This window comes from Dendrobates tinctorius, unplaced genomic scaffold (genome assembly GCF_039654945.1).
Source record: "Dendrobates tinctorius isolate UK_male_01 unplaced genomic scaffold, ASM3965494v1 ptg000025l, whole genome shotgun sequence".
Taxonomy (NCBI): Eukaryota; Metazoa; Chordata; class Amphibia; order Anura; family Dendrobatidae; genus Dendrobates; species Dendrobates tinctorius.
The window spans coordinates 12,008,907-12,297,264 of record NW_027361693.1 but is presented as its reverse complement, the minus strand read 5'-3'; positions in this window follow the sequence as shown (position 1 = coordinate 12,297,264).

The window sequence follows — 288,358 nt, the reverse complement described above, 5'->3', positions numbered from 1 at the left end:
TGGGTGTTGATGAGGACAGGGCTGGAGATCAATCTGTCATGATTAAGTAAGAATGACACCACTGGACACTTTAAAAGGAGGCTGGTGCTTGGCATCATTGTTTCTCTTCTGTTAACCATGGTTATCTCTAAAGAAACACATGCAGTCATCATTGCACTGCACAAAAATGGCCTAACAGGGAAGAGTATCGCAGCTAGAAAGATTGTACCTCAGTCAACAATCTATCGCATCATCAAGAACTTCAAGGAGAGAGGTTCCCTTGTTGCCAAAAAGGCTCCAGGGCGCCCAAGAAAGACCAGCAAGCGCCAGGACCGTCTCTTAAAAGTGTTTCAGCTGCGGGATCGGGCTACCAGCAGTGCAGAGCTTGCTCAGGAATGGCAGCAGGCAGGTGTGAGTGCATCTGCACGCACTGTGAGGCGGAGACTCTTGGAGCAAGGCCTGGTCTCAAGGAGGGCAGCAAAGAAGCCACTTCTCTCCAGAAAAAACATCATGGACAGACTGATATTCTGCAAGAGGTACAGGGAGTGGACTGCTGAGGACTGGGGTAAAGTCATTTTCTCTGATGAATCCCCTTTTCGATTGTTTGGGACATATGGAAAACGGCTTACTCGGAGCAGACCAGGTGAGCGCTACCACCAGTCTTGTCTCATGCCAACTGTCAAGCATCCTGAAACCATTCATGTGTGGGGTTGCTTCTCAGCCAAGGGAATGGGCTCTCTCTCAGTCTAGCCTAAAAACACAGCCATGAATAAAGAATGGTACCAGAATGTCCTCCGAGAGCAACTTCTCCCAACCGTCCAAGAGCAGTTTGGCGATCAACAATGCCTTTTTCAACATGATTGAGCACCTTGCCATAAAGCAAAGGTGATAACTAAATGGCTCAGGGAACAAAACATAGAGATTTTGGGACCATGGCCTGGAAACTCCCCAGATCTTAATCCCATTGAGAACTTGTGGTCAATCATCAAGAGACGGGTGGACAAACAAAAACCTTCAAATTCAGACAAAATAAAAGCATTGATTTTGCAAGAATGGACTGCTATCAGTCAGGATTTGATCCAGAAGTTGATTGAGAGCATGCCAGGGAGAATTGCAGAGGTCCTGAAGAAGAAGGGTCAACACTGCAAATATTGACTTGCTGCATTAACTCATTCTAACTGTCAATATAACCTTTTGTTACTCATAATATGATTGCAATTATATTTCTGTATGTGATAAAAACATCTGACAAGCACACATAAAAACCAGAGGGCAGCAGATCATGTGAAAATATAATATTTGTGTCATTCTCAAAACTTTTGGCCATGACTGTAGAATCGTCCAGACCAGAGGGAACAGGAAATCCCACCATAGTATCTTTTACGGCTTCTGACAAACCCTTCCGAAAGAGAGCTGCCAAGGCATTATCATTCCAGGCAGTAAGGACCGCCCACTTTCGGAATTTTTGACAGTACAATTCTGCAGAATCTCGACCCTGGCTCAATGCCAACAGAGTCTTTTCAGCCTGATCAATAGCATTAGGCTCGTCATACAACAACCCCAAGGCTTGAAAAAATGCGTTCACATTAGTCAGACTAGGATCATCAGGTTTCAAAGAAAACGCCCAATCCTGGGGATCGCCACGCAGCAAAGAGATGACAATTTTAACCTGCTGCGTGGAGCTCCCTTACGAGTTAGGCTTCAAGGCAAAAAATAATTTACAATTATTTTTGAAATTCAAAAATTTAGACCGATCCCCAAAAAACACATCAGGAGTAGGGATCTTTGGTTCAGCAGCATGTGAATGAGCAAGGTAGGCAGAAATTCCCCGCACTTCCGCAGCGAGCTGCTCCACACGATCAGACAATTGCTTTATCTCCATTGAGAGAGAAAAAAAATTCCCCCTACGACCTCAGAGATATAGAGGAAAAAATATACACACTTTTTTTTTTTTTTGTTCTTTCCTGCTATTGAGTGCCCTAGGATCTGCGGAATGGCTGGTGATTCTGTTATGAATGAGTCACCGTAGGAGGCAAAAACAGAAATGCTAGCTAAGTCCAGAAAACCAGAGAAGTTGGCAGCTATCGGATTGCAGACCCCTGAACCTATCAACAACAACTAGCAGTAGCTGTGGGGGGTTCCTACGATGCCCTAGACCCCTCGATCACAGCTGGAGAACTGCCTAGCCTAAAGACAGAAAGGGAAATCTAAACTGCCCCAGAGCAGACCCCAAAGCAATAGGCAGCCCCCAACATATGACAGTGAAGCAAGAAGAAAAAACACTAGCACAGATAGAATGATAGACTAAGCAAATGATGGGGCCCAAGCTAACTAGATAGGACAGGATAGGAAAGCTGCTGTCTGCAATCCGCGAAAAACCCTATCAAAATAAGAGCCAACAGACTGACAGGGAAAAAGGCCCTGAAGACGCTAGGCTTCAAAAAGACTATGTCAGTACTCAGGTATTTTCTGAAGACAGAACAAACTGACAAAAAAGGAATTCAGCTCACCCAGAAGGGAATGGCAGAATCCAGAAAAGCAAGGCAAACTAAAGCCAAAACACAAATGCAAAAAGGCAAAGCAGAAAACTTAGCTTTTGAGGAGCAGAAATCAGACTGGTCTCCTAGAATTCCACAGAGAAATCACCAGCGAGGCAGAAGGGCGTCGGCTGCCTCATATCCAGTCAGAGATCCCCGTCGCCCAGTCATCCTCTCCCAGCTCAGGTGCTTGGTAATGAGCCTCACTACCTTCCTTCACCAGAAGAGGGAGTTCATCAGACCTCAATGGTGAAGGGGAAAATGAACTCATAACAGACCAGTATTACCAACAGGAAGCAGCAGCAGCTGACGACTTTTTATAGGAAGGAGGGGGGAGGTCACCACCTGCTGACTAATTAAGCATGTAGTAACACCAGCGGCCACCAGGGGCAAAAACCCAGCTGCCGACCAACCACAGTTGTATTAACACCAGCGGCCACTGGGGCAAAACTCCATATTAAATCCTGAGGCCAGAAAGGAAAAAGGTTCATATAAGAGAGTCCAGACTCTGCCACAGACCCGAAAATGCATCAGGACTAGTATTGAGCATTCCGATACCAATATTCACGGTATCGGAATTCCAATACCGAGTACCGATATTTTTACAATATCGAATATCAGAATTGGAAGTTCCCATAATGCTATCCGCCAGTTGTGTTAGCCATGTTAACTAATGGCATGGCTGTGATTGGCTGCTGAAATGATGTCATCATGATGCGTTGTCTGTGCGAGCCTGCCGGGGTCTGTACGGGCCTGCCGGGGCCTGTACGGGCCTGCCAGGGGTCTGTACGGGCTGCCGGGGGTCTGTGCAGGCCTGCCGGGGGTCTGTGCGGGCTGCCGGGGGTCTGTATGGGCCTGCCGGGGGTCTGTGCGGGCCTGCCGGGGGTCTGTGCGGGCTGCCGGGGGTCTGTGCGGGCCTGCCGAGGCCTGTACGGGCCTGCCAGGGGTCTGTGCGGGCTGCCGGGGGTCTGTGCGGGCCTTCCGGGGGTCTGTGCGGGCTGCCAGGGGTCTGTATGGGCCTGCCGGGGGTCTGTGCGGGCCTGCCGGGGGTCTGTGCGGGCTGCCGGGGGTCTGTGCGGGCCTGACGGGGGTCTGTGCGGGCTGCTGGGGGTCTGTACGGGCCTGCCGGGGGTCTGTGCGGGCCTGCCGGGGGTCTGTGCGGGCTCCCGGGGGCCTGTGCGGGCTTGCCGGGGTGTGCAGGCATCGTCCGATGGGACTACAAGTCCCATCGGTCTATACCTGCTACAATTACAGTGATTGACCCATTAGCCAATGATGGGACAGTAGTAGTCCCATCATCCAGCTAATGTGTTGAATGTAAAAATAAACATACATACTAAATACATACTACATATATACCACATTCATACAACATACATACATACTACATATATACTTCATATATACTACATTCATACAACATACATACATACTACATACATACTACATATATACTACATTCATACAGCATACATACTACATAATCCATACATACTACATATATACTGCATTCATACAACATACATACATACTACATACTGCATACATACTACATATACTACATTCATACTACATACATACATACTACATACATACTATATATATACTATATTCATACTACATACATACATACTACATACACACTTCATATATACTACATTCATACAACATACATACATACTACATACATACATACTACATACATACTACATATATACTACTGTACATTCATACAACATACATACATACTACATACATACTTCATATATACTACATTCATACAGCATACATACTACATAATCCATACATACTACATATATACTACATTCATACAACACACATACATACTTCATACTGCATACATACTACATATATACTACATTCATACAACATACATACATACTACATACTGCATACATACTACATATATACTACATTCATACAACATACATACATACTACATACATACTACATATATACTATATTCATACAACATACATACATACTACATACACACTTCATATATACTACATACATACAACATACATACATACTACATACATACATACTACATACATACTACATATATACTACTGTACATTCATACAACATACATACATACTACATACATACTTCATATATACTACATTCATAAAACATACATACATACTATATATATACTACATTCATACAATATACATACATACTACATACACGCTACATATATACTACATTCATATAACACACATACATACTACATACATACTACATATATACTACATTCATACAACATACATACATACTACATACTACATATATACAACATTCATACAGCATACATACTACATTCTACACACATACTACATATATACTACATTCATACAACATACATACTACATACTACATATATTACATTCATACAACATACATACTACATACTACATATATACTACAGTCATACAACATACATATATACATACTTCATACTTACTACATACATACAACATGCTACATACATACAACATACATACTCCATACAATACATTCATACATTCATACAATACATACATATAGACATACAGTACATATAACATAGATTACATACTCACCATCACTTGTCACTTTGATCCCCGAAGCCAGTGTCATCTCACTGTAAAAATATTAAAATAACAAACAAGCAATATACTCCCTGATCCGCAGAAATCCACGAGTGTCCCACGACGATCTCCTGCAGTGCATCACTGAGAGGTTACTATAGTTCACTGGTCTCACTTTATGGCAAAAGCTGGGTGGGAACTTTTTCACACAGCCATGCCAAAAGTGAGTCTAGGGACTATTTTTTTACAGTGGCGGAAGAATACAGTGCGGAAGGATACCTACCTCCCATCATTGTATTCCTGGGGCCCCTAGAGAGCGGTCACATCAGCTGATGTTGCTGTTCTCCATGGGAGATCGTCGTGGGACACTCGTGGATTTCTGCGGATCAGGGAGTATATTGCTTGTTTGTTATTTTAATATTTTTACATATGACACTGGCTTCGGGGATCAAAGTGACAAGTGATGGTGAGAATGTACTCTATGTTTTATGTACTGTATGTCTATATGTATGTATTGTATGAATGAATGAATGTATTTTATGTAGTATGTAGAGTATGTAGTATGTGTGTTGTATGTCTGTAGCATGTTTTATGTATGTTGTATGTCTGTAGTATGTATGTAATATGTACTATGTATGTATGTATGTTGTATGAATGTAGTATATATGTAGCATGTATGTTGTATGTATGTATGTATGTATGTTGTATGAATATAGTATATATGTAGTATGTATGTAGTATGTATGTTGTATATATGTAGTATGTATGTGGAATGAATGTAGTATACATGTAGTATGTATGTATTATGTAGTATGTATGTATCTTGCATATATGTAGTATGTATGTATGTTGTATGTTGTATGAATGTAGTATGTATGTAGTATGTATGTATGTTGTATGAATGTAGTATATATGTAGTATGTATGTAGTATGTATGTATGTTGTATGAATATAGTATATATGTAGTATGTATGTAGTATGTATGTATGTTGTATGAATGTAGTATATATGTAGTATGTATGTAGTATGTATGTTGTATATATGTAGTATGTATGTGGAATGAATGTAGTATATATGTAGTATGTATGTATTATGTAGTATGTATGTATCTTGCATACTGTATATGTAGTATGTATGTAGTATGTATGTTGTATGAATGTAGTATGTATGTATGTTGTATGAATGTAGTATATATGTAGTATGTATGTAGTATGTATGTATGTTGTATGAATATAGTATATATGTAGTATGTATGTAGTATGTATGTATGTATGTTGTATGAATGTAGTATATATGTAGTATGTATGTAGTATGTATGTTGTATATATGTAGTATGTATGTGGAATGAATGTAGTATATATGTAGTATGTATGTATTATGTAGTATGTATGTATCTTGCATATATGTAGTATGTATGTTGTATGAATGTAGTATATATGTAGTATGTATGTAGTATGTATGTATGTTGTATGAATGTAGTATATATGTAGTATGTATGTAGTATGTAGTATGTATGTATGTTGTATGAATGTAGTATATATGTAGTATGTATGTAGTATGTAGTATGTATGTATGTTGTATGAATGTAGTATATATGTAGTATGTATGTAGTATGTATGTTGTATGAATGTAGTATATGTGTAGTATGTATGTATGTTGTATGAATGTAGTATATATGTAGCATGTACGTAGTATGTATGTATATAGTATGTAGTATGTATGTATGTTGTATGAATGTAGTATATATGTAGTATGTATGTAGTATGTATGTTTTTTTTTTTACATTCAACACATTAGCCGGATGATTGGCTAATGTGTCAATCACTGTCATTGTAGCAGGCATAGCCAGATGGGACTTGTAGTCCCATCAGACGATGCCTGCACACCCCGGCAGGCCCGCACACACCCCCGGCAGGCCCGCACAGAGCCCCGGCAGCCCGCACAGACCCTCGGCAGGCCCACACAGACCCTCGGCAGGCCCGCACAGACCCCCGGCAGCCCACACAGACCCCCGTCAGGCCCGTACAGACCCCCGGCAGGCCAGCACAGACCCCCTGGCAGGCCAGCACAGACCCCCCGGCAGGCCAGCACAGACCCCCCGGCAGGCCAGCACAGACCCCCGGCAGGCCGGCACAGACCCCCGGCAGGCCCACACAGACCCCCGAGAGGACCGTACAGACCCCGCCCGCACACACAGACACACACAGTGTCTGCCCAGGCACCGCCCACACTCTTCCCCCCTCCCGAACTGGATATGCAAGTAAAGAAAGGGTTTTGTTTTCATTCCCATATTTGTGCCCCATTGACTTGCATGGGTTTCCGGTATCGGAATCGGCGATACCCAATACTTTTTGGGTATCGGTCCGATCCAATTCGATCCGATACTTCACGATATCGGATGGTATCGCTCAAAACTAATCATGACAACAGGAAAATCCACTTCTCATTATTCATTTTGTACTCCAATACTCTTTTCTTATGCATTGACAGGAAGGCCTGCCCTGCTGCCAAGGCATCTGCACCCCAATATGCCTTTGAACCCAGGAAAATCCACTTCACATAATTCATTTTGAACTCCCATTCTGTTTTCTTATGCATTGTCTGCAAGGCCTGCCCTGCTACTATGTCATATGCACCCCAATAAGCCTTTGAACCCACATAGTGGATGGGCCCATGAAAATTCACTTCATATTATTCATTTTGTACTCCCATACTCTTTTCTTATTCATTGACAACAAGGCCTGCCATGCTGCCCATTCAGCTGCACCCCAATATGCCTTTGAACCAAGGTACTGGATGGGCACAGTAAAATCCACTTCATATTATTCATATGGTACTCCCATTCTGTCTTCTTATGCATTGACTGTAAGGCCTGCCCTGCTACCAAGTCATTTCTCCCCAATAACCCCATTCCCCTTGGAAGAAACATGCAGGAGAGCCTCTTAACCAAAAATGTCCCATTAAAAAGGAGCGAATCTCCTAGACATGTAATGCCCAATCACAAAGTGTATGGGCTGGCAAACCTTACTCCTGTGGGGTACACCTCAACCTTTTCAGAACAAGTATATTACGCCAAGCATAACCACCCACCCTTGTTTGGAATTTGACACTGGCTGTAGCAGCATGGAACACATTAACCCTGTTGATCTAGTGGCGTTGGATGATGAGACATGGAGGAAGGCCTGATTAAAAAATAGGCCCAATTTCTAGGAGCGGGTCTCCTAGACTTGAAATGCCTTGGGGGTGCACATATTTTTTGTATTTTGGTGATGGGCATCATAACACCCTTGCCAAAAAATAGAGTGGCTGCAGCATGATGGAATACATTCACCCTGGTGTTCGAGTGGTGGTGGACAGTGAGGATCAGGAGAAGGAGGAGGACACCAAATAGCCAAAGTCAGGAAGCGTATACCCACGTTTGGTTGTGAAGAGGTGCATGGGAATACACCTCCCAAAAAGACACTACACTGGAGTGTATGTTTCACTGTCATCATTTGGTGGTGTCGAGAAGTCAGGCCCAATCCACCCCTTGGTCATTTTTATAAGAGTCAGCCTGTCTGCATGTTCCATTGAAAGGCGAATGCGCTTATCTGTGATAAATCCACCAGAGGCACTAAAAACCAGCTCTAACAAAATGCTAGCGGCAGGGCAGGCCAGGACCTCCAAGGTGTAGAAAGTCAGTTCATGAGATGTGTCCAGCTTGGATACCCAATAATTAAAAGGCACAGAGTCATCATGGTACGGTACGGTCAGCAAGGTACTCCCTCAGCATCTTAGAAAACATTGCATTCCTTGTGAGATTACCCCGCTACCCCAGTGCCAGGGCAATGGGAGAGTCTTAGAAAACTGACCCAGAATTTTGCTAGTGGATTGGAGTTGTGTCTCTCTCGCCTGTCCTCCTTGGTTGGCCTATGAACTGTTATCTCTGCCACCAGCGTTTTGAGATGGGAATTTTTTTTTAATAATTCTGCAATAATAGCCCTCTGGTACTGCACTATTTTGGTACACCTGTCTGCCTCTGGAACAAGAGTTCTCCTTGTAGCGTGGGTCTAAAAGTGTCACTAGCCAGTAATGACTGTTGCCCAATATTTTGACAATATGAGGGTCAGAGGAAAGGCAGCACAAGATAAAGTCAGCCATGCATGCCAGACGGGTAACAGGCAAGCCTGCCATGTCCTCACTAAGAGGATGTCTGACCAAGATGTTGTCCTCCTCCTCCTCTTCCTCTTCTTCCCTGTCCCCAGGCCATCCACGCTGAACAGACGGTATGACAGTTGTGGTTGTAGTCCCGTCTGTAGCGCATGAAAGTGGCTCCTGTTCTTCCTCCTCCTCTTCCTCATTGTCAACCAATCGACATTGGGATGACATAAGGCTGGGCTGCGTAATCACCCTCTATGGTTCCTTGATCTATGTCCTCGTGCTCTGCCTGCAATGCACCTTCTTTCATTGTGAGCAGAGAGCTTTTCAGACTGCAGATGAGAGGGATGGTGACACTAATTATACTGTCATCGACGCTCAGCATCTTGGTTGACTCCTCAAAGTTTTGGAGATGTTATATATGTCTGACATAAATGTCCTCCCCTGAGGTCTTATGTGTGTAGTCAAACCTCAAAAACGACAACCTTGTTGATACTGGTATTCAACAACTGCCTGCTTCTGCTCACAAATACTTTACAACATATGCAGTGCAGAGTTCCAACGCATGGGGACATCACACACCAGTCGGTGAGCTGGAATCTATAATCACTGCTGAAGCACGGCATGTGTGGCTGAAGCTGTAGCTGACCTTCTAAAATGGGCACACAGGCAGCGTACTTTCACCAGCAGATCCGGCAGCTCCGGGTAGCTTTTTAGAAAACGTTGAACAACGAGGTTAAGCACATAGGCCAGACATGGTACAAGTGACCCTTCGCCTCAATTCAGAGCTGCCATCAGGTTCCTGTCATTGTCACTAACAACCATGCCTGGCTGGAGATTCAGGAAGGTCAGTCACACTTCTGCCTGCTCTTTCAGAGCTGTCAACCACTCTTCAGCATTGTGCGGTTTGTCACCTAAGCAAATTAGCTTCAGCACAGCCTGTTGCCACTTGTCTTTGGCAGTGCTGCAATGCTTCCAGCTTGTGACTGATGTGCTCATTTCAAGATGGAGGATGAAGAGGAGGAGGAGGTGCAGGAGCTGTACACAGTGGGGGCAATCATGAATGATGCAGGGCCTGCAATCCTAGGCGTTGAGAGGACGTGTTCCATCCCAAGGTCTGACTGGGTCCCGGCTTCCACTATGTTAACCCCGTGTGCAGTCAGTGAGATGTACCGCCCCTGGCCACAAGCACTTGTCCACGTGTCCGTGGTTAGGTGTAATTTCCCAGTAACTGCATTGTTGAGGGCACAGGTAATGTTGTGGAACACATGCTTGTGTAATGCTGGGACGGCACAGCGGGAGAAATAGTAGCAGCTGGGGACCGAATACCTTGGGATGGCCGCCGCCATCAGGTTGAGGAAAGCTTCCATCTCCATGAACCTAAAAGGCAACATATCAAGCGCAAGCAGACAAGAAATGTTTGAATTTAGTACTGTGGCTTGTGGGTTGTTGGCTGCATATTTCTGCTTACGCTCCAATAACTGAGGTATGGACAACTGAAGGCTGCGCTGGGACAAGGACGTGCTTGATGATGGTGCTATTTGACTGTGGGCAATGGCAGGTGCAGGGCAGGAGGCATCTTCGCATGCACTGTGGACAGGGGATTGGTTTGCAAGCACAACAGTGGAAGAAGCAATGGTGTCACCCACAGACACTGTTCCTGGAGCCTTGGGTTTGGCCCACAAAGTCGGGTGCTTTGCTGCCATGTGCCTGATGATGCTGCTGGTGGTAAGGATGGTAGTTTTGATACCCTTGCTGATGCTGGCATGACAGGTGTTGCAAATGATGACCTGTTTGGGGTTATCGGCAGTGTCTTTAAAAAAATAACCAGATTCGGGAAGACCTAACAGTTGGACTGGCAACTTCCATTATGTAGGTGTTACGGGGATTGGTTGCCTGCCTTCTGTTTGCAGCCACCATACTGCTTCTTCCTGCCTGAAGGGGTGCTATGCCTCCCTCCACCTGTTTGCTGCTGTCCTTGCTCTGCATGTTCTCCTGCCAGGTTGGGTCAGTTGCTATATCATCCATCACCTCATCATCCACTTCCGCACCCTGGTCCTCCTCCTGACTTTCTGGCAATTGTGTCTCATAATTGTCCACCTCTTGTGACTGCTCAAATATTTGTGCATTGGTACATGGAAGCTCATCTTGCCCCGCTTCAAGTGGACCAGGCGAGAGGCACGAATCTACAAATGGAAAACATATCAGCTCTTCTGAGTGTCCGAGTGTGGGATCAGTTGTCTCAGCATGGTGGGAGGAAGGAGTATCAGGGTGAGGAATATGCGGTCCAGATTAACAGCTACTCTGACTTGACTGTGTGGAAGACTGGGTGCTGATGATGGTGGATAAGTAACTGGAAGTATTTTCTGCTATCCAACCAACAACCTTTTCATACTGCTCGGGCTTCAATATTGCTGTCTTGCTGCGGTCCCCCAGGACTTCAGACACTAAGGTCCAGCACAAAGATGTGGGTGTTTTTGGTGGCCCATTTTCAACTTGTCCACGGCCTCTGCATGCACCATCACCATCACGTCAACTTCCCCATCCCTTGCCACGCGCATTGCCCATTCTAAATGGGCTAGAATATTATACACGTTCACTACAAATTGCTGAATTAGGAGCGAACTTGTATGTGATACGTGTGTGGGAAAACCACACCTAACCTATCTGGACTGTAGTTAAAAATGTTTTTTTGCTTATCAAATTTGTGTCAATAAGTACGTTAACAGACTACGAAAACACTATAATATGTAGGCCTAAAATGGCTAAATATTTTGCACAGATAAATGAGGCCTGTTATGGAAATACCACACTGCCAAATATGTGGCCTGTATTTTTTTCTTCTTGATGCTAAATAGTGCTGTATATAACGAGAGTGACAGACAGGAAAACACTGGAATACCGACCTAAAATGGCTAAACTTGGACAGTGCAGATATATGTGGCCTGGCACAGAGATATCACACTGCTAAATATGAGGCCTATTTTTAAAAAAAAAAAAATGCAAAATGGTGCTGTATATAACTAGATTGACAGACAGCAAAAAAAATTGAATACCTGCCTAAAATGCCCTATCTTAGAGCACGGAGATATTTGTGGCCTGTATTTTTTTCTTTTTTTATGCTAAAAAGTGCTGTATGCAACTAGAGTGACACACAGGAAAACACTGGAATACCGGCCTAAAATCGCCAAACTTGGAGCATGCAGATACTTGAAAAATGGCAAAATTGGACAACACAGATATATGAGGCCTAGCACGCTGTGCTAGGAAAAGGATCTGGCTGTATTGTGCACTGTCAAAAATCAAATGGAGAAAAAAAAGGCCTCTGGATTGCTTTGCATTAAAATAAGCTCTATTAACCTGGCAAACATTTTTTTTACTAGCCAATTAGACCTGGGGCTAGGTATATATGGTCAATATATCCTATAGGTATCAGCAGCAGCAGCCAGTAAGGGAATGGACCCTCTTGATGTATGCAATGATATCTACATACACAAATACAGTGCCTGCATGCCTTGTACTGATATGTATAGAGCGATGTATAATCCCCTGCCTACCTAACACTGCAACCTATATACTCTGGAATTAGTCCTTAGAGGGACAGTTGGTTTAGCTGGATTTGAGTACTTTAGATGGTAGACCCCACACTGACTAATCCCCAAATCTGACCCTATCTCGGCAGCAGCTCTCCCTACACTATCTCAATCTGGAGCTGAATGCGCCAAGCAGGGCGGTGTCCAATCTCTTATACCCCTGATGATGTTGTGCGGCCAGCCAATCACTGCAACACCATAACAAAGATGGCTGCAGCGTTACAGTGCCTGGCAGACAATCTCTGCATGGTGATTGGGTCTCTGAAGACCGCCAAAAAAGCTGGGTTGAGACCCAAGTTCCCGTGATACTCAGGCGAGTAAAGAGTAGTGGCGAGCACATTTACTCATCACTAGTAGCAAGTCATTTTGATGTTGCAAAGTTTTAGCATCTTCTTGGCATTTCACTGGGGTTTCAAAGCAGACCCTCCTCAAAAAGATATCATGTGCACACACCCTGAGAGCTCTTTCACAAGTGTAAATTTTTCACATACTAGAAAAGTGGTCTCTTGATCAGATTTTGATCAGAGTTTGATTAAAATTTCAGTGTTGTCCAAGTGACCTCAGGTTTTCTTGTACCTGAAGAAAAAAAAATGTTTCTCCACTTTCTCCTTTCTGACAGCACATGAAAATTGGACCACACTCGGATGTCATCTAAGTGCATGCTCAATTTTTCACGAACCCATAGACTTACATTGCCTATTTTGATTCACTCTTCGGAACAATATTGAACATGTTTCTGTGATTTTCCATGGAACGCTCAGACCACATAAAATCACAGACATGTGAATGGACCAAAAGAATATCACAGTTAGTACTTTTATATGAAAAATGGACATCTGAATGAGATGTCAGGCTGTGTGCCCTTGATGAATGCTGGTGTGCTTTTGACGCTGCATATTTTTGCTGCATCAAAGATGCATGGTCTTACAAATCCAGCAAAATGGATAAGATTTATAGAAATGACCTGCCCACTGTGCTTGTTTTCTACTTAGTGTAAAGTGATCTGCATGTGTGTTTTAAGTCCACAACATGTCAATTTCTCAATTTCTCTTGTCAGTATGCTGAGTCATTTTTCCATACAATTGAATTAGATTCAGAAATTCCATTGGTATGAAATGCACATATGGAAATGCATAAAAAACATATAATCCACTCATGACTATATCAATAAAGTTTTGTCTAATGCCAGGAAGTATGAAAAATGAAACAGCTTTGTTTAAAACATGATATATCAAAAAGAGACAAATAATGCTGCATAAAAAGGTGATAAAAATGCATGTCAAAATGTAAGTGAACCAATTAAGGCTAGTTTCACATTTGCGCATGGAGGAGCTGCGCAGGGCTGCAGACTTCCTCCGTGAAGCTCGGCCCATGGCCGCACCTCCTCTGGTCAGCTCCGCCTCCATCGGCATACTTCTGCATGCGGCCTGCGTACCCTATCTTTAACATTAGGTACGCAGGTCTTGCGGATGTATGCGGGTGCCTCTGCATGCGTCGTTTTGATGATGCAGTGACCGCATCAAATTCCAACATGTTGTGTTCGACGCGGGTCGCCGCATCGTCAAAAAGATGCATGCGGAGGTATCTGCATACATCCGCACAACCTGCATACCCAATGTTAACTATAAGGTGCACAGGCCGCATGCAGAAGTATGCGGACTTAGGTGTGGCTGACCGGAGGAGGTGCGGCGATGGGTGGAGCTTCAAGGAGGAAGTAAGCAGGCCTCCGCAGCACCTCCATCTGCAAATGTGAAACTAGCCTTACTTAATTGGTGCAGAAACAGTGCAGAAAATCTGTAGCATCAAAAACTCAACAAAAGTTAATAATGGGAACTAATTCACATGTACTGTATGTGTTGTGTCTGTTTTGTCAAGGATACAACATGTATCTACTATAGTCTACACTGATGTTGCCAGTACTATTTTTCACATACATGTTTAAACACAGTGAATGAGGCTTAAGTGTGTTTTACTGCATGATTTTCACACAAATTTAAAAATTGAAATGCTCTTCAATATTCACATCCACAACAGCATCAAGTACTCTTTCATTACTCTTTGATGTAGATAATGAAGTGGGTCTGCTTTAAAACTATGTGAAAAATTCAATGAATTAGATTCTGGAAGGGGCCACCCATAAACCCGAAACAGATATTCAAGAGTCACATATGACTTCTGTATTTTTTATTGATAGATCATGTACCATTGCAGGTTATGGAGGCACTTACATGTCCGTTTTTTTTGCTGACCAAGTGGACTGCAAAAATTCATGGTAATATTTCCGTAGGCGTGTGTTAACTATATTTCATCCACTATTGTCGTAAGTAGATACACTGTGTATGTGAGTCAATTTGCTGCCATCAATCATAATATTTGCAGTATTTGTCTGCACAAAAGATGTATTGAAACAACAGAATACTCAGTGTTTACATGAGATATTAATTAAGAATAAAAGTTTGAACAGTCATTCAACCAATCACCTTCCCATTTTTTCAGTAGTAATCTGCAAAAATTTATATGTAGTTTTGGTTTAAAAAATAAAAATGTAAAATGAATATAAAATGATTTAATTAACAAAATTATACTGGAAAGTTTAAAAAGTTATACCATTTAAAAAAAATATTTTTAACCCTTCAGGTGATACACAGCAATTAATGCAAAATGGAAGGAAAAAAATACTGTATAACTTATCTATAAAATGATGATTTAGCCCCATTTTTTCTATTTCACCAGGGATAGCACAAGAAAATGGACTGCACAATTTGTTACCCAGTTTCACCTGAGAGCGGTGATACCCTACATGTATTTAGAAGCCTCTGTTTAGATATACAGCAGGGCAGGGCTGCCACTAGGAATTTTGGGGCCCTGTACTGGCAACATTTTTGGGGCCCCCTTGTGACTCCGCCCAGGCTCCACCCCAGCCCTGCCTCCACCCCTCGACCTGTCCACAGTCCCACCACTCTCTCTTGGAAAAACTCCACTTCTCACCAATCACACATTAACAGTTCCCATCACCAGATCACACATATAGCCAGCAGCTCTTGTTTTGGCCAAAAGATTTTTTTAAGCTATAAAAAAATTTATGTAGCAATAAACGGCAAGTGTTAGTAAAAAGATGATAACAAAACAAGGTATTTAGTTGATACGTTTTTTGCAAAAAATATATATAAGCCACTCTTCCAAACGTCAAGGTATACCCATCAGAGCAGTCCCTAACCGATGTATTTTAAACCTGACCATGTGAATAGTACCAGGGCCCCAAGGTAGCAAAACAGCAAAAACAAGCCATAAGTGACCCATTTTGGAAACTACGCCCCACAAAAATTTTATCCAGGGGTATAGCAAGCATTTTGAACCAACAAGTAGCACACAGAATTTTATAACATTAAGTCATATTATTGAAAATGCTCATTTTTTTTCACAAAAATTTTACTTTGGCTGCAAATGTTTGCAGGAAGAAACATGAAAAAGTGATACCCCATTTGTAGTCAAAAAATTCTCTTTTGGAGACACTGCAGGGCTTAGAAATGAAGAAGTGACATTTGATATTTGAAATGTAAATTTGTCTGGAATAGATTACAGACACCATGTCTCATATGATGAGCCCTTGAGGTACCAGAAAAGAAGAAACCTACACAAGTGACCCTATTTTGGAAATTAGACCCATCAAGGAATTCATCTAACGCTGTCTTGCACTTGTTGAACCAATTAGATGCTGCACAGAACTTTTTAAAATGTGGATGTGAAAACAAAAAATATGTTTTTCCCGCTAAGATAATGATTTAGCCCCAAATTTGTAATTTCCACAATAGATAGTAGGAGACCCCATAATTTGTCACACAATTTCGAACACAACGATAACCAGTAAGTAGTTCAAAACTGTTGTTTGGATACATGGCAGGGTTCGGAAAGGCAAGAGTGCCTTTTGATTTCTGGGGCGTAAATTTGTCTGGAATAAATTGTGAGTGACATGTTGCATTTGCAGAGTCCCTGACATGCCAAAATAATATAAATGACCAAGAAGTGATCACATATTGGAAACTATACCCTCAAGGAAAGAATGTAGTGGTGTACTGAATGTTTTTATGCTACATAAGATTCACAAAACTTTATTACATTTAGATGTGAAAACAAACAATTAAATATTTTCCACTAATATACTGTTTTAGCACCAAATTTATAATTTACACAAGAGGTAATAGATCAAAATGGACCCCATAATTTGATATTTAATTTTTACCTAATGTGGCAGTACTCCATATGTGGTTGTACACTACTGTTTGAGCACATGGCAGGGATCGGATGGGAAGGAGTGCTTCACTTTAAGAACGCAGATGTCACAAATCATTATGTAATTTGTGTCAGCTCTGGGTTTGTTGAAATGTAAATGTTTTCATTTTGGTCCAGCAAGAGTTAATATCAGTCTCTTGCTGGCAGTTCTTTTAGGTTGGTCAGCTAAAGTTGGTACTCCTCCCTTTAAATTGTCACATGACCAATTGGCTGATCGTCAGTTATAGATTTCCTCTAAGCAGACAAGCTGTGGGTGTGGACGGTGATAATGTTGCTGGTTGAGTTTTGATTCCTGGTATACTGCTATCTGGTGCTGTGGAGCTCAGCACCAGAGCCTGAGTTTAATATTTTTCTTTAACCTCTCTAATACCTCTCAATGCCTCTGTCAATAGTGACAGCGACATAGAGGAGATCACACAGGGAGTGGGCTCCCTGTGTGCTTCCATCAGCAGAGCGTGAGCTTAATTGCCTCCTTCCCTGCCTGTCAGATGCTGATCTGATCTAGTTTTTGTAAAAAAAAGTCTCTTTTAGTGTGTAAGAGCAGCCAAACATAAAAACCCAATATAAATTTTGTATCAATGTAATGGCACCAACCCGAAGAATAAAGTAGCCATATGACTTATACCACATGAGAAACAGTGTAAAAAATAATTAAAACCAAGTCTTAACCTGCTGTTGATTTTTTCTTTCTGCCTCCCAAAGATGGCAATTAAGCACACATTTCTCCTGAGCCCTAAGCTGAACTCTTACACTGCGGTTTCCATATAAATCTCTGAAATATGTGATTCAGACAGAACTCCAATGCAAGATTCCCTATAGTGAGGCAGATGGAGGCACTGTGGATGCCATCTGACCTGTGATCCAGCAGTTTCAGTTTTTCAAGGCATGCATAAAATTGTGGTCCACCTCAGTTTTGTGTACTTCTGAAAAGAAGGATAGCACTGAACAGAGGCCAGATGGAATCCAGAGTAACTCTGCTGTGTATGGATCCCCAAAAGCAAAACACAAAACAAATATCCTGGAATAAAAAAGTAAAAAAATATATTGCAAAAATTGCATGAAGGTAGTAATAATAGTAATAATAAGGGTATTTAGTTAACATAATTTTGATCAAAATAATGTAGAAGCCATCCCGCCACGTCACGGCAACCCTTGTGGGACAGTCCTAACTCTTGTATTTAAAACCTTTCCACTTGTCAAGTGACGTAAATGTGAACAAGGACAGAGGGACTGAACCACCAGTAATAGTATAGGCCAGACAGGATGGATTTTCCAACTCAGAAACAGGGCGGTCACACCCTTATATGCACAGAATGCACAATGAAACAAATGAGAAACTGGGTCTGAGCAGAAAAAGTAAATTAATGTGCATGCAAAATGTAATTGCATATGAACACATGACCTTTACACAGAGAAAACCAAAAGCAAAACACAAAACAAATATCCTGGAATAAAAAAGTAAAAAAATATATTGCAAAAATTGCATGAAGGTAGTAATAATAGTAATAATAAGGGTATTTAGTTAACATAATTTTGATCAAAATAATGTAGAAGCCATCCCACCACGTCACGGCAACCCTTGTGGGACAGTCCTAACTCTTGTATTTAAAACCTAATTCAAAATTATGTTAACTAAATACCCTTATTATTACTATTATTACTACCTTCATGCAATTTTTGCAATATATTTTTTTACTTTTTTATTCCAGGATATTTGTTTTGTGTTTTGCTTTTGGTTTTCTCTGTGTAAAGGTCATGTGTTCATATGCAATTACATTTTGCATGCACATTAATTTACTTTTTCTGCTCAGACCCAGTTTCTCATTTGTTTCATTGTGCATTCTGTGCATATAAGGGTGTGACCGCCCTGTTTCTGAGTTGGAAAATCCATCCTGTCTGGCCTATACTATTACTGGTGGTTCAGTCCCTCTGTCCTTGTTCACATTTACGTCACTTGACAAGTGGAAAGGTTTTAAATACAAGAGTTAGGACTGTCCCACAAGGGTTGCCGTGACGTGGCGGGATGGCTTCTACATTATTTTGATCAAAATTATGTTAACTAAATACCCTTATTATTACTATTATTACTACCTTCATGCAATTTTTGCAATATATTTTTTTACTTTTTTATTCCAGGATATTTGTTTTGTGTTTTGCTTTTGGTTTTCTCTGTGTAAAGGTCATGTGTTCATATGCAATTACATTTTGCATGCACATTAATTTACTTTTTCTGCTCAGACCCAGTTTCTCATTTGTTTCATTGTGCATTCTGTGCATATAAGGGTGTGACCGCCCTGTTTCTGAGTTGGAAAATCCATCCTGTCTGGCCTATACTATTACTGGTGGTTCAGTCCCTCTGTCCTTGTTCACATTTACGTCACTTGACAAGTGGAAAGGTTTTAAATACAAGAGTTAGGACTGTCCCACAAGGGTTGCCGTGACGTGGCGGGATGGCTTCTACATTATTTTGATCAAAATTATGTTAACTAAATACCCTTATTATTACTATTATTACTACCTTCATGCAATTTTTGCAATATATTTTTTTACTTTTTTATTCCAGGATATTTGTTTTGTGTTTTGCTTTTGGTTTTCTCTGTGTAAAGGTCATGTGTTCATATGCAATTACATTTTGCATGCACATTAATTTACTTTTTCTGCTCAGACCCAGTTTCTCATTTGTTTCATTGTGCATTCTGTGCATATAAGGGTGTGACCGCCCTGTTTCTGAGTTGGAAAATCCATCCTGTCTGGCCTATACTATTACTGGTGGTTCAGTCCCTCTGTCCTTGTTCACATTTACGTCACTTGACAAGTGGAAAGGTTTTAAATACAAGAGTTAGGACTGTCCCACAAGGGTTGCCGTGACGTGGCGGGATGGCTTCTACATTATTTTGATCAAAATTATGTTAACTAAATACCCTTATTATTACTATTATTACTACCTTCATGCAATTTTTGCAATATATTTTTTTACTTTTTTATTCCAGGATATTTGTTTTGTGTTTTGCTTTTGGTTTTCTCTGTGTTAAGGTCATGTGTTCATATGCAATTACATTTTGCATGCACATTAATTTACTTTTTCTGCTCAGACCCAGTTTCTCATTTGTTTCATTGTGCATTCTGTGCATATAAGGGTGTGACCGCCCTGTTTCTGAGTTGGAAAATCCATCCTGTCTGGCCTATACTATTACTGGTGGTTCAGTCCCTCTGTCCTTGTTCACATTTACGTCACTTGACAAGTGGAAAGGTTTTAAATACAAGAGTTAGGACTGTCCCACAAGGGTTGCCGTGACGTGGCGGGATGGCTTCTACATTATTTTGATCAAAATTATGTTAACTAAATACCCTTATTATTACTATTATTACTACCTTCATGCAATTTTTGCAATATATTTTTTTACTTTTTTATTCCAGGATATTTGTTTTGTGTTTTGCTTTTGGTTTTCTCTGTGTAAAGGTCATGTGTTCATATGCAATTACATTTTGCATGCACATTAATTTACTTTTTCTGCTCAGACCCAGTTTCTCATTTGTTTCATTGTGCATTCTGTGCATATAAGGGTGTGACCGCCCTGTTTCTGAGTTGGAAAATCCATCCTGTCTGGCCTATACTATTACTGGTGGTTCAGTCCCTCTGTCCTTGTTCACATTTACGTCACTTGACAAGTGGAAAGGTTTTAAATACAAGAGTTAGGACTGTCCCACAAGGGTTGCCGTGACGTGGCGGGATGGCTTCTACATTATTTTGATCAAAATTATGTTAACTAAATACCCTTATTATTACTACCTTCATGCAATTTTTGCAATATATTTTTTTACTTTTTTATTCCAGGATATTTGTTTTGTGTTTTGCTTTTGGTTTTCTCTGTGTAAAGGTCATGTGTTCATATGCAATTACATTTTGCATGCACATTAATTTACTTTTTCTGCTCAGACCCAGTTTCTCATGTGTATGGATCCCTCAGGGGTTTCATCTGAATCACATCACTTGGAGATTTAGATGGGAACCACAAGGTACTTGCTCAGCATAGAGTGCCAGATAAATGTGATCCTAAATGTTATGTAAAATGTTCCCAATAAAAGCTTCAAATCAATCCACAAAAAGCAGGTCCCTCTAAGGTCAGTCATGTGTAGGGCAGCACGGTGGCTCAGTGGTTAGCGCTGCAGCCTTGCAGCGCTGGGGTCCTGGGTTCGAATCCCACCAAGGACAACATCTGCAAGGAGTTTGTATGTTCTCTCCTCCCACACTCCAAAGACATACTGATAGGGAATTTAGATTGTGAGCCCCATTAGGGACAGTGAAAATGTGTGAAAAATGTAAAGCGCTGCGGAATATGTTAGCGCTATATAAAAATAAAGATTATTATTATTATTATGTGTAAATGAAAATATAGTGGCTTCCATGGTGCAAAGGCTCTGGAAAAGCAAAATGGCTCGTTGCCCCCCCCAAATCCAAATGTGCCCCTCCCTTCTGAGTTCCAGTCTGTCTAAACTACATATAATGCCCACATGTTTGATGTTTCTGTAGTGATGAGAGCCCACCTAATTTACATGTGAGTGTCTCCAGAAGCATAAGCTGGGCATGATGTAATGGTCACTACCATGTACTCCTCACTACAGCCTACTGGTCTCTACAGCTTACATATAGTACATGAGCCTCTCTTGAACTGACCAGGTGGCTTCGACATCACTATACAGTCAGCTATCATTCCCTTTGCATTCTGCTGCACCCTCAGATTATACACCACAGGATGTATACATCATTTAGTTTTGGGATTTTTTTACCATCTACATCTGTGTTGCAATTTTGGGTTCAATATTATTGGGAGCATGATGTTTCAGTCTATTCATTATACTTGTCATTATACTTGTTGTTTACATGTTCTCTAATCTTCATTATGTCCCATTTGTGAATGTGTAGGTCTCGTTTTGCATGTTATATTGTGGATATTTTGCGGCTTATTTATAGCATATGTGCTTCTTATTGCTTGATCCATCTGCTTCATTGTTTATTATGTCCCTCATTATTCCATCTTCAGGGGTGTGTTTTATTTGCCATGTTCTTATACGTTTTTTAAGTGGTTTTAATGTTTGCTATGTCTCAGGTGTGTAAATAAAGATTTCTATTTTTAGTCATTATGTGGATGTGCACACCATTTTTTGGTTGGTCTTTCTCCTCTCTGGTTCATGGTTATTATCCATATTAGGTGTTGCACACCATTATTACATTTGCATATTTTTCTACTGCATATGGTAGTGCGCCATAACCCCTACTTTGTTTACAGTAAAGAAATGTTACCACTATCATGAAGTACAATATGTAAAAAAAACTGTCTCCGAATCAGTGGGATCCATTGAAACATTCCAGAGTTATGACCTCAAAGTGACAGTGGTCAGAATTGAAAACATTGGCCTCGTCAGGAAGGTGAACACAGACTTCAGGGTGAAGGGGTTAAAAAGTCAATATTTATCAACTAGCATTTTGCTTTTATTATCCTACTAGATGGAGGCCTGATGCTATCGCATCGGGAGGGAGGTAATGTCTCGATGGGGCAGGCTTTGCAGCATTGAGAATCTACCCCCGCCATGTGCTCACCCACCTATCCACTCTCTCTTTCCCCATGTGCTTACTTCTCCTGTCTGTGCTCTCTTCTTTGACCTGTCTACCCCATGTGCTATCCCCCTTGTCTGCTGTATTCTCTCCTTCCTGTGCTGTGTTCTTTCCTCATGTGCTGTCCTGTTTGAGCTGTCTCCCCCCTGTGCTATGTCTGTCTCACCCCTGTGTGCTTTCTCTCTCCCCCATCTGCTGTCTTCTCCTCTCATGTCATCTCTTGTTTGACTTGTGTACCCCATCACTAAACAGTCAGTGCACAGCATGTCAGGAGGAATTTCTATTTAAAGGGGTTTTCCCATGAACAAAAGTTCATTTCAAAAATTGTCTGTCTGACCGTGTACAGAACATACCACAGCTCCTGGGCAGGGGAGGAAGCAAAAGACAATACTGACATTACAGCAGGAGATCGCAGAGATTACATTTTGTAAGGTAAAATATTGTTTAAAAACAGTCAGTGAAATATTTTTCCCCACACAATGAATCATCTGTGATCCCCTGCTGTAATGTCAGTCTTGTCTTTTGCTTTCTCCCCTGCCCAGGAGATGTGGTATGCTCCGTTCACAGTCAGACAGAGACAATTTTTAAAATGAACTTTCGTTTGTGGGAAAACCCCTTTAATGTGATCGGCTTCCTCTGCCTGTAGACATGTCATGCATCTGCTGCCAGGATTACCGAATGATTCATTGCGTTTGTGCGGTCTCGCACAGGAGCAGTGCGACAGTGTTCCACTGGTGGTACCGCGCAAGAGGCTGAGTGTGTGAGTGTGTGAGTTGCATATGGTGTATAGAGTGTGTGTGTGGTGCGACGGTGTTCCGCTGGTGGTACCACACAATAGGTTGGTACCAACAGCAGTTTCAATATTGAGAAACCCATCACTTGAGTGTCCCAATATGGTGGTCAGTGAACTTCCTCCACTTGGAGTTCTAGGATACGGTGACATCTGGACAGAGCAGGAAATTAAAACATTACAAGGCAATTATATAAATAGATTTGTATTACTACAGAATAATAGATCTGGTTATTTAGGTTTTACGGCAGATTTTAAAACATTTTATCAGAATGAGTCAGTTGTTTCAAATCTTACATGTTACAATGAACTTGACTTCTGTTGCTGTTTAAGACTGATTTATTTTCTGTAACTGCATTTGTTGCGAATGAATGTGACTTTGTTTGTGTTCACAAATGAATACTCTAAAGGCTGTGTTTATTTGCTTTATTTCTTTCTCCTTACACACTGGCTATCGTCCTCCTCTAAATCCCCTTTCATAAATATTGGCAGACCTTCAGGGCTTAAATACGACAGCCAGGTGTAAAATTACTGTTCTGCATCAGAAATAAAACATAGAAGGTCTTTTCCTCTGTACTTGTTCTGTGAACTCATGCAGCACAGCTTACTATGTGTTTCATTTGCAAATTTAGTGTCAAGCATGTTTTTCTTAGACTTATCTGAGGTTAGAAAGTGTTATGTTCTAGGAAAAGCATATTATTTTAAGACTTTTTTTTACTATATATATATATATATATATATCCATGGGATATAAAATCTGCTTAGACACAAATAATCTGAAGAAGTAAAATACCAACAGCAAATTTGCTAAGTATTCTAAAGTTCTGTATGTAATATTAAATGATACTGTAAAACATGCAAAATAAATATATACAACAATGCCCAACGTGTGTTTAATTGATTGATATTAAACCCTTCCTCACTAACTTTTTTTGTACTCTGCACAAGTAATTGATGCTTTGTCTTCTGTCAACTTCAGACATTTATATAGATGACTAGAAAATGTAGGTCAAACAATATGTTCCTATATTTTAGTCCAGCTAAGATGTAACAACATTATGGAGGGCATTAAGTGGCAAATATGCTTATATAAACATAATACACAAAATGTTTTTATGTTTAGGCAGCTAACTATTTTTTTTCCATCAAAGACATAAGATCTGCTACATGATTACACAAAAACAAGCAAACAGATATAATATATGTGCATGTATGTATACACACGTGGTAAAAATTGTTGGTGTCCCTCGTTTAATGACAGAAAACCCCAAAATGGTGACAGAAATAACTTTAATCTGACATAAGTAATAATAAATAAAAAATCTATGAAAATGAACAAATGAAAGTCAGACATTGCTTTCCAACCATGCTTCCACAAAATAAAAAAAAAAAAAAACTCATGAAATAGGCCTGGACAAAAATGATGGTGACCTTAACTTAATATTAGGTTACACAACCTGTTGAGGCAATCACTGCAATCGAATGATTCCTGTAACTGTCAATGAGACTTCTGCACCGCTCACCAGGTATTTTGGCCCACTCCTCAAGAGCAAATTGCTCCAGTTGTCTCGTGTTTGAAGGTTGCCTTTTCCAGACGGCATGTTTCAGCTCTTTCCAAAGATGCTCAATAGGATTTAGGTCAGGGCTCATAGAAGGCCACTTCAGAATAGTCGAATGTTTTTCTCTTAGCCATTCTTGGGTGTTTTTAGCTGTGCATATTGGGTCATTATCCTGTTGCAAGACCCATGACCTGCGACTGAGACTAAGCTTTCTTACACACTGGGCAGCACATTTCTCTCTAGAATCCCTTGATAGTGTTGAGATTTCATTGTACCCTGCACAGATTCTAGACTGAGAAAGATAAATTTCAGCTCACCTTTTGTAAGTTCATAAGAACTGATTAAGAACTCCGAGCACGGACACGTCTCTGCCAAGACGTATATTGAAATCCAAGAAAGAAAGGGAAGGTCCAGGTTCAAGAGATAAAATCCAGAATTTTTATTGAATCACATTTAAAAATAAATTCATGGCTGCTTGTGATCAGATATCGGCAAACAAATGAAGTTACCGCATGGGGATATTCCCAAAGTCTCTGAACGCGTTTCGAGCGCAAGTGCTCTTAGACTCAGAGTAGCTGTGGAATATCAGCTGGGCATCATATAAAATTCAATCACAGGTGATAAAAATCATCTAATCAAGAGTGCACAGTTTATAAAAATGACTATTCCTATGTTTATAGATTATATTAATTTGAATCAATTTAATTTAAATTTTACTTATTTTTCTTACTCACATAGTATATATTTTTTGGACCTCTGTTTAACGGGAAAACCACATCAATGTATCTCTACTGCCACCTATAGAAAGAAAATTGCAGGTAATACCATTCTTCATGCTCATAGGTACCATCCTGCCCATATCATCAAGGCTATCCCTGTAGGAGAACTCAGACGTGCTAAAAGAAATTGTAGCACTGAGGACAACTATAAAAAATATTTTTTTCTATTAAAAATCGTTTAAATAAAAGGGGTTATCCCAATTGGACTATTGAGAGAGCTGTAAATATTGTGAATAAAAAATCAAGGGGCACACTTATTAAGTCCAATTCCCCTATTCTTAAAAATAGTGACTGTTCGACTTTAATACTCACACGTAGTCCTTATTTTAATCAAATTCGTAGGATCATCAATAACAATTTACATATTTTACTTAAAGATGATACCATGAATGAATTATTGAAAGATGGTATTAAAATAGTTTCCAGAAAGGCAGTAACGTTAGGCAATAGTTTGTCACCTAGTTTATATCGTTCAGAAGAATCTTACAATGGTGATAAAGGTAACTGGTTATCCACATTTGGATACCACAAGTGTGGTCAATTACCATGTAAAACTTGTCGTTTTTCATCTAAAACTCTATCTTTTTCTAATTCTGCTAATAATAAAGTATATAAAATTAAAGAGTTTTTAAATTGCAACTCAAATTATGTTATCTACAGTGGGGAAAAAAAGTATTTAGTCAGTCAGCAATAGTGCAAGTTCCACCACTTAAAAAGATGAGAGGCGTCTGTAATTTACATCATAGGTAGACCTCAACTATGGGAGACAAATTGAGAAAAAAAAATCCAGAAAATCACATTGTCTGTTTTGTTTTCATTTTATTTGCATATTATGGTGGAAAATAAGTATTTGGTCAGAAACAAGCAATCAAGATTTCTGGCTCTCACAGACCTGTAACTTCTTCTTTAAGAGTCTCCTCTTTCCTCCACTCATTACCTGTAGTAGTGGCACCTGTTTAAACTTGTTATCAGTATAAAAAGACACCTGTGCACACCCTCAAACAGTCTGACTCCAAACTCCATTATGGTGAAGACCAAAGAGCTGTCAAAGGACACCAGAAACAAAATTGTAGCCCTGCACCAGGCTGGGAAGACTGAATCTGCAATAGCCAACCAGCTTGGAGTGAAGAAATCAACTGTGGGAGCAATAATTAGAAAATGGAAGACATACAAGACCACTGATAATCTCCCTCGATCTGGTGCTCCACGCAAAATCCCACCCCGTGGGGTCAGAATGATCACAAGAACGGTGAGCAAAAATCCCAGAACCATGCGGGGGGACCTAGTGAATGAACTGCAGAGAGCTGGGACCAATGTAACAAGGCCTACCATAAGTAACACACTACGCCACCATGGACTCAGATCCTGCAGTGCCAGACGTGTCCCACTGCTTAAGCCTGTACATGTCCGGGCCCGTCTGAAGTTTGCTAGAGAGCATTTGGATGATCCAGAGGAGTTTTGGGAGAATGTCCTATGGTCTGATGAAACCAAACTGGAACTGTTTGGTAGAAACACAACTTGTCGTGTTTGGAGGAAAAAGAATACTGAGTTGCATCCATCAAACACCATACCTACTGTAAAGCATGGTGGTGGAAACATCATGCTTTGGGGCTGTTTCTCTGCAAAGGGGCCAGGACGACTGATCCGGGTACATGAAAGAATGAATGGGGCCATGTATCGTGAGATTTTGAGTGCAAACCTCCTTCCATCAGCAAGGGCATTGAAGATGAAACGTGGCTGGGTCTTTCAACATGACAATGATCCAAAGCACACCACCAGGGCAACGAAGGAGTGGCTTCGTAAGAAGCATTTCAAGGTCCTGGAGTGGCCTAGCCAGTCTCCAGATCTCAACCCTATAGAAAACCTTTGGAGGGAGTTGAAAGTCCGTGTTGCCAAGCGAAAAGCCAAAAACATCACTGCTCTAGAGGAGATCTGCATGGAGGAATGGGCCAACATACCAACAACAGTGTGTGGCAACCTTGTGAAGACTTACAGAAAACGTTTGACCTCTGTCATTGCCAACAAAGGATATATCACAAAGTATTGAGATGAAATTTTGTTTCTGACCAAATACTTATTTTCCACCATAATATGCAAATAAAATGAAAACAAAACAGACAATGTGATTTTCTGGATTTTTTTTTCTCAGTTTGTCTCCCATAGTTGAGGTCTACCTATGATGTAAATTACAGACGCCTCTCATCTTTTTAAGTGGTGGAACTTGCACTATTGCTGACTGACTAAATATTTTTTTTCCCCACTGTATATTGCTGAGTGTACTGAATGCGATTTAAAATATGTAGGATCAACTATCCGCAAACTAAAGGAGAGAATATGTGAACATCTATATGATATTGGGCAAAATATCACCAGAAATGTTTCTAATTGATCAAAGCATTTTATTTCTGTCCATAATAGGGATTTATCTGGCATGAAGATTTATGCAGTGGAAAGGATTAGAAGGAAGTTACGAGGCGGCGATAGAGAAAAATTCTTAAGAAACCGGGAGGCATATTGGATTTATATGCTTGACACACGTGTTCCCTTGGGATTAAACCTGAGAAAGGAATTTATGTTGCACTATTAAGTATATATTTTTTATGTGTTATGGTATATGTTTGGTTTTTCCTTTTTTCTTTTTTCTTTTTTTCTTTTCTTTCCTTTTTTTTCTTTTCTCTTACTTTCACATTATATAATTTTTATAAACTGCACTCTTGATTAGATGATTTTTATCACCTGTGATTGAATTTTATATGTTGCCCAGCTGATATTCCACAGCTACTCTGAGTCTAAGAGCACTTGCGCTCGAAATGCGTTCAGAGACTTTGGGAATATCCCCATGCAGTAACTTCATTTGTTTGCCGATATCTGATCACAAGCAGCCATGAATTTATTTTTAAATGTGATTCAATAAAAATACTGGATTTTATCTCTTGGAGCTGGACCTTCCCTTTCTTTCACAGATTCTAGACACCCAGTGCCAGATGCAGCAAAGCAGCCTGAGAACATAACAGAGCCTCCTCCATGTTTCACTGTAGGGACAGTGTTCTTTTCTTGATATACTTCATTTCTCCGTCTGTGAATATAGAGCTGATGTGCCTTGCCAAAAAGTTCCAGTTTTGTCTCATCTGTCCATAGGACATTCTATCAGAAGCTTTGTGGCTTGTCAGCACGTAGTTTGGCAAATTCCAGTCTGGCTTTTTTAAGATTTTTTTCCAACAATGGTGTCTTCCTTAGTCGTCTCCCATGAAGTCCACTTTGGCTCATACAACGACGGATGGTGCAATCTGACACTGATGTCCCTTGAGCTTGAAAATCACCTTTAATCTGTTTAGAAGTTTTTGAAGGCTCTTTTGTTACCATTCGTATTATCTGTCTCTTTGATTTGTCATCAATTTTCCTCCAGCGGCCACATCCAGTGAGGTTGGCTACAGTCATATGGAGCTTAAATTTCAGAATAATATGTGCAACTCTAGTCACAGGAATATCAAGCTGCTTGGAGACGGTCTTATAACTTTTACCTTTAACATGTTTGTCCATAATTTTCTTTCTAATCTCCTGGGACAACTCTTTCCTTCACTTCCTCTGGTCCATGTTGAGTGTGATACACACCATGTCACCAAACAGCACAGTGAGTATATGTAGCCCTCTATAGAGGCCCACTCACTGATTCCATGATTGTAGACACCTGTGATGCTAATTAGTGGACACACCATGATTTAACATGTCACTTTTGTCACATTATATTCAAGGGTACCATCATTTCTGTCCAGGCCTATTTCATGAGTTTTAATTTTTTTTAAATTCTGTGGAAGCATGGTTGAAAATCAATGTCTGACTTTCATTTGTTCATTTTCATAGATTTTTTTTATTTTTTATTACTTTTGTCAGATTAAAGCTATTTCTGTGACCATTGTGGATTTTTCTGTCATTAAACGAGGGGTACCAGAAATTTTGACCACGTGTGTGAGTGTATATATATATATATATATATATATATATATACAGTCTCTCCTGAAAGTGATAGCACCCTTAAAATAACATGTTAACATGCTTTGTTATGCACGTTTATTTTCTTTCTGTACATTGGAACAACACAAAACAGCTGTGAAAAAAGGCAAATTGGACATAATTTTACACAAAACCCCCAAAATGGGCCTGACAAAATTGTTGGCAGCCTCAATTTTATAACTGGTTGCACATCCTTTGGATTAAATAACTGCAATAAATCACGTTCTATAACTATCAACAAGCTTCTTAAATCTGTCAACTGGAATTTTGGACCACTCTTGTTTTGCAAACTGCACCAGGTCTCTCGTAATTGAAGGGTGCCATCTCCAAACAACAATTTTAATATCTCTCCATAGGCATTAAATATCTTTTATATCCAGACTCATTGCTGGTTATTTCAAAACTGTTCAGTGCTTTATTTTCATCCATTTCTGGGTTCTTCTTGTTTGGGATCATTGTCCTCCTGGAAGACCCATGACCGATGAGGCAAACCCAGTTTTCTGACACTGGGCATTTCATTGCGACCCAAAATTCTTTATTAATCTTCAGATTTCTTGATGTCAAGTAAAGGTACCCAGTTCCAGAGGCACAAATACAACCAAAAAACATTCACTATATTTGACTGCAGGTAGGTAATGTGTTATTTTCTTTGGAAGCCTCATTCTGTTTTGCTGAACAGTTATTATTATTATTATTATTTATTGTTATAGCGCCATTTATTCCATGGCGCTTTACATGTAAGGAGGGGTATACATAAAAACAAGTACAATAATCTTAAACAATACAAGTCATAACTGGTACAGGAGGAGAGAGGACCCTGCCCGCGAGGGCTCACAATCTTCAAGGGATGGGTGATAATACAGTAGGCGAGGGTAGAGCTGGTCGTGCAGCGGTTTGGTCGATCGGTGGTTACTGCAGGTTATAGGCTTGTCGGAAGAGGTGGGTCTTCAGGCTCTTTTTGAAGGTTTCGATGGTAGGTGAGAGTCTGATATGTTGTGGTAGAGAGTTCCAGAGTAGGGGTGATGCGCGAGAGAAATCTTGTATGCGATTGTGGGAAGAGGAGATAAGAGGGGAGTAAAGAAGGAGATCTTGTGAGGATCGGAGGTTGCGTGCAGGAAAGTACCGGGAGACGAGGTCACAGATGTATGGAGGAGACAGGTTGTGGATTGCTTTGTATGTCATGGTTAGGGTTTTGTAATGGAGTCTCTGGGCAATTGGGAGCCAGTGAAGGGATTGACAGAGGGGAGAAGCTGGGGAATAGCGGGGGGACAGGTGGATTAGTCGGGCAGCAGAGTTTAGAATAGATTGGAGGGGTGCGAGAGTGTTTGAGGGGAGGCCACAGAGCATGAGGTTGCAGTAGTCAAGGCGAGAGATGATGAGGGCATGGACTAGGGTTTTTGCAGATTCTTGGGTGAGGAATGAACGGATGCGTGAAATATTTTTGAGTTGAAGTCGGCAGGAAGTGGAAAGGGTTTGGATATGTGGTTTGAAGGAGAGTTCAGCGTCAAGGATTACTCCGAGGCAGCGAGCTTGTGGGACTGGGGAGAGTGGGCAGTCATTTACTGTAATTGATAGGTTCGTAGGGGGGGTCACGTGAGATGGGGGAAAGATGATGAATTCTGTTTTGTCCATGTTGAGTTTCAGATATCTAGTGGAGAAGAAGGATGAAATAGTGGACAGACATTGAGGGATTCTGGTTAGTAGGGAGGTGATATCTGGTCCAGAGATGTAGATCTGTGTGTCATCAGCATAAAGATGATACTGAAAGCCATGAGATTCTATGAGCTGTCCCAGGCCAAAGGTGTAAATAGAGAACAGCAGGGGCCCAAGGACTGAACCTTGTGGGACTCCGACAGATAGGGGGCGAGGTGAGGAGGTGGTGTGTGAGTGGGAGACGCTGAATGTCCGGTCTGTTAGGTATGATGAGATCCAGGAGAGGGCCAAGTCTGTGATGCCGAGGGATGAGAGGGTCTGTAATAATAGGGAATGGTCCACTGTGTCAAAGGCAGCCGACAGGTCCAGGAGGAGGAGGACAGAGTAGTGTCGCTTGCTCTTGGCAGTTAAGAGGTCATTGGTGACCTTAGTAAGGGCAGTTTCAGTGGAGTGGTGTGACCGGAAGCCAGATTGTAAGCGGTCAAAGAGGGAGCAAGAAGAGAGATGGGAGGACAGTTCAAGGTAGACGTGTTGTTCCAGTAGCTTGGAGGCGTATGGGAGAAGTGATATAGGGCGATAGCTAGATACAGAGGATGGGTCAAGAGAGGGCTTTTTGAGGATAGGTGTGATGGAGGCATGTTTAAAGCTTGAGGGGAAAACACCAGTTGTTAGTGACAGGTTGAAGAGATGGGTTAGGGTTGGGATGAAGACTGTGGTGAGGTTTGGGATGAAGTGGGATGGGATCGGGTCGAGTGCACAGGTGGTGAGATGTGATCTTGAGAGTAGAGTGGAGAGTCGATCTTCTGTAATGGTGGAGAAGTTGGTTTTGAAGGTGGAGGGCTGGGAAGTCGGGAGGAAGGGCTCTGGGGGTTGTTGACCAAAACTGTCCCTGATGTTATCAATTTTCTAGTTAAATGATGCTCTTTACCAGACAGCTCCATCTTGGTCTCATCTGTCCACAATGTGCTTTCCTAGAAATATTTTGTCTTACTCACATACATTTTGCAAATTGCAGTCTATTTTTTGCATGTCTCTCTGTCAGTAATAGGGTCCTCCTGGGTCTCCTGCCATATTGTCTCGCTTCATTCAAATGTCGACAGATAGTTCTCACAGACACTCATGCACCCAGGACAGTTTGAGCTTCTTTAGCACTTGAATGTGGCTGAATATCCACCATCTGGACTATCCTGCACTACAAGTTTTCATCAATTTATCTCTGCTGTCCGTGTACAAGGAGTTTAGCTGCAGTGCCATGGTTTGTAAATGGTGTGCACCATTGACAAATGAATATCAGGATCTCTGAAGAAGAATTTGTAACCTTGAGATTGTTGATATTGTTCAACTTTTTTTGTTGTCAAGTCATCTAACAGTTCTCTTCTCTTTCTATTCTGCATGCTTAGTGTGGCATACACAATCTGGTTTCAGGTGTGATTTTCACATTGCTCACACCAGTTACCACAGATGAGTTTGAATGATCATCACGTGCTTGAAGCAAAGCTGTTCACTCACAATTTTGGAAAGGTGCCAACAATTTTGTCTAGTCCATAATTAGGGTTTTGCATTTTATGTGAAATTATGTCCAATTTGCCTTTTTTCTCAGATATTTTTGAATTGCTAAAATACGTACAAAGGAAATAAACATATGTACATGTGTGGCACCATTGAAATATAATGCAAGTGCTTTTCACAAAATTAGAATATCATCAAAAAGTTAATTTATTTCAGTTCTACAATACAAAAAGTGATACTCATAAATTTTAAAGTCATTACTAACAGAGTGATCTATTTCAAGTATTTATTTCTGTTAATGTTGATGATTATGTCATAACCACTTCCTGACCTTTGACGCCACGTAGGTGTCATGAAAGTGTGCCAATACAACCTATGATGCCTATGTGGTATCATAAATTGATCGCGTTCCTGTGAGTTGGGTGACCGGGGTCACTGAAAGGTCACCTGACCCACAGGTACAGGACCCTTTGTACTTCACACCTGGGGGGTGGCTTAGCCCCCCATGGCTATGATCGCTTTCATTGGCTGTTAAAAGTGAAACAGCCAATTAAGAGTGATTGTAATATTTCACCAATGAAATTTGGTGAAATATTACAATCCAGCCATGGCTGATGCTGCAATATCATCGGCCATGGCTGGAGACCTCGATCTCAACCCCCATGACTGATGGGGCGATCGGCCCTTTCCACTGACTGATGGTGGCGATCTGCCGCCACCATCAGCTTCTGCTCCCCTCCCCCTTCCCACTGCTCACCCTGCCTTCCAATCACCCCTCCTCCAGGTACCTCCTGAGTCCCAGTGTCTCTCTCAATGTCCCTGCCTCCTCCTCTATGGGCGCCGCCATCTTCCAAAATGGCGGGTGTATATGCAGTGCGCCTGCCAAATCTGCCCCTGGCAGATTCATTCATTCATTACAGGTACATTTTGATCACTGTGATAAACTATCACAGTGTTAAAAATAAAAAAAGTAAATAACCCCCCCATTTATCACCCTCATAGGTAGGGAGAAATAATAAAATAAAGAAAATATATTTATTTTTATTTTCCTATTAGGGTTAGTGTTAGAATTAGGGTTAGGGGTAGGGTTTGAAATTAGGGTTAGGGTTGGAATTAGGGCTAGGGTAAGAATTAGGGTTAGGGTTGGAATTAGGGTTAGGGTTGGAATTAGGGTTGGGGTTAGAATTAGGGATAGGGTTGTAATTATGGTTAGGGTTGGAATTAGGGTTAAGATTAGGGCTAGGGGTGTGTTGGGGATGGTGTTGGTATTAGGGTTAGGCTTGTGGTTACGATTAGGGATGGGCTTAGGGTTAGGGATGTGTTGGGGATAGGGTTGTGGTTAGGGTTGTGATTAGGGTTAGGGGTGTGTTGGGGCTTGGGTTGTGGTTAGTGTTAGGGTTAGGGGTGTGTTGGGGTTGGGGTTGGGATTAGGGATAGGCTTTTGGTTAGGGTTAGGGTTGGGATTAGGGTTAGGGTTGTGTTGGGGTTAAGGTTGTGGTTAGGGTTAGGGGTGTGTTGGGGGTTAGGGTTGGAGCTAGAATTGAGGGGTTTCCACTGTTTAGGCACATCAGGGGGTCACCAAATGCTACATGGCACCACTGTTGATTCCAGCCAATTTTGAGTTAAAAAAGTCACAGTGCTCTCTCCCTTCTGAGCCTCGCCGTGTGCCCAAACAGTGGTTTACCCCCACATATGGAGTATCAGTGTACTCAGGAAAAATTTCACAACAACTTTGGGGGTCCGATTTCTCCTGTTACCCTTGGAAAAATAAAAAAATCCAGGCTTAAAAAAATCATTTTTTGTGAAAAAAAATGATTTTTTTATTTTCACGACTCTGTGTTATAAACTTCTGTGAAGCACTTGGGAGTTCAGACTGCTCACCACACATCTAGATAAGTTCCTTGGGGGGTCTAGTTTCCAAATGGGGTCACTTTGGGGGGGTTTCTACTGTTTAGGCACATCAGAGGCTCTGCAAACGTAACATAATGCCGCAGACCATTCCATCAAGTCAGCATTTCAAAACGTCACTACTTCCCTTCTGAGCCCTGATGTGTGCCCGAACAGTGGTTTCCCACAAATATGGTGTACAAGCGTACGCAGGACAAACTGTACAAAAACTTTTGGGGTCCAATTTCTCCTGTTACCCTTGTGAAAATAAAAAATTGCGGGCTAAAAAATTTTTTTGAGTAAAAAGAAATATTTTTAGTTTCACGGCTCTGCATTATAAACTTCTGTGAAGCACTTATGGGTTCAGAGTGATCACCACACATATAGATAAGTTCCTTGGGGGGCTAGTTTCCAAAATGGGGTCACTTGTGGGGGACCTCCAATGTTTAGGCACACAGGGGCTCTACATACACGACATGGTGTCCGCTAACGATTTGAGCTAATTTTCCATTCAAAAAGTCAAATGGCGCTCATTCCCTTCAGAGCCCTGCCGTGCGCCCAAACAGTGGTTTATGACTACATATGAGGCATTTGTGTACTCAGGAGAAATTGCCCAACAAATTTTAGGATCCATTTTATCCTGTTACCCATGTGAAAATGAAAAAATTGAGGCTAAAAGAAAATTGTGAAAAAAGTACTTTTTCACTTTTACGGATCAATTTGTGATGCACCTGGGGGTTCAAAGTGCTCACTATACATCTAGATAAGTTTGTTAGGGGTTTAGTTTCCAAAATGGGGTCAGTTGTGGGGGCGCTCCAAAGTTTAGGCACACAGGGGCTCTCCATATGTGACATGGTGTCCGCTAGCGATTGGAGCTAATTTTCCAGTCAAAAAGTCAAATGACGCTTCTTCCCTTCCGAGTCCTGCCGTGCACCCAAACAGTGGTTCCCCCCACATATGGGGTTTCAGCGTATTCAGGACAAATTGGACAACAACTTTTGGTGTCCATTTTCTCCTTTTACCCTTGGGAAAATAAAAAAAATTGTTGCTAAAAGATCATTTTTGTGACTAAAAAGTTAAATGTTCATTTTTAACTTCCATGTTACTTCTGCCGCTGTGAAACACATGAAGGGTTAATAAACTTCTTGAATATGGTTTTGATCAGCTTGAAGGGTGCAGTTTTCAGAATGGTGTCACTTTTGGGTATTTTCAGCCATATAGACTTCTCAAACTGACTTCAAATGTGAGGTGGTCCCTAAAATAAATGGTTTTGCAAATGTAAAAATGAGAAATTGCAGGGCAACTTTTAACCCTTATAACTTCCCAACAAAAAAATGTGTTTCCAAAATTGTGCTGATGTAAAGTAGACATATGGAAAATGTTATTTATTAACTATTTTGTGCCACAGAACTCTGGTTTAACAGAATAAAAATTCAAAATTTGAAAATTGCAAAATTTTCTAAATTTTCACCAAATTGCCGATATTTTCACAAATAAACACAAAAAATATTTACCTAAATTTACCACTAACACGAAGCCCAAAATGTCACAAAAACAGTTTTTGAATCACTAGGATCCGTTGAAGCATTCCTGAGTTATTAGCTAATAAAGGAATACTGGTCAGAATTGCAAAAAAATGGCAAGGTCATAAAGGTCAAAATAGGCTGGGTCATGAAGGGGTTAAAGTCAATGAAAACCCAAAAGTCATTAACTCAGTAAATTAGAATAATTGACAAAAACATCTGCAAAGGCTTTATAAGAATTTAAAAAGGCCCCTTAGTCTGTTTCAGTAGGCTTCACAATCATGGAGAAGACTACTGACTTGACAGATGTCCAGAAGGCAGTCATTGACACACTCCACAAGGAGGATAAGCCACAAAAGGTCAGTGCTAAAAAAAACTGGCTGTTCACAGAGTGCTGTATCCAAGCATAATAATGGAGAGTTGAGTTCAAGGGTAAAAGTGTGGTAGAAAAAGGTGCACGGGCAACTGGGATAACTGCAGCCTTGAAAGCATTGTTAACCCCTTAGTGACGGAGCCAATTTTTTTTAAATCTAACCAGTATCACTTTATCTGGTAATAACGCTGGAATGCCTAAACAAATCTCATTGATTTTGAGATTATTTTTTCGTGACACATTGCACTTTATGATAATGGTAAATTTAGGCTAAGTTTTGTGTTTATTTATAAAAAATATCAGAAATTTGAGAAAAATGTTAAAAAATTAGCAATTTTTAAACTTTGAATGATTATTCCTTTAATACACATAGTCATACCACAGCAAAACATTAATACATAACATTTCCCTCATGTCTGCTTTACATCAGCACCATTTGTAAAGTGTTATTTTATTTTGTTAGCCTTTTAGGAGGTTTAAAAATGTAGCAGGGATTTTTCCTTTTTTCAAGGAAATTTACAAAATTTATTTTTTGGAGGGACTTATCCAGGTTTGAAGTGACTTTGAGGATCATATATATTGGAAAACCCCAAAAGTGATACCATTTTAAAAACAGCACCCCCTGACAAATTGAAAATTGCAGTCAGGTAGTTTATTATCCCTTCAAGTGATTTTCAGGAATTAATGCAATGTGGCATGACAGAAATGAAAATGTGTATTTTTACCACCTAAATGCCGCTAACTTCTAAATAGGTTACAACAGCCGTCAGACTCTAAGGCCACTATTTGGTCCTGAATTGCCATGGCAAACATCAGGACCACACAATCATGATCTCAGGGTGCCGATGGGGATAAAGAGGAAGCCCCCACACTTTGTTAACCATTTATATCTAGTCACTATTGACAGCAGCATCTAAGGGGTTAAACAGATTTGGACGGTGCAAACAATGATCGTGGCCGATGCAGCAAGTTGTCATCTATAGTGTACAGCCGACAGCTGCTGGATTTTCACCTGTATGAGGATGCTATTTTCTTATATCTCAGGTCAGTTAAAAGACTTATTGGCGGTCATTAAGGGGTTAAGAAAAGACCATACAAAAATTTGGGGGAGATTCACAAGGAGTGAACTGCTACTGGAGTCATTGCTTCAAGAGCCACCACACAGAGACATATCCAGGACATGGGCTACAAGCGTCGCATTCCTTGTGTCAAGCCATTCATGACCAATAGAAAACGGCAAAAGCATCTTACCTGGGCCAAGGAGAAAAGAACTGGACTGTTGCTCAGTAGTCCAAGGTGTTGTTTTCAGATGAAAGTAAAATTTGCATTTGATTCAGAAATCAAGGTCCCAGAGTCTAGAGGAAGAGTGGAGAGTCACACAATCCAAGCTGCTTGAGGTCTATTGTGAAGTTTCCACAATCAGTGTTGGTTTGGGGAGCCATGTCATCTGCTGGTGTAGGTCCACTGTGCTTATCAAGACCAAAGTCAGCACAACCGTCTACCAGGAAATTTTAGAGCACTTCATGCTTCCCTCTGCTGACAAGCTTTTTGCAGATGTAAATTTCATTCTCCAGCAGGACTTGGCACCTGTCCACACTGCCAAAAGTACCAATTCATGTTTAACCCCTTAAGGACCAAGCCATTTTGTAGGTTAATGACCAGGCCTTAATTTTGAAATCAGACCACTTTATGTGCTTATAACCCTGGAACGCTTCAATGGATCCCGCTGTTTATGAGACTGTTTTTTCATGACATATTGTACTTCATGTTAGTGGTAAAATTTATTTGATGTGACTTGCGTTTAGTTATGAAAAAAACAGAAATATGGTGAAAATGTTTAAAATTTTGCAATTTTCAAACTTTTAATTTTTATGCTCTTAAATCAGAGAGATATGTCACAAAAAAATAGTTAATAAATAAAATTTCCCTCATGTCTACTTTACATCAGCACAATTTTGGAACCAAAATTTTTTTTCAGGAAGTTATAAGGGTTAAAAGTTGACCAGCGATTTCTCATTTTTCCAACAAAATTTACAAAACCATTTTTTTAGGGGTCACCTCATATTGATGTGAGTTTGGTGTGGTCAATATAACAGAAAATACCCAAAAGTGACACCATTCTAAAAACTGCACCCCTCAAGGTGTTCAAAATCACATTCAAGTAGTTTATTAACCCTTTACTTCAAAAGAATTGAAGCAATGTGGAAGGAATAAATGAACATTTAACTTTTTTTCCCAAAATTTTTTTTTGGACACATTTTTTTTTATTTTGTCAAGGGTATCAGGAGAAAATAAACCACAATATTCGTTGTGCAATTTCTGCTGAGTACACCGATACCCCATGTGTGGATTAAGACCAATCTTTAAGTGTACGGCAGTGCTCAGAAGGGAAGGAGCATAATTTGAGGTTTTGAATGTTAAATTGGCTGGAATTGAGAGCAGACACCATGTTGCGTTTGGAGACCCACTGATGTACCTAAACAGTGGAAACCCCCCATAAGTGTCCCCATTTTGGAAACTAGACCCCCCAAGGAACTTATCTAAATGTGTGGTGAGCACTTTGAACTCCCAAGGCCTTCGCAGTAGGTTATAACGTATAGCCATAAAATTAAAATATGTTTTTTCCACAAAAATGATCATTTCATCCCCAATTTTTATTTTCCCAAGGGTAACAGGACCACAAAAGTTATTGTGCAATGTATCCTGAGTACGCTGATACCCCATATGTGTGGGGTAAACCACTGTGTGGGTGCATGGCAAAGCTCGGAAGGGAAGGAGCGCTGTTTGACCCTTTTTTCCTGGAATTGAGATAGGATGTGATGTGATGTGCTTAAACAGTGGAAACCCCCACAAGTAACACCATTTTGGAAACTAGACCCCCAAATGAGCTTATCTAGATGTGAGGTGAGCACTTTGAACCCCCAAGTGCTTCACAGGAGTTTATAACGTAGAGCCATGAAAATAAAAAAAATCATAGTTTTTCTACAAAAATGATTTTTTGCCCCCAAATTTTTATTTTCACAAGGGTAACAGGAGAAATAGGACCCCAAAATTTGTTGGGCAATTTATCCTGAGTACGCGGATACCCCATATGTGGGGTGGAACCACTGTTTGGGCTCATGGCAGAGCTCAGAAAGGAAGGAGCGCCGTTTTGGAATGCAGACTTTGATGGAATGGTCTGCGGGTGTCATGTTGCATTTACAGAGCCCCTGATGTGCCTAAACAATAGAAATCCCCCACAAGTGACCCCATTTTGGAAACTCCACCACCCAAGGAGCTTATCTAGATGTGTGGTGAGCACTTTGAACCCCCAAGTGCTTCACAGAAGTTTATAACATAGAGCCATGAATATAAAAAAATCACATTTTTTCCACAAAGATGATCTTTTTGCCCCCAAATTTTTAGTTTTACAAGGGTAACAGGAGAAACTAGACCACCAAAGTTGTTGCACAATTTGTCCTGAGTGTGCTGATACCCCATATTTGGGGGGTAACCCACTTTGATTGCCTTACTGCAGATCTTTGGGAGGCAGAATGAACAAATCCAAGAATTGGTTTTATTTTTTGCGACGTTCCTCTTTCGGTATTTTTGATTAGGTGACTTTATTCCTCAGGTCGGTGCAATTACATCGATACCTGATTTATACCTTTTTTCATGTTTAGCTTCTGTCACACACTAAAAGTCGCTTTTTCTTGGAAGAATTTTTTGTAAGAAATTTTTGCATCGCCGTATTTTGAGAGATATGATTTTTCTATATTTCGGCAGAGTCATGTGTGGGCGTGTTTTTTGCACCCGATCGCGCTGTGTTTGGTCAGTCAGATTGACTGACCAATCACAGCGCTCTGGGTGAAGGGACCGACTGCAAGGGAAGAGTCCTGAGGAGATCATTTGCATATTCTCAGTGCCTTCTAGGACAAGTGAAGAGTCTCCGCGAGCTCAACGATCACTGGATTTTGGCCGTTGCAGCTGAAAAGAGGAAATCAGTAGACTAGGGGAAGAGTCCTGAGGAGATCATTTGCATATTCCCAGTGCCTTCTGGGATAAGTGAAGAGTCTCCGCGAGCTCAATAATCACTGGATTTTGGCTGTTGCAGCTGAATAGAGGAAATCGGTAAACCAGGGGAAGAGTCCTGAGGAGATCATTTGCATATTCCCAGTGCCTTCTGGGATAAGTGAAGAGTCTCCATGAGCTCAACCATCACTGGATTTTGGCCATTGCAGCTGAAAAGAGGAAATCGGTAAACCGCGCACAAATTTTGGCTCATTTTTCATTGTTTTGAAATCTCAATATGGAAGAGGCCAGGAGCCATTTGGTGAGCTGCATTTCTTGCTACATGTTCACAGACTTTCCAGTGTAAAAGCCAAACTTCACATGCCACAAATGCAAGCTTGTGTCCCTGTTGGAGGAAAAGTTGCAAAATCTCGAAGAGAGGTTAGCTACATTGAAGATCATTAAGGAAGGTGAAGAGTTCTTAGACAGAGCAAAATTATCTCTTCATGTTATAGAAAGAGAAGTAATTCGAAGTAATTTGAAGTGCACCTGAAGAAACAGAGGAATGGAAGCATGTGACCCAGAAAGCAGGAGGATTGGGAAGCAGTCAGCACCCATACTGCTCAGGAACCAGTACCAGGCTTTTACGCAGGAGAACGATAAATAAATACATCAGGATAAGACTTTGCCCACAAACAGCAACCTTGTACGCCTTCAGAATCCTCCTGGATGGAGAAAGAAAAATGTTGTGAAGAAGAAATGGAGAGTGGTGGTCATGGGGGAATCCCTGTTGAGAGGAACAGAGGGCGCTATCTGCAGACCAGATATAACTTCAAGAGAAATGTGCTGTCTTCCAGTTGCAAAAATTAAAGATGTGTCTGACAGGATATCAGGACTCTTCAGACCTACAGATGACTACCCATTCCTGCTAATACATGTGGGGACAAATAGCAAAGCAAGAAGCAACCTGGAAACCATCTGCAGTGACTTTGAAAACTTCGGCAAGAAAGTGAAAGAACTGGGAGCGCAGGTGGTCTTCTCTTCCATCCTCCCAGTTGATGGCCATGGAACAAGGAGGTGGAATAAGATTCTGCAGGTGAACAACTGGCTACGTCGATGGTGCCATCAGCAAGGATTTGGATTTCTGGATCACGGAGTGAATTACCTATACGTTGGACTACTTGCTAGAGATGGGGTGGACCTTGCGAAGACTGGAAAACATGTATTTGGAAGTCACCTTGCTACACTCATCAGGAGAGCTTTAAACTAGAACAATGTGGGAAGGGAAACAAAAGGCCAGAAAAGCCATACACCTGACAAATGTTATTGAGAACTCTGCTATTAGAAATGGGAGGAAAGAACAAAGACAGAAAAATCTAAATAATAAAAATATTGGAGAAAGAGAAACCAATCACAAACTAAAATGTGAAATTCCTAAAAAACAGGCAATCCCCACATGTATTCAGGCTGTCAAGTAGCCGCAAATCATGCAGCTGCAGAAACAGAAATTAAATCTCCGAGCACTTCCAAATACTCGGAGATCACCCGAGCATGCTTGGGAAAACCTGAGCAACGTGCATACTCGCTCATCACTAGTCAAAACTCCTTCATGTTGATGAAGTGAAGATGCTGTTAGATGATGATGATGATGATGCATACCCCATGGTGAATGAGGATTTAGGATAAGAAAGTGAGACTGATTCTCAAGGTGAGGTGGAAGAATGTGAAACTGATTCTTAAACGGAGCAAGGTGGTGAGAGGGATGAGGATGAAGACGCTATAGCCACATATTATATGGGAAGAGATAAAAAAACAAATGGAGCAATATGCCACCCATGCAAACTAAACATAGAGGACCTCAAAACATTCTCACTCACCTTGCTGCAGTTAAAGGAACAGCAAGGAATGCTAAAACTGCAGCTGAATGCTAGAATAGATAATTCACAGATGACATTCTGGACTCTATCGTCCCATACACAAACCAATATATAGACATTTTAAAGGAAAAGTTCATCTGCAACAGAATCATCAACCCACAGATGAAATAGAACTGAAGGCTTTTTTTGGATTGTTATACCTTGCAGGCACTTATAGGGCAATTTGCCAAAGTTTGAAGGAACTTTGGGGTATATATGATGATGGAATAGGAAACTGTGGCCTTGTTATGTGTTTAAAAAGATTCAAGGTTCAAATTTGTTGCCTTCGGTTTGACGACAGAACTAATCAAACTCAACATAAAACATATGACCTGCTTGTTCCGATTTGCGATTTATTCCAAAAATTTGTTGAAAACTGTAAGAACAGCTATTGCTCTGGGTTATAATGTTACTATTGATGAAATGCTCCCTGGTTTTCATGGTTGATGTGCATTTCTTCAATACATTCCATCAAAGCTTAGCAAACACCGAATTAAAATGTATACCCTTGTGTGAGGTACTCCTGGGGTGGACCCGCTAGACCGTGGCAACGAACCTCCCGGGGGCAAGCTGACCAGGTGAACCACCCCCTATACAGGGAGTGTTTGGGGCAAGCCCGCGGGTAACTATTACCACGGCAGCTGGTACCCAGGGGATGTAAAGACAGGTAGACCCGACTTGGAGACACAGGACTGGCGGGCACGGTTTGGAGACACAGGACAGACGGGCACGGCTTGGAGACACAGGACAGGCGGGAACAGCTCGGAGACACAGGACAGACGGGCACGGCTTGGAGACACAGGACAGGCGGGAACAGCAGGCACGAACAGAAGGACACTGGTGCAGGAACAGAACTGGACGGGACACGACCACGGACCTCCCGAGCCTAGGAGAGAGGACAATGAAAAAGACAGAAGAGCTACGGGCGAACAGGACGCAGGGGCGTACATAGAGAGCGGGCCAGAATCACTAACAAAGCGCAGTGATAATCAGGCACCGCCAGCAGGAAGAGGCAGCCTGATATAGGGGAAGTAGAAGGGCCTTCCGGGTCGTGACCTCTAGTGCAGGAGAGGAGGGTGCGCGTCCTCAGGAGGAGGAGGAGGCGCGCGTGTGCCCGGGCATAGTGTGTGCGCGCGCCCGCCGAGGAGGAGGGGTGGGAGCGCGCACCCGGCGCGGTCCAGAAGACCGGACGGACGCGATTGCCGGATGGAGGAGAGGAGCCGGGAGGGACCGCGGAGAAGCCCGCGGCAGCCGGCGCCGCGGCGAGGAGGCCACCGGCGAGCGGGTAAGCTGCAGTCGGGAGGAGGCGATGGAAGGAGTGCGCGGCAGCCGCCGCGTGACACCTTGTTGATCCCAGGAAAACTTATACATGCCACCTTGAAATTTGTGCATGAAAACAGCCAGAAGGTCCGGTCCATATCAGCAACAAACCCAGTCATGTTGTGAAAAGAATGTCTGAACCCTTATTTGGGTCTGCTTGCTATATAACAGCTGACAATTGGTTTTCAAATTGGATCTGATTGATTATCTGAAAATGCAGAATCTTTCATATGTAGGTACTGTAAGAAAAACTGAAAAAGAATTGCCGCCACAGTCTGTAAATGTGAAAGGGAGAAAACAGTACAGCAGTATGTTTGCATTCAATAAAGGAAAAGTTTAAATAACGGAGATGCACCACCTGCATCATGGAAAGCGGACGCAGAAGGCTTTCTAATTATGAATGTCACAAATGTCATAATGAAATCTGCCTGACACATGCAAAAATGTATTGCAATTCTTACTCTTTGTTCTGCAAATGTGTTTTTTCTGGTAAACCTTTAATATCTAATTCAAAATGAATATATGTCTAATACCATTTTAGGTACCTTTACTCCCAAGGGTGGTTTGCACGTTCATGACCGGGCCAATTTTTACAATTCTGACCACTGTCCCTTTATGAGGTAATAACTCTGAAACGCTTCCATGGATCCTGGTGATTCTGAACCTGTTTTCTCGTGACATATTGTACTTCATGTTAGTGGTAAAATTTCATTCAAATAACTTGCGTTTATTTGTGAAAAAAACGGAAATTTGGCAAAAATTTCGCAATTTTCCAACTTTGAATTTTTATGCCCTTAAATCACAGAGATATTGCACACAAAAAACTTAATAAGTAACATTTCCCACATGTTTACATTACATCAGAACAATTTTGGAACCATCATTTTTTTTTGTTAGGAAGTTATAAGGGTTAAAATTTGACCAGCGATTTCTCATTTTTGCAACACCATTTTATTTTTACGGACAAACATCACATTTGAAGTCACTTTGAGGGGTCTATATGATAGAAAATCCCCAAAAGTGACACCATTCTAAAAACTGCACCCCTCAAGGTCCTCAAAACCACATTCAAGAAGTTTATTAAACCTTCAGGTGCTTCACAGGAATTTTTTGAATGTTTAAAAAAAAAATGAACATTTAACTTGTTTTCACAAAAAAATTACTTCAGGTCCAATTTTTTTTATTTTACCAAGGGTAAAAGGAGAAATTAGACTGCAAAAGTTATTGTGCAATTTGTCCTGAGTACGCTGATACCTGATATGTTGGGGGAACCACTGTTTCGGTGCATGGCAGAGCTCAGAAGGGAAGGAGCGCCGATTGACTTTTTCAATGCAAAATTGGCTGGAATTCAGATCGGACGCCATGTCACGTTTGGAGAGCCCCTGATGTACCTAAACAGTGGAAACCCCCCACAAGTGACCCCATTTTGGAAACTAAACCCCCCAAGGAACGTATCTAGATATGTGGTGAGAACTTTGAACCCACAAGGGCTTCACAGAAGTTTATAACGTACAGCCGTACAATTAAGAAATCATATTTTTTCCACAAAAATGATCTTTTCACCCCCAATTTTTATTTTCCAAAGGGTAACAGGAACGTAAAAGTTATGGTGAAATTTGTCCTGAGTAGAGTTGAGCGAAACAGGTTGGTCAGATTCAAAAATCGCTGACTTTCGCCAAAGTCGGGTTTTGCGAATCGAAACCCGACCCCAGTATGAGGCCGGCCATGAGGTCGCCGATCAGCGCGCCAAAGTTGCGTTTTACATGATGCTTTCAGCGCCTTTTCTCACCCAATGATGGAGGACATGCGCAGCGGTCAGCACCATCTTAGAGAAGGACATTGAAGTGATTGCCTGGCTTTGTGTGGCGTCATAGTGAGTATAAAAGGCTGTGAACGCCGACCGCCATCTTACTTCTGCCGATCTTACAATAGGGAGAGGTGCTGCTGCTGATTCTGATCAGGGAGAGCGTTAGGCAGTGAAGATGAAAAAAACTGCTTCTGCTGATAGCGCATTTCACTGTACTGTTAGTGTGCAGTGAAAGAGGAGGATTAGGATTTTTTTTGTCTGCAGCAGCGCTGGTGGTGATTAGGCTGCCTTTCAAGGCTACCTGCTAGCTGCATTGCTGTGTGCACACTGCTATTCGAACTGCTTTTTTCAAAGCACTCCAAATTTTATTAATTTGTCCTGGTGAGTTACTGAGCATTCATTTTTTCACACACCATCTAGCGGTGTACGCTCCTCACACACTACCGTGTACCGGCTGGTATTATGGACAAATAGAAGCTATCTGGGTGTGTCTCTGGAAGAAAAAGCCGAGAAGTTTGTCTGTTTTTCCAGACCTACATCTTAGAGTTGTGTCCATTTTTCAAACAGTTTCGTATATCTGCTGTTTGATTACAGTCAAAACTAGACAGAGACAGTGTGTGTCAGTCCGTATACAAATACACGGAGCTTTACAATTTTCCATACAGACACCGTCTAGCGGTGTACGCTCCTCGCACACTACTGTGTACCGGCTGGTATCACAGACAAATAAAAGCTATCTGGGTGTGACTCTGGAAGAAAAAGCCAAGGAGTTTGTCCATTTTTCCAGACCTACACATTAGAGTTGTGTCCGTTTTTCAAACAGTTTCGTATATCTGCTGTTTGATTATGGTCAAAACTAGACAGATACAGCGTGTGTCAGTCCGTATACAAATACACGGAGCTTGACAATTTTCCATACACGCACTGTACAGCGGTGTACGCTCCTCACACACTACCGTGTACCGCCTTCTAGCACAGACAAATAGAAGCTACCTGTGTGTGACTCTGGAAAAAAAACAAGTTTTTCCGCTTTTCCAGACCTACACCTTAGAGTCGGGTCTGTTTTTCAAACAGCTTCGTATATCTGCTGTTTGATGACGGTAAAAACTAGACAGAGACAGTCCGTATACAAATACATGGTGTTAGGCGTCGGATTTCCGGCGCTGCACAGCGGGAATCACGAGCCTTGCTTCCGACGATCTCCCATTCCTTCCCAGCCGCAAAGGAGCTTGCTCAGCAAACTCGTCGGTCCCGGCGCTCTGTCCAGACCAGCTCCGTGGGTTTGCTTGCTGCTGCCACCCCTGTTTCAGCTTTGGCAATGCATGCTGCTCAGCAGCAAGATCCTCCAGGGACTAAGTCCTCATGTCGGGCCACTGAGCATGCCTGTGGAGGGATCTCCCATTGGAGATCAAAGGTCATGTGCTCAGGTCCTGCTCGTGTTCGGATTGGCCCATCCGAGAAGCAAGGAGGATCACGGACGCCTGCGGCTATAAAAGGTTCGCATGGCCGCTCGGCCATGCGCTAAGATAGACTCAAATAGTTTGGTGTGTATGATGATGGATGCATGTATCTGGTGTCTGACTCATTATGAAACCCCTACCCTTTGATACGTCTGTTGTTAGGGTTTAGAGACTGAGTCAGCGCCTGCTAGTGGCTAGCCTGTAGGCCACAGTGCATACCGGCCGTCTGCACACTTGCACACGCCATTTATTTGATCCCTGTTGGTATCGCAGTCGTGGTGCCGGGCGCTAGCGGTCTAGAGGGACTTCAGTCCTGCTGTCTAAGGGCTGAGTTCTGTGACGTTACGCTAGCGCTTACTCTGCCGAGCTCTGTGAGCGAAAACAGGCTACGGCATTTATTATTTGCGGTAGTGCGGCTCTAAGTCATAAGAGGTCGCCTCGGTACACCTTGGGTGAGGTTAACCCCGTGTGTGCCGTTATTACACCGCCATATCGCGTCCGCCATTACCGAGCAGCAGTTAACACCTCTGCACGGTGGACCTCGGGCTGCGAACGCACCTAAACACCATCTTATTATTTGGTGTGTTCCGCCAGCCCTTAACATTATCTTAGCGCCAGGGTCTGGCCGATAATGGCAGATGAACAACGACTGCATAGGTACATCCAGCAGCTGGAGGGTAGGTTGGCAATGCTAGAGCGTTCCACCTCAGCTGCGGATGTTACCTCGGTCGCCGTTCAGGCAGCTACAGAGGCTGTCGCTCGTGTCTCCACGGCCAGTCCTGCCCCGACCTTGTCCCGCCTCCCGCTGCCCGAGAAGTTCTCAGGGGATAGTGCTTCGTGTAGGGGTTTCGTGAGTCAGTGCTCCATTCACCTAGAGCTGCTGGTTACACGATTTCCCTCTGAGCGGGCCAAGGTGGGATTTATCATCTCCCTCCTGTCGGGCAGGGCCTTGGAATGGGCCACTCCACTGTGGGAGCGTGGGGATCCCCTGGTACAGAGTGCCACCCACTTCTTGGTCGCTCTGAAACAGGTGTTCCTGGGACCTCAGGTCACACATGATACGGCACTCCAGTTGCTGGCGCTAGCCCAGGGTTCGTCTTTGGTCAGCCAGTATGCCATCCTCTTCAGAACTCTGGTCTCTGAGCTGGAGTGGCCAGATAAGGTGCTCATACCCATATTCTGGAGAGGCCTGGCCGATCATGTCAAGGACGCCCTGGCCACCAGGGAGGTGCCCACCACCCTAGAGGAGCTCATTACAGTCTCCACCCGGATTGACGTTCGCTTCACTGAGCGAGGGTTGGAGCGCTCCAGGTCCCGCCAACGCTATAAGTTGGCTCCAAATTTTGCCAGACCGCTGGAACCCCTCGGCCCACTGCCTGAGCCTCTAGAGGCCATGGAGGTGTCCCGCACAGGGTCCAGGGCCCGGTCCGTGCGGGTACCCCCAGTCTGCTTCCGTTGTCGGCAGACTGGGCACCACGCTAACCAGTGCCCACAGCGGCCGGGAAATGCCCCCGTCTAGTGGTTATCGGAGGGGGCCTACTAGACACAGCTAATTTCTCCTCCAAGCTCCTGTTTAAAGGGGTGTTAGAGTTTGAGTCTTCCACTCTGATGGTGGAGGTTTGCGTGGACTCTGGGGCGGAGGGCAACTTTATGTCATCTGCCTTCGCTCAACAACACGCAGTCCCTCTGGTCTTGCTACCTCAGCCAGTCACCATTAGGGTGGTGAATGGGGCGACACTCCCGTCCCTAATCACCCACCAAACGGCTCCACTGAGACTCTCACTGTCTCCGTCTCATCAGGAGATGCTGTCTCTCCTTGTGATGCCAGAAGGTATCGACCAGGTCCTCCTAGGGGTTCCCTGGTTACGGGCCCACTCTCCCCACATAGACTGGTCCTCGGGGAAAATCCTCGCTTGGAGTAAGTCCTGCGAGGGTAGGTGTCTGAGGGACTGCATTCAGGTCGCTACTTCTGAGGTTCCTGCAGATCTGTCCTCGCTTCCCAAGCCATATCGGCAGTATGCAGACGTTTTCTCCAAGAAGGCGGCGGAGACCCTTCCGCCGCACCGCCCTTACGACTGTCCTATTGACCTCTTGCCCGGCGCCGAGCCTCCCCGGGGTCAAGTATACCCCTATCTCTCCCAGAGACAGAGGCCATGTCACAGTATATCAGGGAGAATCTGGCAAGGGGATTCATTAGGAAGTCGGTGTCCCCGGCGGGAGCGGGATTCTTCTTTGTCCAAAAGAAGAATGGGGAATTACGTCCGTGCATCGATTACAGGGGACTTAACGCCATAACCGTTAAGAACAAGTATGCTCTGCCCCTGATATCAGAACTATTTGATAGGCTACGGGGAGCGAGAGTGTTTACTAAGCTTGATCTGCGGGGAGCCTATAACCTGATTCGCATCCGTGATGGGGACGAATGGAAGACGGCATTTAACACCAGAGATGGGCACTATGAATATCTGGTGATGCCCTTCGGGCTATGTAACGCCCCAGCCATCTTCCAAGATTTTGTGAACGATATCTTCCGGGATATGCTTGCCACCTCGGTAGTAGTCTATCTGGATGATATTCTTATTTTTTCTCCAGATATTGACTCCCACCGGAGAGATGTTCGCAAAGTTTTCGATCTCCTGCAGGCCAACTCCCTCTATGCCAAATTGGAGAAATGTGTGTTTGAGCAGGAGTCCTTGCCTTTCCTGGGTTACATCATCTCAGCCCAAGGTTTGGCCATGGATCCTGCCAAGCTACAGGCGGTGATGGATTGGCAGGAACCCCATTCTCTCAAAGCGGTGCAGCGCTTTATGGGGTTCATAAATTACTATCGCCAATTCATTCCCCATTTCTCAACTTTGGTTGCAACCGTGGTAGCCCTCACCAAGAAGGGTGCGAACCCCAAACTGTGGTCGGAGACTGTCTCCAAGGCTTTCGCCTCCATTAAGTCCCATTTTGCTAGCGCTCCCATTCTACATCGCCCTGATGTAGATAAGCCATTCATTCTAGAAGTGGATGCCTCCTCCGTCGGTGCTGGGGTGGTCTTTTTCCAGAAGGACTCGCAAGGTCGGAAGCACCCATGCTTCTTCTTCTCCAAGACCTTCACACCGGCGGAGAGGAATTATTCCATCGGGGACAGGGAGTTGCTAGCAATGAAGCTGGCCTTCTCAGAATGGAGACATCTCCTGGAGGGGGCTCACCATCCTTTCCAGGTGTTCACCGATCACAAAAATTTGGTCTATTTGCAGACGGCTCAGCGGCTGAATTCTCGTCAGGCCAGATGGTCCTTGTTCTTCTCCCGGTTCCATTTCACCCTACATTTTCTCTCCGGGGAGAAGAACGTCCGAGGCGATGCTCTTTCTCGCTCTGTGGTGTCATCAGAGGAGGAGGAGGAGCCTCGACTGATAGTCCCATTGGAGAGCCTGAGTACCGTGGCCCCGGTTGCTCTTGAGTCTGTACCTCCGGGCAAGACTTTTGTCGCTGTCCATCTGCGACCGGAGGTCCTCTCGTGGGCTCATTCATCCAGAGTGGGAGGTCATTTCGGGATCAAACGGACCACTGAACTACTGGCGAGGACGTACTGGTGGCCGCATATGGCCCGTGACGTCAAGGACTATATTCAGGCGTGCGTCTCTTGCGCCCAGAATCGACCCTCTCGGCAGCGGCCCGCTGGGTTACTCTATCCTCTGCCGGTTGCGGACAGGCCCTGGGAGATGGTTGGTATGGACTTTGTGGTGGGTCTTCCCAAGACCAGTGGCTGCACCGTCATCTGGGTGATCACCGATCATTTCTCCTAGATGGTGCACCTAGTACCACTCTCTCGGTTACCGTCGGCACGAGGCCTAGCGGCATTGTTCATTAAACATGTTTTCCGCCTACACGGCATGCCGGATAAGATTGTCAGCGACCGGGGTCCCCAGTTTGCTTCTCAGTTCTGGAGAGAGCTCCGTTCACTGCTCAGCATTGAGCTAAATCTCTCTTCGGCCTATCATCCCGAGACGAATGGGTTGGTGGAGAGAGCCAACCAGACCCTGGTGACATATCTGCGACATTTTGTCTCGGCTAGGCAGGATGATTGGGCATCCTTACTGCCGTGGGCGGAGTTCGCCTTGAACAATGCGGTAGCCGATTCCACCGGTCAGACCCCATTTCTCTTAAATTAGGGTCAGCATCCACGCGTCCCCGTGCCCATGCCCGTGTCATCCACCGACTCCAGGGTGGCAGACTGGGCGGTGGAAGCACGTGACATTTGGGACCGCACGCAGGATGCTATCCGGGCCTCCAAGGAGAGAATGAGGTCCTCCGCTGATACCCGCCGGCGCCCTGCTCTGACCTTTGCCCCTGGCGACTTAGTGTGGCTCTCTGCCCGTAACATCAGGCTGCGGGTGGAATCCGCTAAGTTCGCACCACGCTACATCGGTCCTTTCAAGGTCCTCGAGCAGATTAATCCTGTGGTCTACCGTCTAGCCCTTCCACCACACTTGGCTACTCGGACACGTTTCATGTGTCTCTCCTCAAGCCAGTTCACATGTCCCGGTTTTCTGAGCCAGCTGCCAGAACATCAGATCTGTCGTCTGACGAGTTTGAGGTCAATGCCATCGTGGGATGCAAGGTGATGCGGGGCAAAAAGTTTTACTTGGTGGATTGGAAGGGTCATGGTCCAGAGGCCCGGACCTGGGAGCCGGTGGAGAATATCCACGCTCCTCTTCTCATTGCAGAGTTTGAGTGGAGCGAGGCTCAGAGAGGAGGGGGCCCTAGGAAGGGGGGTAATGTTAGGCGTCGGATTTCCAGCGCTGCATAGCGGGATTCCCGAGCCTTGCCTCCGACGGTCTCCCATTCCTTCCCAGCCGCAGAGGAGCTTGCTCAGCAAACTCGTCGGTCCCGGCGCTCTGTCCAGCCCAGCTCCGTGGGTTTGCTTGCTGCTGCCACCCCTGGTTCAGCTTTGGCAATGCATGCTGCTCAGCAGCAAGATCCTCCAGGGACTAAGTCCTCATGTCGGGCCACTGAACATGCCTGTGGAGTGATCTCCCATTGGAGATCAAAGGTCATGTGCTCAGGTCCTGCTCGTGTTCGGATTGGCCCATCCGAGAAGCAAGGAGGATCACGGACGCCTGCGGCTATAAAAGGTTCGCATGGCCGCTCGGCCATGCGCTAAGATAGACTCAAATAGTTTGGTGTGTATGATGATGGATGCATGTATCTGGTGTCTGATTCATTATGAAACCCCTACCCTTTGATACGTCTGTTGTTAGGGTTTAGAGACATAGTCAGCGCCTGCTAGTGGCTAGCCTGTAGGCCACAGTGCATACCGGCCATCTGCACACTTGCACATGCCATTTATTTGATCCCTGTTGGTATCGCAGTCGTGGTGCCGGGCGCTAGCTGTCTAGAGGGACTTCAGTCCTGCTGTCTAAGGGCTGAGTTCTGTGACGTTACGCAGGCGCTTACTCTGCCGAGCTCTGTGAGCGAAAACAGGCTACGGCATCTATTATTTGCGGTAGTGCGGCTCTAAGTCATAAGAGTTCGCCTCGGTACACCTTTGGTGAGGTTAACCCCGTGTGTGCCATTATTACACCGCCATATCGCGTCCGCCATTACCGAGCAGCAGTTAACACCTCTGCACGGTGGACCTCGGGCTGCGAACGCACCTAAACACCATCTTATTATTTGGTGTGTTCCGCCAGCCCTTAACACATGGAACTTGACACTTTTCCTTACACACATCGTATAGAGCTGTCCGATTCTCCAACAGTATTGTATATTTGCCGTTCGCATTACAGTCACTTTTATACCTAGTCAGCGTGTGTGTGTGACACTCCTTAAATACATATACGGAGATTGTTAGCTGCACAAAAATCGTATACAGCTGTACACTTCTGATACAGTTCCGTATATCTGCTTGTTGGATTACGGTCCAATACATACTGTGAGAGTGTCTGTGACTAACATAATATTTACGTTGAATTAGTTTGTTTAATACACCTTACACAGCTGGACGTTCCTCATACAGTACAATCTCTCTGCTGGTATTTTTGGTACATTTTCCCAAACATGAGGAAGTATGGTGGAAAAGGCGGACGTGGGCAGGGGGCACAGCTGGTACTGATGGTGGTGGTGCATCGGCTGGTTCTGGCAAAAGCACAATAGCAGCTAAGACAGGAGGTGTTGAGCCTGCGTCATCCTCTGGCCCAAGGATTTCTTGGAGTAGGAAAACCGCTTTTAAAGCAGGAGCATCAGGAACAGGTTTTGGCGTACATTGCCGAAACAGCCACCAGCTCTATTGCCTCCTCTTCTGAACGGTCGAAACCTGCAAGCACGGAGTCTTCAGTGCAGGGTTCTGGTCATAAAAAAACCCTTTCCTTGTGTCCTTCTCCCCCACCAAAAGTTAAGGATGCGGCAGCCCACACTTCAGATTACTCTATGGAGCTCTTTTCACATACCATGCCTGGGTTATTCGTTCAAATCCTGAATTCCCCAGTCCAAGATGAATCTGACATGGAGTGCACTGATGCACAGCCACTGCTAGATGATTCTGCTGGTACATTCACCCAGAGCAATACATTGACCTCGCAGTCTACTGAGCCAGAATCTGACCCTGATGAAACTCAGGTGCCCCTTCCTGCATACTATACCACCTTACACGGTGACACAGAGGAAGGTAAAGAGGAAGGTGTAGATGCCTTTGAAGAGGAGGTGATGGATGACTCAGTTCTTGACCCGGATTGGCATCCATTGGGGGAGGAGGGTGGCGCTGGCAAGAGTTCAGATAAGAAGGATCCGCAGCAGCGGTTATCTAACAGGACCGTAGCTGTCCTAAAACGTGGAACAAAAATTAAAAGAGTTGCAGGACAGCTTGACCAGACAGTCAACTTAGCACAGCGTGCATGGCCAGAAAATGTTTACCATAGTAGGAAGAGTGCAGTGTGGCACTTCTTTGTCCTACTGATGAGGCAAAGGTTACCGATAAGAAGTGTGGAAGGACCTTTAGCCGAGGTAAACAACACAGAAATTTGAATACCAGTTGCATGCTTAGACATTTAATCAACATGCACTTGCAAGCGTGGACAGACTACAAAACCTCAGGTAGCACATGTGCACCTGCTCCGACTGAAGTAGCTAACAACGCTCCATCGCTACCCCCACTGTAAGACCACCGCCACCATTAAGCACACCACCAGCACTAAATGTGGAGGTGTCATCACAAGGCCAAAGCACTCAGGGAATCTCAATGGTTTTGCAACACAACACTGAATCTAGGCCATCACCACCAATACTATCACCAACCCCCTCTCACTCCATCCGGTCCACCACTACTTCCCCCATATGTAGCTCTCCAGTCCAGCTCACCCTACCAGACACTCTGAGTAGGACAAGAAAGTACTCATCCTCTCATCCGCGTACACTGTATTTGAACGCCTACATTGCCAAACTAATCTTATTACAGATGATGCCCTTTGGTTGAAAGCGAAGCTTTCCGCAACCTCATGGCTTACACTGTCCCACGCTATGACCTACCCAATCGGCACTTCTTTTCTCGAAAAGCCATCCCTGCCCTCAACCGGCATGTGAAAGACCGCATTGTCCATGCACTAAAACAGTCAGTGAGTGGAAAGGTGCACCTCACAATGGATGCATGGAGCAGTAGGCATGGTCAGGGCCATTACGTGTCCATCACTGCGCACTGGGATAATGTGGTGGATGCAGGCTCCACTGGGGACAGCGGCGGTGGAACGGTGCTGCCTAGCCCACGGTATATGACACAGTTGGCTGTAGGCTTTCGCTCCTCCTCCTCCTCGTCTATCAGCGAAAGCTCGTCCACAGAGCGCAGTCGCACGAGCACTACATCCGCAGCTGGCAGTGTTGCACACGAGGTGTCCCACTATCAAACAGCTAGTGGTAAGCGTCAGCAGGCTGTGTTAAAGATGATGTCTTTGGGCGACAAAAGACACACCGCGGAGGTACTGACCGACTACTTGCAGCGACAAACAGAGTCATGGCTGGGTAGTCTACATGTTGAGGAAGGCAAGGTAGTCAGTGATAACGACCGTATTTTTGTGGCAGCCATAGCCCGTGCAAAACTCACACACATACCTTGCCTGGCTCACACTTTGAACCTGGTGGTGCAGTGCTTCCTTAATAATTATCCGGAGTTAACATTCCTGCACCATAAGGTGCGAAAACTGTGCTCGCATATCCGTCGCTCGGCTGTACACTCAAGTCGTATGCAGAAGCTGTAGCGATTGCTCCACCTCCCCAAGCACCGCCTAATCATTTACGTTGCAACAAGGTGGAACTCCACCCTGCACATGGTTGAGAGGCTGTGTGAACAGAGGCAGGCTGTAATGCATTTGTGGGAGGATACTCGGGCAGGCAGTTTGAGGGAAGACATGGAATTGTCAGGTGTGCAGTGGTCAAAGCTGAAAGACCTCTGTAAAGTCCTTCAATGTTTTGTGGAATGCAAACTGCTGGTAAGTGCAGACAACGCCATCATAACCATAAGCATCCCACTTATGCGTCTGCTCATGCAAAGTTTGATGCACATTAAGGATCAGGTGTCTGCAGCGGAGGAGGAGGGAAGCCTTGATGACAGTCAGCCATTGTCTGGTCAGGGAACTGTCCTGGACGAGGTGGAGGAAGAAGAGGAAGAGGAGGAGGATGAGGGGGATGATTATTTTGGGCAGGAGGATGTTTCTCAGGGGGCAACAGAAAATGTTGGCGCTCCAAGGTCAGGGACAGTGTTTTGCGTGACTGTAGGGATGTGGATTTGCCAGAAACTGCTCCTCCACCCACCACGGGCAGTGCATCATTGACACCTGGAACATTGGCCCACATGTGCGATTATCCCTTGCGGATCCAAAAAAGGGACCCGCGCATTGCCAAAATGATGAGGGATGACGACTACTGGCTGGCCAGCATCCTCGATCAACGCTACAAAGGCAAATTACACAACATCATGCCACAGGAGAACCTAGAGATAATATTGGCAAGCAAACAAGCAACTCTGGTAAACCCTTTGCTGGAGGCTTTTCCAGCACACAGCAGCGGTGCTGGTTCTCCCACGAGCCGTAGTGGGCACAATGGAAGATGTGTTTGTGGTGCACACAGCAGAAGTGTCGTTGGAGAAAGGGGTTTAATGACCATTTTGTGGAATGATTTCTCAAGAAGCGCTCACACGACTGCTAATACTGCATTGATTAAAAGTGATAGGAGGCAGCAGTTGTAAACTATGGTTACAAACTACTTCTCGTCCCATATCGATGTTCTCCCTCACAGGTCATTCCCCTTTGACTATTGGGCCTCTAAACTGGACACCTGACCTGAATTGGCACAGTGTGCCTTACAGGAGCTCGCTTGCCCTGCTGCTAGTGTGTTATCGGAAAGAGTCTTCAGTGCTGCTGGATCAATCCTGACAGAAAAAAGGACCCGTCTGATGACCCAAAATGATGATGATCTAAGCTTCATTAAAATGAACCATGCATGGGTTTCAAAGGATTTTGTCCCACCTTCCCCTGATGACACATATGTTACCAGAAAAGTGCTTCAGTTTTTTCTTCCTCTTTTTCGGACTTGCCCAATTACGCCCTTTGCAGCAGCTGAATGTCCAGCCAACACATCTACATATGCCAATTTTTAAACCTCCCTAACTGGGCTGCCCACCCCTCCCTCAACGGGTGGGGTCAAGACCTGGCGCACCCAGGCAAGTGCCGTTGCTCTGAACAGGTGGATGGGCCCTCTGATGCCCGACAGCAATGGCACAGGGCCCCTCATAGTACAATACTGTGTCTCAGATGGTGGGAGGGCCCACTCGCCATCAGACACACCAGCGTACTATGAGCGGCCCTGTGCCAGTACCGTCGACCACGATTGTGCCCCCCTGCTTGGTCATGGCCACAGCACTTGCAAGTTGCAATACTTACCTCTCCCTGCTCCACCGCTGTGTAGTCTGGGCAGTTAAATCCTTCACAGGGACGGCCATTAGAATTTTGGTGTATTGATCAATGATGGTTAAGATGTAGCTATGGCCTGTCCTGCTGGCCTCTACCATCAGATGATCAATGGCTACCATTTGAAATGGACGTCAACTTACAAGCGGATGCAGTGGTGGTTTATGATCACCTTTCACAGTTGTGATAGTCACAGACGTGTGACATTCCTGCCACTATTTTTCAATGTCTCCTCTCATGCCAATCCAATAGAATCGCCTACGGCCTGTGGCTTCTGTCTTTTGCACTCCAAAATGACCAGACACATCATGATAGGCAGTGAGGACCATGTCTACATCTCTCCCAATTTGATGGAGATGAGTAACAGTGATGTGATTCACGCTACTGCGATAAAGCAATCCTTTCTTCACAAAGAAACTTTTTCGCTTTCTCCACAGACACAGTAATTGAGGGTCTGCATCGCCTCTGTAACATCTACCGGGAGGTTTTCCCGCGATGAGTAATTCCAAAATTTCTGCTAACACTCGACTTTGCGTCTATACTTGTATCCATGTAGTTTCCAGTAGCGTAGATTCTTGACTGGCTTACTGAGATTGAAATATATGAAGATTTAAAAGTTACCCAACACTGTATACTAGTGTACTCTATGAATACCTTTCCCTTTTTTCTACTTTTTTAATTCTGGTGTAATACATAGTGAGCCTGTGAGTGTCTGTGTCTGACTCCGGAAGTATAGATGGAAATTTAACCCTAGACTGGATACACCTGGTATGTGCTGATACAGTACCTTGTTTCAAAAATTTGTATTAAGGTATCATCTGTAGGATAACCAACTGTGGGGGGGACCCTCTTCTTGCTGCAGACAAACACGAGACTGAGACAGAGTTTGCATTGAACAGGTCCGTTTTTAGTGCCCATCCTTCTGTCGACAACAGCAATTTGCCACAAATGTTTCACATTTCTCTGTACACAGGCCCCGGTACTTTCACTTCCTTTGTAACTATAATCGTGGCGTCCTCTGTGGCTCTTCCACTGTGGCTGACCTAGGCCCAACCACCACAGTGCTGCACCAGTCTGAGCACACCGTCCGTATGATAGCCCCAGGCCATCTTCGTCTGCAGCTACCGTCCTCTGGGCCAACCCCCCGTGACCGCCTCAACTGTCAGTCCTCTCTGGAGCCTTTCCACTGTCTCTATTTCCTCAGCAGAACTTCCTCTTTACTGTGCTCCCTTCACTGACTGACTCTTCCAGAACCTTCCCTCAGCCTTTTAGACTTCCAGTTCTGGTAACTCCGCCCACCATCACTTAACAGTTCCTCTGACCAATGGCAGTTATTCAGTCCCACTCCTACACTCTCCACTGCCCTCCAATGGGCAAGCTAAAACACTGCACCCTTTCTCTTTATCTTAGCGGTTTCACACCTACACTGCGCTACACCTCTGCTTCTCACTACAGGCTGGTTTGCCTGTCAGTCTACATTCCCTACATCATCCATTACGGTCAAATCCATACTGTGTAAGTATCTGAGAGTGACTACGGGACTATTTATAAGGAGATTTCAATTGTACCCTAAAAAACATATACTTGCTATCTTGTTATCCAGGACCTTTTTTACATTTTTTATTATGGTCAAAACCAAACTGAGAGAGCGTCTGAGGGTGACTACGGAAATATTTACCGATATTTTCAATTTGGCCAACACTGTATACAGCAGAACTCTTCTGATACATTAACCTTTTTAGCTATTTAGATTCTGGTGTAATCCATAATGAGCCTGTAAACGTCTGTCTGTTACTCCGGCAATATATTTGGAACTTTAAGATTACCCCAACACTGTGTACAGCTGTATGCTTGTATTACATAGCACATTTACAGCTTTTCATATTCTTGTGTAATCCATACTGGGCCTGAGAGCGTTTGTGTCTGCCTCCTGAAATGTATGCGGAGAATCAGAATGTTTACAATATGCTATATATACCTTGTATCTGGTGATTCTGTACCCTTTTTCAACTTGTTATTTTATTGGGTAATCCATACTGAGCCTGTGAGCGTCTGTGTATGCCTCATGAAATATATATGGAGATTTACTGTTATCCATATATCCATAGACTGTATAGAGCTGTATGCTTCTGATACAGTACCATATATCTGCTGGTATTTTGGGTCCATTTTCCAAAACATGAGGAAGTATGGTGGAAGAGGATGCGGATGTGGGCGTGGAGGGCCACCAGGTACTGATGGTGGTGGTGGTACATCTGCTGGTAGTGCCAAAAACACAATAGCAGCTAAGGCAGGAGGTGTTGAGCCAGCATCATGGTGTAGCTCTGGAAGGCCTGTAAGGATCCCTTTTCTGGGAGTAGGTAGACTGCTTTTAAAGCTGGAGTATCAGGAACTGTTTGTGGCTTACATTGCTGAAAAAACCTCCAGCTCTATTGCCTCCTCTTCTGAAGTTGTAAAAAATGCAAGCACTGAGTCATAACTGCAGGCTTCTGGTCAGGAGCAACCCCTTTCCTTGTGTCCTTCACCCACACCAAAAGTGAAGGATGTGGAAGCACACACCTCAAATTTCTCCATGGAGCTCTTTTCACATACCATGCCTGGATTAATTAAAAATAGGGCCCATCATGTACTGGAGCAATGTAAATGGGGCAGATCAGACACTGGAGCAGCATCTAAGGGGCCCATTATACACTGGAGCATTACAAATGGGGCCCATTATATATGGAGCATTATGTGGAGCTCATCAGATACTGTATGGAACATTATATATGACTAATTATTTGGTATGGAGAAATATATGGGGCTAATTATTCTGTATGGCGCACAATGTGGTGGCCATAACACTGTATGCAGTAATATACTGTCCTGTTTTTGAGCTATTGTACAATTTAAAATAGATCAGTCATGTCATGTAAGCAGTGAAGTATGTGTCATTGTACTATACCTATATTTCTGTGGTGTATCGGAGCATCATGAGTTGTGATATGTGTTAAAGGGGTGCACTGACACTCTTTGGCCGAGGACACATGAAAACCTGGAGCCAGCCCAACCCCCCCACAACTTTAGCCAAATAACCCCCAGAGCAGACCCCAAAGGAATAGACAGCCCCCACACATGTATTGATGGTGAAATAAGATGAAAACACAAACACAGGTAGGAAAATAGGCTGAGCAAACGATGGGGCCCAAACTAAATAGAAAGGAATGGAAAGGACAGACACTATCTGCAACCTGCAAAAAACCCTACAAAAATAATGTCCAACACTTCTGATAGCAAAAATAACCCTGAAGTCACTAAACTTCTCCCACTATATCAGCACTCTGAAATATTCTGAGACAGAGCAAAAAGAGGACAAAAAGCAAATTGGCAAATACAGATAACTAAGAGTGGAAATTCAGCACAGCCCCCAGCCGGGGCTGGCTGACCACGCAAAAAACTGAATAGACCAACAAAATCAAGTGTGAACAATAGCAGAAAAACTTAGCTGTAGGTGACTGGAACAGACCTGAAAACTAAGAGCTGACAACCCAGAAGGAATCACCAGCAACTGAATAGGGCGTCGGTTGTCTTAAATCCAATCTGAGACTCCTGAGATCCAATCGTCATCCTCATTCTCAGGTGGCAGATCTCCACCGATCAAATCAGCCTCACTACCTCCCATCACTACCAGAGGGAGTCTGGAAGGAGAACTCTCAACTGGTGAACCAGAGAATGAACTCACAACAGGACACCATGTTGCGTTTGGAAAGCCCCTGACGTACCAAAACAGTGGAAACCCCTCACAAATTACACCATTTTGGAAACTAGACCCCCCCAAGGGAACTTATCTAGATGTGTGGTGAGAACTTTGAACCCCCAAGGGCTTCACAGAAGTTTATAACGTACAGCCGTACAATTAAAAAATCACATTTTTTCCACAAAAATGATCTTTTCACCCTCAATTTTTATTTTTCCAAGGGTAATAGGACCCCAAAAGTTATTGAGCAATTTGTCCTGAGTACGTTGATACCCCATATGTGAGGGTAAACCACTATTTGGGCGCATGGCAGAGCTCGGAAGGGAAGCAGCGCCATTTGACTTTTTTGGCTGGAATTGGGATTGGATGCCATGCTGCGTTTGGATAGCCCCTGATGTGCCTAAACATTGGAAACCCCCCACAAATGATACTATTTTGGAAAATAGACCCCCTAAGGAACTTATCTAGATGTGTGGTGTGCATTTTTAACCCCCCAGTGCTTTAGAGAAGCTTATAATGCCCGGGCGTGAAAATAAAAAAATCATATTTTTTCCACAAACATGATCTTTTAGTCCCCAGTTTTTTTATTTTCCCAAGGGTAACAGGAGAAATTGGACCCCAAGCCTTGTTGTCTAATTTGTCCTGAGTACCATGATACCCAATATGTGGGAGAAAACTACTGTATGGGCACACGTCAGGGCTTGGAAGGGAAGTAGTGATGTTTTGGAATGCAGACTTTGATGGAATGGTCTGCTTGTGTCTAGTGTTGAGCATTCCGATACCGCAAGTATCGGGTATCGGCCGATACTTGCTGTATCGGAATTCCGATACCGACTTCCGATATTTTTTCAATATCGGAATTCGGCATCGGAATCGAAAGTTCAGTTGATTGACGGCCTGACGTCATCATGATGCGCGGTGTGTGCGCATCATGATGCGCCGTCATTTCGGGCCTTCCGGGGGTCTCTGCCGGCCTGCCGGGGGGCTGTGCCGGCCTGCCGGGGGGCTGTGTGGACTGCCCGGGGTCTGTACCGGCCTGCCGGGGGGCTGTGCCGGCCTGCCGGTGGTCTGTGCACCCTGTGGGGGTCTGTACCGGCCTGCCGGGGGGCTGTGCCGGCCTGCCGGGGGGCTGTGCTGATGTCCGGGGGTCTGTGCAAGCATCGTCCGATGGGACTACAAGTCCCATCGGGCGATGCCTGCTACCATGACAGTGATTGACACATTAGCCAATGATGGGACAGTAGTAGTCCCATCATCCGGCTAATGTGTTAAATGTTAAAAAAAAAAAAAAAAAAAAAATACTACATGCATGCTACATACATGCTACATGCATGCTACATACATACTACATATATACTACATACATACTACATACATGCTACATACATGCATACTACATGCATGCTACATGCATGCTACATACATACTACATATATACTACATACATACTACATACATACTACATACATACTACATGCATGCTACATACATACTACATGCATGCTACATACATACTACATACATACTACATACATACATACTACATACATACTACATACATACTACATGCATGCTACATACATACTACATGCATGCTACATGCATGCTACATGCATGCTACATACATGCTACATACATACTGCATACTACATACATACTACATGCATGCTACATACATACTACATGCATGCTACATGCATGCTACATGCATGCTACATGCTACATACATACCACATATATACTACATACATACAATACATTCATACAATACATACATAGACATACAGTACATATAACATAGAGTAACATACTTACCAATACTTGTCACATTGTTCCCCGAAGCCATTGTCTTTTCCGGGATAAATATTAACATAACAAACCACAAAAATACTCACCCACGATCCGAAGCAGTCCACGAGTGTGTCCCACGACGATCTTGGGTAGAGAACTGCAGCATCAGATGATGCTGCCGTTCTCTACGGGCTGCAGGAATCCAATGACGGAAGGTAGGTATCCTTCCGCACTGTATTCCTCCGCCACTTAAAAAAAAAAAGTCCCTAGTCTCACTTTATGCCATTGCTGTGTGGGAATTTCCCACACAGCAATGGCATAAAGTGAGACTAGGGACTTTTTTTTTTTAAGTGGCGGAGGAATACAGTGCGGAAGGATACCTACCTTCCGTCATTGGATTCCTGCAGCCCGTAGAGAACGGCAGCATCATCTGATGCTGCAGTTCTCTACCCAAGATCGTCGTGGGACACACTCGTGGACTGCTTCGGATCGTGGGTGAGTATTTTTGTGGTTTGTTATGTTAATATTTATCCCGGAAAAGACAATGGCTTCGGGGAACAATGTGACAAGTATTGGTAAGTATGTTACTCTATGTTATATGTACTGTATGTCTATGTATGTATTGTATGAATGTATTGTATGTATGTAGTATATATGTGGTATGTATGTAGCATGTAGTATGTATGTAGCATGCATGTAGTATGTATGTAGCATGCATGTAGTATATATGTAGTATGTATGTAGCATGTAGTATGTAGCATGCATGTAGTATATATGTAGTATGTATGTAGCATGTAGTATGTATGTAGCATGCATGTAGTATATATGTAGTATGCATGTAGCATGTAGTATGTATGTAGCATGCATGTAGTATGTATGTAGCATGCATGTAGTATATATGTGGTATGTATGTAGCATGCATGTAGCATGCAGTATGTATGTAGCATGCATGTAGTATATATGTAGTATGTATGTAGCATGTAGTATGTAGCATGCATGTAGTATATATGTAGTATGTAGCATGTAGTATGTATGTAGCATGCATGTAGTATATATGTAGTATGTATGTAGCATGTAGTATGTATGTAGTATGTATGTAGTATATATGTAGTATGTATGTAGCATGTAGTATGTATGTAGCATGCATGTAGTATGTATGTAGCATGCATGTAGTATATATGTGGTATGTATGTAGCATGCATGTAGCATGTAGTATGTATGTAGCATGCATGTAGTATATATGTAGTATGTATGTAGCATGTAGTATGTAGCATGCATGTAGTATATATGTAGTATGTAGCATGTAGTATGTATGTAGCATGCATGTAGTATATATGTGTTATGTATGTAGCATGTAGCATGCATGTAGCATGCATGTAGTATATATGTGTTATGTATGTAGCATGTAGCATGCATGTAGCATGCATGTAGTATGTATGTAGTATATATGTGGTATGTATGTAGCATGCAGTATGTATGTAGCATGCATGTAGTATATATGTAGTATGTATGTTGCATGTAGTATTTATGTAGTATGAATGTAGCATGTATGTAGTATGTAGTATGAATGTAGCATGTATGTAGTATGCATGTTGTATGTATGTAGCATGTAATTTTTTTTTTTTTTTTTACATTTAACACATTAGCCGGATGATGGGACTACTACTGTCCCATCATTGGCTAATGTGTCAATCACTGTCATGGTAGCAGGCATCGCCCGATGGGACTTGTAGTCCCATCGGACGATGCCTGCACAGACCCCCGGAGCCTGCACAGCCCCCCGGCAGGCCGGCACAGCCCCCCGGCAGGCCGGCACAGCCCCCCGGCAGGCCGGCACAGCCCCCCGGAGCCTGCACAGACCACCGGCAGGCCGGCACAGACCACCGGAGCCTGCACAGACCCCCTGGCAGGCCGGCACAGCCCCCCGAAAGGCCCGTACAGACCCCAGAGAGGCTGTACAAGGGCAGGAAAGGGTTTTTCTTATTCCGATACCGGAAGTCCCATAGACTTGAATGGGACTTCCGGTATCGGAATCGGCGATACCGATACTTTTTTTAAAGATCGGCCGATACCATCCGATACGATACTTTGAAGTATCGGACGGTATCGCTCAACTCTACTTGTGTCATGTTGCCTTTGGAGAGCTCCAGCTGTACCTAAACAGTGGAAACCCCCACAAGTGACCCGATTTTGGAAACTAGACCCTCCCACAGAACTTATCTAGATGTGTGGTGAGCACTTTGAACTCCCAGTGCTTCACAGAAGTTTATAACGCCCGGGCGTGAAAATAAAAAAATCATATTTTTTCCACAAACATGATCTTTTAGTCCCCAATTTTTTTATTTTCTCAAGGGTAACAGGAGAAATTGGACCCCAACAGTTGTTGTCCAATTTGTCCTGAGTACGCTGATACCCATATGTGGGAGAAAACTACTGTATGGGCACACGTCGGGGCTCGAAAGGGAAGTAGTGATGTTTTGGAATGCAGACATTGATGGAATGGTTTGCGGGTGTCATGTCGTGTTTGGAGAGCCTCTGATGTGCCTAAACTGTTGAAACTCCCCACAAGTGACCCCATTTTGGAAACTAGACCCTCCCGCGGAACTTATCTAGATGTGTGGTGAGCACTTTGAACCCCCAAGTGCTTCACAGAAGTTTATAACGTCCGGGCGTGAAAATAAAAAAATCATATTTTTTTCCACAAAAATGATATTTTTGCCCCCATTTTTTATTTTCCTAAGGGTAACAGGAGAAATTGGACCCCAAAAGTTGTTTTGCAATTTGTCCTGAGTAGGCTGATACCCCATATGTGGGGTAAACCACCGTTTGGGCGCATGGCAGAGCTTGGAAGGGAAGGAGCACCATTTGACTTTTTCAACGCAGAATTGGCTGGAATTGAGATCAGACGCCATGTTGCGTTTCATAGAATCATAGAGTCGTAGAGTTGGAAAGGACCTCCTGGGCCACCTGGTCCAACCCCCTGCTCAAAGCAGGATTCGCTAAATCATCCCAGTCAGATGTCTGTCCAGCCTCTGTTGGAAGACTTCCATTGAAGGAGAATTCACCACTTCTCGTGGCAGCTTGTTCCACTCATTGATCACTCTAACTGTCAAAAAGTTTTTTCTAATATCTAATCTGTGTCTCCTCCCATTCAGTTTCATCCCATTGCTTCTAGTCTTTCCTTGTGCAAATGAGAATAAAGATGATCCTTCTACAATGTGACAGCCATTGAGATATTTGTAGACAGCAATTAAGTCTCCTCTCAATCTTCTGTTTTGCAAACTAAACAATCCCAAATCCTGCAACCTTTCCTCATAAGACAGGGTTTGCAAACCAGTCACCATTCTGGTTGCTCTTTTCTGAACTTGCTCCAGTTTGTTGATGTCTTTTTTTAAAATGTGGTGCCCAAAACTGGACACAATATTCCAGATGAGGTCTGACCAAAGAGGAGTAGAGGGAAATAATGACTTCACGTGATCTAGACTGTATGCTTCTGTTAATACATCCTAGAATTGCATTTGCCTTTCTTGCTGCTGCATCACACTGTTGACTCATATTCAGTCTGTGATCTATTAGTATACCCAAGTCTTTTTCACATGTGCTGTTGCTTAGGCCTATTCCTCCCATTCTGTATATGCTTTTTTCATTTTTATTGCCCAGATGTAGTACTTTGCGTTTTTCCCCTGTTAAAAACTATTCTGTTAGTTGCTGCTCACTTCTCCAGTTTATTTATATCTTTTTGAATCCTCTCTCTCTCTTCTCTAGTATTAGCTATCCCTCCTAGCTTTGTGTCATCAGAAAATTTAATCAATTTACCCTCAATTCCTTCATCTAAATCGTTGATAAAGATGTTGAACAATACAGGGCCCAGGACAGAGCCCTGTGGTACCCCACTTGAGACATTCTTCCAACTGGATGTGCAGCCATTTATGACCACTCTTTGGGTCCGATCACTAAGCCAGTTATGAATCCACCTAACAGTTGCCTTTTCCATTCCATACTTAGTCATTTTTTCAATAAGGATTGTATGAGATACTTTGTCAAATGCTTTGCTGAAGTCAAGATATACTATATCTACAGCATTTCCTTGATTCACCCAATCAGTGATTCCGTCATAGAAGGAAATTAAGTTAGTCTGACATGACTTATTAGTTACAAACCCATGCTGACTCTGTTTAATCACTTCATTCTTATCCAGGTACTGACATACATGTTGTTTAATAATTTGTTCAAAGATCTTTCCTGGTATAGAAGTCAGACTCACTGGCCTATAGTTGCCTGGGTCCACCTCCTTCCCCTTTTTAAAGATAGGAACAACATTTGCTCTTCTCCAGTCTTCTGGGACTTCTCCTGTTCTCCAAGAATTGTCAAAGATTATGTAGAGGGGTTCAAAAAGTTCTTCTGCTATCTCTTTCAGTACTCTGGGGTGTAATTCATCTGGACCTGGAGACTTGAATTCATTTAGGTTAGCTAAGTGTTTCCTCACTATCTTTCTGTTTATAGATTATCTTTCTGTTTATAGATATCCTGGATTCTTCTATTCCCTTAATAGGACAGTGAAGAACAGTTGATGTTACATTTCCTTTCTGAGAGAAAACAGATGCAAAATAGGAATTTAAAAGTTCAGCCTTCTCAACATCCTGTCTTACCATTTCATCATTTTCATCCTGTAAAAATCCTATAGCATCTTTGACTTTTCGTTTACTTTTGACATATCCCCAAAATCCTTTATTATTGCTTTTGACATCTCTTGCAAGCCTCAATTCATTGCTCAATTCATTGTCAGCTTTAGATAATCTGATGTGTGCCCTGCAGGTTCTGCAGACAGCATTATATTCTTCTTTAGATATGCCTCCCTCTTTCCATTTTATAAACATTTTTTTCTTCCTTTTTAGCATGTGCTTAAGTTCTGTGTTCATCCATCCTGGCTTCCTTAAATGCTTCCTATTCTTCCCTCTTTTCGGAATTGTTAACAATTGTGCTTTGAGAATTTCATTTTTCAAGATTTCCCATCCTTCCTGGACATTTTTGTCTTTAAGGATATCCAGCCATTGGATCCCTCCAATTCTCTTTCTGAATCCCTTAAAATCTGCCTTTCTGAAATCTAACTTGACGTCTGAGTCTTCACAGGTCTTCCTCCTCTAGTTATCCAAAATTCTAAAATAGCATGGTCGCTACCTCCTAGGGTCCCAGCCACTTTTACCTCCTCAACCATTTCCTGCATTTGGAGAGCACCTGATGTGACCAAACAGTGGAAACCCCCCAATTCTAACTCCAACCCTAACCCCAATACACCTCTAACCCTAATCTCAGCCCTAAACCTAGCCCTAGCCCTAACCCTAGCCCTAACCCTAACCCTAACGGGAAAATGGAAATAAATACTTTTTTTAAATGTAATTATTTTTCCCTAAGTAAGGGAGTGATAAAGGGGGGTTTGGTTTATAGCGGGTTTTTATGTTTGGCAGCTGTCATACGCTAAGACACTTTTTATTGTAAAAATAGTTTATGCATCACCACATTTTGAGAGCTATAATTTTTCCATATTTTGACCCACAGAGTCATGTGAGGTTTTTTTTTGTGGGATGAGTTGAGGTTTTTATTGGTACCATTTTCGGGCATGTCACATATTTTGATCGCTTTTTATTCCGATTTTTGGGACGCAGAATCAAGAAAAACCAGCATTTCAAGAATTTGTTTTGGGGGGTGCGTTTACACAGTTCCATGTGCGGTAAAATTGTTAAGACAGTTATATTCTTCGGGTCAGTATGGTTACAGCGGTCCCTCATTTATGTATTTTTTATGTTTTGGCGCTTTTATGCAATGAAAACAATTTTATATAAAAAATAATTATTTTTGCATCTCTTTATTCTGCGAGCTATAGCTTTTTTATTTTTTCGCTGATGATGATGTGTGGCAGCTCGTTTTTGTGGGATAAGATGACGTTTTCAGCGGTACCATGGTTATTTATATCCGTCTTTTTGATCGCGCGTTATTGCACTTTTTGTTCGGCGGTATGATAATAAATCATTATTTTTTGCTTCGTTTTTTATTTTTATTTTTTAAAGGGTTCGCTAAAGGGGTTAACAAGTGGGACAGTTTTATAGGGCGGTCCGTTACGGGTGCGGCGATACCAAATATGTGTACTTTTATTGTTTGTTTTTTTTTATTTCCAAAAAATGAATTTATTAGGGAATTTTTTTAAAATTTATTTAGCGATTTTTTATGAATTATTTTTACATTTTTTTTACTTTATTGCAAAGTCCAAGGGGGGACATCACTGTCATGTGACAGATCACTGATCTGTCACATCACAGATCGCTGTGACAGATCAGCGATCTGTCACAGGCACTGCAGCAGACTTCCTCATGTCTGCGCTCAGCAGGCATGAGGAAGCCGGCTTCCTGCAGGCCCCTGAAGGTCACCGGTGCCATATTTGATCTGGGGACCTACAGGGAAGGAGGCCCCCGCAGCAGCACTGCACATCGCGCTGCTGCGGGGGCTCAGGGAAGCATGGAGGGAGCCCCCTCCCTGCCGATGCTTCCTTTAACCCCCGGTACACCGCAATCATGTTTGATCGCGGTGCGCCAGGGGTTAACGTGTCGGAGGCAGTCCGTGACCACCCCTGACACATGGTGCCAGGTGTCAGCTGTGATAATCAGCTCACACCTGGCCGCGATCAGCTGCGCTCCTCCCGTGAGCACAGCTGATCGCTCTAGACGTACTATTCCGTCCTTGGGACTTAGGTCCCAGGTCACATGGACAGAATAGTACATCTAATGTAGGAAAGGGGTTAAAATTAAGCTTTTCCCCTATCTTTACTTTTAGTAATAGTTATACGTTGAAAACTGGGGGCTTTTTGGCGGGAGTTGTGAAATGTGTGTACTTTTAGAGTTATTACTTTTATGGTAAGTAATTGGGTGTTTTGCACCTGATTATGTGTACTCTCTTTTTTCACATATCTCTGAAATGTCACTGATCACTTTTAGAGCGCTGAAATTGAGAAAAGTAGATACGGAAGGCATCTTCCTAGCCTGCACCTGACAAGCACATTAAACCTATGTCACGCTCGCCCCTTGGCTGAATGGCGTGAGCCGGGGGGTTGTGGCCCCACTGTGCAACAAATCAGACTACCCTGGAAGGGGCGTGAGTATGACAGCTACCTCGGTCTTTGCTGGAGCCTCTGATGTTGAGGTCAGGCTTGTGCGGCAGATAGCTGTCGGGTGCCACTCCAGGGTGGTGTCTTGCTGTGGCTGCTGATCCCACTCGGGGACAAGTCTCTTGGACAAAAGCTACAGACAAGCAGGCAGGTAGGCACGACAGGCACGGCTGAGACACAGGGCAAGCGGGCACAGCTTGGAGACACTGGGCAAGCGGCATGGCTTGGAGACACTGGGCAATCGGGTGCGGCTTGGAGACACTGGGCAAGCGGGCACGGCTTGGAGACACTGGGCAGGCAGGGGTGGTGTATGAAGGAACAGGTAGGGACCTGTTCACACAGCAGGAACGGGTACTGATACATGCAGGAAGGAGTGGAGCATGAAGGAACAGGTTTGGACCTGTTCACACAGGAGGTGCAGGTATGGATACAGGCAGGAAGGAGTGGAATATGAAGGAACATGTTTGGACCTGTTCACACAGGAGGTGCAGGTATGGATACAGGCAGGAAGGAGTGGAATAGGCGGAGCCACAGGAGTGCAGAGTAAGCTGAACCACTAGGTCTGCGGAGAGAAGCTGCAGCAACAGGTTCTGCAGCAGCAGAGCAAAGCTGAACCACAAGGTCAGTGGAGAGAAGCTGCAGCAAGATGTTCTGCAGCAGCAGGAGAGGAGCAGGCAGAGCTGCATGGGTGCAGCGGCACAGACAGAGCTGCAAGGGTGCAGAGGCTCAGACAGGGAGGACACAAGGAAAGACACAGCAGGGAAGGAAGCCAACGACAAGGAGGCAGGGGTAGGACAGAGTTCAGACAAGGTACAGGGACAAAGACTCAATGACACCCAGCTTTGCACATAGACTTGCCTCTGCACCTAGCATTCACATGGTATGTCCATCCACCCAGCTCTCCTGCTCTCCTGCTGTCTGTCTATGAAGGACACACAGTGCGTCACCCAGCTTTGCACATAGACTTGCCTCTGCACCTAGCATTCACATGGTATGTCCATCCACCCAGCTCTCCTGCTCTCCTGCTGTCTGTCTATGAAGGACACACAGTGCGTCACCCAGCTTTGCACATAGACTTGCCTCTGCACCTAGCATTCACATGGTATGTCCATCCACCCAGCTCTCCTGCTCTCCTGCTGTCTGTCTATGAAGGACACACAGTGCGTCACCCAGCTTTGCACATAGACTTGCCTCTGCACCTAGCATTCACATGGTATGTCCATCCACCCAGCTCTCCTGCTCTCCTGCTGTCTGTCTATGAAGGACACACAGTGCGTCACCCAGCTTTGCACATAGACTTGCCTCTGCACCTAGCATTCACATGGTATGTCCATCCACCCAGCTCTCCTGCTCTCCTGCTGTCTGTCTATGAAGGACACACAGTGCGTCACCCAGCTTTGCACATAGACTTGCCTCTGCACCTAGCATTCACATGGTATGTCCATCCACCCAGCTCTCCTGCTCTCCTGCTGTCTGTCTATGAAGGACACACAGTGCGTCACCCAGCTTTGCACATAGACTTGCCTCTGCACCTAGCATTCACACGGTATGTCCATCCACCCAGCTCTCCTGCTCTCCTGCTGTCTGTCTATGAAGGACACACAGTGCGTCACCCAGCTTTGCACATAGACTTGCCTCTGCACCTAGCATTCACATGGTATGCCTTTCAGCTAACCCCAGCTTACCCCAGTGTTATTTATGACCTTGTTTACTCTGGCTTGATCATATACATCTGGTCCACTCTTAATTGTCTGGCCAAGATGAGCAGAGACCACTCCTCTCTGCTTCACACCTGACTGCACTTAGTTGTACATATATTGCAGAGTACAAGTCTGCATAGACTTCAGTCTGCATTGTGATTGCTAGAAGTGTGTGCTAGAAGTGTGAAGATTAATTTAAGAATTAAAACCAGAATTGAACCAGAAGGGAACTGAAGGTAACTGGACACAGTCACTGTAAACAATGTTTCTGTTTGTTTTCACTTTCACCCCAATAATCCTTCACTTTCTGCTAATTCCCCTAATCCCTACTCCTAGTAAGGAACTGTTCATCTCTTCTTCAATCCTCCCTATCCACCTCACCTCCGCATCAAAACTGTTCCTTAACATACAATCCTCTGTCTCCAAACACAGACAGCCCCCTCATGCCCTCTCCTGCTCCCACCTGGTAACACTTTCTCTGCTCCTTCTCACTGCTGGTGATATCTCTCCAAATCCTGGTCCTCCTCACCACATTCCCACAGTCATTTCTACCTCCCATCCACGCTCTATCACAACCTTCCGTAACCTCTCCAACCTTATACCCATTCACCCAGCCCCCGCTTCCCCAGTCCCACTAACAGGAGCTCTGTGGAACGCTCGCTCTGTCTGCAACAAGCTTTCCTACATCCATGATCTTTTTGTCACTACCAAACTCGCCTTCCTCGCCATCACCGAAACCTGGCTCACCCCTTCTGACACAGCCTCTCCTGCTGCACTTTCGTATAGCGGCTTCCACCTTTCTCACACCCCCCGCCCCAGCAGCAAACATGGTGGAGGAGTTGGTTTTCTCCTGTCAGATACCTGCTCCTTCACCCCAATCCCACTGCCACCCTCTGTTACCCTCCCTTCCTTTGAGGTGCACTCTGTGCGCATCTACTCCCCCTCCAACCTCCAACTGGCTGTCATCTACCGCCCCCCAGGGCCAGCCACCACCTTCTTTGACCACTTCACCACCTGGTTACTTCATTTCCTTTCCGCGGACATCCCTACTATCATCATGGGCGACTTCAACATCCCCATTGACACTTCCCTCTCAGCTGCCACTAAACTTCTATCTCTCACTTCCTCCTTCGGCCTCACTCAATGGTCTTCTACAGCCACCCACAAAGATGGCCACACACTGGACCTCATCTTCACCCGCCTCTGCTCCCTATCTAACCTCTCTAACTCACCTCTTCCTCTCTCTGACCACAACCTGCTCACATTCTCTTCCCTCTTCACTCCATGTCTACAATCCCCACCCCACAAACTTTCACACCCTCGCAGGAATCTTAAACACCTTGACCTACACTCATTCTCCGAATCCCTCCTCCCTCTTACAGATATAAGTTCCTTACACAATGCGGATGACGCTGCCGCTCTATATAACACCACCATAGCTGTAGCTTTGGAATCCGCTGCCCCACTTACACATACCAAAACTCGCAAAATCAACAGACAGCCCTGGCACACCAGCCTGACCAAAGAGCTGAGGCGAGCTTCCAGGGCTGCTGAGCGCAGATGGAAAAGATCCCACTCCAACGAGCATTTCATCGCATTCAAACAGTCCCTCACTACTTTCAAGACCACACTCGCCACAGCTAAACAAACCTACTTCTCATCTCTCATATCCTCCCTGTCTCACAACCCTAAACAGTTATTCAACACCTTCAATTCTCTCCTCCGCCCCCCAGCACCTCCTCCCTCCCCACTCATCTCAGCTGAAGACTTTGCCTCATTTTTCAAGCAGAAAATTGATAACATCAGGGACAGTTTTGGTCAACAACCCCCAGAGCCCTTCCTCCCGACTTCCCAGCCCTCCACCTTCAAAACCAACTTCTCCACCATTACAGAAGATCGACTCTCCACTCTACTCTCAAGATCACATCTCACCACCTGTGCACTCGACCCGATCCCATCCCACTTCATCCCAAACCTCACCACAGTCTTCATCCCAACCCTAACCCATCTCTTCAACCTATCACTAACAACTGGTGTTTTCCCCTCAAGCTTTAAAAATGCCTCCATCACACCTATCCTCAAAAAGCCCTCTCTTGACCCATCCTCTGTATCTAGCTATCGCCCTATATCACTTCTCCCATACGCCTCCAAGCTACTGGAACAACACGTCTACCTTGAACTGTCCTCCCATCTCTCTTCTTGCTCCCTCTTCGACCGCTTACAATCTGGCTTCCGGTCACACCACTCCACTGAAACTGCCCTTACTAAGGTCACCAATGACCTCTTAACTGCCAAGAGCAAGCGACACTACTCTGTCCTCCTCCTCCTGGACCTGTCGGCTGCCTTTGACACAGTGGACCATTCCCTATTATTACAGACCCTCTCATCCCTCGGCATCACAGACTTGGCCCTCTCCTGGATCTCATCATACCTAACAGACCGGACATTCAGCGTCTCCCACTCACACACCACCTCCTCACCTCGCCCCCTATCTGTCGGAGTCCCACAAGGTTCAGTCCTAGGGCCCCTGCTGTTCTCTATTTACACCTTTGGCCTGGGACAGCTCATAGAATCTCATGGCTTTCAGTATCATCTTTATGCTGATGACACACAGATCTACATCTCTGGACCAGATATCACCTCCCTACTAACCAGAATCCCTCAATGTCTGTCCACTATTTCATCCTTCTTCTCCACTAGATATCTGAAACTCAACATGGACAAAACAGAATTCATCATCTTTCCCCCATCTCACGTGACCCCCCCTACGAACCTATCAATTACAGTAAATGACTGCCCACTCTCCCCAGTCCCACATGCTCGCTGCCTCGGAGTAATCCTTGATGCTGATCTCTCCTTCAAACCACATATCCAAACCCTTTCCACTTCCTGCCGACTTCAACTCAAAAATATTTCACGCATCCGTTCATTCCTTACCCAAGAATCTGCAAAAACCCTAGTCCATGCCCTCATCATCTCTCGCCTTGACTACTGCAACCTCATGCTCTGCGGCCTCCCCTCAAACACTCTCGCACCCCTCCAATCTATTCTAAACTCTGCTGCCCGACTAATCCACCTGTCCCCCCGCTATTCCCCAGCTTCTCCCCTCTGTCAATCCCTTCACTGGCTCCCAATTGCCCAGAGACTCCATTACAAAACCCTAACCATGACATACAAAGCCATCCACAACTTGTCTCCTCCATACATCTGTGACCTCGTCTCCCGGTACTTTCCTGCACGCAACCTCCGATCCTCACAAGATCTCCTTCTCTACTCCCCTTTTATCTCCTCTTCCCACAATCGCATACAAGATTTCTCTCGCGCATCACCCCTACTCTGGAACTCTCTACCACAACATATCAGACTCTCACCTACCATCGAAACCTTCAAAAAGAGCCTGAAGACCCACCTCTTCCGACAAGCCTATAACCTGCAGTAACCACCGATCGACCAAACCGCTGCATGACCAGCTCTACCCCCGCCTACTGTATTATCACCCATCCCTTGAAGATTGTGAGCCCTCGCGGGCAGGGTCCTCTCTCCTCCTGTACCAGTTATGACTTGTACTGTTTAAGATTATTGTACTTGTTTTTATGTATACCCCCCTCACATGTAAAGCGCCATGGAATAAATGGCGCTATAACAATAAATAATAATAATAATAATAATAATGACCAGGATATTCTGCCTCATGGAAAGTGGAAGGACAAGTAAACACAAAGCTAGGACCAAGACACAGAGACCAGGATATGCAGCCTCCTGGAGGGCAGACAAAGAACACAAAGCAAGGCTAAGAGTATTCCTACAGAGAAGGAGATACACAGAACAGGGCCTGGCTTCTTCAGCAGCAAGATACTAGCTGAGTATAGACATTGCACAGGCCATGTTCAGTGGGTGTGGCGGATCTAAATAGTTGAGGGCTCTAAGTAATTGGTCAGGGACAGACTGAACAGGTGCACCCTGACTGCATAAGAACCAGAGAGTTCTGGCGCTGCCCCCAATACACACATAGGCAGGAAGCATACAGGAGAGCAGAGACACAGAGCACAGAGCATAGGACTGGCAGCAAACAGAATTCACAGCATGACCCGGAGCAGTGAGTAATTTGGTGTGCGGGGGAAGGGAGGCCATGCAGTGATGCCAGCAGGGTTGTTACAACCTGAACTCATTAGTGAAGAAATTGTTCTTAACGGAGGTTTAACTTGTGAAACTGCAGGTTCCTTGCACTGTGCATGATGCCTAAGGAATTACAATGGTGAGCTACATTTCTTTAGTTTATTTTAAATGTCGCAATGAACTAGTTTAATCTCTCCCTATAGTCCTAGGTTAAATCTTCAAATTACATTTTGTGCAATGTGGCATTCAGGCTTTGATTTATACTACTAATGGTTTTAGTAGTATAAATCAAGTGACAGTTTCCCTTTTATTATATTAATTATATTTGTTTTATTTATTTTACTGTTATATAGCATCATTAATCTTATCAGTGCTTTACATACATCATCATAATCATCACTGTCCCCATTGGGAATCACAATCTAAATTCCCTACCAGTATGTCTTTGGAGTCTTTGAGCTATGTACTGAAATGTTGCAGTATATAGTGTAATTAGTCAAATGATTTCAGGTTCAAGTCAACAAGGAAACTACAAAAATTAAAGCAAATTTAAATAATATACAATTAAATCCTCACTTTTTCCAAGCTCAAGAAGCAAGAAAAAATAGTAAAAACAATTTATTGTCATGTTCCTAGAAGCTTGGTCAATAAAATTACAACATTATTTAAATTATGTCTTAAAAAGCAAAAGGATAAAACATAACAAAACAGCAGAATGAAAGTTTTTTTGGTCACTGCATTTCCCCCAATAAAAAGCAATCAAAATGTTGTTTATACTGCAAAATGTTTTCACTAAAAATGTCAGTCTAGTGCAGCCCTCATACAGTTCAATCAGTGGAAAAATAAAAAGTTATGAGTCTCAGAAAATTGCAACACAAACCAATTTGTAATTTTTACAAAAGTGTGAATTTTATTAACCACTAAAAAAGTAAACGTTATGTGTTCGGTAATCATTTTTCCAGGTCATTTTTACTGCACATTCATCGTCGTAATAACAAAACCAAAGGAAAAACTATTTCAAAATTATGTTTAGTCTCACCATTTTATCCTATTTGTATTTGTTTGCCTTTTTTCAGTAAATTTTGTGATAAAGTAAATGGTGTAATTCAAAAAATACAACTCATATAACAGAAAAGAAATAACGATGTTATGACTTGGAATAGGGGAGAAAAAAAACAACATGCAAAACGGACAAATTCACCTGTCATGAAGGGGTTATTAATATCTGTCCTATCACAAGCATTCAAAGAACTATCTAATCGTATGTTTCATTGTATGTCTGCAAAAAATGATCCAACAGAGATGGATTCTTTATCATTATAATGCTTTGCTTATATAGCGCCATCATATTCTGCATTGTTTTACAGAAATACCGTAATCATTGCTGGCCCCACCTCATCACTTATTCTTTTTTCATTCATTATTTTAACAGTCATTTCATCTTCTTTCTTTTACTTATTTCCTTTTTTCCAAGTTTTTATTTTTTTCTTTTCTCATCCTTTTACATGATAGGCCTCCGTCCATTGTGCCTTGTGGGATTCACTCATGCCTACCTTTTTTGATTTTTTTGTAATATCATGCCCTTTTGGCTATTTCTAATATTATGCAGACTTGTGCTATTCCCTTTTTAGCTTATTGGTAGCTACTTCAGTTTTGAACATGCACTATGGCCGTTACCATCCACTATGGAAGGCACAAAATTCTTTTGCGCAAGCACATTTTCATCAATTATTCCAGTATGCAACACTTGCTGCTCTGAACTTCCACGTGGTGACACGCACAATGCCCACTTCCTGTTCTCGTGGAAAGCATAGGACTCTCTTGCACACGCGCGCTAACGCTGATTTACCCATCATGATGCATAGCGGATGCTGCTCACAAGTGTTGGTGATCAATGAGGTATTATTAATAAGTGCACTTACTGTATGAGTATGACTGGCTTTGCAATGACTTCCCCTGGTGAAGCTATACATCATAGCAACACACATTGGGTTTGGCAGGGATACAAGGTTCTGTATCTGGCATTGTATGTATGTTATATATGCAGGTCTTTGTCTGCATTATGCCTATATAACATTATATGCAGGCCTCTCATCCAATTTAGTTCTATGACATTCCATTATAATGTTAATATCTGAATCTGTGTATATAATATATATATATATATATATATATATATACACAGTATATATATATATATATATATATATATATATATATATATATATATATATATATATATATATATATAAATACTGCATATATATATATATATATATATAGTGACATGGTCACTGGCGCTGTGTGTGAGGGGAGGTACAGTATATATAAAAAAATTGCTTTCTTCCATGATCTTAAACCCATAAGTTTCTCTCCAGCATGCTTTGTGCTGAAGGGGTTAAACCAGTCATTAGAAGGGTCTCTGTTTTTGGTGACTCGGTGAGAGATGGTTGGGATGCCTACTCACCATATCTCCACCTCAAAGGTGTGGTTGGCAGAGTTAAATGCCCATTGACTGTATTTTTTTTCTGTGTTGTATGTTTGGAGTAAGGAAGTCTCTTGATCCAAGCTCTGGTGGGAGTTTAAATGTGTTGTTTCCCAGAGGGCTGGAGCCATACTGGGAAGGACTTTTTGTATGGACTTTTTATTTTAATTTGTGCCAGAAAGGCTGTTTCATGTTATTACTTAGCTTTGTGGTTTATGAAGCAATAAACCACCCAAACACTTTAATAATAAGTGTTCCTGTGTCTACCTCAGGGAGCAGCTGAGTGAGCCTACCTACGATAAGTTGCGTTTTGCATTCAGGAGCACGAGTAGCAGCTGTGGACAAACCGCATGTCCTGGATAAAGGTGGCCACAAGCCAGGAGACAAAGTCAGGCAGTATGGAGGACCTGATTAAGCATCTGGTGAGCACACAGTAGCAGCAACAGCTGGCACATGAGGAGACCCAGCAGATGCAACAGCAGCATCAGCATCATCAGCAGTTAAAGCAAAAGTAACAATGCCAACAGGACCAGTTCGGACAACAGCAGTAGCAGATTGAGTTGATTGTCAAGGTGGTTCATTGGTCCATTCCACAAGTCCAGGTGACGACACATACATTTGGATGGTGGTATGATGAGCAATGCAAAAAATGACTTTGGGTGATGATGAAGAGTCATTTTTGACTGTGTTCTGGTGGGTTGCAGAGCGGAAAAATTTGCCCCCAGAGCAGTGGTCGGAGGTGCTGGCCCTACTATCTGGCTGATGAACCCCAGAAAGTTTATTACGACTTGGCTTTGCAAGATGCCGTAAAACATGCCAAGTTAAAAACAGAGATATTGGCGTGATCAGGGGTCACCGTATCTTTCAGAGCCCAAACGGTTCATCACTGGGTGTATGATGGTAGAAACCTGTCTGCTCTCAGATGTTTGACTTATTGCATTTGGTTCACAAATGGTTGCACCCAAAGTCCTCTAATGCAGGCCAGATGGTTGAGCGGGTGGTCATGGACTGATTTATTCACTCCCTCCCTAGGCTGGGGCAGACCTGGGATACCCAGGGAGACCAGCGGAATGCAGATGACCTGGTGGGCCTCTTAGAATGTTACCAGGTGGTCAACAGGTCCATAAGGAAGCCAGGGGTGGTGCATCTCCAAAATGAGGTACCCAGCAGTAGCCCAAGTCCCAAAAGATGGGTAGTCAAGCCACCAGTGGGGGGAGTTTGAAATCCCAAAAAATCATTGAGGGGTTGCCAAAGACTGTTGTTAAAGACATGGTCTGCTGGAGATGCCTTTGTCCTCGACAGGTAGCCTCCCATTGTCCTATATCCTCCGAACTGATGTACTGCAATCTAGGGAGGCACTATTCGTACTATACCTATCCCACCTGCAGTGTTGACTATCAGCCTAGTGAGAGGCCACAAGTATGTTCCATGACCATAAATGGGGTGCTGGTGTCAGGACTTTTGGACTCAGGGAGTTTGGTGACCCTGATAAGGGCCAAACTCCCTCACCAGTTGATCCCAGGAAAACAAGTGGGCATCTGCTGTCTCCATGGGGACACCAAGGACAGCCCATAGCCAGTGTCAATAAAAATGAGCCAGGGTACTGAGTCCCATGAGGTCTGAGTTATTTAATACCTACTACCTCCCTTGATAGTCGGGCGGGACTTCAGCCTGTTTTGGGACTTGTGGGTAAAGGTGGAGATGCTAAGTGACTCAAACAGGAGCTAGCTCAACCCAGAAGAATTCCCATCCCAATCAGAGGTGGATGAGTTCCCATTGTGTGTCCTGGCTAGTGATGAGGATGAGAAGGTGGCAAGTGAGGTCGAGTTTCCTGAACTGAGGGTTTCTGAGGAAAATTTTGGGACTGCTCAAATTAGGGATCTTACCCTTAAAGGGGCATTTGAAAATGTGTCTGTGATAGATGGGGCTGCTCAAGATCTGGGGCTGACACCAGGTTCCCACACTTTGCAGCAGTCAGTGATGAGTTACTGTATTGGTAACCACATTGAGGGGAGGTGAGAAAGTGGAGCAGCTGTTGGTTACAGGACCCTAACGGCAGAGCATTTTTAACATGGCCCATTCACATGTTTTGGGAGGGACATCTGAGGGTAGAGAAAACGCAGGAAAGAATAATGCAAATGTTCTATTGGCCGGGATGTTACCAGGAGATCCATCACCACCTCCTCAGGCAAGGAATTCCAGATTCTCACTGCCCTAACAGTAAAGAATCCTCTTTTATATTGGTGGAAAAACATTCTCTCCTCCAGATGCAGAGAATGCCCCCTTGTGACCGTCACATTCCTTGGTATAAACAGATACTCAGAGAGATATTTGCAGTGTCCCCTTATATACTTATACATGGTTATTAGATTGCCCCTCAGTCATCTTTTTCCTAGACTAAATAATCCTAATTTTGCTAATCTCTTTGGGTATTGTAGTTTCCCCATCTCCTTTATTAATTTTGTTGCCCTCCTTTGTATTTGCTCTAGTTCCATTACATATATCCTTCCTAAGCACAGGTGCCCAAAACTGTACACAGTACTCCATGTGCGGTCTAACCAGGGATTTGAACAGAGGCAGTATAATACTCTCATCATGTGTATCCCGAACTCTTAATGCACCCCATGATCCTGTTTGCCTTGGCAGCCGCTGCCTGGCATTGGCTGCTCCAGGTAAGTTTATCATTAACTAGAATCCCCAAGTCCTTCTCCTTGTCAGATTTACCCAGTGGTTTCCTGTTCAGTGTTTAATGATGATATTGATTCCTTCTTCCCATGTGTATAACCTTACATTTACCATTGATAAACTGAATCTGCTACTTTTCGGCCCAAGTTTCCAACTTATCCAGAACCATCTGTAGCAGAATACTATCTACTCTTGTATTGTCTGCTTTACATAATTTTGTTTCATCTGCAAATATTGATATTTTACTGTGTAAACCTTCTACCAGATCATTAACAAATATGTTGAAGAGAATAGGTCCCAACACCGACCTCTGCGGTACCCCACTGGTCACAGCGACCAAGTTCGAGAATATACCATTTATAACCACCCTCTACTTTCTATCAGTAAGCCAGCTACTTACTCATTTACATACATTTTCCTCCAGACACAGCATTCTCATTTTGTGTACCAACCTCTTGTGTGGCACGGTATCAAATGCTTTGGTAAAACACAAGTGGTCAAAATTGTTCGCACCCCTCATTTAATGTCAGAAAAATCTACAGGCCTATTTCAAGAGTTTTTTGGGGGGGAAATTCTGTGGAAGCATGGTTGGAAAGCAATGTCTCACTTTCATTTGTTCATTTTCAAAGATTTTTGATTTATTATTATTTTTGTCAGATCCATGTTACTTCTGTCACCATTGTGTTTTTTTCTGTCATTAAACGAGGGGTACAAACAAATTTGACCACGTGTGTATAGTCCCGTTACCTGTAATAGAGGTTCCATTTGAGAGAATTGCCATGGACCCAGTAGGTCCTCTAGTTAAATCTGTGCAAGGGCATCAATACATCCTAGTAGTCATGGACTATGCGACACAGTACCCTGAAGCAGTACCACTAAGAAACTGTTTGGCTAAGAGTATCACCCGGTAACTTGTCTATATTTTTACTAGGACAGGTCTGCCAAAGAAGATTTTGACAGACCATGGACTCTCTTCATGAGCATGGTGATGAGAGAGTTGCGTAAGGTCCTTCAGATTGCCCAGCTGCAAACCTCAGTCTAACATCTGCAGACAGATGGACTAGTGAAGCGCTTCAATAAGACCTTAAAACCATGCTCAAAAAGGTCATTGAGGATGGTTGAGACTGGGATTTTCTGCTCCCTTTTCTGCTCTTCTCCTTCAGAGAAGTTCTTCAAGCCTCCACTGGCTTCTTGCCATTCAAGCTCCTGTATGGTTGACATCTGTGAGTATTTCTTAGCATCACCAAGGAAACCCAGGAAGCCGAGTTCACGCTACACCAGAGTATCGTAGAGCATGTTGCCCAGTTTCAGGAAAGGATGATGAAAGTAATGCCTATCATAAAGGCGCATGTTCTCCAGGCACAGGAGGCACAGGCAAGGGTGTATAACCATTCACCGAATTTGAGGCAGTTCCAGTCTGGGGACTACACGCTAGTGCTTATCACCACAGTAGAGAGAAAGTTTGAAGCCAAGTGGCAAGGAACATATGAGGTAAATTATAAGGAACACCAGCCAGGTCAAAGGAATCTGCACCAAATATATCATGTGAACTTGCTCAAGCCATGGCAAGATCGGGAATCACTGGAAACCCCTTGCCAGGGAGCCAGTCCAAAAGCCACATTGGAATTCTAATGCTGGTCCATAGGCAACAGTGTCGGGAGCTGTTGCAGCGGAACCAAGACATGTTCTTGGAGTTGTCAAGGCATACACATGTGGTGGAGCATGACATTTTGAAAGAGCCACATGTAATGGTGAACCTCAAGCCCTGTAGAATTCCCAAAACATGTCAGGAGGTAATATCAAATGAGATGAAGAGAATATTAGACTTTTGGTTGATGGAGAATTCGAAAAGTGGATGGTCGAGTCTCATTGTCCCGTGTTAAAGCCTGACGGTGAGTGGCAGCTTTGTAATGACTAGTGCAGGCTGAATGAGATCTACAGTAGTGATGCGTATCCAATGCCCCACTTGGATGAACTCATTGAGAGACTTGGAACCACGAGGTACACTACAACCCTTGAACTGTTAAAGGGCTACTGACAGATTCCCATATCCCAGAGAGCCCATGAGAAAATGGCCTTCTTGATGCCTGATAATTGTCTCCAATACACCAAAATGCCCTTTGGACTGCAGGGGGTCCCAGAAACCTTCCAGAGGGCTATGGATCGGATCTTAGCTCCTCATAACAAGTATGCCATGGCCTTCCTAAATTACATTTTGGTCTTCTCTTCAGTGCTGACTGGGGCAGTCATCTACCAAAGGTATAGGCGATCCTGCATGCGATGAGAAATGCGGGGTTCATAGTAAACCCAAAAAAATGCGCCATCGGGAAGGAAGAGGCCCAGTACCTAGGCTATGTCATCAGGAGGGGCGAAATCATGCCACAAATAAACAAGATTGAGGAGATTCAGAAGTGGCCACAACCACTTTCCAACATGCAAGGGAGGGCATTTTGGAATTATTGGATATTATCGTCTGCTAATCCCAACTTTGGCCATGATTGCAGCACCTTTGGCGGATCTCAAGGCATCAAATTGATAATGATTAAATCGACTGCTGATATTGAAATGGATTTCCAGGAGCTGAAAAAGGCTCTGTGCACACATCCAGTTCTTTTCACTCCATACTTCAGCAAAGAATTTGAAGTCCGGACAGACGCATCAGAAGTCTGCTTGGGAGCTGTGCTGTCTCAAGAAATAAATTTGGAAGAGCATCCGATCCTGTGTCTGAGCCAGAAGCTCTCTTCATGTGAGACAAAGCAGTGCTAAACCATAAAATGGGCTGTAGATACACTGAAATATTACCTGCTAGGCTGCAGGTTTAAGTTAGAGTCATACCCAGTTAGGCTGTAAATTTAAGTAAGTGTCATACCATGCCCCTCTGAGATGGTTGAGGGACAAGAAGGCTAAGAATGCCAGGGTGACTAAGTGGTTCTTAGGCCTCCAAGATTTCAGTTTTCACATAGAATATAGACCCGGAAAGTTACGGTAACACGGATGCTCTCCCCCAAGTTCCCTGTTTTGTGTTTGAAGGTGTCAAAACTCTTGGCTTTGGGCAGAGGGGTGGATATGTGACAGGGTCACTGGAGCTGTGTGTGAGGGGAGATATTTATCACAAACAATTCTTTCTCCCATGATCTGAAACCCATAAGTTTCTCTCTAGCCTTCTAGGTGCTGAAGGGTTAAACAAGTCATTATAAGGGTCTGGGTTTTTGGTGCGTAGGTGAGAGAAGGGTGGGATGACTGCTCACCATATCTCCATCTCAAGGGTGTAGTTGGCAGATTTAAATGTCGGGCAACTGTGTTTTTTTTCTCTATTGTATGTTTGGAGTAAGGACATCTCAAGCTATGGTGGGAGTTGAAGAGTGTTGTATCCTAGAGGGCTGGAGTCATACTGGGAAGGACTGTATGGACATTTACTTTTATTTGTGCCAGAAAGGCTGTTTTTCTGTTTTTACTTTGCTTTGTCGTTTATAAAGCAATAATCTACCCAGAGACTTTAATACCAAGTGTTCCTGTGTCTACCTCAGGGAGCAGCTGAGTGAGCCGACCTGCCACAATATATACAGTATATAGCATCAGTATGGGGGTAGATATCATGCCAATCTATTACAAATTCATTTATATTATAAAGTGTGAACATATAACATTTATATTTTTTGTAATAAAATAGAAATATAAACTGAACTCACTGCAAGAGAAGAGTAGAAAGACCCCCAGCTGAGTGGTGTCCACCCGGCTGAGAATTTCAGCTTTGACCTTCATCAGTGGGGGGGCGTCATCAGTTTAAAAATTGGCAAAGGTGTCACACTGTGTCTTCGGTTAGCAAGGGGGCTCTGGAACCCCAAGTATCCCTATCTCAGGGGTACTCTTGAACGTAGAGAGGTCCTAGTCTCTTAATGTCCTAAGCTGTTCCCGCCCTCTCTGTCAGGAGACCTGGGACACATATGATAGTGTATAAACGAGTAAGACAAACAAGGATAATCAGAAGCAAATTACATACAAAAACAATCACCAAGGGTAGAGATAAATAATGGGAAGGATAGGAATGTACAAACCAAATGGGAATAGAATAATGGAAAAAGCATACATCCCAAAACAGCATAGAACAATCTCATACAAAAACAACGAACTTCAGCACACCAACTCCAGCAAGCCAGGAAGTAAACTTTCACAGGTGGAGATGAGAAGGTCTGGTTAGGTTTTATCGAAAAAATGAGCAGGTAAGGAGCAGCTGTGAGATGGAGCTGCATGTCTCTTACTGCACACAAAGAGTCTTTAATCTCTTCAGCACCAAAGGAAAGAAAGTCCATTTAATATGAGCAACAAAACACACAGGCTAAATGGAATGTTAGAATCTGTTCTGTTTGTGAATATCCACCATTTTCTTGTAGTGTTCTGGCTGCTGGTCTTTTTCATCTGGTGCTGGGTTTGTCTTGAGTCAGGTGATAGTATTACCCTTATTAACCTGCACCTGTCTCCCATTCCTTCCTTCCCATTCCTGGACAACAGTGTTAATCAGCTTGAGTTCTGGCTTGGAGCTTTGCTTTGCCTTCTGTGTGTTTGATTAGTGCAGTGCTGGGATCTAAGATTCTGCTAGTCTTAGTTTCTCTTTTTAGTTTTCAGTTTGATTCTGCAGCCTTCTCTTTGTTTTCTTCAAGGAGTTGACCCGTTTTTGTACCCAGTCATTAGATCTTTCAGGGACCCCCTTCCCCCTATCTATAGGTCTTTGCTTGAGATTAACCTAGGATCGTTGGTGGGTTTATTTACAGGAATGGGTCACCCACTCCATCGTAGGGTATCAGCCTAGTCGTAGTGCAGGGTCCGTTTTCCCCCTTCTACCCTATTCCTCTGCTGCAGAATCGTAACAGTTTGTCCAGCCCGAGAAAGTATACAAAAAAAAAACTCTCCAGGATTTCAGCAAAATGAACAGCGTTCAGGATCTCGCTCAACGACTGCAACGGTTAACGGAAGTTTCCAGCTTACAACAGCACGTGAGTAATTGCCCAGGAGTCCGCCCTGAAGAACCTAAGATGGGTTTGCCTGAATGTTTTTATGGTAAACAACAGGAATTTTTTTCGTTTAAAAATGCATGTTTACTTTATTTTCGGCTTAGACCCAGGTCTTCAGGGATTGAATTACAGCGTGTGGGGATTATTATGTCCTTATTGCAAGGAGAGCCAAGTTTGGGCATTTTCATTGCAGCCAGATTACCCTTGTTTGGTGTCAGTAGAAACGTTTTTTTCTGCTATGGGGTAAATATATGACGATCTGGATCGGGTCGCTACAGCCGAGGCTAAGCTTAGACGGCTGAAACAGGGTTCTGGTGACGATGAGGGATATTGTACCCAGTTAAGACAATGGTCTGCAGAAGTCAGCTGGAATGATCCAGCACTCAAAAGTCAGTTTTTAGCAGGTCTGTATTACAGGGTTAAAGACTTACTCATTGCATACCCTGCACCTGCTACACTTGAGGCTGCCGTGCAGTTAGCCATCAGAATGAGGAGAAGGCTACAATTCTGCTGGGTCCTGTCTCTCAAGAGACCCCCGTGGACTATGGGGAACTTGGGGCAATGTCCTCTCGTTCCCAGGAAAGGGAGATAAGGTTCTCTGAGGGGCTATGCCTTTATTGTGTTAAGACTGGACATTTTATCAAGACATGTGAAGGTCGCATAAAACAGGAAAAGAAAAAAAAAGGGGTCAGAGTAACGCTCTACAGGAGTTTCTTTTTCCGGGAGTTCTATCTGTCATGGTCATACTATGGACTTTCAAGTGATGGTGGACTGTGGGTCTGCACTGAATTTGATCAATCAACAATTTCTAGGCAAGTATAAGATTGAGTCTGTACCTTTATCATCCCCTTTTCCTGTAGTGGCGATTGATAACACTCCGCTAGAGCATGGGTGCATTTCTCAAAAGGTCACCGGGTTTCCACTCACTGTGAATATGGAGCACCAGTAATCTTTAGAGTTGTTTGTACTTGATAAATTGCCTTTTCCAGTCATCCTGGGGTTACCCTGGTTAAAAATGCACAACTGGACTGGTTGTCTAATACTATAAGATCCTTGGGTCAGCGATGTTATGGGAAATGTTGTGATGTACACATCGCTGCTGTGGTGAAAAATGAGCTACCTGAAGCCATTCAGGAGTTCTGGAAAGTATTTTCTGAAGTTGAGTCACAAGCTCTACCACCGCATAGAGATTACGATTGCACTACTGAGTTCGTCCCAGGTGCTACTCTCCCTAAGATTCGTCTATTTAATCTGACGATTCCCGAGAGGGAGGCCTTAAAGGAATACCTGCAGATTAGTCTTGCTGCAGGTCATATAAGACCCTCTAAGTTACCTGTGGCTGTGGGATTCTTTTTGTCAAAAAGAAAGATGGGGGTCTTAGGCCGTGTCTGGATTTCAGGGAGATTAATAAGATCACTGTGCGCAATCCTTACCCCTTGCCACTAATTCTGGATTTGTTTAACTAATTAGTTGGAGCCAAGTGGTTCTCTAAGATTGATCTCCATAGGGCAAATAATTTGCTGCGGATTAAAGAAGGCGATGAATGGAAGGCAGCCTTTAATACCCCAGAAGGTAATATTGAGTGTCTAGTAATGCCTTTCGGCCTTACAAATGCTCTGACATTCTCAAAATTTCATCAACGACATTCTGAGGCCATTGATCGGTAGGAGTGTTATCGTTTATTTGGATGATATTTTGATCTACTTGCTCGATCTGGAGTCGCATTGGCAGAGAGTCTGCGAGGTTGTGCAGATTCTGAGAGAAAACACACTCTGCTAAACTAGAGAAATGAGAGTTTGCGGTACAGAAAATTTGCTTTTTGGGGTACATTGTTTCCAGTGATGGGTTTTGAGATGGACCCGGTGAAGGTTCAGGTGGTATTGGAGTGGCCTAGACCTGAATGCTTGAAGTTAATTCAGAGATTCTTGGGGTTTGCTAATTATTACAGAAAATTCATAAATAATTTTTTCTGTTATCGCCAAACCCCTTACTGATCTAACTAATAAGGGTGCCCATACTATCCAATGGTCCACTGAGGCTGTTAAGGCCTTTGAGCATCTCAAGGAGAAGTTTAGCTCTGCTCCTGTTTTGATCTAGGCAGATGAGACTAAGCCCTTTCTTGTAGAGGTGGATGCCTCATCAGTAGGAGTGGGGGCTGTTCTGTCACGGGAGGGAGATGATGGTGTACATCCCTGAAATTTCTTTTCTAAGAAATTTTCGGAGGCGGAGCTCAACTACGATGTTGGGAACCGAGAATTGCTGGCTATTAAGCTTGCGTTTGAGCATTGGCAGAATTTTTTTGAGGGCGCTAGACATCCTATACAAGTCTTTATTGATCATAAAAATCTGATCTATCTGGATGCTGCTAAACGTTTGATTGCTCATCAAGCTAGGTGAGCATTGTTTTTTGGCCGGTTCCATTTCTCTGTGGCATATATCCCTGGGATAAAGAATGTTAAAGCTGATGCTTTGTTTCGAAGTTTCTCCCCAACAGTTAATACTGAAAAGGAGGAATCTATTCTGCAGAAAGGGGTGGTGGTGGCAGCTTTAGGTTCTGAGTTGGAAAATAGCATTCTTAAAGCCCAGGATGTGGCACCAACTAACACTCCGTATGGGAAATTATTTGTGCCTAAAGCCCTGAGGAGAGCTTTGTTTACGGAATGTCATGAGTCTTGTTTGGCAGGTCATCCAGGGATTGTCGAGACTAGAAAGTCAATTGGTCGGAGTTTCTGGTGGCCGGGGTAGCTAAGAGAAATCGTCAAGTGGGTGCGTCAGTGTACCGTGGGCGCTAGGTCTAAGGTTTCTCATGCTCCAGCGGCAGGGTTGCTGTGCCCATTAGAGGTTCCTAGCTCCCCATGGATGCATCTAGCAGTGGATTTTATCACCGACCTGCCGGTCTCTGAGGGTTTTTCTGTCATTTGTGTTGTGGTGGACCAGTTTAGTAAGATGTGTCATCTGGTCCCATTCAATAAATTACCCTGCGCTAAGACACTTGCCAGGGCATTTGTGAAAGAGATTGTCAGACTCCATGGTGTCCCCATGGACATTGTCTGAGATAGGGGACCACAGTTTGTGGCTTGATTTTGGCATGCCTTTTGTGACAGACATAAGGTTCATTTGTTGTTTACGTCGGGTTCTCATCTGGAGTCCAATGGACAGACCGAGAGGAAGAACCAGGATGCTGAGCAGTTTTTGAGATGTTTTGTAGCAGACAATCAGGAGATGTGGTTGGAATATCTACCATTAGCTGAGTTTGCTCTCAATAATCATATGTCTTCTTTGGCTGGGTGTTCTGCTTTTTTTGTTGTACTGGGAAGCATCCATTTTTCTAGGATTGGGGCAGTGGTGCCTGAGGAGGAGAGTTAATCTGGAGATTTGAAAAGAGTTTGGACCAGTGTGCGCCATTACCTGAATCAGGCTAATAGGAGGTCTAAGAAATATTTTGACAAGAGAAGAAGGGAGGTGAGGTTTGTTGTTGGGGACATGGTTTGGTTGTCCTCTAGGAATCTGCATTTAAAGATCCCTTCTAAAAAATTGGGGCCTAAGTTTGTAGGAACCTTCAAAGTGTTTCAGATTGTCGGCAGCGGTCAGATTGGACAATCCTTTGTCCTGAAAAATTAATTCAGTTTTTCATGTATCTTTGCTGAAGAAAGTTGACATGCCAGATAAGGTGGCTATGTGAGTTTGAGATTTCGCACATTCTTGATTCCAAGTGGCACAGAGGAGGCTTACAATATCTCATGTCTTGGAAGGGTTTCATTCCCAAGGACAATTCCTGGGTGAAGGCTGTGGATATCTCAGCCTCAAGATTAAGGCCTTTCACAGGAGATTTCCAAATAAGGCTCAGCCTAGAGGATCCGGGGGATCCCCGTTAAAGGGGAGGTACTGTTAGAATCTGTTCTGTTTGTGACTATTCGCCATTTTCTTTTAGTGTTCTGGCTGCTGGTCTTTTTCCTCTGGTACTGGGTTTGTCTTCGGTCAGGTGATTGTATCACCCCTATTAACCTGCACCTGTCTCCCATTCCTTGCTGGACAACAGTGTTAATCAGCTTGATTTCTAGCTTGGAGTTTTGCTTTGCCTCCTGTGTGTTTAATTAATGCAGAGCTGGGATCTCTGGTTTTGCTAGTCTTAGTTTCTGTTTTCAATTTGTTTCTGCAGCCTTCTCTTTGTTTTCTTCTAGGAGGTGACCCGTTTTTGTAACCAGTAGTGTTAAGCATTCCGATACTGCAAATATCGGGTATCGGCCGATATTCGTGGTATCGGAGTTCCGATACTGAGTTATGATATTTTTACAATATCGAATACCGGAATCGGAAGTTTCCATAATGCAATGAGCCAGTTGAGGATCCTAAGAAGTGTGGGCACATCCTGTTAGGCATGCTGAAATGATGTCATCATGATGCGTTATAATGGAGTGTGGGTGGTGTGTGGGCGGAGACTGTGCGTGAACGTGGGGGGTCTGTGCGGGCCTGCCAGGGGTCTGTGCAGGCTGCTAGGGTCTGTGTGGGCCTGCGGGGGTCTCTGCAGGCCTGCCGGGGGACTGTGTGTGCTGCTGGGGGTCTGTGCGGGCCTGCCGGGGGTCTGTGTGGGCTGCCGGGGGTCTGTCGGGGGTTGTGTGTGTGTGCAGGCATCGTCCGATGGAACTACAAGTCCCATCGGGCTGTACCTGCTCCAATGACAGTGATTGACACATTAGCCAATGATGGGACAGTAGTAGTCCCATCATCTGGCTAATGTGTTGAATGTAAAAAAAAACCACAAACATACATACAACATACATACTACATACATACTACATACAATACATTCATACAATACATACATATAGACATACAGTACATATAACATAGAGTACATACTCACCATCACTTGTCACTTTGATCCCCGAAGCCAGTATCATCTGTAAAAATATTAAACTAACAAACATCCAATATACTCCCTGATCTGCAGAAATCCACGAGTGTCCCACGACGATCTCCCCTATAGAACAGTGACATCTATAGGACCTTCAGTGACACACTGACAGGAGACAACAATGGCTCATGCAGTGCATCACTGAGAGGTTACTATAGTTCACTGGTCTCACTTTATGGCAAAAGCTGAGTGGGAACTTTCTCACACAGCAATGCCAAAAGCGAGACTAGGGACTATATTTTTTACCGTGGTGGAGAAATACAGTGCGAAAGGATACCTTCCTCCTGTCATTGCATTACAGGAGCCCCTAGAGAGCGGTCGCATCAGCTGATGCTGCTGTTCTCCATGGGAGATCGTCGTGGGACACTCGTGGATTTCAGCAGATCAGGGAGCATATTGGTTGTTTGTTAGTTTAATATTTTTTACAGATGACTCTGGCTTCGGGGATCAAAGTGACAAGTGATGGTGAGTATGTACTCTATGTTATATGTACTGTTGTCTATATGTATGTATTGTATGAATGTATTGTATGTAGTATGTATGTAGTATGTATGTATGTAGCATGTATGTATGCAGTATGTATGTATGCAGTATATATGTAGTATGCATGTAGTTTGTTGTATGTAGTATGTATGTAGTATGTATGTATGTAGTATGCATGTTTGTGTTTTTCTTTACATTAAACACATTAGCCGGATGATGGGACCTCTACTGTCCCATCATTGGCTAATGTGTCAATCACTGTCATTGCAGCAGGCATAGCCCGATGGGACTTGTAGTCCCATCGGAAGATGCCTGCACACAGACACAAAGACCCCCGAGAGACCCACACAGACCCCCGGCAGGCCCGCACAGACCCCCGGCAGCCTGCACAGACCCCCGGCAGGCCCGCACAGACCCACAGCAGCCCACACAGGCCCCCGGCAGGCCCACACAGATCCCCGGCAGGCCCACACAGACCCCCGGCAGGCCCGCACAGACCCCCGGCTGCCCGCACAGACCCCCGACAGGCCCGCACAGACCCCGCCCGCACACACAGACACGCACAGTCTCCATCCATGCACCGCCCACACTCTTCCCCCCTCCCAAACTGGATGTGCAAGGAAAGAAAGGGTTTATTTCCATTCCGATATTTGTGTCCCATTGACTTACATTGGTTTCCGGTATCGGAATCGGCAATACCGGATATTTTTGGGGTATCGGTCCGATCCAATCCGATATTTCCTGATATCGGAAGGTATCGCTCAACACTAGTAACCAGTCCTTAGATCTTTCAGGGACCCCCTATCTATAGGTCTTCGCTTGAGATCAACCTAGGATCGTTGGTGGGTCTATTCGCAGGAACGGGTCGCCCACTCCATCGTAGGGTATCAGCCTAGTCGTAGTGCAGGGTCAATTTTCCCCCTTCTACCCTATTCCTGTGCAGCAGAATTGTAACATGGAAGACGTGTGATGTTTGGCGATCATTTTTCAAACAAATTTGCTCATCACTACTTATAATATTGAACTATGAAAATAAAAAAAATCACAATTTCCCCACAAAAATGTAAAGAAGGAATGACGTTTTGGAAAGAAGACTTTGATGGAATGATCTGCCAGTGCCATGTCTCATTTTGAGAGCCCCTGATGTGTCTAAACAGTGGAAAATCCCCACAAATGACATCATTGTGGAAGCTAGACCCCTCAAGAAATGTATCTAGATGTGTGGTGAGTACCCCTAGCTGCTTCACAGAAGTTTATAATATAGAGCAGTGAAAATAAAAAAAAATTTTCCCACAAAAATTAAGTTATTTTAGCTAGAATTTTTTTTATTTCCACAAAGATATCAGGAGAAAATGGATGCCAAAATTTGTTGTGCAATTTCTCCTGAGTACATTAATACCCCATATGTGGTCAAACACTACTTTTGAAGCACAATGCAAAGCTCAGAAGGGAAGTAGTAGTGCCATATTGAAGTTCAAATTTTTCTGGACTGATTTGAGAATGCCATGTCACATTGGCAGAGACCCTGAGGTCCAATAAAAGCAGAACCCCTCATAAAACACTCTATTTTACAAACTTCACATTTCAATGAAGTTATCTAGGGGTGCAGTGATCATATTGATACCACAGGTGGATCACAGAATTTTATACTAATGGGCAATAAAGAAAAAATTATTTATATTTTTACCACCATTTTGTTTTAGCTCCAGATTTTACATTTTCACATGAGAAAATGTGAAAAATGGCACCAAAGTTTGTCCCATAATTTCTGCTGAATGTGAAAATACATCACATGTGGCTGTACACTACTGCTTAGCCATACAGCTAGACTCAGGAGGGATAGAGCGCTATTGGTAAGTAGGGCTCAGTTCCTCCCGAGTCTCGCCGTATGGTTAAAAAATACTGTTACACAGGAGGCATCCTGGAGTGCTGAATTTTCTATAATAGTTTGTGGACTCCATATACAAAGTCCTTAAGGGCTAGAAGAGCAGAATGCCCCCTCAAGCAACCCCATTTTGGAAATCATACCCCTTTGGGAATTTTTCTACAGATGTTGTGACAATTTTGATTCAATGGGTGTTTTCCAGAAACAAGCAGCAGTCGATGTTGCTGAGTGAAAATTGCAAACTGCTGTTGTGACTAGTATGTTATGCCCATCTCATGAACCTGTGATAATGTGGATTAGGCTCACTGGGTCTCAGAAGGGAGGGGGCAATTGGATTTGGGGGCACATATTTGTGCAGCGAGGGCCAATTAGTATTTCTAGAACCTTTGCGCTACCAGTAACATGGAAACCCTATATATTTCTATTAACACATGACTGACCTGAGTGGAGACTTGCTTTTTTTGTGGATTGAGATGAAGCTTTTATTGGGAACATTTTGCATAACAATTTGGATCACATTTATCTGGCGCTCTATGCTGAGCACTTATATTGAGGCTTCCCTTTAAATCTTCTAATTCAGATGAAACCCCTGAGGGAGGCACTCACTATAGGGAGGCATCAGAGTTATTCTGGACTATGTCTGGCCTCTTTTCAGTGGTCCTTTTGTTCAGAGGTGCAGAAAATTGTGGCCGACACCACCGGATTTCAGGTCAGACAGCATCCTCCTTGCCTCCATTTGTCTCATTAAAGGGAATCTTCCTCCATAAATTCCATTTGAATCCTGTATTTTAGAGATTTACACAGAAACTCTCGTCTAAGCGCTCAGAGATGCCAGATTTATATCGGGTTTTTATGTTTGACTACTCTCACACGCTAAAAGACACTTATTTTGTTTTCAAAAACTAGTTTTTGCATCACAATATTTTGAGTTTTCCCTATTTCTGCTGACAAAGTCATGTGAGGGCTTGTTTTTGTGGGAAAAGTTTTTATTGGTACCATATTCGGGCTCATGACATTTTTTAATAGTTGCTGTTCCGATTTTTGGGAGGCAGAATAAACAGAAACCAACAAAGCAGGAATAGTTTTTTGAGCTTTTTTTTAATGCCATTCTAAGGCAGCTTAATTCTTGAGGTCACTACAATTACAGCATCACGCCATTTATATCTTTTTTAGGTTTTGGCACTTTTACATAGCAAAAACTATTTTATAGAAAAAAAATTATTTTAGCATCGGTTTATTCTGAGAGATGTAACATTTTTATCTTTCAGCTGATGGAGCTCTATGGCAGCTTAATTTTTTCCGTACAAGAGGACAATTTCATGAATACCATTTTTATTTATAATTCTCTTTTTGATCGTGCTTTATTCAACTTTTTGTTTGGAATTATGATGATAAAGTATCATTTTTTGCTGCATTCACTAAAGGGAAAAAATAGTGTCGTTCTGAATACATCAATACAAAATATACATTTTATTTTTTTTCATAATACTTATTTATGGGTATAGTATATTTTTTATTTGTTTTTATTATTTTGTGTTTTTTCACAAAAATATTTCTACAACTTTTTTCCATTTTATTTGCTTTTTTACTTAGTCCCACTATGAGACTATCACTTTATGTAGCATGATCAAAATTATAAGGTATAGAAATGCAGCAGCATTGCTATACCTTGTAACTAGAGTTGAGCGAAACAGGTCGGTCAGATTCAAAAGTCGCCGACTTTAGCCAAAGTCGGGTTTCATGAAACAAAACTCGACCACAGTATGAAGTTGGCCTTGCGGTCGGCGACCCAAGCATCAAAGTCAGGTTTCTCCGAATGCTTTCACGTGACTTTTTTCAGCCAATGAGAGAAGCGGAGAGGAGCGTAGCGGGAGCATAGCTGGAGTGGGAGAGGGAGAAAGAGAGGGAGAGAGGGAGAGAAGAGAGATTTTGCCGCCTCTGGGTTTAAAATTCATGCCAGGTGTGTTTACAGTCCTCCACTCACTGCCGACTTTTTTCCCCATTGACTTGCATTGGGTTTCGTGTTTCACAACTTTCCCGACTTTTCCCTATAGTCGGCCGAATTCATTGTACTCGACTTTTGAGAAAGTCGGGTTTCATGAAACCCAACTCAAACCTAAAAAAAGCAAAGTCGCTCATCTCTACTTGTAACCTGTCAGTACCCCAAACACAAGTTTAGTTAGATCATGCACTGGGCATGATCGAACTAACCACTCCTGACACTGAGAACCGGGCGTCAGCTGTGAGAAATGGCTGACACCCGAAGGCGATTGCCAGCTCACAGCCCAATGTGCATGGACCATTGTCATGAGATACATCTACTGCATGGGTCGGGACATCCTTTCCGATCATGATGTACAGTACATGTACTGCAATTGTCGGAAATAGGTTAAGGGAGAGGTTGAGGATGCAGGTGGAGGCCCTGGAGGAGGTGGAAGAGGCAGAATCATTGGAGGAGGTGTTAGATACAGAAGTCTGTCATGCAAGCCTTGGGATTCCAAGACTTGTGGAGCAGCTCCTTGCCCGCTTACCCCCACAGCCACCACAGTCACCCAGTGACCAGTCAGTGAGATGTAATGCCCCTGGCCATGTTTGCTTGTCCAGGTGTCAGTGGTGAAATGCACACTGTTAAGACATAGATTTTTTCAAGGAAAGGGAGATGTTGTATGCGACCTGCTGGAGTAGTGCAGGCACAGCTTTCTAAGAGAAGTAATGGCGACTGGACAACTGGTACTGCGCCGGCCACCAATTTTCAGAAACCGTCTGCATGCAACAGCTGGAAAAGAAGTATTTCCATGCCCAACTGATAGGACATGTTGGAGTTCAAGCTCTTAGCTTTCACATGTGTGGAAATAATCATTCTTTTATGTGACCACAATTGCGCGACCGAGATCTGGCTGCTGTGCTGAGAGAGAGTGGAGTAGGGTGAACACAACAAACTCCTGGACAGTGAGTGAGGTGCAGGTTGCGATATTATGGTGAATTGAGCAAGATGTGGTGTGCTCGGTGAAACAAAATCAGCAGGCATCTCTATTTCCATAACAGCTGACAGAATCTCACTTTCCCTGACTTAATGAGGTAAGCAAGTGAAGTTTCTGCAGCCCTGTGTGAGAACACTTGCCACAGTAAAGGAGAAGGAAGAAGCAGCAGGTTCATTTGATGGGATGGCCCACTAGTCCCCATTTTATCAAAGTGAAATTACCAGACTAACTTATGTTGATCACGCATGGGCTGGTTCATGCACGCAGTAGTCAAATTATTGCAATTTTTTTCCTCTACTGAGTTGTTTTTTTGCAAAGATTGCAAACAATGTGGGTTGAGTCATCCTTTGCGATCTCAATAAAGGCCCAGGCTAGGAAACTCTTGCCGGCTTCTGCGAACTGCAGACCCACAACCACTGCTGGTCAAATCCAGAGTTGTGGCTGAGGATGCAGTGCTGATTGAGGTTGTATCACTTCGTGCCTGTGCAGTAAGCCCTCCTCTGCTGAGCTACTCAGCTGCGTGCCTCTGGATTTATACTGAGTTCTACAACTACATTGTTAGCCTCTCTGTTCCCCCACTTCTTTCCCTGAGATTCAACCTCCTGCCCTGACAGCACAGTACACTCTGTGTGCGCTTCGGGTATCTGAGTCTCATCAGGATCACCTCCATCTTTGGGGGTTAATGTCTGGTGATGAGGGTCTGGATTCTGCTGGGACCCTATTTCATCTGGTCCTGGATCTAGCTGAAAAAAATTTGGGCCATCAGTGTAGTGAGGATTTTACTGTGTATGATGTTTAGGTGGAAGAAAGGGAAGAGAGGCCACTTGATGAAGCGCTTGCCATCCACTGGAGCACATGCTAATTTTGGACATCATTTACTAGGCACACTGCTGCAAACAAATGGAGTCATGTAGCCCATCTAGTAACAGATGTTGACAGTTGTCTTTGGATAGGATGAGATGGTGTTTGTTCAATAGAGCTTTTAGTACCATTACCACCTAACCCACGTACATCTTGAAGCCTTTTCCCCCTTTCACCACTACCTCACTTTTTCCCACTCATGTAAGATGTTCCCTTCCCCTCTTTTAGCCAGCTGTTTCACAACCCTAGGCCCAAACCTGTCGGTCACCTGTCACTAAATTAACAATCAGTATTTATTTGATGAGAAAGTTTGTACCACACTTTTAGCAGAAAGGATTTAGATTATTACAAGTGGCCTTGTGCTTGGCCCACCCTATTAGCACAATTAACTTAGATTCTGAAATGTGGTCTGGTGTCTGGACAACACGATAAGCAGAAAGGATTTAAATTCAGAAATGTGTCCTGATATCTGGATCACACTATTACCAGAAAGTATTTAGATTCAGAAATATGGCCTGGTGTATGGACCATATTTAGTAGAAAGGATTTAAATTTTGAAATGTGGACTCCTGGCTGCACCACACCATTAGCACAAACAAATTACATTCAGAAATGTGGACTCTCCTGGCTGCTCCACACTATTACCACACAAGATTTTAATTCTGAAATGTGGACTCCTGCCTGCACCACAGTATTGTAGTATAGAAGACTGGGCACACTCTAATATATACAGTGAAAAAGTTTTAATGTGCAGTACATACAGTAGTTACAAACGTTTCGGTCTGTCAAGACCTTCATCAGTGTACTACAAAATGAAAATACAATAATAGTGAGAACAAAACAAAACAAAAACGAAAGTATTTACAAGTAAGTAAATAAATGGATATGCATATAAGCAAGGGTCATATTGACAATGAGGAGGACCCAGTGGACTAATCCACCAAACATTGTCAAATGTCAGATAGTTAAATACAGAAGAAGGTATACCCCCTGGTGCAGTATAAGAGAAATATATATATAAGAGAAATATAAAAAGAACACCGAGATAGAGCTGGAGACCTACCTAAGGAATATAGTGCTGGGATGCATGATAAACACATACTCAATGGTGGTTAGCTGTAGGGAGAGAGTGAACTAGATCTATGACAACCGGAAAATAACAGCAGATAATGTGGAAAGGGTACTTATAAGGAAAATAATACCTACCAATATAGCAGGTATGGTGATGGCATGGCACGCCGTTTTCCCCGAATGGAGGATCTATGGGGAATTGCGTACACTGAACACCATGCTAAATGTAATAAAGGACATGCTACACGCGATAAAAGAGAAGTTGAGTGAAATATATGGAGCTTACCAAAAATAGTGTGGGACCGTGTGTCTGCTAGTTGATGAGGTACTGAGCCTGGATAAAATGCTCCTAAAAATAGCGATGGCGTGTGTGAGAGCTAGAGCTGGGGGCCGGGCAGCGAGAAAGCCGGAAGTGACGTTTACGTGTCACAGACAGGAAGTTCCTGTCCCATGCGTTCCACAGACCAGAAGTGAGAGATCTAGCGGTGAGAAATCCAAGGGTAAAAGCTTGTATGTCACAAGACGACGGTGCAGTGAATTACGACAGAGAAGACGGATGGCAGTAAAACTGTCAGAGACAGAGCCGTATCAAAAGGGCTCCCGAGTTCACAGCAATAATTCAATAAAGATGGCTCTGCAAAATAGAGATAATGCGTTAGTGTCATGATATGGGGAATGGATGATGCAAACACATGAGAATTGGATATTACAGAATATGAGTAAATAAAGCATATTGCGATAGATATAAATATACAGTACAGACCAAAAGTCTGGACAAACCTCATTCAAAGAGTTTTCTTTATTTTCATGACTACGAAAATTGTAGATTCACTCTGAAGGCATCAAAACTATGATTTAACACATGTGGAATTATATAATTAACAACTGAACAACTGAACAATATGTCTTATATGTCTTATATTCTAGGTTCTTCAAAGTAGCCATGCCACCTTTTGCTTTGATTACTGCTTTGCACACTCTTGGCATTCTCTTGATGAGCTTCAAGAGTTAGTCACCAGAAATGGTCTTCCAACAGTCTTGAAGGAGTTCCCAGAGATGCTTTGTACTTGTTGGCACTTTTGCCTTCACTCTGCGGTCCAGCTCACCCCAAACCATCTCGATTGGATTCAGGTCTGGTGCCTGTGGAGGCCAGGTCATCTGGCGTAGCACCCCATCACTCTCCTTCTTGGTCAGATAGCCCTTACACAGCCTGGAGGAGTGTTTGGGGTCATTGTCCTGTTGAAAAATAAATGATGGACCAACTAAGCGCAAACCGGATGAAATTGCATGCCGCTGCAAGATGCTGTGGTAGCCATGCTGGTTCAGTATTCCTTCAATTTTGAATAAATCCCCAACAGTGTCACCAGCAAAGCACCCCCACACCATCACACCTCCTCCTCCATGCTTCACGGTGGGAACCAGGCATGTAGAGTCCATCCGTTCACCTTTTCTGCTTTGCACAAAGACACGGTGGTTAGAACCAAAGATCTCAAATTTGGACTCATCAGACCAAAGCACAGATTTCCACTGGTCTATTGTCCATTCCTTGTGTTCTTTAGCCCAAACAAGTCTCTTCTGCTTGTTGCCTGTCCTTAGCAGTGGTTTCCTAGCAGCTATTTTACCATGAAGGCCTGCTGCACAAAGTCTCCTCTTAACAATTGTTGTAGAGTTGTGTCTGCTACTAGAACTCTGTGTGGCATTGACCTGGCCTCTAATCTGAGCTGCTGTTAACCTGAGATTTCTGAGGCTGGTGACTCGGATGAACTTATCCTCCACAGCAGAGGTGCCTCTTGGTCTTCCTTTCCTGGGGCGGTCCTCATGTGAGCCAGTTTCTTTGTAGTGCTTGATGGTTTTTGCCACGGCACTTCAGGATACCGTCAAAGTTTTCCCAATTTTTCGCACTGACTGACCTTCATTTCTTAAAGTAATGATGGCCACTCGTATGTGTTCAATTACTTGAAACCTGAGTTGGGACACATTGTGTCCCGCTGAAATGAAGTGTTGTGGGATAGGCAGTAGAAGGTTCCTGCATCTGATGGTTGATTTTTGCTTTGAGATCCTGTCTTTTATCTGCTGGGTGGTCTTACCTACGTATGCAAGGCTGCAAGGGTATTTAATGAGATATATCACGAATGAGGTTTCCCAGGTGAAGTAACCATTAATAGCGTATTTTTTCCCCATGTGTGGACGGTGAATGGAATCCCCTTTGAGCACATTGCTGCACTGATTGCAGTTCAGGAAGGGGTATGTACCATATTTAGGTCTACTGAGGAAGTGTTGTGGAATGGGGACCCGGAATGAGCCTATATCTTCTTTTATGAGAGTCTCTGTGCTCTTTCGAAGCAGGGTAGAACAGGGTTGTTGAAAGAATCTACATTAGGATGAGCCATTTGTAAAATGTGCCAGTGCTTGTGGATAGTCTTATGGAAGATATAGGCAGATGGGTGGTAATGATGGACAAATGGGATCCGATTAGAGGCATTGTTGTCGTGATTCCTGTGGGAGGGGATGGATGTATGCAAGACTTGGGGGGATAGCCCCTTGTGAGGAATTTGGATTTCATTTCCCCAATTCTTTGTTGTAAAAGGGGGGTTTGAAACTATTCTGTTGACTCTCTGGAATTGAGACTTGGGTATTGAGCTTTTCATTCTAGTTGGGTGGAAACTGTCATAATGTAAAAGGCTGTTGCGGTCCGTGGGTTTGGAAAAGAGGTCAGTAGAGAGGTTACCCCGGTCATCTTTTAACATTATATTGTCTAGGAAGCTGATTTGATGGCCGTCATGAGTCATGGTGAAGTCTAAACCTGGCCATGACAATTTAAGTACAGTAAAGAATTGTTCTACGGAAATGATGTCCCCTTGCCAAATGCAAAATATATTGTCTATATACCTCTTCCACACCAAATAATGGGTGCGGAAGAGGTCATTGATGTAAATGACAAAGTCCTCGTAGTAGGCCATGTACGCATTAGCTTAAGGGGGTGCTACGTTCGAGCCCATAGCTGTGCCCCTTGTCTGGAGATAAAATATATCTCCAAACAGGAAGAAGATATTGTTGACGACTATGGAAAGTAATTCACAACAATGGTCAATTTGGTCGGGATCCATGGTGAACATTAAAAGAAGGCGACGTGTTGACTGTATGCCTTGATCATGAGGGATGGACGTATACAAATCTTTGACATCAAAAGACATCAATAAGGTATTTTGGGGTATGGGACTGATCTGTTTAATAATAGAAAGAAAAACTTCTGTGTCCAGGATGAATGATGTAGTTTCCTTTACTAATGGTGATAAAATTTTCTCCAAATAGATTGAAATAAGAGAAAGAATGGAGTTTGTGGAAGCCACAATTGGTCTACCTGGTGGGTTCTGTAGATTGTTATGTATTTTAGGGAGTATGTAAAACACCGGAATGATGCGGTGTTGTTTGGAAAGAAATTCACAGGTTTTGTTATCAAGTACACCTTTTGTGACATATTTGTCCAGGGTATCATGAATCAAGATCAGAATACGGTGGGTGGGATTGTTTGGTAATTGCGTATAGGTGGTTGTGTTGTTCAGTTGGCAAATAGCCTCTTGTATGTACTGGGATTTGTCCATTATGACGATGGCACCCCCCTTGTCTACTGGCTTGATTATGAGATCTTTGTTGTCTTGTAGGGATTTTAAAGCTTGTCGGACAAGTGCAGAAAGGTTAGTTGGAAAGTGCAAAATGCTTCTGTCCGTGTCATGTCTCAGTTTCTGGAAAGAGGCATTCACAAAATGTATGAAAGTATCCAAGGTATGTGAGCCCATAGGAGGTCTATACGTGGATTTGTTGCGTAAACCAAGACTGGCGGCAGTAAGAAGTTTAGACTGGGTGTCATGAGTAGAATTAATGGGGTAGGTGCTGTTAGCATCAGTATTGGAAAAGTGTAATTTAAGGTGTAAAAGTCAATAGAATCTTTGGAGATCCATATCTAACTGGAAGGTGTTATATTTATAGCTAGAGCAAAAAGATAGACCTTTCTGTAGAACCTGATGTTCGGCTATCCCTAGGGACCTGGAAGAGATGTTGACAACCTTTTAGGGCTGGCGGAACGCACCAAATTATAAAATAATAGTAGGTGCGCTCACAGCCCGGGGTCCACCGTGCAGAGGTGGTACACTGCTGCTAAGTAATGGCGGAAGAATAGAGTGGCATAAAAACAGTCACACGTTGGTTACGTCACTCAATGTGAACAGGTGCGAACTCTGTTAATGCACAGAGTCGCACCACCGCTGAACGTAAATGCCGGAGCCTGTTTAGCTCACAGAGCCCTTCCAAAAGAGTGCACAGTGTACGGCCACAGAACTCTACCCCAAGGACACGGGGTTAGAGTCCCTCTAGGCCCACTGAGCACACGGCGTCGCTGCCTATAGCGGCTATAGATGCTGGCTATGAAGTGGAGCACGTGCACTGAGGCGTGCCGAGTCCCTGGTGAGGACTGATGCCTGACTCAACCTCTGTCCTACCTACACCTAAGCCTGGGCGCTAGCAGGCTAGGCTGCACAACACATGAGTACCAAGGGTAGGGGTTTCTTAATGAGTCATTCACCAGAGACATTCATACGTGCATACATCACTCACTCCACATAGTCTGTAAATACAGTCTATCCTAGAGCACGGACGAGTGGCCATGCGAACCTTTTATAGCCGCGAGCGTCCGGGACCTTCCTGGCTTCTCGGATGGGCCATTCTGAACACGAGCAGGACCTGAGCATGTGACCTTCGATCTCCAATGGGAGATCACTCTACGGGCATGCTCAGTGGCGCCTGACATGGGGACTTAATCCCTGGAGAATCTCACTGCTGAGCAGCATGTATTGCCATAGATGTGCCAGAGGTGGCAGCAGCAAGCAAACCCACGGAGCTGGTCTGGGCAGTGCCTGGACCTACAAGTTTGCTGAGCAACCTCCTCTGTGGCTGGAGAGGAATGGGAGACCGCTGGAAGTAAGGCTCGAGATTCTCACTGCGCAGCGACAGAAATTCGATGCCTAACATTACCCCCCCTCTCTGAGCCTCACTCCGCTCAAATTCCGCAATGAGAAGAGGAGCGTGGATGTTCTCCACCGGGTCCGAGACTCTGGACCATGACCCTTCCAATCCACCAAGTAAAACTTTTTGCCCCACATTATCTTGCATCCCAAGATGGCATTGACCTCAAACTCGTCTGACGACAGGTCTGATGTCCCGGCAAATGGCTCAGAAAACCGGGACATGTGCACCGACTTAAGGAGAGACACATGAAATGTGTCCGAGATAGCCAAGTGTGGTGGAAGAGCCAGGCGTTAGACCACATGGTTGATCTGCTTGAGGACCTTGAATGGGCCAATGTAGCGCGGTGCAAACTTAGCAGATTCCACCCGCAGCCTGATGTTTCGAGCGGAGAGCCACACTAAGTCGCCAGGAGCGAAGGTCAGAACCGAGTGCCGGCGAGTGTCAGCGGAGGACCTCATTCTCTCCTTGGAGGCCCAGATAGCATCCTGCATGCGATCCCAAATGTCACGTGCCTCCACCGCCCAGTCTGCCACCCTAGAGTCAGTGGACGACACGGGCATAGGCACTGGGACGCGCGGATGCTGGCCGTAATTTAAGAGGAATGGGATCTGACCGGTGGAGTCGGCCACAGCATTGTTCAAGGCAAACTCCGTCCACGGCAGCAAGGGTGCCCAATCATTCTGCCTTGCCGAGACAAAATGTCGCAGATATGACACCAGGGTCTGGTTGGCTCTCTCAACCAACCCGTTCGTCTCAGGATGATAGGCCGAGGAGAGATTTAGCTCTATGCTGAGCAGAGAACAGAGCTCTCTCCAGAACCGAGACGCAAACTGAGGACCCTGGTCACTGACAATCTTATCCGGCATGCCGTGCAGGCAGAAAACATGTTTAATAAACAACGCTGCCAGGACCCGTGCCGAAGGTAGCCGAGAGAGTGGTACCAGATGCACCATCTTGGAGAAATGATCAGTGACCACCCAAATGACGGTGCTGCCACTGGACTTGGGCAGACCCACCACAAAGTCCATACCAACCATCTCCCAGGGCCTGTCAGCAACTGGCAGAGGGTAGAGTAACCCAGCGGGCTGCAGCCGAGAGGGACGATTCTGGGCGCAAGAGACGCACGTTCGTATATAGTCCCTGACGTCACGGGCCATATGCGGCCACCAGTACGTCCTCACCAGAAGCTCAGAGGTCCGTTTGGTCCCAAAATGTCCACCCAGCCTGGACAAATGAGCCCAAGAGAGGACCTCCGGTCGCAGATGGGCAGGGACAAAAGTCTTGCCCGGAGGTACTGACTCGAGGGCGACCGGAGCCACGGTCCTCAGGCTCTCAGACGGGACTATCAGCCAAGGCTCCTCCTCTGATGACACCACGGTGCTGGAGAGAGTATCGGCCCAGACGTTCTCCCCGGAGAGAAAATGCAGGGTGAAGTGGAAACGGGAGAAGAACAAGGACCATCTGGCCTGGCGAGAATTCAGCCGCTGGGCTGTTTGTAAATAGACCAAATTCTTGTGGTCGGTGAACACCTGGAAAGGGTGGTGAGCCCCCTCCAGGTGGTGTCTCCACTCTGAAAAGGCCAACTTCATTGCTAGCAACTCCCGGTCCCCGATGGAATAATTCCACTCCGCCAGTGTGAAGGTCTTGGAGAAGAAGAAGCATGGGTGCTTCCGACCTTGCAAGTCCTTCTGAAACAGGACCTCTCCAGCACCGAAGGAAGAGGCATCCACCTCCAGAATGAAGGGTTTATCCACATCGGGGTGATGTAGAATGGGATCGCTAGCGAAATGGGATTTAATAGAGGAGAAGGCCTTGGAGACCTGACCACAACTTGGGGTTTGCACCCTTCTTGGTGAGGGCTACCAAGGGCGCTACCAAAGTTGAGAAGTGGGGAATGAATTGGCGATAGTAATTTATGAACCCCATAAAGCGCTGCATCGCTTTGAGAAAATGGGGTTCCTGCCAATCCATCACCGCCTGTAGCTTGGCAGGATCCATGGCCAAACCCTGGGCTGAGATGATACAGCCCAGGGAAGGCAAGGACTCCTGCTCAAACACACACTTCTCCAACCTGGCATAGAGGGAGTTTGCCCGCAGGAGGTAGAAAACTTTGCAAACATCTCTCCGGTGGGAGTCAATATCTGGAGAGTAGATGAGACTATTATCCAGATAGACTACTACCGAGGTGGTAAGCATATCCCAGAAGATATCGTTCACAAAGTCTTGGAAGACGGCTGGGGCATTACAGAGCCCGAAGGGCATCACCAGATATTCATAGTGCCCGTCTCTGGTGTTAAATGTTCTTCCATTCGTCCCCATCACGGGTGCGAATCAGGTTGTAAGCCCCCCGCAGATCAAGTTTGGTAAACACTCTCGCTCCCTGTTGCCGATCAAACAGCTCCGATATCAGGGGTAGAGGATACTTATTCTTAACGGTGATGGCGTTAAGACCCCTGTAATCGATGCAAGGACGTAGTTTCCCACTCTTCTTCTGGACGAAGAAGAATCCCACCCCCGCTGGTGACACTGACTTCCTAATGAATCCTCTTGCCATATTCTCCCTGATGTATTGAGACATGGCCTCTGTCTCCGGGAGAGATAGGGGATAGACTCGACCCCGAGGAGGCTCAGCACCAGGCAAGAGGTCAATAGGACAGTCATAGGGGCGATGCGGTGGAAGTGTCTCCGCCGCCTTTTTGGAGAACACGTCCGCATACTGTCGATAGTATTTTGGAAGCGAGGAAAGATCTGCGGGGACCTCGGTGGAGGCAACCTGGATGCATTCCCTCAGACATCTACCCTCATATGACTTACTCCAACCAAGAATTCTCCCCGAGGACCACTCTATATGGGGAGAGTGATACCGCAACCTGGGGACCCCTAGAAGGACCTGGTCGATACCCTTGGGCATGACGAGGAGGGATATCGTCTCCTGATAAGATGGAGACACCGAAAGTAACAGTAGAGCGGTTTGGTGGGTAATCTGTGAGGGCAGAGTCGCGCCATTCACTACTCTGATGGTGACTAGACATCATAACCAGGGGTATAGCATGCCATTGAGCGAAGGCAGATGACATAAATTTGCCCTCCGCTCTGGAATCCACGCAAACCTCCACTGCCAGAGTGGAAGAACCAAATCCAAGTGTTCCCTTAAAGGACAACTTGGAGGAAAACACAGCTGATTCTAGTGAGCCGCCTCCTACGGCCACTAGGGGCGAGCGTCTTCACAGCCGCTGTGGGCACTGGTTGACAAAGTGACCGGACTGCTGGCAACCATGAGAGATCACAGGGGCTCGAGTGGGCCGGGGCCTGGATCCCTCGTGGGAAACCCTCTGATGCTCGGACGCCCGATCAGGAGATTCCAGAGGTTTAGCAAAACTGGGTGCCAACCTAAACCTCTGCCTACACTGGGTCCGCTCCAACCTTCGCTCGGCAAAGCGAAGGTCTATATGAGTGGAGACGGTGATAAGCTCCTCCAGTGTAGCAGGAATCTTCCTGGTGGCCAGAGCGTCCTTCACATGGCCAGCCAAAGCTCTCCAGAATGCCTTATCTGGCCACTCTAACTCCGAGGCCAGCGTCCGGAACTGGATGGCAAAGTGGCTGACCATGGACGAACCCTGTGACAATGCCAGTAGCCGGAGCGCGGTGTCATGGGTGACTCGCGGTCCCTGGAAGACATGCTTCAGAGTGTCCAGGAACTGAGAGGCACTCTGCACCACATGATCACCACGCTCCCACAGCGGTGTGGCCCACTCCAAAGCCCTGCCCGATAAGAGGGAAATAATAAATCCCACTTTGGCCCGCTCAGAGGGGAATCGTGCTGCCAGCAGCTCCAGCTGTATCAAGCACTGGCTCACGAAACCCCTACAAGAGGCACTATCACCCGAGAACTTCTCAGGCAGTGGAAGGTGGGACAAAGTCAGGGCAGGGATGGCAGTGGTCACACGGGAGACAGCCTCTGTGGCTGCCTGGACAGCGATCACAGTATCATCTGCAGCTGAGGCTGGACGCTCGAGAGCCACCAACCTGCCCTGCAGCTGCCGGATGTACTGCAGCAGTCGCTGTTCGTCCACCATTACTAGCCAGACCCTGGCGCTAGAATAATTTTAGGGCTGGCAGAATGCACCAAATTATAAAATAATAGTAAGTGCGCTCGGAGCCTGGGGTCCACCGTGCAGAGGTGGTACACTGCTGCTAAGTAATGGCAGAAGAATAGAGCGGCGTAAAAACAGTCACACATGGGTTACATCACCCAATGTGAACAGGTGCGAACTCTGTTAATGCACAGAGTCGCACCACCGCTGAACTTAAATGCCGGAGCCTGTTTAGCTCACAGAGCCCATCCAAAAGAGCGCACAGTGTACGGCCACAGAACTCTACCCCAAGGACATGGGGTTAGAGTCCCTTTTGGCCCACTAAGCGCGCGGTGTCGCTGCCTCGAGCGCTGCTATAGACGCTGGCTATGAAGTGGAGCACTGCACTGAGGTGTGCCGAGTCCCTGGTGAGGACTGATGCCTGACTCAACCTCTGTCCTACCTACACCTAAGCCTGGGAGCTAGCAGGCTAGGCTGCACAACACATGCATACCAAGGGTAGGGGTTTCTTAATGAGTCATTCACCAGAGACATTCATACGTGCATACATCACTCACTCCACATAGTCTGTAAATACAGTCTATCCTAGCGCATGGCCGAGCGGCCATGCGAACCTTTTATAGCCGCGAGCATCCAGGACCTTCCCGGCTTCTCGGATGGGCCAATCCGAACATGAGCAGGACCTGAACACGTGACCTTCGATCTCCAATGGGAGATCACTCCACGGGCATGCTCAGTGGCCTGACATGGGGACTTAGTCCCTGGAGAATCTCACTGCTGAGCAGCATGTATTGCCATAGATGTGCCAGAGGTGGCAGCAGCAAGCAAACCCACGGAGCTGGACTGGGCAGAGCGCCTGTACCGACAAGTTTGCTAAGTAACCTCCACTGCTGCTGGAGAGGAATGGGAGACCGCTGGAAGTAAGGCTTGGGATTCTCACTGTGCAGGGACAGAAATCCAACGCCTAACACAACCAAGGAATTTGTACCTATGATGGTGTCACACGCATGGAGTCTGGATTTCTGTGGGCGTCGGATTCCCCGACAGGACCTCTTCTTCTTTGGGGTCTCCATTGACGGCCTAAAAAATGAGCCGAGTTGGTGTTTCTTTCTGGCTTCTCCTGATGCGACCAAGATGTAGAGAGGTCAGTGGAGGATCGATAGCCTTGTCTCAAGAGACTATTTAGATGCTGACTTGTCTCGACATCTGTATACTCTGTCCAATTCATAATCCTTTAAGTCCCTTTGAAATTTCACCCTCTTCCTGAGTTCGATATCTCGGCGATGATAGCTTCAATTTTGGATTTTAGAGAGCTGAAGTCCTCAGTTTAGCTGGTAGCGGTCATTTGGCTCTCGAGGTTCTAGATTCGTTTATGGCAGGATGAGAAGGGTGGGACGAAGTGGTACCCATAAGCCCCAAGGAATTCTTTGTGCTTTCAAATACTCAGTTAGAGTAGCACCATGTACTGTAGCTCAAGATTAGTACAGTAGCGGAGTTCACGTTCTAAGTCCCTACCCCGGGTTTCACTGGGGACGATTTTCAAAATGTCGCTAGGGACTTTAGCGAGGGCAATAATGAAAGATGTCTCCTCTGGGTTGTAAGAGAAAGAAAATGAGGACATGACCCTTAGGGGGCGTACTGGGCATAAGGGTTTATCAATGCAGATGAAAAACTGCTAGCACAGCCAGTGGTGGAGGTGCCTCCAGTAGGTTCCGAAACCGCGAAATGTAGTATAGAAGATCGGGCACACTCTATTATATGCAGTGAAAAAGTTTAAATGTGCAGTACATACAGTAGTCACAAACATTTTGGTCTGTCAAGACCTTCATCAGTGTACTTGTATTGTAACGGATTCAACTGGATTGTAATGAATAAGAAAATGCTCACACAACAATTGAATTGACTTAAATTGATTTACTTAATAAATGATAAGATTAAATAATAAACAATATAAACAATAAATACATATGCAGGATGCTTGGCATTTGCCACAGAACACCAGGATTGGCAAATTTGCCACTGGCACCCTGTGCTCTTCACAGATGAAAGCAGGTTCACACTGAGCACATGTGACAGACGTGACAGTCTGGAGACGCCGTGGAGAGCAATCTGCAGCCTGCAACATGCTTCAGCATGACCGGTTTGGCATTGGGTCAGTAATGGGGTGGGGTGGCATTTCTTTGGAAGGCCGCACAGTGTTGGGCTGTGATCACAACCCCCATTTGTGGACATCGGGCACTCAGACCATCCTCATGGAGACACATGCACATTTGTGGCCTGCTGGAGGTCATTTTGCAGAGCTCTGGCAGTGCTCCTCCTGTTCCTCCTTGCACAAAGGCTGAGGTAGCGGTCCTGCTGCTGACTTGTTACCTTCCTACTGCCCCGCCACGTCTCCTGGTGCACTGGCCTGTCTCCTGGTAGCGCCTCCAGCCTCTGGACACTACACTGACAGACACAGCAAACCTTCTTGCCACAGCTCGCATTGATGTGCCATCCTGGATGAGCTGCACTACCTGAGCCGCTTTGTGGGTTGTAGAGTGCGTCTCATGCTACCACGAGTATGAAAGCACAACCAACATTCAAAAATGACCAAAACATCAGCCAGAAAGCACTGGTACTTAGATGTGGTCTGTGGTCCCAACCTGCAGAACCACTTCTTTATTAAGGGTGTCTTGATAATTGCCAATAATTTCCATCTGTTGTCTATTCCATTTGCACAACAGCATGTGAAATTGATTGTCAATCAGTGCTGCTTCCTAAGTGGACAGTTTGATTTCACACAAGTTTGATTTACGTGGAGTTATATTTGGTTGTTTGTTTCCTTTATTTCTTTGAGCAGTGTAATAAATAAATAAATAAATAAATATATATGTACTGTAAATATATATATATATATATATATATAAAATATATATAAAGCTCAATGTGGGTGTGTATGTACATTATGTGTGTGTGTGTGTGTGTGTGTGTGTATCCGGGATTGGCATCTTCACTGTCGCAGCTACAGCCACAAAATTTGGCACAGTCACACGTCTGGACCCCAAGAGTGTCCTAAGCTATGTTGTGAGGCGAAATTTTAACTCCGCGCGTTCCAATTCACCAAATAATGTTGCCTCTATCTACATAATGGGGAAAGAGTGTGTGTGTATCAAGCCCCGCCCCTCATTATGATGTCATAATGGTTGCCATGGCGACGCTGATGTCATCATAGGTTGCAAGCTCCGCCACTCATTATGATGTCATAATGGTTGACTATGGGATGGAGGATGTGTGATGGGTATATGGGTACTGGACTATGGGATGGAGGATATGTATGACGGGTATATGGGCACGGGACTATGGGATGGCGGATATGTATGATGGGTATATGGGCACGGGACTATGGGATGGAGGATGTGTGATGGGTATATGGGCACTCTACTATGGGATGGAGGATGTGTGATGGGTATATGGGCACTCTACAATGGGATGAAGGATATGTATGATGGGTATATGGACACTCGACTGTTATGCAGTCCTGTAGCCGGGGTTAGGGCCCTAACAGTCCAGTGTCTGTATGATCTCCATCAGTAAATCCAAGGTGGTAAACACAAAAACCTAAATAGAAAACCTTTTATTAAAAAAAAAGTTGAGGATGAATATATATGATAAATAGCCAGACAGAAGAAAATAGAAACAGCAAATAGGTGTGTATAGACAATCATACATAATAATAATGATCTTTACATAGCGCTGACATTCCGCAGCACATTACAGTTTTCACACATTATCATCACTGTCCCCAATGGGGCTCACAATCTAAATTCCCTATCAGTATGTCTTTGGAATGTGGGAGGAAACCAGAGTACCGAGAGGAAACCCACGCAAACATGGGGAGAACATATAAACTCCTTGCAGATATTGTCCTTGGTGGGATTTGAACCCAGAACTCCAGCGCTGCAAGGCTAACCACTGAGCCACTGTGCTGCCCCTGAACATATACTCAGCCTAGACAATAAGACCCCCAAAGGAGGAGAAGGGAAAAAGAAAGGAACAGATGAGTCAGGGGGTGCGCTTTCTTCTTTAGATTGGGAATATTTTACCTCCCCTTCTTTCTTCTAATTCCCTCTTTCTTTCTTTCCATTTCCCTCTTTGGAGTCTTGTCCAGACAAGAGTATTTCTTTTAGGGTTACCTGGATACATTCAGGGAGCTATATCCATATGCCTGGCCTCTATGCACACCTGCTTGCTGTTTCTATTATTTAGTTAGCTCTTTGCCATATATATCAGGGCTGTGCAAGTAGCAGCACACAGACAGGGACAGACAGAGACCAGGCATGAGAGCTAATGCATGGGGCCATTATACAACATGGGAACTAATGCAGGGGCCATTATACAATTTGTGAGCTAATGCAAGGGCAATTATACAACAAGGGAGCTAATGCAGGGGCCATTGTACAATGTGGTAGCTAATGCGGGGCCATTATACAATGTGGGAGCTAATGCGGGGTCATTATACTGTACAACATTGAAGCTAATGCGGTGGCCATTATATATTGTGGGAGATAATGCAAGGGCCGTTATAGTTTAAAGGCTACTGTTAGGCCATCATACAGTGAAGGCGCTTATATATAGTGTGGGATCTACTGTGGTGGCCTATGTACAGTGTGGGAGACTGTGAGGGCCTGTAAAGAGTTTGGGGCTACTGTGAGGGCACATAGGAGACATTTTACTATGTAAGGGCAAAGTGGTGGCATTACTATGTGAAGCAGTAATAGGATTCCTGCTTTTGCACCACACAGCAGGTGCAGTAATAGGGGCACATATGGCAGCAGCGGCTCAGTATTGGGATGACAGTAGGATGAGTAGTTTATGCAGGTTGTGCATAGATGGAGATGGTGCTAGAAATGTGAGAAGACAGATGTGTCTTTGCTGTAATCTCTGCAGACGAGTCCTGGCTAGAGAAATTGTCACTTCGGTCTGGGCCAGATGGAAAAGATGGGACAAAGTGAAAAATTCCAGCAGAAAGAACAGCAGCTGAAAGTCAAAATTTATAACTGTGCTGTAATTACTTGAATGTTCTGTAGGACTGGTATCTACCACTATATGGTTACAATATGGCGGTAATATTAGTGTTGTTCTTTGTCGAGATGTTTTTCTAGTTACAGCAGGATCATCTGCTGAGGTTCTCCTATACCCACGATTAGACTGCGCCACTGTAGTTGTAGTCAGGGGGTAGGGGCTCACTCAGATGTTTTGCCGATCCCCTGAGCTGAACCCCTAGCTATGCCTCTGCTCACACTACACTACATGCATTGGCGTAACTACAAAGTTATGGGCCACGGTGCAAACTTTCAAATGGGGCCCTCCCCATGCTAAAATACATGCACATCTCCGCTCCGTACACCTCGTAAACGTGCGGCTCCGCTCCGTGCACCTCAAGCATGCTCTGTACACCTTGTACACACACGGCTCCACACACCTTGAACACGCTCTGCTCTGTACACCTCATACACTTGCAGTTCCACTCCGTACACACACGGCTCCTCTCTGTCCACCTCATACACATGCAGCTCGGCTCCGTACACTTCGTACACACGGTTCCACTCTGTACACTTCGTACACACTCGGCTCCGCTCCATACACTTCGTACACATGCGGCTTCTCTCCGTACACCTCATACACACGTGGCTCCACTCCTTTCACCTTGTACATGCTCCGATCCGTACACACAAGGCTCCTCTCCGTCCACCTCATACACATGCGCCTCCGCTCTGTACACTTCATACAAACGGCTCCGCTCCGTACACCTCATACACACGCGGCTCCGCTCTGTATACCCCGTACACACACGGTTCCATGTCATACATGCTCCGCTCTGTACACACATGGCTCCTCTCCGTCCACCTCATACACATGTGGCTCCGCTCCGTACACTTCGTACACACACGCCTCCGCTCCGTACACTTCGTACACACGCGGCTCCGCTCCATACACTTCGTATGCACGTGGCTTCTCTTCGTACACCTCGTACACGTGCGGCTCCGCTCCGTTCACCTCGTACATGCTCCGCTCCATACACACACGGCTCCTCTCTGTCCACCTCATACACATTCGGCTCCTCTCCGTACACTTCATACACACGGCTCCGTACACCTCGTACACATGCGACTCCACTCTGTACACCTCGTACACACATGGTTCCGCTCCGTACACCTCGTACACAAACAGCTCTGCTACATCCACCCTGTAGACCCCTCCTGATCACACACATAAACATTACGTCATCCAGACCAATAACAACCAGCAAAGCAGAGTCCTGCAGACACCGAAGCCCCTGATCATGTGACCCCTGACTCCTCCCCTCCTGTGACCTCATCACAGGTCCTGTGCCCACATTTGAGAAAACAGCCTAGCGACGGGCTGCTGTCAGTGCAGTGGGTCACTGTGGGAGGGCGAGGATGGGGTGCATGGGGGGCGTGGCGGCTCAGTGCAGTGCGGGACACAGGGAGGGTCAAAAATGAGACTGTCCCATGAGAATCGGGATGATTGGGAGATATGCCTGCCGGGCTGCTGACTCCCCCCGGGCCCGGTCGCAGTGGCGACTCCTGCGACCGTGGTAGTTACGCCCCTGACTACATGCACTTACACACACAATTATTGAAGAAAAAAGATAGAGGTAATGCTTCTTTAATACACTTTTGACTATTGTCCAAATTAATATTTGAATGGTGTAATAACGTTTTTTCTAGATACTGAGTCTGACTGTCTTATGCAAACTTTTCATGGATTAATCACGCACCACTAAACAATACATTAGATGTAAAAAAAAGCCGCTAATATTCAGTATCTCTCAACAATGCAATGCTGAGCATTGAAAACACACACAATGAAAGGAAGATGTTATGAAGTAATTTATTATTCAGTCTGTGCACTGTTGCCAATCACTTCAGCAATCTCATCTCTTTGATGTAGTGTTCAGTTCGCCCTTACACTTTACATGTAGATGTTTCTGATGTCATAAGAAAGAGCAATATGACATGTGTTGTGTTAAGGAAGCATGCATAATTTCTCTAATTAGGTCTGAGCTGTCTTCAGGACATACAGTAGTATGCTGGTATGCAAATTCTAGGCAAGCGTCTGTGAGCTGAAAATGTTTGTACTGCCAAATCATGCATAAGTGGCAATCTTGAAAATGTGAGCAGCTTTAACACACATTTCCTTTGCAGTCTCATAATGTATTGAGTAGGCAATTTCACTTACATTAAATAGGTAACCCTGGTATGAAGAGCACAAATAGAATAGCTGCCGGACAGTATAAATTTATTGTCTATTGAAATATGCCAATTGCTTTTTCGTTAGAGTAACCGCAGCACTCTGAGAACGAACTTGCTGAATTGATTAGCATTGTTTAAAAAATACATACATTTTAGTGCATTGTAAAAAATTAAGCTGAGATAACAATTAAGCCATTAATATATTTTATAGTTTCGTATAAAAATAATAAGATTTGAGAGTCCTCAGTGGTTGATACCTTTGAATGGCTAACTGAAAAGATAGTAATAAATTCCAAGCTTTCGAGATTACTCAGATATAAAATAACAGAAAATATGTAGAGTCACATATTTATGCAGCAGGACAAAGGAATTATGCACTATGTGTGAACACGGTCCAATCTTTCTAATTATTATGTGAGGTATTTGAATGGAGTCGTACCTCTTTTAAATAATGTATTCTTTAGGTTCTGTAATCTTTATTGAGCTTACTTTTCACAGTAAATTGCACAGTTCGGATAAGGTCCTGTGATAAGGTTTTGGTGACTTCTTGATGCTGTGTATTTTTGCTGCTCAATAAATGACATGTCTTACAGCTCCAGAAAAGTGGATGTGATTTATAGAAATCTCATGCATAATGTGCTTTTTTATGCTGCAAAAATTGGCATGCTTTGCATTTTTTATATTCACAACTTGTCAATTTCTCTTGCAAGAACACAGAGGTTTACATGCAGATTTTCCTCATAAGGTTATGTTCCCACATTGAGTGTTCGTTGAGTTTTCTAAGGCTAGTTTCACACTTGCTTTTTTTTGCAGTGCGTTTTTCCCGCAAAAAAACGCATTGAAAAAATGCATACAAACGCATACAGATGCTGCGTTTTTTTCAAGCATTTTTATGAGCATGCATGAAAAAAACGCAGCGTTTTTATGCGTTTGTATGCGTTTTTAGTGCGTTTTTACCGCATTTGCGTTTTTTTCCAACATTAGGTGGCCCCTCACACTAACCCAAACCATGACTTTACTAACCCTAACCCTAACCCTAACCCTGACCCTAACCCTAACCCTTAACCATAACCCTAACCCTAACCCTGACCCTAACCCTAACCCTGACCCTAACCCTAACCCTAACCCTGACCCTAACCCTAACCCTAACCCTTAACCAAACCATACCCTGATCCTAACCCTAACCCTAACCCTGACCCTAACCCTAACCCTAACCCTAACCCTGACCCTAACCCTGACCCTAACCCTAACCCTAACCCTGACCCTAACCCTGACTCTAACCCTAACCCTAACCCTGACCCTAACCCTAACCCTGACCCTAACCCTAACCCTAACCCTGACCCTAACCCTAACCCTAACCCTTAACCAAACCATACCCTGATCCTAACCCTAACCCTAACCCTAACCCTGACCCTGACCCTAACCCTAACCCTTAACCAAACCATACCCTGATCCTAACCCTAACCCTAACCCTAACCCTAACCCTGACCCTAACCCTAACCCTTAACCAAACCATACCCTGATCCTAACCCTAACCCTGACCCTGACCCTAACCCTAACCCTAACCCTAACCCCCCTTAACTAACCCTAACTCTAACCCAAACCCCTAAATTCCATTGTCTAAACTAATGGTAAAAAAAAACGCATGTGCAAAAAAACGCATACATAAGCATGCCAATGCGCACATATGCTCACCATAGACTTATAATGGGTGTCTTGCTGTAAAAAAACGCATTGCGCGCGCATGCGTTTTTTTGAGGCAAGTCGGACGCCCAAAAAATGCAACAGGTTGCATTTTGTGCACCCGAGCGCATACCGCAAAAAAACGCATGCGCTGAAAAACGTGTACAAACGCATGTGTATGCGCACATAAGCGCATCCCATGCAAAGTATAGGGAAAAAAAAGGCATGCGCTATTTAGCGCTAAAATACCGCGAAAAAAAACGCAAGTGTGAAACCAGCCTAAGCTGTGTATATTTGAAAAAAGCAAGTAACCTTTGTTACTTAATGGGTGCAGAAATGTATAAAATCTGCAGCATCAAAAATTCATGAAAAGCGCATTGTGGGAATGTAGCTTAAAGCAAACCTGTCAGCGAGTTGTATACTACAGGAATTGTCAGGTTGGCAGTGCTAAAACCAATTAAAATGATACCTGGGGTGAGAAATTCATCTTGTGGTTCTTGTGTAATTAGTGTTAGAAATTTTCAGTTATTGATATGCCCATGCTCTGGGGAAGGACTGTAGGCAAAGTCTTCTCTTCCTGCTCTAAGCCAGAGAAACAAAGGAAAGACCTGACCACAGGCCCGCCCCAAAGCACAAACAGTCTGTCTCTATGATGAGGAACATGTTTGTGCTTTGGGTCAGCCTGTGGGCAGGTCTTTCTTTGGTTTTTATGTTCTCCAAACATAGCCAAACACCATTCAATTCAATGGGAGACAAAACTAAACGCATAGTTAGCACCTTCAGGGGTGCCAAAAATCCGGTAAAAAAGCTACAAATTGTGGCAGATATCAGGAAAAATTGCATTAATTGACCCAGAGTACAAGTAGTATAATTGCGTAGCATGGATGAATGACACATCCAAGGAGGTCTACACAGTGTGCCATTAGTACTTTCAGTCTCTGTTTCTTAACTGCTTGCCTCTATTCTTCTCTGTTTGTAGCTGATCACATATAGTTATCTAGACATTCAAGAATTTTTATGTTAATTTGGTTGGAGGCAGCACAGAATAACAATGCAGGCTGCCTGTGGACCACAGGTTGTGTACTAGTGCTCTAGAAGTAGAGGATGCCCCCTTGTCACCATTGCAGATTTTAGTTGTAAAAATATAATTAGCAAGATCTTTGTATGGTCCTTTCATATATTTATGCATTGTAATAAGATTGCTCATAAGCCTTCACTTTTCTAAAATGATTTAATCGAAGTTTGATAACAGTTTATGGTATTGTTGTTCACCAATTCACTTAAAAACCTTTGTCACGCTTCTCTTTACCCACTCTAGTTAAGCCGTCTTTCTTATACACTGGATCCCAAAAATGTACACAGTATTCTAACTGTTTTTGCACTAGTGAGTTGCCTCTTTTAATGAATCTCCACCATATCTTGGAACACCACTTTATCCTGGTGAAGAGCCAAGAAGGGTGGGCAACAGGAAAGAGTAGCCAACTCTGAGACGCATCTAATGGAGGTGATAGCCACAAGAAATGCCACCTTCCTTGACAGAATGGACAGGGAGACCTCTCTGAGAGGTTCAAAGGGAGAACCCCTCATGACCTCCAGAACAAGATTGAGGTTCCAGGGGTCCACGGGATTCTGGTACGGGGGAGCCACATGCACCACTCCTTGAAGCAAAGTTTTGACTTGAGACCAGGAGGCTAAGGGCTTCTGAAAGAGGATGGAGAGGGCTGATACCTGACCCTTTAGAGAACTATGGGCAAGGCCAGCACAAGTTCCGCTTGGAGAAAAGCAAAAATCATCAGCGGAATGTCATTGGACTCACACTAGTGGAAATAGGCTTTCCAGGTCCGATAATAGACCCTGGAGGATGACGACTTCCTAGCCTGGATCATGGTGCATAACATCCGGTTGGAGAAACTGGACGCTTTCAGAACCACGGTTTCAACAGCCACCTCATCAAATTGAGCGACTAAGAACTCTGGTGGCAGATCAGTCTTTGTGACAGAAGATCTGGCTTGTCTGGGAGCCTCCAAGGGGTGTCCACCAGAAGATTGACGATCTTTGTGAACCAAGACCTTCTGGGCCAATCTGGTGCGATCAGAATGACTGGCACCCCCTCCGCTTTGATCTTTTTCAACAGCCTGGGAAGAAGGGGAAGTGGAGGAAACAGGTAGGGAAATGCAAATTGCGACCAGGGAATGGCCAGAGCATCGGCGCCCACAGCGAGAAGGTCACTGGACCTGGAGATGAACCTTAGAAACTTCCTGTTCAGCTGGGATGCCATGAGGCCCATATCCAGAGTTCCCCATCGAAGGAAAATCTGATGGAAGACCTCCTGATGCAGGGACCACTCTCCTTCCATGAGACCCGCACGGCTGAGAAAATCGGCAATTCACTTGTCCACTCTGGGAATATGCACTGCGGATATTGCCGGAATCATCGTCTCTGCCCAGAGGAGGATCCTGGATTCCTCTGCCATCGCCAGGGGACTCCGGGTCCCTCCCTGGTGACTGACGTATGCCACTGCTGTGGCATTGTCTGTCTGAAATCTGACTGGCAGACCCTTGAGAAGTCTTTCCCAGTGACAGAGGGACAGAAGGATGGCCCTTATCTCGAGGATGTTGATTGGTAGAGGGGATTCCTGCTCCTACCAATGCACCTGAACATCAGATGGCGAAAAACCGCCTCCCACCCAAAAAGGCTGGTGTCAATCATCACCACCTGCCAATGGACGGGAAGGAAGGACCGGCCATGGAGAATGAGAGGGGATGACAGCCACCAGTCGAGAGACCGCTTGATTTGGGTAGAGAGACGAAGCAGATAATCCAGTGACAGGACAGACCTGTCCCACTGCAAAAGGATGGCCTGCTGAAGTGGTCTTGAATTAAATTGTGCAAAGTGGATTGCTTCCAAGGCTGCCACAATTGTGCCCAGGACCTTCATTGCTGAACAGAAGGAAGGAAGCTGAAGGCCTTGCAGAGAGCGAACTCTTTGCTGGAGGATTGCTCTCTTCTCTTCAGGAAGAAAAACCCTCCCCTGTCGGGTGTCGAACAGCATGCCAAGGAAGACAAGGCGCTGAGTCGGAACAAGTCAGGACTTTTTCCTGTTGACTAGCCACCCGAACCGGGCTAGGGAGTCGAGGACGATGGACAGGCTTTCCTGGGCCTGAGAGAGAGGCGGAGCCTTGATGAGGATTTTGTCGAGGTACGGGATAAGCACTAGGCCCCTGACCCTCAAAATGGCCATCATTGCCGCCATGATCTTTGTGAAAACCCTGGGAGCGGTCGCGAGACCAAACAGCAGGGCGACAAACTGGAAATGGTTCTGCTGCACCTCAAAATGCAGGAACCTCTGATGAGCTGGAAAAATCAGAACGTGGAGGTAGGCATTTTGGATGTCTATGGAGCACAAGAATTCCTGCACCTCCATGGAAGCAATTACTGAGCGGAGGGACTCCATCCTGAAATGGCGTAGGCGGATTTTCCTGTTCAGTAATTTCAGATCCAGAATGGGCCGAACCACACCGCCCTTCTTTGGCACTACAAACAGGTTTAAATAAAAACCTGTGAAGAGGTCTTGTTCTGGGACGGGGACGATAAATCCCGAACTGAGAAGGGAGGCAATGGAAGCAAAGAAACCCGGAACCAGAGCAGGATCTTTTGGAGGATAGGATTTAAAGAATCAGTCTCGGGGACAGAAAGTGAACTCTATTTTGTATCCTGAGGATACTATCTCCCTGACTCATGCGTCATCCACTGAGGCGAGCCAAACATCCCTGAAAAATAGGAGATGACCGCCTAGCCTGGGAGATGCGCTGGGATCTGGACATGAGTCATGCCAGGTCCAGGCCTGGTGGACCTACCATGGGAGTTTTGAGGACACCATGTAGGAGTGGGCTTGAAGGAAGCCTTTTTTCTGACCTGGTGGGTTTGCGGTCTGTGCTGGCCGGAAGACTCCTCCGTCGCCGTGAAGCGACAAAAGGACCGAAAGGGGCGGAATTGCCGCTTCTGGGAAGGCCGGCGAGTTCTGGACTGGAGAAGAAGAGAATTCCTGCCTCCTGTGGCTTCCTTAATAATCTGGTCCAACATGGGGCCAAAAAGGTGATCCCCCTTGAAGGGAAGGCTGGTGAGTGACTTTTTTGACGATAGGTCTGCCTGGCATGCTTTGAGCCAAATGTTCCTCCGGATGGCCACCATATTGCTGGATGCCTGAGTGGCACAGGATGCTGCATCCAGTGAGGCAGATACCAAATATTTACACTTAAAATGGGTACAGTGGCGCTTCAGTGCATAAGAGTTTCAGCAGCAAAAATGACATTTGTCACCCCAAATGTCAAAATAGTAAATCAAATAGAACACAAAGCAGAGTGTGCTTAAAACACTTATACTTATAATTGGATAATAACACACATGAATGCACAATAGTTAGCAAGATAATAAAAGTTTCATTAAAAACTGCCAAATAGTCCCATAGGAGTCCAGGTATAAAACAGTTATGTTTAGTCCCAAACCGGAGGATAAATTCAAGAAACGTTAGTCATATATGCTGGTTTAGAAACAATGCATCTGCACAGTAGACTTCAAGTAGTCATACCAAAGGTTTTTTATCATAGAAATGTACCTTTATTGGTGGTGCAGAGAGAGTCCTCCTTAGGATGTAAGGTTTATTCGCTGTATAGGTACATCCTGTTGTCAAGTACCTGATACAAGCGCTGTCATGGCCGGTGACAACCGCTTGTCAGAAATCCTCCAGGTAATTTCAGCCTTGGTGAATCAACCATGCTCTCTGCATTTGTGTGCCTCTCCAGCTGTTTAGGACTCACATGACGTCAGATGACATGTGACACCACCGGCTTCATTAGATACTGGTTGCAGCAAGGACCAAGAAACCTTCCAATGCGTTACAGAGACTGTCTCCTTCCTCAGGGATCCATGAAGCTGGCGGTGTATCAGGTACTTGACAACACACTCTACCTATACAGCGACGACTTAACCTTACATCCTAAGGAGGACTCTCTCTGCACCACCAATAAAAGTACATTTCTATGATAAAAAACCTTTGGCATGACTACTTGAAGTCTACTTTATTGTGCAGATTGTATCTAAACCAGCAAATATGACTAACAATTCTTGGATTTATCCTCTGGTTTGGGACTAAACATAAGTGCTTTATACCTGGACTCCTATGGGACTATTTGGCAGTTTTTAATGAAACTTTTATTCTCTTGCTAACTATGGTGCATCCATGTGTGTTATTACCCCATTTTATGTATAAGTGTTTTAAGCGCATACTGCTTTGTGTTCTATTTGAGATACCAAATATTTCCCTGCATGGGAAATCTGGTCTGCAAGATTGACTAGCTCCCTCAAAGAAGATCCCACAATGGTTCCCTTACGAAGATGTTTGGCCCATCTGGCTATAGCCTTTGAGACCCAGGTAGAGGCAAAGGCCGGGCATAACGCCAAAGCAGCTGCTTCAAAGCCTAACTTTGCCAGCTATTCTATAATCCTATCATTGGAGTCTTTGAGGGATGCTGCATTGGAAGCATGCTGGTTGACAGTCTGGAAACTGGCAGGTCCATAGTCGGGGGAGATGTCCAGTTAGCGCTGAGCTCAGGAAAGAAGGGATATAGGATGCCAAGGCGCTTCCCTCTTTGAAAGCGTCTGGTAGGGTTCTCCCATTCCTCTTTAGTACCTCCATAAACTCACTGTGTGGGGAAAAGAACTTGGAAGGTGGTTTTTACCGTCTAAACTAAATCCCCTCTTCTGCAAGTTCCGTAAAGGTATCCTTTGATGCCTAAGGTCTGGTTGACCGCGACAATCAGGCTCTGGAAAAAATCTCTCATGTTAGAGGCCTGTTCTTAATGTAAGTCCAAATCATCCTCTGAAGGTGCGTCCGGAGACACCTCGCCTGACTTTGGAGAGGAGGATCTGGAAGAGGGATCTTGCCGTGAAAGACTGGATAGTGAGATGGAGCGGGAAGAGGACCCCGAATGGTACTCCTGTCTTGGTCTTTTGCGGCCTGTGTTGAAAGGGCCAGGCACAGAATCCTGTGACCCACTGGTGACTGCGGGAGCCAGAAGGAGCAATTTGTCAAGCATGGACACCAGAGTCTGCGTCACCCTGGTGATGTCCGCCACAGACTGTGACAAAGAGGAAGCCCACCCTGAGATAGGGGTCTCAGACTCACTTTGGGTAGAGAGGCACTCCTGGGCAGTGGGCAGTGAGATTGCTGCAGTTCTGACAGATGGGAGAAGACTGACCTGAGGGGAGTTTGGTTTTGCACGAAGAACACGAGAAGTGTCTGACTAGAGTAGAGGAGCAAGAGGAAGCAGAGGGATGAGCAGGCTCTCCATTGTGCTTAGGCATGATGAGCAGACCCACTAACTAATGCCAGAAAGGTTAGGGGACAGAAAGATGCAGAGGAGTGTGTCAGAGTGTCAGGGACATACTGCAATGCCCACACTTAGACAGGAAGAGGGGACGGAGCCAAGCACTGGCGCTTGCTTCCTGCAGAGAGATGAAGCTGAGGGGAGGCGGAGCTAAGGGCATGCAGGAAGGAGCTTACTAGGAGAGGGGCTGAAGAAAAGCCCATCCGAAGAGAAGGAAGCTGTAGCTAGGCCCGAGTGAAGCCGGGACCTAGATTTCAGCTGATGACCGCTGGAGCATGGGGGAGCGGCGTGGGAGCTCTAAAAAGCCGCAAAGGTTTGCCTGCCGTGGCCTCCCTATCAGCATTAAAATAAAGGATATAAGTTTTTTTTTCTCCTTACACTTCTTCTTTGATCTTCTTTCTTTGACTCCTTCACTGGCATATGAGAGGAGAGAGAGAGAAAAAAGTACCAAGCCATCCAGGAAAGATCGGGCATCCAATAATCCTGTTGTGGGACGTCCACGTCTCCTCAAACTGACAGGCTCTGGTGGGCAAGTGGGTGGCAGGCGGAGGCAGGCCAGATGACTGAATCACCTAAACACGCTTATTTGTTAGGGGCTGGGGTCCTGCCGAGTAGACGTATGAGGATATGGGATGGCAGTACACGCCATACTCATAGTCTCTGCGTGGGAGTACAGTAGTGACTACTCGCACTGTATCCCTCTGGAAAACCTGAAAAGAAACAGCGCACATTAGGTAGATAAAGGGTCTCAAGAAAGACCCGTGTCCACCTCCTACTGACACTAAGCTAAAACTGATTAACCCCTTTCTGACATCATCTGGGCCCCTATGCCCATGGACGGGATAGTACGCCTAGCGTGATCAGTGGCGCCCACGTGGTGAGCGCCGCTGATCGCGGCCGGGTGTCAGCTGATTATCACAGCTGTCACCCGGCACTGTGTCAGGGGCGGTCATGGACCACCCCCAACACATTAACCCGTTGCACACCACAATCAAACACGATCGCGGTGTACCGGGGGTTAAAGGGAAGAAACGGCAGGGAGGGGGCTCCCCCATGCTTCCCTGAGCCCCCTACAGCAGCGCAATGTGCACCGCTGCTGTAGGGGGCTCTTTCCCTGCCGGTCCCCGGATCTAAGATGGCGACGGGGACCTTCGGGGGCCTGCAGGGAGCTGGCTTCCTCAGTGCCTGCAAAGCGCAGGCAAGGAGGAAACCTGCACACTGCCTGTGACAGATTGCTGATCTGTCACAGTGATCTGTGATGTGACAGATCAGCGATCTGTCGCAGGACAGTGATGTCCCCCTGGGACAACCTAATAAAGTTAAAAAAAGTGTAAAAATAATTTTTAAAAAAATCGTTAAATAAATAAATAAAAAAAATTCGCTAATAAATTCATTTTTTGGAAATAAAAAAAAAACAATAAAAGTACACATATTTGGTATCACTGCGTCCGTTACGACCTGCCTTATAAAACTGTCCCATTAGTTAACCCCTTTAGAGAACTCCTTAAAAAATTAAAAACGAAGCAAAAAATAATGATTTATTATCATACTGCTGAACAAAAAATGCAATAACGCGCGATCAAAAAGATGCATATAAATATCCATGGTACCGCTGAAAACGTCATCTTGTCCCGCAAAAAACGAGCTGCCACAAAGCATCATCAGAGAAAAATTTAAAAAGATATAGCTCGCAGAGCAAAGCGATGCAAAAATAATTATTTTTTATATAAAATTGCTTTTACTGCATAAAAGCGCAAAAACATAAAAAAAATGACATGAATGAGGTATCGCTGTAACCGTACTGACCCGAAGAATAAAAGCGCTTTATCAATTTTACCGCATGCGGAACGGTTTAAACGCACCCCCCAAAAGAAATTCATGAAACGCTGGTTTTTGTTCATTCTGCGTCCCAAATCGGAATAAAAAGCGATCAAAAAATGTCACGTGCCCGAACATGATACCAAAAAAACGTCAACTCGTCCCACAAAATATAAGACCTCACATGACTCAGTGGGTCAAAATACAGAAAAATTATAGCTCTCAATATGTGGTGATGCAAAAACTACTTTTACAATAAAAAGTGTCTTTTAGCGTGTGACAGTTGCCAAAAATAAAAACCGCCATAAATGGTAAATCAAACCCCCAGTTATCATCCCCTTAGTTAGGGAAAAATAAAATTATAAAAATGTATTTATTTCCATTTTCCCATTAGGGTTAGGGCTAGGGCTAGGGTTAGGGCTGAGATTAGGGTTAGGGGTGTGTGGGGTTAGGGTTGAAGTTAGAATTGGGGGGTTTCCACTGTTTGGGCACATCAGGTGCTCTCCAAATGCAACATGGCATCTGATCTCAATTCCACCCAATTCTACATTAAAAAAGTCAAATGGTGCTCCTTCCCTTCCAAGCTCTGCCATGCACCCAAACAGTGTTTTACCCCCACATATGGGGTATCAGCCTACTCAGGACAAATTGTAAAACAACTTTTGGGGTCCTATTTCTACTGTTGCCCTTAGAAAAATAAAAAATTTGGTGGCAAAAATATCATTTTTGTGGAAAAAAAAATAAGATTTTTTTATTTTCACGCCAGGCATTATAAACTTCTGTGAAGCCCTTGGGGGTTCAAAGTGCTCACCACACATCTAGATAAGTTCCTTAGGGGGTCTAGTTTTCCAAGCTGGTGTCATTTGTGGGGGTTTACACTGTTTAGGTACATCAGGGGCTCTCCAAAGGCAACTTGACACCCGCAGAGCATTCCATCAAAGTCTGCATTCCAAAATGTCACTACTTCCCTTCCGAGCCCCGACGTTTGCCCATACAGTAGTTTTCTCCCACATATGGGGTATCATTGTACTCAGAACAAATTGGACAATAAATTTTGGGGTCCATTTTCTCCTGGTACCCTTGGGAAAATATAAAAAATGAAGACTAAATGATCATGTTTGTGGAAAAAATACGATTTTTTTATTTTCACGCCTGGGTGTTATAAACTTCTGTGAAGCACTGGGGAAAGTGCTCACCAAACATCTAGATAAGTTCCTTGGGGGGTCTAGTTTCCAAAATGGTGTCATTTGTGGGGGGTTTCCACTGTTTTGGTACATCAGGGGCTTTCCAAACGCGACATGGTGTCCGATCTCAATTCCAGCCAAAAACGTCAAATGGTGCTGCTTCCCTTCCGAGCTCTGCCATGCACCCCAATAGTCATTTACACCCACATATGGGGTATCAGCATACTCAGGACAAATTGCACAATAACTTTTAGGGTCCTGTTACCCTTGGGAAAATAAAAATTGGGGGTGAAAAGATCATTTTTGTGGAAAAAATATGATTTTTTAATTGTACCACTGTACGTTATAAATTTCTGTGAAGCCCTTGTGGGATCAAAGTTCTCATCGCATATCTAGATAAGTTCCTTGGGGGGTCTAGTTTCCAAAATGGGGTCACTTGTGGGGGGTTTCCACTGTTTAGGTACATCAGGGGCTCTCCAAACATGACATGGCATCCAATCAGAATTCCAGCCAATTTTGCATTGAAAAAGTCAAACGTCGCTCCTTCCCTTCTGAGCTCTGCCATGCGCCGAAACAGTGGTTCCCCCCACATATCAGGTATCAGCGTACTCAGGACAAATTGCACAATAACATTTCCAGTCCAATTTCTCCTTTTACCCTTGGTAAAATAAAAAAAATTGAACCTGAAATATTTTTTTGCGAAAAAAAAAGTTAAATGTTCATTTTTTTTTAAATATTCAAAAAATTCCTGTGAAGCACCTGAAGGGTTAATAAGCTTCTTGAATGTGGTTTTGAGCACCTTGAGGGGTGCAGTTTTTACAATGGTGTCACTTTTGGGTATTTTCTATCATATAGACCCCTCAAAGTGGCTTCAAATGTGATGTGGTCCGTAAAAATAAAATGGTGTTGTAAAAATGAGAAATCGCCGGTCAACTTTTAACCCTTATAACTTCCTAACAAAAAAAAATTTTGGTTCCCAAATTGTGCTGATGTAAAGTAAACATGTGGGAAATGTTAAGTTTTTTGTGTGCCGAATCTCTGTGATTTAAGGGCAGAAAATTTCAAATTTGGAAAATTTCAAAATTTTCACCAAATTTCCATTTTTTTCACAAATAAACGCAAGTTATATGAATGAAATTTTACCACTAACATGAAGTAAAATATGTCACGAGAAAACTGTGTCAGAATTACTGGGATCCATGGAAGCGTTTCAGAGTTATTACCTCATAAATGGACAGTGGTGAGAATTGTAAAAATTGGCCCGGTCATGAAGGTGCAAACCACCCTTGAGGGTAAAGGGGTTAACTTAGTGCCAGTCGGTGGGGTGTATACTGCAGAGGAGGAGCTAACTTTTTTATGTGCATAGTGTCAGCCTCTTAGTGGCAGCAGCATACACCCTATGGCTCCTGTGTCCCCCAATGAAGCGACAGAGAAATGAAAGTTTTTAATAGCATGGACACTTTGTGAGATAGATATTTAATTTTAAATTTCTTGATTTCGGTGATCTGTAATTTATATGAAACATATATTAAAGTGCCATCTTCGTAGCAATTGCAGGCTGTGAAGAGTTTAAAAAATACTGTTATTAAAGAATTTCACTGATCAATAATTCTGTCACACAACTTTGACAATACAGCAACTCCTCATTTCCTGTATTCGTTTTCACTCCCATTTTCAATGTTCTTAAATATTAAGAAGCACAACACAATCCTATTTTAATTTTTTTGTCTTTATGTGGAATGATCTGTGCGTTCGGACCTCCTGTCCCTACACTGAGAATAGAAGAGCAAAGAAATTTAACATATAGATCTGACAAAGAATGTGGTGAGTAAATATGTAGATAAATAATTACACACCAAGTGATGCACAGGACTGTAATGGTAAAAAATGGTGTGAGGGATTGGCTCTGAGGTAAACGCTGGTTCACACATGGGACTTAGCTTGCTGTTTCAAAATAAAACAGGCGGTTTATTAAAAGTTCATAAACCGTCAGGGTATATGCAGCGTCCAACCCGCAGCAGCCAGATGTTACAGCATAGTGGATGGGATTTCAAGAAATCCAATTTCATGAAATCCCATGCCCAATATGCATCGACAGATGCCTGCGGCTCACTTGCGGAGATGGACATGTGGCGTATCTTTCCATAAATTTCATTACAGCACCCGCTAGGGCTGGGGACTACTTGGTACTGGGCAGGTCAGTTCTTAAAGGGGATGTCATGGCAGCGGTGACCCAGTCCATTGCCCTGGGCGTGCAATGAAAATAAAGATGATTTTGGGGAATAAAGATGGGGAATAACTCATGACGCCACCTGTGGTTTTCGGCAATGAAGAGACCACTGGGGCTGTTGGTAATGCAGCAGAGTTGTTACAGCTCTCCACAGCATAGCTATGCCCCAGGGCAGTTATAGGTGTAAAAGATAATGATGGTGGTTGTGGTGCAAGGTAGGTGATGCAGTAAATAAATCCGAAGACACAGCAGAGTGCAGTTTCCACACCTTTACTCACAGTTCTCCAGTTACATTCCCCACCCGAGGTGCTGTGTCCTCCAGGTTGGTGGTCCAGACAGCTCTCAAGTAATTTGGGGTACACCGTGTCAGAACCCCCTTCAAGTGTTTCTTCCCTGGCCATCTCACTGCTCTGGCTCCCTCTTCTCCTGCCCTGCGCCTTCATACACAGTGTCCTGAGCCAGCAGCCTCAGATCCTGTCAGGCTACGTACTCTAGGTCCCCTTGATCCTATATGGCTGCCTTTTCAGCGATTGTGTGTGGATGTGGCTGTAGCACATGCAGATGCTGCAGCCTCCGGTTAACTAGCTGAGTCCTCAGTTTCTCCACTAGTCAGAGGCTGGTCCCCTATTGTGACCTGGTCCCTCAACCAAACTATAGTCGGCACATACCTTCAGGGTTACAAAAATAAAACAGCCTCATCCAGGTAAACAAAAGGTTTAACAGAGCAAAATGGAAAATAAGAAGTCCATATACAATGTGGGCTCAGCTGTTTAACCCCTTTATGACATCCGCAGTGCTAGTAAAGCGGAGGTCGCTTCCCTCCCTTTGATGTGGATTACAATGCTGAGTCCACATCTTTCCTGTGACATGTCAACTGTTTTGAAAAGCTGTCATGTACCCAGAATAACTGCAGGTGGAATCACGATCCACCCATGGCTATTAACTAGTTAAAAGCCGCTGTCAAACTCTGACAGCAGCATTTAATGGATGCTTCTGGCCAGAAATCCTGCCACCGGTGACCCCGTCACGTGATCGCGGGTCATCGGTGAGTTGGCATGATAACCAGAGGTGTCCTGGAGACCTCTATGGTTGTCAATGTCAGATTCCTATGAGCGCTACCCAGTGGTCGGCGCTCATAATAAGTCAGCAATTCTGCTACATACCAGTGATCTGATCATCACCTGTGTGTAGCAGAACTAATCGGATTATGGCAGTTTCAAGTCTCCCATGGAGATTATTGAAGCATGCCAAAAGTAAAAAAAAGTTTTAAAAAATATTTAAAAAAATACTAAAAATATAAAAGTTTAAATCACCCCCCTTTCACCCCATTCAAAATAAAACAATAAAAAAACAAACATACACATATTTGGTATCACTGCATTCAGAATTGCCCGATCTATCAATATAAAAAGGATTAAACAGTTTGCTAAACAGAGTAGTGAGAAAAATAGTCAAAACGACAGAATTACGTTTTTTTGGTCGCCGCGACATTGCCTTAAAATGCAATAACAGACGAGCAAAAGATTGTATATGCACCAAAATGGTATCAATTAAAATGCCAGCTCAGTTCGCAAAAAATAACCCCTCACATAAACCGAGATCATGAAAAATAGAGACGCTATGGGTCTCTGAAAATGGTACCTTTTTTTTTAACAAACTTTGGATTTTTTTCACCTCTTAAATAAAAAAGAACCTAGACATGTTTGGTGTCTATGAACTCATAATGTCCTGGAGAATCATAATGGCAGGTCACTTTTAGCATCTGGTGAACATGGTAAAAAAAATCCCAAAAACCGTTGTGTAATTGAAGTTTTTTTTGCAATTACACCACACTTGAAATTTTTATCCCATTTTTGAGTACATGATATTGGTAAACCAATGGTGTCATTCAAAAGTACAACTTGTCCCAAAAAAACAAGCCCTTAAATGGCCATATTGACAGAAAAAGAATGCCGGAATGCCGGGATTCCGCCAGCCTTAGCTGGGGTCACCAGGAGGTCAGATCCATTACAGATCTCCTCCTGGCAGACACCAGCGCTGGTGAGAATACATCCTTATTTGCAATTTTCAAATAAACTTTGAAAATTATTTTTTTTTGAGTTATTCCCTGTTATTTGCACACGGGCCTAAAAGGCCCCAGGTATGTGAAAGTGTAGATTTTTATGGTCATGCGTTCTAGGGTTAAAACAACTCTCAGCACTAAGTGTGCTGGACCCTGCTTTTCTGAGTCCGCATCACATTTTAAGTCACCTTGAGGGTAAATATGGCAAAAAAAACCTCCATTCTAAAATTTGCACCTTTCTAAAAATTGCAACATATTCAAGAAGTTTATTAACCCTTCAGATGCTTCACAGGATTTTTTGGAATGTCACAAAAAATTTACTTTAGAGCCATTTTTTTATTTTGACAAAGGTAAAAGGAAAAAATGGACCCCAAAATTTGCTGTGCAATTTCTCCTGAGCATGCCGATACTTCATATGAGGAAGAAAACCATTGTTTGGGCGCACGTCAGAGCTCAGAAGGGAAGGAGCATCATTTGACTATTAGAATGTAAAATTTCCTGGAATCATTAGCAGACGTCATGTCCCATTTGGAAAGCTCTTGATGTGCCTAAACAATGGAAACCCCCCCACAAGTGACTATTTTGGAAACTAGATTCCCCACAGAATATATTTAAATGTGTGGTAAGCACCTTGAACCCCCAGGTGCCTCATAGAAGTTTAGAACATTGAACCGTGAAAAGAAAAAAATTAAGATTTTGTCCACAAAAAATGTTAATTTGACCCAAAATTTAGCATTTTCTAAAGGGTAACAAGAGAAATTGCACCATTCAATACGTTGTGCAATTTCACCTGAGTACGTTGATACCCCATATGTGGGGGAATACTACTTCAAAGCACAGTGCAAAGCTCAGAAGGGGAGAGGCACCATATTGGAGTTCAGATTTTGCTGGAATTGTTTTAGGGTGCCATGTCATATTGGCAGAGCACCAGAAGTGCCAGAAAAGCAGAATCTCTCTATTTGTGAGACAAATAAGGCAAGGAAGGAGACACATGGGCTTCAGAATGGAGTACATATGGGAGCAGGATATGGGATATTATTACTGTAGGGGCTAATTAAGGGATATTTTTACTACTGTGATGTATTTTATTTTTGAGGATACTGTTTTCAGTGTGAGGAAGGAGAGGTCCTGTTGCTCTGCAAGGTGATACTGTCACTTTTTTTCTTCATCTGGCATAGTGTAGAAGCTGGAGAAAAATTGAGGAATGTGCTCTAGATAACTGTCTTAATTTCTGCAGAGATGAGTTCTGGCTGGAAGAAGTGATGGCAGTCTGTGCTGGATGAAGAAGAAAAACGAAGATGAAGGACTTCAACCAGAGATGTCACTGGTGAGTCAGCATGTTACCTGTACACTGACACTATGCACTGTATATTATGCACAGAGCTACTATGTATAATGTCATTGGTGTTCCCTGTATTACCTGTACACTGACAATATACTGTACACTGTATAATATATACAGATCTCCTGTGTATAATTTCACCGGTGATCACTGTATTATCTGTACACTGACACTATATACAGAGCTCCTGTGCATAATGTCTGTTTTGAACTTTGCATTACCTGTACAATGACACTATATATGGAGCTCCTGTGCAAAATGTCACTGATGACCCCTGTATTACCTGTACACACACTGACAATATCAACTTTGTACTATTGTAAAGCTCCTGTGTATAATGCCACCTATGGTAATATTAGTATTGTGATTTTTTTTATCCATTATTCATATTTTAGTATTCTGTCACTATGTGGTAGTAATATGTGGCGGTATTTGTCCCGTCTATGTGTTATTATTCATTCACTATGTGGTGGCATGTGGTCTGGTGTGTCAGTATCTTTTTCTCATATGTGGTGGTAATATATGGACTGGTCATGGTGTGGCAATATTTGTTCCTTGTATGTGGTATTATTCAGTCACTATGTGGTAGTAATATGTAGTCTGGTCATGGTGTGAAGGTATTTGAACCTTAAATATGGCATTATTGTTCAATTTAAAAAATGTATGTGACACATTCCATTATAGAAACACAAATAAGAATTTACCTTAAAAGAGTACAGGTGTCATAACGCAGCTGTCGGGTGACCCGGCACCAGGGGCTCCTACCCTGTCCCTGACATTAGTGGCCGTCTTAGTCCACTCTATTCCCTGGGATACTTCTGAAGGTTAAGATGCCTCCACCCTTGCCTTATCTCCTGAATCAGCCCTCCGTCTATTCTCTTCCCCCACCCAGGGAAGAGGGGAGCTGTTGTGCACTGCAGTATGCAGTACACCAACCCGACGAACAAGGCAACACGAACAACTGGAACTGAAAATACCATGCATACAAATATTTGCTCACATATAACAGAGGAATGCACGGAGGAGTGGAGGATGGGGAAAAAACAAAGTAAGAGGAGGGAAGGGAATTTTCACACTTACAAACCCATGCAACAGTCACAGATAACTCCTCCAAACTCCTTCTCATATAACCTAACCACCAAAACACCGCTCCTTCAAGCTATTTAAACACAAAAATTAGAACAAAAATGGGTGCAATGCCACAGAAGTAAGCAGCCTTATGGCCTCCAACAATACTATCAAGAATAGCGGGTAGACTCCAATACATAAATGCATACATCGAGAAAAAGGAGTACAGAAGACCTGTTTAAAATTTACAAAAGTTTATTAGTAAATTCTATCTCAACATCATATTTAAATACTAAAAAGGTTTATATGAACAATAGATTTCAAAAGTGAAAGAAACGAACAGTACAAGGTCTTAGGCAAACACAACTCATAAATGAATCAGGGAATTAACCCCCAATGTGCACCAATATATAACAATATAGAATGTATTATGGTAGCCCCCCTACAATGTGGCCACAGAATAAAGCACTTCAATGTAAGTAAATAGTTTCAAATTAAAACTGCCATTCTTGCTGTGATTATATTTGGGACACCATAAAAAATGGAAATCAATTTATACAAAAACATAGTGCCATCAAGACGGAGTCTTACCTATGTAGTCCGAATGGTGCACATTGGGGGTTAATTCCCTTTTCCGTATATGAGTTGTGTTTGCCTCAGACCTTGTACTGTTCATGTCTTTCACTTTTTGAAATCTATTGTCCAAACAAACTTTTTAAAAAATTTTAAACGGGTCTTTTGTACTTTCTCTCGATGTATGCTCCTCCAGGCCATGCAGCATAAGCTAGCTCTGACAATGTGTCTCAATTAGGACCCAGATTATAAAAGGGCTTAGTACTGGATAACCGAGCTCAGCTGAGAGCTCAGACTTCCAGAGCTCCGAACATAGCAGATTAACCTCTGTTCTGCCAAAATAAATTAACACCATTTAACAAGAAGGTGAAGTGCTTCTTTTCAGTGCAGGAGTATGAGCAATCAGATGCTGCAGTTTTCTTGCTCCTCTCTGTTACAGTAATCCCGTGACAACAGGATATTTTAACAAATGTTCAATAGGTTAGAGTAGAGTAAGGCTTTGCCAAAAAAGTCTGTGTTGTCATGGTGGTGGCTTAAAAAATCTTTTGGCCAAATCAAAATCTGATAGCTACAGTGGGGCAAAAAAGTATTTAGTCAGTCAGCAATAGTGCAAGTTCCACCACTTAAAAAGATGAGAGGCGTCTGTAATTTACATCATAGGTAGACCTCAACTATGGGAGACAAACTGAGAAAAAAAAATCCAGAAAATCACATTGTCTTTTTTTTTTTCATTTTATTTGCATATTATGGTGGAAAATAAGTATTTGGTCAGAAACAAAATTTCATCTCAATACTTTGTGATATATCCTTTGTTGGCATTGACAGAGGTCAAACGTTTTCTGTAAGTCTTCACAAGGTTGCCACACACTGTTGTTGGTATGTTGGCCCATTCCTCCATGCAGATCTCCTCTAGAGCAGTGATGTTTTTGGCTTTTCGCTTGGCAACACGGACTTTCAACTCCCTCCAAAGGTTTTCTATAGGGTTGAGATCTGGAGACTGGCTAGGCCACTCCAGGACCTTGAAATGCTTCTTACGAAGCCACTCCTTCGTTGCCCTGGCGGTGTGCTTTGGATCATTGTCATGTTGAAAGACCCAGCCACGTTTCATCATCAATGCCCTTGCTGATGGAAGGAAGTTTGCACTCAAAATCTCACGATACATGGCCCCATTCATTCTTTCATGTGCCCGGATCAGTCGTCCTAGCCCCTTTGCAGAGAAACAGCCCCAAAGCATGATGTTTCCACCACCATGCTTTACAGTAGGTATGGTGTTTGATGGATGCAACTCAGTATTCTTTTTCCTCCAAACACGACAAGTTGTGTTTCTACCAAACAGTTCCAGTTTGGTTTCATCAGACCATAGGACATTCTCCCAAAACTCCTCTGGATCATCCAAATGCTCTCTAGCAAACTTCAGATGGGCCCGGACATGTACAGGCTTAAGCAGTGGGACACGTCTGGCACTGCAGGATCTGAGTCCATGGTGGCGTAGTGTGTTACTTATGGTAGGCCTTGTTACATTGGTCCCAGCTCTCTGCAGTTCATTCACTAGGTCCCCCCGCGTGGTTCTGGAATTTTTGCTCACCGTTCTTGTGATCATTCTGACCCCACGGGGTGGGATTTTGCGTGGAGCACCAGATCGAGGGAGATTATCAGTGGTCTTGTATGTCTTCCATTTTCTAATTATTGCTCCCACAGTTGATTTCTTCACTTCAAGCTGGTTGGCTATTGCAGATTCAGTCTTCCCAGCCTGGTGCAGGGCTACAATTTTGTTTCTGGTGTCCTTTGACAGCTCTTTGGTCTTCACCATAGTGGAGTTTGGAGTCAGACTGTTTGAGGGTGTGCACAGGTGTCTTTTTATACTGATAACAAGTTTAAACAGGTGCCATTACTACAGGTAATGAGTGGAGGAAAGAGGAGACTCTTAAAGAAGAAGTTACAGGTCTGTGAGAGCCAGAAAGCTTGATTGCTTGTTTCTGACCAAATACTTATTTTCCACCATAATATGCAAATAAAATGAAAAAAAAACAGACAATGTGATTTTCTGGATTTTTTTTTCTCAGTTTGTCTCCCATAGTTGAGGTCTACCTATGATGTAAATTACAGACGCCTCTCATCTTTTTAAGTGGTGGAACTTGCACTATTGCTGACTGACTAAATACTTTTTTGCCCCACTGTATGTATGCGATATGGTGTTAAAAGGGAACTGTTGATGTGTTTGGTAAGCACTGGGTGCAAAAGTGGGTGGTGGAACTGTGGAAGGTTCAAGGATTGGAGGCAGAGCTGGGATGGGGCCTATGTGAAGTTTCTAGGGGGCCCAAAAATGTTAAGGCCCTGAAATTACTGTGGCACCCCTGGTGGAAAGCACAAAAGCTCAAATGGAGATGGAATATTTGTTAGACTTGCAGGTCAAATCTTCTACTCTTAAGTGCTTGAACAAGTGAGGTGTAACAACTTTTTCTCCATGCAGTTGAGCAAAAAGGACGCAAGATAAAGTAAAGGAAAACATTACAAAGGGTCATAGTGAGGATGAATCTATCGTGCTGTCTGGGGTGAGGTAAAAATCGCCCAAGAGAAAGAAATCTCCTCTCCTCACAGATGATACCTTTTTAATCAGCTTATTGAGAAACTTATGTTGGCCTCGATTGGATGCGCACAAATTGACTAGTGTGCAGACCTGATTGTTCAATTTGCAAACTAATGTGTGGAACCTACCCTCCTCGTCACCGTGTTCCTCTAAGGCCTCAAAGGGGATAGATCCACTAATCAGCGTTATAACCCCTGCTTTCTTGCTAGAATTGCAAGACTCATAAATATGAGGATACTTGCTGTGTTGAAAGTATGGGTGGTTATCCCTAAGGAACTTCGACTCTTGAACACATGCAATGTCAACCCGTGCATTTATCAACTCTCTCCAAAAAGTGTGTCTTTTCTTAGGGCTGTTTAAGCCTCTGACATTGTAAGATAAAAATGTAAAACTCATATCTGAGGAACAACAGGAACGGACCACTGATATGAGGAGGGAGTTGGTAAGTGATTTAGGTTGGAAGCTAACAAAGCAACTAGATCAATTAATGAAAATGAATAACTATCAAATGTTCTTTCAACTTTTGCTTTAAACTAGATATAGCGGAACAAGTTAAACTGTGAAACTGGTCAAGTAGGTCAAAGCAAAGAAACTACCTCTATAATATCGGGGGTAAGTCCGTGAACTGGAATAGGAGGGTAAACCTCCGTTACAAGAGACTACAGGCCTGAGTACCTGTGGAAGAAAAGATTAATAAGCAGGCAGGCTATGCATAATTAAATCAGTTATTATGCCTGGGATGACTGCTGCTAATTGAATCCAAGAAATCGGCTCCTTCCTCTGGAGTGAAGATGGGGGTCATTCTCCCTCTATAGTTTACCAGCAGTTTGATGGGAAAACCCCATTCATAGGGTATGTCCTTGTCCCGAAGGGCTGCAGTTATATCCAGACCCATTACTGATAATCTAAACACTTGGCTTGATAAAAATGAGCTGTTCGATACAGATGCCTAAATTCTTCTTCAGTAGAATTTTCACATTTCTCCGATACCCACCAATCCGCGTCACAAATCGACCTCATCGTTTCTGATGTTTTTTCTCTTACCAGATTTGAAGATGTCTCTATTTGCCACAGAATATTGTCCGACCATGCACCGGTTATTGGTAAAATTTTTCTAGGTCCTCCGCTAAGAAATGCCAAACTTTGGAGATGTAATGCCAACATTGTCAACAACCCCATTCATAAAGTTACCTTACAAAATGCTATCAACAACTCTTTTAATGAGAACAAGCCAGAAGACACCAGTCCGTTAATAAATTTGTGCGGCCTCAAGGCGGTGGTAAGGTGTTTTCTAATAGAGATTTCCTCTAAGAACAAAAAGGAAAATAACCTAAAAATTTCCAATATCCAAAAATCATTCGGAAAATAGAGAACCTTATAATTGGTTTGCCCTCGCCATGACCACAACATCAATCGGACCTATCAGAACTCAGAATTGACCTTAGGAATCTAATTCAGGCCCCCTATGAAGCCGCATGAGATGATCCAAATTCAATTACTATACCTCTCTAAACAAGCCCACAAAATACATGGCCAACAAAATTAAAAATAGTAGAATTCAAAGTAAAATAAACAGAATCAAATCTCTTGTAGGAAACTCCAAAATTTCTCATCCTCAAGAGATTTCAAATGAATTCCAAAAATTTTATACCAATCTCTACAACATAAATACCAACCCCACATCTTCGCCTCAGAATACAGTAGAAATTGCCAATTACTTCTCATTTATTAACCTCCCCCTTCTTTCTGAAAATGACCTCTCGTTCCTATCCACCCCAATAGACAAATCAGAAATTTAGGAAGCCATCAACAAGCTCGACCTCCACAAATCTCCAGGCCCCGATGGGTTCACCAATACGTATTATAAAACTTTCAACACTATCCTTTCACCCCACCTTACCTTGGCTTTTAACCAAGCTTCCAATACAGGTCAATTTCCCTCTGAGATGTTGGAAGCTTCCATCTCAGTTCTACCTAAAAACAAAGGAGATCCAGAGGCTATCGAGAATTTTAGACCCATATCCCTCCTTAACACTGATGTTAAATTATATTCTAAAATTCTAGTGAACAGACTTAGCTCCATTCTCCCTAGGCTTATTCACAATGATCAGATGGGCTTTATGAAAGGAAGACAACCAGCGGATGCCACAAGGAGACTCATAAACTCCATAAAATGGGCTAATGCTCCCAAACATCCCATGACTCTAATATCGCTCGACGCAGAAAAAACGTTCGATAGATTAAGCTGGCCCTTCCTTTGAGAAACCCTAACTAAATTTGGATTCAATGATTCACTAGTAACCTCCATAATATCTCTTTACTCATCTCCCAAAGCCAGAGTAGTTTGTAATAACCATATATCTGACGTATTCCTCATAAAAAACGGCACTAGGCAAGGTTGCCCCCTTTCTCCTCTCCTTCTCAATCTTGCCATGGAGCCCCTTGCAGAATGAATTAGAAACCATCCTTCTATCAAAGGTATAGACACGCAAAACTGCCGATATAAAATTAGTCTCTATGCTGACAACTTATTCCTTACTCTTACGGACCCCTGCATCTCCATCCTTAAAACTATCCTTGAAATTGACCAATTCTCGGCCATATCTAACTTTAAAATTAACCACCAAAAATCATATATTCTCCTGATTAACGTTAATGAAGAATCAGTCTCTTATATCAAAACAGTTACTTCTCTTAATTGGACCAATAAAACTCTTCCCTACCTAGGTATACTCATCTCCAATAACCTCACACAGATGGTCAAATCTAATCTTAATAAAATGACTGAAATCATTAATAAAGATAATGTCACCTATAAAACCAAACACTTAACTCGGTGGGGGAAGGTCTTGACAATGAAAATGTTCACTATACCTAAACTTCTTCACATACTTAGATGTCTTCCTCTCCCAATATTCTCTATTCACCTTACCAACACGCAATCACAGATAAATTCCTTTATATGGGGCCATAAGCCAAGAATTGCAACAAGAATGTTATATAAAAAGAAAATACACGGAGGCATTTGAATACCAAATACCACAGCTCACTATAACACGCTTTTAATCAAACAGAGTGCTCACTGGCTAAACGATTCTCACAGCCCAGCCTGGCTTGATTTGGAAACTACTCTGAATAACAATGTACAGCCCAAAGCCATACTTATCAAAGCCATTACCAATAACCTCCCCAACATGAATGCTCACCCAATCTTCCAGGCCATTGCTACTGCCTGGAATAAGTTCTCAAAAACAAGACTAAAAATTCAGCAAATTAAAATCCAAAAAAAACTCCCCCTTACCTTCATAGCAAATCTCATTAACCGTACCTTGTCTCCTATCTGGGCAGATTCCAATATTTTCAAACTAAGAGACATCTTCCCCGAAAACAAATTTTTGAGTTTTCTTTTTCTCAAGAGAAAATATAATATTTCCTCATCCTCTTTCCTAGAGTACCAAATGCTTAAAGACACCATACAATCCTTTTTGGACCTAAAATTCAACTTCTCTGAAGCATCTGTAAAGTTATTGAACAATCATGAACATCAGATCTTTTGGAGCCACAGCTTCATATATGATAATTTTAATAGCGACACATTATTACTTAAAAATCCCTCAATGTTGAGTTGAGAGAAGGATCTCAACTCTTCATTCTCTGCTGAAAGTTGAGAGGACGCTGTATCTTCAGTTTACCAGTCTGTAAAGTCCATCCCACTACAGGAGACCCACTATAAAACTATCTCCAAATGGTACTACACTCCCAACAGATTGGCTCACATAGGTTCCTCAAACTCCCCACTTTGCTGGAGAGGATGCGGCGAAAAAGGGGACATTCTGCATGTCTTTTGGGGATGCCCAATGACAAAATTGTTATGGTCTCAAATCTCTTCATCTATAATCAATAAAATAATTGGAAAACCTCTTAACCTCACACCTTGCATGGCCCTGCTTTCATTAAATTTGGACAAAATAGATCATTCTCTGAGACCTATTTTCAATCATATATGTCTCGTCACAAAGAACACCATAGCATATCACTGGAAATCCAATTTTTTTGCCTAGTTCTAATGACATAATTAAACTGATCAATCAACATAGATCACATGAGCTACAATTCGCTCTTCACAGCGATCACTTCAACAAATTCTTCAGGAAATGGTCTGAATGGGACCACGTTTTTCCTCCCCCGTTAGTATGAGTTTGGTAGGATTTTTGTTTAACAAAGTGACCCCTCAGTTTGATTTGTGATATACTGTTTTTTCTATGATATACATTACTCCTATTGCTATGACTGCAATAGATGAACCTTACACTTTAGTTTGTGCTTGCACTTGATTTCAACATAGTACGACCGTATGATCATACGCTTGTTGCGTCAATTTATGCCGCGATGCGACTCGATGTTATTGTCTGGTTTTGTTTTGACTAATGTTTTGTATTTCTTTCAAATTTGCTTTCCCTTCCCCACTAAAATTGTTTTGAAAAAGAATAAAACTTTGGAAAACAAAGGGTCATAACATTTGCAAAGACAGGTGATTGAATTGAAAACAATGTGTAGCTATTGTACATTTAAAGACTTTTGCCCAATATTTGGTTTAAGAAGTCAAAATGTGCAAGGCTATCATGGTAAAGGAACACTCTATGTCACTTATGACATATCACGTATTGTCAAATAGTGGTAGTATTATTACATAATACTTAATTTGACTCTTAATGACATTGAATCTTTAAAATGTTCATAACATCAGCCATAGTGTGAAGTTAGAGTTTGCTAAAATTTCCTAGGCTTTTTTAGGGTTCTGTGTGCTGAAATAGTTTGGAGAATTATTTACATGTTCCTATATACATGTTCCACTCTGCTGTTTTTATTTAGGAAATAACATCATAATTTTGGCCAATTACTTTACAGCAGACAAAATGAGTTATCAGGAGAAGTTCTACATCAGAATGAGAAAAAAAAGAGGATCTGAAAAAAATCCAACCAGAGAAGACTTCAAACATGAGTTACTGTACTCTACTGAATTGTATTCATCTTTAATATATACAGCTCTGGCAAAAATTAAGAGACCACTGCACAGTTTTATAAAAATCATGTTCTCTACATGTCTGACAATCATTCCAGTGTCAGTTGAATCCCAACCAGAGGACACCTCATTCTACTTAATGTGCTTCTAATTAAGTGATCACCTGAAACAAATCTTATTTAATGAAGGAAAGTACAAAAAACCCTGCTGTGGTATTCACAATCCTATTGTAATAGGACAAGCTGAATGGCAAAACAAGTGCTAGTAATATCCCAAAAGTAATAGGAATGAAAAAAATAACTTTTAACCACGCCAAAGGAGTTGAAAAGAAAAGTCTTGAGTGAGGAAAAGAAGGGCTCAATTCTGGCTTTACTAGCTTACTATACAATGAGCATCATGTTGCCTCCATCCTTAAAATTTCTAAGACGGCAGTCCATTACAACAAGATCAAGCGGCAGACATTCGGGACAACAAAGCTACAACCGGCAGAGGGCGAAAATGACTCTCCACTGACCAGGATGACCGTCATCTTTTTCGAATGTCACTCAGCAACCTCAGGATGACATCAAGTGACCTACAAAAGGAATGGCATGAGGCAGCTGGTGTGAAGTGCACGGCAAGAACAGTTCATAACAGGCTCCTAGAGGCAGGGCTCAAGTCATTAAAGCTAGAAAAAAGCCTTTTATCAATGAGAAGCAAAGGAGAGCCAGGCCAAAGTTTTTCAAAGACCATGAGGATTGGAGCATAAAGGACTGGAGTAAAATAATATTCTCTGATGAGTCTAATTTTCAGCTTTGCCCAACACCTGGTTGTCTAATGGTTAGACAGAGACCTGGGGAGGCGTACAAGCCACAGTGTTTTGAACCCACTGTGAAATTTAATGGAGGATCAGTGATGATCTGGGGATGCTTCAGCAAGGCTAAAAATAAGGCAGGTTAACATTTGCAAAGGACGTATGAATCAAGCCGCATACAAGGTTATCCTGCAAAAACTGTTGTTTCCTTCTGCTCAGGTAATGTTCCCCAACTCTGAGGACTGTTTTTCCCAGCAGGACAATGCACTATGCCACACAGCTAGGTCAATCAATGTGTGAATGAAAGCCCACCACGTCAAATCCTTGTCATTTCCAGCCCAATCTCCAGACATGAGCCCCATTGAAAACCTCTGGAATGTAATTAAGAGGAAGATTGATAGTCACAAGCCATTAAACAAAGAATAACTGCTTACATTTTTGTACTAGGAATGGCATAAGGTCACCCAAAAGCAGTGTGAAAGACTGGTGGAAAGCATGCCAAGACGCATAAAAACTGTGATTAAAAATCATGGTTATTCCACAAAATATTGATTTCAGAACTCTTCCCAAGTTAAAACATTAGAGCAATTTACATTTTACTCAAAAATATACCTATAAAGAGAAAAATTAGACAAGCTGAAAATTTTGCAATGGTCTCTTAATTTTTGCCAGAGCTGTGGAAAGCATTTGTGTAGAACTGGTACCTACCACTACAGCATATGTTCAGAGTTTGGTGGAATCACGCAGACCCTTATGGCATGTTCTTCATCTGCAGCTTTCTCCACCATTGATGCTAGCACATTCTATTTTATTGTGAATTGTGTTTATAAGTAACATTGATTTCTCTATAGAGCTTGACTTCCCTTTTACAGTCATCGATGTTCACAAAATGTGCATTTTTTTTGTGTTTGTTCAGTTTTTCTAATTTCTGTTAGCAAAAATGAAATAAAACACAATTTATGATCTGTGTACTCAGAATACTTTACTTGAATGAAAAAAAAAACTTGAATAGAAAAATCATGATGGAAAAATGGTTGTCACTATTTCACCAGCTTCAAAAATGCTCACAGCCTGTTGGGTTTATTTTCTGAAACTAAAATATTGCTTTCATAAAATACTATGCGGCATATCATTGTGCAGAGGAAAGAAAGGAAAAAGCAAGAAAGGTCATAAGGCGTAGCTATAGTACAAAATGATAAGGTACTAAATATACCAATGCCCATTCTATAAGGAACATTACACTCGAAATCTCCTGGGAAATTTTCTAAAGAACAGAAGGGCACAAAGGAATACAAACACAAGACAGTTCTGTTTTATTTTATATGTTCATATTCTGCTTCTATCATATCAAATATGATCCTAAATCGTTTCAATAAAAACAACTAATAAAGTATACAGTACATTAATGTTTTCTATCTTTTCTAATAGAAAATAGTTGCACGTGTGTTGTAACTAATTATGTATCATTAGAATTTATTCAAACATAAATAGCAAAACTTCAATCATTGGGAAAACATTAGGCGAGCATAAGTTTTTTCTTTTCATGCTAGGAGTTGGGGGAGGGGATAAAGTTTGATGTCACTTTATTCTTCATATAGGGACATTTGAGGGCCATCATACTGTCGACCATTATGCTGAATTTAGCGGGCTGTGAGGGTCATCATAATAAATTTAGGGAATGAATTATTCATCAAAGTGAATTTAGTAAGTTATGCAGGTCATACTGAATTTAGGAGCTGAAGAGTTCATACCGAATGTAGGAAAAGAGGGATACTGGAGCAGAAGAACGGAAACAAAACATTAGGTTCTCTGTTATACTGTATAAGGCTACTTTCAGACTTGCGTTACCAGGCGCAGCGCTCGGCCGCCACTAAGCTCCACCCCCGGCTACGCCTCCTCCAGTCAGCTCCTCCTATGCACCTTGTTGCATTTTTGTGCACTTGGCTCAGCGCAAAAAGGGCGCATGCGCCGGCAAAAACATACCAGTGCACGACCAGCGTACCCAATGCTAAAATATAGGGTATGCTGATGGCATGCAGTGTCATGCGACCATAGGAGGAGCTGACCAGAGGGGTCGCGGTCAGGGGCAGAGCTTAGCGGCGGCCGAGGGCTGCACCTGGTAACGCAGGTCTGAAAGTAGCCTAAAGGACTGATATTAAAGTATAAACGCTGCTTGATAGAACATTCATATGTGTGGTGACATTACTGATGAACGGTGCCGTAAGTGATGTCACAGGGATTCATCAGCTATGAAATCCAGTGACCCATCTCACAAGAGCTCAGTGTTACACAGCATGATTAAACACCTTTCTCAGTGTGAGCCAACTAGCACGGAGAGCAGTCGCATCACTGATGTGACTGCTATCCAAATCATCCAGATCTTCGTAGGTCAGACATGGATAATCTTTATTTTTTATTTTTATATCACATAAAGGACTTCCAATGTCTTTATTTCAAATAAAGTACTTTATTCTTGCTGTGTTTTTTTCCAGTCTAACTATGAGGTTAGTATTGGGGCGACTTACAGATGCCTCTTGATTAATGACACCTGGGCTTGATGTCAGTGACCATAAATATTAACCCCACAAATATTGCCCCACTTGCCACCACCACAGGCCAAGTTGGAAAAGCCGAGCAAAGCAGCAGAATTGCCTCATCTAAAAGATGTGCTTTTACTGGGGTGGCTGCGGGCTGCTATTTTTAGGCAGGGGGCCAATATCCATGGCCCCTTACCAGTATGAGAATATCAGCCCCCAGCTGCCTGCTTTAGCTTAGCTGGTTGTCAAAAATGGTCATGACATTTTTTTAAATTATGTAAAAATTTTAAAAAAACAGCATGGAACACCTTTATTCTTGATAACCAGCCATGTTAAAGCTGACTGCTGAAGAATGGAGCCCGCAGTTTTATGTTTTGTCTGCGCTGATTATCAAAGTTAGAAGAGGCCCCATGGGATTTTTTCTAAAATTAATTTATTTATATCACATTCGCCAGCTGATGAATATTCCTATCAGTGGCGCTTTCTCTATGTTATCAGCGACAGCAGACGTATGCCGATGAGAGTAGAACTTTCTCATTAGGCGACGACTGTGACCGATGGTAACATTTTTTACTGCTTGTCACAGGTGTTGGCTCACACGCTGTCATCTATATGACAGTGTGAGTACCACAGCGCACTGACAGAGTGGGAACCACAGCAATCTGACCGGCGGTAACAATCTTATCACTGATCAGAGCCCATGTTTGCCACACTGTCAAGCAGATGACAATGAATGTCTGGGTTCCTCATTCATCTGCATGGGGTTCAAGTTTGGGTGCCATCCACAGATTTGCCCATCACTACTCATAAAATATACAGTATAAACAGCTGATAGCAGGAATTACATTTTGGTAAGATATCTTTTGTAGTATACAGAGGTACAATCTTAATGGCTATAAGTGACAGCAAATAAATTGAGGTACATTTTACAGTGAAGAAGCAAACTTGAATGGGGGCTTATACGCTATCTTTCTTTGTGAAGGTTGGATGTTTTGAAGTGTATTTCTGCGGCACCTCACATGTGTTCCTATTTCCAATTCATAAGATTTTAAGGTTGAGGTGGGTCACTATGACTCATTATGAGAAACATGTCCCAGCCTAAGCAATATAATTTTCATTCAAGCACCCATCATAGGAGTGGAGGGTGCAAAAGAGCAAGAAGATGTGGCCAGTCCACTAGTAATGCAGCTTAGAGAAGAAGATTCCCTGCATTGAATTTGCAGTCTAATGAGAAAGGTGTGCATCCAAAGGAAGTGCAGCACAGACAAAAACCCTTCTTACCAGAAATGGAAACTGAATAACAGCAAGAGTGGCAGAAGACTGAGAAAATTGCATAACTGAAGGTAATCATCAGAGCAGAGAAATGATGGCTCCTGGAAAGGCAGAGCTGAAGGCAGTCATAAGAGAAGAGAAAAGATGACCTCTGGAAAAGCTAAGTGGTAGTGCAAAAATAAGGCAAAATGAAGATTGCCATAATTGAGCTGTACACACATAAAGAGAGTTGTTATTGAAGAGAGAAGTGAGCATGCTACTTCAGCAAATAACTGTTTTTATGGTGGACGAAAGTATCGAATTCCCTATGAAAGTAACAGCCATGATGGAGCATGTGGAAAATAATTGGCCTCTCTAGGTCCATCACCTGAAGAGACCAAAGAAGACCATGAAAGTCTTCAGCCTAGTGAGGAGATTATGACACAGCCATGCCAGAGAAGGTGCCATGTTAAATTTCCAGAAACCAGTATAAAGGCTCATTCACACATCAGTATTTGGTCAGTATTTTGCATCAGTATTTGTATGCCAAAGCCAGGAATGGAACTTACCGAGAAAAAAATATAATTGAAAGACTGACTCCTGTTCCTTATTTTGGAGACATTCCAGGTTTTGGCATACAAATACTGATGAAATACTGATCAAAAATACTGATGTGTGAAAGAGGCCTAAGAAAGTGTGCGAGCGATGACACTGAATTTAACATGCCTGCTCTCTATTAACACCTGAGACTTTGTAACACTGATAAGTCACATGAAACCTGAGAAGGAAAATGGCTAATTTGGCACAATTTGTCCATTTTCATCTATGAGTGTACTCATTTTTGTTGTCAGAGGTTTAGACATTAAAGGGGTTGTCCAGTCCAAAACAATAAGACTGCAGTCGCTCTGTGTGATTGCAGAGTTATGAATCCCACCAGCTCAAGAACTGTGCCCTGCAGGGATTTGCCTGTTTCTGACTCAGAGTCGGCAGGTATGTATGCGTCTAGTGGGTGTGGCTTCACTCGATACACTTTTATGGAGTGAGGCCATGCCCTGTTTAGAGACGTGGCCGTGTACTGGGTGCAGCCAACTATAGGGATCTATAACTCATACATAACTTCTGATTCCAGGTCAGAAACTGGCAAATTCCCACACGCATAGTAACTGCAGGCTTATTGGTTTAGAATAGACAACCCTTTTAATGGCTATGGGCTGAGTTATTTTAGAGGGCACACTAAATTTACACTGTTATACAAGATGTACAGTGACTACTTTAGATTGATTATATCAATGTGTCATATCTTCAGTTTTGTCACAAGAAAAGATACAATAAAATATTTACACAAATGTAAAAATATGCGGGATGTACTCACTTTTGTGATATACTGTACATAATAAATGCTTGTAAAAACGTACAGAATAATTTACCCCTTTCCCACCTGAGATGTATCCATATGTCCCTGTGATCTGAGCCTTATTGACCTGAGACATATGGCTACATCCCAGCAATTTTGCACGCATACAGGCTGTGCGCACACAATCGCCAATGGGTGTCAACTGATTCTGACAGCTGACACACCCGGAACTCAGTGGCAAGAGTGGTCCTGCATAGCTCCTGGCACTTTAACCTAAATGCTGCGATTGCACTCAATTGCAGAATTTCAGGAGCAGGCAGAGGAAAGACCCTTGAATCAAAGAGCCCGCGACATCATCGTGGGGTCCCAATAATTGCCTTGATGACCCAATGTTGTCATGATGACATCCAGGTCACCAGAGCTAGCAATATTGCTAAATCATGCTCAGAGCATGATCAGCAATTTTGACTGTTAGTGCAGTGCAGATATTTGCATAGCATAGGGTTGCTCCTGTATCCCAATGATATTTAATCTATCAGCCTGCAAAAAAATATAAGTTCCACAGTCAGAAAAGGTAAAAAAGATAAAGAAATAAAAAAAATTGTAAAAATGTAAAAATGTAAAAAAATAAAAAATAATAAAAATTGAAATATATTGTACCCATAACTAAATATTTTATGAAAAAAAACAAAAGCATACATATTTGGTATCGCCGTGTCTGTTTAATGAACACCATAAGAAAAATAAATACAAAACAAGGCAAAAAAAACTGCATTATCATCATATCACCAAACAAAAAGTGGAATAGTGGAACTGCTAAAAATTTCATCTTGTCCCACAAAAAACAATGTCTCAGAATGTCTTAATGTCTCAGAATGAAATGATGTAAAAATATTTTTTTCTATAAAATAGTTTTTATTGTGTAAAAGTGTCAAAAGTCAAAACATAAAAATAGATATAACTGTGGTAGTGCTGTAATAGTACTGACCCGAAGAATAAAACTACCTCATCAATTTTACCACACGCGGAACGACATAACCCCCAATTTCCTGAATTGCTGATGTTTGTTAATTCTGTCTCCCGAAAATCAGAATAGAAAGCAATTAAAAAGTGTCATGTGTCTGAAAATGGTACCAATAAAAATGTTGGCTCGATCCACAAAATACAAATCCTCACATACTGTAACTGTGGACCAAAATATGGAAAAATTATAGCGCTCAAAATATGATGATTTTTTTAGTGAGTGACACTAAAGCTTTTTTTAGTGTCTGACAGCAGCCAAATAAAAAAACTATATAAATTTGGTATCGCTGTAGTCGCCCCAACCTGAAGAATAAAATCGCCTAATCACTTATACCCCATGAGAAACAGCGTAAAAATAAAAAAAACAATTATTTACCTGCTGTTTTGCTTATTATGCCTCCCAAAGATTGCAGTAATGCTCGGCGCACATGTACACTGCAATCTGTAACGAGCGCTTACAGTGGAGTTTCCATGTAAATCTCTGAAATATGTGATTCAGACAGAACCCTGTTGAAAGATTACGTTTATTGGACGCCTTCAGACCTGTGATCCGATAGTGTCCGTCTTTTTAGGATTGCATAAAAGTGACATTGGCCACAGTTTTGTGCACTTCTAAAAAGAAGGACACCACTGAACAGAGGCCAGATGGAGTCCAGAGTAAATCCATTGGATGATGATTGTGAATGGATCCCTATAGGGTTTCATCTGAATCATGTCACTCAGAGATTTAGATGGAAACCACAATGTAAGTGCTCAGTAGGGATGAGCGAGTACTGAAGTATTCAGACTCACTATACTCGCACCGAGTGTACCATAATACTCGGGTATTTGGTACGACTAGCGAGTCCAATGATAGTCAATAGAAAATGCGAGTAATTGTCTGCTGGACCCTACAAAGCAGTCTGGAGGCTGATGAAAAGGCTAAAAAATGTGTAAATGTTAAAAAATGTATGCTGTAAACAAATGTATATAACATGGGGGCACGTGGTCAGGAGTTTTACACCACTGCTTCACTAGTATGTACAAACACTATTTGAAGTCCTGTGGTCTTTTGCCGGAAAGCGGGACTTGTACGCCACTTACATCAGAAGTGCCGTAAGAGCGAGTGATGATGGAAGCGATCTTCTGACAGCTAAGTGTGTAAGTGGTGTAAGGAGAGCGATCTGCCCTAGGGGCTGTGTGATGGTTAACGCAGGAAGAAGCCACCCATTAACATCATCACAAGGGATTCACAATAATAAAGCTTGGACTACTGTTCTTGTTGTTCTACTGCCACTGCCCAATGTGTAGGCATAGACATAGTGTCTTCAAACAATAGCCCTAGGGGCTGTATCATGGTTGATGAAGAAAGCAAGGCAGGTCTGAAGGGCCAAACAATTATGATGAAGCTAGCACTACTAGCACAGTAGTTGCAGTGCCCAATGTCAAAGCATAGCCATAGTGTCTCCAAAAATTAGCCCAACGGGCTGTATCATAGTTGATGAAGGAAGCAAGGCAGGTCTGAAGGGCCAAACAATTATGATGAAGCTATGACTACTAGCATGGTAGTTGCAGTGCCCAGTGTCCAGGCATAGCCATAGTGTCTCCAAAAATTAGCCCATTCTCTGTAGTCAACCGTGTGCGTGTATCTGTGATTATTGCCCCAACGGCACTGAAAACACGCTCTGACATCACACTAGCAGCAGGGCAGGCCAGCACCTCCAAGGCATATAAGGAGAAGTCTGGCCAACTATGCAGCTTGGATACCCAGTAATTCAATGGAACTGAAGCATCAGGAAGGACGTAGGTATGGTCACTTAGATAGTCGTTGACCATTTTGTTCAACTTCTCCCTCCTTGACATTGTTACTGTGTTCCGCTAGTCCTTGGTGATGAGCTGGTTTATTGAAGATGGCCCAGTTTGTGGACATTTTTCCAACACCTCTTTTGGACCTGCTTGGCGCGTCTCTCCCCATTAAAGCATTCTGATGCATAGAGCTGGTGCCTCGGCTAGCAGTGGTGTCTGAGGGTGCTGTTGCCATCAAATGATCGACAACGGCTTTCTTGAAGGATTCCATTGTGAAACCCCTTGGTGACTGCAACAGTAGCGAAGGAAATTTGCCCTTGTACCGTGGGTCTAGAAAGGTGGACAACCAGTATAGGTTGCTATTGAAAATGTTTATGCTACGGTCTTGGCACAGACAGTCAGATTTGAAGTGTGCCATGTGTGCCAAGATGCAAAGAGGCAAATCTTCTGTGACCCCAGAAGGAGGAACAATACCCATCCTCTACTCACACTGACTCTCCTCCTCTACCTCCTCCTCTCCAGCCCACCCATGCTGGACAGACATGAAGCTGGGGTTTGGATTCTCCTCTATAGCATGATATAGCATTTCAGTACCACTGAAAAAGAAGTCCTCTCCCTCCTCATTTTCATCATCATCTTCATCCCCCAATCTTATGTGATGATATTGGCTGGGCTGGGTAGGATCACCCATTGTGAAATCTTGCTCCATACACAGCTGCTGGGCATGCATAGATTCCATTTTTTGATTCTGCAGCGATTTTTTCAGCAGACATAGCATAGGGATGAAACCTACAAAAATAAAGGAGCATAATACCCTCAATAATGATACAAATGAAGATATAAAATGTGTATATCTTATTGCACAATCAATGACATACATAAAAAACAAAACACAAAAAACATAAAAAATTAATCAAAGTAGTACCAAAAAGTGGAGTATAGGTGAGGATACAAAAAAATCTGGACTAGATCACACTGCACAAAAATTGCAAGCATCAAACCCTAAGCAGTCCACAACAATGTATGCATAATAAATTTTCTAAAGTGGATCACACCGGCACATAAACACCAAGGTCAAACATCAGTGTGAATGCCAAGCGTCGGTGAGATACCACAATGGATAAGTAAGTAATCCTTTAAAAAAGTTGTTAATGCCACAGGCAAAAATTACCATATAATCAGTAGGGCCATTGAAAAGGATAGCAAGTAGACATTATAGGGAAAGAAAAGAAAAAAGCCGCTATTCCCTTACTAAAGTGTGGGACATAGTGCAGGCAGAATACATAGTATATAAAGGTGCTTACCCAAGTGGGTGAATGTGCACGGTGATCAGCCAGGACCGTGCCCCAATGCACGTTTCGCTCACTGGGCTTCCTCGGGGGGCGATAGGGAAGTCATATTGTGTACCTATTTATATCCTAAATTCCAGGTGTACAGGATTAGTGCACCGCGGTCCAGCAGCGCATATGCGGTGAAGCTCTGCCCACTACTGCGTCACTTCCGGCTCTCTGATGATGATGCTCTCCAAGGGAAAATCCCTCTGACATCAGTGGAACGCAGCACCACCATAAGGAGGCCCTCAGCGACGCAGGCAGAACAGGAATGCCTCCACATGCGCACATCGCAGGGGACATATTAAGTAAGGGCAAGAAACTATGCAATCACGCGTGCCCATAGTTTCTTGCCCTTACTTAATATGTCCCCCGCGATGTGCGCATGTGGAGGATTAGTGCACCGCGGTCCAGCGGCGCATGTGCGGCAAAGCTCCGCCCACTACTGCGTCACTTCCGGCCCTCCGATGACGATGCGCTCCAAGGGAAAATCCCTCTGACATCAGTGGAATGCAGCGCCACTATAAGGAGGCCCTCAGCGACGCAGGCAGAACGGGAACGCCTCCACATGCTCACATCGCGGGGGACATATTAAGTAAGGGCAAGAAGCTATGGGCACGCGTGATTGCATAAAGATAGATCAAGAAAGAGTGGCCCATAATAGAATAAAAGCTTAGAATAAATAAGCAGCTAAATTGGATAAAGAGATAGAGCAACATGATGTATATGCTAATGAGAGGATAAACAGTGATACATACACATTATGCATGAATATCAAATATGAAAATTATTTTTGTCTTTCTTTTTAAGACATTTATCCATAAAATATATATATATATAAAGATCACAATATATATACATATATAGATAAACATGTATATGTAATACGCCTATGGCTAAATACATTGACTAATCAATATTCAATAATGTATAAGCACACAGATGGAATTAATGTAATCCAGCCTATGCATAACATCAAAACATTAGATGCATTAACTCCATAGACATGATGGTCAGTCGTGAATCGAAGCCTGATTCTTGAACCATTCCAACTTGATAGATAGCCCAAAGAAGAGATCAATCAATTTCTTGCCCAGAGGTACCCAGAAATCCAGGACTTAAGCAGATATACATATACTACATTGATGAGTCATTACTATGGTAATAAAAAGTGAAAAAAGACAATTAAAATCAAAGTACACAAAGAAAAAGAACAATAAAATCCAGAGAAAACAGAAAGATGAAAAAATCCAAAAAAGTAAAGCAAAAAACAGTGGGGAGGTAAGCAACCTTATAAAAATTGGACAAATTAAAGTTTTTCATTAAGACCACCAGGGGATAGTGTACCGAAAGTGACAATCCACCGGCATTCAACCTGGGCCAATATGCGTTTTAACTTACGTCCCCTAATACCACACTGAACGCGGTCAATACCAATGAATTTCAACTCAGCAGGGTTACAATTATAGGTGCAGTCGAAAATGTCGGGGAATCGTCTTCAAAGTGGCCACATCGTCAGCCTCCCTGGCGGACTTGAATCTCGAATGTGCTCCCTAACACAAACACGGAATTCCCGTGATGTTAGGCCTACATAACTCAGGCCACATGTGCACGTTGCCAAATAGACCACATAGCATGTGCTACAGGAGATGTAACAGGTGATCCGGTAGTTCCCACTAGTGGAGGTTGAGGTTTAAAATATAGTAGCCCGTGAAATGTTTCTGCAAGCCAGACATTACCCACACGGAAAACAGCCCCATCTCTGCAAACCAGCACCAAAAACATCAGGAGGGCTGGCTACATAGTGACTTCTCACCAGTAGGTCGCGTAAGTTTCTACTGCGCCTAGCCATCAGTAAAGGATGTTCAGGTAATATATTTTTTAGAGTCGGTTCAGATCTCAAAATTGACCAGTGTTTTCTCCCTAACCTGGCACATTGCTGACCACTGGTGATTATAAGTTGATATGAATCTAATCGGTGGATCCAAAGATGTGCGACTTTGCCTGTTGCTAAGCAATTGGTTACGTGGTGTACCCCTGGGTTGGAGATAACCCCGTTTGACACATCTCCTCCTGTAGCCCCAATCACGGAACCTCTGGGATAGGTCAAGAGTCTGGTCCTCAAAAACACCATCAGATGAACAGATCCTTTTTATACGAAGGAATTGACCTGTTGGAATGGCTTGAATAGTAGAGGGCGTATGCGCAAATGTCACATGTAAGAGTGCGTTTACCGATGTCTCCTTGCGGAAGATATCGGTGGAGAGAGTGCCATCCTCCTGCACTATGATTTTAATATCCAAGAAGTCAATATTCGTTTTAGAACATTTATATGTCAATTTGATATTTCAGTCAATTTCGTTCAACATACTGAAAAAGTCACAAAGACCAGGCTCGGGATCCTGCCAAATCAAAAGGACATTGTCGATGTACCTATACCAGCAGAGCGCGTGGGAGGAGGCGCCCGCCCTGCCCCCAAACAAATCCCTCTCCCACATGCTGAGAAAGAGATTTGCGTACGACGGGGCGCATGCCGCCCCATCGCAGTGCCTCTACACTGTAAATAAAACCAATCTTTAAACGTAAAATAGTTATGGGTTGATACAAACTCCAGAAGCTCCATGATCAGGGCCCGCATAGGGAGGTCCAAGTCACCCATCTCTAGGAAAAAATGTACAGCCACCAAGCCATCCAAATGGTTGATGCTGGTGTACAGAGACTCGACGTCAGCCGTAACAAGGTACATGTCCGGCTCCAGAACCAAACCCTCAATCTTCCTCAGGACGTCTGTAGTGTCCCTGACATAAGAGGGCAGGGTTTCAACCACGGGGTGCAGGTAATATTCAATAAATTTAAACACTGGGTCGTATCTTATCTTATCTTATCTTAAATTTAAACACTGGGTCGTATAGCCCTCCTATGCCAGAGACAATAGGACGCCCTGGGGGCTCCACCAGATCCTTAGGGATCTTGGGGAGTAAATAAAAAGTGGGAGCCACCGGATCAGCAGTCACGAGGCCATCAAATTCCTTTTTTGGTATAATCCCATTCCTAAAGGCCTGTTCCAAAATTGTAAAGAGTGAATTCGAGATGGACTTCAGAGGATTTTGAGGAGGGAAGGTATAGGCTTCCCGATCTCTCAGCTGTCTGAGAGCCTCCTTTTCATACTTTACTGTCGGCCAGATAACCACATTCCCCCCTTATCTGCTGGTTTAATTACTATGTCACGCAAGGACTTCAACTTCAACAGTGCCTGGCGTTGTGTACGTGTCAAGCTATCACCTCTTCTCTGACTAGAAATCAGTTTAAAGTCATCCAGGACCAATTGATTAAATAACTCAATCTGCGGACACAGTGAAAAGGGGGGGAATGTGGTAGATCTAGAGTAGACAGAAGCAGGAAAGTTACCTGAGGATGAAGGGGAGCCCTCCCTCTCAAGTTCCTCCAGAATGCCCAATGCTTCACGTTCCTCCACCGAATGAAAAATAGAATCCCCTGTTGATTTGGTGTGTAATTTACAAAGAACAATTTTTCTTAGAAAGAGCTGCAGATCCTTCATAGCTGAGAAAAAGTGGGCACAAAAGAAAGACCTAAGCTAAGGACTTCCCGTTGCGCTTGCGTAAGAACATGACTCGAAAGGTTAATTGCCTCTAAATTATTACTTTTTGTTTCTTTCTCCAATGACTGGGGAGGAGTCAGTTTGCGTTTGTTCGGAAATTTTCCTTTATTAGCAGAGGTCTTTCTCTGGTCCACTCTCTCTTGATGAACAGTACTTAGATGACTGGTGTGTACAGGATCTTCATCAACAGATGAGATCGAGGAGAAGGAATTCCCTCATGTGTTGATACCCGTGGTTCGTCTTTGTTTCCTCCTCCATCTATACACATGATTACTTCCAAAGTCAGAAACATCCCTCTGATATTTCTTACTCTTTGCTGTTACAATTTCTTTCTCCCATTTTTAGAAATCACAGTCCAAATCCTTGTTGAATCTGGATACTGCTTCAGGGGACATTTTGGCAAATAGCAGATCTTGGATCTGATTGATCTCAACCTCTATTTCCAAGAGAGTATTTGAATTCATCTTAATTAATAAATCCATAAAGCCTTTAAAGCAAGTTGATGATAGAGACTCCCATTGTTTTTTAAACCCTTCATCCTCAATAGTGAACGAGGGAAATACTTGTATGCGTAAACCTCTTGGTGCTAGTCCCTTAGCAAGATAACGCTCTAAAAAGGCTTTGTTCCACCAAATACTAGCTTTTCTGTTACAAAGATGTTTTAATTTGGTCACCATTTCATCTGTTTCTCTGGAATTAAAAGCAACATTTTGCTCCTCACCAAACACTTCATCTAGCTTACTGAGCCACGTTTTCTCCCGGGCTCTACAATCCATCCATTCAGGAGACTTAGCTGTGAAAACACACAGTATACATAGAATTTTAACAAAGCCGACACCATGGGTAAATACAGTAAGCATGCTCATAAGTATAGTAAGGGTAACTCCAAAAACAGTTGAAACCTACAAAAATAAAGGAGCATTATACCCTCAATAATGATACAAATGAAGATAGAAAATGTGTATATTTTATTGCACAATCAATGACATACATAAAAAACAAAACACAAAAACATAAAAAATTTATCAAAGTAGTACCAAAAAGTGGAGTATAGGTGAGGATACAAAAAAATCTGGACTAGATCACATTGCACAAAAATTGCAAGCACCAAACCCTAAGCAGTCCACAACAATGTATGCATAATAAATTTTCTAAAGTGGATCACACTGGCGCATAAACAGCAAGGTCAAACACCAGTGTGAATTCCAAGCGTCGGTGAGATACCACAATGGATAAGTAAGTAATCCTTTAAAAAAGTTGTTAAAGCCACAGGCAAAAATTACCATATAATCAGTAGGGCCATTGAAAAGGATAGCAAGTAGACATTATAGGGAAAGAAAAGAAAAAAGCCGCTATTCCCTTACTAAAGTGTGGGACATAGTGCAGGCAGAATACATAGTATATAAAGGTGCTTACCCAAGTGGGTGAATGTGCACGGTGATCAGCCAAGGACCGTGCCCCAATGCACGTTTCGCTCACTGGGCTTCCTCGGGGGATGATAGGGAAGTCATATTGTGTACCTATTTATATCCTAAATTCCAGGTGTACAGGATTAGTGCATCCCGGTCCAGCGGCGCATGTGCGGTGAAGCTCTGCCCACTACTGCGTCACTTCCGGCTCTCTGATAATTATGCTCTCCAAGGGAAAATCCCTCTGACGTCAGTGGAACGCAGCACCACCGTAAGGAGGCCCTCAGCGAAGCAGGCAGAACAGGAATGCCTCCACAAGCGCACATCGCAGGGGACATATTAAGTAAGGGCAAGAAACTATGCAATCACGCGTGCCCATAGTTTCTTGCCCTTACTTAATATGTCCCCCGCGATGTGCGCATGTGGAGGCGTTCCCATTGTGTGTGCGTCCTAATCGCTGTGAACACAGCACCGCAACAGCACAAACAAATTGCCCTGAGGTTTATGGCTAGATTACGCACCCCAGTCACCACACAAGGCAGCGGTGCTGGCTGCGTATCAGTTGTGCAGTACCGTGCGTTCGTCCTATTTGCTGTGAACACAGAACCGCAACAGCACAAAAAACTGTCCTGCAGGGGTAAATGAGACCCCAAAAATAGCTGGGAAAACTGTCACTACTCAGTCGATGACCTTATACTTTCAGCTTTGAAAAGAGCTTTTGGGTTTTAAAGAGGATTCCTGGATGATTTGCAGAAACAAACACAACTCTCCCTAGCAGCTGCTCACACTCTCCCTACACTAGCTGTGTTCTGCATGCAATGTGCAGAAAATGTCGGCGGCAGGGCTTAGATTGAGTCATAGCCTGCCTCTTAGGTTATAACGCTGGGCGGCCAGCCAATCATAATGCCGCCCACAACCAAGAAGGCTGCGGCATTGTGCTATGTGCACACGCTGCGGGTTTTGCTGCGGATCCGCTGTGGTTTTGGCCGCTGCGGATCAGCAGCAGTTCTGCAGACAGTGTACAGTAGCATGTAAATCTACAGTATGTGATTTACTATCTGCTGTGCACATGCTGCAGATTTTTAACTGCGGAAAAGCTGCGGTTTTGAATCCGCAGAAAGAAATGACATGACACTTTTTTCTGTGGATTCTGCTACGGTTTACCATCTCCTCCATTATAGAGATGATAAAACACAGGGCAAAACCGCAGGCCAATCCGCAGGTAAAACCGCAGGTCATTTTACTTGCGGCATTACCTGCGTTTCCGCAGATGCAAATCCACAGACCAATCCACAACGTGTGCACATAGCCTTGGAGATCCGAGTAGTGCGAGGCGAGTAGTGAAATACTCGCTATGTTCCGACTACCGCAAGTACTTCACTACTCGCCGAGTTCCGAATACCCACCTATTATGCTCGCTCATCCCTAGTCCTCAGCGTAGAGTGCCAGATCCCTAATTTTATGTAAAATGTTCCCAATAAAAGCTTCATCTTAATCCACACAAAAATCAAGCCCCCACTTAGGTCTGTCATCTGTTTACGGAAATAGAGGAGGCTTCCACACACTGGTTCTGGAAAAGCAAAATGGCTCCTCGCTCCTCAAAAGGAATTCAGCAAATTCTGCTCTTCCAAATCCCCCCTCCCTTCTGAGCCCCACAGTGTACCTAAACCACATATAACTTCCACATGTTTGACATTTCTGAAGCACCTAACTTACGGATGCATATCTACAGAAGCATGAGCTGGGCATAACGTACTGGTGATTGCAATGTACTGGTCACAACAACATACTAGTCACTACGTATATTGGCCTTTACAATGGCAGAACGGAATTTTCACTCAATAACATTCATTGCTGCTTGTTTCTGGAAAACACCCAGGGAATCAAAATCTTCACTACACCTGTAGATAACTTCCAAAAGGGGTTTAATTTCCAAAATAGGGTCATTTGAGGGGAGATTCTGTTCTTCTAGCAATTAGGACCTCTATATTTTGAGTCCACAAACTATTCTAGGAATATCTGAGCTCTAGGAGGTAAATAGCGCTCTGTCACTCCCGAGTCTCTCCGTATGGCTTAACTACTGTAAAGCCATATATGGGGTAGTGCTATGTTCAGTAGAAATTTTATGACAAATTTTGGTGCCATTTTATCCACTTCTTCTGTGAAAATGTAACGTCTGGGGATAAAACTAAATTTTGGTGGTAAAAATGTAGCTATTTTTTCTTCACTGCTCAATGGTATAAAATTCAGTGACAAACCTGTGGTGTCTATATGATCTCTGCATTATTAGATGAATTTGTTGAGAGATGTAGTTTGTAGGAAGCTAAATAAAATAATATCTTAATATTTGAGATCTGATGTCTTATTCCAGAGAAATCTGCATTTTTCTTACATGTAAATGAGTTATTCCCGGCTATCTGAAGGACACTGATTTGCATGAGAATCTGCCTCCAGAGCTTGCTTTAAAGAAAAGGAGGAGTTACCAGTGGGAGACAAGTACAGTGGCTTGCAAAAGTATTCACAGCCCCTTGGCTTTTTATCTATTTTGTTACTTTACAACCTGTGTTTAAATATTTTTGTACTAGAGGTGTGCCTATCGCAATCGGGAGGAAAGTGTGTATGAGTACATATGTGTGTGTATATGTGTGTGAGTACATGCGTGTGTACGTGTGTGTGTCCCGCAGCTAACTGCCTGCCCACCCACCTCCGTGCAGTCACAGCCGGCAGGAAAAACGGTGGTTTGCAGCCTGTGCTGGAGATGTGAGTACATGTGTGTGTATGTGTGAGTACATGTGCGTGTATATGTGAGTACATGTGTGTGTATATGTGAGTATGTGTGTGTGTGAGTACATCTGTGTGTGTGTATCTGAGTATGTGTGTGAGTACGTGTGTGTGTATGTGAGTACGTGTGTGTGTGTATGTGAGTACGTGTGTATATGTGTGTATGTGAGTACGTGTGTGTGTGTGTATGTATGTGAGTACGAGTGTGTGTGTGTATGTGAGTTCGTGTGTGTGTATGTGAGTACGAGTGTGTGTGTGTGTATGTGAGTTCGTGTGTGTATGTGAGTATGTGTGTGAGTACATGTGTGTGTATTTATTTATTATTATTTATTTATATAGTGCCATTTATTCCATAGTGCTGTACATGAGAAGGGGGGATTACATATAAAGTTATAGATATCGTTAACAGTAAACTAATTTACAATGACAGACTGGTGCAGAGTCGAGAGGACCCTGTCCTTGCGGACTTACATTCTACGGAATAGTGGGGAAGAGACAGACGGTCGGGGGTTCAGCAGCTCTGGTGGTGATGAGGTGGCAGCTCAGGCGGTGGTGAGGCGGCAGAATGGTCATTGCAGGCTGTAAGCTTTCCTGAAAAGATAGGTTTTCAGGATCCGTTTGAAGGATCCGAGGGTGGTGGATAATCGGACATGTTGAGGCATGACATTCCAGAGGATAGGGGATATTCTGGAGAAATCTTGGAGGTGGTTGTGTGAGGAACGAATAAGTGTGGAGGAGAGTAGGAGGTCTTAGGAGGATCGAAGATTACGTGAGGGAAGTTATTGGGAGATTAGTTCAGAGATATAGGGAGGTGAAAGGTTGTGGATGGCTTTGTAGGTCAGTGTTAGTAGTTTGAACAGGATTTGTTGGGGAATTGGGAGCCAATGGAGGGATTTGCAGAGGGGGAGAGACAGGGGAGTAGCGAGGAGAGAGGTGGATTAGCTGGGCAGCAGAATTGAGGACAGACTGGAGTGGTGCAAGAGGGTTAGCAGGGAGGCCACACAGGAGAGTGTTGCAGTAGTCAAGGCAGGAGATGATGAGGGCATGTACAAGAGTTTATGTAGATTGAGGACTGAGGAAGGGACGGATTCTGGAAATATTTTTGAGTTGGAGGTGACAGGAGGTGGAAAGAGATTGGACGTGTGGTTTGAAGGACAGGGCAGATTCGAGAGTTACTCCGAGGCAGCGGATTTCAGGTGCGGGAGAGAGCGTGATGCTGTTTATCATAATAGATAGATCGGGTAGGGAAGATACATGAGATGGAGGAAAGATAATGAGTTCAGTTTTGTCTACGTTGAGTTGTAGGAAGCGAGAGGTGAAAAAGGAGGATATGGCTGATAGACACTCCGGAATTCTGGACAGCAGAGAGGTGACATCTGGGCCAGAGAGGTAGATCTGAGTGTCATCTGCATACAGGTGGTACTGGAAGCCATGGGACTTTATGAGTTGTCCTAGGCCAAGAGTATAGATGGAAAATAGTAGGGGCCCCAGGACAGAGCCTTGGGGGACTCCAACAGAGAGGGGGCAGGATGAGGAGGTAGTGTGGGAGTGGAAAACACTGAATGTGCGGTCAGAAAGGTATGAGGAAATCCAGGACAGCGCAAGGTCTTTGAAGCCAAGGGAAGAAAGAACCTGTAGCAGTAGGCAGTGGTCAACTGCGTCAAAGGCAGAGGACAGGTCAAGAAGGAGGAGGATGGAGAACTCCTGTGTATGTGAGTACGTGTGTATGTATGTGAGCACGTGTGTGTATATGTGAGTAAGTGTGTGTGTATATGTTAGTATGTGTGTGTGTATATGTGAGTACATGTGTGTAGATATGTGAGTACGTGTGTGTGTGCATATATGTGAGTACGTGTGTGTATATGTGAGTACGTGTGTGAGTGTGTGTATGTGAGTACGTGTGTGTGTGAGTACGTGTGTGTGAGTATGTGAGTACGTGTGTGTGTGTGAGTACGTGTGTGTATGTGAGTACGTGTGTGTATGTGAGTATGTGTGTGTGTATGTGAGTATGTGTACGTGTGTGTGTATGTGTGTATATGTGTGTGAGTATGTGTGTGTGTATGTGAGTATGTGTGTGCATGTGAGTACGTGTGTGCATGTGAATACATGTGTGCACGTGAGTACGTGTGTGTATGTGTGTGTGTGTATATGTGAATACATGTGTGTGTACAGTCATGGCCAAAAGTTTTGAGAATGACACAAATATTATATTTTCACATGATCTGCTGCCCTCTGGTTTTTGTGTGTGTTTGTCAGATGTTTTTATCACATACAGAAATATAATTGCAATCATATTATGAGTAACAAAAGGTTATATTGACAGAATGAGTTAATGCAGCAAGTCAATATTTGCAGTGTTGACCCTTCTTCTTCAGGACCTCAGCAATTCTCCCTGGCATGCTCTCAATCAACTTCTGGATCAAATCCTGACTGATAGCAGTCCATTCTTGCAAAATCAATGCTTTTATTTTGTCTGAATTTGAAGGTTTTTGTTTGTCCACCCGTCTCTTGATGATTGACCACAAGTTCTCAATGGGATTAAGATCTGAGGAGTTTCCAGGCCATGGTCCCAAAATCTCTGTTTTGTTCCCTGAGCCATTTAGTTATCACCTTTGCTTTATGGCAAGGTGCTCCATCATGTTGAAAAAGGCATTGTTGATCGCCAAACTGCTCTTGGATGGTTGGGAGAAGTTGCTCTTGGAGGACATTCTGGTACCATTCTTTATTCATGGCTGTGTTTTTAGGCAAGACTGAGAGAGAGACCATTCCCTTGGCTGAGAAGCCACCCCACACATGAATGGTTTCAGGATGCTTGACAGTTGGCATGAGACAAGACTGGTGGTAGCGCTCACCTGGTCTTCTCCGAATAAGCCGTTTTCCAGATGTCCCAAACAATCGAAAAGGGGATTCATCAGAGAAAATGACTTTACCCCAGTCCTCAGCAGTCCACTCCCTGTACCTCTTGCAGAATATCAGTCTGTCCATTATGTTTTTCCTGGAGAGAAGTGGCTTCTTTGCTGCCCTCCTTGAGACCAGGCCTTGCTCCAAGAGTCTCCGCCTCACAGCGCGTGCAGATGCACTCACACCTGCCCGCTGCCATTCCTGAGCAAGCTCTGCACTGCTGGTAGCCCGATCCCGCAGCTGAAACACTTTTAAGAGACGGTCCTGGCGCTTGCTGGTCTTTCTTGGGCGCCCTGGAGCTTTTTCGGCAACAAGGGAACCTCTCTCCTTGAAGTTCTTGATGATGCGATAGATTGTTGACTGAGGTGCAACCTTTCTAGCTGCGATACTCTTCCCTGTTAGGCCATTTTTATGCAGTGCAATGATGACTGCACGTGTTTCTTTAGAGATAACCATGGTTAACAGAAGAGAAACAATGATGCCAAGCACCAGCCTCCTTTTAAAGTGTCCAGTGGTGTCATTCTTACTTAATCATGACAGATTGATCTCCAGCCCTGTCCTCATCAACACCCACACCTGTGTTAATTGAGCAATCACTGAAACGATGTTAGCTGGTCCTTTTAAGGCAGGGCTGCAATGATGTTGAAATGTGTTTTGGGGATAAAGTTCATTTTCTAGGCAAATATTGAGTTTGCAAGTAATTGCTGTTAAGCTGATCACTCTTTATAACATTCTGGAGTATATGCAAATTTCCATTAGAAAAAATGAAGCAGTAGACTTTGTAAAAATTAATATTTGTGTCATTCTCAAAACTTTTGGCCATGACTGTATATGTGAGTACATGTAAAAACATACTATGCACCAGGGATCACCAATATGTACAAAATGTGAAATTCTTTATTCAGTTGATCACAGAAAATACACATCACAAGTTAATACAAACAATTAAAAACAAGGACACAAAGCCCCCATCTGATGTTACAATCCCCCTGAACACTGATCGGCTGGAAACACAATGTACCTGATTATAATCCCATGTGAACTAATATGGTCAAATGGACCAAAAAAATTTATACAGAGAGATTGATAAGCAATTATAATTATGCAATGGTCACCATATTATGCTCATAAATCCCCCAAAGACCTGAGGATAAGAGATAATAACAATACATACACAGGGATATAAGTACAACTGCTGCAGCAAGGCTCCAATTATAGTAGATAATTGTATGATATAATAACTGGCCACTAGATGGCATCTGTGGAACCAGTATGAAGATAGGACTATGCTGACCTGCAGAGAACTACCTGTAGCAATGAAAGGAAACAATTCTATACCCAGCAAAAGAAATAGATCAGACCAATAGAATGCCAAGGCATCAGAAATAGATCAATGCAAATAGCTCAATAATATAAAGAGCCATGCAAGATAAATTCAGCATGACCAGGGTGTTTACCAAACCGAAGCGTCAGGGGGCAGAAGCCCAACGCGTGTCGCTACCTCCGTGGCTTCGTCAGGAGCAAAGGTACTTGTATAACCAGACAAATGAGTATTTATAGCAAAATAATTAACAAAATTACAGCAGCTGCTTGGAGCTTTCACATGGAGATATCCTGATGGATTTGTGCAATAGCAAGATGGCGCCAAACCCGAGCGTCAGGAATGCAGGAAGTAAAAAAAGAGTGTACCAAGATGGTGCTGAACCCGGAAGTGGGGAATACAAAAAAAGGCAGAGAAGATCATACAACATGCCTATGTAACAAACCCTGATCAACAATGTTGTACGTCAGGTCTCCCATACCATTATTAGCCTCACCTCCAGCTGCTTAGCAACTGTCTCTGGGCAAGAGCAATCTCCAATGACCAAGGAAGGACAGACATTCACAGCCTATAAAAAAGAGATTGTACCAATATGGCCAATTGGTTAGAAGAGCGCATGTGCCCAGATCCATAGAGGAGGTAGGAAAAAGTGCTGAGATGGGCGTGTACAAAGGTACATACGTCACTCTATGATTGCAGCTTGACATGTCAGATAATATCTGCTATAGAAACACAGCACCTTTGCCCCTGACGAAGCCACGGAGCTGGCGACACGTGTTGGGCTTCTGCCCCCTGACCCTCTGGTATGGTAAACACCCTGGTCATGCTGAATTTATCTTGCTTGGCTCTTTTTATTATTGAGCTATTTGCATTTATCTATTTCTGATGCCTTGTCATTCTATTGGTCTGATTTATTTCTTTTGCTGTGTATAGAATCGTTTCCTTTCATTGCTGTAGGCAGTTCTCTGCAGATCAGCATAGTCCTATCTTCATACTGGTTCCACAGACGCCATCTAGTGGCCAGTCATTATTTCAGACAATTATCTACTTTAATTGGAGCCTTGCTGCAGCAGTTGTATTTATATCCCTGTATATGTATTGTTATTATATTTTATCCTCAGGCCTTTGGGGGATATGAGCATAATATGGTGACCATTGCATAATTATAATTGCTTATCAATCTCTCTGTATAAATTTTTTTGGTCCATTTGACCATATTAGTTCACATGGGATTATAATCAGGTACATTGTGTTTCCAGCCGATCAGTGTTCAGGGGGATTTGTGTCCTTGTTTTTAATTGTTTTTATTAACTTGTGATGTGTATTTTCTGTGATCAACTGAATAAAGAATTTCACAATTTGTACATATTAGTGATCCCTGGTGCATAGTTTGTCTCTTTCTCTCGCTTTTACATATATCTTTTGACATACTCCAGGCTTGTATCCCATTGTTTATATGGATCTAATGGTGCCCTCCACCCCCTCTTTTCCCTATATGTGAGTACATGTGTGAGTATGTGTGTGTATGTAAGTGCGCGTGTGTGTATACGTACATGGTGGGCAGGCAGCGGCGTGTCCGGCGGGGGGATCCAGCGGCGTGGCCAGCAGCGCCGGGTCCAGCGGCAGCAGGGGGTTCAGCAATGGCGCGTCCAACGGTGGGGGGGTCCTGGCGGCGTCCAGCCGGCAGGAAAGACCGTGGCTTATGGCCTGTGCTGGAGATGGGGTGCGGTGCCACCAGAGGGCGCCGCACCCCATCTCCAGCACAGGCTGCAAGCCGTGATCTTGCCTGCTGGCTGTGACGGAGGCGCGGGGGGGTCCGGCAGTGGCGGGTCTGGCAGCGGTGGGTCCAGCAGCGGTGGCGACTGGGGTCCGGCAGCGGCAGGGGGGTCCCGGTGGTGTCCCGCTGGTTATACTGTGGCAGGGCCTGGTACCACCAGCAGGTGCCATATTGGAATACCCATCACTTGGGTATTCCAATATAGCGATCGGCGTACTTCCGTTGCGGTGCAGTGGATTGTGGGATTCGGGGACATCCAGATGGAAGTGGATGACGGACAATTTAAGGCAGTTATATATATATAGATTCCGATTTGTATGTGATCCATGAGCACTAAATAGTATAAATTGGTGAAGTGAGGAAAATATAAATATAAATTAAATTTATTATATGCACTTGCCAAATTTTTGTTATTTTAAATGTATTAACTCCTTTTGATATGAGCCCCTAAAAGATTTCTGGTGCAAGCAATTTCCTTGATAATTAATATTCTTAGTAAAAGGAAGTCCACATGTCACACATATGAATGCTTATGCACACTTAAATATTAAGTTATTTTGTCCTATTTGTTCGTTTCTTCACCTAAAAAAACTAATTATCACTTTTGCAAGCTACTGTAATGTGGTACGTCAGGAGTCCGGTTGCCACAGTGGCATTTCCTCTCTCACAGGGGGTGATGTCATGCCTGTAAGCAAGAAGGAGTTCCATGATCAGGTAGCATCAGCATTCAAAGCTTTTCCTGACTCCAGACCAGAACGGGGAGCTTCCCTATTAGTTCTGGCCTGGAGGCAAGGTTAGGCAGTCAGTGGTGGTGACTGGAAGAGTGTGGAGATCGTCCCCAGATGAGAGTTGCAGTCTAAGTCAGAGAAGAGTTATAGAGGAAGAGAGAAGTCTAGGAAAAGCTGGGGAGTGGAGCTGTGACCAAGCTCAACCCAGAACAGAGCGCTAGTACCAGACGTCTGAGTCTGTGACTGCATGGGTACAACAGTCCCAGCAGCTAAATCCAGAGGGCAGAGAACTGTAGGTCCCATGGCCCATCAGACACTAGGGGCACAGCAGCATATCAGAGCCCGGAGCCGCCACAAAGGAGCAACACCTGCAATAGGCTCAAGCTGCCTGCCATAACGGCAAGTACAGGAACCATAAGGAATAGAGGCTCGAACATAGTTTTAAGCAGCAATGAACTCAAAGAACAGTCCAGCAAGGAGGCCTCCAACTCCATCTGTCTTACGGGAGCCTACATTGCTTCCAGGCTGTCCGGAGCTCCATTTCCATCTGTTAGTAGTGCTCCGGTCTGCATTCCAAACCATCAAGCAAAGGTAAAGGAAACTACAATTTATGTGTCTGCAGTTATTCTCCGGTTTCCTCCCACATTCCAAAGACATACTGATAGGGAATATAGATTGTGCGCCCCATGGGGGACAGCAATGATAATGTGTGTAAAGCGCTGCGGAATATGTTAGCACTATATAAAAATAAATATTATTATTATTATTATTATTATTCATTATTCCCTCAGTCCTGCACCCCAACATTACTATCCCTTATAAGAACTATTACTGCCTAGGTGCCAATCTCTACCCGTGGAGATTTGTAACAACTCTGCTGCATCACCAAGGGCCCCAGCAGTCTCCTTAGACAGTGTCGGCCATCCCCTTGTTGCCGAACACCACAGGTGACGTCACGAGTTAATACCCTACAAATTTTCCTCCTAATTTATTTTAATTGACCCCCAGGGCCACGGACTAAGTCACTGCCGCCGTGGCATTCCATGAAGGACCAGCCCAGTACCGAGTACCCCACGGCCCTGTGGGGCCCGCCAGTAACTAACACAGAACAGTAGAACTGAACTTTGTCTTCTTTCAAACACATTTTTGCAGCTCTTTGTGGTCTGCTGTATTGCAAAACTACTACAATCCTGTCTGCCTGTGACATGGTAGCTTAAGTACTGAGATTTGTCAGTTTAATCACGCACAGGTATGCAGTGAGATCAGGAGAGCAGAGAGCAGCCATTAAACATCACACTCCCTTTCATTTAAAGTAAGAACTGGAGGCAGATTTTCATGCATACCAGTGTCCAGCCTATAGCCTGGAACAGCTCATTTACATATAAGAAAGACAGGGATTTCATTTTAGTAAGCCATCAGATCACAGATATCAAGGTGTCTTTTTATTCTACTTCTTATGACCCACATGTCCATGTAGGCAACTTAGGAGGAAGATTTCTTTAAAATGAATGTACCTGTACTTCATGTTACATTTCCTCCAAATCTGGACTATCCCACTGGATCTGAACTAGACTGAACCTGTCAGGTCCCCATGCCCTCCAACTCAGCTGTATTCACTTATTTATGAGTAATTTCCCTGCCTAACTATACTGGTATAGTTTTTCTGTGCAAACGAGGTTTAGAAAACATTTAAGTTGCCCTTGTTTCTATGCTAATGAGGGCTTTGACTAATCGAGGAGACGCTAGTTGCCCCTGACTAGTTAGCCCGCTTTCCAAGTTTATCCCGCCCCTTATAGACATATCTTCATTACTAACCTGTGGGTTTGATGTGAGCTGATATTATATAGCTGACATAAATCTCACAAATATTACCCCACTTGCCACTGCACCAGGGCAAGTGGGAAGTGCTGGGCCAACACCAAAATTTGTGCATTACTAGTATGACACATGTCGTGAAGGGGTTAATACATTTCAAGTAAAAAAGTGAATTGTAATTGAATTGCATTCTCTGCATAGGTTATTATACAGGCTATGATAGTCTTTCCTGATGGTTTGTGCCATACCAGATGATGTGACAGCTACAAACCATTATGAGGAAGCCGTGCGGTAACACCTGAGATCATGATAGCCTTCTTTGATTGTTGAAAGCTCTACCAATGTGTAAAAAAAGCGCTAGTATTTTTTTAAAAAATTGGCTCAAATCCAATTGCAAATTGTTCAAATTCACCATAAATATATAGCGCCATCCAGAGAGGGAAGATCTCCAGGGTATCATCTACAGGGGATAGCCAGGACCATGGAGAACATGATCTGTGACAGATTTTTACTGTTCCTGGTCATGTGATCACTGTTATTCAATGAATAATGGTGATCATGCAAAAAAGTGCAATTAGAAGTAAAAATCACCTCTCTCTTCTGACATGACCTGCTATGTCAGATGAGAGAGGAATAGGGTCCCCAAAACACTTAGTACTGGCTATGCCATCCCCAGGCCTCCCTTTTCCACTTTATGAAACAAAATGGTTGGTGCATACGCTTTGCGCAGGCCAAACTCTGCCTGCCTGCACTCTCAATGGCAGGAACCAATTTCATGGGTTCCTGACATTTGATGACTGTAAGGTTGCGTTCACAAATTGCGATTTTTTCGCGTTTTCGCGGCGGTTTTTATGGCACATTTTTGCCGCGAAAATGCAAAAAAAAGCATCCTATGCATTCCTATGGGATTCCGCTATATTGTGCTAAGGCTGTGGATTTTCCCGTGGTGGAATCGCATCGCAGAAAAATACACAGCATGCTCACTGATTTTGCGGAATCGCAGGGATTCCGCCCACATAGGAATGCATTGTTCTGCTTACTTTCCGCATGTTGCTGTGCCCGCCATGCGAAAAGTAAGCAGAACATTTGCAGATGGTACCCACGGTCCAGAGGAGAGGACTCTCCTCCAGGCTGTGGGTACCATATCCCTGTAAAAAAAGGAATAATAAAAAAAAAACGGGTTATATTCACCTTCCGGCATCCCGCGCAGCCTTCCTGGGCCTCAGCGTTGCTCTCGTTCCCAGTAATGCCTTGAGAGACCTTTGATGACGTCGTGGTCTCGCGAATACTGTAGCGATCCCTATTCCTCGAGAGACCGCTACAGCATCGCGAGACCGCGACGTCATCAAAGGTCTCGCAAGGCATTACTGGGAACGAGAGCATCGCTGAGGCCCAGGATGGCTGCTCGGGACGCCGGAAGGTGAATATAATCTGATTTTTTATTTTTGTAATTATTTTAACATTAGATCTTTTTATTACTGATGCTGCATAGGCAGCCTCAATAGTAAAAAGTTAGTCAAACACTATGTTTGATAAGTGTGACCAACCTGTCAATCAGTTCTCCAAGCGATGCTATAGATCGTTTGGGAAACGCTAGCATTCTGCAAGCTAATTACCCTTGCAAATCGCTAGTTTTTCTTTGTGAAAATTGCAGGAATTTAAAATGCTATTTTCCCGCAGAATGGAATTCTGGAATTCCCGGGGAAATTATCGCGGGAATTCCGCAACGTGTGCACATAGCCTTAGAGCTCCTATCACAGTGATCAAAATCCCAAAATATTTAGAAAACATAACACCACTTGGGCTGTGCCTCTTTTCTCTCCCCTTGCAGTTTTCTGGGAGAGTAAAAAGATACATTATGCTCTCCTCTCAGTGAAGAAATAATCTAATTACTATAATAAATGCCAGTAAATCCTTCCCCAATCTCCCACTTGATCATACCTCTATGTTACCCCCAGACATTAATTTTGTTTTTATTATTTCATCATTTAAATTTATTTCATTCTTTGCTGTTAGGATGAGGATTACAGTTAGGACTAGGGTTAGAGTTATGGTTAGTTATCAAACTGTGTAGTACCTGTGGCTTAGAAATGCTCACTATACCCCTGGATGAAATCCTTGAGAAGTGAAGTTTCCAAAATGTTGTCACTTGTGGGGGGTTTCTGCAATTTAGAGCACCTAAGGGGCCTTGCAAAAGTGACTTCGGAGACCCATGTGTCTTAAACAGTGCCTTCCTCCCTCCCACCAAACCCATAATGAAACATAGACAGGCCAAGTTGGGTTGAAACAGGTTGGTCACAGTTTATTAATTACATAAACATAGAAAGGCAATTACATGTCATAAGGGGCTCATCGCCGAAGGCCCTGTACATGACCGACAAGCATGCAGGCCAATGAGCGGGTCTCCTACCATACAGTCCCTTTTCATTCAGATGCCGACGGATAGTACGAGTTGACACTGTTGTACCCTCGGACTGCTGGGCAGCTTGAACTTGTTTGGATGTTAGTCGAGGTTCTTTATCCAACATCCGCACAATCTTGCGTTGAAATGTCTTGTCAATTTTTCTTTTCCGTGCACATCTAGGGAGGTTAGCCACAGTGCCATGGGCTTTAAACTTCTTGATGACACTGCGCACGGTAAACACAGGAACATTCAGGTCTTTGGAGATGGACTTGTAGCCTTGAGATTGCTCATGCTTCCTCACAATTTGGTTTCTCAAGTCTTCAGACAGTTCTTTGGTCTTCTTTCTTTTCTCCATGCTCAATGTGGTACACACAAGGACACAGGACAGAGGTTGAGTCAACTTTAATCCATGTCAACTGGCTGCAAGTGTGATTTAGTTATTGCCAACACCTGTTAGGTGCCACATGTAAGTTATAGGTGCTGTTAATTACACAAATTAAAGAAGCATCACATGATTTTTGAAACAGTGCCAATACTTTTGTCCACCCTCTTTTTTATGATTGGTGTGAAATTATATCCAATTTGGCTTTAGGACAATTCTTTTTGTGTTTTTTCATTTAAGACAAATTAAATGAAGATAATAATACCAAAGAATTTGTGTTTGCAATCATTTTCAGGAAGAAACTGAGCATTATCTGACAGAATTGCAGGGGTGTCAATACTTTTGGCCACAACTGTATGGTGACCTTCATAGATGACTACTCAAGATACACAGTGACATACTTGATAAAGAACAAAAGTGAAGTTTTTGAAAAATTAGAAGACTATGTGACAAAGTCAAATAAGTTTCAGAGAAAGCCAATCATCATCAGAAGTGATAATGGAGGTGAAATTACATTGCATCAAATAGAAAACCACTTAAGACAGAGTGGAAAAGAGCAACAAAAGACTGTTCCATATGTGGCTCCCCTGAGGCTTCAGTCGCCAAAGAGGTACTGCACCTTCTCCTAAGGTGTAGTGCCCCAGGTAGGCTGGGAACTCCTTTCCGCATTTCAACACCTGCACCCCACACACAGGATAGTTCAGCAGGGACCCATCCATGCTTTATGCTGGAATGGTCATAGGGTGCCTTTTGTGGTCCCTGGCTTCATAACACGAGAGGTGCTGGGGAGGCGGGTGGAGTTAGATATAAAAGAGAGGGAAGGTGTAGGATTTCAGGTCAGTCTGACAGGAGGTCAGCCAGACGAGGGTCTGGGGTGAGTCCCAGAGAGAGAAAGAGAGCAGGCTGACAGCAGGTCAGCCTGAGAGGAGCTCAAGGCGGAGGAAGGCAGTCAGTCAGGAGAGGCTGAGGACTGGTCTTAGTGGAACGAGCTCCTCAGGGAAGGAAGAGAAGGAGAAAGAGACGTAGACTGAAGTCTACAGATTCCATAAGAGAGAGAGAACAGATCGGAACGAAGGAGAATAGAAGGACGGTGGGAAGCAGGTTGAGAAAGAGAGAGAACCCTTCCAGTCCAGAGAGCGCAAAGGCCAGGGGCCGGTCCCCGAGGTTGATTGGATCTTTATGTCCGGCAACAGACACAGGAGGAGTAGTGAGCCGCTAACGCCTTGCTCCCATCATAGACTTGGGACACATCAGCAACTGAATAGAGAGCCGGGATGCAGTGAGGAGTCCCCGAGCAGGCTACAGCTGTCTGTCATACAAGTAAAGACTAGGAACACCTAGAGAGAGGCATTCCAGGGTAACTAAGTACTGGAGTGCTTCGCACCTAAAGGCGCATTGGAGGAGTCGTTCAGGAAGGTACATGTTGGCGGAGTGTGGAAGGGAGAATCCTATCCTGCCTGGAGGTTGGCTGGAGCCCTGACCTGGAGAACACAGTACAGAGGCAGGCAGTTGTGTGAACTGCAAACAGTGAGTTAAGCTTTGGAACCGCATACTCTGGTGTCCTCCAGTTATTCCAGCACCACTACACCTGGGCACCAGCCTCCATACCATTCTGCGCCTCTCCTCATCCATTACACCTACACTGCCCTGGGACTACAGCTCCACCTGTGGGGAGCTATACCATCTCTGCTGCACCACACCATCAGTCCCAGTGGATCTGTATGCAGCGTTGACTAACACCTCACTTGCCAAATACCACGGGTGGCGTCACGAACTATTCATGTAAACTCTAACACCATTAACATCACCGCCATTGATATTGGGCGCCCAGGGCCACAGACCGGGTCACCGCTGCTGTGACACATTCCTGCCTTGACACCGGCCTGGTACCGAGTACCCCACTGCCCTGGGTGTGTGAGGGCGACCCACATACACACCTGAACAGAACGGGGTAGCAGAAAGAAAGAAACAGATCTCTGACCGAAATGATAAGATGTATGCTAACAGACTCCAAACTACCAGGGAAATACTGGGGTGAAGCAGCAATGACAGCTACTTATCTGCAAAACAGACTTTTTTCAAGAAAACTGAAAAAAAAACACATGAACTGTGGCAAGGTAAGAAACCATGTGTGAATCATTTGAGTTTTTGGTTGCAAAGTTTTTGTATTTATTCCAGAAGAAAAACACTCCAAACTTCAAAACAGAGGCATTGAAGGAATATTTGTCGGATATGGTGACAATCGCAAAGGATACAGATTCCTAGATCCTAAGACAGACAGAATCACTGTGAATACCAGTGTAACATTCATTGAATATCTAAATGATGACATAATGACAACACTAGAAATGAAAAATGAGAGAAACGACAGTGATATAACTGCAGAAACATTTGATGACAAAGAAGTGGAAATCGATGAAAATCAAAAAACTGAAAGTCAAGAGAAACAGCTCCATACAGACACAGAACCAAGATGCTCAATAAGAGAAAGCAAGGGAAGACCACCTCAATATCTTTCATACAAGGCAAGTACAAATAAAATTTATGAACTTACATCTTGGGATAACATGCCTCAACTTTCAGAAGAGGAGGCCAACAAATGGATAAATCCTCCAGAAACAGAAAAAATCCATGCATGATTCAAAGATATGTACACTGACAGAACTACCAAAGGAAAAAAGGCTATAGGATGTAAATGAGTTTTTAAAGTAAAATACCAAGCAGACCACACAGCAGACTGATACTGAGCAAGACTCATAGCTAAAGGCTATTCTCAGAAAAATGGAGCAGACCACGATGAGACATTTGCTCCAGTTGTGAAACACACTACAATCAGAACTTTGTTTGCAGTTGCAGCAATGAAACAAATTGAACTGAAACATCTGGATGTAAAGACAGCATTTCTGAATGGATGCTTATCAGAAGACATTTGCATGGAACAACCCCCAGGATTCAAGGATAAAAGGAAACCAAACATGGTTTGTAAGCTACAGAAAATTATATATGGTTTAAAACATGCCGCTAAAGCATGGAATGATAAAATCACAGAAGTACTCATAAATTGAACATTTTCAAAGAAGCAAAGCAGATCCATGTCTATATACAAAGAGACTGACAGACAGATGGATCTGTGTGCTGATATATGTGGAGGATATTTTAGTTTGTTTTGAAAAAGAAAGAGATGAAGCGCAGAGAGTGAAAATTTTGGATCAACACTTCGAGATCAAAAATCTGGAAAATGTGAAGCAGTACCTAGCAATACAGATAGAAAGAGAAGAAGACAGGAGTTTCCTTCTTAGTCAAAATCACATGATTCAAGACATAAACAAAACATTTGGACTGAAAGATGCAAAAACGGCAAAGTCTCCAATGGAAATCAACTATCTGAAGGAAACAAATAGTGAACAGAATCTGTTACTGAATAATGAATCTTAGTAGCAGAAATAAAATATCCAAAAATTGAGAATAGGAACTAGCGTATGGATAAAACTTAACCTCTTATGGGTTATATTTAAAAACTGACATACACATAAGGAAAACCCAAGTGCAAAGGGACCCTAAACCAACATACAAAACGTGAGGAAAAGTATAAAAACAATATACTCCCTGGTCAATTGACCTGCTATGTTGAGTATGTGGCCTCTTAAAGGGACAGTACTTAATTATGTCCCTTTAAGAGTATGTACGGTATATTATTACAATAAATAGACATAAAGGATTAAATCATTTTTAGTTTTGGACAATGATAATAATAACAAAATAACATATTACAATTAAGGCAGCCTTACTTCTGGAAATAAACAGTGACAGAAAATTGTAATTCACAATGTGCCATTTTCCTTACTTCACCTTCACTGAATGCGCTGTTGACTCTAAATGCTTTTGTGTTTTTATTGTTAATCAATGATACTCCACATCACAGCTTAGCTAGTTAGACATTGAAAAAATGTAAGACTTAACTAATGGCCTTTTTAATTGAAATAATGTCAATGCAGTAAAGAGAATCACACAAAAAAGATTAAAACACTGTTCATTTGAATGTAATTCAAAAGAAAAAATAGAGTAACCATAAACCACATTAGAATATAGAAAAAAATATGTAAATCTTTATTGATACAAGTTAAAAACCATATCAGACATATATAAACACATAATGGAGGTAGATACAAAAAGGATAATCCCAGTGCAGCGCAAGGTAAAAAACTCCCTACATACAAAGTGGCAGCGAGCAAAAGAGCCGTATACTACCAATATGTAGCATACACTAGACAAAAAAGGCATACTATGCTTAATATCCAAGGACAATATCTATATAAGTCTAAGACATCCAGATATGATATAGAGCATAGGGCCCGAAGTATTATGAATAGATTCTAACTCAGAAAAGTATTAAATCAATCACTTCTGGGATCATGCCCAGTATCTGTAAGGCTCATGCCACTTACCCATAAGGGTTACCAGATGCGGGGAGGATACCGCGCTCAACCCCGACGCGCGTTTTGCCTCGGCTTTCTCAAGGGGAGGATAGGGCCCGAAGTATTATGAATAGATTCTAGCTCAGAAAAGTATTAAATCAATCACTTCTGGGATCATGCCCAGTATCTGTAAGGCTCATGCCACTTACCCATAAGGGTTACCAGATGCGGGGAGGATACCGCGCTCAACCCCGACGCGCATTTAGCCTCGGCTTTCTCAAGGGGAGGACCTCTCTCTTGCCCTTCTCGCAAAGCATTACTGGGACCGGAAGGTGCCGGGTGCGTGGAGCGTGGAGTGGAGATCACGGGCCTTCGGAAGGTGAGTATTTAACTATTTTTTATTTTAATTCTATTTTTTTACAAAACCACATTCAAGAAGTTTATTAACCCTTCAGGTGCCTCAACAGGAATTTTTTGAATGTTTAACCCCTTAACCCCCAAGGGTGGTTTGCACGTTCATGACCGGGCCAATTTTTACAATTCTGACCACTGTCCCTTTATGAGGTAATAACTCTGAAATGCTTCCATGGATCCTGGCGATTATGACAATGTTTTCTCGAGAACATATTGTACTTCATGATAGTGGTAAAATTTCATTCAAATAACTTGCGTTTATTTGTGAAAAAAATGGAAATTTGGCGAAAGGTTTTAAAATTTCACAATTTTCCAACTTTGAATTTTTATGCCCTTAAATCACAGAGATACGGCACACAAAAAACTTAAAAAGTAACTTTTCCCACATGTTTACTTTACATCAGCACAATTTTGGAACAAAATTTTTTTTTGTTAGGAAGTTGTAAGGGTTAAAAGTTGACCAGCGATTTCTCATTTTTGCAACACCATTTTATTTTTACGGACCACATCACATTTGAAGCCACTTTGAGGGGTCTATATGATAGAAAATACCCAAAAGTGACACCATTCTAAAAACTGCACCACTTACGGTGCTCACAACCACATTAAAGAAGGTTATTAACCCTTTAGGTGCATCACAGGAATTTTTGAATATTTAAAAAAAAAATGAATATTTAACTTTTTTCACAAAAAAATACTTCAGGTACAATTTTTTTTATTTTACCAAGGGTAACAGGAGAAATTCGACTTCAAAAGTTATTGTGCAGTTTGTCCTGAGTACGCTGATACCTGATATGTGGGCGGGAACCACTATTTCGATGCATGGCAGTGCTCAGAAGAGAAGGAGCGCCGTTTGACTTTTTCAATGCAACATTGGCTGGAATTCAGATTGGACGCCATGTCACGTTTGGAGAGCCCCTGATGTACCTAAACAGTGTAAACCCCCCACAAGTGACCCCATTTAGGAAACTAGACCCCCCAAGGAACTTATCTAGATATGTGGTGAGAACTTTGAACCCTCAAGGGCTTCACAGAAGTTTATAATGTACAGCGGTACAATTAAAAAAATCATATTTTTTCCACAAAAATGATCTTTTCACCCCCAATTTTTATTTTCCCAAGGGTAACAGGACCCTAAAAGTTATTGTGCAATTTTTCCTGAGTGCGCTGATACCCCATATGTGGGTGTAAACGACTATTTGGGCGCATGGCAGAGCTTAGAAGGGAAGCAGCGCCATTTGACTTTTTTGGCTGGAATTGAGATCGGACACAATGTTGCGATTGGAAAACCCCTGATGTACAAAAACAGTAGAAACCCCCCACCAATAACACCATTTTGGAAACTAGAACCCCAAGGAACTTATCTAGATGTGTGTGAGCACTTTGAACCCCCAAGGGCTTAACAGAAGTTTATAACGTACAGCCGTACAATTAAAAAATCATATTTTTTCCACAAAAATGATCTTTTCACCCTCAATTCTTATTTTTCCAAGGGTAAAAGGACCCTAAAAGTTATTGTGCAATTTTTCCTGAGTATGCTGATACCCCACATGTGGGGGTAAACCACTATTTGGGCGCATGGCAGAGCTCAGAAGGGAAGCAGCGCCATTTGATGTTTTTGGCTGGAATTTAGATCGGACACCATGTCGCGTTTGGAAAGCTCCTGATGTACCAAAACAGTGAAAACCCCCCACAAATGACACCATTTTGGAAACTAGACCCCCCAAGAAACTTATCTAGATGTGTGGTGAGCACTTTGAACCCCCCAGTGCTTCACAGAAGTTTATAACGCCCGGGCGTGAAATTAAAAAAATCGTATTTTTTCCACAAACATGATCATTTAGTCCCTAATTTTTTTATTTTCCCAACGGTATCAGGAGAAAATGGACCCCAAAAGTTGGTGTCCAATTTGTCCTGAGTACGCTGATACCTCATATGTGGGAGAAAACTACTGCATGGGCACACGTCAGGGCTCGGAAGGGAAGTAGTGACGTTTTGGAATGCAGACTTTGATGGAATGGTCTGCGGGTGTCATGTGCGTTTGGAGAGTCCCTGATGTACTTAAACTATTGAAACTCCCCACAAGTGACCCCATTTTGGAAACTAAACCCCCCAAGGAACTTATCTAGATGTGTGGTGAGCACTTTGAACCCCCAAGTGCTTCACAGAAGTTTATAACGCCCGGGCGTGAAAATAAAAAAATCATTTTTTTCCACAAAAATGATATTTTTGCCCCCATTTTTTTATTTTCCTACAGGTAACAGGAGAAATTGGACCCCAAAAGTTGTTTTGCAATTTGTCCTGAGTATTGTTGAGCATTCCGATACTGCAAATATCGGGTATCGGCTGATATTCGCTGTATCGGAATTCCGATACCGAGTACCGATATTTTTTCAAAATCGAATACCGGAATCGGAAGTTCCCATAATGCAATGAGCCACTGTAGTGGCTGTGATTGGCTGCTGACATGATGTCATCATGATGTGCGGTCTGTGCGCATCATGATGAGCGGTCAGTGAGGGCCTGCCGGGGGTCTGTGCCGGCTGCCGGCGGTCTGTACTTGCCTGCCGGGGGTCTGTGCTGGCTGCCGGCGGTCTGTACGGGCCTGCCAGGGGTCTGTGCCGGCTGCCGGGGGGTCTGTGCCGGCTGCCGGCGGTCTGTACGGGCCTGCCGGGGGTCTGTGCCGGCTGCCGGGCATCTGTGCCGGCTGCCGGCGGTCTGTACGGGCCTGCCGAGGGTCTGTGCCGGCTGCCGGGGGTCTGTGCCGGCTGCTGGCGGTCTGTACGGGCCTGCCGGGGTTCTGTGTGTGTGTGCAGACATCGTCCGATGGGACTACAAGTCCCATCGGGCGATGCCTCCTACAATGACAGTGATTGACACATTAGCCAATGATGGGACAGTAGTAGTCCCATCATCCGGCTAATGTGTTGAATGTAAACAAAAAAAACATACATACTACATACATACATACTACATACATACAACATACATACTACATACTACATACATACTACATATATACTACATTCATACAGCATACATACATACTACATACATACTACATATATTCTACATTCATACATACATACATACTACATATATACTACATTCATACAACATACATACATACTACATACATACTTAATATATACTACATTCATACAGCATACATACTACATACATACATACATACTCCATATATACTACATTCATACAACATACATACATACTGCATACATACTACATATATACAACATTCATACATACATGCTACATATATACTACATTCATACAACATACATACTACATAAATACTTCATATATACTACATTTATACAGCAAACATACTACATATATGCTACATATATACTACATTCATGCAGCATACATACATACTACATACATGCAACATACATAAAACATGCTACAGATATACTACCTACATACTACATACATACTACATGCTACATACTATACATTCATGCATTCATACAATACATACATATAGACATAATGTACAGTACATATAACATAGAGTACATACTCACCATTACTTGTCACATTGTTCCCCGAAGCCAGTGTCATCTGTGAAAAATATGAAGAAAACAAACCACCAAATGCTCCCTGTTCTGCAGAAATCCACGAGTGTCCCATGTCCTGGAGCCCCCTAGAGAGTGGTCGCATCAGCTGATGCTACTGCTCTCCACTGGAGATCGGCGTGGGACACCCATAGATTTCTGCGGAACAGGGAGTATTTGTTTGTTTGTTTTTTCATATTTTTCACAGATGACACTGGCTTCGGGGAACAATGTGACAAGTAATGGTGAGAATGTACTCTATGTTATATGTACTGTATGTCTATATGTATGTATTGTATGAAAGTATGAAAGCATTATATGTAGTATGTAGTATGTATGTAATATGTATGTAGTATATCTGTAGCATGTTTTATGTATGTTGTATGTATGTAATATGTATGTATGCTGCATGAATGTAGTATATATTAAGTATGTATGTAGTATGTATGTAGTATGTAGTATGCATGTATGTTGTATGAATGTTGTATAGTATATATGTAGTATGTATGTAGTATGTATGTATGTTGTATGAATGTAGTATATATGTAATATGTATGTAGTATGTATGTATGCTGTATAAATGTAGTATATTTGAAGTATGTATGTAGTATGTATGTATGTTGTATATATGTAGTATGTATGTAATTTGTATGTATGCTGTATGAATGTAGTATGTGTATAGTATGTATGTAGTATGTATGTTGTATGAATGTTGTATATATGTAGTATGTATGTAGTTTGTAGTATGTATGTATGCTGTATGAATGTAGTAAATATGTAGTATGCATGTAGTATGTATGTATGTTGTATGAATGTAGTATATATATAGTATGTATGTATTTTGTATGAATGTAGTATATATTAAGTATGTATGTAGTATGTATGTATGTATGTTGTATGAATGTTGTATGTATGTAGTATGTATGTAGTATGTATGGTTTGTTTTTACATTCAACACATTAGCTGGATGATGGGACTACTACTGTCCCATCATTGGCTAATGTGTCAATCACTGTCATTGTAGCAGGTATCGCCCGATGGGACTAAAAGTCCCATCGGATGATGCCTGCATACACACACAGACCCCCGGCAGGCCCGTGCAGACCGCCGGCAGTCTGCACAGACCCTCCGGCAGCCGGCACAGACCCCCGGCAGGCCCGTACAGACTGCCAGCAGCTGGCACAGACCCCCTGGCAGCCGGCACAGACCCCCGGCAGGCCCGTGCAGACCCCCGGCAGTCCTCACAGACCCCCTGGCAGCCGGCACAGACCCCCGGCAGGCCAGTACAGACCCCCGGCAGCCGGCACAGACCCCCGGCAGGCCTGTACAGACCGCTGGCAGCCGGTACAGACCCCCGTTAGGCCCATACAGACCCCAGAGAGGCCCGCACAGAGCCCGCCCGCACACACAGACACGCACAGTGTCCGCCCACACACCGCCCACACTCTTCCCCCCTCCCGAACTGGATGTACAAGGAAAGAAAGGTTTTTTTTTAAATCCGATATTTCTGTCCCATTGACTTGAATGGGATTTCCGGTATCGGAATCGGTGATTCCCGATACTTTTTGTGCTTCGGGCCGATCCAATCCGATCCGATATTTCTGGATATTGGATGGTATCCCTCAACACTAGTCCTGAGTAGGCTGATACCCTATATGTGGGGGTAAAACACTGTTTGGGTGCATGGCAGAGCTTGGAAGGGAAGGAGCACCATTTGACTTTTTCAACGCAGAATTGGCTGGAATTGAGATCAGACACCATGTTGCATTTGGAGAGCACCTGATGTGCCCAAGCAGTGGAAACCCCCCAATTCTAACTCCAACCCTAACCCCAACACACCCCTAACCCTAATCTCAGCCCTAACTCTAGTCCTAGCCCTAACTATAGTCCTAGGCCTAACCCTAGCCCTAAACCTACCCCAGCCCTAGCCCTTATCCTAGCCCTAACCCTAGCCCTAATGGGAAAATGGAAATAAATACATTTTCTTTTAAATTTATTATTTTTCCCTAACTAAGGGGGTGATAATGGGGGGTTTGATTTACTATTTATGGCGGTTTTTATGTTTGGCAGCTGTCACGCTAAAAGACGCTTTTTATTGTAAAAATAGTTTTTGCATCACCACATATTGAGAGCTATAATTTTTCCATATTTTGACCCAACAAGTCATGTGAGGTCTTATTTTTTGCGGGACGAGTTGATGTTTTTATTGGTATCAATATCAGGCATGTGACATCTTTTGATCGCTTTCTATTCTAATTTTTGGGACGCAGAATGAGCAAAAACCAGCGTTTCATGAAATTCTTTTGGGGGGTACGTTTACACCGTTCCACGTGCGGTGAAATTGATAAGACAGTTTTATTCTTTGGGTCATACGGTTACAGCAATACCTTATTTAGGTTTTTTTTATGTTTTGGCGCTTTTTAGCAATGAAAACAATTTTATATAAAAAATAATTATTTTTGCATCGCTTTATTCTGCAAGCTATAACTTTTTTATTTTTTTGCAGATGATGCTGTATGGCAGCTCGTTTTTTGTGGGACAAGATGATGTTTTCAGCGGTACCATGGATATTTATATGCGTCTTTTTGATCGCGCGTTACTGCACTTTTTGTTCGGCGGTATGATAATAAATCATTATTTTTTGCTTCGTTTTTTATTTTTATTTTTTAAGGGGTTCGCTAACGGGGTTAAGTAATGGGACAGTTTCATCGGCGGGTCGTTACGGATGCGGCAATACCAAATATGTGTATTTTTATTGTTTTTTTTATTTCCAAAAAATGAATTTATTAGGGAATATTTTTTTTTTTTTAATTTATTTAGCGATTTTTTAAAAATTATTTTTACACTTTTTTATTTTATTTTATTACAGTGTCCCAGGGGGATATAATTGTCATGTGACAGATTGCTGATCTGTCACATCACAGATCACTGTGACAGATCAGCAATCTGTCACAGGCATTGAAGAAGACTTCCTCTTGCTTGTGCTTTGCAGGCACTGAGGAAGCCAGCTCCCTACATGCCCCTGAAGGTCCCCGTTGCCATCTTGGATTCGGGGACCTGCAGGGAAGGAGACCCCCGCAGCAGCGCTGCACATTGCGCTGCTGTGGGGGGCTCAGGGAAGCACGGAGGGAGTCCCCTCCCTGCCGATGCTTCCCTTTACCCCCGGTACACCGTGATCGTGTTTGATCGTGGTGTGCAAGGGGTTAATGTGTCGGGGCAGTCCTTGACCGCCCCTGACACACTGTGCTGGGTGTCAGCTGTGATAATCAGCTGACACCTGGCAGCGATCAGCGGCGCTCACCACGTGGGCGCCGCTGATCGCTGTGATGTACTATCCCGTCCCTGGGAATTAAGTCCCAGGGCACATGGACGGGATAGTACATCACATGGCAGAAAGGGGTTAAAAAAATGAACATTTAACTTTCTTTCACAAAAAAATTAATTCAGGTCCAATTATTTTTATTTTACCAAAGGTAAAAGGAGAAATTGAACCCCACAAACTATTGTGCAATTTGTCCTGAGTACGCTGATACCTGATATGTAGGAGGAACCACTGTTTCAGTGCATGGCAGAGCTCGGAAGGGAAGGAGCGCCATTTGACTTTTCGAATGCAAAATTGGCTGGAATTGAGATCGGACGCCATATTGGAGAGCCCCTGATGTTTCTGAACATTGGAAACCCCAACAAATGACCCTATTTTGGAAACTAAACCCCCAAGGAACTTATCTAGATGTGTGGTGAGCACTTTGCACCCCCAAGTACTTCATAGAAGTTTATAACGCCCGGGCGTGAAAATAAAAAAAATCATATTTTTTCCCCAAACATAATATTTTAGTCCTACATTTTTTATTTTCCCAAGGGTAACAGGAGAAATTGGACCCCAAAACTTGTTGTCCCATTTGTCCTGAGTATGCTGATACCACATATGTGGGAGTAAACTATTGTAAGGGCACATGTCAGGGCTCGGAAAGGAAGTATTGATGTTTTGGAATGCAGACTTTGATGGAATGGTCTGCGGGTGTCATGTTGCGTTTGGAGAGCCCCTGATGTGCCTAAACAGTGGAAACCACCCACAAGTGACCCCATTTTGGAAACTAGATCTCCCAAGGAACTTATCTAGATGTGTGATGAGCCCTTTGATCCCCCAATTGCTTCACAAATGTTTATAACGTAGAGCCATAAAAATAAAAAAAATCATATTTCTTTCCACAAAAATGATCTTTTAGTCCCCAATTTTTTATTTTCCAAAGGGTAACAGGAGAAATTGGACCCCAAAAGTTGTCCAATTTGTCCTGAGTAGGTTGATACCCCTATGTGGGGGTGAACCACTGTTTGGGCGCATGGCAGAGCTTTGAAGGTAAGGAGCACCGTTTGACTTTTTCAATGCAGAATTGGCTGGAATTGAGATCAGACGCTATGTTACGTTTAGAGAGCCCCTGATATGCCTGAACAGTGGAAACCTCCTAATTCTAACTCCAACCCTAACCCCAACACTCCCCCTAACCCTAATTCCAACCCTATCCCTAACCCTAACCATAACTCTAATGGGAAAATGGAAATAAGTAATTTTTATTTTATTATTTTTCCCTAATTAAGGGGGTGACAAAGTGGAGTTTGATTTACTATTTGTAGCAGGTTTTTATGTTTGGCAGCTGTCACACACTAAAAGATGCTTTTTATTACAAAAAATAGTTTTTTCATCACCACATTTTGAGAGCTATAATTTTTTCCTTATTTTAACCCACAGAGTCATGTTAGTTCCTATTTTTTTGTGGGAAAAAATGACATTTTTATTGGTACCATTTTCGGGCTTATAACATTTTTTGATCGCTTTTTATTCTGATTTTTGGGACGCAGAATGAACAAATACCACCAATTCGTTAATTTCTTTTGGGGATAGGTATTTACACCGTTCAGCAAAATTGCTAAAGCAGTTTTCTTCTTCAGGTTAGTACAATGACAGCGATACCTCAGTTATATCTTTTTTTATGTTTTGGCGCTTTTATACAATAAAAACAATTTTACATAAAAATATATTTTTTTGCATCACTTTATTCTGCGAGCTATAACTTTTACTTTTCGCTGATGATGCTATATGGAGGCTCGTTTTTTGCAGGACAAGATGACGTTTTCAGCTGTACCATGTTTATTCATATCCGTCATTTTGATCCCGTGTTATTGCACTTTTTGTTCGGTGGTATGATGATAAAACATTGCTTTTTTGCCTTGTTTTTTTGAGGGGGTTCACTAAAGGGGTTTAGTAGTGGGACATTTTTATAGGGCGGGTCGTTACGGACGCGGCAATACTAAGTATGTGTATTTTTATTGTTTTTTTATGTACCAAAAGAAATGAATTTATTGGGAATATTTTTTTTCTTTATTTAGGAATTTTTTAAAAATTACTTTTACACATGTTATGATTTTTTTTTAACTTTATTACATTGTCCCAGGGTGGGACATCAGCTCATAGTGTCATATCGCTGATCTGACACTTTGCACTGCACTATGCAGATCAGTGATCTGACAGGTAGTGTAGGAGGTCTCTCAGCACCTGCTCTCAGCAGGCACTGAGAAGCCACCTCCCTGCAGGACCCAGAAGGACCCCCCAGCCATCCTGGATCCGGGGTCCTGCAGGGAGGATGCCCTTGGAACAACACGATCACAATGCGTTGTTCTGAGGGTCTCAGGGAAGCACGCAGGAAGCCTCCTCCCTGCGCTATGCTACCCTATGCCCCCGGAACACTGCGGTCATGTTTGATCACAGTGTGCCAGGAGCGGTCTGTGACCGCTCCTGGCATATAGTTCCGGGTGACAGCTGTGATAATCAGCTGATACCCGGCCACAATCAGCTGTGCTCCCCCCGTGAGCGTAGCTAATTGCTATGATGTACTATTCTGTCCATAGGCATTAAGGCCCAGGGCACATGGACGGGATAGTACGTCAAATGTCAGGAAGGGGTTAAAGGTTTTGTTCCCACAATACGTTTTGGTGAGTTTTTGACAATGCTAATTTTTGCTGCAGTGTTTTACAATTACAGCAATATGAATTAGATCCATAAAAATTTTGTGGAGACAGTGCTTTTTTTACCCTGTGGAAAATGATCTGCAATGCAGTTCTGAAATCTGTAACATATCAAACACTCTTGAGGTGTACAATACAAAATAATATTGTGGTACTGTGTTAGCCAGAAAAACTGATGTAAATACTTATGTCCCAATAAAGGAGAAAAGTATTCAAGGAGTGATACCTTTATTGGGTAACCAGAGAAATTATATTCACAAGCTTTCAGGGCTCTGAAGACCCCTTCATGAGGCTATATTACAAGTGAATTAATTCCTATTTAAATGTTGCCATCTCTTCTCAGTAATTCACTTGTAATAAGCCTAATGAAGGGGCCTTCTGAGCCCTGAAAGCTTGCAAATATAATTTCTCTGGTTACCCAATAAAGGTATCACTCCTTGTATACTTGTATTTACATCAAACTCTATTGAGGGTATATTAAGATTTTCATGCAGAATTTCCTCATATAATTGAATCAAATGCAGAAAATAAGCAGGTAAAGAGCATAAATGCGTTTCAAGAGCATAAAGTTTTGCTTTTCTAGTACTCTGAACTGATTCTTTAATAGGCTACAATCTGTTTTCTGCAAATAAATTAAACCTGCATAATAGGGGGTCTGCTCTTCAGGCAAAGCGAATTCTAGCAGGGGTAGCAGAATTTAAGAAAATCTATAGGTGCTGCTCACAAACTTACAATATCATCAGAAAGTTAATTTATTTCAGTTCTTGAATACATAAAGTGAAACTCATATATTATATAGAGGCATTACAAACAGAGTGATCTATTTTAAATGTTTATTTCTGTCAATGTTGATGATTATGGCTTACAGCCAATTAAAGCCCCAAAGTCAGTATATCAGTAAATTAGAATACTTTATAACACAAGCTTGAAAAAGGACTTTAAAATCTGAAATGTTGGTCTACTAAAATATCTGAGCAGTAAATGCACTCAATATTTGGTTGGGGCTCCTTTTGCATCAATTAATACATCAATGCAGCGTGCCATGGAGGCGATCTCCTAGTGGCACTGCTGAGGTGTTATGGAAGCCCAGATTGCTTTGATATCAGCCTTTAGCTTGTTTGCATTGTTGGGTCTGGTGCCTCTCATCTTTCTCTTGACAATACCCCAAAGGTTCTCTATGGGGTCAAGGTCAGACGAGTTTGCTGGCCAATCGAGCACACTGATACTGTTGTTGGTAAACCAGGTATTAGTAATTTTGGCAGTGTGGACAGGTGCTATGTCCTTCTGGAGAAAGAAATTTCCATCTCCAAAAAGCTTGTCAGCAGTGGGAAGCATGAAATGCTCTAAAATTTCCTGCTGGATGGCTGCGCTGACATTGGTCTAGATCAGTGGTCCCCAACTTTCCTGACCTAGAGAGCCACATTCAGCTCTTAGAGAGGGTCGCGACCCACATCCAGCTCCTGCCCCATTCACAGTAGTGGCAACCAAAGCCACCATTATGGGTATAATGATAACCAAAGCAGTATACCTAGATCCAGAGGTCCCCACAATACCCCCATTCAGTATTCTCCCATCCAGCAATCCCAACACAGTCACATCCAGCTTCAGGCACCTCCTCCTACAGGTAGTATCATCCTGTCTCCAGCGTACCTTACTTAAATTATCTCTAAACCCCTAATACCAGTATATGTGCATCCAGATCTGCTCTTCTGTGCAGGGTTAATCACAAAATTCACCATTTTGAGATGTGCTTTTCTTTCCTGTTTACTAGAACTGGAGCTAATGCATCAAGCTGGCAGACACCCGTGAGCCACAAATCATGGGACCGTGAGCCACATGTGGCTCCCGAGCTACTGGTTGGGGACACCTGGTCTAGATTATACACAGCGGACCTACACCAGCAGATGACATGGCTCCACAAACCTGGACTAATTGTGGAAACTTCACACTATACCTCAAGCAGCTTCGATTGTGTGCTTCTCCACTCTTTCTCCAGACACTGGGACCTTGATTTCCAAATGAAATGCTAAATTTACTTTCATCTGAAAACAACACCTTGGACCACTGAGCAACAGTCCAGTTCCTTTTCTCCTTGGCCCAGGTAAGACGCTTCTGGCATTGTCTATTGGTCATAAATGGCATGACACAAGGGATGTGACACTTGCAGCCCATGTCCTGAATATGTCTGTGTGTCATGGTTCTTGAAGCAATGCCTCCAGAAGCAGTCCACTCATTGTGAATCTACCTCAAATTTTTGAATGGCCTTTTCTTAATAATCCTTTCAAGGCTGCGGTTATCCCAGTTGGTTGTGCACCTTTTTCTACCACACTTTTTCCTTCCACTCAACTTTCCATTAATATGCTTGGATACAGCATTCTGTGAACAGCCAGCTTCTTTAGCAATGACCTTTTGTGGCTTACCCTCCTTGTGGAGTGTGTCAATGACTGCCTTCTGGAATTCCATCGAGTCAGTAGTCTTCCTCATGATTGTGGAGCCTACTGACAAAGACTAAGGGACCTTTTTAAACACTTAGGAACCCTTTGCAGGTGTTTTTTGATAGTTATTCTAATTTACTGAGATAATGATTTTTGGTTTTTCATTGGCAGTGAGCCACAATCATCAGCATTAACAAAAAATAACGCTTGAAATTGATCACTATGTTTGTAATGACTCTATATAATATGAGTTTCACTTTTTGTATTGAATAACTGAAATAAATTAAATTTTTGCTGATATTCTAATTTTGTGAGAAGCACCTGTATAAGAAACATTTACCCTCCCTCCCAAACACAACATAGCAGCTTTCAGTCAAGCAAGAAAAGGTGGCACCACAACATAGCAGCTTTCAGTCAAGCAAGAAAAGGTGGCACTATGAGGGGAATAGAGCTGGAGTGGCAGAGGCTTCACACTTACAGCCTCATTTATATATCAATTCAAATGCAGATTTCTCAGGAATGGAGTAATGGACTGGGCATATAAATATGTTGTTGAACTTGTCTTTTTTAGAGCTACATGCCACATAATTTTTTTATCATAAGAATTATTAATCTGTGGAACAGGCTACCTTGGGAGCTGCTCACAGAGAGAATTTTTAATTGTTATACATGTTTTTTTTTCAATTGCATTATTTATGTAACTATACTAGGCCTTCTTCACATGTATTTGTCCTCCATTATATTTAGCATCCATTGCCAGGACTGTATAAAAAAAGAAAAAAGACATGGACTGCACATCCAAAAATCATATGTTGATCTAATGCTGATAGGCAAAAGCTTACAAAACTAGAAATGAGGTTCTAAGTTTAACATTCTGATCAGACTGTATGAAGCCAACTGCTATATCATGGTGAACCTCTCAGTGGGTCCCTAGTCTAAGAAGTCACAGCTCCATGCACAAACCACCATTACTGCAACAATGCATCAGCAGGAAGGGTGGCCTGGTGCCTCACAGCACCCAGGCCACACCGTCCCATAGACAAAACACAACAGCTTCAAAACGCTGTCATGCAGCACCAACACCAGGAGAAAAAACTCACCTTCCATAATCTCAGACTGTGAAATGAGAGCAGAAATCCGCGGCACCCCTCCTGCAGTCTCCTGCTAATTTAAAAACACCTAAGTCAGATGGGAGGAAAGATGGTCTAAGTAAAACAGAAAATGAAAGGACAGTAATGCAAATGCCAGAACTGTAGAAAAGAAGACATCAGTTTTTACACATAGCAGAGACGTATCAACATTTAACAATTGTAACCTACTGTGCTGTGCATGGGTCGCCCTCCCAGGGCTGTGGGGGACCTCGTCAGACTCCTGTGACAAACTGCCTAAATCCTACACTCTTCCCGCTCTTTTAGTTCAGACTAAACACCCACCTCCCAGCACGCTTCATGTTCCAAGTAGGGAGCCACCAAAGGGTGCTTTGCTACACTACTATGTTGTGTGGGATGCAGGTGTTGGAGTGTGGTCAGGTGTCTCCACCTTACCTGAATGGTGGGGTACCACACCTCAGGAGGAGGTGCAGTACCTCTGTGGCGACTGAACCCTCAGGCACCACATGCACATGTCTATGTTTTCCCACTAACCATGAGTACAGTACATGTGGCACACAAGTAGACAAATATGATACGATACACTTTATTGATCCTGAGGGAAATTATGATATCATAGCAGCGTTACAACAGCATTACAAACAGCATTACATAGAGTAATTACTGGACACAGGTCTTGCACATGAATAACCACAATAAATAACAAACAAAGGTACACAAATCTCTGATCATTTCCCTTAGTGCACCAGCCCTAGGTCGTAGTCATCTTTCACCCTTAGTGAATTGTTATATATATCCCCATAGCAGTAGGCACGAACGATTTCCTTAATTTCTCCTTCTTGCACTTTAGTAGGATTAGACGGCTACTGAATGTGCTCTTCTGTTTCAAGAACAGCTCGTATAGTGGGTGTGTATTATTGTTGATTATAGCCCTGCATTTCTTTTGAATCCTATCCTCCACTACCTCCTCAAAAGAGTCAAGATGGAGGCCAACAGCCGCACTTGCCTTCTTGATAAGTTTGTTGAGCTCATTAGCATCAGCTACTCGCACACTACTGCCCCATTAAATGATAGCAAAAAAGATGGCACTTGCTACAACGGACTGGTAGAACATTTCCAGCATTTTACTGCACACATTGAACGACCTGAGCTTCCGCAGAAAGTACAGTCTGCTCATTCCCTTCTTGTGAACCTTCTCTGTATGACACCTCCAATCAAGTTTTCTGTCAAGGTGAACCCCCAAATATTTGTAGCTCTCTACCATCTCGACCTCCTGGCCAGCAATAGTGATCGGTAAGTAATCATCCTTTTTCCTTCTATAACTCACCACCATCTCCTTGGTTTTCTTTACATTTAGTCCGATAGTTAGTCCTGCACCAATTTGCAAAGTCAGAAACCTCCCTTCTGTATTTCTCCTCACCCCGATCCCCTACAATTCTCCCTACAATCACTGAGTCATCTGAGAATTTTTGGAGGTGACAGAAACCGGATTTAAGGCCCCGTCACACTAAGTTTAACACATAATAATCTGTAGTTGCTATTCTGCATTCTATTCCTGTACACGTTACATGGACAGCTTACAATTGACAAACGGATTTCACTTGAACGTCACACAGATGATACATTAGTACACATGGACAGACAACAGAAAACCACAAAGATAGTTAAAACTGACCATCTCATGAGTAAGTATGTTTTTTAAGCGGATGTGTGAAAGGAACCTTATGTACATCTTTTCTGGGCAATTAGAGGCTTTGTAGTTTTGAGATTTGTAGGAAATCCATTCACTGCCAAACAAATTTACGGGGGAACATTCATGGAACCCGGCAATTTGAATTTTAAAAGATTTGGTTATCTCTTCTACTAATAATTTATTTTATTTTCATTTTCCTGCATTTTAGTCAAGATATTGCACTAACATTATCAAATGTTACCAAGATAACTTCAATCTGTCTCCCAAAGCAAAGCATTTTTATATGAAGTAACATAAAAATGTCGTATAAATATAAAACCTCTTTAAGTTTAAAACTTTAGCAAAATGAAAGCACGCATAACCTTATAAAATGGAGATAAATTCAGGATTAATAAATAAGTTTGTATCATTGTAGTGTCCAAATTTGGACCTAGTGGGGGTTTTTTAGCAACAGGATTTAATAGAACATAAAATATTTTCTGCAAAATCATTTATACATTTATACATGCATGTTATATTAGCTTGATAAAAATGCATATCATCTCAATTTTTGCACATTTTAAACTTATTAATTACCTTTGTCTTTTGGTTTGCATTTAAAGGGGTTGTCCACTACTTTAAATTAACCCCCAATGTATCCCCCCTGGGGCCCCTAATGAATTTTGTAAATACCTTATGTTGCCTATACTGCCTGTGAGCGGCGCTATCTGTTGCCGCTCACAGGCAGCATGTGACCTAGCACTGATGTCACGACAAGTGAGGCGTGACTCAGCGCTGGGTCCCCATGGTGGCTGCTGGGTTGTGGGCAGGGTTACCCCCATGTCGCACCCAGCATCCACCATGCGCTTTCTCATTGAATGGGCGTGAGGTGGATGCCAGGTGTGATGCAGGAGGATAACCCCGCCCACAGCCTGGCAGCCAGCACAGAAGAAGAAAGAGGGACCCCCGGTTGCTACCAGCACTTTACGGTATATCAGCGGAAGCAAGAGCCAGCTGCAGCCGGGGGTCACGTGCTGCTTGTGAGTGGGTCGCCCTCCCAAGGCTGTGGGGTACTCGGTACTGGGCTGGTCTCTCAGAGGGGAATGTCACAACAGACCCGGTCCGTGGCCCTGGGCGCCCATGTAAAAGGGATTAAGTGATGGAATAAAGGTTATGAGTGAATGATTCGTGACGCCACCTGTGGTGTTCGGCAATGAAGGTGTTAAGCCGACGCTGCAGACAGATCCTCTGGGACAGATGGTGGGGTGCAGCAATGATGGTGGGTGTAGCCCTCCACAGGCAGGTCTGTATTCCCAGGGCAGAGTAGATGAAGAGGGTAGGTGTTGAGGAAGAGAGTGTAGTGTTTGGCATAGAGATGTAGCAGTGCTGGAGAGTTTGCAGGAAGAAGGCAAGGAGACAACAGGGTGCAGTTTCTTTACCTTTACTTTGCTTGGCAAATGCAGTCCAGGGTAAAGATTACAGATGGCACAGGAGCTGGCTACCCTGGAAGCAACTTAGAAATCTCTCTAGGCAGATGGGTTGTGTAGTCTCCTTCCTAGCGCTTAGTTTTTGGTACTTGCAGTACTGTGTTACACTGAAGTTCCACTTGCTTATTCTCTCTAGAACTTCCTCGTATGGCAGACAGCTGTAGCCTTCCTCTTCTGGCTCACACGTCGCTGTTGTGCCTCCGAGTCTTATGTGGGAATAGAGAATTTACAGCTTCCTATTCCTCCGGTTTCTGTTGCAGGACCATCAGTGTCCATACAGCCTTGGAGACTGGGCTCCAGATCATGCGTTATAGCTGGGAATCAGCCTGAACTCTCCGCTCAATCTCCCAGCTCTTCTCCTCATGTCCACACACATTGCCCTCCTCACACGAACTCCTAATTCTCCCTTCCTGGCCCCCAGAGAGTAGCTCCTCCCCAGTTTTGGTTCAGAGCTCCCTCTGCTGACCTGGAATGGAACTGTGTTGCGTGTTGTGGTTAACTGCCAGAGAGACCCTTTATTGCTTCCAAGCATGACATCACACTCCCTAGGAGGAAGATAATGCCATTGTGGCGACCATAATCCTGGGGGTGCCACATTCCCCCCTAGTGCAATTCAGTACTCCCAGACTGAAGGTAAAACATGTAAACATATAAACAATTATAAATATAACAAGATTTCCAAAAGTGAAAAATACAAAAACACAAAAGAGAAAAACCTAAAGCTCAAAAATAGTCCTGATGACGATCAGTCCAAGCGTCAATGTCCATGGGGCAATTCCTGAGCAAGTTGGTGAACTATTTACAAGTAGAGTTTTGACCACACATAGTTCTGTGGTCCAGCTGTCCATTGAAACAAAATAAAATATCCAAAAAGCCTTACAGAGTCTCTGTAGGCACAAAACTTGAAACGTTGCATATTTACAGATTAACAATTACAAAACTTCTTTGCCATTCTGTACCTGTGACAGTACTGCTCCCAGTCCCACGGTGCTGGCATCAGTATACAGAACAAATGGCTGGTCATAATCTAGGTAGGCCAGAACTTCATCCCCTGTGAGAGCCATCTTCAGTTGAGTGAAGGATGTCTCCAGTTCCTCATTCCATTCAAATGTAGGACTCTTCTTTCTGGCTTTCCTGGGTTGGCCCCAGAAGATTTTGCATAGGCGTGGCTATCTCAGTGAAGCCTTTGATGAACCTTCGGTAGTAGCCTACCAACCCGAGGAATTGACATACCGCATGGAGGTTGCTGGGCTTCTGCCAGTCCCGGATGACTGACTTTGTCAGGATCCCATGCCACACCTTCTGCACTCACTACATGACCAAGGTACTGTACCTTGGGCTTCAGGAAGTGGCATTTGGATGGCTTCACTTTCAGGCCAAAGTTGGACAGGGCTTCAAACACCTCAGCCAGGTGCATCAGATGGTCTTCATAAGTCTTGGAGAAAACAATGACATCATCAAGGTACAACAGGACTGTCTCAAAGTTCTTGTGTCCAAGACTGCACTCCATTAGACGTTGAAATGTCCCTGGGGCGGTGCAGAGCCCGAACGGCATGTAGTTGAACTCGCAGAGACCCATTGGGGTGGTAAACGCTGTTTTCTGCTTGTCTGCCTCTGCCACGGGAACCTGCCAATACCCACTAGTGAGATCTAAGGTGGAAAAATAGCAGTTTTAAGTGCAGCTAATGACTCCTCAATTCTGGGTAATGGTTAGGCATCCTTATGTGTAATGTTGTTAATTTTTCTGTAATCAACACACATTCTCATGGTACCATCGTTGTTTTTCACAAAGACTATTGGAGCTAGGGGCTACAACTGTCTCTGATCACCCCAGCTTCCATTTCCCACAACATACTTTTGGCACATTGATATTGTGTTGGGGTATAGGCCGGTACCTTTCTTTAATGGGTGGATAATCTCCAGTGGGGATATGGTGTTGAACCCCTTTTGCCTTCCCAAAGTCTAGAGGGTGTTTACTGAATACCCACTCATACTCCTGAGTCACTCGGTAAACCCCACTCTTTGGGTATGAAGGGGTGAAGTCAGTTCCCACCTGCAGCTGCTGACACCACTCCTCCAGCTGCTTTACAGAGCCATTGTCTTCCACCTGGTCGGATGAGACCAAGGGCTCTGCTGCCCGTATTGCATTGTTACTGACAATAAGCAGCTTAGCAACTGTGACATACCGAGGTATTGTGGCCTCAACTTCCCCACAATTCAAGAGTCATACAGGTACTCTCCCTTTGCGAACATCAACTACCCCTCTGGCTGTCAGGACAGTGGGCCGGCTATCAGAGTACACTGGCTCTACCAATGCTTGGTAATCTTTTCCTCTGAGGCATATGGCTGCCCAAAACCAAATTAACATTTCACATCTGGGGGGTGTCGCAATGGGGAAAGGATCACTCACTCTGATGTTGCCAATTTCTCCGCCAGAGAGTTCTACCTGCTGTCTTTGCATCAGGGCCTTGATCTCCTTCTGCAGGACTTGTTGTTCACTGGAGCCAGCAGTCTTCTGTTGCAACAAAACAATAACTTCAGCAAGACAATTTTCAATCACATTAGTACCTAAGGTCATCATTGGGTTACATTCTTGTCGATCAATGTCTACAACTATCAGACCTTGAGATTTTAACTCTACCTGCCCCACTTTAATGGTAATCTCTTTACATCCTACTTGCGGCAAAAACTGACCATTGCTGGCAACTACTGTGAGTTCATCACTTGGGCCACGAGTAAGTTCAGAGTCAGCCCGATACCGCTTGTAAAGGATATATGGCATAGTTGTCACCTGAGAGCCAGTGTCCAGCAAACCGTTCATGGGGATGCTGTCAATCACCACTGGGAGGATCGGTTGCCCTCCAACATACTTGGCTCACCAGTTCTTTGGGCCTTGTTGTCCTACTCCTGGGGGTTGGCCCTCTGCCCCAAGGGTTGCTCCTTTAAATAACAGAACCTTGCAATGTGGCCTGCCTTGTGGCAGTGACGACAGATGGGACGTCCGTCCGGGTCATAGCGATCGCTTTCTCTTCCTCGGCATGGTGGGATCCTCTTCTTCCGTAGCCACGAGACATCCTCTGGACTGGAGGCCAGCTGGATCTTCTCCTTTGCTGACACTTGCAGGGACTGCACAGTTCTGGCAAGTGCAGCCATATTTTTGGTCAGCTCCTGGACCTGAAGACGCAGTTCGGTAGAAGGGTCTTTGTCCAGAGTCTGTGCATCAGCCTCCACCGGGCTGAGAGGGAAAGATGCTGCTTCTTGATGGCATGTGATCGCTGGGCGCCTAGGGGGCGCTGGACGGCTGACATTTGGGTCATGCAGCACTCGAATAGCCCTGTCTTTGAAGTCTAGGTCAGGGTTTTGTAGGACTATGATGCGCAGCTGTGCTCTGTGGGTACTGGATAGGAGGCCGTCAATAAATTGCTCCTTTAGCAGTCTGTCTCCATCTTTCACACTGTCTGGATCAATCTGCTTTATGGCTCGCAGCGCCTCCTGCAGGTTAAGAGCAAAGTCCCGTATACTGTCCTGCGCTCTTTGCTTACACCCAAAGAATCTCATTTTTATTTCAGCTGCAGTACGGGTGTCAAAGGTGCTTCTTCGCTTAGCCAGGATTTTTTAACAGTCTCTTTGTCAGTGTCCTGCCAGGCTTTTACTTCCCTTTGCGCTGCACCAGTTAGCTGCCCAATAAGGATGTTCACTTTCTGGCTTTCAGACAGAGGATACACCTCAAACAAACTGCACAGTCTCTCTTTAAATTTACTCAGGGTATGCGACTCCCCTGAGTACTGAGGTAGCCAGGCTGCTCCCGGTATATAGGGCACGGACAGCAGCATTATGGGGACCGCTGTGGTGGGTGCTGATTCTTGTGGCGCTGTGGAGGCAGCGCTGGCTGTGGGTTGCAGTGGCGCCATGGGAGCTGCAGCTGCGCTGGGCCCTGCAGCTTGTTGCACTGTGGGGTTTGCAGTGGCATCCGCCGCTGCGTCTGCTCTTGCTTCAGACATTCTCTTCCCCCCTAGTTAACGTTTGGCCAGGCCCTGGGTTGCGCTGGCTTACCGGTTACCACTCCACCGGCTGGATGATCGGGGGACGTCGGGACTGCAGGCCTCGGCTTCTCACTTCTTGCGAGCTGGCCTCTTCCCGCACGGCACTTCACTTTTTGCACTCTCTGGCTGGCTCCACCCATGATGGTCCGCCACTTTTGTTTCCCGCGCGCGCCAAGCAGCAGGGTAATGGCGGCTATGGCACCGACAGTCTGTGGCACACAACACAGTCTCTGGCACACAGGACCCGGGGACACCGGGCTCCATAAATCATGTTCGTGACACCAAAATGGGTTGGCCTCCCAGGGCTGTGGGGTACTCGGTATCGGGCTGGTCTCTCAGAGAGGAATGTCACAGCAGCGGTGACCCGGTCCATGGCCCTGGGCGCCCATGTAAAAGGGATTAAGTGATGGAATAAAGTTTATGAGTGAATGATTCGTGACGCCACCTGTGGTGTTCGGCAATGAAGGTGTTAAGCCAACGCTGCAGACAGATCCTCTGGGACAGATGGTGGGGTGCAGCAATGATGGTGTAGCCCTCGACAGGCAGGGCTGTATTCCCAGGGCAGAGTAGATGAAGAGGGTAGGTGTTGAGGAAGAGGGTGAAGTTTTTGGCACAGAGATGTAGCAGTGCTGGAGAGTTTGCAAGAAGAAGGCAAGGACACAACAGGGTGCATTTTCTTTACCTTTACTTTGCTTGGAAAATGCAGTCCAGGGTAAAGATTACAGATGGCACAGGAGCTGGCTACCCTGGAAGCAACTTAGAAATCTCTCTAGGCAGATGGGTTGTGTAGTCTCCTTCCTAGCGCTTAGTTTTTGGTACTTGCAGTACTGTGTTACACTGAAGTTCCACTTGCTTATTCTCTCTAGAACTTCCTCGTATGGCAGACAGCTGTAGCCTTCCTCTTCTGGCTCACACGTCGCTGTTGTGCCTCCGAGTCTTATGTGGGAATAGAGAATTTACAGCTTCCTATTCCTCCGGTTTCTGTTGCAGGACCATCAGTGTCCATACAGCCTTGGAGACTGGGCTCCAGATCATGCATTATAGCTGGGAATCAGCCTGAACTCTCCGCTCAATCTCCCAGCTCTTCTCCTCACGTCCACACACGTTGCCCTCCTCACACGATCTCCTAATTCTCCCTTCCTGGCCCCCAGAGAGTAGCTCCTCCCCAGTTTTGGTTCAGAGCTCCCTCTGCTGACCTGGAATGGAACTGTGTTGTGGTTAACTGCCAGAGAGACCCTTTATTGCTTCCAAGCATGACATCACACTCCCTAGGAGGAAGGTAATGCCATTGTGGCGACCATACTCCTGGGGGCGCCACATGAGCAGCCAGCGATAGCGCCACTCACAAGCAGTTTAGGCAACATGAGTTATTTACAAAATTCATTAGGGGCCACGGGGGATACATTGCGGGGCTAATTTAAACTAGTGGACAACACCTTTAACTCTGAAAAGACATACTAATGTGATGCAGAGATAGTTGATGTATCTATATATATATACATCTCTGGCAAAAATTAAGAGACCACTGCAAAATTATCAGTTTGTCTGATTTTTCTCTTTATAGGTATATTTTTGAGTAAAATGTTAATTGCTCTTTTATTATGTAAACTACTGACAACATGTCTTTGAAATTCCAAGCAATAAATGTTGTATTTATTTTGAGAAAATGAGAAATTGTCAACATAACAAAAAAATGCAGTGCTTGCAGACCTTAAATAATGCTAAGAAAACAAGTTCATAATGATTTAGAAGCAACAATACTAATGTTTTATTTCATGAAGAGTTCCGAAATCAATATTTTGTGTAATAAACATGATTTTTATTTACAGCTTTCATGCGTCTTGGCATGCTTTCCACTAGTCTTTCACACTGCTTTTGGGTGACCTTGTGCCACTCCTGGTACAAAAAATTAAGTAGTTCTTCTTTGTTTGATGGCTTGTGACTTTCCATCTTCCTCTCGATTACATTCCAGAGGTTTTCAATGGGGTTCAGGTCTGGAGATTGGGCTGGACATGACAAGGATTTGATGTGGTGGTCCTTCATCCACACATTGATTGACCTAGCTGTGTGGCATGGTGCATTGCCCTGCTGGAAAAAAAAACAGTCCTCAGAATTGGGGAACATTGCTTGAGCAGAAGGAATCAACTGTTTTTCCATGATAACTTTGTATGCGGCTTGATACGTCCTTTGCAAAGATTAACCTGCCCAATTCCAGCCTTGCTGAAATATACCCAGATCATCACTGATCCTCCATCAAATTTCACATTGGGTGCAAGACACTGTGGCTTGTACACCTCTCCAGGTCTCCATCTAACCATTAGATGACCAGTGGCTTGAAAAAGTGTTCACCCCTTTGGCATTTTAAGTGTTTTGCTACATCACAACCTGAAACTTCACTGTTATTGAGGGTTCATGTACAGAACATGCCTACAATTGTAAATATTTGGTTTTCTTTTTGATGTAAAACAAACCACTAATAGAGCAAAATATCTGAAAACTTGGGTGTGCATATGTATTCACCCCCCCTAAGGTCAGTATTTTGCAGAGCCTCCTTATGTGGCAATTACAGTTGCAAGTTGTTTTGAATACATCTCTATGAGATATCCACATCTTGTCACTGAGATTTTTGCCCATTTCTCCAGGCAAAATTGCTCCAGCTCGTTCAAGTTAGATGGTTTCCTCTGTTGAACAGAAATATTCAAGACTGACCTCATATTTTCAAATGGATTAAGGTATCATCTTTGACTAGGCCACTCAAAAACATTTAAACATTTACCCTTAAACCACTCGAGTGTTGCTTTGGCAGTATGCTTTGCATCAGTGTCTTGTTGGAAGGTAAACCTACATGTCTGTCTCAAATCACTGACAGACTGAAAAAGGTTTAGCTCAAGAGTATCCTTTTATATTGCACCATCTATCTTCCCCCTTGACTGGGACTATTTTCCTGTCCCTGCTGACAAAAAACATCCTCACAGCATAATGCTTCCATTACCATGTTTCACTGTGATGATGTGTTCTTGAGGTAATGAGCTGTCGTGGTTTGGCACCAGATATAGCATTTACCTTGAAGGCCAAAATGTTCAGTTTTGGTCTCCACTGTCCACAGCACCTTTCTCCATAATTTTGGTTAGTCTTCCACATGTCTTTTAGCAAACTCATAATGAGCCTTAAAATATTTGTATGTGAGTAAAAGTTTTTTTCTGCCCTCTCTTCTTTAAATGCTACCTCTATGGCATGTATGGCTTACTGTGGTCATTTGAATAGATGAGCGAATATGTTCGGAAAACGATCACCAAACATAAATTCGGCATGAATATGGTATATTCCGATTCATGATCAGAACATGATAATTTTTCTTAAAATCGCTAAAAGTCGGCAACATTCGCTAAAAGATAGAATAAAAGCCGGTAATACAAGTGCCGCGTTCGGTGAAATCACAGCGTGACAGCTTTGAATAGAAAAGACAGAATAGGTATATACACATAAAAATACATAAATATATAGATGTCAGTGACACACACACACACACATATATATATATATACACATATATAACCTGGAGTCTGTATAGACTCTGCTTTTTGTAGTTATTTAAAGTCTATTTGTGTCTGTTCAGTGATACCATGATTAAGACCTTTGTTACAGGCCGAAACATGTTGGTTCTAGATATCCACTGGTTGATCTGACTGCATACAACTGTGCTCTTTTATAATTTTTTTCTAATATTTTCAATAAAACTGAAGTTTTATATACAAGACCTCTGAAATTGCAGCGGATTCTTCATTGCTGGGTCACACATATTTTCTTCGATTTCGTTGCTGTGGCTGACAAGCCGTGACCCTGGCTGATGGACTCTTGGAGTGAGACGAGAACGGTGAAATGACAAAAATTTTATTTTCTCTTTTTAAGATGTACTTTAAGGGTATGTGCACATGTTGCGGATTTGTGTGCGGATCCACAGCAGATTTGGCCATGCGGATCCGCAGCAGATCTGCAAGTGAAATACAGTACCATGTTAGCCTATGGAAAACAAAAATCACTGTGCACATGCTGCGGAAAATTTAGCACGGGAACACAGAAGTTCATTTTCCGTAGCATGTCAATTCTTTGTGCGGATTCCGCAGCGTTTTTACACCCATTCCGTTATAGGAATCCGCAGGTGTAAAAATGCAGGGCAAATCCACACAAAATCTGCTATAAATCTGCAGGAAATCCACAGTAAATCCGCAGGTAAAATGAGGGTCTTTTTACCTGCGGGTTCTGCAGATTCCGCACAGAAAAATCCGCACATAAATCCACAACGTGTGCACATACCCTAAATGTCCACTTGGTGATCAAGACAAAAGCTGTGCCCCTCATGTGATACACTCAAGTTGTTCAAATGGTCTTCGTGTCTGGTTGAATATGAGGAAAGTGGATATGCCATTTGCTGTTCCCATGATTTGGAGAAAACAAAAAAAATCATAGTGATGATTGCTACTTTTGTCAAGCTGAAAGGCTTTTCTACAAATTTCTACAAAAAACAAACATAAGATTAATTACCCTGAACTTAAATCTGCGATTAGACCAGTTCCACATGATGGTACCTTGTCAATTCCTGTACTAACGTTGTCTGAATTGTATGAAAATGAAGTAGAATATGAAGACAATGGCGTTGAAGCTACTGGCGAAGACATGGAAACCTCAAGTCAAGATGAGTATGTACCTGATGGAGCAGCTGAGCAGCCAGAACTCTTTACTCAGTATGAATTAAATGGTCTCATCAGAGACCTTTCATTGTCAAAAGTTAAAGCTGAACTTCTTGCATCTGGGTTGAAACAGAAGAATCTTCTTTATGATGATGTCAAAGTGTGTTATTACCAAAAAAAGACGTAACACTTTAACACAATTTTTCACAGTTGATGGACCAATGGTGTACTGTAACAAATGTGAATGGCGTCTTTGAAGAACTGAATCAAGAGTATTTTGTTGCAGATTGGCAATTGTTTATTAACTCATCCCAGAGAAGTTTGAAAGCAGTGTTGCTTCACAATGGAAATATGAAACCATCAATCCCTATTGCTCACTCATGTCATCTAAAGGAAAGTTATGAAAATCTGTCAGTTGTTTTGGATGCTATAGAATATAAGCTTCAACAATGGAATATCTGCCGAGATTTGAAAGTGATTGGTCGGCAAGGAGGTGTCACAAAATATTGTTGCTTCTAGTGTTTATGGGACAGTAGAAATACAGTAGAGCATTATGTCCATCATGATTGGAGACAGACAAACATCTATACTCAAGGTAGAGACAATGTTCAGCATAATCCTTTAGTTGCTCCAACAAAAATCTTTCTTCCTCCACTACATATAAAGTTGGCATTGATTAAAAACTTTGTGAAAGCCATGGCAAACACAAATTCACAAGGGTTCCAGTACATTACACAGAAATTCTCCAGCATTTCACCAGTAAAACTGATGGAAGGGGTATTTGTTGGTCCTCAGATCAGAATGCTTATGAGAGATGATGTGTTTGAAGGAACTCTAAATGATAAGGAATTGAGATCTTGGAAAAGCTTCAAGTGGATCTGTGAAACTTCTTAGGAAAACAAAAATCTCCAGAATATGTTGAAGGTGTTGAGGAACTGCTAAATGCATACCAGTGTCTTGGATGTTGCATGCCTCTGAAAATGCACTTTTTGCATTCACATTTAGATTTCTTCCCTCAAAATCTTTGGGATGTAAGTGATCATTAAAGTAATGGAACACCACTACCAGGGATTTTGGAAAGACTCAATGATGGCAGATTACTGTTGGATGTTAGATTGGGACAACCCTGAAAAATGATATCAACGACATTCTAATATCAAGCACTTTTAATTTCTGCTCATATTTTGGTTTCTATTTTGCATGTAAAATTATTTTGGTTCAATAAAAAATGTTCTGTAAGGTGAAGCATTTTTTTCTGATATGTAGATTACTGTTATTTTAATGTCACCAGTATATTTCCTATACCTTACAATAATGATGCTGCTCTGTGGAAACTATACGTGCTACAGAAAAACTATATACGCTTTTGAAATCAGGACAAAAATATGATTCAGAAAAGTACAAAGTCACCTGTGATGAATACAAAAAATATTTTTTGTAGACATGTGAATTTTTTCTTTAATATCTATATGAAATTAATGCACTTCATTAAGTGAAAAAAAAGATGAAAAAAATCATTTGAATTCCAAATGAAATGAAAACCATTTTTTAGGTGGCCACAGCAATGCTACAAATTATGTGTTCAGTCAACTTAATGGTGGGGGAACTAGTTGATCTCTCCTCTCGTGTACCTGATTTTGATGACTCATGCTAAGGATAGGTTACCAGAAGAATTGTATCAAATCACTGAAAATTAATTTCAAAACATTCACTCTATTCAACTGGCAGACTAAATATAGTCTAAATAATATTTGGTCCAAGTTGAATTTCTCCTAAAAATATACTTATTGTCCTCTGAGGGCTCTTATTGCCATGGATATTAAACTAAAAGGAGTATGAATTCATTTGGAAAATACTGTTGTGGCATGGGACACTTTCTTAAATTTAGGCTGGGGGTTACACAGTGACATTGGCTAAAATAGATCATGGGGTCATGCAAAAAAAAGCGCATGTTACTGTTCCCCTGAACAATCTTCATCTTGTGACACACTGTCTTCTTCACAGAACAACAATCTGACTCTTCTCCCTCCAAGTTAGGGTATGTCTGCAAAGCTCTAAGCTTCAGACAAGTAAGGTAGTGGGGTAAAATTGTGTGTGCTTGTGTGTCCCAGCAGAGAAAGCATATCTCCCATCATTTACAAAACACATACAACAAAGTTCATGTTTGACCATTTTGTGGCGGTAAAGACACAGGGTGCCACATTCCCCCCTAGTTAAATGTAGCACATCCTCGGGCTACACCACTGAACATGAGCGTAAAACAAAATGATGTAACATTTAACCTGAGTATAGGCGAACAGTCACATTAACTTGAGTCGTGGATTACAGCCCAAAACCATTTCTAATTGGTTGGATTGTCCCTGAGTGCAGCTGTAGGGCACACAGACCATAATATGAAATTCACTGCACTGGCTGTTTTAGATTGTTTCCTGCCAAGGCACGATAAATGGGTTTTCCTCTCAAGTTTATGAGTCCTTGCAAGAGTTCTTGTAGTAGAATAAGGCATATTAACTACTGAAATCTCACATTAGTTCATGTGGGCACAACTTCTTCAACATTTTTAACAGAATTACATAAGGCATAGTTCAATATAAGTACAAACTCAAAACTAACTTATTAATCTTAATACTCTATGAGAATATTTTACAAATCATTATTATAGCGAGAAGGGGTTTTCCCCGGCATACTACGCTGTGATCTGTGCAAGATAGGAATACTAGGCAACTTCCTACGACTCTTTGAACCTACCATGGGTACAATAGGTTCACTGCTGACTGTGGGCAAGTTTTCTGATTCCTCCACATGCAAAGTGTTAGTGGTTGGCATTAGCGTTTCATCACTTCAAGACCAATTTGGTGTCTCGGATAAAGACCTTTGTGGGAACACCATCACTGGAACTACCAGTGTGTTATTAACTTGTAGCCAAGAACTAGGGAATTCACCTAGAACAGTGCGAATCTTTGTATCAGTCTTTTCCATCAGCTGAGGATCTTCCTTAGTCTCAACTTTTTCATGCAATTGTGCTGGACATACTTTCAGATTGTCTCTGGATACGGTAGTACACGTTTTTCCGCCATCTTTGGAGATAGTACACACTTTGCTGTTGTCATAGCTAGATGGTTGAATAGTGTACAGCTGGGCCTCCAATTGGTCATCTATCTTGTGGTTTCTTCTCTTTTTCTTTAGCACTTGTTCATCAGTTAGTAAGGAGTTTGCCACAGCATGTCTATTAAAGTTTCTTTTCTGCTTTTGACTAGCTTGAGCAAGACTTTCCTCTACGCATTGTTGAACTTTTTGATACTGCAATTGTCTTTCTGTATTCCAATCATTGTCCAATTGGCTGGATATGGTTTCAGGAGTTAGGACTTCCATTTCTAGGTCGATGGGGAGTTTACCTGGCTGTGCACGCATCAAGTAAGCTGGGGCATATCCTGTTGAGCTGGTTGGGATATGATTGTACATTTCGATAAAATCAGGTAATTTATCAGGCCATTGATTCCTTTCCTCTAGTGGTAGGATCTGCAATAAATTGATCACCAGATGATTCACTTTTTCGCAAAGACCATTGCCTTGTGCGATGGTATGGTGTAGTTCTGATCTTTTTACATCCATAGAGGGAGCAAAATTCTTGGAAGACCTCTGCTTCGAAGGCTGGACCCCTGTCTGTCAGCACTTGATCTGGGTAGCCATGGGGTCTGCAGAAATAGTCTTGGAATGCCTTTGCAGCTGTTCTTGCTGTTTGGTCTTTCACCAGAATGACCATTAGGAAATGGGAATAGTGATCCACTATTGTTAAGGCACAGGTATACCCTGATCGGCTTGGGGATAGTTGCATGTGGTCTGAGGCCACCAATTCCAGAGGCTGTTTAGTGATGATGGGCTGCAAGGGGGCCCTTTGATTGGCAGTTTTTTCTTCTGAGATTACATGGGCCACATTCTCTACACCACTGTTCAATAGACCATCTCATACCTGTCGAGAAGAAGCGGTCGTGGATAACTACATCTAGCATTTTCCAACCAAAGTGTCCAGCTTGATTGTGGTAAGCTTCCAAGACCATGGGCACGTCTTTTCTGGGGACCACGATCTTTCAGACCAGTTCATGCGTATGTGGGTTAATAGCTCTTCGGATCAACTTGCCTTCAAAAAGGAACATCTTCTTTCTCTCTTTCCACAATTGTTGGACATCTGCAGGTGCACCAGGAGCTGGAGATTAATCTACTTCACCAAGGAGTTCTTTGAAAAGACATATAGCTGGGTCACTGCTCTGTGTCTCTGCCCAACCATGGTAATGTAGAGGATTAAGGGAAACTTCATGAATGGCAAGACTTCTCCCTGTCACGTGGTTAGAGTCTTGGGAGGCACCGTGGTGGTGGAATGCCGGCATCTCTATTTCTTCCAGGCCTTCTAGTTCTTCTGCTGGATCAGGAGTATTTGGCATACGGGACAAGGCATCAGCATTGGCGTTTTTGGTGCCAGCACGGCATTTAATGATGAACTCATAATTGGACAACTGAGCCATCCATCTTTGTCCCAAGGCGCCCAGCCTGGCGGTCTCCAGATGGGTTAATGGATTGCTGTTCATATAGATGGTAAATTTTGATGAGGCCAAATAGTGCTTGAACCTCTCAGTCACGGCCCAAACAATAGCCAAGAATTCCAACTTGAAGGAGCTATAGTTGGTAGAGTTCCCCTCAGTAGGTTGAAACTTCCGACTGGCGTAAGCAATGACTTTCTCCTTACCTTGCTGCTCTTGAGACAGGACAGCTCCTAACCCAACATTGCTGGCATCAGTGTGCAGGATAAATGGCTGATCGTAGTCTGGATACACTAAGATCTCTTCTCCAGTAAGTGCTTGCTTAAGGCTGTTGAATGACTCATCCATCCCAGCATTCCACTCTATCAGGGGACTCTTGCCTCTGACCTTTTTGGGTTTGCCAACTAGGAGATCTTGAAGGGGGGCTGCCAATTTAGTAAAGTCTTTGATAAAGCATCTGTAATATCCCACTAGGCCTAGGAATTGTCTGACCTCTTGGATGCTGGTGGGTACCTGCCAGTCTCTGATGACAGTCACTTTGTCTGGGGTGGGTGCTACTCCTTCTGCACTCACGACATGGCCTAAATACTGCACTTTGGGCTTTAGGAGATGACATTTAGATGGTTTTACCTTTAAGCCAAAGTTGTAAAATGCCTCCAAGACCTCGGCCAGGTGTTGCAGATGTTCCTCATAGGTCCTGGAATATACAATCATATCATCCAAATACAATAGTACATTCTCAAAGTTCAGATGTCCCAGGCAACATTCCATAATTGTCTGAAAGGTCCCAGGAGCACTGCTCAATCTGAATGGCATTTAATTAAACTCACATAGCCCCATAGGGGTAGTGAACACAGTTTTTTCTTTGTCTGCCTCAGCAACAAAAACCTGCCAGTACCCGCTGGTTAAGTCCAGAGTGGTGAAGTACCTAGCTGATTTTAATGCTGCTAGAGACTCCTCTGTGTGCGGTAAGGGGTATGCATCTTTGTGAGTAATTTTGTTAAGTTGTCTGTAATCTACACAAATGTGCATGGTACCAGCTTTCTTTTTTTACTAACACCAGGGGAGCTGCCCAAGGACTGTAGCTATCCCTGATTACCCCTGCTTGTTTAATTTCTCTTAGCATACCTTTTGCACACTGATAATGAGCTGGAGGTACGAGTCGATACCTCTCTTTGATAGGTGGGTGATCTCCAGTAGAGATGTTATGTTGAAACCCTTTTACCTGCCCAAAATCCATGGGATGCTTGCTGAAAACCCTCTTGTATTCTTGTACCACCCACTGCACTCCATTTTTCTGATGTACAGGAGTGGAGTTGGTGCCAATATGTATCTTTTGGAACCATTCCTCCGTCTGAACAGAAGAGCCATTGCCATTCGCCGCTTCGGACGGATCCAAGGGTTCTACAGCCTGAATATCATTATTGTTGACTGTGAATAGTTTGACTATGGTTGCATAATGGGGCAAGCGAGCTTCCTCTTCTCCACAGTTCAGAGCATGTACCGGGACCCTGCCCTTTTTAGCATTAACAATTCCCCTGGCCGTCAGCACAGTAGGTCTGCTATCTGAATAGACTGGTTCAAGGAGAGCTTGGTAGTCCCATCCTCTGATGCCTATGGCTGCGCTGCACCAGATGAGAGTCTCACTCCTAGGGGGAAGCATAATGGAGTTGGGATCACTCACCCTTACACTACCAATCTCTCCACCAGTTACCTCCACCTCCTGTTGCTGCACAAGGGTCTTGATTTCTTTATTGAGGGCATGCTGTTCTTTTTTATGGTGCTGACTTGGCTATGTCTTGCGAAATGGTGATGATCTCACTTAAACAATTTTCAATCACATTTGTGCCCAATGTTATGATAGGTTGACACTCTGCTCTTTCCATCTCTACCACCATGAGACCTTGAGCTTTGAGCTCCACCTTCCCCACTTTAATGACAACCTCCTTGTACCCCACCTGTGTCAGAGGTTGACCATTACTTGCTATTCATTACAAGTCACCATCAGGAAGTTGGGTGAAATCAGCATCAGTCCAATATCTCTGGTACAGTGTGTGAGGCATTGTGGTTACCTGAGATCCAGTGTCCATGAGGGCGGTGAAGGAGATACCATACATTACCACGGGTATAAGGGGCGGTCCTCCAACAAACCTGTTTCTCCAGTTAGTTGGACCAGATTGTCTTACTCCTGGGGGTTGGTCCTTGCCCCCAGGGGTCGCCCATTTAAAGGACATTCTCTTTCAATATCATCAACCTTATGGCACCGTCTGCAGATGGGTCTTCCTGAAGGGTCAAATTGGTCTGTGGATCTCCTGCCTGTGTGGGTCAGTCGTTGCTGCTGTTGTGGCATCCTCTTTGGCCATCACCATTGGAGATCATCCGGGCTCGATGCTAATTGGATCCTCTCTGTGAGGGAACAAGTCTGGAGAGTCTGAACAGTTTTACATAAAGCAGCCACACTTTTAGTCAGTACAGGATTACTTGCAGCCGTAAATCTGCAGTAGAATCATCAACTGGAGTCTGCACATGCTGTACTGCAGGCACCTGGGGTGAGGATACTGCCCCCTGGTGGTATGTAACTGCTGGATGTTTAACTGGCTCAGTGCAAGCATAGGTAGATTCTCTTAAGATACGGACGGATCTGTTCTTAAACTGAACAAAGTCCATGTCAGGGTTCTGCAATGACATCATGCACAGTTGAGCCTTACTAGAATCAGACAAAAGACCCTCAGTTAACTGGTCTTTCAGCATTTTGTTCTCATCTCTTATACTGTCTGGATCAATTTGTTTAATGGCCCATAGCGCCTCCTGCAGGTTTAGGGCATAGTTTCTGACAGTGCCCTGTGATTTCTGTCTGCAGCTGAAAAATCGCATCTTTATTTCTGAAGCAGTACGGGTGTCAAAAGTATCCCTTAATTTAGCAAAAATGTCTTTTACAGTCTTTTTATCAGTCACTGGCCAAGTTTTAACTTCTCTCTGAACAGTGCCACTGAGCTGACTTGTAAGTATACTGACTTTCTGCTCCTCTGACATAGGGTAAATTTCAAACATGCTGCACAGCTTCTCTTTGAAGTCACTTAAGGTGTGCGATTCGCCAGTGTACTGTGGCAGCCATGCTGAACCTGGTATATAAGGCATGGTGAGCGGCAATATGGGAGCTGTAGCTACTGCACCCTGAGTGTTGCTGGGATAAGACATCTTCCCCCCCTAGTTAACCCTTGCAGGGGTGCAGCTCACTGCTTCAGTTGCTGCAGGTCGTTGCTCCTGTAGGACTTTGGGCGCACAGGAACCTGTTTGTGACGCCAAGTTTTGTCTCGCCCGGAGCGGGATACTCAGGTCGCTGGGCAGTGTTAGATTCAGGATGTCACGGGGATGACAGCCGTGCCTGGTGCCTGTGCTCCAGGGACAGTGAAATGGGGGATGAAAACTAAAGTAAAAATAAAAGAGATTTGAAAAAGAGTACGTGATGCCAGTTGGAGTGTTCGACTGTAGGATAGCCAGCACTGCAGATCATCCCTGGGGGGTAGATGATGATGGCAGTGCAGATGTTTAACCCCCGCTAACTAGGGCTGACCCGCAGAGATTGTGATGAAAGTGGATGGTTCAGAGTAACAAGGCAGGAGACAAGGAAAATCACTTTATCCTTTACTGAAGTTCAGATGCAGTTCAGAGGAGGAATTACAACTCTCACCAGGTTTACAGTCTGCTCTGCATGATGGGAGTTATCCTTCTCACTGCTGAAACTTGGTGTAAACTTCCTGCTGTTCTATTCCCTTCAGGGACCAAGGCTCCTGGAGTCTGAAACTTCCAGTACAGCCACTTACTCACTGTGTTTCTCCCCCTGCAACTTGCAGCTTGGATCCTGTGTGAAGCACAAGGTTCTTCTTGCACAGTCCTTCATTGATTCTTGTTTGCTGTAGTCTACCTGGGAGAAGACACTCTGCTGTTTGTTGTATGAACCTCAGAGTCTCTCAGCTTACTATCTGGCTCTAAAAGTATAGATGGCCTAGGGGCTGAAGCCCTGATTCTCCTCAGCCTTTTTCCTGGGGAGAGCGCATGTCACTGCTACCCTGAACAATCTCCATCTTGTGACACACCGTCTTCTTCACAGAACAACAACTCGACTCCTCCCCCTCCCAGTTAGGGTATGTCTGCAAAGCTCTAAGCTTCAGACAAATAAGGGAGTGAGGTAAAATTGTGTGAGCTTGTGTGTCCCAGCAGAGAATGCATAACTCCCATCATTTACAAAACACATACAGCAGAGCACATATTTGACCATTTTGTGGTGGTAAAGACACAGGGCGGCACACAACCCTATAAAAAATTCTACAAAATGAAGACTGAATGGCTTCCGTTTTGCTGGATTTGTGGGAGTCGAACTCCATAATATTATAATTCTGTCAAATCAGAATTATTGGGGAAAATTATAAAGCATTTTATTTGCTATGAATTGACTTGCTCATTTTTAGTAAGCAACATCAACATCCTGAAAGACTCATTGAAATCTACTAATGAATAATATTAGAAACAGTCTTTGTTAAAAAAGCTGTACACATCTCCATCATAGGAGCGAGGTATTATAGATAGTTTTTAGTTTAATAAATATAATGTAATTTTAGTTCATGAAACTCACTTTAATTTAATTACAATGAAAACTGTAGGTTGCAAAAACTGGAATTATAATATAGGATGATAAATATTTTCTTTTTTTTACTTCCTACTGGGATGACAACAAAACCATGGTGTAAGTAATACAATCATTAACACCAGGGCTGCTTGCTAAATCAGTTATTTTTTACGCCTATTAAAAAAATTAAGCCTCAGTGTTATGGAAATATTGTATAGTATAGCACCACATGATGGAATTTCAAGCGTTGAATTAAAAAAATAGCATTGAGATTTGCTGTATCCTGAACAAATGAGAATTAGTTTAGGTCATACAAGCTCCCAGGAGAAAGTGAGATAGTACATCTTTTATTTTTTTTCCCATGGAAACAGAATAGCAAAGGCTTTTATCTGTTACTCAAGGACTAGGTCCATCCACAAAATAATGGTGATTTTTTTTCTTTAAAATTTTGCATCCATATATTATATCAACAACTTATCACAAAATCACATATATAATACTAGATGAATCCCCTTCAACATACAGGTGCTTCTCACAAAATTAGAATATCATCAAAAGTTAATTTATTTCAGTTCTTCAATACAAAAAGTGAAACTAATATATAGAGTCATTACAAACAGAGTGATCTATTTCAAGTGTTTATTTCTCTTAATGTTGATGATTATGGCTTACAGCCGACATTTTGTGAAAACCCAGAGCCCACGCGCTTACATATTTTACTGTGCGGTGGACTGCGGGAAACTGGCTGCTGTGGGGCATGCGCAGATGGAGATCTCAGCACCAAGATCTCGGGAGATGAGATCTCAGCTTGGCTTATGACAATTTTAAAACTTTTTTAATATTTTACAGCAGTAAACAGAATCTGTTTTTTCATGTGTAGGAAATGTACAATACATACTAAGGTAGCAGGACACTATGGTCATCCTAATTTTCATCAAAACTGACAATAGAGATTTCATTACTATAAACTGCAGCTCAAAACCCAGTGGTCCATGAAAAACATGTATTGTCCCTAGTAATAAATGTAATTACATTTGTCAATGGTAGTGTGCATCCTGACACATAATGAGAATTGTATAGAGCAGCACACCAAACTATGCAGAGCAATGATAATAATGAGCCGAGTCCTGGAGACATAATGGCGGCAAGTTATATTCCTTGATATTTTTCTTAATAGTTATCACTAGAGTTGAGCGATACCGTCCGATACTTCAAAATATCGGATCGGAATGGATCGGCCGATCTTTAAAAAAAGTATCGGTATCGCCGATGCCGATACCAGAAGTCCCATTCAAGTCTATGAGACTTCCGGTATCGGAATTGGAAAAACCCTTTCCTGCCCTTGTACAGCCTCTCGGGGGTCTGTACGGGCCTTCCGGGGGTCTCTGCCGGCCTGCCGGGGGGCTGTGCCGGCCTGCCGGTGGGCTGTGCGGACTGCCCGGGGTCTGTACCGGCCTGCCGGGGGGCTGTGCGGACTGCCCCGAGTCTGTACCGGCCTGCCGGGGGGCTGTGCCGGCCTGCCGGTGGTCTGTGCACCCTGTGGGGGTCTGTACCGGCCTGCCGGGGGGCTGTGCCAGCCTGCCGGGGGGCTGTGCTGATGTCCGGGAGTCTGTGCAGGCATCGTCCGATGGGACTACAAGTCCCATCGGGCGATGCCTGCTACCATGACAGTGATTGACACATTAGCCAATGATGGGACAGTAGTAGTCCCATCATCCGGCTAATGTGTTAAATGTTAAAAAAAAAAAACTACATACATACATACTACATGCATGCTACATACATACTACATGCTACATACATACTACATATATACTACATGCATGCTACATACATACTACATGCTACATACATACTACATGCTACATACATGCTACATGCTACATACATACTACATACATACTACATGCTACATACATACTACATATATGCATCATACATACTACATGCTACATACATACTACATGCATACTACATATATGCATCATACATACTACATGCTACATACATACTACATACATACTACATGCATGCTACATACATACTGCATGCATGCTACATACATACTACATGCTACATACATACTACATACATACTACATGCTACATGCATGCTACATACATACTACATGCTACATACATACTACATGCATGCTACATACATACTACATGCTACATACATACTACATGCATGCTACATACATACTACATGCTACATACATACTACATGCTACATGCATACTACATACATACTACATATATACTACATGCATGCTACATACATACTACATGCTACATACATACTACATATATACTACATGCATGCTACATACATACTACATGCTACATATATACTACATACATACTACATACATACTACATATATACTACATGCATGCTACATACATACTACATGCTACATATATACTACATACATGCTACATACATACTACATGCTACATACATACTACATGCATGCTACATACATACTACATGCTACATACATACTACATACATGCTACATACATACTACATACATACTACATGCATGCTACATACAATACATTCATACAATACATACATAGACATACAGTACATATAACATAGAGTAACATACTTACCAATACTTGTCACATTGTTCCCCGAAGCCATTGTCTTTTACGGAATAAATATTAACATAACAAACCACAAAAATACTCACCCATGATCTGAAGCAGTCCACGAGTGTGTCCCACGACGATCTTGGGTAGAGAACTGCAGCATCAGCTGATGCTGCCGCTCTCTACGGGCTGCAGGAATCCAATGACGGAAGGTAGGTATCCTTCCGCACTGTATTCCTCCGCCATTTAAAAAACAAAAAGTCCCTAGTCTCACTTTATGGTAAAAGCTGTGTGGGAACTAGGGACTGATGCTGTAGTTCTCTACCCAAGATCGTCGTGGGACACACTCGTGGACTGCTTCGGATCATGGGTGAGTATTTTTGTGGTTTGTTATGTTAATATTTATTCCGTAAAAGACAATGCCTTCGGGGAACAATGTGACAAGTATTGGTAAGTATGTTACTCTATGTTATATGTACTGTATGTCTATGTATGTATTGTATGAATGTATTGTATGTAGCATGCATGTAGTATGTATGTAGTATGTATGTAGCATGTAGTATGTATGTAGCATGTATGTAGTATATATGTAGAATGTAGTATGTATGTAGCATGCATGTAGTATATATGTAGTATGTATGTAGTATGTATGTAGTATATATGTAGCATGTAGTATGTATGTAGCATGCATGTAGTATATATGTAGTATGTATGTAGCATGTAGTATGTATGTAGCATGCATGTAGTATATATGTGGTATGTATGTAGCATGCATGTAGTATATATGTAGTATGTATGTAGTATGTATGTAGTATATATGTAGCATGTAGTATGTATGTAGCATGCATGTAGTATATATGTAGTATGTATGTAGTATGTATGTAGTATGTATGAAGCATGCATGTAGTATATATGTAGTATGTATGTAGCATGTAGTATGTATGTAGCATGCATGTAGTATATATGTGGTATGTATGTAGCATGCATGTAGTATATATGTGGTATGTATGTAGCATGCATGTAGTATATATGTTGTATGTATGTAGCATGTAGTATGTATGTAGCATGCATGTAGTATATATGTAGTATGTATGTAGCATGTATGTAGCATGCATGTAGTATGTATGTAGCATGCATGTATCATGTAGTATGTATGTAGTATATATGTGGTATGTATGTAGCATGTAGTATGCATGTAGTATGTATGTAGCATGCATGTAGTATATATGTGGTATGTATGTAGCATGCATGTAGTATGTATGTAGCATGCATGTAGCATGTAGTATGTATGTAGCATGCATGTAGCATGTAGTATGTATGTAGTATATATGTGGTATGTATGTAGCATGTAGTATGCATGTAGTATGTATGTAGCATGCATGTAGTATATATGTGGTATGTATGTAGCATGCATGTAGTATGTATGTAGCATGTAGTATGTATGTAGCATGCATGTAGTATATATGTGGTATGTATGTAGTATGTATGTAGTATGTATGTAGCATGTAGTATGTATGTAGCATGTATTATGTATGTAGCATGCATGTAGTATATATGTAGTATGTATGTAGCATGTAGTATGTATGTAGCATGCATGTAGTATATATGTAGTATGTATGTAGCATGTATGTAGCATGCATGTAGTATGTATGTAGCATGCATGTAGCATGTAGTATGTATGTAGTATATATGTGGTATGTATGTAGCATGTAGTATGTATGTAGTATGTATGTAGCATGCATGTAGTATATATGTGGTATGTATGTAGCATGCATGTAGTATGTATGTAGCATGCATGTAGCATGTAGTATGTATGTAGCATGCATGTAGTATGCATGTAGCATGTAGTATGTATGTAGCATGCATGTAGTATATATGTGGTATGTATGTAGTATGTATGTAGTATGTATGTAGCATGTAGTATGTATGTAGCATGCATGTAGTATATATGTGGTATGTATGTAGCATGCATGTAGTATGTATGTAGTATGTATGTAGTATTTTTTTTTTTTTAACATTTAACACAGTAGCCGGATGATGGGACTACTACTGTCCCATCATTGGCTAATGTGTCAATCACTGTCATGGTAGCAGGCATCGCCCGATGGGACTTGTAGTCCCATCGGACGATGCCTGCACAGACCCCCGGACATCAGCACAGCCCCCCAGCAGGCCGGCACAGCCCCCCGGCAGGCCGGTACAGACCCCCACAGGGTGCATAGCCCCCCGGCAGGCCGGCACAGCCCCCCAGCAGGCCGGTACAGACCCCCACAGGATGCACAGACCACTGGCAGGCCGGCACAGCCCCCCGGCAGGCCGGTACAGACCCCGGGCAGTCCGCACAGCCCACCGGCAGGCCGGCAGAGACCCCCGGAAGGCCCGAAATGACGGCGCATCATGATGCGCACACACCGCGCATCATAATGACGTCATTTTGGCTGTCAATCAACTTTGAACTTCCGATTCCGATGCCCGATATTGAAAAAATATCGGATGTCAGTATCGGAATTCCGATACAGCAAGTATCGGCCGATACCCGATACTTGCTGTATCGGAATGCTCAACTCTAGTTATCACTAGTGTTGAGCTTTCTGATACCGCAAGTATCGGGTATCGGCCGATATTTGCCGTATCGGAATTCCGATACCGAGTACCGATACTTTTTTCATATCGGATACCGGAATCGGAAGTCCAAAATGCAATGAGCCACTTTTGTGGCTTTGATTGGCTGCCTAAATGACGTCATCATGATGCGCTGTCTGTGCGCATCATGATGCGCCGTCAGTTCGGGCCTTCGGGGGGGCTGTGCCGACTGTCCGGGGGTCTGTACCGGCCTGCCGGTGGTCTGTGCAGGCTCCGGTGGTCTGTGCAGGCTCTGGTGGTCTGTGCCGGCCTGCCGGGGGGCTGTGCCGGCCTGCCGGTGGTCTGTGCAGGCTCCGGGGGTCTGTGCAGGCATCGTCCGATGGGACTACAAGTCCCATCGGGCGATGCCTGCTACCATGACAGTGATTGACACATTAGCCAATGATGGGACAGTAGTAGTCCCATCATCCGGCTAATGTGTTGAATGTAAAAAAAAAATAATAATTACATGCTACATACATGCTACATACATACAACATACATACTACATATATACTACATGTAACATACATACTACATATATACTACATACTACATACATGCTACATACTACATACATGCTACACATATACTACATACATAATACATATATACTACATGCATGCAACATACATACAACATATATACTACATGCATGCAACATGCATACTACATATATACTATATATACTACATGTAACATACATACTACATATATACTACATGCTACATACATGCAACATACATACATAATACATATATACTACATGCATGCAACATACATACAACATATATACTACATGTATGCAACATGCATACTACATATATACTATATATACTACATGTAACATACATACTACATATATACTACATGCTACATACATGCAACATACACACTACATGCTACATACATGCAACATACATACTACATACATGCTACATACATACTACATACATACACTACATGCATGCAACATACATACTACATATATACCACATGCATGCAACATGCATACTACATATATACCACATATATACTACATGCATACTACATATATACCACATGCATGCAACATGCATACTACATATATACTGCATATATACTACATGCATACTACATATATACCACATGCATGCAACATGCATACTACATATATACTGCATATATACTACATACATACTACATATATACCACATGCATGCAACATGCATACTACATATATACTGCATATATAATACATGCATGCAACATACATATATACTACATACAATACATACATATAGACATACAGTACATATAACATAGAGTACATACTCACCATCACTTGTCACTTTGATCCCCGAAGCCATTGTCTACCAGCTCCAGGAATACAATGACGGAAGGTAGGTATCCTTCCGCACTGTATTCCTCCACCACTGTAAAAAAAAAGTCCCTAGTCTCACTTTATGCCATTGCTGCATGGGAATTTCCCACGCAGCAATGGCATAAAGTGAGACTAGGGACTTTTTTTTTTTTAAAGTGGTGGAGGAATACAGTGCGGAAGGGTAACTACCTTCCGTCATTGTATTCCTGGAGCTGGTAGAGAACGGTAGCATCAGCTGATGCTGCTGTTCTCCACGCAAGATGGACGTGGGACCCTCGTGGACTTCTGCGGATCGGGGTAAGGATATTGGTGTTTTTTTATTTTGATATTTATTCCTCAGGCGACAATGGCTTCGGGGATCAAAGTGACAAGTGACGGTTAGTATGTACTCTATGTTATATGTACTGTATGTCTATATGTATGTATTGTATGTAGTATATATGTATGTTGCATGCATGTAGTGTATGTATGTAGTATGTAGCATGTATGTAGTATGTATGTTGCATGTATGTAGCATGTAGTGTGTATGTTGCATGTATGTAGCATGTAGTATATATGTAGTATGTATGTTACATGTAGTATATATAGTATATATGTAGTATGCATGTTGCATGCGTGTAGTATATATGTTGTATGTATGTTGCATGCATGTAGTATATATGTATTATGTATGTAGTATATATGTAGCATGTATGTAGTATGTAGCATGTATGTAGTATGTAGCATGTATGTAGTATGCATGTAGTATGTAGTATATATGTAGTATGTATGTTACATGTAGTATATATGTAGTATGCATGTTGTATGTATGTAGCATGTATATGGTATATATGTAGTATGCATGTAGTATATATGCAGTATATATGTAGTATGCATGTTGCATGCATGTGGTATATATGTAGTATTTATGTTGCATGCATGTAGTGTATGTATGTAGTATGTATGTAGCATGTATGTAGTATGCATGTAGTATGTAGCATGTATGTAGTATGTATGTTGCATGTATGTAGCATGTAGTGTGTATGTTGCATGTATGTAGCATGTAGTATATATGTAGTATGTATGTTACATGTAGTATATATAGTATATATGTAGTATGCATGATGCATGCATGTAGTATATATGTTGTATGTATGTTGCATGCATGTAGTATATATGTATTATATATGTAGTATATATGTAGCATGTATGTAGTATGTAGCATGTATGTTGCATGTAGTATATATGTAGTATGTATGTTACATGTAGTATAAATGTAGTATGTATGTTACATGTAGTATATATGTAGTATGCATGTTGTATGTATGTAGCATGTAATTTTTTTTTATTTTTTTTTACATTCAACACATTAGCCGGATGATGGGACTACTACTGTCCCATCATTGGCTAAGGTGTCAATCACTGTCATGGTAGCAGGCATCGCCCGATGGGACTTGTAGTCCCATCGGACGATGCCTGCACAGACTCCCGGAGCCTGCACAGACCACCGGCAGGCCGGCACAGCCCCCCGGCAGGCCGGCACAGACCCCCGGAGCCTGCACAGACCACCGGCAGGCCGGCACAGCCCCCCGGCAGGCCGGCACAGACCACCGGAGCCTGCACAGACCACCGGCAGGCCGGCACAGCCCCCCGGCAGGCCGGCACAGACCACCGGAGCCTGCACAGACCCCCCGGCAGGCCGGCACAGCCCCCCAAAAGGCCCTTACAGACCCCAGAGAGGCTGTACAAGGCAAAAATAGGGTTTTTCTTATTCCGATACCGGAAGTCCCATAGACTTGAATGGGACTTCCGGTATCGGAATCGGCGATACCCGATATTTTTTTTAGATCGGCCTATCCATTCAGATCCGATACTTTTAAGTATGGGACGGTATCGCTCAACACTAGTTATCACTTTGCAAAAAAGTGGTTTCCAATGTCTTATACTTACTGTACATGTGCAGCATAGAGCTCCAAGCAGCAATATAGTATAGATATAGAACAATTGGAAGATGTGTGAGTGTACAGAATATTGATAGTCACAGTGGCAGTAATAGTACATCATAGAACATTATGGACAAGCCAGGTATGTCCAGCTCATGAGAATGTTAACTCAAAAAGACTTATAGAGGGGGTATATATGTACATTCTTCCCCTTAAAATAATAGCTTTATTTAATTGTTTTAAAAAAGTACCACTACAAATATGAAAGAAATAAAAAAATGTGAATTAAAAAATGGTTACCTATCAATCAGAAAAAATGAGGGGTAATGTCCCTATTTAATCCCCTAATGCTTCTTCTCTACCTGACGGCGGAGGTTGGGATCCTAGTTGATACAAAATGGCACCCCTTCAAGCCAATGGATAACAGTTTTCCCTAGATTGCCCTAATACATCTTAATAAAAATGAATAATATGCACCAATACCATAAGTAAAAAAAATAAGCAATGAATAAGGTTATAGCGGTCACATTCAACTTGTTAGAGGTGCATACAATGTAAACGAAAGCCTCATCTAACCATAAGGGGAAGGCAATATGGGGTGCTATCCTCAACACAGGCAATCTCAATATTCCTTCCATGTGTTGCCTCTACTTGTTTTCCCTCGTCTCAGTGTTTTATCAGGAGACTTCAAGATGTTTCTGAATGACCCTCTGATAGTGAGGTTAATGCATCCCTTCTGCTGTATTAGGAAATTAAATAGGAATGGGAAACATCAGTAGTTTGGGAATTCTTCTGTAACCAATGCCTTCAATAATCTGCAACAATAAGGATGCAAAGGTCTTAAGACAGCTCAATGGTTTTACCCATCATGAAATGCTTATTTTGTGACACCTTAGTAGTACTGATACAACTTTTTACAAGTTATCAGTTGAACCAGCTGATAATATTTTTCATGAAGTGGCAATATTGCTTTCTATTTATTGAGAGATTTCAGCTGGAGTTTCTAAGGCTTCAGCCTCAAGATGTGCAAAGCTAGTAGAGACAAAGCTTAAAAACTTGAAGCAGTAATTGCAGCGAAAGTGGTCCTAAAAAGTATTGAAAGCAAAATGTACATTACAAGTAGTGTTGAGCATTCCGATACTGCAAATACCGGGTATCGGCCGATATTTGCGGTATCGGAATTCCGATACTGAGTTCCGATACTTTTAGCATATCGAATACCGGAATCGGAAGTTCCCATAATGCCATGAGCCAGTTTGATTTGATTCAGCCAATGAGGAATCCAAAGAAGTGGGGGCACATCCTGTTAGGCATGTAGGCATGTTAACTAATGGCATGGCTGTGATTGGCTGCTGAAATTATGTCATTATGCACTATAAAAGCCGCCGCCGCCATTTTGGGATCACTCTGCTGTGAATTCAGTTAGGGACAGGACGCTGCTCTTCTGACTCTGAGGGACAGTTAGAGATTGCAATTTGCTATATAGTGCTTTACCCAGGCTTCTGTAGCAAACCCTGTGTGAAGCTTTCTTTTGCCTTGCAGTGCTGTGTGTGTGAGTGCAGCTCACGATGTAGTGTGTTCTGCAGCCACCTCTGGTTGTAGGCCGCTCAGCGTGCGTCACTGCCTCATACATTTTTTTTTTATAGCTGTAGATAGAGGAGCCTTTTTGCTGGCTTGTGCCCTGCAGCCCCTGCCAGATTAGTATTAGCCTATTTTTTGGAGCCTCATCTATTGCATTGTAGGTTACCTTCCTGCATTGTAATAGCTCCAAAAAGTTTGTGACACTATCGCTTTTACATCTTTGGTCACATCCTTTTTGTTTTTTTGAAAAAAAAAACACATAAATAAAGTTCACCAAACACTCCACTTTACAGTTGTGTAGGCGACTTTAGCTCATATTAAAGTGTAGTCCACACACTTTATAAAATTAGTGTTTCTTATACCTGTTAGCAGCTGTTCAGGAATAAGCACACTAAGCCCTTATTACTTTTCTGCCTATCTTTATCAGTCTACCAAGATGAAGAAGGCAGGGAGTAAGGCACGTGGTCGTGGGCGTGGAGTTTCAGTAGGGAGAGGACGTGTGGATTCTGTGCCTGCTGTGGGCACCAGTGACTCAGTATCCCCCAGTTTAAACAGGGAACAGTCATTTATGCGAAGCTTTGTAGGAGCTCGCCGTACCCCACTGCTGCGGGAGGAACAAATTGAAGCCGTTGTCGGATGGATGGCAGCTAACACATCGACTTCAATTACTTCCACATCTTCTCAGGTCCAGAGCACTGAAGAGCAACCATCTGTCTCTTCACAACCTGCCAAATTGCCCAGGCAGTCAGAGATCCCTGGACAGGAGACATCTCATTCTCTACTTCTGTTCTCTGAATCTCTTGGCTTGGAAAGAGGGGGCCAGCCAAGCAACATTTTAGAATGTGAAGAAGAGGGAGTATGCAGTGATGCGCAACAGCTTTGTCTCTCTGAATCTGAAGAGGCGGGTGGGCCTGTGCCTATGGTCAGCACACCTCAGTACGCATCTGATGATGAGACTCAGGTGCCACTTTCTGGTGCGTACTGTGCTGGCGAGACTACCCAGGAGATGCAGGTGTTTGAAGAGGGTAGTGTAGATAATGAGGTCCTTGACCCATCATGGCGTGAGGAACAGGAAGGTGGTGGGAGCAGCTCTGAGGAAGAGATTCCCCGAACGGCCAAGACAGGAGGGAGAGGGAGGGGGCAGACTTGGTTGCCTGTAGCCTCCACTTCGGCACCCATTAGGAGCATTCCTCTTCCAAAACCCAAAATGGGTGCTCCCAGAACTTGCAGTGCGTGGTCCTTTTTTGACACAGTTGCAGATGACATTTGCCTTGTCCAATGCAAGCTGTGTAATCAGAAAGTCAAAAGAGGGAAAAGTGTCAGCAACCTCAATACCACAAATATTTGGAAACATGTGCGGACCAAGTATGTGGTGGAGTTACAAAGACACACTGAAGACGTAGGCCAACCTACAGCACCATCTACCACCTCTTCAGCTCGTGTTGTAGCCTCTTCCTCCAGCTCACACACAGCTGCTTCGGCTTCCTCACAGGATCACCATGGAAGAACTTCTGGCACTGTTGTACAGAGACCCAGTGTACTTCCACCCACAGCACCACGTTCCCTGTCATCCTCACACTCCCAGGCCACTTTACAGCCATCGGTAGCACAGGCATGGGAGAAAAGGCGGCCATACTCAGCAAACAATAGCCGAGCACAGGCTCTGAATGCTGGCATTGCAAAACTACTGGCCCTTGAAATGCTCTCATTCAGGCTGGTGGAGACTGACACCTTCCATAACTTCATGGCATTGGCATTCCCATAATACAATGTGCCCAGCCACTTTTATTTCAGCAGGCAAGTTGTCCCTGCCCTGCAAAAGCATGTGGAGGGAAAAATTAAACATGCGCTACTAAACACCATCAGTAGCAAGGTCCACCTGACCACCGATGCGTGGACCAGTAACCATGGACAGGGACAATACCTTTCCCTCACTGCCCATTGGGTAAATGTTGTGGAGGTATGTACAGATCCTGAGAGTGGCACTGTACGTGTTCTGCCAACTCCAAGGATTGCAGGAATCCAGTCTGTACACATTGACTCCTCCTCGTACTCCAGTTCCTCAGAATCAGCGCTGCAGGAGCAGTCACTGTCTACCTCCACATGGACTTGTGAACGCTTACCTGTTACAACCGATATGAGCACAGCTGTGGCCAAACATCAACAGGCCATACTGAAATTAATTTCTTTGGGGAATCGAAGCCACACAGCGCAGGAGCTCTGGAATGCCATCAAGCAGGAGAGCGACGTGTGGTTTGTGCCAGCGAATCTCCAGCCAGGCTTGGTAGTGGGTGACGATGGTCGAAATCTGGTGGCAGCTCTGGGTCTAGGCAACCTCCCTCACATATCATTTCAGGCACATGTGCTCAACTTGGTAGTGCAGAGTTTTTTGAGGAACTATCCGGATCTTGATGCACTGCTGCACAAGGTCCGCATAGAGTGCGCTCACTTGCGGCGTTTCATCATGGCAAGATCGCGCATTGCAGCTCTGCAGCGCCGATTCCTCCTTCCAGAACATCGCATCATATGTAACCTACCCACGAGGTGGAATTCAACGTTATTTATGTTGGAGCGGTTGTGTAAGCAGCAGACAGCAGTAATGGAGTACCAGCTGCATCAGGCGCAAACAAGTCGCACTGCGCGCCATTCACACTTCACCACCACTGAGTGGGCCGCTGTGAAGGACATCTGCCACGTTTTGCGTGCCTTCGATGATTCCACGTGGATGGCGAGTGCAGATCATGCACTAGTCAGCATGACTGTCCCCCTTATCTGCCTGCTTCAAAAAACACTGCAAGCACTAAGGGAGGAGGCTTTGGAAGAGGTGGAGAATGAGGAGTCACGAATGCCATCTGCTTCTGGACAGTCTGCGCAACGTGGTTCCTCACAAAGACCTAGGCAGGGGACAATTTGTGAGGAGGATGAGGAGGAGTCAATGGAGGAGGAAGACATCTCTCCAGAAGAGGGAGGTACACATTGCTCTAGTAGTCAGTATGTAGAGCGAGGGTAGGGTGATGCAGAGCAGGCAGAGATGACGCCTCAAGCAGGGGACAGCGCTTCTTGGCCAGTTGGGAGTCTGCAGCACATAGTTGATTTCATGCTGCAGTGACTGAGAAATGACAGCCGCATCACCCACATTCTCAACACATCTGATTATTGGGTTTACACCCTCCTAGATCCTCGCTACCAGGACAACTTACAAAGCCTCATAACACCGTTGAACCGGGAGTGTAAAATGCGGGAGTACCAAGACACACTGGTGCATTCCATCATGTTCTCTATTCCACCTGACAGCAGTGCTGCTAGTGCTTTACAAAGCAGCTCTGTGCGTTGAGGCAGTGGAGGAAGCTCTGCACAAAGAGGGAGCAGAGGCAACGCCTCAGCACAAGGCAAGACCAGTATGGCCCAAATGTGGCAAAGTTTTGTGTGCCCGCCACAAATGTCTACACCATCACAGACGGCTCCAGTCAGCAGGAGGAAACGTTTCCGTCAGATGGTGACAGACAACATGTCTTCCCCTCTCAGTGTACTCCCAGACGGCTCTTCCCCCTTCAAGTTTTGGGTCTCTAAGCTGGATACATGGCCAGAGCTTAGCCAGTATGCATTGGAGGTGCTGGCTTGCCCTGCTGCTAGTGTATTATCGGAATGCGTCTTTAGTGCCGCAGGTGGTGTACTAACAGACCGTCGCACGCGACTATCCTCCGATAATGTTGCTCAGGCTTACTTTTCTGAAAATGAACAAGGCCTGGATCTCGCCGGAATTTGCCAGTCCTCTTCCAGAATAAATAATTTGTTGGCAATTGAACTGTAATCCCTGGGCTCCAACACTGCCAGTTGCTGCTCAGAAATGCCGTCTGCACAGAGAAAAACACTAGCTCCTGTGTTAGTGGGGTTCAGTAACGTCAGCTGCTGCCCTGCTGTGTGTCCGGCAATATCTCCTGCTCCCTCCACATTCACACAACAACTGATTTAAAACTTGCTCCAAATAGGCCTCAGCCTACACCCTGATTGACCCTGATTGACCCTGTGCTCTAACACCGCCAGTTGTTGCTCAGAAGTGCCGTCTGCACAGAGAAAAACACTAGCTCCTGTGTTAGTGGGGTTCAGTAACATCAGCTTCTCCCCTGCTGTGTGTCCGGCAATATCTCCTGCTCCCTCCACATTCATCCCAACATCCGATTTTAACCTTCGTCAGGCTGCATAATTTTACAACGTTAACAGGCTGCAGAGGTACAATTGTACCTTCATATATACCTCCACTGTGGGAAGACTTTCTCCTTTACTTGGTTTCAGAAACTAAAGTTCATTCAGCTACAAATGTTATGCTGATATCTATTGGCCAGTGTTGTTACTGCTCACTTATGTTGCTGTTAATTAAGTTGATTCAAACTGGGAGTGGCTTCTACTTCTCTTCCTGCCTCCCTCCTCTCAGTAGCCATTTTGCTGTTCATCTCATTGCTGTGAGCACACACATTTCTAGGCTTGTGAAGTATTCAATTTCTTGGATACGAAGGTAGGAAAGTCTCACAGCATCTAACAGCCAGTTATACCTTCATTTGCCTTATGTGGGGACAGAACAGTCAGAAATTGTCTTTGAGCCTGGACTTGGCTTATTTTGTATGAAACTTTTGGTATGATTTTTATATGAAAAATGAATAATAATTAGTATCTACATATTGTTTTACGATGTTTTACTTATATTCAGCACAAAATAAAGATGGTGGCTCTGTTACAATTTTCCTATTGGTCGAAAAAACAGTCGAAGATGGAATGAAAATTCTGAAACCGTATACGGTTTACATAATATATAAATGACATTTATAAATAATTATCACTAGAAATAATTTACTTTTTTATCTGCACTTTAGAATCGAGTTTCATTCTATTTGCCACGTGTTACTGAACTAAATTACGAAGCCATCTACCAAGTCATCATGAGTGATAGCGATGCTGGATCTAGTTTCCGCCATAATCCAAGAAAACGTGTTTGCAGGTTAGTATCATTTTGTGAAAAGCCAATAATGTAGTATTGTGTAGTATTTCGGAAAATTATTTATTTTTCATTTTTTCATATTTACAGATTTAAGTCTGATGAAATAATGCGAATGCTAGAAGAATCTGATTCTAAGCATGAGGAAGAACCATATGTTGCATCTGATGATGAAAACTATGTACCACAAATGGATGTTAATGAAGAAGATTCAAACATTGAACAAGAAATGGTCATAGAGCAGGAAAACGAATACGACTCAGACGAAAGTGTTGAGGATGAGTCTGTGCCTCAAAGTGCAGGCGACATTTGGACTGCTAAGGATAAAACTCAATGGTGTAGTGATCCACTGCCAAATGCACAAACAAAATCTCGCAATGTGCTACGACAAAGAGGTGGCCCTGCAGCAATCAGCAACCTGTATACAGCAAAAGAGATATTCAAGTCAATCATGACTCCCGAGATGTGTGACATCATATTACGAGAAAAGAATCGAAAGGCCAAGAGAGTTTGTGATGCTTACAACAACAAACTGGTACAACGTTTTCCTGATTCTTCTGAACGGCCACCACAAAAAACATTCAAGCAATTTACTGAAACTGAACTCCATGCATTTTTGGGCATACTGATTGCTGCTGGTGTGCACAGAGACAACAAAGAGAATCTGGAGGAAATGTGGAATGTTGATGCTCTGCCTCTTATACGTGCAGCCATGTCTCGTGACCACTTCAAGATGATACTCAGATTTATCAGATTTGACAACGAAAATACACGTGCAGAACGTGTGCAAACAGATAAAGCTGCAGCAATACGGGACATCTGGACAATGCTGAACAGAAATCTGAAGAGAGCCTACAAGCCATATAATTGTATCACTGTCGACGAGCAATTATTTCCATTTAGAGGCCATACTAAATTTACCCAGTATATACCTTCAAAACCAGCTAAATATGGCATAAAGATTTTCTGGGCTTGTGACTCGTCAAACGCCTACCCATTACAAGGTCAGCTCTACACTGGGAAACCAACTGATGGTCCTCGACAAGTAAACATTGGTGAACAAACAGTATTGGACCTAGTGAGCTCGTATAAAGGCTCTGGAAGAAATGTCACCACTGATAACTTCTTTACAACCATGGAACTAGCTAAAGTATTGAACTCGTGGAACATGACACTAGTTGGTACAGTGAGAAAAAACAAAAGGTTCCTACCTAGCAACATGCAGCCTGCCAAAGAAAGGCCTGTAAACTCGACAAATTGTGCCTACAATCATGATACAACAGTCTGTTCATATGTACCAAAGAAGAACAAATCAGTCGTGCTTCTATCATCTATGCACATGATGGGAGAAGTTGAAGAGACACTAGCAGACAAGCCAGAGATAATAAAATACTACAACAAAGCAAAAGGCGGAGTTGATGATATGGATAAAATGTTGGGAGAGTACACTGTGAAACGACGAACATTACGTTGGCCTTGGCATTTTTCTACAATATGATTGACGTCACTGGGTTTGCATCATACATCATCTACAGAGGACACAATCCAAGCTTCAGGACAAAGGATCAACAAAGAAAGTTCCTGAAAGATCTCGCAAATCAGCTGTGTATGCCTGCAATTGAAGATCGTAGTACAAACCGAATGATGATGAGAAACCGTTTTCTTCGAGGTGCAGTAGAAATGGTGCTTGGACGATGCATTCTGGTAGCATCGCAAGCAGCAGCTGGCCTTCAAATACCTCATGGTAGTCGTGGACCCTCCCCTGTTGTTGGTAGTTGCTATGTCTGCTGAGACCTGAGGCGAAAACAACATAAAACTAGAAAGTCTTGTGTGGTTTGTGTGAAACCCATTTGCGATGAACACTCGGTAGCAAAGAAAACATGCGTTACTTGCGAAGAAAATCAATAAAAAAAGTTTCTTACATTTTCTTTTATAATGTAAATGAACAGTTTTTTTACTTGTTTATAATAATAAAATAGCATTATCATTAAAAAAATATTATTCTTTTTTCCTTGCATTATCTTCATTCAAAATATATGAGGGTACATTTGTACCTATGCAGCTTGTTATGGATGCAAAAATATCTCGACCCCTTATCTCGGAAGGGGGTGGAGATATTTTATTGAAATTTGGCCAATATATTCTGGACCAAAACTGCAGAGATGTCATGAAATTTCAGCCCTCTACGGCTTTTCGAAAAAAAGTTATTGCAATTTTAAAACGGAATAAGTACAATTGTACCTACTCAGCCGGACGAAGGTTAAACTTGCTCCAATTAGGCCTCAGCCTACTCCATGATTGACCCTGGGCTCCAAAACCACCAGTTGCTGCTCAGAAGTGCCATCTGCACAGAGAAAAACACTAGCTCCTGTGTTAGTGGGGTTCAGTAACGTCAGCTGCTCCCTTGCTGTGTGTCCGGCAATATCTCCTGCTCCCTCCACATTCACACAACAACTGATTTAAAACTTGCTCCAAATAGGCCTCAGCCTACACCATGATTGACCCTGGGCTCCAACACCACCAGTTGCTGCTCAGAAGTGCCATCTGCACAGAGAAAAACACTAGCTCCTGTGTTAGTGGGGCTCAGTAACGCCAGCTGCTCCCCTGCTGTGTGTCCGGCAACATCTCCTGCTCCCTTCACATTCATCCCAACATCAGATATTAAACTTGCTCCAATTAGGCCTCAGCCTACACCCTGATTGACCCTGTGCTCCAACACCGACAGTTGCTGCTCAGAAGTGCCGTCTGCACAGTCAACATATGCTCCAGTGTTATTGGAGTTCAGTAATGTCAGCTGATCCCCAGCTGTGTGTCCGGCACTTTCTCCTGCTCTGTCCACACTCACACAACTACAGATTTTAAACTTGCTCCAATTAGGCCTCTGTCTCCACTCTGTTTGTAGTATTTACCCTGGGTTCCAGCACCACCAGCTGGTTCCAGGCAGTGTCTTTGGCATGGGTACTCCCTCCTGCCCAGCCTGGTTCCAGCACGCCAGCTGTTTCAGGGTAGTGTCAACGTCACTTTGCCTCCAAAACTTTGTCCTGTTGTGTTGCGGTCGGGTTAGCCGACTCTATGGTGCCTGCAGTTTAGGTGCTTCCTATGTGGGCTGTGGGATCTGGCATTAAAGGCTGGTTCCGTAGTGCCAATAGGACAAGCACCCCCTGTAGGACTGTTGGGTTTCGGTAACTGCGGCCGGCTCGCGGCCTTGTAACTTTGTTTTTCATGGGTACCTTCTGCTACCCATCCGGGTTCCAGTACCGTCAGCTGGTTCTCGGCAGTGCCTTTGGCTTAGGTGCATCCTTTTCGGTATCTGAGTTCCAGCAACGTCTGCTGGTCCTTGGTAGTGCTTTCTAGCACTGGTTCCTCCTGCTTAGTAAACGGGTTGCACTACCATCAGCTGGTCCTCAGTAGTGCCATTGGCTCTTGTTCCTTCTGCTGCCCCTCCGGTTTCCAGCACCGTCAGCTGGTTCTCGGCAGTGTCTTTGGCACGGGCACTCCCTCCTGCCCAGCCTGGTTCCAGCACACCAGCTGTTTCCGGGAAGTGTCAACGTCACTTTGGCACCAATACGTTGTCCTGTCGTGTTGCGGTCTGTTTAGCCGACTCTATGGTGCCTGCAGTTTAGGTGCTTCCTATGTGGGCTGCGGGATCTGGCAATAAAGGCTGGCTCCGTAGTGCCAATAGGACAAGCACCCCCTGTAGGACTGTGGATTTCGGTAACTGCGGCCGGCTCGTGGCCTTCTAACGTTGTTTTTCAGGGGTACGTTATGCTACCCATCCGGTTTTCAGCACCGTCAGTCTGTTCTCAGCAGTGACTTTGGCTCTTGTTCCTTCTGCTGCCCCTCCAGGTTCTAGCACCGTCAGCTGGTTCTCAGCAGTGCCTTTGACTTAGGTGCCTCCATCTCGGTATCCGAGTTACAGCAACGTCTGCTGGTCCTTGGTAGTGCTTTCTAGCACAGGTACTTCCTGCTTAGTAACCGGGTTCCAGTACCGTCAGCTGGTCCCCGGTAGTGCCATTGGCTCTTGTTCCTTCTGCTACCCATCTGGGTTCCAGTGCCGTCAGCTGGTTCTCAGCAGTTCCTCAGCCTTCTTGTACCTTCTGCTACATTTCCAAGTTCAAGCTTTTTGAAATGGTTTTTGGCAATCACTCTGGATCTCCCTGACGACGACCCTGAAGACCACCCCAAAGAAGACCAAAAAGATGACCCTGAAGAAGATGACCAAGAGGACAAAGAACATGAAGACAACCACCAAGATACAGAACAACAAGAGACAGAAGACCAAGAAGCAGAAAAACAAAAAGCAGAAGAACATTAAGCATAAGACTAAAAATCAGAGCGAAAGATATTATCTAAATTATATGCAGAAGAAGACTAAGCAGTGTATGAGGGTGAGTCCGTTCCTCCTCGTGGTGCCCCTGGAAAATGCCTGCTGCTGCAGGCCAAACTGAACACGGACAAATCCTGTTGTAAATCTTTTGTGACAGGCAGAACTAAAGGTGTAATCTTCAAAATTTTGTTGATAACAACTACAGGAATGCCTGTCATAAATAAGAATATGATGAAGAAGAAGAATAGGAAGAAGATGAAGAAGTAGAATATGAAGAAGAATAATAGTTGAATAAGAAGAATATGAAGAATGTAAAAAAAAGAATAATTGGAAGAAGAAGAAGATGAATAAGGTGAAGAAGAAGTTAATGAAAACGATGCTGCTGCTGCTGCTTCTGCTGAGGATCATGAAGGAGAAAGTGTGGGACAGTAAAAAAGGAGGTGAAGAGCATGGAAGTAGTGAAACATACATATCTGACAAAATATAACAAAGGTTAACATAGTCAATATCTTTGTAACTCCGAACGTCTTAAAAAAAAAATTATTTCTGCTATTCCATTTGGGCTAAACCTCTATGCCTTTAATGCCTCCTCCCCCAATACATTCTACATTATTCTTAGTTGTTTTTCTTCATGTAGAATTAACCTACAAGGAAAGAAAGGGTTTATTTTAATTCCGATATTTCTGTCCCATTGACTTGCATTGGTTTCCGGTATCGGAATCGGCGATATCAGATACTTTTTGGGTATCGGTCAGATCCAATCCGATCTGATATTTCACGATATTGGAAGGTATCGCTCAACACTAATTACAAGTTTTTTACAGTTGGGTCCCATAGATGTTTACTCAGGATTTTAAAGAGCATTCATAGAAAATTTGTCAGGAACCATTGCAAAATTTGGATGGACTGTTCTACCATATACACCATATAGTCATGATTTGGCACCTTCATACTTTCATGGTTTTGGGTCAATGAAAGATGATCCACTTGTGCAACATTTTCCATACCATGTCACTGTCCCCTCAAATGTAAAAAAGTGGCTTTCCTTTGTTGGGTGAGATGTTTGTGACCGGGGCATGCCTTGCTCAATCCAAGTCAAAAATGCATAACCATTTGTTACAACTCTGTGGAAAAATGATTTTATGTAAATCTTTCTCTATTAATCTGTGGTATGATGTTATCTGCACCTGTTGTAATAAAAAGGAGGCATAATATTTGGATGAAACCTCATTTATAAAGAGAGCGTTATAACCAGCCCAATTAACTAATTATAAGGGAACCTGTGTTAAGGACATCAGGCTCATCCTCGGACGATTATGAGGTGAATGCCGTTGTGGAGTGCAAGGTGGTACGTGGCAAAGATTATTATCTGGTGGACTGGAAGGGTCATGGCCCGGAGCATAGGACCTGGGAACCTGTGGAGAACATCCGTGCTCCTCTGCTCATTGTGGCCTTTTAGCGTAGTGAGGCTCAGGAGGGAGGGGGCCTTAGGAGGGGGGTAATGTTTGGTGTCGGGTTTCTTCCTCTGCACAGGAGGAATCCCAAGCCTTGCCTTCCGCGGTCTCTCTTCCAGTCTCAACCGAAGAGGGGGCTTCTCAGCATTGACATCGATCCCAGTGTCTCGCTCAGGCTAGTGCTGTAAGTTTGGTTGCTGCTGTCATCTCTGGTTCAGCTATAGAAACCCACACTAGCCAGCAGCGAGCAGCTCCTGGGACTAATTCCTTCTTTTCTCCACGTGAGCATTACCATGAGACAACATCTCATTGGTGGTCGGAGGTCACATGCTCAGGTCCTCAAGCAGCTCAGATTGGGCCATCAGGAAGGTCCCGTAAGGCTGCGGTTATAAAAGGATCGCATGGTCAGGTGCTAGTATGGACAATGTGGAGTGAGTGTTGTATGAATGTCTCTGGTGGCTGACTCATTAAGAAACCCCTACCCTTGGTATGCATGTGTTGATCAGCCTTGCAGGTAGGAGGCATAGTCAGGACCTAGCTCCGCGCCAACTAGTGGCTTTGCTTGTACACCACTGTGCACTTGGGCAGCACCCCACGGTAGCCAGCGTCTATTAGTGCCATTCGCAGTTGCGATGACATACGCCTAGTGGGTCTAGAGAGGCTCTTACCCTGGGTGCTTGGGGCAGAGTCTTGTGACCATAGACTAGTGCAGACTAAACTGTGCCCTGTGACAGTTAACAGGGTACAGCATTTATGTTACACGGTACTGTGGCTCTGTGAATGTTAGGCGTCAGGTTCCTGCTGCTGCACAGCAGGAATCCCGAGCCTTGCCTTCAGCGGTCTCCCATTCCTCTCCGTCCGCAGAGGAGGCTGCTCAGCAGACTCATCGATCCCAGCTCTCTGCTCAGACTAGCACTGTGGATTTGGTTGCTGCTGTCACCTCTGGTTCAGCTATAGCAACGCTTGCTGGTCAGCAACGAGCTACTCCAGTGACTAAGTCCTCCTTTCGGTCTACTGAGCATGCCCGTGGGACGATCTCTCATTGGAGATCGGAGGTCACATGCTCAGGTGCTTCTCCAGCTCAGATTGGACCATCAGGAACATCCTGGAAGGATGCCACTATAAAAGGTTTGCATGGCCGCTCGGCCATGCGCTAGAATAGACAATAATTGGTAGTGATGTGTGTGATGATGGATGCTTGTGAACCGCTGAATGACTCATTATGAAATCCCTTCCCTTTGATATGCATGTTGGTAGTGTTTAGAGTCCTGAGTCAGCACTGAGGGGTGGCACTGCATAGCGCCGTAGTGCTTCCAGCTTCTCTCACACGTTATGCCAGAGAGTGTCATTTGCACGAGACACCTCTGTACCACATGCGCTGCAGTGTCCATCTCAATGGTGCCGTGCGCGGTTACTGCACTTTCCAGCACTAAGCTTAGGCAGGCTAGTGGCATCCGCCAGGGTAGCACTGTATGCACACAGTGCGGTAACACAACTGACAACTGCACCCTGTGACTGCTATCAGGGCACAGTGTTTCTCTAGGGTTAATCCCTGGTGCCACAGTAGTGGTTCCCTAAGCCGTAGTCTGTGAGGTAACATGCTTCAGTGCTTCTTTCTGTGGCTCTGTGCTGCAACAGAGTTAGCTCCTGCGCACACGGTTACTCCGCCGGTGTTCAGCTAGTGTCCACCATTACCATGCAGCAGCTTACCATCTCTGCACGGTGGACTCCGGGTTGCGATCACACTTTATTATATTTTATATTTAGTGCGATCCGCAACCCTAACAGTGAAGCAACAGAGCCCATCGCTACTTCACACGGGGTGGCATTTAACCCATGTGTGTCCAGTGCGATACCGCCATTTAGTGTCCGTCATTACTGAGCAGCAGTCAACATCTCTGTACGGTGGACCCCCGGCTGCGAACGCACCTTTATACCATCTCTTTATTATTCGGTGCATTCCTCCGGCCCTAACAACCTGTCACCAGGTTTTTTGCATACTAAGTATAGCCAGCACTTGTAAGCCCTATGAGACAGCATTCTAGAAAACAAAAAATAGATTTTATTATACTCACCTACAGGGCAGTCCAATCCATATGGCATCGCTGTTCTTCATCTGGTACATTCTTTCTTCTTTCTTTGTGTGGATACCGCATTTTATATCATCCATTCAGTGTCTTCAGCATTGCATCCCTGAAAGAGCATACATCTCTGCATTAATAAGGGCACAGAAAAGTACTGCATTGCGCATATGTGGAAAAAGCCAAAATAGCCCCAATGCATGGGCATTAAAATATTTTACGATCGACAGGGCAGAGAAATGTGTTACATAGGAGCGCAATGCCGAGGACACTATGTGAGTGACAGGTTTAATCAATGTAAATGTGTCTTTCCTCTCTCTTTAGAGGTAGCCATGCAGTGCTGTATTTATTTGCAACAGGTGTCACTCAACAGTTGGGAAATTTGGTAAAATTTTACATGGTTAAACGCCTAGGGAGACTGGTAGGTTTTCGATTGCTTTCGGATTGCTTTGGCATTAAAATAAGCAAATAACCTCATCAGTGACAACTCTAGTACAAACTAAAGAAAATAGCAATTCAGAAAGTCAATGTCACGCCGCAATACTGAAGGTTAGTGTGGAGTAAAACAATCTCCACAGAAGAGTGGCGAATGGGATGAAAATCCACCAATAAAGCAGATCAGCAGAATTATAGCAAAGCAACCATTAGGTGGCAGTGGAGTAGTCAGTGAGCCGAGTCAATACCAGATATAACATAGTACAAACGTGGAATCCAAATACAAAAAGCCAGTAGAGAGAGCCAAAAGGTCAGTGCCAGTCAAGAGCAGAGGTATCAGAATGGATAGACAGCTCAGGTCATGGACAAGCCAAGGTCAAATATCGGTGAATCTGAACAACAGGGAAATAAGGAATGGGAGCAGATAGGAGAAGGTAAACAGGCACAGGTAGTCAGGTGTACGCAGCAGGACAGATCAGCAGCTCACCAGAGCCAGCTACACACGCCGAAGGTAAGCAATATAACTGGAACTGCACACAGGTTGCAGCAAAGATATATAGTACACCTGACCCACCAACAAGGCAGGAAAAATTAACCCTTGACATGACCATACTGGGAAAGGCGAGACCAAACAAAACCCGATCTGGATCATGACAGTACCCTCCTATCAATAGGGGGGCCACAGAACCTCAGGTTTCCACGGAAACCACATATGAAAAGCTCGAACCAACCCATCAGCATGGACTGATCACGCCGGGACCCAAGATCGATCCTCCGGACCGTAACCCCTCCATTGTACCAAGTACTGAAGCGAGCAGCGAACAATTTGAGAGTCGACAATACCTTCAACTTTGTACTCAGTTTGACTATCCACAGAAAAAGGGGCGAAGGAGGTGGAGACTCAGCAGAGGAAGGTACAAATGTTTTAAGAAGGTACCTATGAAATAAATTAGAGATCCGAAGCGACTGTGGCAAGTGTAAGCGAAAGGCAACTGGGTTGACAACCTCAATGATCTTGTATGGACCAATAAACTTGGGACCCAGCTTAGTGGAAGAAAGTTTCAGACAAATGTTCTTGGTAGACAACCACACTTTATCTTCTACCAGAAACTTAGGTCCTACAGATTGTTGCTAATTAGAGTTGAGCGACTTTTGGTTTTTAGGGTCGAGTTTCGTTTCGTGAAACCCGACTTTTCCAAAAGTCGGGTCGAGCAAGATCGTCCGATTATAGGGAAAAGTCGGGGTTGTCCCGAAACATGAAACCCAATGTATGTCAATGGGGAATAAAAGTCGGCAGTGAGAGGAGGACAGGAAACACACCTACAGTGCCCATTTGAATGCCAAAAGCATCAATTCTTCTTACTTAAGCTTGTCAACCTTAATTAACTTCATAATACAAGTTACGCACTGAAAAATGGGGGTTATTTGGCTAAAGTTGTGGGGGGGTAGGGCTGGCTCCAGGTTTTCATGTGCCCTGGGCGAAAGAGCACCCCTTTAACACATACCACAACTCATCATGCTCCGATATGGCAGAGAAATAGCGGTATAGTACAATGAAAAATACTTCACTTTTTACATCTCATGACGAGGCCCATCTATTTCTCCATACAGAATCATTGGTCCCATATAATGTTTGAAACAGTATATGATGAGCTCCACATAATGCTACAGTATATGTTGGTCCCCATGGATGAAGCTCCACTGTCTTATGGGCCCAAATAATGCTCCAAACATAATGGGCCCCATTTCTAATGCTCTAGTGTATAATGGGCCCTGTAAATTCTGCTCCAGTGTCTGATGTCCACCTTTGGAATGTTCCAGTGTATGGTGGGCCCCATCTATCATTCTCCAGAGTATAGTGCTCCCCAAAAATTGCTGTCCCAACATTGAAAACAATCAAATAAGTCTCCTCGCTAGGGAATCCCTGTACTAGTCTGGACTCCTCGTCGTCCCCATCTTCCATCTCACTGCACAGTATTTCAACCTTGCAAGTGCTGTGATCCTGAGCAAGCAGGGGGGGCCCACTCGTTGGCGACGGCACTGGCACAGGGCCCCTGATAGTATGGTGGTGTGTCTGATGGCGGGTGGGCCGAACCTGCACTTTCATCTGCAGCTTCCTCTTTGTCACCGTGTATGATGGAACTGTATATGGGAAGGGTAACCTGAGTTTCATCAGGGTCAGATTCAGGCCGTGTAGCGTGTGAGGGGAATGTAGTGGTCTGGGTCAATGTACCAGCAGATTCATCGAGCAGTGACTGGGCATCAGTGCACTTTTGTCGCCCCCAGGAGTACGGTCGCCAGAGTGGCATTACCTTCTTCCTAGGGAGTGTGATGTCATGCTTGGGAGCAACGAAGGATCTCTCTAGCAGGTTAACTGATTGGGCGGCATTATTCCCACGAGTCATGACCCTCCAAACAGCGTTCATGAAGGCAAAGTGTTTGTTTTACGTGGGCAGTATGGTTGCAAAGCTGAACCTTAAAGGAATGTCCAGAAGGGCACCACCAGGAGTGGAGCCTATGGTTAAATTCGACTCCACCTGGGAAACCTCAACCATGCCAGCTACAGAAAAGATGCACACATTGCAGGCTTAATTCCGTTAACGAACGAGACTCCGTCATGCCCCGCGGTCCGAGTCCGGCTTACTAGAGGGACACGTGAGGCTCTGGCACATGAGATTGGCCAATAACTGGTGTGTCATGCCCTTACATGTCCGTGGCTGCATGTGCGCTACACTGAAAAGGCCAACGTTTGTCGCTTACAGGTGCAGATAACCCGCTGAACAGCGTTAGTGATGGGGATCACTGATTACAATTATTACCCGTGAACGATGATTTCCCAGTAAGTGCAGGTCAACCGCAGTTCCAGAATTAGGCCTAACCGTCATTCCTGAAAAAATGAAAAACTTACGTGTGCAAACCACAGGTGCTGTAGCTTGCTTAACAGCTCGCCAGCCGTTCTCACGCCCAGTATGGATTAAACGTGATTGCACAAAGGTGAGAAAGGGTACCGTATCCCCGGATAACATGTATGGATAGCGTACACATTCAAAATATATGTCAATACATCAGGAGGCAGGCTCAGACTGTGTTAGGCCCAGTATGGCTTGCACGTGATTGCACAAAGGTGAGAAAGGGTACCGTATCCCCGGATAACATGTATGGATAGCGTACACATTCAAAATATATATCTATACATCAGGAGGCAGGCTCAGACGGTGTTAGGCCCAGTATGGCTTGCACGTGATTGCACAAAGGTGAGAAAGGGTACCGTATCCCCGGATAACATGTATGGATAGCGTACACATTCAAAATATATGTCTATACATCAGGAGGCAGGCTCAGACAGTGTTAGGCCCAGTATGGCTTGCACGTGATTGCACAAAGGTGAGAAAGGGTACCGTATCCCCGGATAACATGTATGGATAGCGTACACATTCAAAATATATATCTATACATCAGGAGGCAGGCTCAGAAGGTGTTAGGCCCAGTATGGCTTGCACGTGATTGCACAAAGGTGAGAAAGGGTACCGTATCCCCGGATAACATGTATGGATAGCGTACACATTCAAAATATATGTCTATACATCAGGAGGCAGGCTCAGACGGTGTTAGGCCCAGTATGGATTGCACGTGATTGCACAAAGGTGAGAAAGGGTACCGTATCCCCGGATAACATGTATGGATGGCATACACATTCAAAATATATGTCTATACATCAGGAGGCAGGCTCAGACGGTGTTAGGCCCAGTATGGCTTGCACGTGATTGCACAAAGGTGAGAAAGGGTACCGTATCCCCGGATAACATGTATGGATAGCGTACACATTCAAAATATATGTCTATACATCAGGAGGCAGGCTCAGACGGTGTTAGGCACAGTATGGATTGCACGTGATGTCACAAAGGTGAGAAAGGGTACCGTATCCCCGGATAACATGTATGGATAGCGTACACATTCAAAATATATGTCTATACATCAGGAGGCAGGCTCAGACGGTGACAGGCACAGTATGGATTTGACGGCCCAGACTACACAGTGGAGGAGCAGGGAGAGATAAAGATTGCAAATGCTGGGGCCCTGCCCAAGCAAGGGGGGCCCACTCATGGGCGTCGGTTCTGGCACTGGGCCCCTCATAGTACGGCGGTGTGTCTGACGGCGGGTGTGCACCACCACCGTCAGAGACACTTGATTGCACTATGAGGGACCCTGTGCCAGTGCCCGCGCCCAAGAGTCGGCCTACCCACCTGTCCAGGGCAACGGCACTCGCACGGTGTTGTGCGCTAGGTGGTGACCCCGGCCATGGGGGGGAGGCAGCACAGTTAGGGAGATTTAGAAAGTGGCATATGTTGATGTTGGACATTCAGCTGATGCAAAAGGCGAAATAGGTCAAGTCCCAGGAAGAGGTGGACCAAAGCAAGCCATTTTTCTGTCACCCTATGTGTCATCAGGGGAAGGTGGGACAAAATCCTTGGAAACCCATGCATGGTTCATTTTAATGAAGGTTAGATCATCCACATTTTGGGTTGACAGACGGGTCCTTTTTCTGTCAGGATTGATCCAGCTGCACTGAAGACTCTTTCCGATAGCACACTTGCAGCTGGGCAAGCGAGCTCCTGTAAGGCATATTGTGCCAATTCAGGCCAGGTGTCCAGTTTAGCGGCCCAATAGTCAAAGGGGAATGACCTGTGTGGGAGAACATCGATATGGGAGGAAAAGTAGTTTGTAACCATAGTTGACAACTGCTGTCTCCTGTCACTTTCCATCGATGCAGTATTACCAGTTGTGTGAGCGGTACTTGAAAAATCAGTCCACAACATTGTCATGAAACCCCTGTCTCCAACGCCACTTCTGCTGTGTGCACCATGAACACCTCTGCCAAGCTGCCCCCGGCCCGTACGGCTCGTGTGAGAACCATCACCACTGCTGTGTGCTGGGAATGCCTCAAGCAACCGATTTACCAGAGTTGCTTGTTTATTAGCCAATATTAGGTCAAGGTTCTCCTGTGGCATGATGTTTTGTAATTTGCCTTTTTTGCATGGATCCAGGATGCTGGCCAACCAGTAGTCGTCATCGTTCATCATTTTGGCAATGCGGGGGTCCCTTTTTAGGATCTGCAAGGCATAATCTGACATGTGGGCCAATGTTCCCGGTGTCAATGATGCACTGCGACTGCTGGTTGGAGGAGCACTTTCTGGCAAATCCACATCCCTCCAGTCACGCACAAACCCTGTACCAGACCTTGCCATGCCAACATTTTCACTTGCCCCACGAGATGCATCCTCCTCCCCTAAGTAATCATCCCCATCATCATCCTCCTCCTCCTCTTCTTCCTCCACCTCATCCAGGAGAGGTCCCTGAGCAGACAATGGCTGAATGTCATCAAGGATTCCCTCCACCTCTTCCTCCTCATCAACATTGGCTGCAGACGCCTGCTCCTTAAGGTGCGTCAAAGTTTGCATGAGCAGATGCATAAGTGGGATGCTCATGCTTAGGATGGCGTCGTCTGCGCTTACCAGCCGTGTGCATTCCTCAAAACACTGAAGGACTTTACAGAGGTCTTTCAGCTTCGACCACTGCACACCTGTCAACTCCATGTCTGCTCTCAAAGTGCCTGGCCGTGTATCCTCCCACAAATGCATTACGGCCTGCCTCTGCTCGCACAGCCGCTCCACCATGTGCAGGGTGGAGTTCCACCTTGTTGCAATGTCGATAATGAGGCGGTGGTTGGGAAGGTGGAGCAATCGCTGCAGCTTCTGCATACGAACGGAGTGTACAGGCGACCGGCGGATGTGCGCGCACAGTCTTCGCACCTTCTGGAGCAGGGCTGTTAACTCCGGATAATTTTTGAGGAAGCACTGCACCACCAGGTTCAAGGTGTGAGCCAAGCAAGGTATGTGGCTGAGTTTTGAAAGGGCTATGGCTGCCACAAAATGACAGCCGTTATCACTAACTACCTTGCCTGCCTCAAGATGTACACTGCCCAGCCATGACTCAGTTTGTCGCTTCAAGTACTCGGCCAGCACCTCGGCGGTGTGTCTGTCGCCCAAACACATCATCTGCAACACAGCCTGCTGACGCTTTCCACTAGCTGCTCGATAGGGGGACACCTCGTGTGCAACAGTGGCAGCTGCAGATGGAGTGCTCGTTCGACTGCACTCTGTGGACGAGCTTTCGCTTCTGGAGGAGGAGGGTTGAACGCCTACAGCCAACTGTTTCCTATACCGTGGGCTAGGCAGCACTGTCCCACCACCGCTGTCCCCTGTGGACCCTGCATCCACCACATTAACCCAGTGCGCAGTGATGGACACGTAATGGCCCTGGCCATGGCGACTGGACCATGCATCAGTTGTGAGGTGCACCTTTCCACTCACTGACTGCTTGAGTGCATGGACAATGCGGTCTTTTACACGATGGTGGAGGGCTGGGATGGCTTTGCGAGAGAAGAAGTGGCGACTGGGTAGGTCATAGCGTGGTACTGCATAGGCCATGAGTTCGCGGAAAGCTGCGCTTTCCACCAACTAATAGGGCATCATCTCAAGCGAGATTAGTTTGGCAATGTGGGCGTTCAAATCCAGTGTACGCGGATGAGAGACTGAGTACTTTCTTGACCTACTCATAGTGTCTGGGAGGGTGAGCTGGACTTGAGAGCTGCATATGGTGGAAGTAGCGGTGGACAGGGCGGACTGAGAGAGGGTTGATGATGGTGATGGAGTTGGTGTTCTTTCTGATGGCCTAGATTCAGTATTTCGTTGATATAACAGTGGGATTCCGTGACTGCTGTGGCCTTGCAACGACACCTCAACATTTGCTGCTGTGCTAACCGGTGGGCTTACAGTGGGGGAAACAATGTAGCGTTGCTGACTACCTTCTTTGTGATCAGTTGCACATGTGGCACTTGAGGTTTGGTGTTGTGTCCACGCTTGCAAGTGCATGGTGGTTAAATGTCTAAGCATGCAACTGGTATTCAAATTTTTCAGATTTTTCCCTCAGCTAAAGGTCTTTGCGCACTTCTTACAGATAACCTTGGCCTGATCATGAGGATTTTGTTCAAAAAAGTGCCACACTGCACTCTTCCAACTTTGGCAGACATTTTGCGGCCTAGCACGCTGTGATCTTTTGACCCTCTGGACAAGCTGTCCAGCAACTCTTTTGATTTTTGGAACCTGTCTTTGGAGTGCTCCGGGCCTGCCAGATAACAGCTGTTGCAATGTCGATGTCTGCTGTGGATGCTCCTCATCTGAGCTATTGGAAGCAGCACCCTCTTCCCCCAATGGATGCTAATCTGGGTCAGCAACTGGGTCATCCATCACCTCCTCTTCAATGTCATGTGCACCTTCCTCTGTGTCACCGTGTATGGTGGTATAGTGTGCGGGAAGGGGCACCTGAGTCTCATCAGGGTCAGAATCTGGCTCTGTACACTGCGAGGACAATGTAGTGCTCTGAGTGAATGTACCAGCAGAATCATCTATCAGCGGCTGTGCATCAGTGCACTCCATGTCAGATTCATCTTGGCCTGGGTAATTCACCATTTCACTTGATAATCCAGGCATGGTATGTGAAAACAGCTCCATGGAGTAATCAGTAGTATGGCCTGCGTCATCCTTCAATCCTGGTTGGGGTGAAGGACACAAGGAAAGGTGTGGTTCATGAACATGAGCCTCCAATGACAACTCAGTGCTTTTACTTTTTACAACTTCAGAAGAGGAGGCGATAGAGCTGGAGGCTGAGTCAGCAATGTAAGACAAAACTTTTTCCTGATGCTCTGGCTTTAAAAGCGGTTTGCCAACTCCTAGAAAACTAAGCCTTCGAAGCCTTATGGAGCCAGACGATGATGCAGGCTCAACACCTCCTACATTCGGTCCTATTTTGCTCTTGCCACTACCATCAGATCCACCACCAACACCATCATTACCAGCTGCCAACCCCCACCCAATTCCACGGCCTCTTCCACCAGCCTTCCTCATTTTTTGTAGAAATGTAGACAAAATCCAACAAACTATATAGTAATGTAAAACAAGGTACAAGGTGTCTATAGGACAGGGGAGATTTTGAATTTCTGCACACACTTGTGGACACTGGACACTTATGGATTGTGTGAGGCCCACTGAATATCACAGCGCTATGTCACAGGCTCGATGGCACAGGTGTGAAAAAAGTGACTACAGGATAAGGGAGATTTTGAATTTCTGCACACACTAGTGGACACTGGACACTTTTGGATTGTGTGAGGCCCACTGAATATCAGAGCGCTATGTCACAGGCTCGATGGCACAGGTGTGAAAAAAGTGACTACAGGATCACAGAGATTTTGAATTTCTGCACACACTTGTGGACAATGGACACTTATGGATTGTGTGAGGCCCACTGAATATCAGAGCGCTATGTCACAGGCTCGATGGCACAGGTGTGAAAAAAGTGACTACAGGATAAGGGAGATTTTGAATTTCTGCACACACTAGTGGACACTGGACACTTTTGGATTGTGTGAGGCCCACTGAATATCAGAGCGCTATGTCACAGGCTCGATGGCACAGGTGTGAAAAAAGTGACTACAGGATAAGGGAGATTTTGAATTTCTGCACACACTAGTGGACACTGGACACTTATGGATTGTGTGAGGCCCACTGAATATCACACCGCTATGTCACAGGCTCGATGGCACAGGTGTAAAAAAAGTGACTACAGGATAAGGGAGATTTTGAATTTCTGCACACACTAGTGGACACTGGACACTTTTGGATTGTGTGAGGCCCACTGAATATCAGAGCACTATGTCACAGGCAGAAATTGGCTAGTGTATCACAAACTACAAGGTGTATGTAGAATTGGGCAGAATAGGAATCTCCCTAGAGTGTAGGTCTGTAAGACCGGAACAAGTCCTCCTCTTATCCTTCCACAGTGACACACAGATAGCTTCACTGTGGCCGTGATAACAGCCGTTACACGGTACTGAGAGGAGCGTGCACGTACACGGCTGTCCGGTGTACGTAAAATTGTCAAGCTCTGTGTTTTTTAAGTATACGGACTGACACACGCTGTCTCGCTATAGTTTTGAATGTGATCAAACAGCAAATATATTTAACTGTTTGAAAGCTAGACAAAACTAGTAGGTGCAGGTCTGTAAGAACGGAACATGTCCTCGACTTATTCTCACAGAGTGACACACAGATAGCTTCACTGTGGCTGTGATAGCAGCCGTTACACGGTACTGTGTGAGGAGCGTACACCGCTGTATGGTGTGAAAAAATGCACGCTCAGTACCTCTGCAGGACAAAAAAAAAAATTGGGATTGCTTTTAAAAAAGCAGTTTGCAGAGCAGTGGGTAAACAGCAATGCAGCTGTCAGGAAGCCTTAGAAGGCAGCCTAACAACCAACACCACTGATCCACCACAATATAGCCTCCCCTTGCACTGCACACACATTGACTGGTGTGTTGTACAGGCAAAATCGCTAGCAGCAGAAGCAGGTTTTTTTTCTTCTTCCTTGCCTAACGCTCTCCCTACAGAATCAGCAGCAGCAACCTCTCCCTATGCTAAGATCGGCAGAAGTAAGATGGCGGTCGGCGTGCACGCCCTTTTATAACCCCTGTGACGCCCACCAAAGCAAGCCAATCACTTGCATGCCCTTCTGAAAGATGGTGGTGACCCCTGCCTATGTCATCATGTTGCCCACAGTGTCCGTGGATCCTGATTGGCTGAAAAAGAGCGCAAAACAAACTTTTGAAACGCAACTTTGGCGCGTAAGTCGCCGACCTCGTGGCCGACCTCATCCTAGGGTCGGGTTTCGTTTCATGAAACCCGACTTTGCCAAAAGTCAGCGACTTTTGAAATTTTTCGACCCGTTTCGCTCAACTCTATTGCTAATCAGCAAAATGTTTCGGTCTGCCCCGGACCACCTCAATATTCCTCTGAACTTCCCTCCAAACTTCCCCCAACCATTGAACTGTCGAATCAGCCCCTGGGCACCCTGAATCCTGCCTGGAAAATCGATCAAAATGGGGGTAAAAACCGTAATTACAGAAAAACGAAGAGGTGCTAGTAGTGGACTGAATAATCCGATTATTGAATGTGAACTCAGCCATGGGTAATGAGAACATCAATCATCCTGCTGATACATGGCAAGACACTGCAAAATCTGTTCTAGAGACTGATTGGTCCTCTTCGTCTGACCGTTGGTCTAGGGATGGTAGGCAGAGGAGAAAGTCAAACTAATGCCCAATCTCCTGCAAAACACCCTCCAAAACTTACATATGAATTGCATCCCTCTGTCAGACACCATGTTCAGAGGCATGCCATGCAACTGTACAATGTGCTCTATAAACAATTTAGATAATGTCTCAGCATTAGGTAGTTCACCAAGGGAACAAAATGTGCTTGTTTGCCAAACCTGTCAACCACTACCCAGACCTCTGTCTTCCCATTGGAAGGAGGGAGATCAGTGATAAAATCAATGGTCAAATGAGTCCAAGGTCTATCCAGAATTGGCAATGTCACCAATTCCCCGGCCGGTTATGAGAGACTTTAGCACGAGCACACGTATCACAAGCAGAAACAAACACGGCAATATCAGAAGAAATGGAGGACTACCAAAACAGTCTCACAATAGCTCTCCAGGTGGCCAAGACCCCCGGGTGCCCACTGAGGGCAGAGCCATGGAACTCCCTGAGAACTCTCGACCAACACTGAACAGGGACAAAAAGCTTGTCATCAGGCATTGATGGTGGAGCAAGAGATTAAGCCTCATGAATTTCAATCTCTAATTCGGAGGACACCCACACAAGGACCACCCCATGCTGAAGAATTGAGGAAGGAGGTTCAGGAGGTGATATTGGATCCAAGCTGCGTGATAAGGCATCAGCCTTGACAATTTTTGGAACCGGACCGAAAGGTGATAGAAAAATGAAAACTTGAAAAAAAAAGCAACCGCCTAGACTGCATCTGGGTTAAACATTTGGCAGACTCTATGTAAGAGGTTCTTGTGGTCCATAATCACCGTGATCCGATGAACAACCCCCTCCAAAAAATGCCTTCTTTCTTCAAAAGCCAATTTTATGGCCAACAACTCTCGATTACCAACATCGTAATTTCTCTCAGCAGGAGAAAATTTCTTGGAGATAAAGGCTCATGGTCTTAAATTAGTCAAAGTGATGGGTCCCTGAGACAACACAGCCCCCACTCCCACCTCCGATGCGTCAACCTCTACAATGAATGGTTCTGATGGATCGGGCTGAACCAACACAGGAGCAGACATAAGAAACATCTTTAATGCTGTAAATAGTGATGATCGAGTATACTCGTTGCTCGGGTTTCAGTGAGCATGCATGGGTGGTCTCCGAGTATTTTGGCATGCTCGGAGATTTCACTTTCATCGCCTCAACTGCATGATTTGCGACTGCTAGACAGCTTGAATACATGTGTGGAATGCCTGTTTGTTAGTGAATTCCCACATGTATTCATCCTGTGTACAAGTCACAAATCATGCAGCTGAGATGCCGAAAACTAAATCTTCGAACATGCCAAAATACTCGGACATCACCTGAGCAACGATGCTACTTGCCCATCACTAGCTGTAAATCCTTCAACTGCCAGAAACAACCAGACTTTAAGATCAGTCCCCTTATGAGTGAGATCGGTGAGTGACTTAACCACCTGATAAACCCCTTAATAAATTTGCGATAATAATTGGCAAAACCCAAAAAACTCTGAAGACCCTCAAGGTCTCTGGGTTGCACCCAATTAAAAATGGCCTGTACTTTTCCAGAGTCCATACGAAATCCATTGGCAGAGAAGATGAGCCCCAGAAAGGAAAGCTCTTGGACGCAAAATGAACACTTCTCAGGTTTAACGAACAGGGAGTTCTCCCATAACCTATGAAGAACCTCATGTAAATGACCTACGTGAGATTTCTTGTCAGGTGAAAAAATAAGACTGTCATCCAGATATACAACCATAAAGCACCCAATGAAAAAATAAAACACATCATTAATGAAGTTTTGAAACACCGCAGGCACGTTCTTGAACCAAAATGGCATGACTAGATTTTCAAACAAACCCTCAGAGGTGAGAAATGACATTTTCCACTCGTCCCCTTCCTGAATGTGGATAAGGTTATATGCTTCCCTGAGATCCAGCTTGAAAAACAACTTAGCTCCCGATAATTGGTTGTAAAGATCAGGAATGAGCAGTAGGGGGTAGGTATATCTCACCGAAATTTTATTTAATTCTTGAAAATCGAGGCAAGGGCATAAACCATCATCTTTCTTTTAACAAAAAAGAATCCAGCAGCCACAGGTGAAACAGAGGGACGGATGTGCCTACCCTTTCAGAGATATACTCTTTCATAGTGGTGCATTCTGGGCCAGACAGATTGTAAAAACGGATCTTGGGCAATTTAGCACCCGGAATTAGATTAATAGTACAATCATAGGGTGATGTGGTGGCAAGACCTCAGCCTCTTTTTTGGAAAACACGTCTCTAAAATCTTTCTGATACTACAGAATAAATCTCCAGATTAATGGAAGACACCAGAACAGCAGAAAGACAACCATCTGAACAGTTACATAACCATCTTCACAGCAAAGTTCCACCTTTAACCCCTTAACGACCAAGCCATTTTGTAGGTTAAAGACCAGGCCTTAATTTTGAAATCGGACCACTGTCATTTTATGTGATTATAACTCTGGAACGCTACAACATATCCCGCTAATTCTGACATTGTTTTTTCGTGACATATTTTACTTCATGACAGTGGTAAAATTTCTTCGATATGACTTGCGCTTATTTATGAAAAAAATGGAAATATGGCAATAAATTTTAAAATTTTGCAATTTTCAAAATATTAATTTTTATGCCCTTAAATCAGAGAGATATGTCAGAAAAAATAGTTAATAAATAATATTTCCCACATGTCTACTTTACAACAGCACAATTTTGGAACGAAAAAATTTTTTTCTTAGGAAATTATAAGGGTTAGAAGTTGACCAGCGATTTCTCATTTTTCAAACAAAATTTACAAAACCATTTTTTAAAGGGACCACCTCACATTTGAAGTGAGTTTGGGGGGGTCAATATAGCAGAAAATACCCAAAAGTGACACCATTCTAAAAACTGCATCCCTCAAGGTGTTCAAAACCATGCTCAAGAAGTTTATTAACCGTTTAGGTATTTCACAAGAATTTAAGCAATGTGGAAGGAAAAAATGAACATTTAACTTTTTTTCCCAAAATGTTTGTTTGGACACAATTTTTTTTATTTTGTCTAGGGTATCAGAAGAAAATGAACCACAATATTAGTTGTTCAATTTCTCCTGAGTACACCGATACCCCATGTGTGGAGAAAGACCAATCTTTAGGCGCACGGTAGTGCTCAGAAGGGAAGGAGCTTCATTTGAGATTTTGAATGTCAAATTGGCTGGAATCGAGAGCGGAAGCCATGTCGAGTTTGGAGAGCCCCTGATGTACCTAAACAGTGGAAATCCCCCATAAGTGACCCCATTTTGGAAGCTAGACCCCCCAAGGAACTTATCTAAATGTGTGTTGAGCACTTTGAACCCCCAAGGGCTTCACAGAAGGTTATAACTTTATATCTTTTCACCCCCAATCTTTATTTTCCCAAGGGTAACAGGACCCCAAAAGTTATTGTGCAATTTGTCCTGAGTACGCTGATACCCCATATGTGGGGGTAAATTACTATTTGGGTGCATGGCAGAGCTCGGAAGGGAACGAGCGCCATTTGACTTTTTTGGCTGGAATTGAGATTGGACGCCATGTCGCATTTGGAGAGCCCCTGATGTGCCTAAACAGTGGAAACCCCCCACAAGTGAACCCACTTTGAAAACTAGATCCCCCAAGGAGCTTATCTAGATGTGTGGTGAGCACTTTGAACTCCCAAGTGCTTCACAGAAGTTTATAACATAGAGCCGTGAAAATAAAAAAATCATTTTTTTCCACAAAAATTATATTTTTGCCCCCAAATTTTTATTTTCACAAGAGTAACAGGAGAAATAGGACCCCAACAGTTGTGGTGCAATTTGTCCTGAGTACGCTGATATCCCATATGTGGGGTGGATCCACTGTTTGGGCGCATGGCAGAGCTCAGAAGGGAAGGAGCGCCGTTTTGGAATGCAGACTTTGATGGAATGTTCTGCGGGCGTCATGTTGCGTTTGCAGAGCCCCTGATGTGCCAAAACAGTGGAAACCCCCCACAAATGACACCGTTTTGGAAACTAGACCTCCCATGGAGCTTATCTAGATGTGTGGTGAGAACTTTGAACCCCCAAGTGCTTCACAGAAGTTTATAATGCCCGGGTGTGAAAATAAAAAATTATATTTTTTTCCACAAAAATGATCTTTAATGAGCTATAATTTTTCTATATTTTTGATTTTTGTGGGAAGAGCTGCCGTTTTTATTGGTACCATTTTCGGGCACATAACATTTTTTGATCGCTTTCTATACTTATTTTTCTGTTCATTTTTTGAATGAACAAAAACCAGCAATTTAGGAATGCTTTTTTCCCCTCCATTACGCGTGTGGTAAAATTAGTATGGCAGCTTTATTCTTTGGGTCACTACGATTACAGCGATACCTCATTTATATCTTTTTTTATGTTTTGGTGTTTTTTACGCAATAGAAACTTTTATAGAAAAAATAATTATTTTTGCATCACTTTATTCTGCGAGCTATAACTTTTTAAATTTTTTGCTAATGATGCTGTATGGTGGCTCATTTTTTGCAGGACAAGATGACGGTTTCAGCGGTACCATGGTTATTTATATCCGTCTTTTTGATCGCGTGTTATTGCACTTTTTCCAAGTGGTATGATGATATCGCTTGAAAAAAGAATAATTTGCTACTTTTTTGTGGGGTTTTTTACGGCGTTCACTGAAGGGGTTAACTAGGGTGACACTTCTATAGATGGGATTTTTACGGACGTGGCGATACCAAACGTGTGTATTTTTTGTTTACTTTATTTTTTTACATAAAAATTTGTAATTTTAGGGGATTTTTTAGGAAAGTTTTTTATTATTTTTTAATACTCTTTTTTTACATGTTTTATGTTTTTTTTACCTTGTCCCTTCATGGGACTTTTACTTTCACTTTCAGGTATAATACATTACAATGCTCTAGCATTGTAATGCATTATGCCAATGCTGAAAGCTGGTGACACCTTGCTGTGAGCATGATCTCTGCAGCTCTCTGTATGTAAATGACCCAGAGGTTGTCATGACACCTCTGGGTCATCATGGCACAGGTCGAGCTTCGCGATTACATCGCGGGGACGCCGACCTGAGGCAGAGGGAGCCCACTACCCTATGCCTCCCCCTCTGAACGCTGCGATCGCAGTGAGGGGTTTAACAGCCAGGGGCGGAGGGGGCTCCGCTCCAAGCTGTCAGTGCAGGATGCTCAGCCACTGCAGTGCTGAGCTCCTTCACTGAGATGGAGCAAGGAGAAGCTCAAATTTCAGCCTCTCCTGCACATCACTGTTGTGTTTGGTCTGTCAGATTGACTGACCAATCACAGCGCTGTGGGTGCAGGGACCGAGTGCAAAGGTCCCTGCCCCCCTTGCTGTGTCTCTCAGCTGTCATAGACAGCTGTCGACACTGAACTGAAACTGGGTGTTTAAACGCAGTGACAGTTCAAAGGCTGGACGTGCAGAGTCCATCATGGTGCAGGAAGTTACCTCCTGCCATGACGGACTCTGCACATCCATAGACATTAAAGGATTAACAGAATTTTTTAAAATGAGGAAACTGGTACCTGAGAGTCTGGGTGATCTCCTTGACAATCACCCAGACTTGGCAGCTTATTAGTCGGTGGGCAAGAGGGGCAGTCCTTCTTCCAATATCCTGGATTTCCACAATAAAAGCATAATGTCCCTTCATGTCGCCGCTTCCTCTCCATTTCCTTTAGATTAGTGGCCTCAACCTCCATAGGTTCCATATATGGCATAACCTCTTACTTGGATATACTGGAATCTCTCACTGCAATAGTCCTTTCTCCCACAATCTCCGATCCATGTGAAAGGCCTGGGTCATGGCCTCCTCCAAAGAACTGGGTGGCGGATGGAGAGCTAGAGTATCCTTGAGATGATCCGAAAGTCCTCTCCTCAACCGCCTTCTTAAAGCAGAGTCATTCCAGGAAACCTCGGGGAACCACCATCAAAACTCAGAACAATACCATTCAGTAGTGAGTTTACCCTGGGAGAGACCAATGATTGTGTCCTCTGCCACCCTGACCCAGTCTGGTTCATCAAAAATAAGTCCTAAAGCTTCAAAGAACCTATCCACAGACATACATTCAGGGGCAGTAGGAGGTAAAGAAAAAGCCCAAGTTTGAGGACCTTCCAAGAGTAACAAAATGATTATCCCCATTCGTTGACTCTCATCTCCTGAGGATCTGAGTCTGAGGGAGAAAATTAACTTACAACTCACTTTAAATGTATAAAACTTCTTCTCTCTGGAAAATGTATCTGGGAGCCTTACCGTAGGTTCAGAAGAGTGTGAAGAAATATCAATGAGGTTGGATTGCCTAAAGGCTGATTGTGTCAGGGAACCCTGAAAAGATTTAACAGCTTCAGTAAAGTTCCCTCTGGAGTTGGTTATGAGAAGTGGCAAGGGCTCTATGTTCCACTGACAAATCCTGCATCACTTGGATCAAATAATGTGCGGCCAATTATAATGTCACGCTGTAATATTGAGGGTTAATGCGGAGTAACACAATCTCCACTAGATGGCAGCAGAGTGGAGAATGGGCTGAATATCCAGTATGAACCAGACAATCAGAATTACAGCAATGCAACCACTAGGTGGCAGCGGAGTAGTCAGAGAGCCAAGCCAATACCAGAAGGAACATAGTACAAAGGGGGAATCCAAATACACTCCAGACCACTCTATTTGTGAGCAATATAATATCGATAAGGGTATGCGCACATGTTGAGTAAAATTTCACCATTTCTGAATCTCTTGGCTTAAAAAAAATACAGCTGCAAAAACTTGCATTTTTGATACATTTTTGGTGCACTTTTGCATGCATGTTTGCCTACATTTTTGATTGAAAGGAGTGAAGTCAATGGTGAAAAACGCATGGCAAAAATAAACAGAGAATTGACATGCTGCTGATTATTTTCTGCACCAAATCTGCAAGTCAAAATTGCTCAACAATTGAATGACTCATCAGGTTTCTCATTCACTTTGCTGCAATCACATTTTGCTTCAGGTTTTGTCACAAATCTACGCAGAAAAAACAAGACAAAAATGCACCAAATCTGCAACATGTGCACACAGCAACAAAATGTACCAAAGAAAATGTAATACCCTATAGATGAGCAACATAAGACCGATAACATTTTGAACAAGTTTTGTGAGACTTACATAGCATCAAAATGTACTCCAGACAATGGAATAGTCTACGGATGAGCAAAATAATAATCTTGAACAAGTTTTTTTTAGATACATTTTCATAGAGCTGGAAGACTGAAAAATTTGTAAAAGCTTTTTCTGAGTTTTAGCGATCGCAAAAATGTTCACAGACTATGTAACACTGTATGGCTGAGAAATGTAAGCCTACAAAATTTTTAACAGTTTTAAAGAGCACAGATATGTTCACAGGCCACGTAACACTGTATGGCTGAGAAATGGATGCCTACAACATTTTTAAAACCTTTTTCTCAGTTTTAGAAATGGACAGAAACGTAGCCCATAAAAATATTTCAATAATTTTTTGGTGTGTTATATAACTCAAAAAAGGACCTCATAGCACATTATATTTGATGGATCAAAATAAATCCAAATTTTTCAGCCCCCCCAAAAAAAGCTCCTGTTGTTGGTAGTTGCTATGTCTGCCGAGACCTGAGGCGAAAACAACATAAAACTAGAAAGTCTTGTGTGGTTTGTGTGAAACCCATTTGCGATGAACACTCGGTAGCAAAGACAACATGCATTACTTGCGAAGAAAATCAATAAAAACAGTTTCTTACATTTTCTTTTATAATGTAAATGAACAGTTTTTTTACTTGTTTATAATAATAAAATAGCATTAAAAAAATATTATTCTTTTTTCCTTGCATTATCTTCATTCAAAATATATGAGGGTACATTTGTACCTAAGCAGCTTGTTATGGATGCAAAAAAATCTCGACCCCTTATCTCGGAAGGGGGTGGAGATATTTTATTGAAATTTGGCCAATATATTCTGGACCAAAACTGCAGAGATGTCATGAAATTTCAGCCCTCTATGGCTTTTCGAAAAAAAGTTATTGCAATTTTAAAACGGAATAAGTACAATTGTACCTACTCAGCCGGACGAAGGTTAAACTTGCTCCAATTAGGCCTCAGCCTACTCCATGATTGACCCTGGGCTCCAAAAACGCCAGTTGCTGCTCAGAAGTGCCGTCTGCACAGAGAAAAACACTAGCTCCTGTGTTAGTGGGGTTCAGTAACGTCAGCTGCTCCCTTGCTGTGTGTCCGGCAATATCTCCTGCTCCCTCCACATTCACACAACAACTGATTTAAAACTTGCTCAAAATAGGCCTCAGCCTACACCATGATTAACCCTGGGCTCCAACACCACCAGTTGCTGCTCAGAAGTGCCATCTGCACAGAGAAAAACACTAGCTCCTGTGTTAGTGGGGTTCAGTAACGCCAGCTGCTCCCCTGCTGTGTGTCCGGCAACATCTCCTGCTCCCTCCACATTCATCCCAACATCAGATATTAAACTTGCTCCAATTAGGCCTCAGCCTACACCCTGATTGACCCTGTGCTCTAACACTGCCAGTTGTTGCTCAGAAGTGCAGTCTGCACAGAGAAAAACACTAGCTCCTGTGTTAGTGGGGTTCAGTAACGCCAGCTGCTCCCCTGCTGTGTGTACGGCAACATCTCCTGCTCCCTCCACATTCATTCCAACATCAGATATTAAACTTGCTCCAATTAGGCCTCAGCCTACTCCATGATTGACCCTGGGCTCCATCACCGACAGTTGCTGCTCAGAAGTGCCGTCTGCACAGTCAACATATGCTCCAGTGTTATTGGGGTTCAGTAATGTCAGCTGATCCCCAGCTGTGTGTCCGGCACTTTCTCCTGCTCTGTCCACACTCACACAACTACAGATTTTAAACTTGCTCCAATTAGGCCTCTGTCTCCACTCTGTTTGTAGTATTTACCCTGGGTTCCAGCACCACCAGCTGGTTCCAGGCAGTGTCTTTGGCATGGGTACTCCCTCCTGCCCAGCCTGGTTCCAGCACGCCAGCTGTTTCAGGGTAGTGTCAACGTCACTTTGCCTCCAAAACTTTGTCCTGTTGTGTTGCGGTCGGGTTAGCCGACTCTATGGTGCCTGCAGTTTAGGTGCTTCCTATGTGGGCTGTGGGATCTGGCATTAAAGGCTGGTTCCGTAGTGCCAATAGGACAAGCACCCCCTGTAGGACTGTTGGGTTTCGGTAACTGCGGCCGGCTCGCGGCCTTGCAACTTTGTTTTTCATGGGTACCTTCTGCTACCCATCCAGGTTCCAGTACCGTCAGCTGGTTCTCGGCAGTGCCTTTGGCTTAGGTGCATCCTTCTCGGTATCTGAGTTCCAGCAACGTCTGCTGGTCCTTGGTAGTGCTTTCTAGCACTGGTTCCTCCTGCTTAGTAATCGGGTTGCACTACCGTCAGCTGGTCCTCAGTAGTGCCATTGGCTCTTGTTCCTTCTGCTGCCCCTCCGGTTTCCAGCACCGTCAGCTGGTTCTCGGCAGTGTCTTTGGCACGGGCACTTCCTCCTGCCCAGCCTGGTTCCAGCACGCCAGCTGTTTCCGGGAAGTGTCAACGTCACTTTGGCACCAATACGTTGTCCTGTCGTGTTTCGGTCTGTTTAGCCGACTCTATGGTGCCTGCAGTTTAGGTGCTTCCTATGTGGGCTGCGGGATCTGGCAATAAAGGCTGGCTCCGTAGTGCCAATAGGACAAGCACCCCCTGTAGGACTGTGGATTTCGGTAACTGCGGCCAGCTCACGGCCTTCTAACGTTGTTTTTCAGGGGTACATTATGCTACCCATCCGGTTTCCAGCACCGTCAGTCTGTTCTCAGCAGTGCCTTTGGCTCTTGTTCCTTCTGCTGCCCCTCCAGGTTCTAGCACCGTCAGCTGGTTCTCAGCAGTGCCTTTGACTTAGGTGCCTCCATCTCGGTATCCGAGTTACAGCAACGTCTGCTGGTCCTTGGTAGTGCTTTCTAGCACAGGTACTTCCTGCTTAGTAACCGGGTTCCAGTACCGTCAGCTGGTCCCCGGTAGTGCCATTGGCTCTTGTGCCTTCTGCTACCCATCTGGGTTCCAGTACCGTCAGCTGGTTCTCAGCAGTTCCTCAGCCTTCTTGTACCTTCTGCTACATTTCCAAGTTCAAGCTTTTTGAAATGGTTTTTGGTAATCACTCTGGATCTTCCTGACGACGACCCTGAAGACCACCCCAAAGAAGACCAAAAGGATGACCCTGAAGAAGATGACCAAGAGGACAAAGAACATGAAGGCAACCACCAAGATACAGAACAACAAGAGACAGAAGACCAAGAAGCAGAAGAACAAAAAGCAGAAGAACATTAAGCATAAGACTAAAAATCAGAGCGAAAGATATTATCTAAATTATATGCAGAAGAAGACTAAGCAGTGTATGAGGGTGAGTCCGTTCCTCCTCGTGGTGCCCCTGGAAAATGCCTGCTGCTGCAGGCCAAACTGAACACGGACAAATCCTGTTGTAAATCTTTTGTGACAGGCAGAACGGAAGGTGTAATCTTCAAAATTTTGTTGATAACAACTACAGGAATGCCTGTCACAAATAAGAATATGATGAAGAAGAAGAATAGGAAGAAGATGAAGAAGTAGAATATGAAGAAGAATAATAGTTGAATAAGAAGAATATGAAGAATGTAAAAAAAAGAATAATTGGAAGAAGGTGAAGAAGAAGAAGATGAATAAGGTGAAGAAGTTAATGAAAACGATGCTGCTGCTGCTGAGGATCATGAAGGAGAAAGTGTGGGACAGTAAAAAAGGAGGTGAAGAGCATGGAAGTAGTGAAACATACATATCTGACAAAATATAACAAAGGTTAACATAGTCAATATCTTTGTAACTCTGAACATCTTAAAAAAAAAATTATTTCTGCTATTCCATTTGGGCTAAACCTCTATGCCTTTAATGTCTCCTCCTCCTCCCCCAATACATTCTACATTATTCTTAGTTGTTTTTCTTCATGTAGAATTAACCTACAAGGAAAGAAAGGGTTTATTTTAATTCCGATATTTCTGTCCCATTGACTTGCATTGGTTTCTGGTATTGGAATCGGCGATATCCGATACTTTTTGGGTATCGGTCAGATCCAATCCGATCCGATATTTCACGATATTGGAAGGTATCGCTCAACACTAATTACAAGTTTTTTACAGTTGGGTCCCATAGATGTTTACTCAGGATTTTAAAGAGCATTCATAGAAAATTTGTCAGGAACCATTGCAAAATTTGGATGGACTGTTCTACCATATACACCATATAGTCATGATTTGGCACCTTCATACTTTCATGGTTTTGGGTCAATGAAAGATGATCCACTTGTGCAACATTTTCCATACCATGTCACTGTCCCCTCAAATGTAAAAAAGTGGCTTTCCTTTGTTGGGTGAGATGTTTGTGACCGGGGCATGCCTTGCTCAATCCAAGTCAAAAATGCGTAACCATTTGTTACAACTCTGTGGAAAAATGATTTTATGTAAATCTTTCTCTATTAATCTGTGGTATGATGTTATCTGCACCTGTTGTAATAAAAAGGAGGCATAATATTTGGATGAAACCTCATTTATAAAGAGAGCGTTATAACCAGCCCAACTAACTAATTATAAGGGAACCTGTGTTAAGGACATCAGGCTCATCCTCGGACGATTATGAGGTGAATGCCGTTGTGGAGTGCAAGGTGGTACGTGGCAAAGATTATTATCTGGTGGACTGGAAGGGTCATGGCCCGGAGGATAGGACCTGGGAACCTGTGGAGAACATCCGTGCTCCTCTGCTCATTGTGGCCTTTTAGCGTAGTGAGGCTCAGGAGGGAGGGGGCTTTAGGAGGGGGGTAATGTTTGGTGTCGGGTTTCTTCCTCTGCACAGGAGGAATCCCAAGCCTTGCCTTCCGCGGTCTCTCTTCCAGTCTCAACCGCAGAGGGGGCTTCTCAGCAGAGACATCGATCCCAGTGTCTCGCTCAGGCTAGTGCTGTAAGTTTGGTTGCTGCTGTCATCTCTGGTTCAGCTATAGAAACCCACACTAGCCAGCAGCGAGCAGCTCCTGGGACTAAGTCCTTCTTTTCTCCACGTGAGCATTACCATGAGACAACATCTCATTGGTGGTCGGAGGTCACATGCTCAGGTCCTCAAGCAGCTCAGATTTGGCCATCAGGAAGGTCCCGGAAGGCTGCGGTTATAAAAGGATCGAATGGTCAGGTGCTAGTACGGACAATGTGGAGTGAGTGTTGTATGAATGTCTCTGGTTACTGACTCATTAAGAAACCCCTACCCTTGGTATGCATGTGTTGATCAGCCTTGCAGGTAGGAGGCAGAGTCAGGGCCTAGCTCCGCGCCAACTAGTGGCTTTGCTTGTACACCACTGTGCACTTGGGCAGCACCCCACGGTAGCCAGCGTCTATTAGTGCCATTCGCAGTTGCGATGACATACGCCTAGTGGGTCTAGAGAGGCTCTTACCCTGGGTGCTTGGGGCAGAGTGTTGTGACCATAGACTAGTGCAGACTAAACTGTGCCCTGTGACAGTTAACAGGGTACAGCATTTATGTTACATGGTACTGTGGCTCTGTGAATGTTAGGCATCAGGTTCCTGTTGCTGCACAGCAGGAATCCCGAGCCTTGCCTTCAGTGGTCTCCCATTCCTCTCCGTCCGCAGAGGAGGCTGCTCAGCAGACTCATCGATCCCAGCTCTCTGCTCAGACTAGCACTGTGGATTTGGTTGCTGCTGTCACCTCTGGTTCAGCTATAGCAACGCTTGCTGGTCAGCAACGAGCTACTCCAGTGACTAAGTCCTCCTTTCGGTCTACTGAGCATGCCCGTGGGACGATCTCTCATTGGAGATCGGAGGTCACATGCTCAGGTGCTTCTCCAGCTCAGATTGGACCATCAGGAACGTCCTGGAAGGATGCCACTATAAAAGGTTTGCATGGCCGCTCGGCCATGCGCTAGAATAGACAATAATTGATAGTGATGTGTGTGATGATGGATGCTTGTGAACCGCTGAATGACTCATTATGAAATCCCTTCCCTTTGATATGCATGTTGGTAGTGTTTAGAGTCCTGAGTCAGCACCGAGGGGTGGCACTGCATAGCGCCGTAGTGCTTCCAGCTTCTCTCACACGTTATGCCAGAGAGTGTCATCTGCACGAGACACCTCTGTACCACATGCGCTGCAGTGTCCATATCAATGGTGCCGTGCGCAGTTACTGCACTTTCCAGCACTAAGCTTAGGCTGGCTAGTGGCATCCGCCAGGGTGGCGCTGTATGCACACAGTGCGGTAACACAACTGGCAACTGCACCCTGTGACTGCTATCAGGGCACAGTGTTTCTCTAGGGTTAATCCCTGGTGCCACAGTAGTGGTTCCCTAAGCCGTAGTCTGTGAGGTAACATGCTTCAGTGCTTCTTTCTGTGGCTCTGTGCTGCAACAGAGTTAGCTCCTGCGCACACGGTTACTCCGCCGGTGTTCAGCTAGTGTCCACCATTACCATGCAGCAGCTTACCATCTCTGCACGGTGGACTCCGGATTGCGATCACACTATATTATATTTTATATTTAGTGCGATCCGCAACCCTAACAGTGAAGCAACAGAGCCCATCGCTACTTCACACGGGGTGGCATTTAACCCATGTGTGTCCAGTGCGATACCGCCATTTAGTGTCCGTCATTATTGAGCAGCAGTCAACATCTCTGTACGGTGGACCCCCGGCTGCGAACGCACCTTTATACCATCTCTTTATTATTCGGTGCATTCCTCCGGCCCTAACAACCTGTCACCAGGTTTTTTGCATACTAAGTATAGCCAGCACTTGTAAGCCCTATGAGACAGCATTCTAGAAAACAAAAAATAGATTTTATTATACTCACCTACAGGGCAGTCCAATCCATATGGCATCGCTGTTCTTCATCTGGTACATTCTTTCTTCTTTCTTTGTGTGGATACCGCATTTTATATCATCCATTCAGTGTCTTCAGCATTGCATCCCTGAAAGAGCATACATCTCTGCATTAATAAGGGCACAGAAAAGTACTGCATTGCGCATATGTGGAAAAAGTCAAAATAGCCCCAATGCATGGGCATTAAAATATTTTACGATCGACAGGGCAGAGAAATGTGTTACATAGGAGCGCAATGCCGAGGACACTATGTGAGTGACAGGTTTAATCAATGTAAATGTGTCTTTCCTCTCTCTTTAGAGGTAGCCATGCAGTGCTGTATTTATTTGCAACAGGTGTCACTCAACAGTTGGGAAATTTGGTAAAATTTTACATGGTTAAACGCCTAGGGAGACTGGTAGGTTTTCGATTGCTTTCGGATTGCTTTGGCATTAAAATAAGCAAATAACCTCATCAGTGACAACTCTAGTACAAACTAAAGAAAATAGCAATTCAGAAAGTCAATGTCATGCCGCAATACTGAAGGTTAGTGTGCAGTAAAACAATCTCCACAGAAGAGTGGAGAATGGGATGAAAATCCACCAATGAAGCAGATCAGCAGAATTATAGCAAAGCAACCATTAGGTGGCAGTGGAGTAGTCAGTGAGCCGAGTCAATACCAGATATAACATAGTACAAACGTGGAATCAAAATACAAAAAGCCAGTAGAGAGAGCCAAAAGGTCAGTGCCAGTCAAGAGCAGAGGTATCAGAATGGATAGACAGCTCAGGTCATGGACAAGCCAAGGTCAAATACCGGTGAATCTGAACAACAGGGAAATAAGGAATGGGAGCAGATAGGAGAAGGTAAACAGGCACAGGTAGTCAGGTGTACGCAGCAGGACAGATCAGCAACTCACCAGAGCCAGCTACACACGCCGAAGGTAAGCAATATAACTGGAACTGCACACAGGTTGCAGCAAAGGTATATAGTAGACCTGACCCACCAACAAGGCAGGAAAAATTAACCCTTGACATGACCAGACTGGGAAAGGCGAGACCAAACAAAACCCGGTCTGGATCATGACAGTACCCTCCTATCAATAGGGGGGCCACAGAACGTCAGGTTTCCACGGAAACCGCATATGAAAAGCTCGAACCAACCCATCAGCATGGACTGATCACGCCGGGACCCAAGATCGATCCTCCGGACCGTAACCCCTCCATTGTACCAAGTACTGAAGCCAGCAGCGAACAATTCGAGAGTCGACAATACCTTTAACTTTGTTTTCAGTTTGACTATCCACAGAAAAAGGGGGCGAAGGAGGTGGAGACTCAGCAGAGGAAGGTACAAATGTTTTAAGAAGGGACCTATGAAATACATTAGAGATCCGAAGCGACGGTGGCAAGTGTAAGCGAAAGGCAACTGGGTTGACGACCTCAATGATCTTGTATAGACCAATAAACTTGGGACCCAGCTTAGTGGAAGAAAGTTTCAGACAAATGTTCTTGGTAGACAACCACACTTTATCTCCTACCAGAAACTTAGGTCCTACAGATTGTTGCTAATTAGAGTTGAGCGACTTTTGGTTTTTTAGGGTCGAGTTTCGTTTCGTGAAACCCGACTTTTCCAAAAGTCGGGTCGAGCAAGATCGTCCGATTATAGGGAAAAGTCGGGGTCGTCCCGAAACACGAATCCCAATGTAAGTCAATGGGGAATAAAAGTCGGCAGTGAGAGGAGGACAGGAAACACACCTACAGTGCCCATTTGAATGCCAAAAGCATCAATTCTTCTTACTTAAGCTTGTCAACCTTAATTAACTTCATAATACAAGTTACGCACTGAAAAATGGGGGTTATTTGGCTAAAGTTGTGGGGGGGTAGGGCTGGCTCCAGGTTTTCATGTGCCCTGGGCGAAAGAGCGCCCCTTTAACACATACCACAACTCATCATGCTCCGATACGGCAGAGAAATAGCGGTATAGTACAATGAAAAATACTTCACTTTTTACATCTCATGACGAGGCCCATCTATTTCTCCATACAGAATCATTGGTCCCATATAATGTTTGAAACAGTATATGATGAGCTCCACATAATGCTACAGTATATTTTGGTCCCCATGGATGAAGCTCCACTGTCTTATGGGCCCAAATAATGCTCCAAACATAATGGGCCCCATTTCTAATGCTCTAGTGTATAATGGGCCCTGTAAATGCTGCTCCAGTGTCTGATGTCCACCTTTGGAATGTTCCAGTGTATGGTGGGCCCCATCTATCATTCTCCAGAGTATAGTGCTCCCCAAAAATTGCTGTCCCAACATTGAAAACAATCAAATAAGTCTCCTCGCTAGGGAATCCCTGTACTAGTCTGGACTCCTCATCGTCCCCATCTTCCATCTCACTGCACAGTATTTCAACCTTGCAAGTGCTGTGATCCTGAGCAAGCAGGGGGGGCCCACTCGTTGGCGACGGCACTGGCACAGGGCCCCTGATAGTATGGTGGTGTGTCTGATGGCGGGTGGGCCGAACCTGCACTTTCATCTGCAGCTTCCTCTTTGTCACCGTGTATGATGGAACTGTATATGGGAAGGGTAACCTGAGTTTCATCAGGGTCAGATTCAGGCCGTGTAGCGTGCGAGGGGAATGTAGTGGTCTGGGTCAATGTACCAGCAGATTCATCGAGCAGTGGCTGGGCTTCAGTGCACTTGTGTCGCCCCCAGGAGTATGGTCGCCACAGTGGCATTACCTTCCTCCTAGGGAGTGTGATGCCATGCTTGGGAGCAACGAAGGATCTCTCTAGCAGGTTAACTGATTGGGCGGCGTTATTCCCACGAGTCATGACCCTCCAAACAGCGTTCATGAAGGCAAAGTGTTTGTTTTACGTGGGCAGTATGCTTGCAAAGCTGAACCTTAAAGGAATGTCCAGAAGGGCACCACCAGGAGTGGAGCCTATGGTTAAATTCGACTCCACCTGGGAAACCTCAACCATGCCAGCTACAGAAAAGATGCACACATTGCAAGCTTAATTCCGTTAACGAACGAGACTCCGTCATGCCCCGCGGACCGAGTCCGGCTTACTAGAGGGACACGTGAGGCTCTGGCACATGAGATTGGCCAATAACTGGTGTGTCGTGCCCTTACATGTCCGTGGCTGCATGTGCGCTACACTGAAAAGGCCAGCGTTTGTCGCTTACAGGTGCAGATAACCCACTGAACAACGTTAGTGATGGGGATCACTGATTACAATTATTACCCGCGAACGATGATTTCCCAGTAAGTGCAGGTCAACCGCAGTTACGGAATTAGGCCTAACCGTCATTCCTGAAAAAATGAAAAACTTACGTGTGCAAACCACAGGTGCTGTAGCTTGCTTAACAGCTCGCCAGCCGTTCTCACGTCCAGTATGGATTACACGTGATTGCACAAAGGTGAGAAAGGGTACTGTATCCCCGGATAACATGTATGGATAGCGTACACATTCAAAATATATGTCAATACATCAGGAGGAAGGCTCAGACGGTGTTAGGCCCAGTATGGCTTGCACGTGATTGCACAAAGGTGAGAAAGGGTACCGTATCCCCGGATAACATGTATGGATAGCGTACACATTCAAAATATATGTCTATACATCAGGAGGCAGGCTCAGACGGTGTTAGGCCCAGTATGGCTTGCACGTGATTGCACAAAGGTGAGAAAGGGTACCGTATCCCCGGATAACATGTATGGATAGCGAACACATTCAAAATATATATCTATACATCAGGAGGCAGGCTCAGACGGTGTTAGGCCCAGTATGGCTTGCACGTGATTGCACAAAGGTGAGAAAGGGTACCGTATCCCCGGATAACATGTATGGATAGCGTACACATTCAAAATATATGTCTATACATCAGGAGGCAGGCTCAGACGGTGTTAGGCCCAGTATGGCTTGCACGTGATTGCACAAAGGTGAGAAAGGGTACCGTATCCCCGGATAACATGTATGGATAGCGTACACATTCAAAATATATATCTATACATCAGGAGGCAGGCTCAGACGGTGTTAGGCCCAGTATGGCTTGCATGTGATTGCACAAAGGTGAGAAAGGGTACCGTATCCCCGGATAACATGTATGGATAGCGTACACATTCAAAATATATGTCTATACATCAGGAGGCAGGCTCAGACGGTGTTAGGCCCAGTATGGATTGCACATGATTGCACAAAGGTGAGAAAGGGTACCGTATCCCCGGATAACATGTATGGATAGCGTACACATTCAAAATATATGTCTATACATCAGGAGGCAGGCTCAGATGGTGTTAGTCCCAGTATGGCTTGCACGTGATTGCACAAAGGTGAGAAAGGGTACCGTATCACCGGATAACATGTATGGATAGCGTACACATTCAAAATATATGTCTATACATCAGGAGGCAGGCTAGGACGGTGTTAGGCCCAGTATGGCTTGCACGTGATTGCACAAAGGTGAGAAAGGGTACCGTATCCCCGGATAACATGTATGGATAGCGTACACATTCAAAATATATGTCTATACATCAGGAGGCAGGCTCAGATGGTGTTAGGCCCAGTATGGCTTGCACGTGATTGCACAAAGGTGAGAAAGGGTACCGTATCCCCGGATAACATGTATGGATAGCGTACACATTCCAAATATATGTCTATACATCAGGAGGCAGGCTCAGATGGTGTCAGGCACAGTATGGATTTGACGGCCCAGACTACACAGCGGATGAGCAGGGAGAGGTAAAGAATGCAAATGCTGGGGCCCTGTCCAAGCAAGGGGGGCCCACTCATGGGCGTCGGTTCTGGCACTGGGCCCCTCATAGTACGGCGGTGTGTCTGACGGCGGGTGTGCACCACCACCGTCAGAGACACTTGATTGCACTATGAGGGACCCTGTGCCAGTGCCCGCGCCCAAGAGTCGGCCTACCCACCTGTCCAGGGCAACGGCACTCGCACGGTGTCGTGCGCTAGGTGGTGACCCCGGCCATGGGGGGGGGAGGCAGCACAGTTAGGGAGTTTTAGAAAGTGGCATATGTTGATGTTGGACATTCAGCTGATGCAAAAGGTGAAATAGGTCAAGTCCCAGGAAGAGGTGGACCAAAGCAAGCCATTTTTCTGTCACCCTATGTGTCATCAGGGGAAGGTGGGACAAAATCCTTGGAAACCCATGCATGGTTCATTTTAATGAAGGTTAGATCATCCACATTTTGGGTTGACAGACGGGTCCTTTTTTCTGTCAGGATTGATCCAGCTGCACTGAAGACTCTTTCCGATAGCACACTTGCAGCTGGGCAAGCGAGCTCCTGTAAGGCATATTGTGCCAATTCAGGCCAGGTGTCCAGTTTAGTGGCCCAATAGTCAAAGGGGAATGACATGTGTGGGAGAACATTGATATGGGAGGAAAAGTAGTTTGTAACCATAGTTGACAACTGCTGTCTCCTGTCACTTTCCATCGATGCAGTATTACCAGTTGTGTGAGCGGTACTTGAAAAATCAGTCCACAACATTGTCATGAAACCCCTGTCTCCAACGCCACTTCTGCTGTGTGCACCATGAACACCTCTGCCAAGCTGCCCCCGACCTGTACGGCTCGTGTGAGAACCATCACCGCTGCTGTGTGCTGGGAATGCCTCAAGCAACCGATTTACCAGGTTGCTTGTTTATTAGCCAATATTAGGTCAAGGATCTCCTGTGGCATGATGTTTTGTAACTTGCCTTTATAGCGTGGATCCAGGATGCTGGCCAACCAGTAGTCGTCATCGTTCATCATTTTGGCAATGCGGGGGTCCCTTTTTAGGATCTGCAAGGCATAATCTGACATGTGGGCCAATGTTCCCGGTGTCAATGATGCACTGCGAGTGCTGGTTGGAGGAGCACTTTCTGGCAAATCCACATCCCTCCAGTCACGCACAAACCCTGTACCAGACCTTGCCACGCCAACATTTTCACTTGCCCCACGAGATGCATCCTCCTCCCCTAAGTAATCATCCCCATCATCATCCTCCTCCTCCTCTTCTTCCTCCACCTCGTCCAGGAGAGGTCCCTGAGCAGACAATGGCTGAATGTCATCAAGGATTCCCTCCTCCTCTTCCTCCTCATCAACATTGGCTGCAGACGCCTGCTCCTTAAGGTGCGTCAAAGTTTGCATGAGCAGACGCATAAGTGGGATGCTCATGCTTAGGATGGCGTCGTCTGCGCTTACCAGCCGTGTGCATTCCTCAAAACACTGAAGGACTTTACAGAGGTCTTTCAGCTTCGACCACTGCAAACCTGTCAACTCCATGTCTGCTCTCAAAGTGCCTGGCCGTGTATCCTCCCACAAATGCATTATGGCCTGCCTCTGCTCGCACAGCCGCTCCACCATGTGCAGGGTGGAGTTCCACCTTGTTGCAATGTCGATAATGAGGCGGTGGTTGGGAAGGTGGAGCAATCGCTGCAGCTTCTGCATACGAACGGAGTGTACAGGCGACCGGCGGATGTGCGCGCACAGTCTTCGCACCTTCTGGAGCAGGGCTGTTAACTCCGGATAATTTTTGAGGAAGCACTGCACCACCAGAGTTAAGGTTTGAGCCAAGCAAGGTATGTGGCTGAGTTTTGAAAGGGCTATATCTGCCACAAAATTACGGCCGTTATCACTAACTACCTTGCCTGCCTCAAGATGTACACTGCCCAGCCATGACTCAGTTTGTCGCTTCAAGTACTCGGCCAGCACCTCGGCGGTGTGTCTGTCGCCCAAACACATCATCTGCAACACAGCCTGCTGACGCTTTCCACTAGCTGCTCGATAGGGGGACACCTGGTGTGCAACAGTGGCAGCTGCAGATGGAGTGCTCGTACGACTGCGCTCTGTGGATGAGCTTTCGCTTCTGGAGGAGGAGGAGGGTCGAACGCCTACAGCCAACTGTTTCCTATACCGTGGGCTAGGCAGCACTGTCCCACCACCGCTGTCCCCTGTGGACCCTGCATCCACCACATTAACCCAGTGCACAGTGATGGACACGTAACGGCCCTGGCCATGCCGACTGGACCATGCATCAGTTGTGAGGTGCACCTTTCCACTCACTGACTGCTTGAGTGCATGGACAATGCGGTCTTTTACATGATGGTGGAGGGCTGGGATGGCTTTGCGAGAGAAGAAGTGGCGACTGGGTAGGTCATAGCGTGGTACTGCATAGGCCATGAGTTCGCGGAAAGCTGCGCTTTCCACCAACCGATAGGGCATCATCTCAAACGAGATTAGTTTGGCAATGTGGGCGTTCAAACCCAGTGTACGCGGATGAGAGACTGAGTACTTTCTTGACCTACTCATAGTGTCTGGGAGGGTGAGCTGGACTTGAGAGCTGCATATGGTGGAAGTAGCGGTGGACAGGGCGGACTGAGAGAGGGTTGATGATGGTGATGGAGTTGGTGTTCTTTCTGATGGCCTAGATTCAGTATTTCGTTGATATAACAGTGGGATTCCCTGACTGCTGTGGCCTTGCAACGACACCTCAACATTTGCTGCTGTGCTAACCGGTGAGCTTACAGTGGGGGAAACAATGTAGCATTGCTGACTACCTTCTTTGTGATCAGTTGCACATGTGGCACTTGAGGTTTGGTGTTGTGTCCACGCTTGCAAGTGCATGGTGGTTAAATGTCTAAGCATGCAACTGGTATTAAAATTTTTCAGATTTTTCCCTCGGCTAAAGGTCTTTGCGCACTTCTTACAGATAACCTTGGCCTGATCATGAGGATTTTGTTCAAAAAAGTGCCACACTGCACTCTTCCTACTTTGGCAGACATTTTGCGGCCTAGCACGCTGTGATCTTTTGACCCTCTGGACAAGCTGTCCAGCAACTCTTTTGATTTTTGGAACCTGTCTTTGGAGTGCTCCGGGCCTGCCAGATAACAGCTGTTGCAATGTCGATGTCTGCTGTGGATGCTCCTCATCTGAGCTATTGGAAGCAGCACCCTCTTCCCCCAATGGATGCCAATCTGGGTCAACAACTGGGTCATCCATCACCTCCTCTTCAATGTCATGTGCACCTTCCTCTGTGTCACCGTGTATGGTGGTATAGTGTGCGGGAAGGGGCACCTGAGTCTCATCAGGGTCAGAATCTGGCTCTGTACACTGCGAGGACAATGTAGTGCTCTGAGTGAATGTACCAGCAGAATCATCTATCAGCGGCTGTGCATCAGTGCACTCCATGTCAGATTCATCTTGGCCTGGGTAATTCACCATTTCACTTGATAATCCAGGCATGGTATGTGAAAACAGCTCCATGGAGTAATCAGTAGTATGGCCTGCGTCATCCTTCAATCTTGGTTGGGGTGAAGGACACAAGGAAAGGTGTGGTTCATGAACATGAGCCTCCAATGACGACTCAGTGCTTTTACTTTTTACAACTTCAGAAGAGGAGGCGATAGAGCTGGAGGCTGAGTCAGCAATGTAAGACAAAACTTTTTCCTGATGCTCTGGCTTTAAAAGCGGTTTGCCAACTCCTAGAAAACTAAGCCTTCGAAGCCTTATGGAGCCAGACGATGACGCAGGCTCAACACCTCCTGCATTCGGTCCTATTTTGCTCTTGCCACTACCATCAGATCCACCACCAACACCATCATTACCAGCTGCCAACCCCCGCCCAATTCCACGGCCTCTTCCACCAGCCTTCCTCATTTTTTGTATAAATGTAGATAAAATCCAACAAACTATACAGTAATGTAAAACAAGGTACAAGGTGTCTATAGGACAGGGGAGATTTTGAATTTCTGCACACACTTGTGGACACTGGACACTTATGGATTGTGTGAGACCCACTGAATATCACAGCGCTATGTTACAGGCTCGATGGCACAGGTGTGAAAAAAGTGACTACAGGATAATGGAGATTTTGAATTTCTGCACACACTATTGGACACTGGACACTTTTGGATTGTGTGAGGCCCACTGAATATCAGAGCGCTATGTCACAGGCTCGATGGCACAGGTGTGAAAAAAGTGACTACAGGATCACAGAGATTTTGAATTTCTGCACACACTTGTGGACACTGGACACTTATGGATTGTGTGAGGCCCACTGAATATCAGAGCGCTATGTCACAGGCTCGATGGCACAGGTGTGAAAAAAGTGACTACAGGATAAGGGAGATTTTGAATTTCTGCACACACTAGTGGACACTGGACACTTTTGGATTGTGTGAGGCCCACTGAATATCAGAGCGCTATGTCACAGGCAGAAATTGGCTAGTGTATCACAAACTACAAGGTGTATGTAGAATTGGGCAGAATAGGAATCTCCCTAGAGTGTAGGTCTGTAAGAACGGAACAAGTCCTCCACTTATCCTTCCACAGTGACACACAGATAGCTTCACTGTGGCCGTGATAACAGCTGTTACACGGTACTGAGAGGAGCGTGCACGTACACGGCTGTCCAGTGTACGTAAAATTGTCAAGCTCCGTGTTTTTTAAGTATACGGACTGACACACGCTGTCTCTCTATAGTTTTGAATGTGATCAAACAGCAAATATATTTAACTGTTTGAAAGCTAGACAAAACTAGTAGGTGCAGGTCTGTAAGAACGGAACAAGTCCTCGACTTATTCTCACAGAGTGACACACAGATAGCTTCACTGTGGCCGTGATAACAGCCGTTACACGGTACTGAGAGGAGCGTGCACGTACACGGCTGTCCGGTGTACGTAAAATTGTCAAGCTCCGTGTTTTTTAAGTATACGGACTGACACACGCTGTCTCTCTATAGTTTTGAATGTGATCAAACAGCAAATATATCTAACTGTTTGAAAGCTAGACAAAACTAGTAGGTGCAGGTCTGTAAGAACGGAACATGTCCTCGACTTATTCTCACAGAGTGACACACAGATAGCTTCACTGTGGCTGTGATAGCAGTCGTTACACGGTACTGTGTGAGGAGCGTACACCGCTGTATGGTGTGAAAAAATGCATGCTCAGTACCTCAGCAGGACAAAAAAAAAATTGGGATTGCTTTTAAAAAAGCAGTTTGCAGAGCAGTGGGTAAACAGCAATGCAGCTGTCAGGAAGCCTTAGAAGGCAGCCTAACAACCAACACCGCTGATCCACCACAATATAGCCTCCACTTGCACTGCACACACAGTGACTGGTGTGTTGTACAGGCAAAATCGCTAGCAGCAGAAGCAGTTTTTTTTTCTTCTTCCCTGCCTAACGCTCTCCCTACAAAATCAGCAGCAGCAACCTCTCCCTATGCTAAGATCGGCAGAAGTAAGATGGCGGTCGGCGTGCACGCCCTTTTATAACCCCTGTGACGCCCACCAAAGCAAGCCAATCACTTGCATGCCCTTCTGAAAGATGGTGGTGACCCCTGCCTATGTCATCACGTTGCCCACAGTGTCCGTGGATCCTGATTGGCTGAAAAAGAGCGCAAAACAAACTTTTGAAACGCAACTTTGGCGCGTAAGTCGCCGACCTCGTGGCCGACCTCATCCTAGGATTGGGTTTCGTTTCATGAAACCCGACTTTGCCAAAAGTCGGCGACTTTTGAAATTTTTCGACCCGTTTCGCTCAACTCTATTGCTAATCAGCAAAATGTTTCGGTCTGCCCCGGGCCACCTCAATATTCCTCTGAACTTCCCTCCAAACTTCCCCCAACCATTGAACTGTCGAATCAGCCCCTGGGCACCCTGAATCCTGCCTGGAAAATCGATCAAAATGGGGGTAAAAACCATAATTACAGAAAAACGAAGAGGTGCTAGTAGTGGACTGAATAATCCGATTATTGAATGTGAACTCAGCCATGGGTAATGAGAACATCAATCATCCTGCTGATACATGGCAAGACACTGCAAAATCTGTTCTAGAGACTGATTGGTCCTCTTCGTCTGACCGTTGGTCTAGGGATGGTAGGCAGAGGAGAAAGTCAAACTAATGCCCAATCTCCTGCAAAACACCCTCCAAAACTTACATATGAATTGCATCCCTCTGTCAGACACCATGTTCAGAGGCATGCCATGCAACTGTACAATGTGCTCAATAAACAATTTAGATAGTGTCTCAGCATTAGGTAGTTCACCAAGGGAACAAAATGTGCTTGTTTGCCAAACCTGTCAACCACTACCCAGACCTCTGTCTTCCCATTGGAAGGAGGGAGATCAGTGATAAAATCAATGGTCAAATGAGTCCAAGGTCTAGACAGAATTGGCAATGTCACCAATTCCCCGGCCGGTTATGAGAGACTTTAGCACGAGCACACGTATCCCAAGCCTAAACAAACACGGCAATATCAGAAGAAATGGAGGACTACCAAAACAGTCTCACAATAGCTCTCCGGGTGGCCAAGACCCCCAGGTGCCCACTGAGAGCAGAGCCATGGAACTCCCTGAGAACCCTCGACCAACACTGAACAGGGACAAAAAGCTTGTTATAAGGCATTGATGGTGGAGCAAGAGATTAAGCCTCATGAATTTCAATCTCTAATTCAGAGGACACCCACACAAGGACCACCCCATGCTGAAGAATTGAGGAAGGAGGTTCAGGAGGTGATATTGGATCCAAGCCGCGTGATAAGGCATCAGCCTTGACATTTTTGGAACCGAACCGAAAGGTGATAGAAAAATGAAAACTTGAAAAAAAAAGCAACCACCTAGCCTGCATCTGGGTTAAACATTTGGCAGACTCAATGTAAGAGGTTCTTGTGGTCCATAATCACCGTGATCCGATGAGCAGCCCCCTCCAAAAAATGCCTTCTTTCTTCAAAAGCCAATTTTATGGCCAACAACTCTCAATTACCAACATCGTAATTTCTCTCAGCAGGAGAAAATTTCTTGGAGAAAAAGGCTCATGGTCTTAAATTAGTCAAAGTGATGGGTCCCTGAGACAACACAGCCCCCACTCCCACCTCCGATGCGTCAACCTCTACAATGAATGGTTCTGATGGATCGGGCTGAACCAACACAGGAGCAGACATAAGACACATCTTTAATGCTGTAAATAGTGATGATCGAGTATACTCGTTGCTCGGGTTTCAGTGAGCATGCATGGGTGGTCTCCGAGTATTTTGGCATGCTCTGAGATTTCACTTTCATCGCCTCAACTGCATGATTTGCGACTGCTAGACAGCTTGAATACATGTGTGGAGTGCCTGTTTGTTAGTGAATTCCCACATGTATTCATCCTGTGTACAAGTCACAAATCATGCAGCTGAGATGCCGAAAACTAAATCTTCGAACATGCCAAAATACTCGGACATCACCTGAGCAACGATGCTACTTGCCCATCACTAGCTGTAAATCCTTAACTGCCAGAAACAACCAGACTTTAAGATCAGTCCCCTTATGAGTGAGATCGGTGAGTGACTTAACCACCTGATAAACCCCTTAATAAATTTGCGAACACTTCTCAGGTTTAGCGAACAGGGAGTTCTCCCGTAACCTATGAACAACCTCATGTAAATGACCTACGTGAGATTTCTTGTCAGGTGAAAAAATAAGACTGTCATCCAGACATACAACCATAAAGCACCCAATAAAAAAAGAAAACACATCATTAATGAAGTTTTGAAACACCGCAGGCACGTTCTTGAACCAAAATGGCATGACTAGATTTTCAAACAAACCCTCAGAGGTGAGAAATGACATTTTCCACTCGTCCCCTTCCAGAATGTGGATAAGGTTATATGCTTCCCTGAGATCCAGCTTGAAAAACAACTTAGCTCCCGATAATTGGTTGTAAAGATCAGGAATGAGCAGTAGGGGGTAGGTATATCTCACTGAAATTTTATTTAATTCTTGAAAATCGAGGCAAGGGCATAAACCACCATCTTTCTTTTAACAAAAAAGAATCCAGCAGCCACAGGTGAAACAGAGGGACGGATGTGCCTACCCTTTCAGAGATATACTCTTTCATAGTGGTGCATTCTGGGCCAGACAGATTGTAAAAACGGATCTTGGGCAATTTAGCACCCGGAATTAGATTAATAGTACAATCATAGGGTGATGTGGTGGCAAGACCTCAGCCTCTTTTTTGGAAAACACGTCTCTAAAATCTTTCTGATACTACAGAATAAATCTCCAGATTAATGGAAGACACCAGAACAGCAGAAGACAACCATCTGAACAGTTACATAACCATCTTCACAGCAAAGTTCCACCTTTAACCCCTTAACGACCAAGCCATTTTGTAGGTTAAAGACCAGGCCTTAATTTTGAAATCGGACCACTGTCATTTTATGTGATTATAACTCTGGAACGCTACAACATATCCCGCTAATTCTGACATTGTTTTTTCGTGACATATTTTACTTCATGACAGTGGTAAAATTTCTTCGATATGACTTGCGCTTACTTATGAAAAAAATGGAAATATGGCAATAAATTTTAAAATTTTGCAATTTTCAAAATATTAATTTTTATGCCCTTAAATCAGAGAGATATGTCAGAAAAAATAGTTAATAAATAACATTTCCCACATGTCTACTTTACAACAGCACAATTTTGGAACGAAAAATTTTTTTTCTTAGGAAATTATAAGGGTTAGAAGTTGACCAGCGATTTCTCATTTTTCAAACAAAATTTACAAAACCATTTTTTAAAGGGACCACCTCACATTTGAAGTGAGTTTGGGGGGTCAATATAGCAGAAAATACCCAAAAGTGACACCATTCTAAAAACTGCATCCCTCAAGGTGTTCAAAACCATGCTCAAGAAGTTTATTAACCGTTTAGGTATTTCACAAGAATTTAAGCGATGTGGAAGGAAAAAATGAACATTTAACTTTTTTTCCCAAAATTTTTGTTTGGACACAATTTTTTTTATTTTGTCAAGGGTATCAGGAGAAAATGAACCACAATATTAGTTGATCAATTTCTCCTGAGTACACCGATACCCCATGTGTGGAGGAAGACCAATCTTTAGGCGCACGGCAGTGCTCAGAAGGGAAGGAGCTTCAATTGAGATTTTGAATGTCAAATTGGCTGGAATCGAGAGCGGAAGCCATGTCGAGTTTGGAGAGCCCCTGATGTACCTAAACAGTGGAAATCCCCCATAAGTGACCCCATTTTGGAAGCTAGACCCCCCCAAGGAACTTATCTAAATGTGTGTTGAGCACTTTGAACCCCCAAGGGCTTCACAGAAGGTTATAACTTTATATCTTTTCACCCCCAATCTTTATTTTCCCAAGGGTAACAGGACCCCAAAAGTTATTGTGCAATTTGTCCTGAGTACGCTGATACCCCATATGTGGGGGTAAATTACTATTTGGGTGCATGGCAGAGCTCGGAAGGGAACAACGCCATTTGACTTTTTGGCTGGAATTGAGATCGGACGCCATGTCGCATTTGGAGAGCCCCTGATGTGCCTAAACAGTGGAAACCCCCCACAAGTGAACCCACTTTGGAAACTAGATCCCCCAAGGAGCTTATCTAGATGTGTGGTGAGCACTTTGAACTCCCAAGTGCTTCACAGAAGTTTATAACATAGAGCCGTGAAAATAAAAAAATCATTTTTTTCCACAAAAATGATATTTTTGCCCCCAAATTTTTATTTTCACAAGGGTAACAGGAGAAATAGGACCCCAACAGTTGTGGTGCAATTTGTCCTGAGTACGCTGATATCCCATATGTGGGGTGGATCCACTGTTTGGGCGCATGGCAGAGCTCAGAAGGGAAGGAGCGCCGTTTTGGAATGCAGACTTTGATGGAATGTTCTGCGGGCGGGGGTGAGAACTTTGAACCCCCAAGTGCTTCACAGAAGTTTATAATGCCCGGGTGTGAAAATAAAAAATTATATTTTTTTCCACAAAAATGATCTTTAATGAGCTATAATTTTTCTATATTTTGGCGGACAGAGGCATGTGCGGGCTTGATTTTTGTGGGAAGAGCTGCCGTTTTTATTGGTACCATTTTCGGGCACATAACATTTTTTGATCGCTTTCTATTCTTATTTTTCTGTTCATTTTTTGAATGAACAAAAACCATCAATTTAGGAATGCTTTTTTCCCCTCCATTACGCGTGTGGTAAAATTAGTATGGCAGCTTTATTCTTTGGGTCACTACGATTACAGCGATACCTCATTTATATCTTTTTTTATGTTTTGGTATTTTTTACGCAATAGAAACTTTTATAGAAAAAATAATTATTTTTGCATCACTTTATTCTGCGAGCTATAACTTTTTAAATTTTTTGCTAATGATGCTGTATGGTGGCTCATTTTTTGCAGGACAAGATGACGGTTTCAGCGGTACCATGGTTATTTATATCCGTCTTTTTGATCGCGTGTTATTGCACTTTTTCCAAGTGGTATGATGATACCGCTTGAAAAAAGAATAATTTGCTACTTTTTTGTGGGGTTTTTTACGGCGTTCACTGAAGGGGTTAACTAGGGTGACACTTCTATAGATGGGATTTTTACGGACGTGGCGATACCAAACGTGTGTATTTTTTGTTTACTTTATTTTTTTACATACAAATGTATAATTTTAGGGGATTTTTTAGGGAATTTTTTTTATTATTTTTTAATACTCTTTTTTTACATATTTTATGTTTTTTTTTACCTTGTCCCTTCATGGGACTTTTACTTTCACTTTCAGGTATAATACATTACAATGCTCTAGCATTGTAATGCATTATGCCAATGCTGAAAGCTGGTGACACCTTGCTGTGAGCATGATCTTTGCAGCTCTCTGTATGTAAATGACCCAGAGGTTGTCATGACACCTCTGGGTCATCATGGCACAGGTCGAGCCTCGCGATTACATCGCGGGGACGCCGACCTGAGGCAGAGGGAGCCCACTACCCTATGCCTCCCCCTCTGAACGCTGCGATCGCAGTGAGGGGGTTAACAGCCAGGGGCGGAGGGGGCTCCGCTCCTAGCTGTCAGTGCAGGATGCTCAGCCACTGCAGTGCTGAGCTCCTTCACTGAGATGGAGCAAGGAGAAGCTCAAATTTCAGCCTCTCCTGCACATCACTGTTGTGTTTGGTCTGTCAGATTGACTGACCAATCACAGCGCTGTGGGTGCAGGGACCGAGTGCAAAGGTCCCTGCCCCCCTTGCTGTGTCTCTCAGCTGTCATAGACAGCTGTCGACACTGAACTGAAACTGCGTGTTTAAACGCAGTGACAGTTCAAAGGTAGGACGTGCAGAGTCCATCATGGTGCAGGAAGTTACCTCCTGCCATGACGGACTCTGCACATCCATAGACATTAAGGGGTTAACAGAATTTTTTAAAATGAGAAAACTGGTACCTGAGAGTCTGGGTGATCTCCTTGACAATCACCCAGACTTGGCAGCTTATTAGTCGGTGGGCAAGAGGGGCAGTCCTTCTTCCAATATCCTGGATTTCCACAATAAAAGCATAATGTCCCTTCATGTCGCCGCTTCCTCTCCATTTCCTTTAGATTAGTGGCCTCAACCTCCATAGGTTCCATATATGGCATAACCTCTTACTTGGATATACTGGAATCTCTTACTGCAATAGTCCTTTCTCCCACAATCTCCGATCCATGTGAAAGGCCTGGGTCATGGCCTCCTCCAAAGAACTGGGTGGCGGATGGAGAGCTAGAGTATCCTTGAGATGATCCGAAAGTCCTCTCCTCAACCGCCTTCTTAAAGCAGAGTCATTCCAGGAAACCTCGGGGAACCACCATCAAAACTCAGAACAATACCATTCAGTAGTGAGTTTACTCTGGGAGAGACCCATGATTGTGTCCTCTGCCACCCTGACCCAGTCTGGTTCATCAAAAATAAGTCCTAAAGCTTCAAAGAACCTATCCACAGACATACATTCAGGGGCAGTAGGAGGTAAAGAAAAAGCCCAAGTTTGAGGACCCTCCAAGAGTAACAAAATGATTATCCCCATTCGTTGACTCTCATCTCCTGAGGATCTGAGTCTGAGGGAGAAAAAACTTACAACTCACTTTAAATGTATAAAACTTCTTCTCTCTGGAAAATGTATCTGGGAGCCTTACCGTAGGTTTAGAAGAGTGTGAAGAAATATCAATGAGGTTGGATTGCTGATTGATCAGCTAAAGGCTGATTGTGTCATGGAACCCTGAACAGATTTAACAGCTTCAGTAAAGTTCCCTCTGGAGTTGGTTATGAGAAGTGGCAAGGGCTCTATGTTCCACTGACAAATCCTGCATCACTTGGATCAAATAATGTGCGGCCAATTATAATGTCACGCTGTAATATTGAGGGTTAATGCGGAGTAACACAATCTCCACTAGATGGCAGCAGAGTGGAGAATGGGCTGAATATCCAGTATGAACCAGACAATCAGAATTACAGCAAAGCAACCACTAGGTGGCAGCGGAGTAGTCAGAGAGCCAAGCCAATACCAGAAGGAACATAGTACAAAGGGGGAATCCAAATACACAAAGTCAGAAGAGAGAGACAATAGGTCAGTGCCAGTGAATAGCAGAGGTATCAGAAGGGAGAGACAAATCAGGTCAGGGATGAGCCAAAGTCAAATATCGGGGTATCTGAACAAACAGGGAAATAAGGAGCAGGGGCTGATAGGTGGAAGGTAAACAGACACTGGTAGTCAGGTGTACGCTGCTGGACAGATCAGGAACTCACCAGAGCTAGCTACACATGCCAAAGGCAACCCACGTTTCAAGGCAGGAAAAATTAACCCCTGACATGACCAGACCAGGAAAGGAGAGACAGAAAAAAACCTGGCCTGGATCATGACAGTCAATAACGATCTTTTAAATGGCCTTGCATTGTGACAGCATAGAAAGAGTTTGAGCACAATATTGAGCAGATTGGGTTTACTTAAAGAATGCCTTTCACCAAATTCTTAATACTAAACTAGACGCATGATATAATAATGGCTGAAGACAAATTACAATTTTTTATTATTATTTCTTCTCTCTTGTAGAAATTTTAGCAATCAGAATAATAGACACATCATGATTTAATTTTAGTTAAATTTAAGTGGCTGTTATTAGATAGTTTTCATTGGGAATGTATAATTCTTCTTAGGTTTGTAAGTTGCTATATGATAACATATATGGCCTTAAAAAGTTAACTATTTAGGTGCTAAACATTTTGATTGCTAATATCTAATAAAGAGAGGAGAAATAAAGAAAAAAGTGGTATTCTGTTTTGTAGTAACTATTACATCATGTGTCCATGCAAAACATTGTCGAAAGATCCTCTCTAAAGGCTATACAATTTTTCACTGGTTTCTTTTGCTTATTTGTAGAAACGAGTGAGCACTAAATTGACTGGGTGTTCATTGTTTGAACTGAGGAATTCCTAATACTTGCATGTTCGAGTAATGAGCACAGTGGGAGTTAATGGAAAATCTGAGCTTTTTTCCAGCATACCTTACGAAGAGGTCTGATGGGCAGTGAAAATGTTGAAATGGATGGGAAAAGTGTGGAATGGAAGGAGACCATCAAGAGTAAGACCCCTCGAAGCATCTCTGACTCCCAGACTGCTAATGAGAACAATGGTGTCTCACTTTTACTCCACTTTAAGGAGTAACGATAAAACATTCCAAATTGATGAAAAAATTTCATTTGACAAGAAAAATTTTTTTTTACCTAATAATTACTTGAATATAATGACAATTTTTTAAAAAGATTTTAAAAAAATAATTTAAGTAAACCAAAATTGATGTTAAATTAAAACCATGACATTTCAGTCTAATTTATGAAGGAAGCAACACCTGACAAAATAACAGACTCAGATACACCATGTACTAGACACAAAGGAGGGCCTCATACATATTCTGCTCAAATTGTCATGTATTGGTACAATTAGACTCATAAAGTATATGCACTTTTGAGACTTTTGTACCAAGGAATTATACTCCAGACCAGTCTATTTGTGAGCAATATAATATAGATAAGGGTATGCGCACATGTTGAGTAAAATTTCACCATTTCTGAATCTCTTGGCTTAAAAAAAATACAGCTGCAAAAACTTGCATTTTTGATACATTTTTGGTGCACTTTTGCATGCATGTTTGCCTACATTTTTGATTGAAAGGAGTGAAGTCAATGGTGAAAAACGCATGGCAAAAATAAACAGAGAATTGACATGCTGCTGATTATTTTCTGCACCAAATCTGCAAGTCAAAATTGCTCAACAATTGAATGACTCATCAGGTTTCTCATTCATTTTGCTGCATTCACATTTTGCTTCAGGTTTTGTCACAAATCTACGCAGAAAAAACAAGACAAAAATGCACCAAATCTGCAACATGTGCACACAGCAACAAAATGTACCAAAGAAAATGTAATACCCTATAGATGAGCAATATAAGACCGATAACATTTTGAACAAGTTTTGTGAGACTTACATAGCATCAAAATGTACTCCAGACAATGGAATAGTCTACGGATGAGCAAAATAATAATCTTGAACAAGTTTTTTTTAGATACATTTTCATAGAGTTGGAAGACTGAAAAATTTGTAAAAGCTTTTTCTGAGTTTTAGCGATCGCAAAAATGTTCACAGACTATGTAACACTGTATGGCTGAGAAATGTAAGCCTACAAAATTTTTAACAGTTTTAAAGAGCACAGAAATGTTCACAGGCCACGTAACACTGTATGGCTGAGAAATGGATGCCTACAACATTTTTAAAACCTTTTTCTCAGTTTTAGAAATGGACAGAAATGTAGCCCATAAAAATATTTCAATGATTTTTTGGTGTGTTATATAACTCAAAAAAGGACCTCATAGCACATTATATTTGATGGATCAAAATAAATCCAAATTTTTCAGCCCCCCCAAAAAAAGCTCCAGCTATATATTTGCCAACAGACTGGATTCTGCCACTCTCCCTGGTCCTGAAACTCTCTCACCCTCCCTAGGCTAAATGCAGAATGTACAGTATGTAATGCAAAAAGAATCAAAGAATCATAGAATCAAAGAATCGTAGAGTTGGAAGGGACCTCCTGGGCCATTTGGTCCAACCCCCTGCTCAAAGCAGGATTCGCTAAATCATCCCAGTAAGATGTCTGTCCAGCCTCTGTTTGAAGACTTCCATTGAAGGAGAACTCACCACTTCTCGTGGCAGCCTGTTCCACTCATTGATCACTCTAACTGTCAAAACGTTTTTTCTAATATCTAATCTGTGTCTCCTCCCATTCAGTTTCATCCCATTGCTTCTAGTCTTTTCTTGTGCAAATGAGAATAAAGTTGATCCTTCTACAATGTGACAGCCCTTAAGATATTTGTAGACAGCTATTAAGTCTCCTCTCAGTCTTCTCTTTTGCAAACTTAACATTCCCAAATCCTGCAACCTTTCCTCATAAGACAGGGTTTGCAGACCGGTCACCATTCTGGTCGCTCTTTTCTGAACTTGCTCCAGTTTGTTGATGTCTTTTTTAAAATGTGGTGCCCAAAACTGGACACAATATTCCAGATGAGGTCTGACCAAAGAGGAGTAGAGGGAAATAATGACTTCACGTGATCTAGACTGTATGCTTCTGTTAATACATCCTAGAATTGCATTTGCCTTTTTTGCTGCTGCATCACACTGTTGACTCATATTCAGTCTGTGATCTATTAGTATACCCAAGTCTTTTTCACATGTGCTGTCACTTAGCCCTATTCCTACCATTCTGTATATGCTTTTTCATTTTTATTGCCCAGATGTAGTACTTTGCATTTCTCCCTGTTAAAAACCATTCTGTTAGTTGCTGCCCACTTCTCCAGTTTATTTATATCTTTTTGAATCCTCTCTCTCTCTTCTCTAGTATTAGATATCCCTCCTAGCTTTGTGTCATCAGCAAATTTAATCAGTTTACCCTCAATTCCTTCATCTAAATCGTTGATAAAGATGTTGAACAATACAGGGCCCAGGACAGAGCCCTGTGGTACCCCACTTGAGACATTCTTCCAACTGGATGTGCAGCCATTTACGACCACTCTTTGGGTCCCATCACTAAGCCAGTTATGAATCCACCTAACAGTTGCCTTGTCCATTCCATACTTAGTCATTTTTTCAATAAGGATTGTATGAGAGACTTTGTCAAATGCTTTGCTGAAGTCAAGATATACTGTATCTACAGCATTTCCTTGATCCACCCAATCAGTGATTCCGTCATAGAAGGAAATTAAGTTAATGACAAATATACACCGGCGCTACCTAATACAAGTAATGGTGGATATATGCAATACAGCCGCTGCTGGCGTATAACCAGGGTCTGTGCACACCCAAGGGAAAATCAATGACAAAAAATAAAAAATATAACACCTGCACTGGCTGACTGAATCCTACAATGACCACCTAAGTAGGTCATGAATGGGTGGTGTACTTACTTCCTGTAAACTGTGGGGCTGCAGATGGATCCAGCATGTGCCATATATGAAAATAGCTGTACACCGATGGAAACCGGAGACGTAGCACCAAGGAGGCGTCCCTCCTATAGGCGGTGGTGCAGGAGCGTCTCTGCAGCTGACAGCCGCTGGACACGCTGAAAAATGGCGGCGCGCTCCGGCCGAGAGGCGCCGCCGGCGTGCAGCGGCAAGGAGGGAGGAGAACCAGGTGACATCACGAGGGTAAAGAAGGAAGGGGGCGCGTACAGGCCAAACTAGAAGCCAACGCGTTTCTAAGGTCTACGGACCTTCTTCATCAGGGCTGTCCCACCATGGGGAAATTCAAAGCATTACAGTAGCAAGGCAGGGACAAGTACAGATACAGATGCATAAAGGCATTACATTGACAGTAGGTAGGTACATATACGGGGGAAAAAACAATTGTAACCGGACTGTCACAACTTTGGATCTATCAATTCACTGTTTGGGTTGTTCTCCGTTTTGGACAGTGCTGGTTATACAGCCTAACTGCAGCAGGAAGGAAGGACTTTCGATAGCGCTCCCTCTCACATTTAGGATGAAGTAGCCGGTCACTGACAGTACTTCTTATCCAGGTACTGACATACATGTTGTTTAATAATTTGTTCAAAGATCTTTCCTGGTATAGAAATCAGACTCACCGGCCTATAGTTGCCTGGGTCCACCTTCTTCCCCTTTTTGAAGATAGGAACAACATTTGCTCTTCTCCAGTCTTCTGGCACTTCTCCTGTTCTCCAAGAATTTTCAAAGATTATGGAGAGGGGTTAAAAAATTTCTTCTGCTATCTCCTTCAGTACTCTGGGGTGTAATTCATCTGGACTTGGAGACTTGAATTCATTTAGGTTAGCTAAGTGTTTCCTCACTATCTTTCTGTTTATAGATATCCTGGATTCTTCTATTCCCTTAATAGGACAGTGAAGAACAGTTGATGTTACATTTCCTTTCTGAGAGAAAACAGATACAAAATAGGAATTTAAAAGTTCAGCCTTCTCAACATCCTGTCTTACCATTTCATCATTTTCATCCTGTAAAAATCCTATACCATCTTTGACTTTTCTTTTACTTTTGACATATCCCCAAAATCCTTTATTATTGCTTTTGACATCTCTTGCAAGCCTCAATTCATTTTCAGCTTTAGATAATCTGATTTGTGCCCTGCAGGTTCTGCAGATAGCATTATATTCTTCTTTAGCTATGCCTCCCTCTTTCCATTTTATAAACATTTTTTCTTCCTTTTTAGCATGTGCTTAAGTTCTGTGTTCATCCATCCTGGTTTCCTTAAATGCTTCCTATTCTTCCCTCTTTTTGGAATTGTTAACAACTGTGCTTTGAGAATTTCATTTTTCAAGATTTCCCATCCCTCCTGGACATTTTTGTCTTTAAGGATATCCAGCAATTGGATCCCTCCAATTCTCTTTCTGAATCCCTTAAAATCTGCCTTTCTGAAATCTAACCTTGACGTCTGAGTCTTCATAGGTCTTCCTCCTCTATTTATCCAAAATTCTAAAATAGCATGGTCGCTACCTCCTAGGGTCCCAGCCACTTTTACCTCCTCAACCATTTCCTCCCTGTTTATAAGGATTAGATCCAAGGCAGCAGTTCCCCTTGTTTTCTCCCCTACCTTTTGGAAGATAAAGTTGTCAGCAAGAGAGGATAAGAATTTCCTTGACCTGTTAGTTTTGCCTGAGAGAGATTCCCAACAAATGTCTGGATAGTTGAAATCTCCCATGACAACTATGTCATATTTTTTGGAGAACTTGGCCATTTGATGCATAAAGAGTTCATCCATATCTTCAGCTTGCACAGGCGGCCTGTAGTAAATGCCTACAATGGTGTCCTTTCCATTGTTCTGTCCTTGTATTCTTACCCAAACAGTTTCCACAGAACTCCCAGTCTCTGAAGCTTCAATCTCTGTGCAGATATACGTGTTTCTAACATACAATGCGACACCTCCTCCTCGTTTATCAAGTCTGTTTCTTGCAAATAAGTTGTATCCTTCTAGTCCTGTATTCCAATCATGTGTATTGTCCCACCAAGTTTCAGTGATTCCAATGACATCATATTTCTTTTCCTGTGTTAGTAGTTCCAATTCTCCTTGTTTGTTGCCCATGCTTTGTGCATTAGTATAGAAACATTTTAGCTTGTGATAGGTTTCTCTTTCTCCAATATTTTTATTAATTAGATTCTTTTGTCTTTGTTCTTCATTTCCACTTCTAATAGCAGAGTTCTCAATAGCATTTGTCAGGTGTATGGCTTTTTCTGGTCTTTTGCTTCCCTTCCCATGTTGTTCTAGTTTAAAGCTCTCCTTACAAGTGTAGCAAGGCGACTTCCAAATACATGCTTTCCAGTCTTCGTAAGGTGCACCCCATCTCTAGCAAGTAGTCCATCGTATAAGTAATTCACTCCGTGATCCAGAAATCCAAATCTTTGCTGATGGCACCATCGACGTAGCAAGTTGTTCACCTGCAGAATCTTATTCCACCTCCTTGTTCCATGGCCATCCACTGGGAGGATGGAAGAGAAGACCACCTGCGCGCCCAGTTCTTTCACTTTCTTGCCTAAGTCTTCAAAGTCTCTGCAGATGGTTTCCAGGTCGTTTCTTGCGGTGTCATTTGTCCCCACATGTAGTAGCAGGAATGGGTAGTCATCTGTAGGTCTGAAGAGTCCTGATATCCTGTCAGACACATCTTTAATTTTTGCACCTGGAAGACAGCACATTTCTCTTGAAGTTATATCCGGTCTGCAGATAGCGGGCTCTGTTCCTCTCAACAGGGAATCCCCCATCACCACCACTCTCCGTTTCTTCTTCACAACATTTTTCTTTCTCCATCCAGGAGGACTCTGAAGGCGTACAAGGTTGCTATTTGTTGGCAAAGTCTTATCCTGATGTATTTCTTCATCATTTTCCTGCGTGAGAGCCTGGTTCTGGTTCCTGAGCAGTATGGGTGCTGACTGCCTCCTGATCCTCCTGCATCTCTGGGTGTAACCTGTAACCTGTCATGCTGATGTTTTATCCTCTCCCTGGAATGTGTTTCTACTGAATAAAAAAAACCTTGTTTTTCACTACGCTGTTGAGCTGGACATTTTACTTCATTAAAATTTCTATGATGCATGCACTCAACGTGCTTTACCTATCCTTACGCCTTCACATTGATTGGTTGACCAAGATTTCACTGTGGGTGTTGGCCTTGGTTATAGGTTAGGTCGGAACGATGGCAGGTGCCCAAACCTCTGTATCTGTCCATTTTCTTTTTTGCAACTGACTGGTGGAGGGCTACAGTGATAGTTGACTTTGTGGAACTTTCTCCGATCTCCTTACTTCATCTGTGGAGCTCAGCAACAGTGATCTTGGGGATCTTCTTTACCTCTCTCACCAAGGCTCTTCTCCCATGATTGCTCATTAGGCTGGATGAACAGGTCTAGGAAGACTTCTGGTGGTCCCAAAATTCTTCCATTTAAGGATTATGGAGGTCACTGTGCTCTTAGAATCCTTGAGTGCTTCAGAAATTCTTTTGCAACATTGGTCAGATCTGTGCCTTGCCACAATTCTGCCTCTGAGCTCCTCTGTCAGTACTTTTGACCTCATGATTCTCATTTGGTCTGACATGCACTGCGAGCTGTGATGTCTTAAATAGACAGGTGTGTGCCTTTACAAATCAAATTCTATCAGTTTAATTAAACACAGCTGGATTCCAATGAAATAATAGAGCCATCTCAAGGAGGATCACAAGGAAATGGACCACATGTGACTTAAATATGAGAGTCTGAGCAAAGGGTCTGAATACTTATGACCATGTGATATGTCAGTTTTTCTTTTTTAATTTACAAAAAATCTACATTTCTGTTTTATTTTCAGTCAAGATGGGGTGCAGAGTGTACATTAATGAAAAAAATGAACTTTTTTGAATTTACCATGTGGCTGCAATGAAACAAAGAGTGAAAACTTAAAGGGGTCTGAGTACTTTCTATACCCACTGTACATTGTAGCAGATGCATCTTAAATATAACCTTTGTACTTGTTTCGGCATAAATACTCTGGCAAATCTGACATATTTTATTATATAAAGAAATGAAAATCACCTTGAAATACTTAATTCAAATTTCAAGATAGCTTTAAGAAAATATATATATTTTAAAATAAATGTAACAGAACATTGACCTAGAAATATATTACTACTCTTAGCAGCAAGAAACAACTTAAGCACTCAATCAGCAACCTTTCAGAGAATAGGTGAAATAAAAAAAAGTTTTCTATACACGGTAAAAAGTATTAAAACAGTAGGAAGACCTAAAAAAGCAACTGTAACTAACAATTTAATGGCTTAAAACACCATGAAACAAGGGAGAAAGACAGGCAAGCTAGAGCTACAGAAAGCATGTATTCACCCTGCCAAATCTACTGCTGTATTATTATAAAAATGGAGAAATAAGTTTATTACATAGTGCAAAGCAATTTATTTTTCTTATGTCTTTAACACGTAAAACTTCTGGTATATTAATATAAACTAACTTTTGTTACTGTTTAAAGTCAATCATATGTACCTATATCATCAGAACAGCTTTAGTTTTGGAAAGTATATACTGTATATACAGTTTAAACTAGAAGTTTACATACACTATATAAAAAGACACATGCATGTTTTTCTCAAAATCTGACTTGGAAGCAGAATAAACCTTTCTTGTTTTAAGTCAGTTAGGCTTATCATAATCTACTATATAATCGTCTAACTAATTCTGTCTCTCTGTTTGTAACGGAAATCCCACATCACTGATTGGTCGCGCCCAGCCGGCCACGACCAATCAGCGACAGGCGCAGTCCGGCCGTGAATTGGCACGGAATTCAAACGCCACATGCCACCCCTACCGTTGGAGATCTGCGGCGCTAGCCGCTGATCTCCCGACGGTTGTCGCCGGTCATCTCCTGCCGCACGGAGGTCAGCGGCGATGCAGCCGGGAGATGACCGGCGCTAACCTGATTGGTCGCGGCCGGCCAGGTGTGACCAATCAGTGACAGGTGCAGTCCTCCCGTGAATTGCCACGGGATTTGAACCATGTTTTCTCATTGGTCGTGCCCGGCGTACCTGGAAAATCCTGTGTATTAATTGCATTATTCTTAAATCTTCATAAATAAACTACATACATATTCTAGAATACCCGAAGAGTTAGAATCGGGCCACCATCTAGTTATTAATATTTGTCAATTGCAAGAATAATGAAAGAGAGAATGTTTTAATGCATTGTTATTACTTACTGCAAAGTCAAAAGTTTACATACATTTCATTAGTTTTTGGTGCAATTGTCCTTAAATTGAATGACTTGGCTCAAACATTTGGGATATCTTTCCACAAGCTACACACAATATCTGGGAGGAATTTGGACCCATTCCGCCTGACAAAACTGGTCTAACTGATCCAGGTTTGTAGGTTGCCTTGCTTGCACCTGCCTTTTCAGCTTTGTTCATACATTTTCAGTAGGATTGAGATGATGGCTTTGTGATGGCCACTCCAAAACGTTGACTTTGTCATGCTTAAGCCACTTTCTTACCATTTTGGCAGTATGATTTGTGTTATTGTCTATTTAGATGACCCATTTCCACCCAAGTTTCAACTTCCTGGCTGGTGTTTTGAGATGTTGCTTCAGTATTGCCACATAATCGTCTTTTCTCATAATGCCATCTATTTTGTAAAGTGCACCAGTCCTTTCTGCAGCAAAGCAACTCCAAAACATGATGTTGCCACCCCTGTGTTTCACAGGTGGGATGGTGTTCTTTGGCTTCCAGGCTCCTCCCTTTTTCCTTCAAACTTAACGATGGTCACTATGTCCAAAAAGTTCAATTTCAGTTTCATCAGACAACAGGACATGTCTCAATAATTGTAGGTATTCGCTCCTGTGTGTATTGGAAAACATTAAGCTGGCTTTCTTATGTTTATTTTGGAGCAATAAATTCTTCCTGGAAGAGTGGCCTTTGACCCCATGTTAATACGGTACCCATTTCACTGTGGATACTGTGGATATTGATACAATCTTACCAGCTTCTGACATGATCTTCACAAGGTCTTTTGCTTTTGTCCTTGGGTTGATATGCACATGTTGGAAGCACGGTCATCTCTGTGACACAGAACCCGTCTCTATCCTGAGCGGTATTATGGCTGAACCTGCAGCCTATAACCTGCAGCCTATAACAACCAGCCTATAACCTGCAGTAACCACCGATCGACCAAACCGCTGCACGACCAGCTCTACCCTCGCCTACTGTATTATCACCCATCCCTTGAAGATTGTGAGCCCTCGCGGGCAGGGTCCTCTCTCCTCCTGTACCAGTTATGACTTGTATTGTTTAAGATTATTGTACTTGTTTTTATGTATACCCCCCTCACATGTAAAGCGCCATGGAATAAATGGCGCTATAACAATAAATAATAATAATAATAATAATACTGAACATTCCCATCTTGTTTGTACTTGCATATAATTGTTTGTACAAATGAAGGAGGCACCTTCAAGTATATTGAAATTGTACCCAAGGATGAGCCAGACTTGTGCAAGTCCACAATTCTCTTCCTGATATCTTGACTGATTTATTCAGACTTTCCAAGTATGTTTCAGGTGTGCATTAAAATACATCCACAGGTGTGTCTCTAATTAATACAGATGATGTAAAAAACTTATCAGAAGCTTCCAAACTCCTGACATCATCATATGGGCTCTCTGGAATTGTCTAAAAGAATAGTAATCTTAGTGTATGCAAAGGTTTGACTTTGCAGTAAGAAAAAAAAGTGCCTTAAAACTTTCTCTGGCTCTCATTATTCTGATATATGACAAATAATAATAATAATAATAATAATATTGGCAATCCTAATTTACAGTCATATGTAGAGTTGAGCGATACCATCCGATACTTCAAAGTATCGTATCGGATGGTATCGGCCGATCTTTAAAAAAAGTATCGGTATCGCCGATTCCGATACCGGAAGTCCCATTCAAGTCTATGGGACTTCCGGTATCGGAATAAGAAAAACCCTTTCCTGCCCTTGTACAGCCTCTCTGGGGTCTGTACGGGCCTTTCGGGGGGCTGTGCCGGCCTGCCAGGGGGTCTGTGCAGGCTCCGGTGGTCTGTGCCGGCCTGCCGGTGGTCTGTGCAGGCTCCGGGGGGCTGTGCCGGCCTGCCGGGGGGCTGTGCCGGCCTGCCAGGGGGTCTGTGCAGGCTCCGGTGGTCTGTGCAGGCTCCGGGGGGCTGTGCCGGCCTGCCGGGGGGCTGTGCCGGCCTGCCGGGGGGCTGTGCCGGCCTGCCGGTGGTCTGTGCAGGCTCCGGGGGTCTGTGCAGGCATCGTCCGATGGGACTACAAGTCCCATCTGGCGATGCCTGCTACCATGACAGTGATTGACACATTAGCCAATGATGGGACAGTAGTAGTCCCATCATCCGGCTAATGTGTTAAATGTAAAAAAAAAAAAAAAAAAAAAAAATTACATGCTACATTCATACTACATACTACATACATGCTACATTCATACTACATACTACATACATGCTACATTCATACTACATGCAACATACATACTACATATATACTACATGCATGCTACATATATACTACATGCATGCTACATACATACTACATATATACTACATGCATGCTACATATATACTACATGCATGCTACATACATACTACATACATGCTACATATATACTACATACATACTACATATATACTACATGCATGCTACATATATACTACATACATACTACATATATACTACATGCATGCTACATATATACTACATACATACTACATATATACTACATACATGCTACATATATACTACATACATACTACATATATACTACATACATGCTACATATATACTACATACATGCTACATATATACTACATACATACTACATATATACTACATACATGCTACATATATACTACATGCATGCTACATACATACTACATATATACTACATGCATGCTACATACATACTACATGCTACATGCATGCTACATACATACTACATACATACTACATGCTACATACATACCACATATATACTACATACATACAATACATTCATACAATACATACATAGACATACAGTACATATAACATAGAGTAACATACTTACCAATACTTGTCACATTGTTCCCCGAAGCCATTGTCTTTCCGGAATAAATATTAACATAACAAACCACAAAAATACTCACCCACGATCCGAAGCAGTCCACGAGTGTGTCCCACGACGATCTTGGGTAGAGAACGGCAGCATCAGCTGTTGCTGCCGTTCTCTACGGGCTGCAGGAATCCAATGACGGAAGGTAGGTATCCTTCCGCACTGTATTCCTCCGCCACTTAAAAAAAAAAAAAAGTCCCTAGTCTCACTTTATGCCATTGCTGTGTGGGAATTTCCCACACAGCAATGGCATAAAGTGAGACTAGGGACTTTTTTTTTTTAAGTGGCGGAGGAATACAGTGCGGAAGGATACCTACCTTCCGTCATTGGATTCCTGCAGCCCGTAGAGAACGGCAGCATCATCTGATGCTGCAGTTCTCTACCCAAGATCGTCGTGGGACACACTCGTGGACTGCTTCGGATCGTGGGTGAGTATTTTTGTGGTTTGTTATGTTAATATTTATTCCGGAAAGACAATGGCTTCGGGGAACAATGTGACAAGTATTGGTAAGTATGTTACTCTATGTTATATGTACTGTATGTCTATGTATGTATTGTATGAATGTATTGTATGTATGTAGTATATATGTGGTATGTATGTAGCATGTAGTATGTATGTAGTATGTATGTAGCATGCATGTAGCATGTAGTATGTATGTAGCATGCATGTAGTATATATGTAGTATGTATGTAGCATGCATGTAGTATATATGTAGCATGTATGTAGTATATATGTAGTATGTATGTAGTATATATGTAGCATGTATGTAGTATATATGTAGTATGTATGTAGTATATATGTAGCATGCATGTAGTATATATGTAGTATGTATGTAGTATATATGTAGCATGCATGTAGTATATATGTAGTATGTATGTAGTATATATGTAGCATGTATGTAGTATGTATGTAGCATGCATGTAGCATGTAGTATGTATGTAGCATGCATGTAGTATATATGTAGTATGTATGTAGCATGCATGTAGTATATATGTAGCATGCATGTAGTATGTATGTGGTATGTATGTAGCATGTAGTATATATGTAGCATGCATGTAGTATGTATGTAGTATGTATGTAGTATGTATGTAGCATGCAGTATGTATGTAGTATGTATGTAGTATATATGTAGCATGCATGTAGTATGTATGTAGTATGTATGTAGTATGTATGTAGTATATATGTAGTATGTATGTAGCATGTAGTATGTATGTAGTATTTTTTTTTTTTTTTTTTTAACATTTAACACATTAGCCGGATGATGGGACTACTACTGTCCCATCATTGGCTAATGTGTCAATCACTGTCATGGTAGCAGGCATCGCCCGATGGGACTTGTAGTCCCATCGGACGATGCTTGCACAGACCCCCGGACATCAGCACAGCCCCCCGGCAGGCCGGCACAGCCCCCCGGCAGGCCGGTACAGACCCCCACAGGGTGCACAGCCCCCCGGCAGGCCGGCACAGCCCCCCGGCAGGCCGGCAGAGACCCCGGGCAGTCCACACAGCCCCCCGGCAGGCCGGCACAGCCCCCCGGCAGGCCGGCAGAGACCCCCGGAAGGCCCGAAATGACGGCGCATCATGATGCGCACACACCGCGCATCATGATGACGTCAGGCCGTCAATCAACTGAACTTCCGATTCCGATGCCGAATTCCGATATTGAAAAAATATCGGAAGTCGGTATCGGAATTCCGATACAGCAAGTATCGGCCGATACCCGATACTTGCGGTATCGGAATGCTCAACACTAGTCATATGTTAAAGTTTGGGCACCCCTATTAATGTTAACCTTTTTTCTTTGTAACAATTTTGTTTTTTGCAACAGCTATTTCAGCTTCATATATCTAATAACTGATGGACTCAGTTATATTTCTGGATTCAAATGAGGTTTATTGTACTAACAGAAAATGTGCCATCTGCATTTTAACAAAATTTGACCGGTGCAAATGTATGGGCACCTCAACATAAAAGTGACATTAATATTTCGTAGATCCTCCTTTTGCAAAAATAACAGCCTCTAGTCGCTTCCTGTAGCTATTAATGAGTTCCTGGATCCTGGATGAAGGTATTTGTGACCATTCCTGTTTACAAAACTATTCCAGTTCAGTTAAGTTTGATGGTCGCCGAGCATGGACAGCCCGCTTCAAATCATTCCACAGATGTTCAATGATATTCAGGTCTGGGGACTGGGATGGCCATTCCAGAACATTGTAATTGTTCCTCTGCATGAATGCCTGAGAAGATTTGGAGCGGTGTTTTGGATCATTGTCTTGCTGAAATATCCATCCCCTGCGTAACTTAAACTTCGTCACTGATTCTTCCACATTATTGTCAAGAATCTGCTGATACTGAGTTGAATCCATGCGACCCTCAACTTTAACAAGATTCCCGGTGCCGGCATTGGCCACACAGCCCCAAAGCATGATGGAACCTCCACCAAATTTTACTGTGGGTAGCAAGTGTTTTTCTTGGAATGCTGTGTTTTTTTAGCCTCCATGCATAATGCCTTTTTGTATGACCAAACAACTCAATCTTTGCGTCATCAGTCCACAGGACCTTCTTCCAAAATGTAACTGGCTTGTCCAAATGCACACCTCAGGCGACTCTGTTTCTGGCGTGCTTGCAGAAGCGGCTTCTTTCGCATCACTCTCCCATACAGCTTCTCCTTGTGCAAAGTGCGCTGTATTGTTGACCGA